Source organism: Streptopelia decaocto (genome assembly GCF_964273445.1).
Source record: "Streptopelia decaocto genome assembly, chromosome: 3".
NCBI classification, from domain to species: Eukaryota; Metazoa; Chordata; class Aves; order Columbiformes; family Columbidae; genus Streptopelia; species Streptopelia decaocto.
In genome coordinates, this window is record NC_138656.1 from 32737034 (window position 1) to 33025391 (window position 288358).

Here is a 288358-nt window from a genome sequence, read left to right on the forward strand (position 1 = left end):
TAATAACTTAAATATTAATGTGTTATATTAATTTCAGATACAGCATTAGGTTGATGTTTTGGCAATGTAACTAGTCAGAGCATCAATGCTGTGAGATCATGAAATTCTTCAGCGCATGAATTACCGCAACAGCAGTTACATCTCAACAGCTAACTCCAGGCAGAAAAAATTTGCCACAATGGTTTGGTTGACTGAAGGCCGATAAGATACTTCCTTCAACTTTTCTAAAGCAAAAGAAAACAAAGACTGAAGGAAGAAAAAATTGCTTCCAGAGAGGAGAGAATAAACATACATTTTGAGTTGCTAAAAGAGATGATTCCTGAAGACTTCAAGTTAGTTGAAACCCCTAATATCTGCGTCAGATGATGTTTCTTCGTATAGAAAAAGATGTCTGCTGCAGACATTGATGAAGACTTAGGGAGCCGTTAGAAGGAATGAAAAATAAAGATCTAATTGAAAATGCATGTTCAGCCACAGCAATATCACCTGGAACAATGAAAAGACTGTGATTTTTAGAGAAATCAGATTTAAAAGATTTAAACCATAACCAATGTTTGCTTCAAAGGTATGAAGATAATGAGACAAGGAAAAGCCTACTCATTTTGCCTGAGTCTGTATTTTACTGCGTGTGCGCACTAAGACAAATTACACATAGATCTAAGAAACTTCTGTAAAAAACTACATTTCTGTTATGTGGAGTTATCACACATCCTTGAAGGAAGCAACCAGAAAGCATCTGCAATACCAGACGACTTATAATAGAAACATGACTAGGAAAAATAACAGTTTACTGTTAACTGTTTTGTGTGGTTTGACTCTCCTGAAGGGCTAAGAGAAGCCCTGGCTCTAGCCTGCTTACACCTCACAGGCATCTTTTACTTGAAGCTCAACACTTGATCCCATTTGGAAGTACCTATGGGCTGGCCTTACCTCTTGGCACCTGAAGACCCTGCGTGTTACATCTGCTTTCAGTAAACCAACAAAAACACCAGGCAACTGAGCAAAAGCTCCTCCAGCTTCCTTTGAGCCAGGCAAGAGGAACCTTTACGTAAAGAGAAAGAAACCTCTTCCACCTGCACAGCACCACCAGCCTTAGCAGGGTGCACCTATTTCACAGGCAAATCTCTGCTGCTTTCTATTGTTTCTTCATCAGGCTTTTAAATTAAGTTTTCTAGGTGGGATTTCTGTTCCCAAGGTGCCTGCCAGCACTTGTGTGTAGCAGGGGGGCAGCTGCTTTCTCAAGAGCTGAACAGACTCATGTCTCTGTTGAAGTACCATATCAGGGCTATGAGGGTGACATATATCACTTCAGAAGCAGAGGTATTACTTTGGAATAATTCTGTGTTCCAGAAATAATCAAAGGTAACTTTTAAGGTATGATGGCATCATATCGTAGTGTTATCTATGTTAATGTTTTTGGAGGGGAAAAGAAATGGATCAGAGTAAGCTCTGAACAGGCCTATTTTCATTGTGCCCTTCAAGAGGCTATTATCAAATTTCAGAAGACTGAACAAATCCTGTTGAGTTAGATCACTATAATAAAAGAGAGGTCATTTTCCTAGAGATGAAAAGGTATTTGTCCAATAAATTACAATCTTTTTGAAGGAGAAATACTGATGAATGTTGTCTATAAAGCCTGGGTCTGCTGGATTTTTGTAATATTTATTCATGGTTTTATTAATACTAAAATTTAACTTGATCTTTTATCAGTGTTAATGTAAGAAAATAACAGTTTGAAAACAGCCAAGCGAAGCATTAAAATGACACGATCCAAATTTGAAAGGAGCTGGGTCTTTTCCGTTTGAAAAATGCAATGCAATAAGTTGAGTAAGCTTTGTTCAATTAGGAATAGTGTTTGTTGAGGCAAACACGTCTTTTTCTGTAGCTGAAGAACTGAAAATGCTATTTAAAATGCAGGACTTAGTAACTTCTCTCTTGTTCCTTTATCCCTAGGCTGGAGCAAACCTCCCAGATGTATTAAGATGAAGCTACCTTGCAGTTACACTGCAACATAGGGATTATTGTATAATCCTATGACCATTGAGCATTATTAATGCAATTTACTATATTTTGAAGGCAAACCTGCATTTTGAAAAATTCAGTGTCTCTTTTAATAACCTCTCGATGAGAGACAACACCTTCACAAGGGTTCAGGCTCCGCTGCCTTAAAACTATGACCACAGGCCTCATGTATGCAGAAAGTAACATCCCTGTCCCACATGAGACCAAATGCTTTGTCTCTGAAACTTTCTAAAGATAAAAATCTGTTTCATGGCAAAACTGCGTGTTTCTGCTGTGACATTAGCTGAGTGACTGACGTTTTCCTAAGCTGCCTTTGGCAGTATCCTAAAGAATTTTGTCTGTTTTCAGTGCAAGTTATGCACTTTGTTCTTCTCCGTGATCAGTAATTATTCGCTTTTATAAACATCATATTTTATAATAAGTTTCTCTGTGGGATAGAGACATACAATTCTTGGAAACAACCGCAGTGCAAATAGATCTAAACTCTTAGTGAGATTTCGTTCCTTTCTATCTTGTATATGTATATTTGAAGTTGTAGGGCACAGTGTTGCTGAGATTTGGGAAATTTTATTCCTTTCTACCTTGTATATTTGAAGTTGCAGGGTACAGGGTTGCTGAGATTTTGAGAGTGAAGTGTTTTACCTAAACTCAGGATTTATTTGAAAAATGGAGGGAGTTGCCACCCTGTACAGTGGGCTGAGTTGCCCCTCTGCAGGAAAGGCTCTTAGCTATTTACTTGTGTGTTTTCTAACTCTAGTGTGCTGCAGCAGTGAATACATTTTGGCTCATAATTTTTTTCTTCACAAAGCCAGGAGGAACTGTCAGTAAAGATCTTTCCAAGCTCAATAATATTTAAAGTATCTGAGCTGAGGCCCAGCACTTATGAAGTTATTCAAATATATCACTTATAAATTTGAACTATGTATTTAGGAAATGAAGCAGAAGAATTTTAGTGTTGAAACATTGAACGTGGATGGTGTTTGCAGAATTTTAATTTGTATAGATACCTGCTTAACTGAAGTAAAAGTTCATTTAAGCTAAAGCCTTCTGTAGGCTTCATGGAACAAAAAAAAATAGGTAGCTCTGAGTAGTATTATGCTAGTAAGAGTTAGAAACACATAAGCTACAACTGTGATTTCAAGCACATTGGTGTTTAGAATGGATATCATCTTGTCTTTGAGATATATATCCTTCAATATCTTTGTAGCAACTAAATCATCTGAATTGTACCTTGAAACCTGTACTTTGGGGAGTGGGTAATTTAATCATCTTAGTAATATTCAAAATTATCTTACAGTATTTTATATCAGAATGTGGCTGCAGCAAATAGTTGTATGGTGGATTAATGTACAAAACTTTTAAATGTTCATTAAGAAGCAGGAGAATTTCTTCTGGTTCCTGGCCATAGTACACATCTATGCTTTAAATCTCACAGAATCATAGAATGGTTTGGGTTGGAATGGACATTAAAGATCATCCAGTTCCAAGCCCCTGACATGGACAGGGACAACTTCCAGTAGACCAGGTTGCTCAATAATATCATTATTTTTAGTTTAGTGCTTATAAATACTAATTGTTCTGCTACTTAAGTTACATGCTCACATGTAGGAGAATGTGCCCAGTACATGAAATGTCTTCGTAGCTACGCAGGGATGGAGCGCAGGGGTTGAAATCACCCAGTTATCTATAATATAGTATTGTAGATGCAGACTCAGAATGAATGAAGCTAAATTGTTGCTACTTTGCAGTTGCAGATGTAATGACCTGGTTGTATCTTAATATACAGAAAGAACGAGTAGTGCCTAAGCAAAACGGACAGCTCCATTTTTCAGCTGTCACATAGTATGGCTTGTACACCTTGGCCTATATATTTCTGGATGACAACAAAGAAATGAGTGCAATTTTCTTTTAACTAAAGTTGTGTGAACTACATAATGAGTTGAAATAGCTCTGTTTACTTTTGGGGTCTGGCTGCCTCATGGAATTTATTCCATGTAATGATTGTATGAAGAGAATTATTTAGATAGGTATTTAATTTCAACACAAAGCTTACATTCTCTGTCTTATAAAGAATAAACTGTTTTAAATCTTTTCCACAAAATGTTGTTAAATTATTCATATGGCCATGTGTTGAGTAATTTATGACTCTGATCCAGATATTCCATATTTTAAAATCTTAGAAGTATAGAAATGTAAAGGTTGTTTGCAGTCATGTAATAGAATAGGAAACAACTTTATTATGGTTTGAATATCTTACCACAATCCCTGACTCCTAATTCAAATTTCCTAATTAAAAATCCCCTGTTCAATAATGCTTTGTTAAGAATTGTATTTGGGACTATAGAAGGCGTCTAGGATGAACAAAATGCAAAGATGCTAGCACAAAGGAAATGATGGTAAGAAATACTCAGTAAAGCATCCAATTTCTTTCCTCATTTTTCACAAGAAGAAAGTCAGAAGCTATGAATCGCAGAACAAAGGAAGGAAAGAGTAAAGTCAAATTATTCTTCATTAAGTAAAATTGACTGAAACATTAGTACATTAGTCTTGTATCTCCCTCTTCTGTAATGGTATCTTTCTTTTTTTTTCTTTTTTTTCTTTTTTTTTTGTGAGGAAATAATTTGCAAATCACTCAATTCAATATATTCTCACCAAGTGAAACTGTGATAGTGAAAACTGCCTTGTAGAGTTTGATATATGTCTTGGGCAATAATCATAATGCTGGTCTTTTCCAAAGAGATTATTTCTGTCTACTTTTCTGCTGGATGCCTCATAGGTAGGACCTGGATTCCCTCAGTAAAAGGGTTCCCAAATGCTGAGACAAGCATTTAGTGGCTTGTCTGCAGCATCTGTTGGGTTTTTGAGAAAAATATCCCTTGAAGAGGGACAGGATGTGTCTCTTGAGAAAGCGGTGATACTTTATAAGTCTAGCATTTTGAATCAAAAAATATTCCGTGAATGAATGAGATGAGGAACCTGTTTCATGGGTTTCCTGTGTGCTATCATGGCTATGACTAAAGAGAGCAAGAGGAGGGTACTGTTTGGATGAGATTCTCTAGATTGTAAATATGCAGGTTAAATCCATTCCATTTACATGGTCATTTACATTACAGCAATTTTACTTTTTTGCTGATGTGCCCAGTGAGAGGGAGATCACAAACTGTTAATCCCAGTGTCTTTTGAGGCATCATAAATATTTCCCCCCTAAAAAGGGTGACCCAAACCATCATTAATTTCCATCGCTGTACAGCAGCATGCTCAAAAGTCATCTGAAGCTGCAAGGAAGGACAATCTGTTCAACGCGATTCTCCGAATTACTGTGTCTGTAAGGCAAATAAGAGTCATTCTGCCTTTGATTATTTGTTCACAGAAATCCTGCTTTGGTGATTAGCTAGCAGACTTTGAGAAATGGATATTAGGAGTTTTAATTAGCTAACCTCTTGAACAACCACCTGACTAATCTGAATATCAAATATAAACCCTGGTTACAGGAATTACTGATTAGTGAATATATGCAGGAAGCTGCAGACAGTTTATCTGTCAAAACGTGCTGCCAAAATTGTTTTGGAAAAATGAAACATGAGATGAATGGGACGAGTCAACCTGTTGATATTGTAAGATATTAGAAGTTGCAGATCCACAAGGGAAGTCCAGGAGTTGGGGCAGGGGTGGGGGGAAAGGCAAGGGGTCTGAGAGGACCTGCTTTAACTTCAGATGTATCATTTTGTTCTAGGAAGATAAAAAGGTAATATTTTCTTAAAATCCAGGGGGTGGAATCACATTTCCCTAGAGCTGAATGGGGCTTTGGGGAAAAATACTGATGACTATATGTTAATTAAGGTAAATGTTGAAAATGACATTAAAGATAAATTTTGGGTGAGTAGTTATGAAAAATGCTAAAATATTTTTGCTGAAGATTGAACTTCACCTGAATGTCTGAAGAATGTCTTGATTAATAATAAAAATACAAAAATATAAGCCGAATAATAGGTCTATCAGCAAGATAAGGATTAAGTTAAAGTCCCAAAAAACTGGCAGAGCACAACCACTAATCCTTTGAGACATTTGGGAATGTGAAGATAGTGGAAGCTGGATAACTCGGGTCTTGTGTTCCTAGACATACATTAGTTACTTGTCATCTAACTAAGTAATACCTTAGTTGAGTCATTCATTCATTAAGTAGTTGATTCAGTAAGTCAGAGACTGTTCAGATATACCCAAGGACCTCATTAGCATATATTTATATCTAATAAATTAGAAATTGTGATGGAGACAAGGAGGCATAAAAATAAGTCATGCATGTTAGCAGTTGTTTATTTCAAGGAATGGAAAGTATAGTCTTATTTCCCCATCCTAATCTTTGCTATGTAAGAATCACGGGGTATTTCTGTTTCCAAAGTCTGTTTCTACATTTGACCTTTATAGTGGGCTGCTGCTAAGTTAAAAAACAAACAAACAAAAAACCAACCAATCAACAACAACAACAAAAAACAGAAGAGGAAGTTTTCCTGAATTTCTGCAACTTAATCTGTGCATGTTCCTTTGTGCTCTTAGGGCAGTATTAATCACTGGAAAATGCATCTCTTCTGGCTTTTATGCAACTAGACTTGCCTCAGGAATACCTTGCTTGTGTGACGCAGGTACAGGTGTCACCTCTGACAAGGTTCAGTGTGGTATGTGTGCTGTCTACCTAGGAGTATAAATAATAGCAGAGGCTTCTGAAGAAATCTCATCAAGAGACATTTCATAGCTGCGCAATTACAGTCCAATATTAAAAAGATCAGCAGAAACGTCAGTATACTTAAAACTACAGTTTGCACTTTCTACACATTTGATTTTCAGTACTTGTGTCAACACAATTATACTTACGTGCTGCTGCCAAATGTTCTTCCAGACGGTCAAAAAATAATGAATTAAGATTGTATATAGTCAGTGAATGAGATTACTAAACAAGAAAACTGTGGGTCTTTCCATAAAATATTCCACCTAGAAAATTATTACTCTGAATCTCTGCTGAACAAATTTTAGTTTAAACCAACCAGAATCTAGAGGGGGGAAAAAAAAAAGGTGTGGATGAAGAAAATTATTCTACAGAATTAACAAATCTTTTAAGTTAAAGTTTAGCTGAAATGTTACCTTCTTGGAACAAGCTCCAATCAGTGGTTTTGTGAAATTTAGCAACCTGAGCAGAAAACAAATCTCTTTGCCCCCACATTTGCAAGCTCTTTTACACAGTTTTTCTTAACTCTATCCATCGTAATATAAAAGCTCATCCTACAGCCACACTCCAGAATTCTCATGAAACCTCACCTAAAAACAACCACTTCTATGAAAAGTGAAGTATCTTGACATAGTGCCAAATCTATGACTTCCAATTAATGCTTCCACTCTAGAGCAGCAGAAAAGTGTATGTTTTGCATTGTCTCACCTGCTTGAACTTACCTCTGACAGCTCCACTGAGCGATGAAAGAATAACACAGAATATAGGTGCACCCTCTAAGCTAATGCCGGACATGTTCTGTTCATTCTCAGACACAGAGCTTCATGAGTTAGGACCTTGATTTCACAGAGACAAGTGTCATATTTCAAGTAATTGTCTTTTTTTAATCATACGTTAAATATTTGCGTTTTGCTGACAAGACCACAATACTGTCTGCCAACCTGAACAGCAGTATCTTGAATGGCAAATTAGCATGAAAAGATTCAAGAAGTAACTTGTTCAATAACTTGAAAAAAAAAATTGTTAGAGTTAATTTAGGAATCTGAATGCTTGTTACAATATCTTGGATGTATAGAGCATTCCTGGGAGTGAAAGTTCTTGAATTCCTATAGATTATGTCAGCTGGGAGGAAAAATTTGTGGTGATTCAAGAAATTAACTGCACCTTGTTAGACGTTTGGTGAGAGCTGGCTGTCACAAATTAAGTGTAAGAGTTTACTATCCCACATATGACTAGGACAGTAAATGTTCTTAAAGCAAAGACAAAAAAGGAGCCTTCTGAATGGGAAGTGGATTGTTGCTGTCACAAAACACAGATCTTTTCCTTAAACTAACTGGAAAGCTATATGTAAATTAACATACATTGTAATCTGGAAGTAATGAGCTAATGCATGGTATTGAACAAACAGAATGAAAAAAAAACTACCCAGAAAGGCTCAGAGGTGAGAAATAGTGATTGGACTCTGACGAACACCAGAAAGAGATGTTCTTAAGAATCTGATGCAATATGTGAAATAGCTGAGATAACAATACACTGTTAATCTCTATTCTCAATATAATACAGGATGGAGAATAAAATCCTCTTTGGCATAAGTTATAGAACTCAGCACATTAATAATCTGCACCTTCCCTGGTATTTTCCCACATAGACTTTTACTTGTAAATGTGACAGTGCACATCTTTCACCTGTGGCATTCACGGGGTTACACACTGTTTCCCCATTGTAATTAAGCTGAAAGGCCAGACGAGGCAAAAAACTTTAGGACTGAATACACTATAGTTTTTGTGCAGATTTTTGGACATTAACTTTTTCCCCCTCTGTCCATGCAGTGAGTAGAAGGAGTGGGCAAGACCATGCGAGGGGAAAAAGCCAGGACAGCTCACCCAAATTGTCCAAAGGGATATTCCATACCCTATGATGTCATGTTCAGCACCAAAGGCTTGGGGAAAGAAGGAGGAAGGGGGATAGTTGTGCTTATTGCATCTGTCTTCCCGAGTAATCATTATGTATGCTCAGGCCCTTCTTCCGAGGAATTGGGAAGAACGTCTGCCTGCCAGTGGGAAGCAGTAAACAAATTCCTTAATTTGTTTTGATTGTGTGTGCAGCTTTGCTTATTAAACTGTCTTCATCTCGACCCACAAGTTTCAGTGTAACTTTTTGTTACACTGCTCATCATTTTGTATCTATGTATTATTATTGGCTATATGCTACAGCCTTTCTGGGAGGGTGACCTCCAACAGACAGCCATAGGATTATAACTCAAGAAGAGCCTTTTGCCATCCCATCAGATGCCCCAGGACTTCATCAAGTAGTTTGCCACAGAAGCTGCATTTGATCACTCTTAAACTGCAAAAGGAAGAACGTAGTCCAGTCATGGGTTCTGAGTGAAAATCTATGTTGCCAAATAAAGGTTATCTGAAGCAAGAACAAATTTTATGCAGATTATTAAAGAGACAGTGCAGACTGCATGTCTTGTTTAATATTACATGCACAGACTTGGTTTAATACTGATTATGTCTGGAAAATTCATGGAGGTTCATCAGGTTTATCACGGAATAATGCTGTGATAGCCACTTCAAATATTCCAGCCTATATTCTAGAGCTAAGATGAGATGCAGGAAAATAATTGTAATTGTAAATAATCGGGTTCTCTATTTTAATTACAAAACCATCCATATTAAGTATTTGGTAGTGTTCTAGATCGGCAGTTATGTTCTCATACAGCTAAACTGGTCAGAGAAGGTACTGGTCTCTGACAGATATTCCAGACACAAACATTCCTCGTGTAGTTTTGCTTAATCTATATATTATAACAAGTGAACCCTGAGAAGCCCCAACAAAAAGTACAGATCAAATATACTTTTCTGTCTTAAATATAAAGTTTCCTGTAGAGTCAAATAAAATAATGTATGTATCATGCAGAATCCAAGAATACTTTAAAACCTGCATCTGGAAGAGCTTAAATTTTGTTATGTACTCTATTGTCTTCTGTTTTCATCATATGTCACTGAAACACAACCTAAAATCTGTATAGGAGAAAAAATGTGAAAAAGCCAAGTTTTTATATTTTAATGTTTAATAACATTTCATTTTACATTAATTATATTATTAAAGCAAGTATTCCATTTTAAAATAATGGAAACATCAAAGACTATAACCAGTGAACTTGTTTTGAAAACTTTACTTTAAAACTGTCACCAAATAGCCAAGACAAAATAAATTTACCGTAAGCAGAGAAAATGATCAATTAAGCCAAGACTGAAAGCTCTAGTATAATGACGAATGGCCACCAAATAAAAAGCAATAGAAGATTGACACAGGTAATTGGTGACATGTGCAATATGTTCTGCTTCTGTTACAGTGTGAAAAACAGTTTACTTGATGTCGCACAGGAGAGCCACTCCTCTCAATATCCAGCGGTCTGGAGGTGCTACTGTCTTTAAATAGATCACTGTAACATAGCTCAGATCTGTCCTCCCAGGCTTCTTGTAAAGAGGACAAACATACAGTTTGGGATCCTTGGGACCAGTTGTATTAACAGCAAATATATGCACCACAGGCAGCTGGACAAAAAGAATCTTTGGTGTAGATTCAATGAGTCTGCTATTTCGTCTGTCCCAGCCTGCACCTTCCAAGTAGAGCCCATAGATATATACTCCTTCCTGTGTGGAGAGTAAGCAGGTAGATCACACAAAATAAGGCATCTGTTTTGTAAAATAAGTAATTAGCTTAGAACATTAAAAGGAATATACATTTTATAGTGAAAAAATATCTGACATTGAATCTTTTCAAACTATTTAATTTGAAATGATAAAATCATCCTTTTTCAGAAGATAATGCCACCAAAATGTATGGCAATAAAAGTTGTTTAATAAAGCCCATACACTACACAATTTCATCTCAAGTTTACTACAAATTCCAAAAATCAAGAAGTGGTACAATGAAATGATTCGTTTAATAAAATATTTTTCTAGCAGCAAGATTTTTTTAAAAATCTTCTTGTTTATTGCTATTAATCTCCTATGCTGAGCAAAACCAATGATGTAAAGACAACAGTAACTTTCTCCTTTAGAAATCCAAAATGACTGAATGATACACAATATAAATTAAATACCAAAATTAATACTGAAACATCTTTGCATGTCATACATACAGAAGGAGGTGCTGTGATTTCTTCTTTGTTTTGCTTTAGCACTTCATTATGTACTGTAACTGTATCTAAAGCCCAGCCTTTATGTGCTCGAGTTGCTTCTTGTCTCATTGCTGTGAGAAATCCTTGAGAAATTAAGCCAGAGATTTAGTATATATCTCACATCACAAAAAAAGTCTTGCTAGGTTATCTGCATGGTTCTGTGCTGAATGTTACGGATGGATATTCAGAGTTCTATTGAAAATAAGCACCTTGACTAATAATAAAAAACTTTGCTTTCAGGCCAAAGTAAGAACTAATGACAAAAGTGGCATAGAATGCATTTTTTAAATGGCATATAAAATAGTATGTATAAAATTTATATTTATATTTATATTTATATTTATATTTATATTTATATTTATATTTATATTTATATTTACTGAATTACTCAGTTAACAAACATTTGCTCAGGATACCAATTTTAAAAATTATCATTAGGCAATCAACTACAGGATCCACAGCAGATTTGTATTTAAAGATGATGGAAAACAGAAAGGGCATATCTGAGTGTGATAACAGAAATAACTATGTGTAGGAGGGATCTAGACAAGGCAGTGCCTATGAAAGATGAAAAATTTCTTTTGTTAGTGAAGGAAAAGGAATCCTAGACAGAAATGAAGGTAGAGGACGACACAAGCAGCAAGTTAAGTGATTTTTTGAGTATTGTTTTGAACAGACTTTACAGTGGTTTGCAATAAAGGTTTGAGAGGTAAAGGGCTGAATAGTACAAGCACAAGATGGCACGTAACTGGGCAGCAAAGAGATTTGGATAGGTTATAAGGGGAAAAGCTACAAAAATGAAACAATTTTAGCAAATAACTGGTTGCTTCTGTATAAGTGTCTCAGAAGATGACAATGCAGTCACCAAAAAAAATCAATAGCTGCTATTTTATGGTACCAGGCAAAAAAACTACTTGGAGTTGTCAAAAGCAGTGGGGCAAAGAGAGAAAAGTTATCAATAGAGACCCGTATGCTTAAGAGTGATTACTGTAAAGACCTAAAGATGAAATGGCATCGGTTCCTTCTCGATAGGGCATAAAGGAAAAGACAAGAAGCATTTTGTGGGCTGCCAAATATCTACAAGGAGGTGAAACCACTGAATAAAATACTGATGAACCAGGGGGTGAATCATGAAAGTACATGGTATGCAGTAGAAGACAGCATGTCAAGATTTAAGAAGTGGTTTAACATGATAATTAGGACAAAGCCAATTAGAAGCTCAGATATTTGTCACAGCTAAAATATTCATATGTGATGTAAAAAGAATTAATGTGGCACTTGAAAAGAGCATATATTAATTTCTCAAATACTATATATTCTTATAAAAACAAAACAATGTGATCTAGGCATCCAAAGTTTGCTAAGAATTAAGTATATCTTGATAGTATTATATTTGGGGTTTCATAAGCCTGTCCATTCCAAGTGCCATCTCTACTGAATGGAATGTCGCACCACCACTAACACACATTCTCCCTTAATAACGATAATTTATAGGAGAGAAATATTGATAATTGCTAAAAAATCACAACAGGTTTGAATATAATTATTGGTGATAATTCATAGTACTATAAATAGATGTTTCCACTAAACTGATAAAATACATTCCTCTTGTTTTAACCTTGTTATGTTTTGCCAATGCTATGATAAATTTAGAGCCTGATTCACCAGTGCAAACAGTCTATATTTTCCTGCAATGGCAGCACGGGGCATTTCAGTTTCTGATTTGCCTCACACCAGTCAATTTTTAAACTTTACTGTATCATTTAATTTACTCAGAATTTCCTGGTGAGCAGTATTATGAATACAGTAACTATACTTACATACCCACAGCCATAACACAATTTTTGCGCTGAGCAGACTCCTTTCTCCATCTGTAGGACTATTTTTTTTGAACACAGAGGTTGAAGCAATCATCAAGTTCAAGACCATCTGTGTCTCAGGTTTGTTTGCCATTAGGCTAAATAGTTTCTTTGGTCAAAAGAATCTGGTCCATTTTCTTCTTTTACACCTCCATGAGTACAGCTCTTGAATCACCAGAGATCAGTATGCTTACCAGCTGTTCCATTTATTATACAAATGGAATTATGTTTTACTGGCATCTCAATACCATCTCTTAATGATAACTTGGATGTGCTCCAGGCACCTCAACTGTTTCTGAAAGCAACTCCAAAAAACTACTCTGATACTGGTACTTTTTACAGTCCTGGTCATGGAAAGGCCAGTAAGAACAGAAGCATCAGAAATGGAAGATAACTCAGAAAATATTCAAGGATTTCAGAGGTTAATTCTCCAACAAACAAATAAAAACACAATGAAACCAAAAAAAGCACACTGAAAAATGTGAACACCACCTCATAGCTGTTACATGGGACAAGATTCTCATGAGAATTTTGCATGAGATTCTCCTATGAACATGCATCTAGTAATGTAACAGGTTTTGTTACTCATGAAGATGGTTACATTTTGGTTTTCTTCCTCTTTCCAATAAAACGATAAATATATCAAGCTACAACAGATAATGATAGATAATGTTTTTGCAGTATATATTTGATTAATTTGGACAAACTGTTCATTAAATAACGTGTGAAATTGAAACACCGTGAAAACTACAGTTTGATGACCTCTGTGAAAGATAGATAACTGCTATAAATTCTGGTATAGTTGTGTGTTCAAAGAACCACATAACAGCCCAGGTTGGAAGTGACCTTGAAAGACTACCTGGTCTAAACTTTCAAGGGAAAGAGAGCTTAGCTGAGGTTACGTAGCACCCTGTCCAATTGCATCTTGAAAACCTCCAGTAATGGGGACCCTACCATGCCCCTGGGGAGGTTGTTTCAGTGAATGATTGTTCTTACTGTAAAAAATTTCTTTCTGCTGCTACTGTACAGCATATAAATATGATATCACTCTAGATGAAACATCTTCCATAAAACTTAGAGTTTGAAATGATTAAACAGTTTGAAACCACAGTAAAATCATATTTTCTTTAAAAACTGTATCATTATAATTAAGTATATTTTCTTTAGAATCTGTGTCATATCATGCTACAATATGTCAACAAGATAAAACATTTTATTTGTTAACTACATGTTTTCTGTGTTTATGGGTCAGACTAAAAGACTGTACAAGCATCCTGTCTGTGACAGAGACAAAGGCAGATCCGTAGTGACATAATATTACAATAGGCAAAATGGCACATAAATAATTTCCCTTTTATGTTCTCCCAGATTCAGAGAATCTGGAGCTTTGGGACCTCCCAACTCGAAGGTGAAGTCTGAACAGTTATGTTTATTGCTGTCACTGGACATGTTTCCCATGACTTTATCTAATGACTTTTTTGAATCCATTTATTGTTGTAGCTTCTATGACATATTCGGACAGCGATGAGAACATTTTTACTAGGTGTAATATTAGATATGTAGTAAAAACCATTGCATTATTATTAAATACATTATTACTCAAGTCCTTTCACTACCCATACCTTGTGGATTAAAGAATCCAGTCATCCAAAACACATTTGGTCTTCCTTCAAATATCCAAGTAGAGAATTGACTATTTCTTTCCAAAAGATCAGTAAACCAGAAGCCAAGTGTTGAAGAATCCCAAGATATTCTTTTCCATGCATAAGGAATTCGAGCATCATACATATTATCAAGTGCATCTCGCAGATTCTGAAGGAATGAAATTATAATACGTGAACTAAAGCAATCAAGGTAATAGTTTAAAATAAAGTATTCCATATGTAGTAAATATGCTTTTACTTGCCTCACTCATAACAATAGTTCCTTCTATGGCTAATTTAAGATCATTCAAAGTGGTGCGGACTATTGTGATCACCTTTTGCATTCGGTCAATTTCTTGCCGAAGAAAAATATTCATAGAGTTAAGATGCCCCATTTTATATAAACGATCTTTTACCTAAAATACAGGAGCACAGAAAAAGGAATTTAGTTCAATCTGAAATGTTGAAATATTTACATATATGACAGCTTGACTTTCTTGTGTTCAGAAAAGTAAATAGTAGAATTGTACTTCACATTATTCAACTAACATTTATCCCCTTAAAACTGTTGCAGGTTTTTGTTGTTGAGGTTGTTTTGGTTGGTTGTGGTTTTGTTGTGTTTTTTTTTGTTTTGGTTTGGTTTTGGTGTGTGTTTGTTTTTTGTTTGTTTGGGTTGGGTTTTGGTGGTTGTGGGTTTTTTTTCGTTTTGTGTGAGGCTTTCTTTGAGGGGGAGCAGGGGGTGTTTTTGTTTTGTGTGATGCTACACAATTATTCATGATTTTGCTAGAATAGTACTTTACCAGAAGGCCCAGGAGACTGCTGTCACAAAAAGTCAAGACGGATTTTTTTTCTGTATTATCACATGCAGCTTTGGAAGTCCAAGCATAGTCTCCATGACATATCCCCATGATAAATTGTTAGATGTCTCGATTTTACATAAAAATGCCTCACATTGATTCATGCTGATAGCGATAAAGATGTTGGTTCCTTGCTTGAATCTGCTACTAGTTATACAATCTTTCTTTACAGTTGAGGTTTTATTTTTTGGAATGTCTTACATGAAAACTCAACAGACAGAACAGTAAGAAAACAAGTAAGATTAGCTTGCCTCATGGGGTAAGTAATCTGGAGGAAGTTTCTCTAGCATGTCTTCAGCTAAACGATAAACAATCGTTTCACGAGTTTCTCCAGATCCTCCACCGCTTTCTTTAGGCTGAATGTTGGTAATAGTATCTAGAACTTCAGCTGCTGTATTACTTTGGTATCTGAAAGGATAAAAAATGTTATAAGTTACAGAAGAGTTTTTTAATAGTTAAAAGGATACTTTGTGGAACACACAGATTTAAAGTTGAGAAAAAAATGTATTGTGTCACCAGGTTAAATCAAATCTCCCCAAAGAAATTGTCTTCCTTGGCATCCTGCACCAAGCTGAACACACAGATAGGGAACAACATGTGGTTTTCCATGGTTGTAAAAAATGTGAACTTCCCTTTACATACCCTGTTACACAGTTGCTCTTCCATTAACTCAAGGCTAAGAAGGAGTTCCACAAGCTGCTTCTCAGCCTTTGAGAATGTGAGGTGGCAGAAAAACCTATCATGACTTCCAGGGATTCTAAGGAAAGGGAAGAAAATGGCATGTGCCTGAACTACTAAACAGCTATTTGCTGGGAAGAAGCAACAAGTTTTTTAACAAGGAAGAATATTTCCCTCATTTATTTACATCTTAAAAGTGGAATGCAGAAGAAGGAAAAGGTGGAGGCATAACTCTGCAAGCTGCCCTTTTATTAAACAGTAAATTAATTCTGCCTTGAGGTGTTTCAGGATTAATGATAAAAGCTGCTAGATTTACAGCACTGGAAATTAAAACTTTCTATTCCATAGTACAGCATGGGCAGTGCTAATGTAAATTTATGTTCTGACTCAATACAAAGAAGTGAATTAAATTCACATGGCATTTGATGGTAAGATCTAGTAGACCATGTTAGCCCTTCAACACAAGCAGAATTACAGTAGTACTTTTTTTTATAATGCTATGTAGTGGCATAGAGCTATGAGGGGCACTAAGAAAGAAAATGTAACAGTGTATGTGTTGGTACTGCAGTGCTGGCATTGCCTACTTTTATGTTATGGGATCAGCTACATGAGGAACACACATCCTGAGTCTGACTCAGAACATAAATTTATACTGACTCAACTGCATGTCAGTTTTACTTTTCACCTTCATATGACATCCATCTCCTTCTATTATTTTGTCACACATAATTATATAACCAAAGAAATCAAGGATTGTGCCACAGGATAGAACATGTGAAGTCCTGAAGCATCGTAGCTTTGGAGATAGCATCGTAAGACTACAGAAGCTAAATACTGCAGCATTTTAACATAAAGTGTTTGTGAATGCAATTACAAAGACTGTAAACCATACTGGCAGTTTGCTTCTCAGAGGATACAATTTCTGCTTCTGAATGTAGGAATGGTGGGAATTTTGTTTGGCAAAACTCTCCACATTTTTTTCATTTATGGCCCCACTTAAAGAATGATTTAAGACCACATATGAACAGAAAAGTTGGAAAAAATGAAATTTCTCTTGGACCCATGGCTTCATTCCTAATTTGGATTACATACTGGTGGTTGTAACTCTTACTCAGTGTCTCACTGATCTATCAACTAGAGACAGAAGAGATTTGAACCTTCCTTTTCACACTGAAAGTCATATTCTTCCAATACTGCTGTCAGACTTTTCTATGCAGAAGGAATAGGTCCCATGATTATTACATCAATTAAATCACAGAATAGTATAGAACTGTAAAAATGAATAGTTTTTCTCAAAATCTAAACAAAAGTAGAAACCATTTTAAAAATAAGGCTAATATGCAAACTTTGGGGAAAAGCAGAGAACAGTTTTTGAAAAACAACATCAAAGGAGTAGAATCAGAGGTAAGTAATATTCCTTTCTTCAATTACACAAGCTAGAAATCTTCTGAAGAGGAGACATTATCATCTGAATCTTGTAATAAGAAGCAAACATGAATAACGATAGCAGTTTGAACAAGAAGAGTTTTATTATTTAAAAAAAAATAGAAAATAGAAAAATATGCATCTAAATGTGTACATAATTAAAAATAATATTCCAGCATGGAAGTGGGGAGAAAATATAAAAAAGAAATTTCATTCACCTAACAGTGCGACACAATGAATATCAAATACATGCTGAAAAATTTTCTGGGCTTTGGAAAACCTGACTTTACTTTATGTTGCAAATAAAATGTTGAAGTACAGATGCAAATAATAATGGAAAAAAAAAAAAAAAGTATTGCTGAGCTTTGTAGAGAAAATACCATGTTCCTGGGAAGAAAATCACATATACATGATGGGGTGTTCCTGACCACATTTAGACATCTAAGTGTAGATGGCTACATGACAGCTATTTGTCTAGATTGTCCTTACAGATAATGCAAAGAAGCATGATTCAGTTCATGTGTTTTAGATATTTGCTTTGAGATCAGAGGAATTGCACTTTACAAGGATCTTTTTTTCTCCATTACATTAAAGGAAGTCTTGGGTAACCAAAACCAATGCTAAAGCAACATCAAATGAATCTCATTTACAGTGTCAATTCTGCCTAAAGGTAAGTAGGGGAGATAAAGTATTTTATACCTGTTTATATTGTATTTCCCTGAAGCAGTATTGCAAAGCAAATTGTGTCATAAGAAAAAATAGTGGAGTCTCTGCCATCAGGAATTTTCAGCAGTGGAAGTTAAAACTAAGAATGAATGCAGTTTGACAGAAGCATTACCTAAGCTTTGTGTAGAAAACAGCAATATCTGTTGCAGCGTGGTATTCAAAACATAACATTCACCAGGAGATAATGGGAAATTCTGCACTGTCTTCAGTTGCTTAAAAAAAGCTTGCAGTATCTTTACAAACATTCAGTTAGATTTAAGGCTTCAATATGGAACCAGTTGGAGAAGGAGTATTAACAGAAGATTGTCAGAAAAGTCCTTGCCTGCTCAGGTACCTGTTGACTATGTTGCCATAGAGCCTATGGTTCACATAGCAAGTTAAAATCAGTCACAATGATTTCAGGTGTCAATCCAAAGTAGATGAAAGTATAAACATTCAGTGAAGTCTTACAGTGGGAACCAATGGTTCGAGCTTTTGGCTGAACTGGAAAACTGTTCCACTAAACCAATGGGAGGTAAGTTCTTTCTTGTCCTCAGTAATAGTAACATGGAGAGGTCTTGGCTGTTTCAGGGTTCCAATTCTAGCAGTTTGCCTTCTGCTCACTCTGAGATGACTTGATAGGACATTTTTAAGGAGAATTTGAATGCTACTTTTTATGGTATTGTGTAGGATGCTAATCCATTTAGTTTGTGTGTCAAAGATGAAATTCAGATAGACAGTACATGAGCGCAGTTGCCTATAACAGACTGTGATAAAACATGGGAAAAAAGCATGAAGCTGTTGAACATTGTTTCCAAACTCTAAAGAAATACCTACAAAGGAAAATCTCCAGGAAAAGGACTGCACTAGGAGGAATATACTGATGTACCAAGTGGAAGAAAAAGTCGGTACTGGAGAGAAATTAAAGAGCTGTTCCTACTCACTAAAGCTCCCCCAGCACTCCTAGCCTCATTTCCTCCTACAAATTAAGCCCTCCTACAAGCCTAATTTTGGATCTGAAGCATGTCTCTCTTTAGGACTTCGTTTAGTTCTCTCTTAAATCTTGGCCCTTCTTTAGTTAGTTCTGGAAGGGACGTCTTGCAAGTATCAGAGAATAACTTGAAACAGAATATACCCTTAGACTCTTCAGCATATATATTTACAATGGTAAATGCTAGGCAGAGTTGACAATAAAACCATATACTGTTCTCACAGCATGCTTAGAACACCAGGCTTTTGATCTGTCATCAGCCTCTCAAATTTGAGACTGAAAAGTTGTGGGACAGTATAGTTTTGACCGAAAGTGTTAGAAGATACTACATTGCCACAACAGTTGGGAATTTGAATAACATTTGTTTTGTTTAAAAATACAAAAAAGATATGTTAAGAAACAATATGTGTGGACATTAAGAAAATGCAATAATTTGTGGCAGAATTATTTAGAACTTCAGTGAAAAAAATATGATGATGATTCATATCCTTTCACAGAGCATATAACCTTAGAAAGAAATCAAAGCTAAGCTGTTGCATACATTATTTGGAATGAAAAGTGAACTAAGTAAAAAATAATGGACTTAGTACTTGGTGAGGTTGAAAAGCCTTTTTAAAATAATGGGAATAGCAAGACTGATGGCATCAAAAGTGTAGTTACCTCCAAGGTGTGCTGTAATCCAGAGAATCATTTAGCAGGTGTACATAAAAAATAATATACTACTTGGAACACAAGGCAAAAATTAGAAACTTTCTCTATTTGAACTGTATAGAACCTTGTATCTTGTGTTCATATAAAAGTTTTACAATGCTTTCAACTTGAAAAAAAATCCTAAACCCATGAGAATAAGAATTCCAACAGCTTTAAAAGAAGATATAAAATGTAGCTGAAGATACTGCGTTCATAATCATGTACATACACATCAAGTGTTCCACTTCAATAGTGAAATTCACATGAATCCTAGATTTCCTATTAAAAATATACTCTACTTAAGCATTTCATAGGGATTTGTTTTCAAATACTAAACGAAAGGGTCTTTGTTTTCAATATGTTGAGACCTACTTACGTAATATCTGCATTAGGATGGAGACCAAAGACCTCTGGGCTGTCCATGGCAGGGAGTGACTGGATGTATTCAAAATACTGGTCCAGGGTTTTGCACACTGGAATTTTATATCCAGTGTGAAAACAGAAATTGCTGTCAAAGATCTTTTCATTAAACCATACCTGTGAAAAATCCAGAGGAAAATAACACAATTACTTTGCTACTCGGAGTTTTTTAAATCTCATTTTTATTGGAGGATAAAGGTTCTTGTTTTAGCTACTACATCTAATTTTACTTGAATACATGAGTAAATCATTAAAAGCTATGTCTTCTAAGTTTGAGTTCCAGCTAAATCTTTATAATAGTTTCTGGTCCTCACTAAAGAGAAAGCAAAGGGAAGGACCTCACTGCCAAAGAATGATGTTTTGAAAAATTCATTTTACTCTGAAGAGTCTTATAAACTGGTGAAGAAGTGTATATTCAGCAGAAAGGAGGTCTTCTGATTTCTATGTTGCAGCTGCCAATAAAAATGACAAATAACTGTATTTTCAAAGTCTCTCACCCTTGCAAAGCAATTAAGAAGACGCTTATCAAAGTCATCTGTGACTCGTCCTCCATATTGTACCTCTCCAATCATGTAGCGTACTGTGTTCCATGATATCCCCTGGATGCAAGTAAATAAAATACTGTAGTTATAACACGTAAGAAGGTGGTATCCAGCATGTAATTTCAATATCATCTTAAGCTCATAAGGCTCTGAAATGTAAGCTGAAAAGATCATTGTTGCAAGAAAAAAAAAAATATTTCTAATATGTTTTCTGAGCTTAGCTCTATAATTTTATTGTAGAGTTGGGTCTTCCCCACTCCCCAGTTTCTCATCTTTCTTTATTGACAAAGTGAGCTTTGCAAGGAATGGATGTTGTATTACATCATTCCCTGAGAAACAGGAGAAGACCAAATGGCAGCCATAGAGAAGTTTGATTGGCTCTGTCAAATTTTTTAGCTCCCTTTCCAAATAACTTATTGTATAGACGTTATAACATTTTAGATACAGTACTGAAAAGAACAAGATCAAATTCTGAAGTTCTTAACTATTACATATTTTTATATGGGTGATAGTCCACACAATATTTCAGCTTGGCTGTCTTAAAGAGAATATGAAACTTTGAACATTAGAAGCTGCACTGAAAGAATAGCAATGAATAAAATATTATAAATAGCAACATGAAGACAAAAAAACAATTACAGATGCTGTACAAAGAAATTAAATATACCGTACGCAAATATTAGTATTCACCTTCTTGATGTCACAGTCATCTAAGTGATTTTGTATAAACTGAACACTGGCTTTAAAGTCTGCTGAGTTAAATTCATAGGGAATATTCCAACCCAAAGGCCCAAACTTGCGTCGTTCCTTAAGAATATAATTAAAACCAAATATGTTTATGAAACGACATATGATTTTGTTTCATTAATAAAGGTCAATAATAATAACAACAGTAGAGTAAACAATTGAACTGAATAAGAAAGCTAGCCTAAGAAACAGCTGTGTGCCTCATATACATCAGTAAAAACTGAAGTTTATTATTAGGTTACAGCATGAGTGATAAACATTTATAGAAAAAACAACAAAATAATTTTTTGCTACCTTTACTAATCAATGTATCAGCCACAGGTTTGAAATGTCTCATGTCTGTGTAATGATCAGATTTTTATATTAATTAATTTAAAGAATTACCAAATCTCTGCATTTTTAGAACACACACAATAATTCTGAATTCTACAGTTTTTCATTTTTTTTCTGCATATGAAGTCTTCTAATGATAGTTTCAATTTTTCAAGCTCCTGTATTAATACTCTGTTATCCAAAGGCTTCTAGGTTACCCCTTTTGTCTTACTGTTTCACTGTATTGTTTTAACATATGTTGTTAAAAGTTTACAACTTTATTCTAAGGCTGCCACCACATTATTCAAATTTATTATTGCATACATATTTGAAAGTAAAATTATAACATTTGCAGGAATAGAAAAATATTTTACTATAAAACTGAGATAATATAATCTTCAGGCCAAACATTTTTAAAGTCCACCACTATTAGAATTCTCAACACTTTATTTTAATCACCCCAGTTACATTGCTCAATGATTTTTTTTTTCAGAACTTAGAATAAATTATTCCAAGAACTTAAGAATTAAATTGCTGAATAGTGCTGAAATTTATTAAATAAATTGACAGTGTAATACTGAAATGCTAAATTAACTAAGTGATAACATATTTTTTAGAGTTTAAATTAACAGGTCAACAATGACTGATGTCTTTGACATCTAGTTAAATAATATTTAAGTACCTTAGCTACAATATTTTAAAAGAACCAGAAATGAAAAAAAAAAGACAAAACACATTTTATTTTTTCAAAGTCAGGTATTGTTTATAAGCAGATGAGATAGCATTAACCAATAATTTCCTGCAGAAAGTAATGGGTAATAGGTTTCTGCCAAAGTCTCTGAATTACTTCTTAAGTCATCTTAATCATACCAATCTTGTCACCAAAGGTTATTAGGAATTGGTCAGTTTAAATGCAAGGCAATGCATATATTGCCTGCTGATTGGCAATCCATAAATAAAATTTCTGAACAGGTTAATAGCTATAATATTTTTAAAAGTGCTGATGGTTGAATAAGCTTAGGTGTTCTAGTTCCACAAGAACAATAAAATCCTGAGGCAGTACACAGAACAAATTTCTCACTGTTTATAAAAAGGTAGAAGGAAGAAAATAATACAGAATATTGCATCTTAATAGAGACCTCAACAAATTGTCTCCCTTTCACCATCTTTGCTACACTGGAAATACAGGCAGCTCAATAGACCCTAAGGCTTAAATTGCATTTTAGAACTATTTTGATATCCCTGCTGAAAAGAACATATATTATAGAGAGCTCAAAATTTTGGTATTTGTGGTGATCTTAAAACATACATCTTTAAAATCCAAAGTGCGGATGTTGTGCTCCCATTGGAATTAATGTAGAAAACACTATGACACAGATAAAAATAAGATAAAAACAAGAGCCTAAGTGATAGAATTTTATTTTAGCCAGCTAGAAACTAGACAACTACTCTAACTAGGCATCTGGATTGCCTTTAAAATCAGTGGACAGAAAGAGTGATATATATCCAGAACGTTATTCATTCTGTTATAGAGAGGCATCTAGACAGATAAGATGATTTTATATTTCAAGGTGCTTATCTATTGCTATTGACTACAGAGAGACCTATTTCCCTCACACTGAATGACTAACTTTTGGATGGCTAAAATTAGATTAGAAAAATCTCCATTCTAAATGCCCATAGTATGAAAACTGTGAAAAAAATTATAAAACAGCTAAGAGAATAAAGAACCTTGAAATACAAATTATAGAAATTAAAGCTTCAGCCCTGCAACATGATGCTACAATAAATATCAGAATGTGTATTGTCAGGAACCTTTGTTAAAGTGACTCCATATATATAACACTATTTGCAAACTTTATGAGAAATACCTGAACAGTAGAATGCAGGAAAGCTACAGTGTAAAGCAAAGGTTTCCACATAGGCATATTGCTAACATCTAACAGATCTTGATTAATTCTAGAAAATGTTCTTTTCAAACTGGCACGTACACCTTGGGGTGGTTCATTTGTGAACTTTATGGCAATCTGTCATGTGAAAAAGATAAAGACAATGGATTTGTTTACTGAACAAAACCAGCAATCTAAAAAAAAGTCACAACTATTAGTTACAAATAAAATGTAAATAGTTGAAGCATTGTAGATACAAAGTTGATACGTAGTTTTACTATAAACTGCATAAAAGGAGTACATATTAGGCCACAAAACTCTGTAATATACATTAAGATTTTGAGCACAGACCTTCAGTTTACGTTGGTCAGAACTATCACTGACACTTGTCCATGGACCTAAGAATTTTCATCAACCATCTGAAAGCAATTGCCCTGTTTTTCAGAAGTCATCATAAGGTTCTCTATCCCCAAGTCAGTAACTGAATGATAGAAGAGAACTATCCTGAATAGACGACAAGAACAGTATTTCTGGTCCCAGGACTTCACAGTAAATAAAAAGAAAACTCGCCTCAGATCAGATCTTTGTGTTCACAGTGGCTACTCTAGACTGTGGCTATGTCTGCAGCAGTAAATTAGATTCACCAGATAATATTCCTGGGCACTCCAGTTAGTAGGCATGGAATCAGCCTTTGTGGTAGTAAACTGCTACAGGAACTTAGAATACAACCCCTTAGTTTCATGCAAACTGCCTAAAGGGAATAGTTTCTACAAAATTGTAATTGTCAAATAGTGCCTTCAAATTATTTGAAAGAGTGTTAGTTAGCACAGGTTTTCACATCAGAGAATGTTCTAACCACTTACCCCTACAGACTATTGCATCCCAGTGCTAGGTAATGTTCATGGGCACACCTGAATCTATTCATTCAGATGCAGACTGGCCTTACCAGAAACTATGTTCCTTGAGACACTTTAGAATGCTGGAGGAATGCAAATACAAAAGTATTTTTCTGCTCCAACAGTAAGTACTTGTCTGGCTGTCTTGTGTAACATGGCAGCATGCATTGAAAGGATAGTAAATGCCAGACTGCTCACAGCCTGAATGCAAGCGTGGATCTGAACTGTTTCTGCTTCTGAGAGACATTTAATGGGAAACACTGATTAATATGTACTACACCTGGCAGTTTTACTGTCTCCATATTTATGGTAAAGAACTTCAATTATTTTTAAGGAATGACATTTCAACTTCGGTCTCACAAACTTACTTCTGGGCTGCACAGCCCAGGGAAGCTGTCTCAGAGATGAGCCCCAGCCTTCTGCAAGGAACTATCTGCACATGAACACGGAGTTTTGGACTGAATGGGAGTACTTGCTGAGCAGTCTTTCAACATTTCAAAGGCTATACTTTTTAGGTTTTGATTAATGTTATGTATTAAAAACGAACAAACAAACAAACAAAACCCTCTCTCCTTTCTTCTGAGGAAGAGTTGACCTTTGGTTGGGGTTGGAAGGGACCTCTGCAGATCATCTAGTCCAACCCACCTGCTAAAGCAGGTTCACCTAGAGCAGATCACACAGGAATGTGTCCAGGCAGGTTTTGAATGTCTCCAGAGGAGACTCCACAACCTCCCTGAGCAGCCTGTCCCAGTGCTCTGTCTCTCTCAAAGTAAAGAAATTTCTCCTGATATTCAGATGGAAACTTTTATGCTTCAGTCTGTGCCCATTGCCCCTCATCCTGTTGTTGGGCACCAATATGTTAATATTTTAACAGGTAACATGACACTATAGACTGGGAAACCACATGTGAAACATTGGAGATAAATGCAGTGAAGAGTCAACTAGCAACACTCTCAGTTTTCTGTTCTCACTTGTAGCAAAGTTTATGTACCCCACTATTCATAAACCTCTTGAAGATTCAGGATTATTTCATTTTCTGTTGAGAAAATACAAGAAAATATAGGTAGATACACCTAGCTTTCTATACACAGTCCTTTTTCATGGTGACATACATTTCTTAACAAAGTTTGCCATCTAGATTCATTCAAACAGAATCCTTCTCCCCCTTGACATCCTAGATATCAGGTATGTTATCTATTTTTATTTAGAGAGAATGATAACCACTAAGGAGACTCCCACTGCTTTTAAGAAGAAAGGGGTGTATGAACACAGAAGTGTCAACACACAGCTATTACACTAGGTATTAACTAGCATTATGACCTGCTGTAAGAGTGCTAGGAACCATTGTAAGTGGCTTCAATGTACTTTGTAAAAGTTTGGGCAATTTTATGCCTCTTTGAGATCTACAGAACAACCATTTGTAGTTTATCCAAAGAAAATCAGGTAACTTCTTGGTAGATAATGTTCTTTGATATGTGCTGTCTATATGTATTCTGCCCCCTTCATTTATTTCAGATAGGGAAACGTGAAAGAGTCTAAGAGCAGTTGCAGGCATTGCTCTGTTCACAAAGGTAAAAAGGAATACAGGTAAAACCTAATAGTTTTGATTCAAATGTTTCTGTGTACAGAATGTATCTTCATGAACTTCCAGTTACTGGTAAGTAACGTCCTCTTTAAAGTGATATTTGCATTGTAAGATAAGTTGTTCGTTGTTTTTTTTTTTTTTTCCCTTGGGCTTTGGTTCTACCTCCACCCCCCATTTATTTAATTTCCATTTACACACTTAATCTGAATTATTTTGATGGTAAAAGGTACCTGAATTAAATATTTGAACAAACCTGTAGCAGTGTAATTGGGAATTTAGGATGTGGTTCAGTAGTTATCCAAACTCGAAACGTCTCATTCTGTATCTCTTCAGTGAGAAGTGTTTCTAGCAGTTCATTCATAAAATCCAGTCCAAGATGACAATTCTGAAGTAACACCCAGCCTCCCTAAATAAGAATATCAACTATTACCATTGTTACATTTAGAACAAGTTATTCATAATGCTAACAACAACTGTCTATATTAGAATGCATGTGGGTTTTTTTTGTTGTTGTTGGTTGGTTTGTTTTGGTTTGGGGGGCGAGGGAGATTTTTTTGACTTTTGGTCTGTCTCTGAATATGTATTATTATTTGATTTTTGTTTTGGCACAGTTAAAGCAAATAGGAAAAGTTAGTGTAAAAGTAATTTCCACATCCTACTGCTTCACAATGAAAATAATATAACCAGAGCCGATATCCTACATAAAGTATTAGTGCTACCTAGTGGCAAAAAGAAGTAACTTCTGTCCTCTCCCAGCAAGACAGCAGTGATAAAATTAATGTGAGTGGAAAAGTGACAGCTGAAATCTACGGAATACATCTTTTTAAAACTTATTTGTTATTAACATAATAAAGTAAGTGTACAGAGGTAGTAATGAGACTCGAACTTTTCAACTGTGATTAGTTTATCTGCAATAAATGCATATGTATGAAATTGAACCTTTGCGTATAAATTTTGATCTTATTCAGCTCTCAAGTTGCATTAAATTTCTATTTTTATTATTATCACTCTGCACTTCTGCTTATGAATTTAAATTCAATCAGTTTCTGTAGCATCACTTTAGAAACCCGATGAATCAGAAGCCTAATATTAAAATGGGGCATTATTCAATCAGTTCTAAACAGTGATGTGTGGATTTCAGTACAGCTTGTAATTTCATTTTGGCAATTTTGTTTTAGATCATTTAGAAAGAAATAAATAACATTTGGTAACAAAATATAATTTAAATATTTATGGTGAAGTGATGGATATTAAAATTAGAAAGATTAAATGAAGGTGTTCTTTTATAGGGAACCACTTCTTTGAGGAAGGTCTTTAATTAATGTGTAACATTTCCAAATAAATCAGGCTCAGTTTTTTAAAATTATCTACCTGTAACACAGCACAGCAGTTTTAATCATATTATATACTCTTGGCCAGAGGCAGGAAAACAAGTAGGATATTTGTCTTCACATTTGCTAATTCTGTTTTGTTCTTGCAAATCTGAATACTCATATATCCCTCCCTCTGTAAAATGTGTACACCACCAAGGCATTTAGTTCAGAAGTTGTTACTAGTAACCCTACTGGAGTTCTGGTTTAAGTATCCTTGTGGTTTTAATGAGGGCAAAGAAAGGCAGGAATGCCCCAGTTTTCACCATTCCAATGAACTAGAAGTTCAGGATGACCATTTTAGACATAGAAACACAAAGAAGTGAGGAAGATGTAATCATGCATTTGCACATCATAAAAATGCCATCTGCTATAAAGAGATCTATTTTTTTCTCTTTTCCCGAAGTGGTGTACATCTGTATTCCAGTACTGGTGTCACAACATCTGGTAGGACTTGAGCAGTTACTGGGATACAAGATAAAAAACTTCTATAACCAAGACTGCATTAGCTAGAGAACCTTGGATTATACAGTAATGTCTAGCACATGTGCAGTAAAGGCCATATACAAGTATTCTATTTGTCCATAATAGAGAAACACAAATGAATCCCACTAGACTATGGTCAAATAAATATCAACTGGCAAGAGATTTATTATTTTTTTTCCCACTCAAATCAAGATATCTCACAGATAGCAGGTGATACAACTGGAATTCCTTGAACTGATACTGCCTGACCTTTTCTTTTTCTTGCATGAAAGACAGAAAGTCCTGGAAAGGCTCAGAAGCACTTCACTCTGTCAGATTAAGAGCATAGGACTTTGCAGAAGTCTAAAGAAAGAAGCATTTCCTCATCTCGTCGTGATTAAACATTGGAGAATAAAGTGACAAAAGAACTGTTTAATTCAGATTGAAATCTGATATAATCTTGATATTGGATCTGCAATGGTCTCAAAGAACATTTGTTCTTGCAGAATATTCTGTGTTGTGGTCTCATTTTCACCACTTGTCCTTCCAGAATTCTCATGGATGAGCACAGAGACCCAGGGAATCTAATACATGTCATATATTGTGAGGAGTTAAGTTTTAAATCTTATAATGGATCCATCTTTAATTTTTATCTAACTTTTGATGAATAATCCTACTTTAGGTATGAAGGCATATACTGGTTAACAAACAGATAATACGGTATCAATCAAACCTTTTACTGAATGTGTCAGTCCAAGTTTCTTTAGGTGAATATTACAAGCAGTGCTGTACTCCTGCCTTAGTAAAGACTAACTGTTGGTTATGGTCAGATGAAAAATATGTTTCATTTATCAATAGAGTTTTTGTAGTCTTCTACTTTCTATTAATAGAGATATTCCAGTCCTTCAGAATATTGGAATAAGACTAATTCCTGATATTTTGAATTTACAGGCCACACTGTTGATAACTCTCTGAAGCATCCAGCTGGTCAGACTGTGCTACCTTTACACTGTAACTTTTATAATGTATTTGAAGTGTCAATTACCATCGGTCTGGAGCTGCTGCTTAGACTTCTCATGTTTTTACTGTTTGAGAGTATCATTCGCGATAACAAAATACACCACAATATTAAAGAGAAAAATTCTTAAATATCGTTTGGAAATTCTTAGACATCCTGGGACTCCAAGCCAAAAGGATTGGCAGTTAAAGAAACAAAGAACCAAAAACAGTTGCTGGTAAGCAAGAGGATCTCTCAACAGCACAGATAAATGTGAGGAAAATGTGAGGCAATATTAGGAGCCAGCACATCCTTCTGCACCTACAGCTTTAAGCTATGTGTATGCTCAACATTTTATCTAGTAGAAACTGCAACATATAAGTAGCCCTCATTGGGGAGAAGGGGGGGAAAAAGATAGTTCCAGTAAAGACGTAGGAGCTGCAAGTCCTGCAGGACAGATCTAGGACACAATGTTCTTTTACCTTTGGATAACAGCACAGTGATATGAAGGTAATGTGCTACCTTTGAAAAGCTGCTCAATATTACTGCTATCAGAAGTATTGACTTGGAGTCCACTGGCATGTACATATCCCACAGTGGAATGTTTCTAGGCTCAGGCACTCAAGGAGACTTTTTTTTACCCTGAGATATGCCGACAGTAAGGTGAAAATGCAAAATATTAAAGATGGGACGCAAAAGAGGAGTGAAAGAATGATAAAACAGACAATCAACTCATACTGCAGTGTTTTTTTTCCCACCTGTTGCATTGACATCTGTATCAATTTGCGTGCATGAACTTCTTGACCTTGACCCATAGAGATGGTCCTACAGTCTATAACATATTTGACAATATGCGATTAATGAACTTACATATTCTTCAAAAAAGGAATTCTAATTCAGTCAAAAAAAAAACAGTTATATGAATATAGCACAATTAAATACATGTTTATACAAAAATATATACTTATGGAAGTAGAATCTCTTCACCATCATATATGCTACTATGTATAAATTCTCTAAACATAGAAACTTTTAAAAATAACATTAAAATATACATCTACAATATTTACAGTGCTTGTAGAAGTGAAATACTATGACTAAGGTTATTATTAGCAGTAATAATTTGTGCCAAATTTTCATGAAGTAAGCCACAGTATTTGAAATATGAACTCATATTTTTCTTTAAGTGTAAGTAATGAAGCTACACAAATGAGTACAATGCATTACTGTAAAATTGCATCTGTGAATGTATTAATGTGACTAATATAATGAATATATGTATCTACTTCCAACTACTTTTCTATGCATAATTTTTCAAAATTTCCATATAATGTAGCCGTAAAGTCCAGAATACACAAATGCAGATCTTGTGGGTATTTTTTGCTACAAAGTGATCTTGTAAGCAGATTAATGATTTTATGTTACCTGCAGTTAAGAGTTAAAACAAGAAAACAGCATTGTCACCATGCCAGAATAAAAATAAAAATGATTTTTAAAGCCTTACAGTTAGGAATTAAAAAAATATAATCACTGGGAAGGATCATAACAACTTAAAATAACTGAAAACATTACTGTCCAACGGCATACAAAATGATCCTCAGCATAACATCTTTTATTAAAAATATTATTTTATCGCTAAGATTCAGGAACTATCAATAGTGTAACAGAATTTAAGACATACTTTTCAGAAAAAAAAAAATCTGAAATGACTTATATTACCCTTCTGTATTTTAACACATGACAATGAATAATTAATTCATACCTAATTTATGCTTCCTAGCCAAGGAATCAATCTGACCACTTGGGTCAGATCCCATAGTCAAAAAACAGATGAGAGGTGTTCGTGCATCACTTTCCTCCCAGGTTTTTCTTAAGTTCAAAATGACTGGTTCTGTATATTTCTCATCCAAGGAATGTGCAATGTATTTCCTGGCTTGGGAAAGTGTTCGGTCTGGACACCAAGACCTGAAAATAAAAATATAGACCAAGATACAAATTCAATGCCTCTTTCTGTTACAAAGACCAGAAAAATTATAAATTATATATTTATAAAATAGAGATTTTCACTTCAAAATATACACATATATGTATATATACACATTCACTATTATGTTTGTAGGTTCATCTTTACAGATATAATAATAGACAATGCTAGTAGACTTCCCCCTACTTATGACTGTTCAATACTTTTCAGTTGCTTACAATTTTGCCTTAAGTAAACTATTTGCACGGGAATTTTCCTTTCTGGGTACCTTTATCAGGTTGGGACATTCTTCATTTTGAACAGAACTTTTGTATCTGAGGATCTAAGTAGGTTAAAGTAAGATTGTTTTTGCCCTTTAGTAAACTTTTGCAGAAGTTTCATTGGGTCTGTTAGTCTTTTAGGGTACAGACTCAACTCTTTTGCACTGGGTTGCATTTGTGTTGGGGATGAGTCTTCATTTTTGTGGAAAAAACAATGAAACACCTACTTTTGGATATGTCTTTGCAAAGATTCCATTTATAGGCTTATTATTTAAAGGCTTAGGATTTAGATGCTTACCCTCCTCCATCAGGGCATATAGCATAGAACAATGTAGTACTTCCATCAGATTCTGGCCTTTTTTACTGCACAGGTGGAATCTGCTCCAAACACAAACCATGGTCTAGTAATTAATGGTATTGGGGTTTTTGGTAGTGTCTCTGATTTATTTGTTGCAGCCCTTGGAAACTATACAATGAATGTAGGAAAATATGATCTCATGCATAAGGCTGCTGACTGTTGCTTTGGGGAAATCCATCCTATCCCAAATCCTGCCACAGAGATTTTAGTCGATGCAATAAAATAATTTATAGCATACTTTTCACATGTGGCTTTTGAATACCTGTTTTTTGCATTTTCACAAATATCTTATTTTGTAATTACTTATTTAAAGTTATTTAAAATAGTAATTTTAAAATAAATGAAAAAATTTTGAAAACTAACTGAATTATTCTACTTTTTCTGGCTTTTCAGAGAAGTCTACAATGTTGTTGCCAGTTTCCATTTGTCATGACATAAAAGCAAGGCTATAACAAGTATTTTCTAGAAATAACTTTTTTAGTCTCTTCAGAGGAGTCAATGAAATAATATTTCACATCACCCAGAAATTAATAAAAGTTACGCTATAATGATAAGAGCTTACCGATAGACTGAGACGTGATACAATCATGTATACATTTCTGAATTTTCTGAAGATGCTCACCTGATGAGTAAAAGCTTGCCAAATGTATCAAGTGAATCATTATATCCATCAGGTATAATCGCTTCCTCGGGAGCGTCTTTATCAAACCAATTTTTCCATGCCTTTTCATTACAGGTCACCTAAATTTATTACATTAATGCAATATAAATATATTTCAGCTGTAGCAAAATCCCCTTGCAAATTTATATCTTAATATGTGGACATTGTTATATTAGAATATATTACAAGTAAAATTAAGAGTCTATAGCATTTAAGACATATGCCAGGTGAATTGCTATTAAGATATTACAAATAGAAATTTTAGTATTAAGATGCAGGCTCTTAAGCCAATCAGTTCTCCACGGATTACCCTCCCAAATACATACAGCTGCATAAGAAAATAATTAGAAGTATTCTACACTACAAGAGAAACATACCGTGATTAATTTATCCTTTCTGATCACCAAGTACTAAGAAGAACAGAAAAATCCATTCCAGTACAGTCCAGCCAGCCAGTGAATCACAAATCAAAACTAACAGACTCTAGTAAGCTTTTGACTTGAAAAAGAATAAATCTCATCACAAGTACGATTATTTAGGCACCGTTTAGAATCCATGACCTAATTGGACAAGGAATACGGGTGGACAGAACGTAGTGAAAATTGCTATGCAGTGGAGCTTTTAATGCAGTGACTCAGAAGAGTCAGCTACAGCAACGTTCTCAGATCACTGGAAAGAGACCAAGGAACACACTAGTACCATCTGTTCTGATAGACAGTGCTATATGCCTATTATAAACCAAGGACCTCTGTCCAGTTGACTGAATTTGTTTCAGATAGAAGTACTTTCAGAACCACCTACACCAAGAATGGACTGGGAAAGAATGAGAAACGAACATACTGGGACTTCTTCCAACCATTTATTTCCAATAATGAAACTCATTCAGAGACATCAATAAACACCAAATGTCCCTTCCTGAACTGTAATCTAAGTCTGAGGAGGAAAAAAAAAAAGAAAAAAAGAAACTTACTTTGTAAGTGAATAGGTCAGTTCTACATTAATTGACATCAACCTGATCACATGCTAGTATGTATTCTGTGGCAGTTGCACTCTCCCCCCCATCCCCCTTTCCTTCTATGTGGCAGTTGCATGCACATCCTCGTCTCCTTCAACACATCCCCCTCTCTTCCAATGGAGCAGTTAATGGCTTCTTTTGTGTGACCCTCGAGTTGGTTAGCCAGGAGAGGAGGAGAGGCGCAGAGAAGCCGGGAAGCTTCTGCGGCACCCATGGCTAGAGTCGGGGGGTGCAGAGAAGCTGAGAAGCTTTGGGAATGCCCACAGCCAGATATGATCAAACTATAAAATAGGGTGCCCGCCAAAGATCCCCTTTGTGTGATCTTCTCGGAGCCACAGGTCTGCCGAAGCCAAGAAGCCCTCCCCTTAGACTGGGACATCGTCTAAGGTAACTTCCTGGGACTGGGAACACCTCACCTCCTCATGTGGGTGAGTGATAACTTATAAGATATATCCTTGAATAATTCCTTGCCAAAATCAGGCAAGTGTATTTCCTTGCTAAATAAGGAAGTGTATTTCCTTGCTGGATAAGCAAGTGTATAGTCCTCGCTGGACAAGCGAGTGTAGTATCCTGAAGTCAGATGGCTCTGGCTTTGTTTTTTGTGAGTGCATGTATGCACGCGGTAGATCTCCATTATTCTTATTTGTTGTACCCCAATAATTTCCTCAACTGATATCCGAACCTGTATTTTATGTTACCGGAGTGCTAACTAATTGTATAAGCCCCATTTCTTATTGGTTGATTTGCTGCACTTTTGGGCCAGAATAAAGTCTGTTTTGGACCTTGTTGTCCACCTAAAACTAACTTCGGGGTGCCTCCATGACAATTCAGAGGAGGCACCTTCTCAAAGCCAGGCCTCAGCCAGAGATAAGTTAGTGAGCTGAAGGGACTTTAGCTGGCTCAGTAAAATCATGAAGCTTTAATTACATTTTTCTTTTTACCATCTCTAACTCAACCACAGCTGGAAGTCGTAAGAGTATGAAAAGGAACAGGGTCATCTAAACATTTAAAGAGGAATATCTCTTTATTAAATTAAGTTGGGCATCTGGGACTGAAGGACTTAATTTTTAGAGAAGAAACAAAATTGTAACTGGCAAGAAAAAAAAGAAATCATAGGCAACCTCTTGAGAACAGGGTATACCATTTTCAAGGATTTCTTTCTTACTGTAAATAATTTTCTGTTTTGATCAAAATTAATAATGATTCACTTGTATTTAGCATGATGAGCCAAATAGAACAACACATCTAATGGATGCAAATGAATATAAAAAAAGATACTGTTTCCATATTTGCATTTTTATTGATAACTTAGTTGCCACTCTCCCAGATTCCATCTCTGTCACTAAAATCATCTAATTGTTGCTTTTCAACTTGTAAATATATGGCAATGTTAACATAGTGCTAAAAGATTAGTTAAAAACAGAGGTCTTTGGGGCTAACGTGGTCACCCAAGTATTTTGGAGTCTAAAATTTTGTTTGCATCAATTCTATAAAAGCCCTATAACAGAACCATTACAATCGACAAACTAAAAGGAAAATACATAATTCATAACCTCATGGTTAAATTTAAATAATCTTAGCAAGTGTGCAGTGGCATGCATTTCTGGTTCTGGCGCCCTAACAACCCAGAATGAAGGCGAAACTAGAATCGCTTCAACTTTCTCCTAACTCAATACTCAATGATACCTCCAGAAAACAAAGCCTGGAGGAAATGGGCTGGTAGGTATTGAGACCTTGCCTTGATACAAAGTTGGGAAACAGTCAAGACCACTTCCACTTCCAGGTACACCATTTAGATAAAAACTCTGCTACCGTTCAAGGCACAAAATGGACTTGGCTGACCAATGCTGTAAGAGCAAGAACATAGTGTCCTGGCTATCAGGCATAATAAAAGGACTGCTTAGGAGGTATAGAAAGAGAAATACTTGGGGAGTGTCTTAACTACACTAGAAAATTATAAATTTACCACAATAAAGATAATAATTTATAAACATGTCACAAGCTTACGTGCATAAAAGCTCATGTACGTCTTAATAAGATAAATAGTATTTTTATAGCTAGCTCATCATAGCCGAATAACAGGTTAACCTTGGAACAGAAATGTATATTTAAAAACAAGCTGCAAACAATTTACTTGTAAAAGTCCATCAGACTCCAGACATAAAACATTGTAACTTAAAGCCTGACACTCATAGATGAACTTTCTGAGCCTTTTTGATACATCTACCTTTTTTACCCTTTCTCCTTATTTGTCTCTCTTTCACTATCTTCCTTTTTCACTAGTTCTTTTCTCTTGTTCTCTTTCTGCTCAGTGACAATAATACACAATACAATAAATCAGATAAAAAAATGTAGAGCAAATAAATATACAGTCATTCATGCTACCTAGCTGTTCATTTCTATTCCTTTATTCTGTATTGTCTCTGGCCTTGTTCTTAACTACATTTCTTGTGCATTCTAAATGTAAAATACAGAAGAAAATTCTGATTGGGAAACTGGTTATTAACGAAAAGATAATTAGTAGATATAACCTGATTCAAAATTTCTGTGAACTGTGGAAGTTTGCTCAGTTCCACTAGGTTTAGCCACATCGTGTCAAGAATCCAGCGGAAAGGTTTGGGTGGGCAAGCCTGTAGATCCAATGCTGCACCTCCTGTAGATAAAAACACTCTGATGACACATGACATTCCAGGGTCAAGGTATATTTGGCATTTCTTATTAAATTATGTTTTCTGGACCATGTAATTTTTACTGGGATACTAGTTGCATTCTTGTGTACTTAGCATTTATTTCATAAGATTGTAGGATAATTTAGCCTGGAAAGGACCTCAGGAGGTCTCTAGTCCAACCTGTCAAAGCAAGGACAGCTATGAGATAAAATCAGGTCTCTATCTGTCTGGTCTTGAAAACCTCCAAGGATGGACACTGTACAACCTTTCTAGACAATGTGTTCTAAAGTTGGTGTGTCCTCATATAGAAAAAAAATCCCCTTACACTCCCTCTGAAGATCTCTTTTTTTCAGTTTATTTCTGATGTCTTCATCTTCCTATTGTGGACCACTGTGAAGAGCCAGTCTCTGTGGACTTCACATAGGTGTTGGAAGGCTACTATTGGGTCTCCCCTAAGCCTTCTGTTCACCAAGCTGAACAAGCCCGGTTATCTCAGCCTCTCATCTTACATCACCCACTCCATATGGTCTGTTGTTATAAGTTTATACAATTATACTGATTATGTTTGGTGTATGGGAAATTCTTTAATAATCCCTTTTCCTTTTCATCAGTGCTGATAATACAGTAAAGATCATTTTGTATGTATTTATCTGAAAGATAAAAATATTCCACTGAAGACCTTCCCTTAGACAGTCTGTATTTTATCTCACTATTCCTAAAAAGAAAAAAAAATTGAAAACAAAGTTGTTTTGTTTTTTCAACTGCAAACTTCTACCTGTTCTACAGTGAAATGCAGAGTTATAATATCTAAAGAATGTTACACATGTTAGCAGAGTAATCTCCTGGGATCACAGACTCATAGAATCATTTAGGTTGGAAAAGATCCTCAAGATGATCAAGTGCAAACATAACCTGACTCTGGCACTAAACCATGTCCCTAATCATTGGGGGAAAAAACCAAACCAAACCAAACCAAACCAAACCAAACCAAACCAAACCAAACCAAACCAAACCAAACCAAACCAAACCAAAACAAAACCAAGCAAACAAAAACAAGCAAACAGAAAACCAACCAAACAAATAAAACAAAAGAAGAAGCTCTGGGTTGCTGGAATCAGTCAATCCTAGACCAGCTTAACGAGCACAAATCATTTAAAATAGCACATATAAGGCCAGATAGACAGGAGATAATACATGTGTTCCATATCTTTTGACATGCAAATGGAGAAGAAATACAATGGGACACCTCTAGGATAAGACTGCAATTCAATTTTAAACAGATAACTTTTAACTTTCTATCATAATTTACTTTTTATCATAATTTTCTTCTTGTAGCTGCCTCTTCCCCATTCCTCCAGATATTAATTAATGTCACTTATTGGGAAAACTAGAGGGCGTTGTTCCAGTAGTCTCCAAAACTAAGATTATTTATTCATTTAGGTCACTGATATAATGAATTTCACCAACTTATTAGAAATCATAAAATCACCTTAGAATAATACCTACTGTTTTTAAGCACTTGCATGTATGAGAGCATGTATATGTGTGTATACATAGTCTATATATATATGACCTATAATTATTTCAATTATTGCAAATTAAACATACATGTTTACCAAGCTTTACATACATAAATATAAACATAGTTTCTTTTCAATTAGTATATTGATACTTTTACAAACTGTGTCTAACTATTCAGTAAGTTCTCAAGAGGTTTTAACAGAGATATTTTTCCTTATTCTGCATCCCCCTCATCCTCAAATTCTCCATGAATAGGATATAGAGAAAATGAATCATAAAAGCAAGAAGGAAAAGAACAGAAGACAAACTTATCACTGGTGTGAAAGGAAATTAGAATATTTATTTCTTAAATAAAGCACAAATTTTCTTACTGAAGAAATTATTGGGAAGACATTATATATAGTATTTTTGATGCCGCTAAAGAATTAAGACTTACTTTAAAGTTCTGACACATTCTAGGAAAGAGTTTATGGTGCTGCAAATGCTATAATGGAACAAATTGTTTCTGATTTTACTGAAGTCTGTTCTGCTTACATTAAAGACTTTACAGGGAAAGATTTGTTTCTTTGAGATGTTTTCCTGCTGGCTTTCAGGATGAAAGAATTTTATTTATATTATCAGTGAGGCTTTTCAGGAAACAGCAGCTCTCCTTCTTTTAAAAGAACAAACACACGATTCAGAAAGACTAAATATTTTTCTAGTTACCTGAATATCCTTAAGTAGAAACACAAGAATCACCTTGCTGAATCTGGACATTAGTATGCTAATGGAAACACTTCATATCAAAAGAAAGTAAAAGTTTCAGTGAGTTGGCAGTAAACAGATCTTAAGGAAGTTTTGCTTTTTGGGAAATTTTTTAACACTGATTTTTTTGAGACAGAATTATTCAGTGAAGAATGAGAATTACATAAGTGTAAACAATGTGTTTCTCATTGTAATACTTGGTATTCTTGCTATTAACAAACATACCTAATCTTTTGATGAATCCTGCTAAGTTCTATGGTTAGTCATTTGTTATGTTAATGAGTTAAATAGGCAATGCCTGAAGAAGTCTTTCCTTTTCTTAGTTTTCATTTTGCCATCCATAAGCATGTGAAAAATTCCGGCCTCTAGAAAAATTTGCGTAATGCTTTCCTCCTCATCTGCATACCATTAGATGTAATCAAGAAATAGAATTATATATGATTAATACATTGTTTGAATTTTTTCTGTGAACTGCTGAAGGGATGACTAAAGGGCAATTCTCTTGTTCAAGAATATGAAGTCCTTATGTATGAACCCAAACTATTTCTGTCATGCAAAAATGTAAAGCTACTTCATGTGCTTTTATTATGAAGTTTTCCTTCTGTTGCACATTTTCTCCTTCCCTTTACCCCAACGATGACAAGCTTCAGTAACCTCACAGAAAGAAAGGGCTGCTTCATGTACTCTAGGTGATAATACTGATTTTCCTGTAACTACATGTTAAAGTTTCCTTCAAGCATCCTCTTATGTCTTTGGCATTAGCATATATACTTTGAAATAACTGCCTGGGATCCCAGAATTTCCCTTAGTCTCTGCAACTGAAATAAGGGAAATCAAAGCCAGGATAACAAAAAGTGTTTACACAAATCTGTAATTCATTATTAGCATTATTATTACAAAATGATACCCAGTTTCAGAACCACACCTTTGGCAAATTTAATACAATAGGCCAACAGGAATATTTTTGCAAATTATTGAATTCTGCAAGAGAATCACACTCACTTTAGACAAAAAGACCTTTTTAAATTTTAAGACGTAACCATTAATTGTCCACAAAATAGCATACTTGGTAATATTTCTGGCTTTTATTCACGTCAGCAAAGCCAAAGATGTTTTGCAATTCCTCTGTAACATGCTCTCTAATATTTAGAGAACTTCTTAGTAAAAGATAATTTTTGTGAGAAAATATCATGTTCTTCACTTCTGCCAGTCCCCACTTTCTACTGGTAAAGGACATGGCCTACCTAAGTGTTAAGATAGCCACAAAATGTCAATGAACTTCTTAGGTTTTCTTATATCTTTGGATGTTGTTTCTTTCTACAGTTTTAATAAAAACTCTATGCCACCATCATGGGAGGCTATTTTCCTATAATGTGGGGACCTGCTTTCTCTGGTGACTTAAGGTTACCTTCAAGCTATAGTATTAAAATAATCAGGAGGGGCCTAGCATTTGGCTTTAATAGAATAGAGTAAATAGAATTAAATTCAGTTTCTGTACTTCAGTAGAAGGAAACATTTTATAATCTCCTGAGACTAGCTGAGTAATGAGTTCTAGAGACTTTTTCATCTCAAATAGCAATGCTTGTTTCACTGAGACATCCCCTGATAATATGGTTGATGATAAGCCATAAAAGCTCTCCTGGAAAAGAAATGGAAAGAAGAAGAAAATATATTTATTTTTCAAATAAATCCTTTCTTCAGCTTCTCCATGATATTTGGTAAAATGGCATTCATTTTGCACTAAGAGCTGCTCATCCAAGGAGGAAAACTAAACAATTCATTTATTGCAGGAGATACCTGAGAATCCAGGACAATTTGGCTCAGCATCTGCCCCCTTCTCAATCTGATCTAACATCATATGACTAATTATAGAAAATTTATTGTTTCTTTAGTGTCATTTTATACACCAGAAGAATTTCTCACTATCAAATCAACTGTTGTAAAGCCAGGCAGGAATAAAATTTGTCTAGAACACAATTTGTTCTAGACAAAAATTGCTAAAAGAACTCCTGTACTTTATTACAGATTCTCATCAGTTCAAATAGTGTAAGTGACCACTTTCTGCTTCAGATGACAAAGTTATATTTTCCTTTGACAAAACAAGAATCCATGAGCTTAGAAGCCAAGAAATATGGTTCCTTAACTGAGGCTTTACTAAAGCAGACAATTTTGAAAGCATTTCCAAGCATGTCCTGCCTGACATGAGTGGCAAATTGGTAGCTGGATGCGATTCTCGAAGGATAAAACCCTTATGACAAACTGGAAAACAAAACAGAAAGTTAATTTAATCTTGTTTCCTATCCCATTTTTCATTAAAGGCAGATGATCTAGGTTCACTATTTTGACATTAGGCCTTTGCAAGATTAATTTGAATACTTTAAAATTTGAACAGGTTTTACATGGACCTCCATATGAGGAGTCCTGATCACATTTTTCAGCAGAGGCACAAATTCACAGAATACAGAGGAGGCAGACCTGGCCAATTGGGCCACAGAAACACATTATGTTATCTGAAAGTCAGTGTTAGCTGGTTGGCAAAAGTCAGAGAAAGCTCAAGCTGAAAGTGTATAAGACTGTCTGTAGCACTCCCTGGACTTCGTGTGGAGTTCTGGCAACTTAGAATATATTCACCTCCACCTTTATTCACCTCCATCAAAGAAGAGAAGCAAAGGAACAAGAAATCACCTAATTGATTAAAAAAAAAGTTTCCAAATATAACGCAAAAATACACAATTATTTAACCAATTGATGGAGAGAAGAACAACTATCATCTTGATCTCAGGACAGAACACAGCCTGGGTAAATGGCAGAGGCAGAACTGGCAAACTGCATCTAAATTCACTGGATCACAGCAGGGATAAGGACAGAGGCAGCTCCCACAGAAATGCATGGTAGAAACCATGCAGCCAAGAAAAAAAAAATCATACTTTGAAATTATATAAAAGTTTAAAAAGCTGAAGTTATCTCTACATATAACACAATATTTAAACTTACCTCTAATGAATGTCTGGAACTCTTTGTTTTTCACATGTTCCCTTTCAAGATCAATTTTTAATGTCAGGAGGAGGGCAAAGAGGAATTTGTGGTTTTCATACAAGCCTCTAACAGAATATGAGTAAGTTTCAAAGGTAAGATACTCAATAATGTTTGAGATTCTTTTCTGAGGTACAGGAGACTTCTTAGATCTGAATCATGAAAACGAAGCACAAAGAAAGCATGTTAATAACAGCAAATACATTTGAAATACAGCTATCTGAATAGCAGAAAAGTCTGTGTCTTCCTACCTGGCCATGGATTGATCAAATAACTTCAAGAACTGAGCCAGTGAAGTTTGATACATATTATTGACCAAACTCATTTCTGTAATAAGAAAATAAAGAATGCTTCCACGTGTAGCAGCAGGTCGATATTCTTCCTGAGCAGCGTTAATCTCCACTTCAGTTTCTGCTGCTACAGACAACTTTTCAGCTACTTCAGCAGCTGTTTGCTTAGTTGTTTGCAGAACACCAATCACGGATTCATCATCTACTAGTGAACCTAAAAAGTAAAATAGTGGATGTTTAGGACATTTCTGTAACTTTTTTTTCACTTTATATGTGTAAAAATTTAAAGGCCAAAGTATAGAAACTATTTCTAACAACTGGAAATTATTTACTGAATTGTAGGAAGCTTTTCAAATGGAGACCAAACAGGATATGTAGCACTAAAAATTATTTTTATATTCAACATGTTAAATGCATTCACCCTACACCAACATGAATGTATCTATAGCAACAGCTTTGTAGCATATACTAGAGAAGTCAACTTTGTTATGCATGTAACACACATATTCATATATAGTACTTCAATTATTTTGAAGTCTGTTGATTGATACACTCAAAGTAAAAAAGACTTAGGGTCCTAAAGGCAACAGTCATACAACAGTATACATGCGTCTAAGTACTTACTGATTGATTTGCTGGAAGTTACCACCTTCTTTATCCACCAAAAAGACAGTAATTGATCATGTGCAGAGAATTTGATCACCATTTAAGCTAGCCCATTTTATTTTGCATTTTCAATGGGTTAAGGATTTGTCCATGATGAGATACCTTATCTCATAGGAGGGGCAGAAAGCTCTCAATAAATTGTTTCGTTTCACAAAATTTGTTTAGGTGTTAAAAATACTTAGTGTCTAGGGTTGTATAAAGTGGTATGCTACAGTATCAAATCCCTCATACACCGCTAAATCCCCATACTTCAAAGTTCTAACATTCTCTTATTGTATCTTGGATGGCTAAATCAGTTTCTGTATGGAAAGGCTGTGACGTGCATCAGATTAATCCACCTAATCTGCTTAATCCTGGTTCTTCTACACTTTGATACAGAACCTTCGACTGAACTCAGTTTGTAAAGAAGATTGTCTTCCAATTCTTTCATCTTCCTCTTATTGAAAGTTACATCTTCCATGAGTTTAACTCGTTCTGCCTCTAGTTCCTATTATTCAAAAACACAAGAAAATGACACTTTATGGACTGTAACTGTGAGTCATACTTAGAATTCAGTTGCTGATTTTTCAAGTTCATGAAATATACATTTTACTTTTTCAGGTATCTAAAACATGTTTGCATAATATTCCTTTTCTTTTTTCCTTTTTCTTTTTTTCTTTTTTTTTTTTTTTTAAAGCAGTGTTTATTCAGTATTTTCTGAAGTACTTTATCAGTGTCAAATGCGTAGGCTTATTTTTTTGTGTCATACTGAAAGCCATATGTAGAAGACCCTCTAGGTGTATTTTTGTTATTTGGGAGTCTCTGTACTGAATTTGACCAAAATTTTAGAAAATGGCTGATGTCTTTTTTCCATTTGCACATTTCTTTTTCCCTACATACTAAAACCAGTTAAATAACCACCAAAAAAAACCCAAAACAAAACAAAAACCAAACAAGTGTGTGTACTGCTGGTTTTGCTGGTTTACCTGTTTTTCAGTAAGAATTACTCTTCTCAGTAATTGATTCTCAAGTCCTTTCAGTGTTACAGTAAAATCAATAATTGATGTTTTTGCATTAATTTCAGGTGTGAAAGCAGGATTGGGTAACTTTGTAGTCAGGTACAGTCTAAATGAAGTCAAAACTTCTACTTCCTTATCACCAACTTTCACCTGTGGGGTAAGACAGAATAGTGATAAGCAGAGAAAAACTAGTTTTATTTTACTTACTAATACTGACCAGAAAAAAAGCCCACATTATTTGAAATGCCAAAGAGAGGAAGCTTATTTCACAATTCAAATTTGCCATCAAAACAACAACTGATGACCAAAGGTAGCAGTTAGGCTATATTATAAAAGTGGCATCACCCTCCAGGTAAACATAGGGATCATTTCCACTGTGGGTTCTAATTAATTGCTTCAGAACCATTTGGTTTAGGTTTTGTGCTTTTAATCACACCCCAAATGAAGATGGTAGAAACTACTGATCTTTGAAGAACACATTGTGTTCTTGTGTTCAGGGAAAAAAAAGAAATTATTTGATCCAACAATGGAATATAAATTATTGGAAATATATTCTATATTTATTAGGACTAAAAGGATCTTAAAGAACCGTTCTAAAGGAACTATAAAATTATTCAGAGTTTTCCATAGAAATTTTTACAGCAGTCTAATTTGAAATCTGCATGTGCACAAGGAAATCTGAGCATTGTGTATGACCCTCAAAGGCCACTTGAAGAAGAGTAGGACCAAATGACTCCCTTAAGCATATTGTTCACTCTGACATTGAAAGTAAAACTACTCCACAAAACCAGCAATTCTTTTATTTTCATTGTCATCAAAAATCTGGTCTACCAGCTCTCTCATATCCCAGCCAATTAATTAAAATACATATGGAAATATACAGCATGTGCAATGATTTTATTTCAGGATGTCTGAAGCGCGTCTGTTTTTCAAATTTGGGAGTGATTTCTTTATCTAATGCAGATCAGAAAGACTCATGATTTTTCAAGGTTAGGAATATACTTAATATTATTAATACAAGTTCATGCTTTTTGGCTTGTTCCGTCAGAAAACAGTCCCATGCCAGATTAAAGATTCTACAGTTGCTACAGTCAGTGAATCATAGAACGTCCTGAGTTGGAAGGGACCCATAAGGATAATCGAGTCCAACTCCTGCCCCTGCACAGGACAACCCCACAGTTCACACCATGTATCTGAGGGCTTGTCCAGTCTCTTCTTGAACACTGTCAGGCTTGGGGCTGTGACACCTCCCTGGGGAGCCTCTTCCAGTGCTCCACCACCCTCTGGAGGAAGAACCTTTTCCTCATGTCCAACCTAAACCTCTCCAGGCACATCTTCCTGACATTCCCTTAGGTTCTGCCATTGGTTACCAGAGAGAAGAGGTCAGTGCCTGCCCCTTCTCCTCCCCTTGTGAGGAAGTTGTAGACTGCTGTGAGGTCTCCCCTCCATCTCCTCTTCGACAGGCTGAACAAACCAAGTGACTTTAGCTGCTCCTCATATGGCTTGCTCTCCAAACCCTTCACCAACTTTGTAGCCTTTGTAGCTACTGGATACTCTCCAGTAGCTTCATATCTTTTTTATCCTGTGTTGCCCAGAACTGCACACAGTGCTCCAGGCGAGGCCGCAGCAGTGCAGAGCAGAGTGAGACAATCACCTCCCTCGTCCGGCTGGCAATGCTGTGCTGGATGCACTCAGGACACGGTTGGCCCTCTTGGCTGCCAGGGCACACTGTTTGCTCATGTTCAACTTGCTGCCGACCAGAACCCCCGGATCCTTCTCTGTGGAGCTGCTTTCCAGCATCTCCTTCCCCAGTTTGTATGTACAGCCAGGGTTGCTGTGTCCCAGGTGCAAAGTTCAGCACTTGCCCTCATTGAACTTCATGCAGTTGGTGATTGTCCAGTTCTCCAAATTGTTCAGATCCCTTTTCAGGGCATCTCTGCCCTCGAGAGTGTCAACAGCTCCTCCCAATACAGTGTCATTGGCGAACTTACTTAGTGTTCCCTCAAGTCCTGTGTACAAGTAATTTATAATGACATTGAAGAGCACTGGCCCTCAGATGCATCCCTGTGGAACCTCACTAGTAATTGGTTGCCAGCCCAACATAACCCCATTTACTAGAACCCTTTGAGCCCAGTCCATCAGCCAATTGCTTACTCACTGCATTGTGTGTTCATCCAACTATATGCTGGACATCTTGTCCAGGAAGATAATGTGAGAGACAATATCAAAGGCTTTACTGAAATCCAAAAAGATCATGTTGACAGGCTTCCCTTGATTGTCTAGGTGGATAACCTTGTCACAGAACAAAATTAAGTTTGTTAAGCAGGACTTTCCCCTCATGAACCCATGATGTCTGGGACCAACGACTGCATTGTCATTCAGATGTTGTTTGATAACTCCCAGAACAATCTTCTCCGTGATTTTGCCAGGAACAGAAGTGAGGCTGACAGGCCTCTAGTTGCCAGGGTCATCCCTGTTGCCCTTCTTGTAGACTGGGACAACGTTTGCCAGCTTCCAGTCAGCAGGGACCTCTCCAGATTCCCAGGAGTGTTGAAAAATTACAGAGAGATATCTTGCTATGACATCAGCTAGCTCTTTAAGTACCCTTGGACGAATCTCATGGAGCCCCATTAACTTGTAGGGATCTAGCTGGAGTAGCAAATACCAGCTAGATCCCAGTACTCCACATTAGGAAGAGAGAGATCTTTTCAAATCTATTGATTCTGTTAAAGGGTGAAAAATGAAATTGCTTGAAAATCAATAGAAAGTATTGTAAGCATTCAATAGGATAAACATACTGATTCCAGTTTGGAATGTTCACTAGTAAGTTCAATAGTTAAACTCAAATATGAGACTCATGAACTTACTATTCAGTTGACACCCTGTCTCCTGCATTTTATTAGTTCAGTTTGACTCTTCACACTACACTACTGAACACAAAGTTTATTTGATTCAGCAGAGGTTTGCAATACAATTGTAAAATATCATTCATCACAAAGCTAGCCACTTATTTCAGGTCTTTTGTTTGATTACTAACCTTAAAAGAAGTTCCAGATTTGATGAAATTCTTTTCTAATATATTATCAAGGACTGGATCCAATTCTTCCCCTATATCTTCAATCACAAGTGATCGTCCCAGTGAAAGACTATCTTCTAGGTGTGTACGGAAATACTTGTCATTCAAAGTTGTTACCTCAAAAAGAAAATTATAATTCAATATAAGGACAACCAAATTTCTTTAAAGTCTTACATGAAAATCACAGATCTAACTATGCAATTTTTTCATTGTTTTTGTTAGCTGCATTTTAAAGAAAGCAATAAATGTTGACCATACTGCAATTTATGCAGAAATACTTCTTGTGTACTCCATGAAAAGTACCGTATAAAGGTAAATTAAAAGATTGACTATAATGGAATCTCCAAAACTTCATTGTAAGAGTAATAATGTACCAAGTAAAACTGGTACAGTTTATTGGGAAGTGAAGATGTTAAATATATTTTTGAAATCATAGATGCTTAACTTTTAATTTTCTATCCTATGCCCTGAGGACTAAATTTTCTAATTTTAGCTTCAAAGTTTGAGAAATTCTTTCTGGAAACCTGAACTCAGCCTAACAGAAGAATTGCTGTTACAATATTACGAACTCAGATGTTTGAGATATCATGAAATGGGATTAATAATATATGAAATCATTAAAAGATACGAATAAATAAATAAAACACTAGTTTTCTATTGCTTCCTACATTTCAACTTTCAGAAAGTTCTCATATTACTTTCACAATTTTCTCTACAGGTATAACATAGGGCCATTCTACTGGAAGTCAGCTTTGCAGAAAAAGACCTTGGAGTCCTAGTAGACAACAAGTTGAGCGTGAGCCAGCAACCTGCCTTTGCAAAGGCCAACAGCATTCTGGGTTGCATTAGGAAAAACATCCCCAGCTAGTTGAGGAAGATGATCCTTCCCCTCTGCTCAGTACTGGAGACACATATCTTGAGTCCTACATCTAGTTCTGGGCTCTCCAGTGTAAGAGAGACACTGAAGTGAGTCCAGAGAAGGACCACTAAGGTTATTAAGGGATTGAAGCACTTGACATATGAGGAAAGCTGAGAGAGCTGGGATTATTTATCCTCAAGAAGGCTCACAAGGATATTTACCTATGTCTATAAATACCTGGTGGGTGAGAATGAAGAACAGGGAGACAGATTTCTCTTAGTGGCACACAGTAACAGGACACAATGAGATAAGCGCAAATTGAAATATAGGTAATTCCATTTAAACATAAGAAAACAAATCAAGAGTACCTTTTCAAAGTTGTAAATTATTTTGCCTTTGTCTGCAATCTTACCGACAGTTGCCCAATTTAGTCTCATTTAATAATTTATTATGCCCTTTTGCTGTACTTTTCACCACTTTGACCTCCATATAGGAAATGTACTCACCAATTTTGAACACAAGGCTACCTCCTTCTCTTTCATACTTTTTGCTAGATTTCATACCAGTATTTACTTACTATATAATCCTTTCTAAGTTCTTGAATTAGATTTACAGCTCTTGTCAAGTTCCCTGCTGATGCGTCTAAATCATTGTCAGTCTCCATACAAATTAATCTCAGATATGTGTATATGAAGAGTTACACTGACTCAAAATGCAGGCACACCCTAAAGCCATAATGTTTGAAGGAATACAATACAGTACATTATTCCTTAAAACACTGTTCACCTGTAATTCATTATCCTGTTCTTTCTTTTTAATCCATGATTTTCCTTGTGTTTGTGGATCTACCAGAAGGGGATATCTAGTTGCTTTAGTGACAATGATACCATTCTGAATTGAGAGATCATCTCCAGGTAGCCCTTGAAGATTCCACTCACTAATCTGAAGAATGAAAAAAAACAAAACACACACACACACACACATATAGATATAGATATAGATATAGATATAGATATAGATATAGATATATGGAGAGAGAGAGAGACATATTTATTTTAAGTAGTTTGGAATAAAATCTCACTGGAATTATCCTTCAATTATGATTGTCCTAAGAAATAATGGGGACATTAAGTGAAAGGGGATGCATATCTGAACCTGCTGAAAAGTGACTAATGCAAATGGACAAATACTTCCAGGATTTTATTTTTATGGATGTTTTTAACCATACAGAATGATAAATAAATATCTATTTTAAAAGGGTAAGAAAGTCAAAAGGCACTGGACAGTCCAATTTAACATTTGAGATCAGTTAAGATAAAACCAAGCTAAAAGAGATTTGAGGCTTAACATTTAGTGAAGGAAATTTGAAGATTCTGGCAATGTCCTCTGTTTGTCTTCTCATTCAGAAGACTTCATGCATTCTTTTTTAAATGTTCTCTTTGATATAAAATTTGTTTTTGAAACCAGACAGAGATAATATTGACAGGACCAAAAGCTAACAACCAAATCTACTGTTTTAGCAGATATTTGATCTATAGCTGTGGTGATAGGTTCTCAAGATACTTGAAAGTGCACTGTCTTACTGGCAATTGTCTAATTGTATAATGTGTCACTTGTTTATAATATATAACTTGTTTATCTATCTAAGCATTGCTTAGTACTCAGATGTTCAGCAGAAATTACCAAGAACATTTGCAAACCAGAGAACTGCACTGCACAGCAATATTGGGGTTCTGTTCTAAGCAAGACAATGCTGGCTAACTGTCACAGAATATGTCGACTTACATTAAAATGAAACCCATCAAGCACCAAGAACTTACCGTTGGCGGATCTACCAACATAGAAATGAGGTTCAAGTTTTCAGTAAAGGGAATTTTCTGGGCTCTCATCTCTGCTTCCCATAGATCTTTAAGCAAAAGGTTCCTGAAGGTTTGATTAAAAGGCCCACAGTATGAAAGAAAACCTGTGCAGAGCAGTACATCTCCCACAAGTCTAGAAAAGGAACAGAGCCATAAACAGAAGGTGATGTACAATTTCAATTTCTATTGATTTAGACAATTAGCTTTTGAAACATAAGAAGATGCCTGTTCTGAGGACAATTTCAGGTGAGAACTGTTGCTCTTTGTCAACGAAAAAAAGTTTCTTTCTTTTTCCAAAATATTTTTGTGGTAAAACTTAAGGGTAGCACTGTATGAAAACATTATCTTCACCCCTACAAAGTAATAAAGCCCTGATGACAACCATTCCTTATTTCATAACTGAAGAAAGAAATTGATTTATTTCTTAAAAATATGTCTGCAATACAGTATTTATCAAAAGATACAAGTTTGATTCTCTTGGAATGAGCAGATGTCACCAGAAATGCCCAATTTGCCCATTAGAAATGGGTAGGTAGTCATGGGAGGGAGTTCAATAAGGTAGTCACAGCCCCAAGCCTGACAGTGTTCAAGAGGAGACTGGACAACGCCCTCAGATACATGGTGTGAACTGTGGGGTTGTCATATGCAAGGACAGGAGTTGGACCCGATGATCCTTGTGGGTCCCTTCCAACATTCTATGATTCTATGAAATTTATGGAAACAGAAACATTCCAGAGAAGCTGGGCCTAAACATTCAGGTTCTTTACTATCATCAACTATTTTGACAGGTTTCCTGTTTTCTGGCTAATCTCTGATCTGACAGGTTTCCTGATGTCTGGCTCCTAGGCTGCTCAACATTTTGTCATTTGGACAGCAACACAATGAGGACTCCCAGGCTTCTCAGAATAAGGCCTGCTGTCCCACATGTGTTTCAACACACAGACTATAAGACAAGGGTTACCATCTGGTCTCTCAGCTACCTCCTTTTATTCAAATATGCCATAACTAATATCAAAAGGGATGCTTCTTTTCCAATCCGGTATTAGGCTAGGAATACTTCAATTTTCATTCTCAGTGTCAACCTTAGATCATCCCTACCTCCCAGCCACTGGAAATACCGGAATGCGGTGTAATGTTACTAGCTTACTAGCTCTTCAGCTTTTACACTTCTTTTTTTTCCTCAGATGAATTTGATACCTTTTAATCTGAGCTTTAAATTCTTTACTTTGCTGAGTCCACCTAATTTTCTCTCCACTCAGTCCATCTATAAGCATAGAGGCTGCTTGCATCTTTCTTCTGCATGTTTCTGCATCATTCAGTAAGTCCTAAAATTAAAAAAGTCGTTCCTAATTTATTAACAGAATGCAAAAAAAACTAGACAGTTATTTTATATTTTTTAATCCTCTTACATATGTTATGACTATTTTACTTATTTTAAACTAATTTAAACTCTAAGTGCATCTATTGTCTTATATGTTCCTATTCACGAAAAGAAGGAAATATGAGAGAACATAGATATAAATATTTTTATAGCGAAACCTCATTCATGTCATTCAAGGTAGGAGGCCCCTAAATGTATATTTGTATCAACTCCTGATTACATAACAGTATAATATGCAAACATTTTTCATAATATGAAAATACTTTTATCTCACCATTTTCTCCTTCATTGCTGCATCAAACTTTGCCTGCACTTTATCCAGTTCAGCTTGCTTTTCATCTAATACCTCCTGAGCCTTTGCTAATTCTGCATTAGCTGTTTTCAGGTAGCCTTCCTGTTTTGCCAAGTTAGCCTGCAAAGAGAAGAAATATTAAAACAATAATCATACAAGATGTGAATTTACTCTGATGAATTATTTTAAGCCTACTGAGTTTGTAATAATGACACAATCACACATCAAAATAATTTTATTTTATTGTTTATATAAATAATAAAAACATTCAATCTGAAAACTACGTGACATATATACTGCAGATTTTTTTGTTGTTGTTAAATAACAAAGCAGTACTCAAGGTTCCTACTATATATTGTCAACTTAATTTAGTTTTTAAAAAATATATATTTGAAGAATCTGATTAAGGAAGTAAGTTTTCTGATCTGTACATACTGATTAGCCAAGAGGAGCAATCACTCAACATTCTTGCTGCTTCCTTGATTATATGCTATGTTATTTCTTTTTTTATTTGTACATTCTGTAGTGATCAACAATCACAACAAGACATTGGTACTTTATCAGCTCGCAATATAGCTTTTACTCACTAGAAAACCATGGTTCTAAAACAGTGAATCTTCCCATTGCTCCTAAACTAATATGTGTGCTGAACACAGGAAATTCATTAAATATATATTTTTTTAATTCATCCACATGCATTACTGTTGCTTTTGTAAATAACACTTCTACCAGTGACAAAAAATGTGGAAAAGATTTGGAGACATCATTCAGATGCTTTCCTGGTTTACTTTTTTTGGGGGGTGGGAGGAGGGTGTAAACGGTCCTAAACGTAGGGATTAAATAGTTGGTTTAGAATCCAAAAAGCAACAATTGCTGCATTTGAGTTTCTATATGGTCTTTACCTCTGACAAAATTTTGTATTCAAGAACATCAAAAAGAATACCCACACTGAAGTCAAAATTACTCTTTAAAATGTTTTACTCAATCTGGTTCCCATTATTGCAACGCAACTCCTTTATTGGTGTGAGTTCTGAATCTCTTCAGAAAGTCAGTATTTGGGCAAGATAGCAGCCCTCCACCCCCTCTAAGTTATTGTATGAAAGCAAAAACAAGGTAAAATAGCTGCAAATCTCTGTTTGCAGGATTCTTCAGTGAAGAAATGAAGGTACTCTCATGGTGCAACTTTTTGAAAACAATTTTAAAGTTATTATAATATAATAAAAACACAGAGCAAAACCAGATTTCACTGTACACAGTAAACCAGAGCACATAGCTTTAATCTAGGCTATTTTTCTTTTCTGTGTTCTGTCTAGAATCAAGAGGATGTAGGGTTTTTCTGCTCTTATCATCCGTAACCACTAATGCATATGGGTAATTATGTCTGAATAAAGTTATCTAAACACATTTTTTAAATCCTGCTACTATTAAAGTAAATTAAATTACATGGAAAGCAAACACAAAGCAAGAGATGATGTATTACCTTAAGAGGTAAGACTTCTTTGTTAACACCATAAAATATTGCCATGGCTTGTGTCCAAGAGAGGAGTCCTGCCACATTACCACACACCTTTTTAGCACTCTCCAGTGTATAGTCTTCCATGTTAAAGTAAGGCTGGAGTAATTCTACTGTCTCTTCATTTATCGTATCCTTAGGAAACTGCTGTAGACTCTGCAAGAATGGGCCACTCATAAGCTGAAAAACAAAACAAAACACAAACCACACAGGATATTTATAAGCTATTTAGATATTTTACATTTAAAAGTGTGCTCATTGGAGAGTGTGTTACAAAAAATGTTCCTAAAATTCTCCTGTAAAAAGAGGCAATTTATACATCTAATATTATCAGTGTGCTATTCAGTTTTACTCCTCCCACACACCTTCAATTATTTTGAAGTTTTAAACAGTTAATTCCATTAACTAGGCTTGAAAGTTAATGATGTATTTTCCATTTTCCGTATTCCTGTGTTGCCATTTTCCCTGCTCTTTGCAGGGAGGTTGGACAAGATGACATTTGAAGGTCCCTTTCAACCCAAACTATTTATGAAGCTATGATTTTAATAGCACTTAAGAAGCAGCATTTCATTAAAAACAAACAAACAAACACACACAAACAAATAAAAACAAACAAACAAAACAACACACACACACAAGAACAACAAGAAGATGAAGCCTCAGAGATACATTTATAACTTTTTTTGGAATGCCAAAAAACTTATTCGCATTTGTGAAATGTGATCTAAATTCTTCTGGAAATAACCTTTTTAACCTTTTTCTAAGAAATGTTTAACATGTTAAAGGCAATTCATGGAATAACTACTTATCCCATTTCATTATGCTGGTGGGAAAAAAAAAAGTTCTGATGATTTCTTAATTCCTGGAAAAGATTAAATAAAAAACAAGAGCTCTATTCATATGCAAAATATTATTTTTTCTTCATTTGCATGACAAAAAAAATTGAGGCAATAATATTGGTAAATTGATACACTAACGGAGGAATAACAGAAGTTAAAGAACAGCAGGAGAAGACATCTATATAAATTAGCATCCTGACAGAAGATCCAAGTCCAGAAGGAAGACATGGGTGACTGGCCAAGGAATACTGAAATGCAGAATGGGAAAACCTACTGTCTCTTACTCAGTCAATTTTTCAAACAATCAAGGAGCCTGGGAGGATCAGAAAAGACTGTTTAAATGTGAATGTACAAGTTCCCAAAGAGAAAGAGGTGTCTTCCAGAACACCCTTACCTCATGTATGGTTAGCATGATTGGTATATTTATTTATTTGCCATCAGGTCACATGGCAGGAACAGGACAAGGAAAATCTAAAGCTGCTACTGCAAAAGTCTCCAAGCAATTCACCCACCTATTATACTTGCTACCCAATAAACTCTATTTGTATACTATGCCTATTTTAAAAACATATGTTTGCATTTTTAAAAAATTCCATCCTGTTTTGAGTAAACAACATCATAAATTCTCTGATATGCAATTTACTATTTCTGATGTTTAAGAAGCACTGTTTGAAAACTCCACTTACTTTTAATGACTCTCCCCATGATGGCTTGCAGCAAGGCTTTTCTGGATCCATGGTAACTGGATCTAGTGGCTTTTGGAATAATAGCAGACAGCAGTCCATGATCCTCATAATTAGGTGAGGAGGTTTTGCAAGTTTTCTTACAGTAGCGATATCCACTGGTTTGATGGTCTATTTGAAGAAAAATGTAACAGGATTCAGCATCAATACCATAATTCTATTTTCCCATTCAATATCTCAATTTTAATGTTTGTTTGTCATACTTGGACACAAGTTTGTACTAAGTACATACAAATAAAGTGAGTAACTGAGCTTACTTTAATAAATTTCATAGTTTCATGAAACTTCAATAATTTTAATGAACCTATACTAGCCAAGAATATTTTCCCAGTGCTAAAGACATCACTCAAAGATCAAATCTAAATACAGCAGTATTAATGTCACTCCTCAGTCTAAGTGACTGACATAGGACTTAATTAAAAGCAGTTTCCTTAGTAAAATAGTATTTTGGATTTTTAAGGGTTAAGTGTCATAATTTATTCCGAGATGGATTTGGTTATTTTTGTTTGGCTTTAAGTTATTATAGGTATGAGATACTGCTTTTCTCCTCATTTTCTAGTAGCATCACTGACACTTTGCTTGTTTCAGTAACTAATACGAAAATAATGAATCATTGCAAACTTCAGAACAAACATTAATTTGTGTCTACTAAATACGTGCATGCCACCATCTGTCTAGAAGGAGTAGTTACAGACACATCGTAAAAAACACAGTGTAATGTACAAGTCCACACATTTTATAAGCTAATTTTGTGACCTTTTCTGGAAATTTCATTGATCTCATCTAAATGTCAGTGTAAGAGCAAACAATGTTCCTTTTCTGTTTTTTACCACTCAATATTTTTTTGTTACATACATTCTGGTAACTAGAAAACTATAAACTATAAAAATACAGTACATCATTGAATTCTGATCCCAGAGTTATTTCCTTTTTAATTGTTCAGAGCAGAATAATGAAACTGTGCAGTGCAGCAATGCCTCCAAATTTCTTAATCCTGATTCTGATTGCCCTGAATCCCCTTTATTTCCTCTTTCACTTCAAATTAAATGTTTTGTGATGAAGAGATAGCCTCTTATTCCTCTTAAAAAAAAAAAAAAAAAAAAACAACAAAAAACCCACTACTAGTTAAAAATGAAGAAAGAAGTCTTTTAGCATAAGAAGTATTCTCTTGAATTCAGAATAACAGATATTCTAAAGACATCTGTACCTTTCTGAAAGATTTACACCTTCATAATGATCAAGTATTAGGGGGGAAGCAGATCAAATACTATAAAATAATGTGCTTAAATTAAAACGTGAGATCCATAAATATTCAGAAACATGACTACCAGCTGTGAAGAGCTGGTACCCACAGTCAAAACCAAGTGAAAACAGCATGTTGGCAGCTCCAGCCCTTCTTTCATGGGTGACTCAAATGCTACTAAATTTATGAAAATGTAAGCATTTTACTCACATTCAGTGCAGCTTCTGCTTCTTCTAATGCTGGTTTAGCTGCCTCCAGTTTAGTCTCTGCTTTCACTTTTTCTACATCAATTTCATCGACAATTTTTTGTGCTTTATCTTTCACACCTTGGACTTCATTTTTTACTTTAGATGCAGCTGCAGCACTTTCTGTGACTTCTGCTAGTACCTGGAATCAATAATAAATACAGAAAATATGTAAATCAAAACAGTAGAACAAGTGATTAAGTTTTCAGACACAAGAGAAAACAGGTATATAAAAGATATTATGCAGAAAAATATAAAGCTAACCCTAACTATATTTCAGCAGGAGTTGGATAGTAAAAAATGAGTTATTTTTATAATGGACAGAAGACCTTCCAGTGGTTTTTAAAGCCAGTTTTTTATCCTATGATGGAATTCTTTTTTATTTGAACCTATAGTTTTTCAATACAATAAGTATTTGTTTTTTTGCTGTAATTCTGCAGATAAAAACAAAAATAGTGTATCTAATAAAACTAACAGAAGACAGCAAACCATCTGCACCAATGGTCAGCCTCTCTTTTACTTCTTTCATCTAAAAAAGACTCACTTTTAGTCTATTCAAAAAACAGCCCCATGTGAATACACAGAATGAAGTTATCCATTTGCATCTGGTTCTTCAGTACATTTATTTTTAATTCTCTTGTGCATCTGACAGTTGGTGTCAGAATGTTTTTTGACAAGTATTAGCTATAGGGTCAAGGCTAGCATGCTGTACGCATTTACAAGAACATAAATAATGCACTCAAATACCTGTGAGAAAAAATTACACATAAAACCCTCAAATCCCTCAATTTTTGGGGGGTGAAATCCAATTCTGGTTTTCTATAGATCTCAGTACTAGCGGAGAGAAATATATAGAATATGAACAATATTACAAGTAGTTTAAATGAAAGTCTGTTCTTTTACTATTTGTCTTCTATTTCTGATGACTCATAAGTAGTGCTCTATTGGAACAGCTACGAGGCTATGCGAATGATTGACAGAGAGCTATTTCACAATGTATATCAAATATAAATATTAAACAAGGTGAATGCCAGTGTATCTGTCATACTTCTGAAATGCAAGAAGTGTAATTTCATCCATTTCTGTTGTAATTTTCTCTTTTATGAGATAAAAGGCCTTAAAGAGTGCAGGCAGTCCTTTAGCCATCACTGGCCAAAAGTTTGCTCTCCAGTGCACCAGAGCATCCTGGTATCTCAGAAAACAGAATGCCTATATTAATACATTTCCTAACATGCCTTTCCAGAGAGTATTTTGGAAACTAGATTTCTACCAGACCACCAATCTCATTAGCACACAGATGCCTTGTTAATGTAAAAGACCAACTATGAAACCGAATTGTGATGCTCTTTTTTCTAAGCAATTTTGAAATAGTAAATACCTGTCTAACATCTGTTAACTTCTTATCTGCAACTAAGTGCTCATACAACCCCAAATTTAATAAATGTCAATCAAGCACACAAAACATCATGAAATAAAAAATGAAACCTGATGCTTATAGGAGAAGGTAAGATATGGGAGAAGAACAAGCAGCAAATTCAGAAGCAACATGCTACAGATAAAGGAGTGAAACCGCATTTTAGACCACGATGTACAGTTTTTGGCTTGTACAAATTATGAGAAAATTCTGCAATAGCACTTTACCCCACTGTATATCCTGGTGCTATCTGGTACCTTTTGCTATCTAACACTCAAGTACTTACTTTATCTGCCTTAACAGATGCCACAGCCAGTTCCTTCTCCTTAACGGCCAGTTCCTGAGAGAGTTGAGCAACAGATTCACTGGCCTCCATCAGCTTAGACAGACCTATTAAGTGAAAGATAAAATTCAGAAAAATGAAAACTATTTTTTACCTAGTGAGATAATACATTCTAGATCTATATCCCAAATGCTTTGCACCTCATGTTCTCATTTAAGTTTGTGTAAAGGAGAGAAAGTGGGTGTGTTTCCCATGCACTGATGCATTCTTTTTTTCTCACTATTCTTGCTCATAGATTTGAGCACAGTTTTTGGCTATTCCTGAGCTCCACACTGTGTGCTGAAGCATGTCTAGCCTTTCCTCTCTTCCTCATCACTGAATCTTGAAATCTTAGAACTTGCCTGGAAACATTCCCCTTATCTTCCTCTCTCCCTAAGGACTAGAGCAAGAGCACACTTGCAGTTACACATTTGTTGTCCAATGTTCCTCTGGGATGTCTCTCCACTTTTCTTTTACAAGATTTCACACAGACAAGCATCCCCCCCTAGAACATTTCTTGTTCTTTTGAGACAGCTGCCTCATGATCAGGCTACTGGTATTCTACAGGCTTGTTATTATTACTCACCAAATGACAGGCTATTTTGCCATTGTTAACAATAAAGTTCAAAGGTATATTCACTGAAAGACATTGTCTGGGAGACAAGAAAGATGTTTCAGAATATTTCCATTTCCCGGGCATATGCCACTTTCTAAAAATGCTCTGAGGGATCATGGGATCGGAGAATCATAGAATGTCCTGAGTTGGAAGGGACCCACAAGGACTGAGTCCAGCTCCTGTCCCTGCACAGGACAACCCCAAAATTCACACCATGAATACAAGATAGAGAAACATATGCTAATGTGCTACCCCCACCTCCCACTCCTCTGAGAGCAATTTCCAAAATGGTTGTTACTTCATTTCACGGTAAAAACAAATAAACAAACAAACAACCCACACCCTTCGCTGCATTGGCTTTCCCTGCTACAATCCTAGAGTAAGAAGAAAGAAAGATGGACAATGAATGAGAATACATAGATCAAGAAGAACTGAAGAATTTCTGTTGTAGACAAGAAACATTTATAGCTTCTTCAGGTCCTCTGCATACTTCCAGTCATAAGAAACAATACAACAGTACCATACCAGCAGATAATTATTTTTAGTGCTTGAAGTCATAAAGGAATGGCTGATTTAGGCATTAGAAACAGGAATAGTATTTTTCAGGGGAATATGTAGAAGTCCCTGTAGATATAATCTACAATTTATCTAAAGCAAGTTAAAAAGTCAGCATATATTTTGAATCTATAGAGACAATCAAAGTAATCTTTATCTCTTGTCAATGTATTTTGTAACTTGTCTGAATGATGACTACAGAAAAGTAGTGAATATAGAAAAATTATAAAAATCTCTTTATTAAGATACTAAGCCACAGTACTATCAGTATCTCAAGGATGTAATTTCTGTCACTTTTAATTAGCAGATCTAGAAACAAGTTGCTCAACTGGATGATATGCCTACCATGTCAAAGCTAAACTGACATCTTGTAGAGCCACAGTTTTATATGAAAAGACTGCACATGCGGCGCTCTACCAAGAATTCCCCTGATGGATTCTGGAAGAAGACACAAGATGCTAAGCATTCAGAAATAATCGTAATTGTTGTTGGTTCTCAGTTTTTTCCTCATCTGTCTTACAAGATTTTTCACCCGAATTGACAAAGGAGAGAAGAGATTACTTCTATCTTTCAAAACATGTTTCTCATATAGATATTACAGTGCTGACAGGCACAATTTCAGTGTGCTTGAGCCAGTGACTTTTCTATAAATCAGTATTGATCAAGGCATTTCTTATAATTTTGCTGCTTCACAAGAATCTTGAATTGGCCCAGACATCATTACATAACGGAAAAACATTCTAACAAGGAGATGAAAAGAGCGACATTATCTCAGCAGAGTCTAATAATATAAAATATAAATCCCATATCAGGATAATGTCCTAACAAACTGAAACAAATTTCAAGTCTAGTCTTTTTAACTTTCTAAATCTTGTTGACATTAAGTGATGAAAGATTAAGGATTGAAGGACAGACATGTGAGACAGTAGCTAAATAACTGGTAACAAACTTATTGATAATGTTCCTTAGCATGCAGTAGACAGTGGAGCACATTTGGACTCCGTGATGACCGGCATTTTTGTTTTGTAATACATCTTTTCTATGCAAGGGAAACTATTTAGAATATTTTCTAACTGGCATGAGTATTGCCCATAAGCTGACATGATTTTCTGAGCATCAACGATATAAAGATGCTGCAGTAGAAGAAGTACATGATCATTTTGTTTTGAAGACCACGTAAGGAATTAGCTGTAATATCAAGTGAGAGACTAGGAAAATCTACATGTGAAATTTTCTTGACAGTACTGAAGCAAATTAGGTTAATTATTTTAAATTATTTTTGAAAACAGAAGAACTGGAGAGAGAATACAAAAAAATATCCCACCCTTACAAATCTTCAAGGCTCTCAGACTTCATCCTCATCTCAAAGCGGGACTGATCACAAGTCCTGATTTTTACAACTGGCAACTGATCCATACAAAGGAAACAATGCATATGGTGAAAATATTGAGGATCATTTACTCCTCTGCAGTCCACTCTAATTCAGCAGTTTGTAAATAAAATAAATACCTACAAGTTTTATTTTATTTTCTTCATGTGAAGTGCACCAATTGCATTGTTAATCATTGTCTAAATGCTACATCATTTTACCTTTGTATGGAAAAACTTATGTTGAATTCTCTGTTCTGTTAGATATACAGTATCTTTTCCCATAAAGACCAAGTATCCTAAGCTGTTCAATTGCCTTTGAAGATTTACAAAAGCATGTCTAGATGAAAAATGGAGAAAACTGGAAAAGTATTCTGAATGCAATAGGTACCAACCTAATGCCAAAAATTAGGTCATTTCAAACAGTTATCCAAAACTAGAACATTTCAATCATACTTTTCTGTATTTCAGATGTCTTGTTATAAAATTACCACAAATAACAACTACTTATTCTATGGCACAAATCTGAAATAAGCCAACTGTGAAGGGCTCAGATCATATAGTGTGAATTTCTGTACGGAAATCCAGGAATAAATTAATAACTGTTCTTAGAGCTACCCCCTCTACACTAGTAAATCACAGATGCTCTTTCTGGCCATTTTCAGGTGCTACTTTCTATTGCAAATGCTAAATTGAAACTATTAAAGTTTAATATAATGCTGAGATGAATTATTAAACTGGCAGCTTTGAGGCATTTTTGTAAGAAAATCATTGAGAACTGGAGATAGCTGGAGTGCTTGTAAATGGTCCTGATATGATACCAGTTTTGAACTGTGATCCAGCAGAACTGATTTTAAGTGATCACTGAATAAGTAGCCTAATATTAAAAACACAGATCATTTGAGACCATAGGTGTAAATATATGTTTATCCCTATTTTGCTTACCAACTTTCATACGATCAGCTTGTTCATTAATACTCTCCAAATTTTCAGCATAAACTTCTTTGTAGCCATTGACAAAAGAGAGGTAGGATTTAGGTGTTACATAAGTTCTTCTTCGATACCTAAAACACAGTATATTGGCAACATCAACTTAATACATTTTTGATATGTACAACCATTTGATTACTTGAAATTAAACAGAAGATTACATAAATCAAGTCTTTAACTCAGTCAAAATCAAATTTCTTCATCAGGCAAAACCTCATTTCCAATGACGTTGCTTTTATCCACATAAAAATGTTAAAGATTGTTGAATAGTGGGAATGAAGATACTGAATTTGCAAAATAGTAATTACTTTCCACAGCCTTTGCATGTATTGATACAGCAGATTTATTTTTGTATTAGCCTTAAAAGACACTCATTGACTCATACAACACAAGGGCAGAAAACTATCAGCAGCAACACTTTAGGGATTAATCATAGCTTTTGTATAAAATATTACCTTTGGAAATAATTCTCACAGCTTTCTGAAACTATATCATGAAAGAGACCCATGGCTTCCACTACTTGCGTTTTAACTGTTGCAGAACAGACCATATTAAATTCTGAAAGAAAATAACTGGCTACAGCTATAAGAGCTTCCCTGGGCCATCGACTGAACCAATCCATGGTGCATCCTGATATGAGGCCAGGAAATTTCAAAGAACGTGCACGGAACTTCTCACCAACCTAAGAGAGTAAAAGTATTAATTTATTATATGATTCTTAATTAGATTGATAAAAATGTTTAATTCATATGAAAAAATAAAATAGTCTGGTTTTTTATTGCTAATTTTCTACTCAGAACAGCCTGCACAGTTTTTTCTTTTATAGAAGTATTTTGCTGATTTTCCAACTTTCAATATTTTATGAAATTTGAAGAAATAATTTCATGAAAAATATAAATGTTTCTTAACAGTTTAAAACTTCAGTTAACTTATTTTAATTTCCATTCAATTCTTGTTTTCAAGTAAAAAGCAAGAATTTCACAAAGATACGTTCATTGATTTGTAGCAGGAAAGAATACACCAGGAGGAAAAAAAAATAACATGTAAGGAATGGTGTAATTTGTAATTGTTTTGTTTTTAAGTTCTGACAACTGTACTATTACTTCTATTATCTCAGCAATTATAACCAGACTTCATTAATCTTTTATTGCATCTTTAAATCTCCTTAAAAATATAAAGCTTGAATAATCCTGTCACACCTTATAACATAGCTTGCTAATGGAAAAGAGATATAAAGAAAAAACTTACTGGAGAAAAGCAGAGGACAACATGTAAATTCTTTTTTGCTCGACTTAAAAAATATTCATAAAGATTATCAAAGGTGGGAGGACATCGAGGCATCTCATTTTTCATCACAGGTATTAATCCTTGAGTGATTTCATCCAATTCATCCCGAGGAAATAAATTAGAAATCTTTTTAAAAAATTAAAATTGATAAGAAAATAAATTGCATGGATGTAATTATTATAGAGTTTGTAACTATTTGCATACATCTGTATCTTTCTCTCTGCATACATACAGTTTAGATTGATTAAAAACCAAATTTTTCCCTGATTTAGACTTCATGTAACACCATTAAAAACTAGGAAATCTAACTCAGGAAGAGTATACATCTTGACTGGCCAGTGAATACTCATTTAATAGAGGCTACTGAAATATCCATCACAGATCCTTTTTTTTTCCTGCATTACACTGAAATAGAGATAAAGTAACTACATACCAAAGGCATTCATTTAAAAAGTTGAGATATTTTAATCATTATCGATTCTACAATTTATTACCAAAATAAATAAACTAGTGGGAATAAATTCTGCAGTTTCCTGCATCCCTACATTGCCTGTCACACCGAGATCCTTACCTCGCCTGAAGACAGCAGATTATTAATATATTCCAAAAATGACTCATCTTTTATTTCATTATCAGTGAAAATGAAAGTGATCCCTTGTCCTTCAAACCCAGCTGTTCTAAACAGCACTTTTAAATCATCTGAGAGATTGCTTACATTATAGGATCTAGGAGGAATAAGAAACATCACCTGTTAATTCAAAACAACTCAGAATACTACTATTTTCATATTCTAGCATTTTATGAATGATAGTGCAACCATCATTTGTAAAAACTCATTCTGGCTCAAGAATAGTTAACACAAGGTCCAGCTTTTTTCAGTTGAAACTTAATCCAATGTTTTACACAAACCAAACAATGTATTGTTTTCCACATTTTAAAACTGTAACAAAATTTAAAAATAAATAAATAAATTCATAAAGAAGGCTGTTAAAAAACATGAGAGAGAAATCAATAGCATAAGTTGGATTTGTATATTTCTAGCATTTCTTACTTTGTTAAAGTGATCTGAAATATTTTATAGCCAGCAATAAAGGAGGCCAGCCGGGAAAGACTTTGTTTACCAGAACCACCAACTCCAACAAGTAAAGCATTTCCAGCTGCTGTCCGAATTATCCGGGAAATCTATATAGGAAAAAATGGAAAAAAGCTCATTAATAAATTGAAATTAAAATGTTAATTAGTAAAATTGAAAATCTTTTATATTCTACACTTTCTTTACTAGAGCACAATGTAGATTATTAAAAGAATACTTCCAAAAATTTTTTCTTCTCAGCAGAACAATTGTACATTCTTAAGGAATTTTGTCTAACTGATGAAAAATTTTCATGTAAAAATATAGGATGATTATAATTAGTTACAGATAGGATTTAAATACATAAAGAGAGACATTTTGAGATCTATGTTGAAGGCATCAGTCTGAATGTGTTTAAAAACATAAATTAAAACAACTTCAGCTAGAAGAATAAACACACCTCATTACTAATTTTAAGAGTCTGAAAGACTTGTACATGTTTCAACTATCATTTAGTGTTATCTTCTATTTTATCTACCTTCAACATTTCCTTGAAGATAGTTTTCTTAACAAGTCTCCTAGATATACAAATTTACTGTTATTGATTTTTTACACATCTCCTTTATGTACTAATATATACCACATCTTCCTTGATTTTATTATGTTAGTGCAAAGTTACTTTCAAGGTGCTACAGTTTGGTTAGCTTGTCATGTAATTTATGTACAAAATGCAAAAGATCAGCATCAAACCTTCTAATTCTATTCATTATTTTTTCTGCTGTCCTGGTTTTGTTTAAAACAAGACCAGTTCTCTTTTAGTGAATTTTCCTTTCAGCTAAGTTCTTCTAAGTAACTGCACTTTTCTGACTTTGACTGCATGTTTCTTCAGACACTGTTCGTTTCAGAGCTGATAACAGTAGCAATAGTATGCAGAAGAGCCCCAGGTTTAGACTTATTGCTATGGCAACCAAGGTTATTGACAAATTTTGCACGTCCCGTGAGAGAGGTGTATTTGCAAGGAGGGGCGGACAGAACAGGTGACTAAAATTGACCAACTAAGTATTCCATCCCATACATGTCATACGCCCTATAAAAGTGGGAGATCACAAGGGTCTTGCTCTCTTCAACTATGGCCAGCATCTAAAGAGGACTCTGCTAGTTCTGCTTGTGATCCTAGGCCTCCTTCCAGGCCCCACATCACTGAATCCAGTTCCGGTTTACTGCAGAGTCCAGCCCAGGACTGACAGGTATCTGCCCTGCAGCCGCTGGAGCAACGCCAGCTCCATCACAGCTGCCACTGCACTGTGCCGGGAAATTCAAGATTGGTTTTGCATATTTTGTATTATTTTCTCTATTTATTAGTAGCATTATTAAAGCATTTTTAACTTTTCCAACTTGTAAGTCTCTCTCCCTTCTCCTCCTATTACCTATCCTAGTGGGTATGGCAGGGGTTAACAGAGAGCAGTTTATTGTCACCCTGCAGTAAACAGTGACATCCCCTCAAAGAAATTCTGAGTCTATGCACAGTTCCCTCTGAGCCTATCCAGATAACTATATTAAAATAGAAGTTTAAATATGAAATTATGAGCATGACTAAGTTTATTGTCACCACAGTGATAGCAGGGCTGTCACTGCCTAACTGCATATCCCAGATATTCTGGTTAAAACTTGCTAATGAAAATGGAGTATCAGAGACTTTCAAGGTCTTCAGAATCACCTAGCATCACATGAACTGTATTTAAAAATAAAATTATTTTCTTCTGTTTAAATGCAAAGCAAACAAAATCATTTACTTCACTTGAGGTCAACTAGAGAAGAACCAAACATCCTCTGTTTTGCTTTCACTATGCTTCCATGTGCCTTTCAGTAAATAGATCATCAAGTTAAAGTAATTCTTGAGATAACTAACACAACCTTTTAAACCTGAGGCACAGTGCTTCAAATAAATCTCATGCTTAGACTTTTCCCCCCACTCACGAATCAGATTCTAACATTGGCTTAATTCTTTCCTTATATCTTCCTTTCTGAATAGGGGTTCAGCTGATTGTAAACCAGAGACTTTCCTCCACTCTACACACTGATTCTACTGCAGCCTAAATTTATGTCTTTTCATGTCTGTCATCCAAACAGATTCTACCTCATGTTGTTTTGGTCACTTGTCAGGTACAGATACTTTTGAAGTGTTCTCTGAATTCTTAATGAATAAAAATCATTCTATATACAAAATATAAATGTGCCTCTTAATGACCTCACCTTTCCTATCAAGGAAAATCTTCATACCTCTGAATACAAAAAATCTTAAAGAAATATACAAACTAAGGTATTTATTACAAAACATGCAAACAGGTAAAATAAGTGTAGGTCTTTCCTAGTTCCTGAAAATGACTAGGCAAAGTTGCAAGTAAGTTTGGGGTCAAGAGTAGCTTCCCAGAATGTGCCCTCCAAGCATGGCTTTGCCAAATCGGGAACACTGTTGCAACAGTTCAACTAATAAAAAAGTAACAATCTCCAAACCTTAACAATATGTGTCATTGCATCCTTAAAAAACACCAAATCAAGAGATGATCCTCTAATATATTCATTGTATTGTCCCTGATACATTTGCAGTTTTTCACAAAGAAATTCAAAGCTTGGAACCTGGAATAAAAAAAAATAAAAAACAAAACAAAACAAAACAAGTTACAATATTAGTGTGGTCCTTCAGAATTTAGAACTGCACTGACATTTTTACACAAACTTGAGTTCACATATTGCCCACCCATAATGAGATTATCTTGTTAATTCACTGTAGTGATTGTAGTTGTGCTTAAGCAGAAATTTTATGCTAGTGGTGGGAAAAGGGGAAAAAAAAAAAAAAAGGGGCAAGGAGATTAGGAATTAATAAAGTACATTTACATGGCATTAATGTTAATGTCACTAAAATGATTTATCTAGATATATCTTCACAAAAAAATGTGGTAGGCATTAAACAACGCTTTCTGTATTATATGAGTTCTGCAATATAGCATACTTAATAATTAAAGGAAAACTTCAGTGCCTAGTATTTTAGGTGTAAAATGTGTAAAATGAAATACCTCCTCATAAATTTTTGGTGCTTCAAACACAAAATCTTCTGGTTCATCACCAGTTGGTTCAGGCATCTCCCGTAAAAAATCTACAAAATATGGTTCAGCTTGGAGAACTTCTGTTAAGCCTGTACCCACATATTTGTCAATTGCTTTAGTAATAGTTTTGTCAAACCAGGCTGTATCTTCGGGAGTAATAAATCTAAAAATCATAGATTAGTACAATTAAAAAAAAAAAAAAAACAAACAAATAAAAAACCCCACCTGAGTTCTAGTTATATATGTAGAAGAAAAAAATAAGATAATTACATACTAAAAAAAAATAATATTAAAATGCATATTAGGCAATATATATTAGTCAACAGTCACAGAAATAGATTAGGCAATATTCATAGAAATTAAATGCTTCCATACACTAAATAGTCAGTCACATAAAACACAGAAACAAGATGATCATCTCCATGGCCCTCCTCTGGAGTTGCTCCAACAGGCCTATGTGCTTGTGTTGGGGGCCCTGGAGCTGAATGTAGTTTTCCAGGTGGGGTCTCATCAGAGCCAACTAGAGGGGAAGAATCACCTCCCTCGACCTGCTGGTGAGGCTTGTTTTGATGCAGCCCAGGATACACGGTCAGGTCATGTTGAGCTTCTCATCAACCAATACCCCACTCCTTCTCCTCAGGTCTGCTCTCAGGCCATTCTCCACCCAGGTTGTATTTGTGCTTGGAATCACCCCAACCCATGTGCAGGAGCTTCCACTTGGCCTTGTTGAACTTCATGAGGTTATAAAGCATTAACTTTATAAAACTTATGAAGGTCTTTCCTCAGGACATCAGAATAAGAAATAATTATATTAGTGAAAATCCACAGTAGTGGTTGGGTACATGTCAGGTTTTTACAAACAGCTACAGTACTACATATAGAATTTCACAACAAACTCAAACACTGTAAACACAAGAATATTACTGGATCTTTAACACATGCAGCTCATAACTGTATCTGTTTTATGAATATATAAAGGAGATTTAGAGTAAATGGGTTATCTTTTAATTGTAGGCATACAACATTTCTGTAAGGATATCAAAGCAATTTTAAATTATGCTCTGTGTATAAATTTAGGACACTATATAATCCTTTTTTTTACAGAGGAACTGGCTGAGTGGGGGCAAACATAAGTGCAAAAAACTAGGTTAAAGAATAGAATATGCATATATTTTTGAGTTCTCCATCCAATTACTGGTCTAAGCGATCAGCAGACAGCATGACATTTGTTGAGATAATACCCCAATACAGACTGCATGTAAAATAAGACAAAATTTTTCAAATTGGCCTAGTAAGGTTTATCCTGTAAAGAAGTTTTACAGGTATATGAGCAAATGTAAATGGCTCGATCTACTAAATATACAATGCTACAGTTATTATACCTGTCTGCAATTACTCTGGTACATTCATGTTTAAAAAGTGTTAGAAGGGCAGTGCCACTGTCACATTCTTCTGCCTTTATAGTTAACATTCCTTGCCAAATTCTAGAAAGGTCTCGAAGGTTGAATATATAGTGGAACTTAGATGGTGTAGGCAGCATCTTTGTCTAAAGGAAAATATTGTTAATTTTCAAAATCAGTAACGTTTTAAAGGAATTGAGAATAATATAAATTATAAATATTATATTTAAAAACACATATAAAATATAACAAAATCACTAACTTCTACAAATAGTACTGTGGGTAAACTCTTCAAAAATATCTCATTTGTTTTGAAGTAGGATCTGGCACTAGATGTAAAACTCCAACTCATATAATATGTAATTATTTCATACGTTGCTCTGGGCTTTATAAATTACAGATTATAATTTATTAAGAATTTCACTCTCTGTTTCTTAGCTACAGTGATACAAGCTTTGGGCAACATGAATAAAACTATATGAAAGAATGGACTGATATTTCCATTCTTCTGTCATGTATACTGAAATCTGATATTTTTCCAAATTGTAGCTCCAAAATTTTTTTAGCCCATCTTTCTCCTGTGTTTTTTTTTTCTTGTTTTAAATATGTTCTTAAGGAATATGTGCCTAGATTACACTAATAGTCACTCTGCTCAGACTGATTGTGATTAAACTTTCCCTGTGATTTATACCTTTGTCCACTGCCATAATATTCTGCCTGTTGTAACCAATTTTTCCACCATATCACATACTTCAGGGTTGAAATTTCTACATGACTGAAAGTATCCACAGCCAATAATACCTGCAAATATAAAATTCAGTATACAATTAATCTCAGGTTTTAGGGTATAATAAGGTAAGTTGTGAGCAAGACATATAAGCATTTATGTAAAACATTAATTTGCTTTTAAATTGCAACTTAATTAATTTCATCTCTCTTTTCCAAGGCTTTTCTGAACTATTGTAGAAACAACTGGCAGTAGCTGCTGGTTTTTAACAATATACCGTATTGACAGAGTTAACAGACTTGAGAACTTTGTCAAGAGGCCACCTCAGACAATGCAGAGGTGGAATGGTAACCTAGGCAGTAATAGGAGTACTCAGATTCTTCCAGGAAATGAAATTACTATTTTATTAATTATATGGTTTGTCTAAAATTAAACGACAAGCATTTAAAGGGGTTAATTTCTCTTCCATGGCATTGTTTTTGCTATAATACAGCTTCAGTTGTTTCATTCGAACCATTACTCTGAATTTGCATGACAAAAAGTGAGAAAGAGAACATACTTTTACACATTTTAAGTTAATTACGAAAAAAATAGTACAAAACCAAAAGAAAGTAGTACCAAAAATTTTGTCTATGGATGCATTGGACGGCAATGTACAATTGAATACAGAAAACTGTCTTTTTAAACGCTGGGGAATATCGTTACGGCCTCCTCCAGGATGTATCATTGCTCCTATTAATTGTACATCTACAATCGTAGTGAAGTCTCCAGGTTTATCCAAGCTGTACATTCCTTTCATTTCCATCATCTGACGAACGATTTCATTTGTTATCTGTAAATTTATGTAACTTGTACAAATTCAAATAAGAAAAAAAAACAAAATATACCTTGATAATCTAATTTCTTCTTGTAACTCTACCACTAGTCCCTAGAGAGAGCTTTTCACTAGAAACTAAACTCAGATTATTCTATCTTCCTTATACTTTCTCTTCCTAGGAGATCTTGGTTTACATGGTTTGAAAAAGCAGGAAAATTCTTTAAGAGCTGTAGTACCATATAATATTAAAAAAATGTGTTTGTATTCCTGTTGTCTAAATAAAGTTAAGGAAATGAACTGGAAAAAAAAAATGTGTTTTTTTTATCTTTTGCTGCTGGACATTCATCTCCAGATGTTAAAACTATGCTTCTCAGTTCTCCTTTTGGCCTCCTTTGAGGTAAAACAAATTATTTTTTAAAACAGGAAACTGTTTATTCTGAAAAGGTTATTCACTCCACAATCCACTCTACAGTACCTGTAAGGATCAGGAGGTAGCAGACTTTGTCCCTGTAGCAACTGCTCCAACAATACTCAGCAAGCCTTACAAGTTCACATACTCTTACAAAGCCACATGGTATACGGTAGGGCACCAACTCCAGACTATTGTCACATTAAAAATATTTCAGCAATGTCTTGGGGCCATAATGGCAGACCTAGTTCAGGTCCTTCCATAAAGGAGATCCTTCCTATTATTGAACACTGCCTGGGCCTGTGAGGGCTTTTCTTCCAACACAACCATCTATGTTCTAAACTATAGTCAAGCAGCTCAGTGTTGTGGGTTATTTAACACTAGTTTCAATTAAAAATAAATAAATAAAGTTCTCTCAAGTGAGCGCAAATGATGCAAACCAAAGAACTGATATATATTGGCATTTAGGTAGAAGGCCAGGTTCCACTTTAGAGACACTAAAAACACATGCTTGACTTCCATTTTAACAAAAACAGCTTACCAAAGTGAAGAGGAGGAACTATTCAGCCTACACAGTCTCACTTATACCCATACTACCCCTTAAGTACATGCCCAAGCCCACTCTCCCAATCAGACCTACTACCCACACTGTTAACAAACCAGCTCAATGCTGTGTGCAGCCTTAACCCGAACTGTGAGCCTCACAGAAGTCAGAGCGCATCAACATTCAAAAGGGCACAGAGGTCCCAGGTTTCTAATTTGTTATTTACTCTGAGCGAAATTAAAATAGTAATAATAATACATTATATTTATGTTAAGAAAGACATTCCAGAAGACCTAGAGTCCTGGGCTGGAGATACTTCAGATCTGCTATGGGAAGGAACTGTGAGACACTTTATTTGATTTTGGGATGGTATAGCCACATGAATGTTACACAGCCAAGTTGTAGATGAGCTCATCAAAAGCCAAAAATCTCTAATCCAGAGTGCAATGTGTTTATTTAGTGTTACAAATATAAGCGAAAGTGGAAATAATATAGGATATAGCATTATCCTACATGTCTCATCAGGAAATCTGATTTTCTCCTTTTTCTTCAATGTAACAAAATTAGAAAAAATTTCCAATAATTAACAGTTAACTAAAATATTGAGGAAGTCCACTGATTCCCATGTATATATAAAAAAAGCACAAAAATGCAAGAATATTTGTTAAAAAAACAGTTACCTGATCTCCCCATTCATTGATAAATGGCATATTGATATCATCAACAAAAACAGTCATTTTTCTGCCTCCAGGAGGTCCATAAGTACTTCCAGCGCGTTTGTCCACGTAACTCTCTATCGTCCTCTAAAAATTAAAGAAAGTTCATGTTTTCCATGTGAAGCAACATATAGTTAAAAAAATGTGTTACGTATTTCCTTTTGCTAGAGCATTTATCCAGTATTTTCCTCTTTTTGTTAGTAGTCTAATCTCTGATTCATCATTAAGGAACTTTATTCTCCTGTTCCTCACGCTCATTCCTATGCAATTGTTTGGGCTTAGGACTATGTCCTGCAACCCACCTCTGGCTACTACAGAAGGGTTTTTTTAAGTTTTCAAACTGGGAAATTAGTATTTCATTATCAGCATTGAAGCCGGTTATTATAGTGAAATGACCAAACTAAAATGCATTAATTTTAGCGTGACACATTATCTCTGTATGAAACATTACTTCTTATTGTCAATTGTATTTCAGTCTTGAAACATTTCAAGATTAATGTTAGAGAAACTGCTAAGAGAAAAGAAAACAGATCAGAAATAGTGAATTCTGTTGTATATTTTTTTTTCCACTTTCTTCATGGATCAGTAAGAGTTAGTGGGAAGATAGCATATGCAATTTGAGAAATGAGGGAATGAAGCTAAAATATCAACAAGCAGAATTAGTATTTTCACTATCTATATAATAATTTTTATAAATATTGGAATTATTTAGAAAGGTGTTTAAGAATCTCCTTTCCAAAGGGTAGCACTGGAAAGGAAAAGTAACCTGATTTTGGAGAGTTTTTCATGCACTGTCTTAAAAATCTGATTGCTTTGGATTTCCCCTAGCTAAGCTCAATGGTTTTATATTTGCAGTATAACTGCACACCATATAGAGGCAACTTAAATGCCTTTAACAGTGATTTCCCAGATGTCTTGTGAACTAAGTAATGCAATATATTAACATTTTGGTGACAATCTTTGAAGACTGAGATTTGAACTAAATCAGAAGCAGGATGCAATGGACTAACAAGACATTGATATATAATTGAAATATATCAAGTTCTACAGCTCTACAGTCTTTCTAAAGGTACTTGGAACATAAACAATGACAGAAAAAATACCTTACAAGATGGTAGCCAATGTTTTCCTTAGAAAAATATGTTCTTAGTTTTACAAGCAAATGTCATCCTATATAAGCAATGTAGCATATACTGTCATAAAGACAGAAGTATTAATAGCATTTTTGAAACAGATACGAGTTTTCTCATAGCATCATAGAATTGTTTTGGTTGGAAAAAACCTTTAAGATCATCGAGACCGGCCGTTAACCTAAAACTGCCAAGTCCACCTCTAAATTGTGTATTGAAGAACCACACCTATGCATCTTTCAAACACCTCCAGGGATGGTGACTCCACCACTTCCCCGGGCAGCCTGTTCCAATGCCTGACAACCCTTTCCACGAAGAAGTTTTTTCTAATATCCAATTTAAACCTCCTCTGGCACAACCTGTGGCCATTTCCTCTTGTCCTATCACTTGATACTTGGGAGAAGAGACCAACACCCTCCATGCTACAACCTCCTTTCAGGTAGTTGCAGGCAGCAATAAGGTCTCCCCTCAGCCTCCTTTTCTCCAGGCTAAACAGCCCCAGGTCCCTCAGCCACTTCTCATCAGACTTGTGCTCCAGGCCCCTCACCAGCCTGGTCACCCTCCTCTGAACTCCCTCTGGCACCTCAATGTCTTTCCTGTAGTGAGGGGCCCAAAACTGAACATAGTATTTGAGGTATGGCCTCACCAGCACTGAGTACAGGGGGAGGATCACTGCCCTAGTCCTGCTGGCCACACTGTTCTTGATGCATGCCAGATTTTTTTTGTCCTGTTCTTTCACAACCTAAAATAATTAGCTGACTGTTCCAAGATAAACACATACATACCATTGCTATTTTGGAAATATGTGATTAAAGTGAAAAAGAGAAACTGTTAAGAGAACAGAAGTGATTACATAAGAAACTAAGAAACTTTTAGCACATCGAATGCATCCAAAATCACCCAATCTTTCAAATATCCTCAGAACAATGACTCAAAATTAAAAAAACTGTTTGTACTGTGGCTCTTTCAAGTGATTAGAAGTACTTCAACTGTTCTGCTATAATCAGCAGAGTGAGCTACGTATTCAGTGAGCTAGATGAAAAGAAAGCACATATCTTGAGGCACTACAGGACTGACAAGACAAAATAAGATCCTTTCACAGACTCTGTACCAGAGACGAGGAAGTCTGGGTTCTGTTTTCAAGATAGGAATGCTCTAGGGACCCATAATACACTAAGTAAAGGACACTGTGACAGAGATACTGACTTTTCAAGTAATCTTGCATGCCTGGAAGAATGCCTGTCTTATATCCCAGTTTGATATAAGCCACGGCCAAAGATCTTATGCATAACAGAAAACCTCAACAGATATTCTATGAGTTTGGGACTTAAAATAATAATTTAAAATCCATTAATTTTCACCATTTTCCTAATAACATCTATATGAGCTTCTTAAAAAAGAAGTTTGATTTTGGGATGGAGTTTGTAAGACCTGCTCCATGAGCAGACTTCTCAACCAAGAAATACTCCAAGGTGATTACTTTATCCTACTGGTGGATTGTCACCATGAATTCATCGCTTTGAAGAGGTAATGAAGCCAATTAACATTACAGGATCACATCCTAGCAACTTAGTAGTATTGGATCACAGCACAGTGGTATAAATCATCTTTTCAATCACTTGAGAAAACTATATGTAGAATTTGTTTGTATTTATATGGATTTTTAACAGTTATATTGGGAAAGGGAAATCTCTACAAAGTTGCAATGCTAGAGGACCTTAACAATTTGATTTCTGATGCTGTAGACACTCCTGAGCTAAGGAAAAATAAGAGGGTAAGTGGAAATCTGCTATTTATTTAAAAATATTACAGTTTAAAAATGAAGAATCAGGAAAAAAATGAAGCAGTAGAAACAAAAGTTTTCATTAATCTAAAATGAAAAGGAAAGATCTTCAGCAAAAAATGGATTCTTAGAATTCCATAATGAAAAAGCATACAGCAATCATGAATATATCTATCTCTGAGTGACTATATTATATTCCAATCTGCAAAAATTATTTTAATGGAATTTTTTGAAGCGTTTAAGTGACTTAGAGGAAAAAGATCTTTTCAACTTTATTTCTAAATCACTTATTTTATCATCAGAATTAAGTACACTTTAAATACTTAGCAAGGAAACTACATGCAAGAATTGCTTAAAATCTATATTTTTACCTGAAACATAAATGGTTCTGTGGCAGATGAAAAGTTTAAAGACTTTGACAAATGCTCTTCTGGGTCATATTTCTTCATATATCCCTTAATCATGACTGTCTTTGCAGTCCCCTGTTCTCCTATGAGCAAAACTGCCTGTAACACATATTTAAATCACATTAGTATCAGAACTTAAAATTAAATCTGCATAACAGACCTATTTTAGAGAAAGGGATATTTTCTGTATCTGCTTTTGAATAATGTATTATTCTGGCAGGTTTTTTCTGTCTCCATATGCAGTCACACAGTATGTGTTTCTCATCCCACATAGATTCTCCAAGGCAAGTTATGTCCAGAGTCAAAAGAGGAAGGATGAAGTGAAAATGTATGAGAGGCTTTCCTTCTTATCTTGGTAAAATCTGAACCTAAATCAGAATGTTGCTGAACAAAAGGATTAATACTTCTTTCCTTTCTCTTAAGCCTTTAATAAAAATCTCCCATTTCATCTCATGGAAGTGAGTTAGATAAGAATGCTGTTCTTTATCAGACATGTAAAATCCTCCATGGTGTTTTTCCAACTCAGGTTTTCACCTTACTTATGTTTTTGACAGATGCTATCCTCACTATTATATCAACTTCATGAAAGGAATTTAATCAGTTTACAGAAGGGAGTATGCATTTCTTCACGATTGTGAGCACTAAAGTTCATAATCCAGGAGATTCCTGTAGGAGATTTTAAATGCCTGAGCACTCCTGACTGACTTGCTCCTGCTTTAAAATAATGCTCTCTAACAGATAGCCACAATGATACCACTTGGTCTCATTCTTTACTCGGTTTCTGATCATCCAAGCAACCATTTAACCATGACACCACAGATGATAGTAATAAACTCTCCAAACCAACAAGTGAAGTCAGATCTCTGAAACATCCCTTTGGTTTCACCTAGTATGTGTAATTCAGCTGTACTTGGAAAGAAAGTTCATGCTGCTGCGATCCTATCCACAGGAAAATAATAAAACAAAATAAAACAAAATAAAATTTCTCTGTCATGCTTCAATATGTGATCAAATCGAACCTTACCAAAGAAATAAAATGCTTGCAAACAAAGTAAGCTGACACTGCTTCCAGTCACACTGGTCAACAGGGAAGCATAGGTAAGTCCTGTTGCACACTGAATGCTGAAACTTTTCAACTGAAGAGAGCAAGATTTCAACTGTACCCCACAGAAACACTGAATTGTGGAAAATGCCAGGTTTCAGAGATTCTTTTTGAAATATTTCAATGTCCATTATTTCTATTGCAATGACAGCCAAAAGAATGTACCTGGAAATATAATCAGTATCTCCCAAGGCATTAACATACAAAGATTAATAATCTGTTTCTAAACATTTTGCAAGTTTTCATAATTTGTGTCAGATACATCAAAGGCACACCCACATTATGGCCTCTGGAACAGCTGCATCAAACCCAACCAACAGCTTTTCTGTCCAAATTCCAGAATTTTACAGAAAAAAACAGGTTCCAGAACTGGCTCATGTACTTGTTATATTTCTAATATTGGCTCCAGGTACTAAGAAGGGAGTGCACTGATTTATATGTTGCAAGCTGACAGAGATTTCCACACAAAGTTGCTGGGGTTATTAAAAGTATAGTGCTAAAGCAAAATATGCACTTTTCAGGTCTTCCTGTGTTTGAAATTAGGCCTATGTTTTAATAACTCTTGTTTAATGTGGTCTGAGTGAAAAGCCATGATATCAAATTGGTGAAAGCTGTATGAGGACTATCCTCTCCTTTTCTCTAGTTGTGGCTACTGCTATTAGCTACAGCATTCCTAATGAGAGAAAAAAAAATACAGCAAAGGCTAGGAATTTCAGGTTTTTAATGAACTGCCCTGTAGAAGTTATTTTCCTTGTTTCCCTATTCAAGAAAGCATAAAGCAGAAAAATCAATATGGTGTAAAGACTAAGAACAAGATTATATGTCTTTCTCTAAAAAAAGTGATAGGTTGTTAGAGTTAAACTTTTATAAGAAGATACTTTAAGCATTTTGCCCATGCACAAAAATAAGTACAGATGATTCCTGTTAGAAAATAAAAAGAGCAATATGTAAATAATAGTGTACCTGGCAAGCAATTACTAGAGGCAGAGAATATGAAGAATGACTGCAAATTCCAGTTACTTTATAAGTAGGTTTATATTTATTTCATATAGTAGGCATATACCTAAATAAGTAATCCTGCACTTACTTTTTGTTGTTTTGCAATTGTGTTTATCAAAAACTGAGTTCTGGTATTGTCAACATTTGGAACTAGAATAGAAGCATAGTCTGGGACATGATCTGTTGGATAAACATATTCCTGAACTCTTTTACTCCAGTGCTCCCACTCACCTGAAGTGACAAAAAAAGAGGAAAATATCTTACAATATTTTGATCATGTTCAACATTGTTAGTACGAAAAAACCCCAACCAACATATTATGGGTGAAGTACTACAAAGTATTAAAAGGGATAAATTTTCTCGAATCTAGCCAAAAGGACATACTTAGTCATGACCTCTAATTAGTCCACAATCCCACTAAATATACACATATTTCTTAAAGTTATATATGGCTATTTAAATTAAAAAAAAAAAAAAAAAAAAAAAAGAATGTTTACCCAGAAACTCATTCTCACACTGCTAGTGAAAAATTATAGAACATGAGAATATGGATTGTGTATGTGTATGCTAAGCACTGTTGCAAACAAATAAACAAACAAACAAACAAACAACTGAATTTGGATACAAAATAAATAGGTGTATTCATGTGAAAATATACTTGGAAAGAACAGGAAGTTCTTTATGAAATTTTGTGTTATTTAAACTATAAAGTCCCTGTGGAAAATATCACACTATGCAAAATATCAGTATTCACAATATTCAAAATATCACACTGTTCTTACAGTCTTATAAAGTGTAAGATTTATTACTATCAGACTTGGACAAATAATTATTATTAAGTGGAATTAAAATCAGCTTATATTTTTACCAAAAAACACTAGCTATATAAAATTTATAGTAATCTAGACTAAAAATTGTAGGCTGATGAACTCAACAGAAAACAAAGCTGTAAGAATGGAATTAAAAACAAAAGAAATAAGAAAATATTACCAGTGAGCACTCTATCCCTTGTTTCTGACTTCTCACCTGCATAGAGGTGCTACATATGGAATCTGTGTTTCTACTATAGTCATCAAAAATCTCTGGCCATATGGCTGTATAATAAGGACTTTTAAATTTCAAAGAAGCTATACTCAGTTTTAAAATGCCATCATAAAAATAATGTTAATGATTTTTCTTACCATGATCAGTAACATAAAACTCATACATGGTTTCAGTGCTGCCAGGGGACATTTTTGGTAAGTCTAATTTGTTGTCATGGTCTCTAATGAAGGCTTCCAGTTTATCTCTACTGTCCAGCTCCAGAAGGGCACCTAAACTCCACATTATTGCAAAGCAGAACAATTTATGCAGATGAGATGTAGCTGATGAACCACTTCCTTCCTTCGACGGAATCAAACCCTCCAGAAGATTAATAGACTGAAAATATTTTGAAATATTGTACATTAGAATGTATTACATAATCACTTCCAATTTCTATACATATATGAACATGCGTTATTTAAGTGTACTCAAACTTTAAATAATCATTTGAAACCCAACACAGGTTACCAAAGAATAACATAAAATTCAGAACTACAAACCCAAGAAAATAAAGATATCTATATAAAATTGGGTAAAATTTTCAAAATTACTTAAGTAATTTGATCATCAACTATCCTTTTAAATGATGTCTATATAATATATACCATTTAAGAACTAGAGTAACAGAACAGCTTTTTACGGGACTTTTACCATGGGATATTCAGAACTCCAAAAATTGGTGGGGCGTAGCCATCTCCTTCCATCTTTAAGCATGGAAGAATTTTCAGCATCCATCTAATGCATTTATCTTAATTGTAGTCAATTAATGTGTCTATCACACTGACTTCTATTTTGTGCTAAAAATATAAATTAAAATATCCCATTTTATGATTGCTTTGCAGTTTCTAAGGAACTAGATACCAGGTTCCAAAAATCATTTAACTTGCTATCTACAGTTCTTTGATTTCATTCATGATGCCAGATGCTTGACTGCCTTAGATAACATCACTCATATTCTCTTTCTAAACAAGGCAGCATCAAGCACATTGTTTCAAAATATGTGTTTTTACAAGAGAAGCAGATTTTCAATGAGCTCTTGGAACTAGTATTCTCTATGCTGTCTTGGATCTCATACTTGAAGTGGGAAGTAATGCATACTAGATAGTACTATATAGTTTTAATGTAACCTACAGGACCTAAGTAGTTAGAATACTTTTGATTACTTTAAAATGTCATTTAAAAATTACTAATCAGTATTAATTACACTTCATAATGTTAAAATAATGTCACTTCCTTTATTTGGAAGACAATCAATTTATCTAATTATTTCCAGAATGGGCTGTGCCCTAGTTCATCTGGACAAAATTTCTGTTCCCTCAAATACAAGCTGCAGTCCAAAATATTCCATGATGCTTTGGTCCTTAGCAATATTCTGTAATGAGTTTTTGGAGAAAGGAAACAGAAAAAAAATAAACCGACTTCTAAAAACACACAAATGGTTGCAACAAATCAGATGAAACTTCAGCTTGCCCAGCATCCCATCTGCAATAGTGACCAAAAGTGGACACTTAGAGAAGAGTAAAAACAGAGAAAAAACCCTCCTGGTGATACTGGGGGTGGTATTTCCTGCTGGTACCATCTTCAGCTTGGGACTTTCTGAAACAAATACACTTTTTCTGGGTTTAGTAATCCTCTGTGGATTCTTCCACCCTGAAAACATCAAGATTGGTATTGAGCCTACATAAACTTTAATCACCTATAACACCCTTTGGCAAGATGTCCACTAGGTCTGCTATGCACGGCATTGAACAGTTTGTTTTTTCCCGTGTGAACCCCCTCATCCTTATCTTCACTGAATTTCATTTGCCATTTTATTAGCTATTTATTCAATCTCATAAAGTCTGTCTACAGTTCTTCATGGTTAGCTGTTTTGTCCTTACTACCCTGAATAATTTAGTATCATCAGTAAACTTCTTCACCTAAAACTTTTCCCTATTGTTTATGAACAGTTTGAACACCATTGTTCCAGCAAAGGTAGCTCAGGATCAGTGATAACCTCTGTTATTCCTAAGAACTGATACTCCTGTCACACATTTCCTAATTTTTAATCAATTATTTATCTAGAAATGAACCTCCTGTCTTCTACTACAACTGCTTAGCTTCTACGCAAATTCCTGGTAAAGAATTTCATTGAACACCTTCGTTCCTTCATGCATACCACATCCATCAGAACTATAGCTACAAGTTTATTGGCATTTCCAATAGGCATGGAGGGAAGGATAACCCTAAACCAGAATATATACAGTTAGTCAGATGAAATTACAAGGAGAAAAGCAAAGGCAGGACCACTTTTTACATAAAACCATTATGAAGCTGTTCTACATGAAAAAATGGCTTAAATTGTGAATGCTAACAAAAGGTAGATAATTTGGTACGTGTGGGTGAACATCCAAAACTGAACTTTAGAACTCAAATACAAGTCTGATATTTGCTAGATGCAATTGGTTTGAAATGTTTGTCAATTCTGGAAACACCTGACTTAAATGAAGTGGCACATGCTGAATCCCACAGTTAACGAAGAGACATAAGAGAGAACCACTGATCAGGACACTGATGAGGTCCAGTGTTTCTGCATATAGACCATTTATGGCAGAATCTGGGGAGGTGGTATGGAAAAGAAAACATCCCCAAAAGAAGTGGTCTTCGAAAAAAAGGGGCCCAGTAAGAAGCAGGTAAAGAACCTGGTTGGAGGAAAGGTCCTGGAAACAGGACAAGATCTTGGAGATCAGAGAGATGCATGTAGACAAATGCCAGATGATGCCAAGAAAACTTGTCAAGCAATGGCCAGTGCTGGTATCTGCAAGTGACTGCCCAACACAGACATGAACACGATGCTTTGCCCTAACTTCCCACACCAAAAATGAGATCCTGGCTGGGAATAGAAATCAAGACTAAGTGAATCTAACACTGGAGGTGGGAAGCAAGCGAGGAGATGAACCTGTCAAATGATAGAAAAAAGCTCTGGTTTGTAGACAAACCCCAATATGGAGATCCTCTACAGGTTATTTACTTTGCCACACCTGTGACAGAAACTTAGTAGAGATTTTCATTCACAGGAAAAAACATTCAATATGGGTTAAATCAGGGAAATATTTCCCTAACCAGGCAGCATGAGTAGAACACTGACTTGCTCACGCTTCCTGACAAGCCCTAACAACATGGAAACTTCTAGTGCCAGAAAAAGTCTTCCATGAAGAAAACATCAATTCAGTCAGAGGTTTCACAGACAACAAATGTAGAAGAAAATAAAACTATCTCCCTCTAAAAATTGTGTACATAGCACATCCATCTTGTTCATCATAATAAATTGGCAAGTGACAGAGTTTCTGACTGTGGACTTCAATTCTATGTTCTAATTCCATTTGTTAATCTTTGCAGCATTTACTGTGGCTATCTATTTGCAGCAAATTACTTTGAACTGTTGATGATCTGAAGCTAAATCCTAATGAACAGTAAAGAGATATTGGGTGCAAATTTACCAATTTAATATTAAATGGAAATGTTATCCAAAATACTGTCTTGCCTACCCTCTTATTCAAATGCACTACTGAATTCATTATGAGACAGTCAATATAAAACTGAGATTACATCGACAAATGCAAAGTCTGAAGACTTACAATCTGCAGATCACAACAGACTCATAAACAAATCAACTAGAGACATGCAGTGTAGGACTGACAGTATTGCAAAATCTGCCAAAACCATAGTTTTATTATTAATAAATCACTGATAAATTTTGGACTCCAATCAAGGTAGAATTCCAACTGATAGGAAGGGAGAGGTAAAAAAATCGCTGCATTGACCTTGGAAGGTCTGACTCACATAATCACAGCTATTACATCTGAAGATAACAAGTTAATTAGAATTATTTTTCACTCTCTCTGCTGACACTACCAGTAGGGTTAAACTGACCCTTACCACAATTTGTTTGGTATTAAAAGAACTGGAATGAGACCACTGGCTTATTAAACATATGTTTCTGAAAACTTACCGAACCCTGCCAATTCCAGTCAGTCAACAGAAGACTAGACTATATATGAAGCGAAAAGGACAAGTAAAGGTTTCTTCTGCACATCTCTGACAGTTCCTCTTATATTGTATAAGAAACAAACATCAAGCTTGAGGTTTTATTTCTTAGGAAACAATATTTTCAAATTAAATTTTATTGCTATCAAATGCTCTCTTTGCTATTTCTGCACACTTACTATAGTCAGTCAATTCATACAGACTTACACAGTATCTGTTTTACCTGCACAATGTAGTTACATTCCAGAAGCTCCATTTTTGGATTAAGGTTGATTTTCATATATTGATATGCTGGTTCAAAGATTCTGTCATACAAACTTTGTAAAACTTCTCTTTCTTGAGGAGAACGTTTTTTCAGCCATGCCTGAAAAACACCCACATTATTTTTCTGTATAAAACATGTAACAAGGTAAAGTTAGCTGTAGCCAGCAACGATGACCTTACTTCCAATATTGGTCTCCAGCTGAGGGCGGAAGAACTGATGTAGACCATACCCATTCGAGAAACTGTTGCTGGAGAGGCATTTTCAATGTTGTGGACCTCGAATAACAGTTTACATGAAGGAGACATAGGAATTCGATCTCCATTTGCTAGAGTGAGGGTCTTGTTATCATCTAAAACTGAATTTAGGTTCTCAATCCAGATTGCATCTACAGGACCATCTAAAATCAGAAACACATTTTCACCTGGAAAAATAAAACCAAATAGAGGAAGAAAGTAAGTTTAGAAAAGATGGTATAGAACTGAAATAATATATAAAAATGTATTTTCATTTATTGTAATTTCTGCCATCTCCACAGATGCTCATAATCATATAAATTGCATACTTAGTCAAGAAACAACTTTTGAAAAAAATATTAGCAAATTAGTAAAATAGGCACAACATCTGTGGTGAGATTACCTTGGCTGTCTGTCAGACAGACACCACACCACACTCTCACTCCCCCTCCTCAACAGGACAAAGGGAGAAAATAATGTGAAAACGTTTTTGGGTTGAGATAAAGACAGGGAGATCACTTATCAACTATTGTCACCAGCAAAACAGACTCAACTTGGAGAAAATCAATTTATTGCCAATTAATAGACCTGGATGATGAGAAACAAAGACAAAAAAATGAAAACACCTTTCTCCCACGCTCTTTTCTTCCTCCAGACTCAAATGCTTCCTTCCCATCATAATCTAACTGTTCCTCCTTCCTCCTCCCATCCACCTCTCCTGAGCAGCACAGAGGGGATGGGGAATTTTGCATTTGGTTGCTAAAATAAGGATTCTTTGGGCAACAAAAAACATGTGTTGAATATTCACAAATCCCATTTAAGTTAATGAAGACTATCATCACTCATCAATTCTGAAAATCTAATTGTTTTTTATTTTCTTTTGAAACATAAATATAAACAAATATGCGTAAATTTTGGCAAACTTTAAAATTCTAGCTTTGTTTTGAATATAGAAAATGCCCAATAGAAAATATAGACATTTCTAATATAGAAAATTCACCTTTCTTTTGAAAATTATCTCCTTCTAGGAAGGCTCTCTAAAAGAATGATCTTTCTGAAAATGGATTTTTTTTTTTTTCCAGATACAAATGAGTCACTATGAAAAGGAATTTCAGTATTCCAGTCAAAAAGTACTGAAATTAAAAACCACGGGAAATAAACACCATATATAGTTCTACTAGTATAAGTAAATCTAAATTGTAATTTAGCAGTTTCTAAATAACACATCTGCACTGTAGAACTGAAATGGCAAGGAAACAATTTTTTTAATGCAGATATACTACTGAAATATTAATTTTTTAAACTGTTAACCTTTTTTGAGAAGTGAACTGTAACCTCATCTATGTTCTCTACAGTTTCTCTCAAGAGGAAACTTCATCACCTTTGCAAATTCAAGAAGTTTTTTTCAATATATCATTCAAGAGGTATTTTTATTATACCACACAGAAAGTATTTACATACCCTTTTTAGTTTTTAGTGTTTTCCTCCACAGTGTAGAAAAGATGCCATCTGTCCAATCATTAGTTGCAGCATCTAGTTTACCAAACATCTGAGGAGCAGTAATAGCTTTGGGATTCATACGCATTTCTCTATGCGGTTGGCCACATTGTGTCAGTGCTCTCATTAGTATAGTTATGACCGTTGTTTTTCCAGATCCACTAGGTCCAAGTGTCATCAGCCCATGACGTACTAGAGAAGTTTCATACAACTATTTTAAAAAAAAATAAAATTACTGTAAGAAATATATGCTTTTGGAAGATTTTTGCTTGCATTTAATACATTTGATAGTCAGTGATTATAAATGTATTAGACATAAAAATTATATGGCTAGAACTGAAATCAGCATGCTTTTTCTGACTTTTAGTGTTTTGTGGAATAGCACATACCTTCACCTCCTAATCTAAATTAATTTTAATTAATCTTAAAAAAAGTTTACAGGACGAAATTTTGCCTAAAGTTTTCAAAGCAACTGAAAATACTTTTACCAGATTTTACAAATTATTTTCTATATTATTCAAAAGGAAAAAATGAATAGTAATGAAACATTAATGCAACAAAAGCATGACTAATTGCTATAGTGCTACAATACCTAAGTATATGAAATGAACATAGGGACTGCACTTCCTACAGGATTGCAGATGTGTTTAGGTTCAGGACAGTTCTTTATTGAATTTTCTATTTTTCTTTCAATACTAGCTTTAGGCTTGCTATGGAAGTGGCAGAGTCTGCCTATACAAGCATCTTCTTTTGGAGCAACTGAAAGGAACAAAAGACTGACAGTCCTCCTGGATGACAGAACGTTGTAAGAAGCAGTATATATAGCTGCTTCCTCTGTAAGACGAATGAAGGATTATATCAGTTCAAGAGGAAGATCTACAGGCACCACAAATCTAAACTAAGATCAAGTCCACCATAAACTTGACAATTTCAAACTTCTTATTCCCAGTGGAAGATGGAATTTGCTATGGCACAAGCATTCTTCCTATGACCAGTTTGGCAACCAGAAATATTAAGCTGTGAATAAAATGGCGAATGTGACTTTAAGTGGGATGGCCAAGTGTTTTCTCCCATGCACAGTTTTTGCTGATCATCCATGTGAAAGACACTATAGATTCAGTCTGTAGAATGTGGAACAAAACCTGTAAATCAGGGGGAGTCTGAGCAGAGTCATAAATATACCTCTGATGACAGAGACATGATATTTTAGTTGCTGTGAAGTAACATAAGGAAGAATGTTGCACTTTGTCTTTTGCTCTCACCAACAAATTATATGGTAGTTTGCTCTTTAAGGAAGACTGTGTATAGGGAAGTGTGTTGGCATAAAGATCGTCAGAACATGAGTTAACTGTCTTTAATAATAAATTCAAAATTAGTTTCCAACACATTTGCATGTCAGAAATACAACTGTCAGCCATTTAAATGTTATGGTGGAGTAGAGATTCAAAAAGCCATTTAAGTACCCCTTTTCCGCCATACTATATAACTGCATACTCATTGATCAGCAACACATCATAAGGATTATCGCATGCTAAATACAAATTACCATGACCCAAAATTACAGCTTAATCATTAAATCATCAGTTTACAAAACATAACATCTTGCAAACATTCTGAAGTAAAAATAATTTCTTGCCATACCTTAACAACTGTCTCTCTTTTGCTTTTCAATCAGAACACACTCCAGGTCTAACAAGCTTGCAACACAAGGTAAACAAAACTTATTGTATTCATGGCAAGCTGCCAGCATGAAGGGTATATTTATCTTTTCCTCAAATGCCAAGAACCAAGTGTTATTCATATCAAAACTAAGCAACTTTTTGTTTTATGTTGTCATGGTTTAACCCAAGCTAGCAATATAACCACAATAGCCGCTCACTCACCCCCCTCCCCACTTCCCAAATAGGAAAGAGAATCAAAAGGGAAGGGAGAAACTTGGATTGAGATAAACACAATTTAAGAAAATAACAAAATACTAATACACTACTAGTAAATATATATATATATATATATATATATATATATAAAATAGAAATAGAATAGAAAATAAAAGATACTCAATGCTATTCCTCATGAATTCCGTCTATACCATGATGATGGATAATTTAAAGAAATAAAAACATAAATCCCTTCAATCGGTCTTCTTTAGTGTGATGTACACACAACCTTAGTTTTTTCCCATACTAGAAACACAGGTCCCACATTAGAAGCACAAGTGAGACAGCGGTTTAGCTACTAACATGGTGTTATGACTCCTGTTTGTTAAAAATGTTTTGGAAAAAAAAAAGTTTTACCTGAACAAGCTTAAGATTCCATGGTGGATGGTTAACCAATCCTGCCTCCTCAACCTGATTAGCTACTGCAGCCTGTAGCTCAGCGTAGGTACTACTGTCCAGCTGTAAGCCCGGAAACAGATCATTGATAAGACTGAGAAACAAAGGCTCATCTTCATCTATCTGAAACAAACAAACAAACAAAAGTTATTAAGTGCTTAATGCATGGTTATCCAAAGAATGTTCTCAAACCAAAATTAATCTCCATTTTAAAATGATAAACAGTGAGAATACATTTTCTTAATACAGATGCTTGTGTTCATAAACACAGCCAACCAACCAGACAGGTCACTACAAAAATAACATTTTGAAAATGTCAACCATATGCCATGTGAGAAATAAAGTCAAAACTGAAAGAAATTTCCCACTGAGCACACACTGGAACCTATACGTAAAATTGATTTGTAAAACACCTGCAGCTTATATTGGAAACAATATCCTATCTGTAGAGAAATCTCTAGAAGTCTAATTTAGTAGATACACAAATTATTTAGTTCACTTATGATAGTCAGTCTGTACACGAGTCAGTACCTAAAATATCATACCCACAGCTAAGACACTATTAACCTATTTGAACCGTTACACCCTGAGCACTGTTTCCAAGTCTAATAAATCCTCATTGCTGTTTAATGACAACATGATTACCATGTTTTAACTATTAAATGAAAGGATGTGCAAGATTTTTTTTCTAGTTTTCTACAAAATCCCATGAAATATCTAGTAGACTTGACTATACGAGGTGCTAAAATATTTAATTAGATTATTACCAGCTTAGAAAGATTCATATCTCTTAGCCCTCTCATAACAATACTCATTTCGCCTTCATCTGGCCTGGCCCTCTTTTGACTTCCAAGTGTCCTCAGTACTGAAAGGATATTTCTCAGACCAAAGTCATAATGGACCTAGGGAGCGGGAAAAAGATTTAACCAGTAACAAGATCTCTAGCTTTATTTCGTCAGTATATCAAACCTTACTTGCATATTGAATAGGTTAGTTGCCTGCCTGGAAAAGGTAGCTAAAATAGGAATTGCTGTTGTTGTTTATTAATTATTCTTTCAAAATAAATGAAGGATGATGAGACTGCTTTCAGGAAGCAGGGGGAAGAACATAAGGTTTTCTTTTCTACTTTAAATTTAATTGACCTCAACACTTATAACACCATATAACAATTATTTTGTAGCCCTCCATAGCAAGGTTCTAAAAAAATAAGAGTTCCATTCCAGACTGTGTCTTTCCAACTGAAGCAGCTTAAATGCAAGACCTTAGATCAAAGCAGTGCTATGGGGAGAGGGGCAACTTAAAATCAAACTTGAGACATTCCTCCTGCAGTTTGCAATTTCCAACTACTTTCTCTAGAGGTAGATAATTTTTACAGGAACATGAGATCACCAGGTTGATTTTACCTGTCTGCCATGTTTAGGCAGAGAATCTTATGCACTTGCAACTACAAATTATAATTCTTTAACAATTAAAAAAATGTATGTGTATATCCATGTAAATATACATGGATTAACATGGTTATTTGTTTAAAAATCTTATAGAGATATTTTTTGAATTATATTTAAACTACTTTGATATTCTGTAAAGAGCATAAAAATGATGCTTCAAAACCAATCTGCACGAACAAAAATCTAAGAGGTTGTATTGTGTAAGTAGGAAGACAAAGAGGAAGATAGATAACACTACCTGTTTAGTAAGCTGCTCCTCACAAAGTTTATAAAGAACAAAGAATTTTTGAGACAAGACCACATTATCAATAAATCCATAACTTGCAAGTTTAACTCTAATAATTATCTGAAATACAATTAAAAAAAATGCCATTAGTTTTTCTGAAGATAGGTAAGCAAGTAAAATACATTATTCCTTTCAATTCCACCAGTAATTGTACCTGCCTATCTGGAACCATCATTGCAACAGTTCTAAATTGAATTTTGAGATTTTCTGGTAGTTCTTGACGTCCAGCATATCCAGGATTCTATAGAAGAAAACATACTGCATTATTATTTAAAATTGTCAAAATAACATCCCTTTAACTGTTCAGTAAAAGTAAATTTACGCATAAATACCTAGATTTGTTCAGAGTTAGAACTCTTGTCTACTGATGATTAAAATGTGAAGAAAAAACTTCAACCATAACTATGAATTTAATAAACTATGCATAATGGACAGAGTAATAACTGAATTTCTTTATCGTAACAAGCCAGTAATCAGAATTTAAAATTTCATGGAATACAGTCCAGTTGGTTTATTTCTTGTAGTATATTCCCAACATGAATGAAGTTTGCATTACCATTTTGCAGAAAGGCAGGTTTTGTAAAACATTAAAAACTCAGTGTCTAGCAAAACACAAAATAATAATATTAAAATATATATATATATATACATAAATCAGTCTACAGTTAAGAATTATTAGGATGCTCTACTCTATTCCTTATGTCTAAAAGGGTAGCCTTCAAAGTACAGAATCTCACTGATAGTTTCTGAGTGAAACCTATCTGCTGAAGTAAGAATTATATATGCAATTCTAATTCTCTTTTAGTGACAGAATTGATTTTAATAACGGTTCAAAAATACACAGAGAATATTTTGCAATGACACAGTAAAAATAACACAGTCAAGAAGATGAAAACATGGAAAGTGTACAACAAAATCATATGAAAGAAAATTTTAATGACCAAGAAAGTTTGACTAATACAAGATTTCTGGAAACTTGTTGTAAACATGAGGAATAACTCTGACATCAAACAGGTGACATTTAAGAAATTAGAATTCATTATCTCCTCCGTTATTATTTTGCACTCGAACAGGCAGATTAAGATTTTAATTTCCCATAAAGTCATCTTGGATTGTCATCTGCTTTGGCATTAGGAAACATTCCCTATAAAATTGCCTGCCTGCAAGATTACAGGAATAAGTGCCATGAAGTCTCAGGAACCCTATGGCAACAACACAGCATACTCTGAAAATTAATATTCTAAAATCCAGAAGTTTGTGTTTCTCCCTTGGGTAACGGTTGGTAACTGGTATAAATTACGTGTACTGCCTTGCAAATCTTTTTGCGCATATTCTCCATTCAGCTGTGGGATCTAACTTTGGTCTATATATACTGCAAGTCTTTTTCACCAGTAGTCATGATATGAAAGGGAGCAACATATCTTAATATCACCCATAAAAAGTTCATGATATAAGAAGTACAGTTCTGTCATGTTGCCCACAGTGATTCCAGATTGACACACACAGAGCAGAATGGGCTATTTTGCTACAGAAGGCCAAAAGTTGACACCCAGCATTGTATTTACCAGTTTAGACACATCTTGTAACAACAAATGAAAGGATCTGATAATTTTTGCAGAATTTTTGAAAAGACTTGCTGTCACCACAGTACAAGCAGGGTGGTTTATTCCAGAATAATCATACTTGTCTTCTGCAAATCAGGTTGAAACATTTGTTTCATATATCCATGTAACGTATCCATTAGACATGTTTTTTAAATATGTCTTTCTTATATCTCCTGTTTTAAGTTAATGTTTGGGGTTTTTTTCATACAGTTTCTTTCTTACTAATATTGCTAAAGCATTTCAAACTAAGGTAGTAAAGCATATCAGTGTTCCAGTCCCCTCACTGAGAACAGAAAATTCTGGAAGCTTGGCCATACTCTTAGTCTACATAATGAACTGCAATACAGTAATGAAGGGACATAACTATGAACCTTTTCAAAAATCTTAAAGTAAAAATGAAGGCATGCTATTAAGGAATAACCAGATGATTTATGTGTTCCAGTGGATTAGTCTAATTCCTGAACAACAGTATCAATTAATAAATTGGCTTATTTTTACCTTGCCTTTGATTAACTTGTATATAGGATAATTTGTCACTTCTCTGAAATTATTACTACATTTACCATTGTTAGGAAAATTCCAAACTCTGGATTTAAATCTACAGTGTCTCCATCAGAAAAAATGAACTGCTTTTTTTTTTCTTTTCTTGCTGTTAAAACAATATAGATTTGTTGTGCTGCTACTGACAAGACTGGCAACTCAATTCGGTTGAATTCATCAAAACACCCCCAGGATCCAGACTGTGCAAGACCTGAAACAAGGACAGAAAAACATATCTGTTGTTCTTCATGCATATATGAGATATCTGAACTAGATTACTTTTCCCTCCAATAATTAAATAAGATTAGTTTTCTTTATTGCTCTGTGGCCACAGCCTATCTTCCTCCAGTCCACCTACTTCCACATACATCTGAATTAATATTAGCTGATTTATTAAAATATGCTTAAAAGTGAAACAAAATCAGAAAAAATATTTCAGTATCTTGGGGCATTTGGCAGATCTTTCTTCTAGATCTTTCTGTGAATGTAGCCTTTTATTGTACAGTGACAATTCAATTATTTGAAAAAAAAAAAAAAGTATTGATAATCTAAAAAAAACCCAAATAAACAAAAAAACCCACCAAAACCCCAACACTGAAGTTCTTTATTTTCATTTGGGTCTCCCAGCCTTCACAATGCTTTTAGATTACTTTTTACCTGCCTCTTATAAATCACGAAGATAGAAATTATTTTTTCACTAACTAGGGATTTAAATAAAACTCTGAATCTCATGAGATATAAAATATTTATCTTAGAGCATATATTTCTATGAATAAGCATTATCATTTTAAATTCACACTAAACTACCAGTTTTTCATGTAATGGTAAAGAATATTAATAACATGCAAAGAGTGGACAATGCTCTGTGTAAACTTGTCTACGAAAAGGGGAAGACTGAAAAAGCACTATATTAATAACAACAATATTTTAATAAAGGATTAATTTCACAGTTGCCTAATTTAAGTTTTGAAAAGTAACATTATACATGTTACTTGGTGGCAACTAAGAGAATTGCTCCTTTAGCAACTTTTTATGAGAAAATTTGTAGCTGCATATTTTTTCCAAATTACATTGAAGTTAAGTAGGTAGTGGATTCTGTCATGTACTCAAAATTTTTTTTAAATTTGAACAGTTTGACTTTCAAAGGGGAAATATGATTATAAAGCCACAGCTTTAGGCACTTTCATGCCACAATCATTTAGTTGCAAAAAAAAAAAAAAAATTAAAAAAAAAAATAAAATAAAATAAAAGCCCCAAATTTGTATCACTCCTCGTTTCTCAATACATAGAGTACAATAACGTTGAAATATGAACTGACAGAAATCTCAAGAAGTTCAAGTCCTTTATCTAGAACAGAATAACTCCATGCAGCAGTACAGGCTCAGTGCTGACTGGCCACAAAACACTTTTGTAGAAAATGACCTCATGTCCTGCTTAACGACTAACTGAGCATGAATCAGAACTATGCCCTTGTAGCAAAAGAAGCCAGCTGCATCTTGGACAAGAGTGTAGTCAGCAGGTTGAGAAAAATCATTGTTTGTGTCTACTCTGCACTTGTGAGATAGCAGCTGGAGTACTGTGTCCAGTTTGGGTCTTACCAAGAGAGGAGAGACATTGATACATTTGTGTGAGTTCAGCAGATGGTTGTCATGATGGTCAGTGACTGAAGGACATGACACAGAGGAAGAGGCTGGAAGAATACGATTTTTTGAGACTGAAGAGAAAGCTCAAGGGAACGTCTATTGCCGTCCATAACTACCTAATAGGAGGCACTGAAAAATTGGAGCCAGGCTCTTCTTCGAGGTGCAGTGGAAGAAGAGACAATGAACCCAGTTTTCAATGTGGGAAATTCCAAGTCAATGGAAGTATAAAAAAACTATTACCATGAGGATGGTCAAACACATGAACAGGGGCCCAGAAGCGTTGTGGAATGTCCAGCATTGGAGATACTCAAATCCCAAAGTGAATAAGGTCCTAAGCAACTTTCTCCAACTGCACCTGCTAAATGACCTGTGGAGGTCTCTTCTGTCCTACATGAGGAAGTCTTACCTTTGAAAATCCTGCCCAAACCTCTGAAGTCCATTTGGTCAGAGCAATTAAAGACTACTACATATTTTCCCAGAGCCTTTCCCATGTCTTTCGTCGTTTCTGTTTTACCAGTTCCAGCTGGTCCTGCTGGAGCTCCTCCCATGTTCATTCCCAAAGCCTGCGCTAAAGTTATATAGCACCTATAAACAATAATTCATATTAATTTATTAAATCATATGAAAGATATACATGTGTATATATATAACAGTGAATTACGTGATAGATTCTACAGCTTTTATGTTGAAACTTTACTTCTTCATAAAGCAGTTCTATTGATTTCTGTAAATGTAAGAAGTTCAGAGTGGTAAAAGTCCAAAAATATAGCATTTAAACATTATCTAGAAAAGCAAAAAACTATCTGGTGTTAATCTAGTTTGTTAGAAACTGTGAATATTAGATAAGCTAAAAATTAATGCATACGACATAAAGGAATTTAATTGTCATTAACTCTTTTTACAGCCATAAAGAGCAGATTCTGGGGTTGAATTCTGCCACATCATCATATTCCACAGTATCTTAATCTGTATACATTTCATTAAGTTAGGTCTACCTTTGTCTAAGTACTCAAGTGTGAAAGAATAAGGATACATGGCCCCTTCCACAATTATGGGTAAAAAAATCTTCACAGTTCTAAGAAAAATACTCCTAAGCTTTATTTTTTTTTCATCTTAAAAAGTTTAGATTAGTGGGTTAGTTATACACAAGTCTTAGTTAAAATTTTCATCCATGGTAAGGTACAGAAGCAAAGTTCTTCACTGCCAAATCTCTGAAAGCACTTCTAACTAAAGTATTTCTGGTTTTAATCCATATTTGAACAGAGTTTAATAACTAACTAGTTCCTATAGTTTAGCTTGAATCACTATAATATATTATGCTAAACTTGCACTGCAGGGACCTTGATGCTTTATAACCAATAAGAAATTTGAAAGTGACATAAAGGTTTCACTTCTACAGTTCTATTTGGGTCAAGGCAAAAATTGGGGTAGAATTTAACATTTTGCATCAAAAAAACTTGTTGAGTGCAGTACAGTTCACTGCAGAAATGTATTAAATTTTCCATATTTTCACAATAGCAGTCTTGCCTCTGCTGAAGAAATAAAAGTGTTCAAAAAGCTGTACATACATTCCACATAGGTAGCAAAGTGAATGATTGTAGGTTGGAAGAGTTATTTTCAATTCTTGAAGGGATCTTTTTACAAGTAAAGTATATTTTGGCCTTCTATTTTCTCATTTGGTCAAAAGTGGCATCTCAAGAAAGAAATCAATGGAGGAAGAATTTTTTGGGGAAAAAAAAAAGCCAAGAAATTCCGGGGAGGGGGAAGAAAAATACTTCTCATTGTTAAGCCACATTTGAAACAAAATTAATGGCTGGTTGCTTGCCTGGCTACAGAAGAATGGCAAGTGAGTGCGTATGCCTGGGACTTTGTCAATATCCAGATTCCTATGGAAAAATCTAAACTGTTTCCCAGCACTAATAGAAGTCCAGACACTGACTGGTTGTCTTAGTCTTTCAAAGACATTGGTAGCCTCAGAATCTTTATAGAACCGCTTATTACAGAATTTGAAATATTTCATCTCATCTTTTCTTCAGCATAGAAATATTGCTAAACTGTGCATTACTATATAACCTTAAACCAGTTCATTTCTTTCACTATTTTTTTTTTTTTAAGACTGAGAAACATTAAAAATTTCATAGGAATTATTAAGTGTACAAATTAGTGAGAGTCTATCTTTTCTAAAAGAGTAGGATTAAGCAAATGTATGAGATTTCCATGAATGACCTAGCCCACACAAGACTTAGTTCAGAATGTACCATGAAAATACATGTTAAATAAACACAACATATATGAAGTATTCATTATGCATAATTGTTTTTCTAACCTGTCTGTAAGAGGCGTTATAACCAGACGATCAGTGCAACCCAGAAATTCATTTTGGTAAACAAAATTAACATCTGTAATGGATACTATAACTTGATCTAAATCTTCATTAAAATAGAATCTCGACTGCTTTAACCATTCAAAATCAGTCGGTGATTTGATGTGCATTTTTACCTTGAAAGAGAGTAAATAAATGTATATGTTATAACTGAGCACCTACATTTATTGTCTTTGATAGCTGTGATAAAATGCTTATTTGTATGAGAATAATAAATGATTACTAAAGTTCCTATGTAAGTAAAATGAAATACATATAAACATCACATTTTGTCTCCAGATGTATGCTAAACTGATACTGAAAAAATGTTCTGATGACTTAACCTGATCATTGCACCTGTGTTAACCAAATAAATTTTATATTGCTTTAGTAGTGCAGCTCACCCTCTGAATGAAATTAGCAAATAACACACTGTTAAATCCACCAAACACATTAGAACAAATGGCATGATGAAGGAAGGATCTGGCTGAAGCATGGAAGGCAATTGTGTAGAAATCCAATAAGCTCTGCCATCAACAGTAAAAATATGTGAGAAATGGGATGGCATTCCTCAAAGGATGAAGCAATGTAAACAATTCAGCATAGTCTAAAACGTTAAGGTATAAGATTGGCTGTATCTGTTCATTTAGTAGGGTTTTTTGTTCATCTATGTATTCTCCTTAGGAACCAGAAAGAGAATCCCAGTAGCCTGCTCTCTAAGGCAGTGACAGAGACAGAAAGAAGAAACTAGGAGATACGGAAGATGTTGCAATCATTGCTGCAACTCTAGAAGGGGTGGAGCTAAAGTGAAGATAATTTCCGTGAGGAAATTATCTGTTATGACAAAGTTCCAGCACCCTCAGCAGACTCAACTTTTAGTTATGCAAGTAAGAGTAATACAAAAGTTTTTCAAAGAAAGGTCAGGCTAAGAGATTTTTGTCTATCAAAACAATTCTGTAGGAAGAAGTGGAAAATTGAAATATTCAAAGTGTAAAAATCTGGAGCAAATATTTAGATGACAGAACTGATGGATTTTATTCTACTTCAAGCAAAAATGTACTGTTTTTACTAGGATGAGATTATGGACATCTCTGTCTTACAAACACATGCATACACATGTGTAACTGTAGCTACCATATGTAAGTAAATTATTATAAAAGAAAATACTTTTAATTGTCAGAAATCAAAATTTGTACTTTACCAAATCATCAAAAATATCACGCTGATGCACATGAATGGTAATAAGTGTTTCAAATTTCACTCTCTCAAATTTGGAAAGATCGTGCGTGGTCTGGCTGATCAACATATTCAGAATCTCCAGAAATCTCCCATTGGTTGCTTGCATGATTTTTTTATCCTCTTTAGCATTCTGTAGAGCTTCTTCTGAATCATGTGTCCACAACATTTGAATTCCCAGTAATCCAACCTACAAATTTAATATGTGAAAGAAATATACAAGAATCACTTGTTGAACATTAGCCTTATTATATAAGCATTAGGTGTAAGAGAAACAATAAATCATGCTCTACAGAGTCCCAAATCATCACTAAATCTAGCATGATGCTCTATCACCAGGATACTGTGCCCAAGTTAATTTGCTCTGCCATGGTACTGGAAACTCCCGAGAAAACATTTTTAAAATTTTATGAAAATTTGTCACATACTGAGATACATACAAAGCAAGGATAATTCTCCGTTTCACTTACAATCCCATAGTGTACTCCAATATCACAAAGATAAGTTGGACTTAAATTGTGGGGAAAATAATTCTGAAAATTTCCCATTGCAAATTTGTAGCTAATTAAAGAACACTAAAAAAAAAAATGCTGTGCATTCCTACTGACCATGGGATGGATTGCTATCTTTCTAACATGCTGTCATGATGGGAGTACAGCTTAGAGAACATTGACCTACATGTTATTTTGCTTCCAAATAAATCTAGAGAGGTATAGGATGTTGCGGGTAAACTACAGTCTCATATTGATTTTGATTTACAATATCAGGCACACCTATGACATAACAGGATATATAAGAACTGTACGAATACCTTTCCTCCCCCAGTATTTCTGCTTTGACAAAGCATCAAGACCTAAAAATTTGATTAAGTGACTCTTTCTACATTTCTGTCTCCCTATATCTGTAGTAAGTTCACAGATACAGAGATTGTGTAGCAGGAAATAGCACACCATCTTAGAAGCATTAGGCTATCGTTAGTAGAGTCTAAAACAAATTTATTTTAGAATAACCCATTAGTCAGAGGAAAAAAAAAAGAAATCTTTCGATATGACTTTTTCATGCTGCCTGTAACAGAAGCTTCTGAGACAGGAAAAAGGCAGTTTGAAGGAATGAAAATATTTCAAATATTTGTCAGTATTTTCCCCACTATCTTCTCTGTCCTGTAACAGAGGTTTTCTTTCTCTTCACTTTAAATTTCTTGGCCAAGGATCATTGTCTTCTTCTTCTCAACCCCACCAGCCCCTTCTAACACAAATAATTCTTCGAACATACAAACATATGGATTAGCAATACATAGGAAAGAACATCTTTGCAGAATGTAGTAAAGTCACTTCAAAATGTCTGCTATGCAAACTGGACAAACAGTCCTTATCTGTTTAAAAAATGTAGTGGACTTTCTAATACTTCCAAGATAATTACATCATAAATACAGCTGTAAGATAATTCACATAAATATGTGTGCACTATTTTTTTTTAAATTAGCAAGGCATGGGCCAGTTTTAATATTTGCAGAATTTCTATAAAAATAATTACACTCAGCACTGTAAATTACAGTCAAAATTCATACAGCATAGGAAAGAATTCTTTACTTGTTAATGAAATTCATGAATTATCAGTAAGATGAAGGAGTCTCTAGGCAAACTAGAATCCTTCAAAATAGGCGTCTATTGGGACTGCATTACCATAGTGACAAATAGATGAACTATGAGGTAAATCTTGTAAATGAAGAGATAAATAATCATAATCATAGCTCTTCTGATCTTAAATTATGAAAGATAAATCAATCTGCACAAGAAATGTTATTTGCATCTGAAAAGGGTTCAATATCCATCACAGAAAATACATGCTCTACATTCTCCAAGAGAAAAAACAGTCATTTTAAAGTAGATTACAAGAAAAATATTATACTATAAAATAGGGTACCAAAGTTGAAGTCAAGAAGGATTGCCTTCTACTGAGTAGATCCATATCCTTATTTGCTCCATGAAAACTTCATCATATAGACAATCCTGTATGCTTTTCACATCCCATCTTCCCCCTCACACATCCAGACTGCACACACAAATTCACATCCTGTTATCTCACCTGTGCTGGGAATTGATTAAGAAAATCCAGCAAATTATATCCTGGGTCACTAATTTGGTAATATGCTGCCCTAATTATGCCATGCAATGACATCTGCTGCACACGCAATAAATCCTGCAACCAAAGTTCCACTGGTCCTTTTGCAATCACTGGAGTGTCCAACTGAAAAATGAATAAAAGTAAAAGGTACAAAATAAAACATAGTTACCAAACTTCTGTTCAAGAACATTAGTTACTAAATAGTTACTAAATTTCTGTTCAAGACAACTGCAGGTTTAATTTCAGTAAACACACTAGAAATGTATTTCATCTTCATTAAATGTCTTAACATCTTATGGTTTTGTTACACCACTCCTTGAAATGTTCATTTTTAATTAACAATAATTTCATTTAATATATGCTTATGTGATCAATTATTATTTAAAAAAAAAAAGTCAGAGAATTACTGGAATTCTTTCTCCTTCTCTTGATATGACTGCCAGTATGCGATCATAATCCTTTTGGTGAAACTCTGCTTCATTTATATTGTCAGATATGGAAGGCAGATGTGGCTGTAAGGAATATTTAGAAATCGTTTAACGTAAATATATAACACCAGCAAACAGAAAAAAAACTTCAAATAAGATTACCCTGCAAAGGTTCATCTAAGCCTATAGATGAATTTCAGGCTATTTGTAGGTGATAATTACAGCAATAGTTGTTAATGATTTTATCTCAATTTGCTGTTTTTTTTCAGTTTCCAGAGGTAGTCCAGCAGAACAGAGATCAGCTATAGTGTGAGCTCAACTATCTTACCTCAGTCAACCCTCAGTGACAATCTAGACTGGCTGGATGAATTTTGCAGTATGCAAAGCAGGGAAGTCTCACAGGGACCTTTTTGTTAGTTTAGTTGTGAAAGGAACAACCAGGAAGTCACTTGATGCAATCATATTCTACTGTTCTGGATTCTGAATATTTTTTTTTAATTACAGATATCCATTTCATATTTTGTTAAAGACTAAAGAGCAATAAATCATTTTTTTTTTCTTAAGCAAAGTTTGTAAGGAGAAAATGGTTACATTTTAATTTATTAAATGGTCTTCCATATTCTATTTTTTGTTGCTATAAGCAGAAAAAGAATCATTAAGTTTGTACCTGAATTGTATGAGAATCACTTGCTTGTCCAAGAATTTCAAGAAGGACAGGATCGGAAACAAAAAAGAATCTAGGAAACACTAGTCTTTTCTTCTCTAAGTATCTTTAAAATTGAAGAAGATTTTTATTAGAATATTTCAGGTCTCCATTTTTTTCTACATAAGAGTGAAATTCAGACTGAAACACTATTAATAATTCATACAATATATTTACAAAATAATAATGCATTAAAAACAAAATCATTCATACCCTGTGAGTGATTTCTGGCATACTTCCAATTGTTCATGTAAGTGAGGGAGAAGTTGCTCCATAGTCTCATCACCGACACAGCAGGTAATTACATTTGGGTTTTCACGAGCTCGTTGCATTATTCTTAGCCATGATTTGTCAATATTCTGGAAACGCTTTGCTTCCTATAGATAGAAAAAATATAAGTACTTTGACAGCATAATCTGTTGGAAATTCTTACACAGATAGCTTTTAATAAACAATGACAAGCAAGCACTGTAAAGTTTACCTGGGGTAACTGTTTTGCAATATCTCCCCCTACAAAAACAGCTTCAAGATAAACCCAGAGGTTCTGCACAATGAGCCATTCTTCAATTATTTCTGTAGAGTTGCTTAGCTTAGAAACCCAGCTCTGAATGTCCTTTTTAAATGGTGCATTGTATCTAGAAAAAGAAAGGGAAGAAGAAATAATTTAATTTTTTAAAAAGCTATTATAAAATAACTAAATACAATAGTTAAAAAAAAAAAAAACACAACAAACACACACCACAAATACACACACATACCACACAAATAACACTAGTTTCACTTACAACAAGAAGAATCTTGTGGAAAGTCTCTACCAGTTTGATTACATTCAAATATACCAAGACAGTAGTCTGCTACTAGTAGATGAAAGTCTTGCACTTGAGGAAGTTTTTCATTAGACAATGTAACATTATTTTTCATTAAAAAAATAATATCCCATTCAAATTTACTGCTGATTTAGCCTAACAATAGTACAGTTCCTATTTCAGTGTGTTCCTTAAAATAATGCATTTAAAAGTACCTATTGCTCAGTAAAGAGCCAAGAACCATTAAACTGTCCTCCATCAATGCTACAATTTCTGCTGATTCGTTTCCCTTTAACATTAACTCTCCTCTTGCTTTGAATTGTGAAAAGCTCAGAGTTTGGTTTCCCCATGTGTCAGCTATTTGAGAAAGTTTGGCTTCTATATCCTTTTCCTTTGTAGCAGATATGCATATATCCTGTAAAGAAAGAGCCATTTAGAATCTTAATTCTTCAGAAAAAAAAAAAAAAAATCCTAATATTACACATCTAGTAACAGAGTATTAAAAACAACATAGACAATTTTATAAAATAGTACAGAAATGTGTCAGACAAATACTAATTTTACTCACTCAAATTACATGTATGGATAACTGAGAAGTGCACACTTGGAAATGCATGGATATACCATTTCTGTAGCTTGACATTTTGTTATTTCTGCATAACAAGATTCCTGCATCATCATTTCTACAAGGCTTAGGGTAACAATGTAGACTCAACACTAGATGTACTCTCAATCTTATCACATTTCAACCCTTCGTTTGGAAAGGTCATCAAGTCCAACATTCTATTCAAATCAGAGCTTAATTCAAAATTAAGCAGATCAGCTTGGAATGCTTCCATATACATCAAGTATGAATATAACAATAGCTTTTGCATGCATATTTACCCTATAAAACCTGAAAACTCCGTTGAAAGATTTTTCAGATTATGTGGGAAAACTTTTGAAATTGTGTGGTTCAGAAGAGGCCATAAAAATCTAGAAAAGTATTCATATTAAATATTAATAAGCATGGAGCCTCATCTAAAATTTCTGATTTATCTACAAATCTTTAAAGTAACCACAGAGTTAAAAAATTAGGTGACCGTGACAATTTGAAATTCTGCTTGGTTTTGGTTTTTCTTTTTTTTTTTTTCAAAACAAGGCCATGAAAAATGGAAAGAAATTATCTAGAAATAAGTGTCCAAAGATTCCAGCTGCAACCTCTGTCTTTGTTCATATGGATAAGAACTTCCAAAAAAATAGAAATTATTTTAAACTAGTGTGGTCTGATGGAGAGTCAAGGGCTTTCATGAAGTAAAAAAATATCTTTTTAAAAGGTGATAATTTTATATGTAATCATATTATTTTTGCTGACAACATAAAATGAACAAGGGGTGAGGGGGGGAAATGTATGTACCTACCTCAATATCGTCTTTATTTTGAAGAATTGGTGCTTCCATGATGTTTCGAAGACAAAAAGAATCAGATTCTACATCAAATTTATGTCCTGTTGTTTCAGCAATACGATCCCAGTGTCTTGGCTTCATTGCTTTGTCAGTCATCATTTCCAACAAAGGACAACACTCACTAAAATCATCAATTTTTTTCTTGAGATCTAAAAACGCTTGCCAGTGTTGAAGTCCTTTAGGAAGTCTACGACACCTGCAGTTCAGTTAAACAGATACAGTAGTAAAGGCCTCTTTTGTCAAAATAGGAATTGTTTAAACCTTTTAAAAACAGGCAAGGAGGTATGAAGCAGCTTGTACTGAGGGCAACATTTTCTATGTGAAATTCCAATTTGTGTCAATTAGTCGACCTTTTTAGGAATAACTAAAGCAAATGCCCTACTAACAAATCAAATATTTAAAAATTTAACCACTGATAATGCTCTTTGCAAATAAGCATAAACATTGCATTTTGCATTAAAACATAGCTTATCTACTGCTTATCACCACAAGCTTTGTATTGGCAAATAAAAAATGAAAATAAAATTAGTTAAATTTCACATATGTAATCCTTGTACAAGTACAATATTTACTTCAGTTTACAATACCAGTAATACATATGGTATGTATTAGCATGCCACTTCACATATAGATGTGAAAACTAGAAAGATATTACCACCTTCTCCTTGACTTTGGCTAGTAGCCCTGAAACTATTCACTCGGAAAATGAAAATTATATACCTATAACGTGGAAAAAAAAACCCTCAGTAAAACAGCTAAATGAATAGTCACCTCTTTGACCACAATTTACAGAGCCTAAATGCAAAGAATTAAGCAGCTGACCCACCACAGGAATGTCCTAATGTAAATGATAAAGTATCTCCTTAGCAGGAAAACTAATAAAGCCTGGATCATATTTCCCTTGGGTTTGCATTCTTTGTCACTTATCTCCCTATTTCCCACTGATATAATTTCATATTTTCTGCATCAGGTACAATACGACAGCCTGTGTCTGGTTTAGAGCTATGGTGGTCCCATGTGGTTGCCAGTACATTCATGCTGATTAGATCCCTGGTTGCTGTCAAACAATGTTTAATACCTGCCTGCCTTTCCCTGAGGGGAAAAAGTATTTTGCGTCTGTTTGTGGATTATTGTGTAGTTTTGACTTCTATAAAACTTAAAATTTGCCTTTTTGAAAGTTTAAACTAGCCAAGATATGAAAAAAGATTGCTAAAAAAGAGGAGCACAGACATGGTCAAGACAGTGACATCACAGATCACCTTTTTCCTTAGAAAACCAGGCAAGACATCTGAATACTTTATACGTTTCTCTGTTTGCAGCCATGCTTTTCACTCATTAGTAAAGAGTTAATGTCAGGTTCAGGGATTTGGGACACAGGAATCACATACAGCTAAGAGGCAGATTTTGAATGCCATGCTCCAGGTTCCAGAACTGGGAGCCCTGTTACCATTACTGAGTCTCATGAACCAGGAGATACTGTTTTACACAAAGACAAGATGCTGCTAATTAGGTGTCTGTCAACAATTTGCTTCACTGAGAGACTCTTAATCTCTAAAATTCTAACAGTATACATAGCCTCAAATTTGGGAAATAAATGTAATGTTTGGTACACATTTCCTTGAGACATCTGTAGTCTCTGGTTAACATTTCCCACTTAGAAATTCAGAAATAATGTAAATCTAAGATCCAGCCTTCAACTCTGACTGTCAAAAGTGCAACTTCAAAACTGTTGAAATTCTTCACTTACCAGTTTTGTGCCTAATGACATGTTTGACATAACAGTTAACCTTCAGAAAAAATGTGGTTTTACTAGACTATCATGATGTCTTGGACTAGAAGCCAATAACAAAAAACAAAAACAAACAAACAAACAAACAAACAAAAATCAAGAAAAAATTGCCACATTCTGTAGTAAAGATCCACTCTTTGTAGTTATTATACTATTTTTGGTTTACCTTATCACCAGTGTGATAAGCCATGAAAAACTGCCAATGTAATGCCAAGAGGTAAAATATGTTGACAAATGGAGAATGGAAGGAAATGATGGCTAAGTAGGTGGGATGTATACTTAACAGCCTAAGAACAAACTATTTATCCTGAAGGTTTTTTTTCTTTACTGCATTTACAAAAGTAATTGCCCTTTTATATACTTCTACTTGAACTACCTTAAACAAATGTCAATTTCAGAGAGTAATAGAATTTAACTCTCGTGGAGCTCTGTATTTTAGCAATTAGATTTTAACATTATCTAAGATTGATTTAAAGGTGTTTAAATAGGCCTGCACTGCTCTATAATTGCAGTATAGTTGTACTCTAAAGTACCAAATACTGGCACAAGTACAGATGTACATCAATTAGTCCTGCCTTTATTTTGGAGATTAATAATGAAAAATTCTGGAATATTGTTCTAAAAGGAGGACTAGGAGTGAAAAAAAAAGTACCAGGAAAGCTGGATTTGTTTTAGAATGGAGCTTGTCAAGCTTATAACAGGACTCTCTTAGGTAGCAGGAGAGCTGGGGACTGAAGTCAATGATGCAGTTACTCGCTTATGAAATGATCCTTGTCTTACGTGTTCTATTTCTTCCCAAAAATAATATATGTGCTTTTGAAAAAAACTAAAAATAGAGTAAAATTAAAACGTCAGAAAATACTTCTGAAACAAACTAATTATAGATCTCATCCTCTCAACAGTGTCAAAACCATTTTAAGCTTTCAGTATTACTGCAATGTTCTTGACTTTTTCACAAACCCACACTATTTAAGACACTCAGCATTGTTAATATATTTGAAATGACAGAAATGTTTTTTTAAAAAAATGAAAAAAATATTCTAAAAGACTCACGAATGTTATTCTTTTATTCAGGACTTAAGATCAATGGGCTAATCCTAGTTTAAGAACTTACCTTTTACAAGCTCTCCTAATGTCTTGGTTGGTTTTAGCTAAGGAGATCAATGCTTCAAATGACTGTATGCCCTTCAATTATCAAAACTATTGGTAAAGACTGATAAAGCGCAGTGTTATTCCACTCTTCCTTGAAGAATCTTATCACTTTATGATAACCTCATTCATGGAAGGTTTTATTTAAATAAAACAAATAGCTTTACTGACGTTACCTAATGCATTGCACATCAGTTATAATTCATATTATGAGCACACCTGTTTTGAAATTCCAGAAGTTCAGCATTAATTTTTTCAATATCTACATCTGTCCAAAGTATCTCATAATAACCATTGATATTGTTTATTACAGTATCATATAATCCATACAGTTTCTGAAGAAAGCCTAACTCCTTCCTGAGGGGGAAAAAGAAAAATCAAAATGGTGATTTCAATTAGCTATTTGGATATCTATCTCACAATAATTAAATACATGGTATATGAATATAACTACAAATGACTGAGGTATATCAATTAGATTATGTTTCTTAATAAAGAAAGGAAGACTTCACTAATAAAATCCACAAAAAGAGCAGATGGTGCTAAGGACCTAATATTTACACTAAACATATTTTGGGGAAGTTTTGCTTTACTCTAGTTCTATAAAACTTCCATTCATCCAAAAGGAACCTAGCTTATGTACTCTGCACTGGCTCTGCAATGCAAAGCAAAGCATGGCAAGTGGAGACAATGAGTCAATTTACTTTAGGAGCACTCAGTGAACTAAAATGATAACCTAAAAACAGCCAGAAAGGGTCAGATCCTCATCTGGTATGAATCATGATCAAACCATTGAAACAGCTGGTTGAGAAACTTCAGACTCTGATTCTCATTTGTACAGATGCTCCAAAAATTTAAGCTTTCATAAAAGTCCTAGTTATATCTTTCATATATGATGATACACTGACCTTTCCTTTTTTTCCTCTTTGTACCATATCTGAATATATAATACTATATTCATCTACTTATATATAAGCATATATATATTTCTAGCACATGATATTCTACTCCTTTATATGGTATTTACATGCAGTAAAATAATCTGGTATGGTTCTGTTACTATTATAAATACAACTATTCTTTACTGGAAAATTCATTAAACCTCTAAAATGTTCGTTGATTTTTTTTTTTTAATTTAAGGAAATGGAAACCTTCCATATTTTAATAGTTTCCTCTTTGATGTACTGTAAGCCTTTCTAACATACTTAATAAACATGTAAGACAGCTGTATTTCCACAGTTACCTGATCTTTTGCAAAACTGCATAGTCTGTGACAGGCAATCCAAACAACTGCTCACCAGATGAGTATGTGATAAACTTTCTCCACAGCTCATCAAAGTTAGCCTGATAAAATTAGGATTCATACAGACAAAATGAAAACATTTTTACAAGTTTTAATTTAAATAATGAAACGGTTCTAAACTTGTCTTGAAATAATTCTATTAGAAGCATACTTAATTGTCTGAAAATATTTTTGATCTAAAATTTTGAGAAGTTCTCATGTAATATAACACTCAAATACATATATTGAATTTAAATAGTGAAAACAGAAGCAGTAATTTGAAGAAGCATTTTATAAAAATGGGATGTGAAATTAATTCCACATCACTGAGAAAAAAATCTACAGTCTGAGAAAAACACTTAAGAGTACTAAAAAATACAATTGCTTTCAAAGTATAACTGTTGTCCAAAGGCTATGATCACCATTAAAAATTGGAAAGAAGAATGATTTTGGTATTACTATCCACAACTACAAAGCATTCTTTTGGCAAAATAATAAATACAGTCAATTCGACCAAAATCACTCCATTTTCAATATGTATTTGATGCATTAGGAAGTTTAAGCACCTTCTGTTAGTGCTTTTCATAAAGTTTGAATTTACTTTTTACAATCTACATAATATGAAGACACTGACAAAAGTCTTATTGAAAAAATCTTCAAGCTACTGTAACTTGCAGAGAAAGGAAGAAGGATTTAAAAAATATTAAAACCTGGTTATGGACCCATGAACTAAGATTCATAACAAACAAATATAAATTTCAAAGACAATTATCTAATGGAAAATATGAACTTTAAAAGATGAAAGTATTAGCTAATGCGAATGATATGTAACCCAGCTTCTTTTCAGTCATTATTCAGTTCATGTACTTGACTCTTTCCTCTTCTACTTCTTTTATTACTTCAAGTCAATAATTTCTGCTCACATAATGCAAGGTTACACATCAATCAATCAATCAATCAATCAATCAAATCAATCCTTCTACATTTAGGAAAACATTGCCTAATAGAAACTGAAGTATAGTTAACACTATACTACCCAGAACATCCACCAATACACATTTACCAAAGCTTGTAAAATGTGTCTTTTTCTAAACTAGTTTTGCTAAGCAATAGCAGTTCTAATTTTAATTATTTGGAAACTCAACAGTTTATTTTCTTACCTGAAAGATCTGTAGCCTATTACTGGCTTCCTGAGGTGGAATACTTGGAACCATAGGTCCTTCCTTTCAAACAAGCAGTAACAAAAATTGAATATTAGTTCTGAAAGTGACTGAAGGCCACTGTATATTCACAGGTCATAAAAAAATGCATATTTTTTGGTAGTCAAAATCCAATAAGGTTATCTATCTTGGCAATGCAATACTTAACATGGTAAATCTAAGAAAAGATAACTTTTATGACATTTAAAATTCTTTAGCGTAATTAAACTGAATAGGACAAGACTTTCATTTTTCATATTTTGTTCCTTTGTTGAAAGTGAGCGGCTTGAGACCACCTTTTTAATGCTGATGTATGAGCAAAGATGCCACAACATGTGCTACAATTTCTAAATTAATTTCTAAATTAAGATTTCAATGCAAGTTGAAATCCAGTGATTATTTTCTTTCCTTTCAGAGTTGTGTGCACTACTGCTTCTTCATACTGAAAAGTTTGACCTACCATGATGACTGCTTAGTAACCATGGTCTCAAACCATCAGTAGCTTAGCAGAATAAAATTCTGGCACCTAACTACTGCAAACCAAAAATATTAAAAAACTAAATACAAGTCTTACAGGTAACTGCTAAATTCATTTACCGTTTCATATGACATGGCAAAGCTTGTGACATCCTCCTGAAAAACTGCGACTGACTCTAGCAAATTACTCTTAAATTTAGGCTGAACTTGAACCAACTCATCTTGAACTCTGATCTGACATAAAAAATATTAAAATCAAAGTTATTCCTTTAAATATCAGGAACAGATATTTGAGTTAAATATAAATAAAAATTGTAAATAAAACATTTAAATTCTGAACAAAAATTATTTGAAGAGAAATATGTTTTTTTTTCCTTTTATGGTGCTATATGGTCAATTTTTGAGATGAAAAGTGGGGAAACACACAAACAGAACTATTAATAACATAATAAAATCTCCCCTCCACCTTTAACTGAATATGTTTCATTATAAGGGGGCGGGGGAATAAAAGGACACAGGAAAAAGAAAAATCGTATTCCCTTCCTTTTCTCCCTTCAAAAAAAGTCTCAAAACCCAAAGTGCTTGGGTTCTCTTCCTCAAGGATGATTCAGTTTTCTCTTTAACAACTTACTTATTCTTTGTTTAAAAGCTTGAGAGAAAGAATCAAGAGCTACATGAAATGCAAATGTAAAATATACTCTTGAGCTTCAGAGCAACTAATCTGTGGGACAGAGTCTACTTTAGTTGTTCCAACAGATATCTACATATTTCCATCTAAATTTCTACACTACAGAAAATACACAATAAACATTGAGCTTTTGAGGGATATAAGGCTGCCCTAAGCAATAAAAGTAAATACACAATCACCACTTAGGGGTAAGGGCACTGAGAGAAAATGCACTTCTCAAAAATCAGGTAATCTAAGGGTAGAAATCTTCCTGATCAGACAAAAATTACAAAAACCTGGAAAGGAAGGAGAGTACGAAGAGCAGAGATATATTTTCTTGCAGGTTTTAAGCACATATCTAAAAATCACAATAATATTTACATACTAAAGAGTTATATAAAATTAGAAAATGGACATACTAATCAAAGGTATAGAAAATAGTGTGCAACTGAGGCCAAGAAGGAGAAAACAGATTGGAGTGACAATTGGTCGCACACTGTCATTTATACACTGAAAAAAGCACATGAAGACAAATGGAAAATAACATAGTTATATATACTTACAGCTCTTTTCTGTAATTTATTAAAAGAATATCTGAGTGAATCAACTCCTTCTGATTCCTCTTTTGTAACTTGAATTTCAAATCTATTTAAAATGGAATAGGCTTCCTAGATAAAAAAAGTAAACCTTAGGAATTATGTATTTTAAGTTCATTTGTAGGAACATAGATCTAATTTGTAGGAAACATTTTAAAGAAAATCTGTTCAAGTAATTTAGGCAAAAATATTTGTTTGTTGTGGGGGCTTTTTTCTTTTTTTTTTAAATAAGGATAATGGATGAAGAACTAGGTAACAACAGCAAAAAATATTTCTTGAAAGATATCTTGGTTGAAATACTAGAAAAAATCTACAAACAAAATAAATTTATTATTTAAAAAATATAAAATATATATGTCAATAGTATTTTTATTTCAGTCATCTACATTTCACCTGAATGTAGATTTTGATTAATTTTTCCTAACTCTAAATAACTAGGCACACTAAACTATACATTTCTAAATGTTTTACCATATCACCTATAAGATCTTATTACTATGTTTGCCAAGCTATCAAATGCCTGCATAGATATCACTTGTCGTCATTTGCAGTTTGTTTGCATATCTTCTGCTTCATCCTCCTCCTCCCACAAACATGCCATTATCTAAAAATAAGATGATTTTTATATTTTATAGTTTCCCAACAGGTAGGAAAAAGATTTGCTAATGAAGACAAACAGCAGTATGCATTACGTTAGCTGCTCCTTTGACCCACAACTTGTATTCTGTGTGGTTTATGATGGTTGATAAACACAGTTGTCTAATCCATGCAGATATCTGCACTTAGATTTCTCTACTATTCAGCTTCTGGGGGAGGTGTAGACTGAAACACTGAAGTTGAAAGGGGCCTCTGAAGATTGACTAGTCCAACCTCCTCAGAGCAGGGTCACCTAAATCAGGTTGCCCTGGAACATGTACAGTCAGGTTTTGAATATTTTCAAAGACAGAGTCCACAGCCCCTTCTGGGCAATTTGTTTGAGCATTTAAGAACCTGCACAGTAAATTTTTCTTCAGTTTAAATTGAATTTGCTGTATTTCAGTTTGTGCCTGTTGACTCTTGTCCTTTTACTGGCTGACACTGAAAATATTGTGGTTCTCTCTTCCTTCTTAGCCCCCATCAAGTACTTATATATATTGATAAAAATACTTCCTGCACCTTCCTTCTCCAGAATAAATGATTACCACTTCCATGGCTTCAGCCTGAAGACAGTCAAGCTAAGAAATAACATTTAGTAGACCTGAATATTACTTTACATGTTGAAATAATTGTTCAGGCTCTTCCTTCACTTGTTTAACATCTACCCCTTTTGGATCAAAGAACTGGTTATATTTATCTTCAAACAGTCTCTGTACCGTTCCTGGCTTACAAACTACCACATAAATTGTTAAGAGAACACTGACTTTCATAACACAAAACTAGAAAAAAGTGACAACAATCCACTGAAAGTCTGGTATCATGTTAATAGAACAGTCTTCAGGAAAGAAAGTGTTAGAACAATACAAGTTCTTCTCCAAAAAGCAGATGAAAATGTAAAACAAATGTGTTCTATTAAGCTGACTGTTTCAGAATGTGGTAATCAATACCAAGTATATATAAAAATCAGCTTCTTTTAGCTTCTTTCTTAGAGGGAAAACTAAAAGAATGCTGCAAGTTTCTGAGAGCATACAATGATGTGTGGATCCGTGAATATATTTTGCTTATATTTAGAGGGGGTTATATGATCAAGATGTTTGTTTATAAATACAGAAAAGTTAAAAGGAGGATTAAGGCTAATGGAAAAGCACACAGCAAAAGGGAGAGCATTACTCCCTTGTATTCTCATCTGCTTTATTCTGCATGTTGTCTCCTAGACTGTTGTTATATTATAATTTATTTGAGAATTATTTTTCTTTTCTGCATTCCTACAGTATCTAGCAAAGTATCTAATAATGAATCCATAATTTATAATAAAAATAACAACAAAAATATTGCTTTATTTCCCATCTTCAGCCTAGATCCTTCAGGACAGTAAACTGTTTGGGGTCTCAGTTCATCTTATGACTCCTATCATATAATAACACTTTTATCAAGATAAAAAATTAAAAGTCATCTTACTTCAATAGGTCCCAGAGTCATATCCATTTCGATTCTCTTATCACGTATGGCAGATAAAGCTTCCATTGCAAATCTGACATCATCTAAGTCACGCAGAGGTCGAGCTAATTTCTTTAAATGTTCACTTATGAATGACATCATGTCTGTCATTTTCTTTTTATATTGCTCATTCATATACTGGCAGAGGAGCATCTTCCAGGCTTTGGCTTCAGTTGCTAAAGCTATTTTCAGTGGTGCTGATTAACAAAAAATTAATAAATGAAAAATTCAATCTACTTTTTTTTTTCTTCTTCTGTGAAAAACCCTCCATATCGTCACATATGGTTCTTTAAAAGCAATTAGGAAAAGCAGGCAGGCAATCCAAGTACTGCATTTTAAAAGTTACAAAATAATTTCAACTTATTTAAATGTTGTTTAATTGTATATCATGATATCTGTAAAGCATACTGGTAAATTTATCTAATAGAACATGTAGAGAAGATGAATAAAGAAGATAAGGTCTTCATATTAATGTAGATTCTCAGAGAATACTTTTGGTATATCTTAACCAAATGTATGAAGATCAGTGATGTTTAAATAGTTTATAACCATTGAGGAAATGGTACCTGGGGATTTCAATACGGGGATTTGGAATACTTCACAACTAAAACTGTAAGGTGTCACATCATATCATGTGCAGTTTATATATAAACACAAACCAACAGGGAAGACACAGAAAAGCCGATCATTGGCACTCTAGCTTATTATCAGAATAAATTAGGATTTTAATAAGTAGCATTTTGTACTTTGGTGAAACAAACTGAAACATACTAGCAGCAAATAACCTTTCTATTCACAAAACAAATTTTGCAGCAGATATACAGGGTGTTTCAAAAAGATGCACCCAATTTGAAATCACTATTATCTCTGCAACCATGAACTGTCCATGAATGAAATTCTTACCACTTGAAAGGGTAGGGCACAGAGTTTCAAATTATTACTGCTAGATGCCTGTCGAGTGCACAAACAGCCCCTGGCCTCAGCCATTTGCAAGCCAAACTTTGGAATTAGGTCCATCTTTTTGAAACATCCTGTAGCTTCTCCTTTGATAATGTGGCTATTAGCATTAAAAAATCTGATTCCTGGAGGCTGGGGTAATTCAAGAAAATTATTCTGTCCTGTCCAGAAGGTGGAATATGTGCATTATAATAAACCAATTTCCAAACCTAAATTGAATCTGAGAAAAATACCTGCTTCCCCAGATCATAAAACAATTTAATATCCTTATTCTGAACATAGAGTATTTGGCTCCCTCTGATGCAGTGGTCGCAGATGAGGGAGTAATATGGCCATCAACAAAAACTATATTCTTTTGGATAAAATAATATACAGCAAGACCTTTATAGTGAATTAATCAGCTCCAGAGTGGTTACATTAATAAGAAGGTGCATTCAGTAAGTGGATGAGGATATGCAGTCAGGAGTGTGACATTTTTGCATATTCACTGAAAGAAAGCTAGGGATAGCACACCAGCTGGATCCTGAAATGAACTCTAGTCAAAGTGTGCAGCTTCTGTCTTCTGTGACATAAGAGGAAGTCAAATTGCACAGAGGTAATTTCTTAATCTAATCAATCTAATCTCTCAGAAGATGGGGGTTGCTCATTAGAAACATGACCACACCGGTATTTGCAAAGGGATACATTTACTACTTGTCCCTAGATAACAACCATGATAACGTCTGCCACAGAAAGTAGAAAAAAACAAAGAACAGTGACATGGATCCAGAGAAGACACGTTAGCTACATAATAATCTGTGAGGTAGGAGGGATAAGTGCCATTGAAATCCTTGCTTCTCTGCCATAGCACAAACAGCTTAATTCTTCAGCAAGCAGTTGTTTGAAGAGAATACATTTTTCCATACCATATTTTTCTTCAGAATACATGATCAATGAGTGCCACATTGTTAGGGTCACAGAAAGCCAGGTACTGAGGCACAGTACTCTATAGAACTGAGGAACACATGCTATGTCAGGGAAGACGTTTCAACACTAGGTCTTGGTGACAGCTACTCCACCTTTAAAACTAGAGCTGGACAAGAAAACACAGAATATTCTGAGAGCTGTGGACGTTGAACATGGGAATGGCTGAGCAGCCATATCTCCTGCTGAAACAAACATTGATAGCAAAAAAGAAGCTAATGCAGCTATGTGCTAGTCTTGTGCCAATAGCAAAGAAGGTGATTTATGTTTCCAATGCTCTTTATAATCACTAGCTGACCTGGTGCCAAAGAGGAGTGCCAGGGATGATCAAATCAGTGTCAATACACATTCATTAGCTCCGTTGCAAGTCTCCACAACAACTTCACAGCCATGACAGAATCTAATTTCAAAAGGCAGTGGGAATGGAGAGTTTTTTCAAGTCAGATTTCTTAGAAGGGTCTGAGTGACCCCTGGCTGACCAGTCAGGGAGGTCTCTTCAGTAATTCTATTCATATTGTAAGCATTTATTTCAGATAACGAACAAAATAACACTGCACATACAAACAGATGAAAATGTCATACCTGTATGCAATTCAATTGGACCAAGTAGAATAGTAGGGTTTAAATCTTTTGTCTCTTCCTCAAATGCAGCATAGTAAAGTATTTGTTCTTTAATATCAGTCAGAGATGGACAAGTAGCAAAAAATTCCTGTGTGTCAATCAACAAATGCCCTTTTTCATACTTTTGGTAAAACAAGCAGCAACAGTTATTTGGGAATTACTGAAAATATATACCAATATTATATCTGGTTTTAGCCTTCTGTAGCCTTACTAACACATTGTAAAATGCATGTGATGAGGCATTCATGTTTATCAATTTCTCTGTCAGTAACTCCCAACCTTGTTGGGAAATTCCAATCAAATTTAATAGAGAAACAGATATCCAAAACATGTTAAGTGTCTACTGGTTTTGTGAGAATAGGGGATGAAAGAGAGATCAAAAAAATACACACAGAGAGGTTACACTATTAGCCCAGTTATGTGCAAAACAATCACAATAAAAAACACTCTCTAAGTAGTTCCGTGAGCAGAACTCAAGTCATGAAAGGTTTTGGGTTTCTGAAAAGCTCTATTTTAGATATGTTACACAAGAGCTATATTCAATGTAGCTACATTTGTGAGCAAGTAATAAACACTGAAAGCTGTTTCCTGCTTCTATTCTTCTGTCTGAGAGTACCCAGACAGGCATTGAAAGGGTTATCATAGCACTAAAGAAAGAATGTAGAAACTACAGCATGTGTGTATAAAACTTAACTGCATTGTTATTGAGGCTTTCTCTGCAGCAGTATCCTTTTCTTCAGTAGTAACTAGATCAAACTAATAATATTTATTTGATTATATTAAAATTTTAATTAGACTAACAGTAAATTCTCAGCTCTACATATAAAGTAGTTACAGAAACCAACTTTCTTCTACTGAGCCTCTGAATTTAAAGTCACAATTAAAACTCTATTGTTAGAAGAACAGTGTGAAATATTCTGAAGCAGAAGTCCCAGAGACCTCCAATTCCTGGAACTGACTTTTTGTTGCTGCAGTAGATGCTAATTTTTTTTAGCATACTTGAGAGTTCAAACAACCAAGAATTGAATAGAGGATGTTATGTGGAATAGAAAACGCAGAGCTCACCTCCCAAACTAACTACAGGAAGGGTGGTGAATAAAAATATGTACTAAACTAAAAGTAAATGCTTTCCATGGAGAAAAGTGCACAATCATCAGCACCGATGCTATGGGAATTTCTTTGGGTTTTGATATACATCATGTCAGACTGGGGTAATTCCTTGTGGCCTAAAATTCAGAGTTCATCAAACGAAAATTAAAGTAATTAGCAAAACTAGGACCAGTTTATCAGTTTCTAGAATGGCACAGAAGAAGAAAAAGCCAAACCCCACCACAAAAATCAGGTAGTATACTATTACTTCTGCTAAGGAAATATACTACTCTTAAGAAGACAGAATTACAGCTATTAATGTGTTTTCTACATATTTTTCCTTGATGTTTTCTGATTTTGAAAGGTAAGATTAATGAAGAACAGTCATGTAGGTGATCATCATTAAACTTGCCTGAATTTTGGCATCTCTATCTTCTGTCCAGAGCTCCTTATATTTCTGAAAGTCCTGCAGAACTTTACTAGCTGCTTCTCTTATAGAATTCACAGATGAAGAGAGGAGCACAAGTAATTTAGAAATATCTTCATTTTCTGCAACGGCTGAGTAAAAATTTCTTTGCTTTCTGGGGATCACAATACCTTCAACTCCTGTAAAATAAAATTACATGTAAACGAACGAATCATTAAAAATCTGGTTAGAATTCTCTTCTAAACTTACACATGTCAAGATAAACAATGTAAGCCTTCATTAGCCTTCAGTAAGTCTCATTGTCCTTCTTCAAATGTTTACTTGACTGTTTAATATTAAGTACCAAGGGCCAGGCTTTATGCAGCTAGGTCAAATTCAATCTAGAGCAAATGTTTCCAAATTAAAAGAAAATAATCTTAATTAACAAATTTATTTTTTTCCACTGTAATTTAATTGTAACTAGAACATGGCAAAGCCTCATAAACAGTCTGTGTTATTTTATATTCTTTTTTAAATCATATAATTAATGTTTATAATTGTATAAACCCCTTAAAAGTGTGTAAGTTTCTTAAACTCTAACATGCTTCAAATAGATAACTCTTTTATCATTCTATTTAATGACTTCAAAAATATGATTAACTTTGTCAAGAGATAGTTTGTCATGGTTTGGAGCTGCACTTGTCATACAAATAGCTAATATCAAAGTACTTTAAGTCTTGTCTGAAAGAGGTTAGAACTGAATGAAGAAGAGAAAAGAAAAAAAAAAAAAAAAGTGAGAAAGAGAGAAAGGACAATCTAGAGATTTTCCTAAACCTCTTGCTTCCAAATATGCATTCAAAGGCAGTTTAGACACTGGTAGCTGTTCCAGTTCCACTGCTGATGTTGAATCAGGAGCCCTGTCTCTTTCAAGAACTACAAGTAAGTTCAAACAGGAAGAAAATAAAATGCAATTTATCACATCCTTCTTTCATCTTTGACGAATTGCTGAGACAATCAGGGTCAATATAGACCTGATATCTAATGAGTCACTTCTGTCATAACCATGTCTGAGCATTTGACACAGATTTAAGAGAATGAGGAAGAAAAATCCACTCTTCCCACCACCCACATTGCTCAATGGAGTTGGATTTAATGCAACCCCAAGTTCTCTTTTAGCCTGAAGACCTTTTCAGGGATCTGGTCACTGGAAACAAAGTCTCAGATTGATCCATCCTTGTCACTGTACTCCATAGGTCTCAGTGACCAAACATTAACGTATGCCCCAGGTGTTGCTGACAAGTAGTTTAAGGACATGAAAGTGGTTACTTGCTGGTGGTGTATTTTGATACAGCATAGGAAAAGGCTATGTCTGTCTAGTGATGATAGTTCCTGACACCCTGCTTGAAGCCCATTAAAGAGCTTAAAATCATACGAAGCACATTAGTAGAATGAAGTCCCAGCTCTGGACTATCAGAAAGAAATACTTTCCAAAATGTTAAAGATTTTCCAAAAGAATCACAATAAAGATACATCTGTATTGCTGATCACTGGCTCAGCTAAGCAGCTAAAAGATGGTAAAAATATATTTGGGCTTTTGTGGACGCTTGCAAAGAATATGGGGGGAGACGTTTAAAAATAGTATTAAGGAAAAAAGTATCTGACTAGAATGGATGCAGATCTATCTACAGTCAGAATATTCACATGAACAAACACTTGGAATGTTTTATAATCCATTAAAATAGCTCGTACTTCATCTCAATATTCCAATGAGAGCTAGTCAACAATCATTGTTCATGGTTCCAACTATATCATTATGGCTACATCCCACAGTGAGTATGCAAAAAGATGAATTAACAATCTTACTTTGCCTCAAATTAAATATGAGATTCAGAATCCATCATTTTTCTAAGATATTTTGCTTATTGTTTCACATTGTTCTAACATTTATGTAAGCCTGTAAAGCTATTTCTTAAAAATATAGCTAATTAAAAAAAATAACCCTCCCCCAAATAATTCAAGATAATCTAGATTTGGCCTCTTTAAAGAAAGATGAGTTTATTCACAAATATTTATATATGGCATTTTTATTAAAGTAAAAAGTTGAAATAAGCAAAAAAAAAAAACAACAAACAAACACACACTTACTTTCCCCTTTGCTCCTTTTTTTTCCCTTGGCTGTTTTTCCTGGTGATCCAAAGCCTGCTGAAGATGCTTGCCGTGTGCCTGGTTCTGCTTTTAAATTAGATTTTTGCACATGTCTCTGTCCCCACCGAGCAACTCCACGATTTACTTCCAGTATTAACTGCATCACTTGATTGATTGCTTGTTGTATATCGTCTAAACTGGGAACAATTATCTGTTTAAAACAGTTGAAATATTGTTGAAATAAATGCAACTGATTGACATTTTTTAAGACCTCAGTTTTACTCCACTCATAGTGAACCGCAGAACTTGCCCCAGAAGAAAAGCTGGAAAATGTAACTTTAACAATTCATCTTGCTGAGAATTGCCTCTAAAGAAAAGAAACATACTCTACTGACCTATTTCTACAATCATACTATGGGTAAAATGATGAGCGTGTGTGTAAGATAGTTTCATTGTTGTTTTTTATGGTTATTTTTTACAATTCCAACAACATTTTAAACAGCTTCTTCATAAATATTTTTATAGGGTGTGGGAATACATTACAAGCCTTTTTCCTGCATTCTAGAACCAAAAAGCACTAAAAATTGCAAGCCAAGATCCCCCTCTCTGTTTCTCTTAACCATTAGATCCTAAATTCTGTGAGAGAAAATTGTAAGAGGAATGGTCAAACAAATACTTATGGACAGATCATTTTAAAGAAGATTTACAGCTACATTACCTCTCCTTCTAAGTGCTTATCTATACATATACTCACATCACGGGTAATTTCAGGCAAACAAAATCACCTGGATCAAAGGTCCCAGTTGAATAAATACTGAATGTTTCTTTTCTCCCAGATGTAGCATTACCTCAAAAACTTTTGCAAGGTCACAATGTTAAGTAAATTAATGAAACTCCATGCAGTATCCCTGAAGATCTCTACTTGCATTTTTGGCAAGATTTCGTATCATAATTCTGCAAGCAATCTAACGCCCAGGTAAGAGGAGGAAGAGAACTCATATTCAGCTACCAGAGTACATGATAAAAAGAGCTGGCAGGAAAACAAGGATTCCCGATCTGAATCAAGAACAACTAGTCAGCAGAATAGAGCCAAAAAACACAGGCTCTGGTCTGCCATTACCTGCACTGTATAAACACTGTTATGCTCCCTTAGCATAATTAGGAATGATGCAAAAAAGCACTCTCCCAGAAAAAAAAAAAAAAAAAAGAAACAGGCACAGTTTGGTGCATAAAACATGACAGGGGCTGTTCCTAACACACAGTTTGAATGCAAGCTCCTGAATTCAGGAAGAAAAGCATTTACTACAGTGAATACACACCATTTCACGTCAGCACACTCAGGCCTCTAGCCTGTTTTATTTAGTAGCACACAAAAAGCCATGAAGTCCAGAACCCAAAACTTTTTGAACTGTATTAGCAGCAATAGTGCTAATTGTGACTTTGTCCTGTCCTTGTTTGAAAATAATTCTATATAGGATAAGGAGGAGTAAAGGCACACATCAATGTCTCCAAAATACTAAACAGGAGGATGAACCTACCTGAGAGTGACATAGGAAGGAGCAGCAATACAGCATTCCTTGTTAAACTTCAGAAGAAAGATCACTCTTGTGATATGCCCAATCCTCAAATACAGTTCTCAGAACATTATCTTATAGCTTTAATGAGCAAGTTGTTATTTTGAAATTATGAAATCATAGAATGACAGAATGGTTTGTGCTGGAAGGGACTTAAAAGATTATCTAGTTCCAACCCTGCTGCCATGGGCAGGGGCACCTTCCACTAGACCAGGTTGCTCAAAGCCCCATCCAGCCTGGCCTTGAACACTTCCAGGGATGGGGCATCCACAGCTTCTCTGGGCAGCCTGTTCCAGTGCCTCACAACTCTCATCATGCACAAGTACGCACACACACGGTGTGAATGGACAACAGAATGCCAATATGAACACTGATTCAATGTCAAAGGAATATCACCTTGGAACAGAACATTTCTTTCATTATAATTTCATTAACATAAAGCTTTTCATCTTTATAAAACTGTTGGATAATATTAACTTCTCATATATAAAATAAAATACCATACATATTGCTGACACAGACTGATCTTACTCCACAAAAGTAAAACAAATGCATGCATTTGTTCTTTGCAATCAATCTGTTTGTTTTTTTCTCTGCATACAGAAATCCAGAGCTCTTCTCTGGTTTTTGAATCTTCTCATTTTATTCAGTGTTCTCTCCTTCAGGTCACCTAACTTTCTATTGAGATGACTAAAGTCAAACTGAGCAAAGATAATGTTCATTATTTTTTTCAAAGGATTTTAATCACACAAGGAACAAAACAGTTAAAAAACAAACATGAAAAATCATGCAACTGCTACACGTGAAGAACTGTCATCATTCTGCAAAGAGCACTGATAAGCAGATTGCAACATAACTGTTTAAACACACAAGAATGACAAAAGGCCAGGTTCTGCAAGTATGACTAAGACAGAAACCAGGAACATTGGCACCATGAGCACATTTCATCAGTGTTCTCAGTGAACTGAAAGGTCTGAGAGACTGGATGCTGGTTCAGTAGAAGTGTGCCCACATCCTGTGCTTGGGCAAATGCAGAGATAAGACATTGTATTTTACCTTATCTATGTGACATATAACTTACCATATTGGGAACAGAAAGGTGTACTTCTGCTTTTAGAAAAGAAGGGACCTCTTCAGGTTTGCTTGAACGATCAGAAAACTTGCTTCCACCAAATGTAGCTTTGCTAAAAATAATTTTGAAACGTCATAAACACGTCACAATGAAACCACCTATGTTAGAAATATACTTTTGAGCTATGCTTTCTGGGCAAACCCTCATGGAGAATTTTCACATTAAGTTACGAACTAGTTGACAAAAGTTACAGAAACTTCTTGTTTAACGGGTAAAGAGAATACCCAGGGCTCCATCATTCAGAAAAATGTTACCTTGGATCCAGCCACTGCTTTAAGAATTGTTTATCCAGAATATTTTCTGATTCTGGATTTTAATCTCTCAATTTAAGAATGATGGAACTCTGCCAGTGCTGTGAGTAGGACATAAAAACATTTTACTGACCACTTCATGCAACGACCTATCAAAAGTAAAAGTTGTCTCATTATGTTTTAGATAAATCTTCAACACAACAGAAAAAAAAAGTTTCACAGACAACAAGACAGTGCACATGAGCTGAACCCACTCAAAACTAAAACCAAAAACAAAGGGCAAAGTACAATTTCTAAATGCTATGACACGACATGGTGACCAAATAAGGGAGGATTCAATAATACAATACCATAGACAAATATGAAGGACACATGCCTATTGACATCAGTAAATTCAGGTTTTCAATACAATTTCTATGAGAGATGTCCTCAGAAAAAGAAAAAAGTAACTCAGGCTTCAACATACACTAATGACAACACACCTCAGCTTCATATGCTTAAAATAAATTCTCTTAATAGAATGCTAAGTAGGCTTTTCAATATATAATACATACTGAAGCAATTCTGTCTCTAAAGTGTATGTCTGTTTGAGCGTAGAAGAATCTATAGAAAATACACTGAATATAACAGAATGATAAAATCATATGTATCTTGCCATTATATAGTATTAATAAGGAGTGCATGGATGATCTTTAACCCATGGGAGCTTTGACTGCATAGCCATAGTTGCAGAAGTAATCTGAAATGTGATGAACATATAGGCACACTGCCATACATGACCTAGAATGATCATTTAATTTCTAGTTATTTGTGTTGGACAATACATGGTACTAACAGCATCTTCAAAGCAATCCCAAGGGAAATATGTGGCAATAAAAACAAAAGAGTACAGGCAGAGGGGAAACAGTAGTAGAAATAAACTCCATTTTCTGCACAAAACAAAAAGCATGGACTGTAACTAACAATGTAAAGAATTATAGCATAAAAGGAAAGTGTGGGCCCAAAGCATCACTGCAACAAAAAGAGAAGGTTCTCCAGGTTCTGCTTGAGCTAAAATGGCCAGGAGGTCTGGAACTGTTTGACTAATGATACATGTGCATCTACCATTACACATGTGAATGCATATTTTCATTATTATATTAACACAGAAATAACTTTGTTCTGGTAATTTTATTGAATAAATCTTTCATTTGCAACTTACTTTGAAACAAATATTCTTTTTTTCAGACTATCCAAAGAGAGTCGAGTGGCTTTCTGGAGGCTGTCTAGCAGCTGGTGACTGAAATAGGCAATCATCTCTGTACATTTCTGCAATAAATAAAATGTACATTATTCACTATTGTATTCAGACAGAAACCTGAAGATTATTTCAGATGGTTTTAAGTCAAACATACTAGTCTTGTCTGAAGGAATTTATGCTGTAAGTCACACAACAAACACAGGGGGAGAAGCTAAGGAAAAAATAGCTTGTAAGTAAGTAAAACCTGCCTGAAAAAGCAAATATAGCATTTGAGGAAACTCAATTTGTCTTAGACACAGAATACAGAGATCTGGCTGAAGTCTCATACTCCTTCAAAAAAACACTGGTGCATATGTACCCTTTTCAAATAAAAGATAAACACAGTAAAACCAGACTGTACTGGATCAAGAATATAAAAATACAGCTACATGTAATGATCACTAGCACAAAACAACAGAATACAATCTTGTAACATCATTGCATTTGTGCCTGCAAGTTTGTGAGTCTTTGTTCTCTACTTATACTTCCCCTCTCTGCTGAACATGAAGAGATTATATTCTTCAAGGAAAAGGCACAAAAGTGATCTTTCTTGGTGCAGTTGAAAGAGGAGTATAGAAAGAATGAATGTTTCTGCTCATCCAAGAAGGAAAACCTGTGTTACAGCTTAGGCACAATATTTTCTCCAAACTTGTACACTTAGCACTCATATATCAAGAATTTGTTTAATAATGGTGATAATGGGAATAACATGGAATATACTTGTGAAAGCTAAAATTTACCTGAAACTCACTTTATAAGGAAGCTATTCTGTCATTTTTACATGGCATTTGATATTCTCTGTGATGTCTTTCTGTAAGACTGATATCCAGCTACCAAAACTCAAGATACTGTTTACTAATCTGATTGGTCCAAAAAAAAAAATTCTCTTATCACAAAATACCTGTTTAAATTCAACTTCTTTATCAAGATGATGGGCTGCAGAAGCATTCTTTTTCCTCTCCTCATTACTTTCAAATGCTATACGTCTTCCTTCTACTGTAAATTTTAAAAAAATACATTTTCCATTAAATGAACATTGTGTTCTGCTTTGAAGCGTGCTGTCCCCCATCTTTACAGGCAAAACAATATTGCTTTTTGTGTTAGCAGTACCTGGATCAGATAATTGGTTATATTTCACACCTTTTTTTTTTTTTTTTACACCAGGAATGTGGTTAAGAGCCTCAGTCTAACAAACACCATGCACTACAAATATTTTAATAAAGATAAGTAGGCAGGCATGGATATATCAGCCAGAAACAAACAAACAAGCCAATCAACATAAACAATTTAACAAAATACAGAGAAGTATCTTTGAATCAGGTTTTTCTGGTTGCATCATATTGAACTACCTGGAGTACTGACTCCGACTATGCTTCTATACCTGGAGGAAACTGAACCCAGAATGAAAAAAATCCTGTATCAGGAAAGGAGCTCCATTACTGATTAAGCTCCAAAATACCTTGTTCTTTAAAACAGAATATTGTTCTCCAACTATAAACTATATCTCCTATAATGGTTATAGGACCTCCTGAAACCTTGGTAACACACTGCAGAGCAGTGTGAACCAGCCATATTGATCAGCTGTGAGACTCATATGCTAGCAGTTGATAGTCAATTGACTGTACTTAAACTGACCAGCCAGTAAAGCACTAGTATAAGAGATACAATTCTACGGTACCAGAAAAGTCACAGACAGAGGGACAGTACCCAATACCTGACATAGCTGAGAAGAGAGAGACACTATTTCATTTCATGGAGAGGAAAAAAGAAAAAAAATATGAGTGATTAAGAGAAACTGAACCATCACTTTCTTCCACTAGAGCAAATATCTTGGTAATCTAAACAGAAGGGCAGAGTTTAGTTCTAGAAATACTGAATTTGCTCTGTATTTCACAGGGCAGTGTTTTAGTTTAACAGTGGTAAATGACAGCAGAACTGTGACACAAATGAAACCATAGTGAGAAGAAGTCTGAAGACAATTAGCTAAAACAATGAAATTCTAGTATGTACTAGTTAAATCTACAGAATGAGGAACAGAAAATTTTATTTAAATAATCAACATCAGCTACCTGGTGATGCATGTTTCTCTGAGTTTTTCTTAGATGTAATTTCATAATTCTTTTCAAATATAGATATTAGTTCTTGAACAGCATCTTCAATTTGTATGCTTTTGTGGTTCAATAACTCAGCACGTTCTTCAGTATAAGTCTGTTAAATAAAAATACCAATGAATTATCTTAGTATCACTGATTATCTTACTACTGCTGCTCTTCATGAAGAGCCAAAACATTTCCCTCAATATTGCTTTCTTCAGACTGAGACTATTTCAATGAAACAGCAACATTTTAAAAAGAAAACTGAGAAAACAACCCCCAAATCTTTATTCAAAATTATTAAAATCTTCTGTTATATTATCACCACGTTTTTAATGTTTGGGTTTAAAAAAAATATATCAATTTTTGAAATGCAATGGTATTTTTAAAGGTCAGAAGAAAATCCTGAATATTGCAGGGAGTTTACAGTCTGAATGTGAAATTACCCAAATACTCTTTCAACTGTCCTCAACAATTTTATTTACTTGCACTAATTTACTAATTAAATGCATATTTAATCTCATTTGGAACCAGTGAAACTTTCAAATTCTCAAATATACTTGTTGGAAGGTATTTTTTGCCTTCTCCTTTAAAAAGAAAAATAAGGAAAAAAAGGGAAATAAGGGAAATAAAGAGAAAAAAAGGCTGTGTATGTCTGAGTATCTCCATATAAAAAAAAAAATCTCACCTGACTGTGAAGCAGTTATATAAATAAAAATTATCTATGATAAATTACAGCTTAAGTATCTCCAATTTATCTTCATATAAAATCTTTTAACCACGATATTTTAATTTAAAAATGTTCTGTATCTCTACAGTGAGAAGAACTGTTTTGTAGTTTCCTATTACTTTACTAGGGCATTGTTTCTAACATACCCGAGAACTCAAGTTAGAATATGTAAAGTGGCACACACCTCATTGTGGGTCAACAAATTCTCTATTGTGACAGCTCCATCTGCTGGTAAGACAATTAGAAGAGTATTTGATATTTCTTTCAATATTGAATCAATCCGCACTTCACTTAAATCATTAACCTAAAAAACAGAAAATTGTGTTAATACCATACATTTATTTTTAAAGTGTAATGCATTCTATTTTAGAGATTCTAACAGGCATAAAGTGTTTTGCAGGAAAAAATATTATCTACCCAGTGAAAATACAAGAACCTTACATCATAGAAAATCCTCTAAGAAAGTTAATAATTACAAAAAAAAAAAAAAAAAAAAAAAAATTGCGGTAAAATAACCAACACAAAAGACCTCAAGATGAGAGAAGCAGAGAAAAAATGAAGCACAGCAATGTCTCATTAAGTTATGGTAATTAGGGGCTATTTACAATGGCTAAATGTAGTCTGTTTTTCGTGTGAATTATTCCTCTATTGTCTACAGAGGGAATCTGGGGAGAGAAATACCCCACAAAGTTTAGCCTTTGTTAACATGTTCCATTGCAATCTGGAATTTGAACAATGAAAAAAAGTCTGGAAATTATATGGTTACTGTTGCCACAGAAAATGAGAACCCTATTGCTAAGAGTATATGCCTTTAAATCCTGTACAGTGTGATATTACAATTCTAAAAAGATTAGTAGTGTCCACAATTTCATTTCAGGCAGTCCTTTAAAAACAAAATCTTGTAATTCTTAAGTATCTGTTGGTTCTATGTTGGGAAACTGAGACATATGAATCCATGAAAAAGGGAAGTCTTTAGAGAAATTTGATGTTTTCACTTATTCACAAGTTTCTGGTTACCAGCATTGTATTTTTAAATTCACTGTGTGATTAAAATTATTTCACAAAGAATATAAGGCAAGACTACTTCTGAACCATAATAGCAATTATCTAATCTTTGAATGAGCTTCTCTTGACAGCATTTTGAGATTATGAGTCTTGGAAACTAAATGAATGAGTGACAACGGAAATAATTATGTCCTGTGCCTGGAGAACATCATCAACCCATCCATTAATGGAACAGAAAATAACTCTTGCTCCACTATCTTATCCATGCTAGGTTCCTGAAGAATCCTGGCTGTTTTAACAGCAGTTTTAGGCAGATGGGCAGACGAGTCTAGATGTAAGGCAAGGGCAGGCCTGCTGTAACTTGCTTGATGTGTTAGTCTTCAGCCCTACTTCTTTTATTCATCACAGCTTTTCACAGGGTTTTTGATTCTAAATTACAGCATTATCATCATTCAGTCAACTATTTTGAAGTGGTTTTGTCATGACAGAATCCAAATACAGCTGACTTCTCTCCATTTTTTTTTTACCTGAAATATTGTGCATCTGTAATATCTTGTTCATCATAGTATCATTTATATTTCTGCTTTACATCACTTTTCCCCTATTTGTTCACAATATCCCACTCACAGGAATCAAGGGTCTAACCAAGTTTACATATTTTTGTATTCGTATGGAAGGGGTAAGAGAGACAGAAATACACACAAACTACATGTTTAAGGAAAATAGAGGATGCCTAAAAAAGACATGGTTATTTCAGGTATACTTAGGCTCAAAGTATCATCAATTTCTTAAATAGTTAATATTTTTTCATCTTTGGGTTTCAGTAGCAAACAGAGCACTTGATCATAATTCTGGTTTTCTGCCATACAGGGGAAAAAGGTGGATACACCCACCAGTCATTAACAATCTCCTACCACAGAAGACACACCTTATGGTATTGATAGGAGAGATCATAGGCATACAGTTCAACCATCAAGCCAGATGAATGATCTGACTAGCAAGATAATGTCTTTGAAAGGAAAAGAACCAACACAGGTCCTCAAACATGTTACTGGAATTAAAATAATTCAGAAATCATGTGGCAAACACTAAGAGAGGAAAAAAGCACAGACGCAGTCAGCATACAGAGAACTGTGAGGGAAGAGTGTGCTCCCTTTTATTATTATATTGGCTGCACAAAGAGGAGACAGTTTCACAGCATACCTGCTATGAATACAGTTAATGCTAAAAAACTCTCCACTGGGCCCTGTTTACATGGCGGTATCTTGTGTGCAACTGCACTCATGGGCAAGCACTTAAGAGAAGCAGAGGTACACTCTGAAAATCAGAGTGGTGGTCACAGAATCTGAGAACAATTGGAAATATATTCTACTGCAAGAATGGAAGCAAAGATCAAACATTTGAGGGTAATAATGGAAGAGAATCATGGAGTACATCATTCTTCAAAAAAAAAGAACATACTTTAAAAAGCAAACAAAATTTCTATGTATTTCAAGTGGTACAAAAATAAGCACAAATTAATTTCTAATATGAAGAGCGGCGTACTGGAAATAATTGAATTATCATTTCATTTATATAGTGATAAATTGTATACCTTTTTAAAAAACTGTTTAAACATATACAGAACTTGATCAGCTTCTTGAAAGAAACTTTCCAGTGTCACAGATGACCAAGTCAGCATGGTAAGTCCTTGCCTCAACACAGTTTCCATCTAAGCATAAAAATATAATTTTGTAGATTAAAAAAAACAAAAAACAAAAAACAAATGCCATTATTGTTAGAATCACTAATGTCACTGATGAAGGAGTTGTGTGTAAGTTTTACAAGGAAGGTTACATGGTTTCAAGGAAAATATCAAAGGAATTTAAGCAATATTGGAGAAAGGGAGGGTAGTGCATACTACAGCCTCTGTCTGCAACTGTCAAGTGTAGATGTTCAGCAACAATCTTCCCCTTCCTGTTCTCCTAGGTAGCATCTTTTAGTGTTTCCTACTACTGTGTAAAATTAAAATCAAGTCCACTATTGATCTTGCATTTCATCCTTTAGTATATATCTTGACCACTCTCAACAGCATAATTAGTAGTCTTTCAACCTCATGCATCTATCTAGTGACATTTTTCCTTTGTCCCCTTTTGAATCACAGTGGTCCTCTCCAAATTTTGTAATAGCTTCAATGTTATTTTTAAAAATCCTCTCTTCCCTACCATTTCCCTTACTGAATTCTTGGTTTTCCACAGCCTGCAGAAATCAGCTCATTTCCCTGTCTCTGTATGATCTACACCAAAATCCTTCCTTCATTGCAGATCCTGTACCTTCAAAGCAGATAGGACACTGAGGAAAAGGAGTCTTATACTACTGCCAGGCTATGAAAACAGACCTTTCCAGACTCTCTCACAGAGCTCCCTTGAAATTTTTGCCTAGCACTCCAAAGCTTCTCACTGATTTCCAAGTACACAGCCACCACAATTTTAAATTTTGCCATCTCCTTGAAGTGACAGAAATTTAATTATGCTTAATCGCTGAGAAACTTTGAACTGATTACGCTCATATTTAATTTTAAATAGCCAGCTATCACATCTGCTCTTACATCTTAACATTTACCAAGTCACTGCCTGGACTTCACCCCTTCACTTCATTCTAATGCTTCTTTTTGCTATGTCTATATCACGACTACAACTGTTAATTCAGCTCAAATAGACACACAATTATTTGCAAATACAGCTATTACTATCATCTTTATATACATGGTTTTCATCTTCTGTTGTTCGTACAATATTCATCCTTCTCTTTTGTCAGTTGTTTCCTCTAAAACACAGAGGTGTACAATTCCCTCTATGATATACTCATGTTTACATAAGTATCACTACAGTAAAGACTACAATCATTTTATCTTTTTCTCTTTTATTATTTAACTCTTATGAGCACGGACAATTTTTTTGTTTCTTATACTTCAGCACATGTCAGCTATGTAGTCCCACAAACTTAAGCAAACTCTGCAACCTTTTGATATTATTTACAACCAAAAAGGGAAAAGTTACTTAGAACAATCACACACATACAATCACACATACACTTGCAAGTGTTTGGCAAAATGAAGTGGCTTGTCATATATACATTCTCTACCTCCAATAAAACTGTGCCTTTAGTGTAGCATATAACCTTTCTACATCACTGAAGAGACTGACTCAATTCACAAGACTAACAATTCTCTCCAGGCAGAGACAAGGATCACAACACTTAGTATTTCAGCTAAACTAAAAGCAAAACTTCCTGTGAAAACTTCTAAAGCTGAAATAAGTGATAATTTACTTCCATGTCAAAGACAGAGATTTATGTAGACAAACAGACCCACAAAATCGATATTCTTTGTTCTACTACATTTCCATCTCATAGGCAATAAGATTATTCTACTGTGATACACATTATTTGAAAACTGTATGAGGGATGCAAAGAGCAAATTTTTTGTCTTAAATGTTCTAGTAAAATTAAGTTCACAACATGCAGATCCATCTAAATAGTTTAAAATTATAAACTACCATTAAGATATTCTAAGTTCTTTTGAAGAATACTGAAGTGCATTTAACAATACCAACCTTCTTCATTTTGGGGGACATTAGTTCTGCAAACCTCACTGGTGTTTCTTGACACAAATCTTCATAACATTGGAGAAGACCCTGTTAATTATTAGAAAGGGTAGTATCAAGAAGAATATTTTAAGTCCTTTCTTTACTGAAGGAAATAACCTGTTAAACAATCAAATCATCAGAAAAAACACAGAAAACAATACAAGACTACATTTGAAAACAAGTGTAGAATTTTACACAGATATTACATACCTATGTACATAATTTCTGGAATGCAGTGAATCCGTACCATGCTACACAAGGAAAAACTAAAGCAGCCTTCACGCAACAAATTCTTTAAGTACAAAGCCATACAAAGTAAGATCTTTCTCTAGAGCTAAAGACAGCTTGAGCTTTAGTGACCATAACTTGCAATACCCTCTTGCAACTAAGTAGCATATGCTTTAGATAAATAAAGTCACATATAAACTCAGTTTTAAAATATCCTCTTGTCTTATGTCTTACACACACACAAATCTTGTATGGTACAACTCATCCACAAGATAGAAGATTCTTGAAATACTACAACAACAGCAAATACTACAAGTATCAAAACCCTGACTTCTCTGGCAGGTAATCTGCAAAATTCTAGATGTTTTTGTGGCTCATCATATCTTCCAATCCAGAAGAATTACAATCTTTGCTTCTCAAAAACTGTAAAACTATGTTTTACTGAATTTCAGAGGGAACATCTTTTTGATGGCTTCAATTATTTCATCACCAGAATATATGTAACATGTCACAGAATATAAAAAAATATATATGCTTACACTTAAGTATACTAGCCCACACAGCAGTTAGCAGAGGTTTTTCAAATAAGAACCTCTATGTCCACATGTGCATTCCATAAATTTACCATTAACTACCTCATACTCAGCTTTAATGTTTATTTAACCATAGAGGAAAGTTTACAGTTAATCAGATTTTCTTTTTTTTTTTTTTTGGAAAAGAGAGCAATCATGATAATTTTTAAATTTACCTCTAAACGTAACTTGTTTGACTTCAGCTTATTTTCCATTTTTAATATATTTTTTGCTTGCTCAGGCACTTCCAGACCCAACTTTATCATACATTTGGTCTCTCGAAGAATCTCTGGAATTTGGGGATTAATATTAACCAGGAACTTCCCAGTTTTAGGATGACGCACAAGTATTGTCGTTTCTAAGGCTGTGAAGACATTTTTATATCAGTTTCTAAGACAAACAATTGTTTCTGTTATATAAATTATTACAGAATAAGGATTTCTGACATTACTATACAATGATTAAATATGTATTGTTACTTGTGAAATAGCTTCACATTGTTTCCAGTTAAAGAAATTGTACAACCGACTTTCACCATATTAGCTTTCTGCCATATAAAACCTTTTTCTTAATAAGCTAAACAAGCATAAGATCCAGCCTTATTTCTGGCATATGTTTTCTTAGCTCAAGTTAGAAAATGATGAACTTCATTTTCTGAGATGTGCTTATGAGATGTGCTCAGTATCTTACAAGATTTTGTTAACCCAGAGCATTAAAGCTTATATACGGATATTGCAAAAATACAAAACAAAATAAAAGCCCAAATAGCAACACAAAAACTTCTGTTAACTGTGCGATGACAAGATTTTATTCTTATAAATTGGCTCCTAGTTTTGAAGCCCACAGAGTGTCTATAATTTAGATGAAAAATCTACTCAAATTTTTAATATTTTTTCAAACTTTGACTCTCATTTAATCTTAAAATAATAAACCTTGATTATCAAACATTTTTTCTAGTCATAAAGTAATACTTGTCCTGAGAGGGACTGGGATAATACAACTGTAGAAATTATTGTAGTAGAAAGAAAACAAGAAGAATTATTAAATGGTATATATATATAAAGAATTTGAATACAAAAATGAACAACTGTGTGCCTTAAATTTGTTTCACTACTGTTTCCAGCCACTCCTCAAACAGTGCACCATATGTGGAAATCTCTGTATCAAAAGCAAGTTTCAAGGTCAGTAAGGGACAGAGATTTGTATTATTGGGCCTGCTTATTCATTTACACATTTTAAGGGTAAACGAGGCTTTAAAAAAAAATCTGATTTGTGTAAATTTAGCATTCAATAACAGTAAAAACAAACAAACAAACACCACAATTATATACTTAATTACTTACGATGTTGTAATTGTGAAATTTCCTTCACCCACGCTTTATGATAGACTACCTCGAATGCCACCAATACATAGGCAATTCTGTTATATAATCGAACAACTGCTTTGCCTTCTGGACTAGCCAAGATATTTGATTTTTCCTATCAAAAACACAGTACATTCAAATTAAAACCATATCAAAAGAAAACCATACTATTCAGTAATGGAATTTCTTGTTCCCAGACTATTTGAGATATCATCTGGAATGAAACTGGAGACCAGATTCTTAGTTAAAGTGCTGCAGCTATTGTGTGGGTCCTATAACAAACTTGCTTTTTCAGTGGTATGAAAACATATACACCAGACAATTTCAGGATGTCAGGCAATCCACATTTATGCCTTAAGCTACTCCTAGCTTCCATTTGGTAAAGAGACATGATTCTCCATAGAGAACAGAAGAGCTGGGCACTCAGTTAAAATACGGGACATTAGTCTTGTGTACTAGGCCCAGTCTGCTCCACTAAAAAAAGAAGAAAAGCACCACTGGCTGGAATGGCAAAATATGTCTTTCAGCAATACGAAGACAGGCATATAAATAATTCAGTGCATATTTCCAGCTTGGGGTGCTAGTTCAGTGGTAAGTCAAAAAAAGTGTTCTTCTGTATTATAGTAAGGTTTTTAATACCATCTCTCACAGCTTCCTTCTGGACAAGTTGTCCAGCTGTGGAATGAGTGGGTTCACAGTACACTGGGTGAAAAACACTGTCTGAGGGGCAGAGCTCAAAGCATCATAAGTGAATGGGACTACATCTGGCTGGTGACCGGTCACCAAGGTTCCTCAAGATTCAATTCTAAGGCCAGTTCTGTTCAATATGTTTATCAATGATGCAGGATGCAGGAGTTGAACATGCCAGTAGCAAGTGATGATGATAGCAAACTGGGAGGTCCTGTTGACTCTCTTGAGGGACAGGAGACATTGTAGAGGGATCTAGATATATTGGAGCATTGGGTGATGATTAATGGGATTAAATCTAAGAAGTCAAAAAGCTGGATCCTGCACCTAGGACAGAGTAACATGAGGCACAAATATAAACTGGGAGAGGAGTGGCTGGCGAGCAGCACTGCAGAAAGGGATCTGGGGGTGCTGGTTGACAGCAGCTCAATACGAGTCAGCAATATGTGGCCTGGTAGCCAAGAGGGCAAACCACATCCTGGGGGCAAACATGGTATAGTCAGATGGTCAAAAGAGGTGATTGTCCCACCGTGTTCAGTGTTCGTGCAGCCTCACCTTCAGTACAATGTGCAGTTTAAGAAGGATGTGAAGGTCCTTGAATGCATCCAGAAAAGGGCAACAAAGCTGGTGACAGGACTGGAAGGAATGTCCTATGAGGAGCAGCTGAGGATTTTGGGCTTGTCTAGTTTGGAGAAAAGGAGGCTGAGGGGCAACCTCATTGCTGTCTACAGCTTCCTGAGGAAGCGAAATGGAGAGGGAGAAGCCGAGCTCTTCTCCCTGGTATCTAGCGACAGGACATGTGGGAAAGGTTCAAAGCTGCACCAGGAGGTGTTTAGACTGGATATTAGGAAGAATTTTTTTACTGAGAGGCTGGTCAAATACCCTAGAGAGGTGGTTAATGCCTCAAGCCTGTCAATGTTTAAGAGGCATTTGGACAATACCCTGAAAAACACACTTTAACTTTTGTTCAGCCCTGAATTAGTCAGGCAGTTGGACTAGAAGATCGTCGTACATCCTCTCCAACGGAAATAGCCTATTATGGTCTAGTCTAGTCTAGTACTACATCTTGAATCTACAACAGCAATTACTGCAGAGCATTTTTAACTAGATATTCACATACTGAGAAACAGGTTGCCTAGCATGTGAGAAGTGACATCATCGTAGCCAGGAACATTATGGTCACTCTACTGAAGACAGTTCACTGTTACACAAGACATGTAATTTTTCCTCACATCAACTTACATGGAAATAGTTGATTGGTTCATTTATCCTTCTGAATAGCTGTCTCGCCCACAATATCTTTCCTGCAACAGGTGGCATGTTTCGAGCAAGTGGAGGGTCATCTTTCTGACGTTGGTAAAGCTACAATAAGAACATTATTAAACACATGGATTAAAAAAAAAATCTGTTGAAATATTAAACTAATTTTCTTCCGGTACCACAATTTCTTCCTCCTTGCAAACAGATTAAATTTGTGTAGAGTCATACAACAGTTCATTGAGAGAAAAATGTAGTTCTTCCCCCACTTGCTAGCTTCTGAGATGCACACGTTGATACCATTGTCGGTATGTCTCCTGTCTTCATTATCTCATGCTGTTTCTTAGTTGTGCTTACTTATGACAGAGCCCTGAGTACACCAAGAGGCTTTGCAAACCTACAAGCTGAGCAGGCAGCATTCAAGGCCAAGCCTGACAGGTGCAGCTGTGTAACTTTGGAACCATCTGCTGTGAAAGCGAGCTGTGTAAGGAATTACTATGAGAACCATTGTTGGGGCCTTTCCTCCTTTACTCAGAACTGCCCTCAGGAAAAGCCTAATCTATATTGGTAATTGAGAGGTTTTACCTGAATAAAAATGTCAACATTATTCTTCAGACACATGCACCTGACTAATAGCTAACATTTCAGGAGTTTGATTTGATGATTCTTGTGGGTCCCCTCCACCTCATGATAATCTGTGATTCTGTGATATGCTCTTTTCTACTAACTTCTTCTCACCAGTATGCATTTAAAGGCTCCTGCATACACAGACCATACTTTTATGGGGCCCTGCTCACTGAATGGCTGCATTATAGTCAAGAAAAATTTGGACTAAAATAATTGCATACCAAATTTGCATTGACAAATTATTCAAGCACTTTAGAACCAGTATTGCAGTGGGAGCAAGTTTTTATTAGAAATAACTTGCCTGACAAAGACAAAAAGCAGTCCAATAATATCTAATAAATATTTAGAACTGGCCAGTATATTGGTGACATATTCTTCAAGAGAAGAAGAATATTTGTATCCACCCAACTTCAGGCATGTAAACTCACGCTGTGATAACACAAACAGCTGTAATGCTTAAGCAAACACCACTCTTCACTTCCTGGCATGTCATCTTACCCCTACACTGTATCCTGCACAGCCCCAACAAAAGAAATTCAAGTAGCTTCATGGCGAACTTAAGAGAGGAACTGAGCTGGATTAAACCCCCTCAGAAATTATACCTATTTTTTTGGCTGGGATAAAGCAGCCAAGGCTTGGGTCAATGATTCCTTCAGCTGCTAGTGTTGCTGGAAATATGTTCATCAAATTAAGCCAGTAATTAGAGTTTCAGGAAGAGTTATATACAGTAAGTAGAGAAAGGACACTGTAAAGAGTGGTTCAGAACAGCTATTCTGGGCTACAGTTTTAAGTCACAGTTTGGAGGAATCATTTTCTAGTAAGTCCAGAGTTTACAGATAGTTGGCTCTTCACGTAAACACATGTCATTCATCCAACAAAATGTAAGCATCTCTAAAAAAATATTTACACCAGTTTGGTTTTCCAGATTCCTTTTATAGTCATTAAAAAAAAAAAAAAAAAAAGGCCATTTCAAGATTATTATTTAAATCCTCATGTTAACACATAAAATAGATCAGATGAACTGACTCCAGAATACACATTTCTTTCTTAGGTAGAAAGAGAGTATGGATGTCTAGTTCTGATATAGATGTTTATTTTGCAGACATATAAAGTCTGGTTAGATGAATTCCACTCTAAAAGTTTAAAGTCAAGTGACATGAACAGTCCCCAGAAGTTAATTCTCATTTATGCTAGTCATCGTACACTACACAAATCACGGAAAATTATTTTATAATTAATATAAATGCAATTTACCTACATTTTGTATCTATTTTATACTGTCTCAACATTAGATAATTGCCATTTATAAATGCAAATTAACTGTAAAGGCCTCATATAATAAAAAACTGAAAGTTATATTCAAGTGATAAGCACAGCCAGTAAAGAACATACTGGTTTTTTTTTTTCTTTAATTGATGAAGAAACAACAGAAAAAGTTTTGGTTTAAAAAGTAAAATTGTGATGAGACATTCACCTGCAGTAGTGTGTATATTGTAATTGCCTACACACTTAGGTCTGTTTTCTGTAACAGGAAAACAGAAGTATGATAAATTGAGCATTGACAGCTAGCAAAATAGGCAGAATAAAAAAATCTTAAAATACTAGTTCTTATTTTAACACGAAGTTTAAAACTTATTGCAAAGAAATGAAATACCTTTTTAGTAGCTTCAAGTTCTGCTACATAATGTTGAAGAATACAACCAACAGTACACACTATTTCCTCTTGAAGGCATGGCATTCTCAGCTTTTTAAACCTGTATTAAAAATGAGTACCCAAAATGATATTTCTAAAATGCAGGGTTTGTTGGTTGTTTTTTTGGTTTTGGTTTTTGGTTTGGTTTTGTTTTTTTGGGGGGGCAGGGGGGAAGGGAGGTGGTGGTGTTACATGAACATTACACAAAATTAAATAAGCACAAATCTAGTAAATGGTTCTGGATCTGGAAAAATTTTTCACTTTGAGCAGTTTAAGCAAGTTGGAAAGTTCTGCCCTGGTGGGGTTTTTTTATTGTTGTGGCAGGTTTTTTTAGCTTTTAATTTAATATCCTCTTGTATATATGAAATAAACTGTAATGAAATCAAGAAACATGAGAATATATGATTCCCACAAGAAAGCTAAAATGCATCTTTTATTATGATTAGATGGTTCAGAACGCCAATAATGAAAAATTCTTGATTAGGCCCTTTGTCCTAAAATTAGCTGTGTTATTTAAATTGTACTAATCAGTAATTTGAAGTTACTTTTAAATATTTGAAAACATAATTGCCAATACCTTTGAAGTAACTTAAGTGCATTCTGTGAAGACAAAATTCTCCCAAAACAGGTACGCATAAATGTCTGTATCTGTCCCTAAAGAATATATCAGTTAGTACAGTTTTTCTAGTCATATAATGGTTTTTTCATGTTTGATAATTTCTTAACGTAGTAGCATTCAAAATCATTGCTACTTAGAGCACAAAATAACAGTCTTCACTGGTCTATGCTTAGTATAATCAATAAATAGATAGTGTCTGCCAAGTAATCTCTTAAAATGCCAGACAATTTTAGTAAAGAATCAAATAATGTATTGAAAACAGATGCAGTTTTGTTCTGCCCAAAATCTGACCATGTGCCTCCAGGTAATAAACCACCTCTGTGTAGACCATTTTGTCAGGTCTCATTATTTTTGTCATTTTGGCTGCAGAGTAACTAATCTTCAGTGAGGACTGTATGATTTATTTTTTACAGCTTACTTTAGAAGGAGAAGAAAGAAGGGAAAAGCCTCCTGCCAGACAATCACAAACTCTATGACCTTTGGAAGAAGAATAATGTAGCCTATTCTCAGTCCAATGTGTCACTGACATTCAGGGAGATACTAAGTAGTTAATGTAAGTTACGTGTAGTAATATTACTTACCTCTACACCTTCGACTTTCACCATGAAGTCTGCAAAATCCATATCAAAATCTGTTTTTCGTGGATCAAGGATGTCATATTGCTTCATTTGAATATTGCGGTAGATATTGGTGAATTTTATTGCCATAATATCTATTCCTTCGATGGTAGACTGACTCAGTGCATCAAAAGTTTGTACTACAGTTATGATCTTTGTAATCTGAAACATAAACATTATATTCATGCTCATAACTAATTATTTGCTACTTCCTCTATAAACTAAAACCTGAGTAAAATAAAATAAACATTAGCCTCTTCTCTAACTACTGCATTCAGAAATGTGTTGCTTCTGAGCTTCTAAATCAAGTATCTTCAACACAGCACGGTTAATTTAGTTTTCAACATCAATTCTTACCACAACCCAATACAAAGTAAAATCATCTTTATTCTTTTGATGGTAAAGGGTTTCATTTTTTGTATTTGACTCTTAGATTCAATAGAGCTATACGGAAAAACAGTTAAAACATGACATACTGATGACACAAAGATTTCACAGAATAAAAAAAACCCAACCACACAGTTCAGTATATACACTGCATGACAAGGAAAAATATCAAAGACCCAAAGAATTCCTACTCTGTGATCAATGTCCCATTATTCTCTTATCTCTTGTCTGACCTTATTCTTCACCAAGGAACACCTATTTTCTTTTCCATGCAAACTCAAAGAATGCTAATTTAAAATCCTTTCATCAGCTTAGCAAGTTAAATGTTAAGAGCACACCAAGCATCAGAATCACCTTAAGAACTATGCTTGGCAGCAACAGGAGATTTTAATGCTTTGGGACACCATTCAAAAAAGCAAAGGTGTGTTACTTTTCACATAATTTTAAACCTCCTAAAATAATGATATAAGTCTAGATCAATTATATTCTTTCTTTCCACACTAATAGAGGTAAATTGACAAATCCCAAAGGACACAGTGAGGTAATTGCTGAAGTATTGGGATAACTTACTCTGTGAAAGTGCCTAATTTCTCTCAATAAAGAGTTAAAAGCTCCTTCAAAAGATGATTAAGAACATGTATTTTGACAAGTCTTCACTTCTTAAACTGTTTTCTGGAGAAGTTGTTCGTCTCTACCGATAATAATAGGACACAGTATACTCACTTTTTCTAATCTCCTACAAAAAGCTTCAGATTTTCCTAAAATGTATGTTTCCGATACTTCAAATGTCTGTTCTCTTCGAGTTTCCAAAATCTTTTTCTTTGCTTCCTGAAAGCATTTCTGATATTCTTTCAATAAAAATATGCAGTCCTAGAAAGTGAAGGAATACATACCATATTCATTATGCTATGCTAATGGATGAGAGACTAGAGAACTCAAACTTACAGTCATTCCAAAGTGGTTGATTATCACTCAATCTAGTTTCAGTCAACACGCAGTAATGACTTAAATACTGGGGTTTTCTTTCAGTATGTGTAGCAAATACAAATGTACAACGGTACAGTAACACTGAAAGACTTAGCATTGGGAAATGAATCAACAAAAAAATAGGAAAGTTCTAGCTCATGTTAAAGAGTGGTTTAGAGGCCAGTGAAGAGCAGGTGATAACTACCCATCTAAAAGAGACCTTTAAATATTAAGAAAAGCCATTATCTTAATTAAGAACAGTCAGGCTGTCCTCTGGATAGGAACAAAATTTGGCACAACAGGATATTCTACTTGGAACTCCCAGGGGACCTAAAGCAAATTGGTTATATAAATGAATGTGTGTTGACAAGTCTGAGTTAAAGCGAGATTGAAAAATAATCTCAGTCGATTAGTTATGTAAAATACTAAGACTTTATCAGACGTAGAAATAATGACTGGTGAGAAATGCAAAGTCTGTAACCACTGGAATATGAAATCTAGTGTCTCTTCTCAGAAACAGACAGCAGATTTTATCACAATATACTGACAGTCACCAGACTGTCTGAATATATACGTATATATAAAAATTGACTATGAAATACAGGAAATGAAAAGCGATCCTCATTGAAAAGAATGTTCAGATCTTCAAAAATATACAGATACTAGAATGAAGACTGATCACCATGATTAGAAATCAGGCTTATATTTCTCTCATAGAATAATGAGGGCATGTCAGCAGTAGAACAGTCACCAGATAACCTCAGTGAAGCAGATGAATCATTAGAATCATATCATCCTGTCAGTTCAGGAGACATACATTCAATACACTTTCTTTTGTACCTCTGGATCTAATTTTTAAAAGACTATGAAATTCTGTGCCTTTCTGGGTAAGATAGGAAGTCAATTGTTGAGGTCTGATAAAGGAGAAGGTGGAAAATCAGTCAGTATTGGCAACCAGCAACCCCACAGCTGGATGTATTTTGCCACAGCATATTGCATGTGCTTAATTTGTTCTTAATATGTCACCATCAGTGGAAGAAGAGGAGAACTCTCGTAGGATTGAATCTTCATGGTGTACCAAGGAAATCTGGCATTTGAAGGAGCTACTGTAACAACGTGGGACTCTGTTCAAATAACAGGTTCCTCACAGTAGAGAAGATGGTACCATATAATATAATGCCAAGAGGGAAGAATGTGGATTATGTACAATAATAAAATTCCTTGGTTGCACATATGGTGAAGATGCCAATTCCAAGGTCAGTGACAGACCACTCCAATTCTAATTTCAACAAATGCCAGTGGGCTAAAAAATAGTAAAACACTCAAAGCTTCATGAAATAAAACAATAAAGAGGTGTGAAGTACTTGATATATATTGATATGGACTTCCTTGTGCATATCAATACGTAATTACTAGGTTTTATAGGTAAATGAAGAAATACCAAAATACAAACCTTAATTTTTCCAATGACTGTTGATGTCTCCTGGTCCCAGACACGAGACAAGCCACCATTTGTAATATATGCTCTACATGACGTTACCATTTGATTTGTAACCTAGTGCAGACAAACGAAAACAAGTACGTCTCAAGCTTTTAAGGAAATCTGCTCATTTCACAAAATCTAACAAAAAAATTCCCACATGCATGTATGAACACTATTGGAGCTTGGATAAATTTCAACTGTGGGGATAACAGTGGCTAAACAACATGTTACATACATAACACCCTATAAAAAAAATCTTAAAACATTCCCAGAAGTGCATTTAAGTCCCAGAAAGTATTTGTAAGTACTATTAAGTCCAGCAATACATATGCATAAACACAGAATGCCACCAACCATAACTCAAGAACAAAGGGAAGTTATTTAACTTTAACTATTCTTCACTTATGTTGTCATCTTTACACTTTGTAGTGTATGCATCCTTATTTGAAAATGGGCATTAAAGCATTTTCTATCCTAGTACTATGTCTTTACCTCAGTCTCCCATGGCTATGGAAAGGAGAGAACATTTTTCTACTTCTCAACCACAAAAATCCAAAGTTTGTAATGACAGAAAGAGAGAAAGGAGTATGGAAGTGAACACAGATATAGAAAACACATCTCAGAAAGCAGCTAAAGGAAGATATTTTTCGTCTATTACATATTGTGAACAATTCAAAACAGTTCTCCCAGCACATGACAGTACTGTAAGCAGGTCTTAAGAATCCCTAACTCAATAAAGACTAAAAACTGTCACATCAAAGGCAGCTTCCCACTGTAATACAATTACTAGTTAAGTTGTAGATAGGCCCTCCAGAGTCACCTCGGATGATCTTTAAATGGAAGCAAACAGTAAGGGGGACCTTAAGCCACTGGATTAAAATAGAGCTTTTTCCTTGCTATTTCTTAGCACAGTTTCATGTAACCAGTTTGTTATTAGCCTCTGTAGCGAAATCACAGAATGTTAGGGATTGGAAGGGACCTCAAATGATCATCTAGTCCAATCCCTCTTCCGGAGCAGGAAGACCCAGATGAGGCTACACAGGAATGTGGCCAGACGGGTTTTGAATGTCTCCAGAGAAGGAGACTCCACAACCCCCCTGGGCAGCCTGTTCCAGTGTCTGTCACCCTCACTGTGAAGAAGTTTCTTCTCAAATTTAAGTGGAACCTCTTGTGTTCCAGTTTGCACCCACTGCCCCTTGTCCTATCATTGGTTGTCACCAAGAAGAGCCTGGCTTCATCCTCCTGAAACTCACCCTTTATATATTTATAAACGTTAATGAGGTCATGCTCAATAATAGTCATTAGCAAGCATCAATACACAAACATATAAAAACTTATTATATAACAGTCTATATAAAGAGTAGTGCATAATCCATACCTCAGATCAGATGTATGGAAAATAGCCCCAGCTGTGCATAAATATAGCCTCAAAAAAGCACATATTTTTTAATATCCTAGTTCAAACTGAATTGTAATAAAAGCTTTACACTTAAATCTGAGGTGTTAGGAAAAAAAAAAAAAAGTGGTGTAATAAGGGTCTACTATGAATTTCCCCTCTATGCTTACTGGAGGTGTGTATTTTAGTTACGAAGGACTTCTCTGTTCTAAATCCATTACACAAACCATATTTTCCTCCAGTGAATACTTGAATTTGGCAAAAGATATTGTTATAACTAACTAGCTGGTCTTAATTTTCTGTTTAAGGTGATTAAGATTATAACTTTTCAAGTATGACTTGCTTCTAAATGTGGGAACCTTTTGTCTTTCATACTTTTGGAGGAACAACCTAGTCAGACTGATAGCAATCTGGTTAATTAGGTTTTCAAGGCTGATAATAAAAGAATCTTTGTCGATTCAGTGATTTAAGAAACAACTGAACAGAATGATTCAGATCAGGAGAATAACCAGGAAGAAAAAAAAATTTTTTTGCTGAATCAAGAATAACAACTGAGTTCCTTCCAGAAGGCAAGTCCTCTAATCCAAGTTCAACCCTCTCCTGATCAACAGACTTATCTTCCTTTCCTACGCAGACACTCACTATATCTTAACAAATGTCCTACTGATTTAAACAAAATGAGGTGGTTTTTTTTTCTGACAAATCACATACTTTTTATATTTAATATTGTATTTAATATATTTACCTTTATAAACAATGATGTCATTCTCTCAGAAGTATTGTAATATCCTGAAGTTCTGTGAATCATTCGTATAGCATTTATCAAGTTTGGTATTCCATGTGTCATTGATACCTTAAAGCAGAGTTTTGAGAAAAAAATTACTTTCTATTCTTAGCAACTATTTGTATTCTATTGACAACTTCTAAATTACATTTTTCCCTAAATCACATGGACCAATCTTCAAAATGCTTGGCTTCTTACTGAATAGTTAGTTTTAAACACAAAACAAAACAAACAAACGAACAAACAAACAAAGAACTAATCACGCTCAATAAATTTTAAACCTCAACTAATAAAAACAATAAACCTCTTACATGGATTTGGTAAGAAGTCCAATTAAAGATAGTAATATGAAGATGCTATTTAATATGCTAATTTGGAGATCAAAATTGAACCTTGATTCAAAAAGTAGAGGTTGCATTTTTTGGCACAGAAGAAAGTACAAGTACAGCTGTTAAATATTCTCTATGCAATTACACTGTGATTGCAATCATTACACAAAATGTTTCATTCAGACATTTTACATAACTCATTAATAAATTGTCACAATGTTAATTTCATTAGTAAGTGCCTAATTCATTCAATCATCATATGAAACATCTAAATCTTTCACATGTTTCATGAAATCATTGTTCATATCATTAAAATCAAACTATGGTATTCGAAGTGTTCAGTAAGTTTATCACTTCCGGAGTATTCGGGGAAAAAAGTTAAAAAAAAAAAAAAAAAGTAATAGATGATAATTCATCAGGGATTTAACCAAATTGCAATTCAGAACATCAAGAAAAAGTAATTTTGACCATCAGCCCTCAAAAGAGAAACCAAGCTCCTGTCATTAACTTCAGGCTTCAAACTCAAAATAAACACACTAATACATTGGATAGACATAGCAGACATTTGCATTTGGCAGAAGAGTATGCAAGAAGGTTATATGGTATTAAAACAACCCTCAGTGTGCACGTGTTGTTCATCACTCTCTCCCATCTCCAAAATGGAACCAGGAGATTCTGAGTCTATTTGTTTTCTTTTTTAATCCTTGAAAAAAATTAACCCCTGAATAATGGACTGTACAGAGTTTTCTCTGATTCAAAGCCTCAAGTTAAATACTCAGTCTAAACTTCCGTATCGTAACCCACTTCAGCTACAAATGTGACTACGTGTGATACTGCATAAACTAAATGCCATATTTTATGTACACACTAAATGTTGTATTAAATCTGCGAGTACTGCATTCCTAATCCACTACTATTTCAACTGCTTTTCAATATTGGATACTAAATTCAACTCAAGCAAGAACATAGTTATTTTTAAAACAGGATATATTTAACTTGGATGTCATTATTTTTAATTTGAAAACCATAAAAAAATCTTACGTAAATTATCTTGATCTCTGGAACAATGTTCAAAGAAAGGAAACAGAAATTCAGATTTATCCAAATTGTTCCAGATTAAATAAAAATGGTTAACTATCCTGTATTAGTAAAATTATGAACCCTTTAATGGGTTTCTACCTACAAATCTCTGTGCTTAAGATAAAAAGAATTTTATCTTAATATCTCATATGAAGCACATAGTCATTTTGGCCTGGTACCTGGCACCCTCTAGTGATACTCTGAGCTGAAGACAAACAGCATCTTATTATAATGGTACTGTTCATCATAGTCCTCTCCTCTACTATTCCATGCATTATCAATTCTATGTCATATATTATCACAGAATTTTGCATCCTCTCAGTTAAAACTTTGACGTATGATCCTAAGCTGCCAGAAATTCAAAAGAAATGCAGCACTTCCTGACAGAGGACAGGAGGCAGGTAGGACCAAAGCCAAGGAGGACTGAAAAATAAAGTAGAATAAGCCATTTTTCCTAGCGTATTCCCTCCTTCCACCCTGTTCTGCAACAACCACTAGAAACATACAACCATTATCATGATTAATAGCGAATATTAAACCTAACAGCTGTCACCTTGAACTAGGGCTGACTAGTCTACATGGGCAACCAATTATCTAAATTCTGACTAGCTAGTACTTCTGCAAATAGAAGCAGCTAATACTGTTTTCAATACCAAAATATTAATTTAGGATGTCACTAGGTTTCATTATTCTCTATATAACCAAAATATTTATATTTTGGTTACAGCTGTGTGATTATTGACACATATGGAATTTTCAATGAATGACATATTTTGAGATTCTTGCATTACAAAACATATACCTGTTTTAGCTCATTTTAAAAATAATATTTGCAGCAGGTCTGACTTACTAGGCAATCATACATATTTATGTTTATTGATAAAATACATATTTTAAAATAGTATATTTTATGTAATGTAGAATAAACTAACGCTTCAACACGTAGCTTCATAGGCGTTTAGAAGAAAATATAAAGAAAAGAGAAAAGTAAATGAGAAAAATTTACTTTTAAGCAAATACAAAGAAGATTTATTTTGCCCTGGGCATTTGATGTAAATACCTAAACTATCTTTGAAGAATGAAGAAAGACATACTTACAAGATCATAGTTGTAAAGTGGCTGACAAAATTTTTCAAGTGTGCCTAAATATTTCACATTATCTTTTGATTCATTTGCTGCATCTGTGATTCTGGCATCTAACTCTTGCCACATCTAGAGGGAAAACAGTACTGTAAAAAACTTTAAACATAGTGAACTATTTCTTTAACTTGCACTGTTTTGCCAGAAGTAAATTAATTTTTAAAATGTATTTTCAAAGCAGGCAATATAAGTTGTTTTCATTTACGAAAATTTTTGTCTGTATCTCTAAAAATGTCTTGTTCTTTCTCTTCACATATTAATCACGCCAGCACCATATCTAAATTTTCCTCTCTTCAGATGCAATGAAACAAAATATATATTACGAGCTTTGTCTACTATAGTAAAAAACAACATAAAGAATTACCCGTAGTAGTTTAGAACGTCCAACAGTTAGAACATTAATGACAGCTTTGCAGTTTGGCCCTTTGATCTGCTCAATAATAAAACTAAATTTAGCAGACATACATCTCCAGTGTTCTAGTTCAGTCAACGGACCTGAATCATCAGCTTCTTTCCTCATCTGCTTACTCTCAATCAGAACCTGCAACCAGTTTGAAAAAATGACTACTACAGAGACTACACAAATAAAGGAGAAGAAACACTCTTGAGGATGATAACTTAAAAAGGAACAAGCCTGCAATTATTGACACATGAAAGTGTTTCTGATTTGGACAAGCATCCTAAGTCTGAAGCACACTTAATCACATTCTTAAACTGAAATGAAGGCAACTAATACATATGTTCAGCTTCTGTCATAAACCAGGTGAATATCAGCATATACTCATATCTTTTTCTTTAATCACAATCTATGGATTCAAATGCACCAAGTGTAACTTCACTTGTAAAAAATTTGAAGAACTATTTTAATGAAAATGTTAAATATCAGACATAAAGTCATAAATGTACTCATTTGTATATTGAGAAAAATGCAATCAGCTTTTTGTCTTTTACATTTTTACTCTCATGAGCTAAACACACTATATATAGTGTGCCCTTACAAGTAGAGTATATCTCAGTCTACACAGATTGTGTATTTTGATGAAGGGTTCTGTGTGTTATCACAGAAGTCTCAGACACCAGTTTCTTGGATAACTGAGACCTCACCATGCAAGAGTTACAGAGGATCAAGAATGTCCTACTGGATCTGGTCAAAGATCTTTCTAAGAGTACTATCTCATACCATGTCTGGCAGCAGAAACTTAACAGGTTATGTATAGAGTATACATTACTGTATATATACGTGGTCCTTACCAGTGTTATTACTCCTGCATCTTTCTGTCCTCTTACTATTTGTGCACGAACTGTTCAAAACCTCTTTTTCGTGCTAGACTGTAAGTTCCTAAGGATAAGGACTACCTACCTCACCTATGCATTGGAGTGAAGTACTTTTTCAGCAGAAGCAGCTGAAGCCTTCAGCTAACTTCAGACAAGTCTCATATATAATTTATAAATATCCATATTAATGTAAAAACAAAAACTTACCTGTTCAATTTGTCTATACCATATCATAAGTACTTCCTCTAGCTGGTGAACCATGTCAGGATTCTCAGCTGCTGCAGCTACGTTCTCAAAGTACTGGAGTTTAGAAAAATTAATGTAATCTATTTCTTTCAACTCAACAGTTCCTTCAATGCTTATTATAGCCCCTGGAGAAGAAGGAAAAACAAAACAACAACACAAACAAAGAAACAAATGAAACCAAACCAATCAAAACACAAAACAAACAAACAACAAAAAAAAACACCAAAACAAATGACAAAAAAGCCACACACAACACCAAACCACACAAAGAAAACCCAAAACAAACCATAATTACAATACAGAACAATTGAGGCTCTAAAATGAATTTCTAAAAATGTAAGTAATTTAAATTTGGGAATATGTATGCAATCAGTGTTGTTTCAACATAATAGCCATTTTACTGCACTCATAAAGCTGAAAATTCTTATCTGAAATCCAGTAACAAATCACTAGAGTACTTTCTTAAGTAAATAATGTACCTATGTATTTACACAAATAATTGATAGTATTGTTTTTCCTTGCAGAACTTGAAAACTTCCTTATCTATGTGCTACTGCTTTTAATCAGAAATTCTTAAGCAGAATTCCTCTAGTTTGATTGCTTCCTAAATACAACACTTACCTTCTAAAAATGAAAGGTATCTGTTAATTTTTTCCATGAAATTCTGTCTGTCTTTTATATCTTGTTTGGACTGACCTAAAGCGCCCCAATTATTTGTTGCAAGGATAGCAGGGAGAAAAATCTTTCCTATCATATGCTTAATACCATGTAGAAGTCCTTCAGTAGCATCAAAAACACCAAAGAATACATCCTGCATTGTAAGAGAATGGTGGTTAGTAATGCAGTAACTTAGCCTGGAAATGGTATTATAAAAAATCAGCGTATGTTTTATACAGGCACTTCAATTTACCAATGGAAACTTTAATGTAAGGAGACAAAAATCTTAGCAAAATAATAGTACTGGCAATGTGACCATAAGGTACTGTTTTCAGTGACAAAGGGAAGTCAATAACGATTTAAGACAGTTTTAAAAGGCTGACAGGTTATATTTTTGTAATTTCAGTTATTTTCCCATCATACAGAAAGTCTGAAAATTTTTAAATAGTACATAACAATTAAAAATATTCTAAAAGTCCCCATCTACAATTAGGTACTAAGTAATGAAATGCAAGTAGTGAAAATGCTCTGGATGTCCATATCTGAAATAATATTAGAAGCAATTATGTGACTGAATGTATATAACTCTGGATCAGATGAAACTTTTGTCTGCTCTCCAAAATTAAATTTTACAAATTCTGACTATATTTAATATTCCAATATTTTAAATCTCCTCTAAATCAGCATATATTAACATACTTCATCTAACAAAGTTTCTAGGACATAAATTTCCTTCAGTAAGGATTTTGATGCAAAAGTAAAATTTAGGACCAACATTGAGAATCTTGATAAACACACACTTATCTAACAATTTGCCTTGTAAAAGCAGAAAAACTCATGTTAACTAATTTACATAGGAGAAACATGCATTCCACACATTCAAAGACAAATAAAAGAGAAAGGTCCAAGTAAACTTATCTCCCCATATTCGCAATAAGGTCTCAGTGAGTCCTTCTAGTTTAGAGATTTTGGTCACATCTAAAATGTAGTTAGTGGCTTTAACCTCTTCAAAACCAGCAAGGAGAATGAGACATTATACAAATCCTCACCTATTTAACAAGAGTCCTGTAAGACACTAAATTCACAAGATATCCTGAGTATAAGTAATACAGCTGTTCATTGTCTACCCAAAAAGGAGAGCAAATAGCATGGTACAGCTTAACATTCAAAAGATGTGGTTACCAGTAACTTTAGTTATGTGTCAACAGGGAAACAAATAACCAAACAAAACTGTTACTTTTACAGTTTTTAGCTTTTAAAATAAAGAGAGAATACCTCATGTATTGTTTTTTCGTTTATAGCATTGTCATTCTTAAAACGAACAAAATAGAAGCATAGTCCTGTGCATTTTTCTGGTGTATTGTCCACATAAAATTGCATAATTTTACTTCCTTTTACAACTCCTGGAATGATCCGACCACATTCTGAAAATAATTTCATAGGTGTCACTATTTTTAAAGTTAAGAATATTATAAAATGCTTAAAATCAATAGCGTGAAATAAAATTCAACAAAGAAATAATCTATTTTCTTCTTTTGTGTATAACAGAATCAAAACCAGCAGATTTCATGGCTGTAATTAACAACACAATTAAAAATCTACACTGAACATGTAACATTTGTCTTACTAAGCACTTTTGGCGAATTACAGTATCACAGTATGTTTGGGATTGGAAGGGACCTCAAAAGATCATCTAGTCCAATCCCCCTGCTGGAGCAGGAACACCTAGGTGAGGTCACACAGGAACATGTCCAGGTGGGTTTTGAATGTCTCCAGGGAAGGAGACTCCACAACCCCCCTGCGCAGCCTGTTCCAGCGTCTGTCACCCTCACCATGAAGAAGTTTCTTCTCAAATTTAAGTAGAACCTCCTGTGTTCCAGTTTGAACCCATTACCCCTTATCATTGGTTGTCAGTGAGAAGAGCCTGGCTTCATCCTCCTGACACTCACCCTTTATATATCTGTAAACATTAATGAGGTCACCCCTCAGTCTCCTCCAAACTAAAGAAACTCAGCTCCCTCAGCCTTTCTTCATAAGGGAGGTGCTCCACTCCCTTAATCATCTTCGTTGCCCTACGCTGGACCCTCTCCAGCAGTTCCCTGTCCTTCTTGAACTGGGGGGCCCACAACTGGACACAATATTCCAGATATGGTCTCACCAGGGCGGAGTAGAGGGGAAGGAGGACCTCTCTTGATCTACTAACCATCCCCCTTGTAATACACCCCAGGATGCCATTGGCCTTCCTGGCCACAAGGGCACAGTGCTGGCTCACGGTCATCCTGTTGTCCATCAGGACCCCCAGGTCCCTTTCCCCTACACTGCTCTCTAATATGTAATTTCCCAACCTATACTGGAACCTGGGGTTGTTCCTGCCCAGATGCAGGACTCTACACTTTCCCTTCTTAAATTTCATTAGGTTATTCCCCGCCCAGCTCTCCAGCCTGTCCAGGTCCCGCTGGATGGCAGCACAGCCTTCTGGCGTGTCAGCCACTCCTCCCAGCTTAGTGTCATCAGCAAACTTGCTGATAGTACGCTCTATTCCCTCGTCTAAATCGTTAATGAATATATTGAATAATATTGGCCCCAGTACTGACCCCTGAAGCACTCCACTAGATACTGGCCTCCAACTAGACTCGGCACCATTGACTACCACTCTCTGGCATCTCTCCTTAAGCCAGTTTGCAAGCCACTTCACTGCTCTATTGTCTAGACCACACCTCCTCAACTTAGATGTGAGAATGCTGTGGGAGACTGTGTCAAAGGAATTGTACTACACTGAATAGGGAATTTGCTCAGGTCCATCATACTGGGTTAATTTCTTGGTCACTGAGGAACTTTGGCTATTTGCATTTACCCTATCAAACAAGAAGTCATGCCTAAGTGAGAAAATAGAGAATTTGAGGCACCCTCAGGTCCTCCGTGGATATCACCCTATGTAATATGATAATTTCATACAAATAGGCAAGGGAACAGCATGTTCAGTGCTTAGAGAATCATTACAGATTTTAGACAGAAAATTCTAACTCTATAACAAGCATATAAAAACTACACAAAATCAAATATTTATAATAAATCCAAATTCAGATAGATTGTATGAAAGTGCTTTCCAATGAACTGAACACTTAACTCCTGTAAGAAAAAAGCTGCAATGAATTTAAGATTTTAGAAGAATTTATCTTTTTATAGCCTTAGCTCCAAGTACGGCTAAAATTGACTGATTTTTTCTAAACCATTGGACGTGAAACAAGCATTTAAGAGATGAATTTTCAGTTATTATAGCAAAAGGCTGCAAAATTATGAACAAGTAAAACCAGACTTTATTCTGGGAAACATGAAACAAAATTAACAACAGAAGGCACTATTAAATCTGCTTGTATTACTAAAAATTTACCTATTCCTGGTGCTACTCCTTCTTGATAGAAAACTTTCAATGCTTTACTTCCTCCCTTGGCAAAAAAATAATCAAAGGCTTCCAACTGTTAAATCAAAAAGTGAATACTTGTTACTCAAAATGTTTGTATGTGCCTTGAAGACATGCAAAAATAATGTGACCATGCCACTGCCTAAAGTTTTGGTGGTATGTAGTGTTTATCCTCAAATATTGTGAGTAGTTACAAACCAACATAATAGATATTTCAAATATCACCTTCAAGTATTGAACCTGCACACACAGTTGGCCTGGCTCCTGACAACCATATAGCAAAACCTGATGATCTTGTCCAGTAATGCAGAGACACTGAAGGATATTTTGTCACTTGCAGAGATCAGTAAATCTAAAGTATTAACTGGAAATAACAGGCTATAAGAGACTTAGAAACATTCGCAGCAGATTTGCATGACTTGACATACCCTGCTAGTGCTACTCTACCTCTAATCATAAGAGATTAATTTGTAAAAGAGGAGTAACATGACACATGAGGATTTTATTCTGAAAACATTAATTGGCCACATTGGCTCCAAAACATTTTCATGATGAGCAAGATTTTGCTGACCTCTGGAAGGGCAAAGATCACATCCAGGGGAAAACATGCTGCCCCATAATTAGCTCTCTGTACCTGTCCATAAACTGGTCACCCTAAACCACTATGGGTTTCCAGATGGCCATTTTTATTTTGTCATGTTATTCAAGGTGCTTTGGATAGTAAGGATGCAAAGCCTTGAAACAAATACTGTTTGTGTATGGATTATCATTCTGAAGAACTTGCCTGAAATTATAACTAGGGTTTCCAAAATCTGAATTTTCAAACTGCCCTAGGCAATTTGTGTGTCCTGGTAAAAATCAGGATATGTGATTTAGCAGGAAGAGAACAAAGCTCTGAAAAGCACTGATAGAAGGTTTGGAGGACATCAGAAGGTGGTGATCTCGTAAAAATCCAGCTTCTTCCACAGTCTCTGTAGTTATCTGCAAGGATGACTAACTCAACAAGATGCGACTGGGCATTCAAACAGTCCAACCGCATGATCTTTCTCCAAAAATAAAGAAAAATCAAATCTGAATCAGAAAGGTGATAGGAAAATGAGTAATACCCAGGTGGATAGAATTTAAATCCACTCCTTTGAGAAGAGAACATTGCACAAAAATAAAAGCAAGGCAGCTCTAGAAATGCATGCTGTGCTTTCACTTTAATATGTACTAGTGAATAACAGTGTTAAAACCTGTGAAAGAGAAGAAAAATTGGTAAAGTACTGAAAGGGCAATGACAAAAATCAGAAAAAGATTCACCCCTACAAAAAGCACCTCAACCTGAGAGGAACAGAAAGGCAAATGGTAACTTTTGGGCTTGTATGATTTTACAGAGAAGATAAGACTTGAGCTGTGCTTGTGGGTACCACTTCAGCAAACAGATTCCAGTTCAAGTACATGTGGTACAAACACTCACTGTATGACTACAGATACAGGCTAATGCTTTAAAGGGTAAAATTTAACTCATGGATGTCAAAGACATTATGTGCATATGGGAATTGATTAACTGACAATTTGTTCAAGAACAATGTTGACACAGCCTCAGAAGCCTAAACTGTGTATGAATAAACTAAAACTGGAAACTAGAAAATTTGCAAACATAAAACATTTTCAGATGGTCCTGACTACACAAAAAAAAATAAATCCCCCAAAGCAAAACAAAACTATAAAGCCTTAAGAAGCCAAAGATTCCCAAGTGTCTGAATTAATCAAACTCAGAGTAGAACAGTAGTTTTACATTAAGTCAGGATGATCTAAAACATTTAGCAACTGTAAAAAAGGAAATGTTAGTTGATTGACAACACTTAAAGCACCTCTATGTTTTGTAAGAAAAACCAGGACTGTTTAATTACATTTTATGATATATAAATATCAGTAAGCAAACAATAAACAACAAATTTGGTATGGGACTAAACTTGGCTTGTAAGTGAACAGCTAAAGTTCTAACAATTTATTTGTTTGATCAAAGGAGACAATATCTGGCTGACTTTTGAATGCTCTAACAGATGAAAATAACATCATGCAATTAGAGAACACAAGGGACACATCTTTTCACATACCATAGCCATACAGTTTTGATACTCTACTAAGAAAGCAGTTTAGCAACCTTAGCAGGTTGCCCCTGTTTGTTCAAGCTCTCTGAAATACTATGAAAAACACAACACTAAAGACACATAAAGAATGACTGACCTTTCAGAGGTTCCACAAGTTTGGGATCTACTCACTTTACAAACCCACTAGCCCATCTTTTTAACATTTAAAAATAAACAAAGCACTCAAAACTGGAAATTATTTAATAGGTCTTTTTAAATGTAATTACATGAATTAAATGATGCAGGATTAATCTTCCCTCTTATAACTAAATAACACTCATAATTTTCAAGATGTTCCTATGAAGTTACACATCCTTTTGGAGAATCTTTGGCATTTCAGTGAGGACTTGCTTAACAAATAAAAACTATCATCTTTAGAACATAATAATGTCAGGCTCAGATGGATGAAACTTGTTGGAATTGGTGGATATGACAAGAATCCCTTGGGTTAAAATAACAGAAGTAACTATATTTTCCTTAAGGTAAGAAAGATAAAAAAGGTACAATCAAAAACCCTGGGAATAGTTTCCAGGTATATTTGCAAACAATCTGAGCTATTTAGTCAGGTATCATTTTTCATTGTTGTGTACCTTATTAATCACATTTTCTGACAGAAACAATCTAAATTCTGGATAATGCTTCCTATCAAAGGAGCAATCTGCTACATATTTTGACTATAAGTTGAAATCAACAAGCATACAGAACAAACTCACCGAAGGGGCATCCAAAATCATTTCTTCCACGGTGTTTAAGTCTAAACCTAGAGTGATACTGATAAGTTCAAATATGTATTTATATGAAGCATTAATTTTTGTTTTTCGATGTTCTCTTGCTTCTTGGAATCGAGCCTAAAACATTAAACATGTCTTTCAAAATAAAGATATGCAAAGTAAGCACAGCAATGACTTAACTTGGAACTAATGCTGAAATCTACGGTCTTGTATTATAAAACTACATACCTGCCCTACTCTTAAAAACAAACAAACAAACCAACCCACAAACAAAACAAAAAAAATAATTTTCAGAGGCTAACAAAAGAACAAATTATTAAGAATTACTATAAAACGTAAAAGGAACTCTGAGGTTATGTCAAGGATAAGCAAGCATTAAATACACTATAGGTAGATTTTAAGATATTTGTGTGCCATATTATTTGGTTTTATTTTTCACAATCAATATTTCATTTTAATATATTAATACAGAAAGGTCACAACATCAATTTAAAACTAAAGTATCTTTAGTAAGTAAATATTGGCAGGAACTAAGCTGAGTACAGCTTTGCTTCAGTATAAATAATTCAGTTAATATCTCCTGCTTCCTTCCTCTATTGCTTTAAAATAAAACCTTAAAATACTGCAAACATTAAAAACAAAGACTCACTTGCTACCAGGAATAATTTACTAAAAGAACTGAATATTAAGAAAAAAAAAAAAAAAAGAAAAAATATAAACTGAATTTACACATCTGAGAAAAGAACCAGAAATCTACTTCAAGACCTGAGGTTGAATAACAAACCTTTTTTTCTTTAAGGATTTCTTGCATGGATAGAACTCCACTAGTGCCCCGGCAAAACCTAGACAACTTCCGAGCTGCAGCAGAAAGAGACTCTCGGGAAGAGGCCAAGCTTGGTATCTGTCGAGAACTGCGTGCAGATTTGGTTACAGCATCTTCTGGGGTAAGGAGAACAGGCACAGGACTCTCTGTAGTAAGATTAGGCCCAGCACTATTTCTGGAAGCATCTTCTCCAGTGTTTGAACTGTCTTTACTATTTTGTTGTATCTTCTCCATTCTGAAATCTGCAATTTGAAAACAAACCCAAAACCACAAAACAAAAACAGAAATCAAGCATTTATAACAATCCAGCTTTCTCAAGTCCACTCTTCCAAGAAGACCAGAAGGAAGAGCAAAAAACCCCCAAAATGAGAGCATCTCTAAACTGGTTTCCCAGGTATATAAATTTAATAATCTCATCAAGGCCTCTTCAAGTTCTTAAGACAATAGACATTTATATACATTTTACGATAGGTTACAAATGTCAAGCTGAAGATGATTAGAGAAATATTTTTTTTAATAATTTACCATACATTTTTTGTGATGACCCTTCTACACAATAATTATATTTTTAAGTATTAATGCTTTCACTGAATATCTGATTACTGAGAAATAAAATGGTTTAGAATATAAAAGATTTGTTTAAATATTGGTTTGCAAAATTTACACACAAATTCAGCAACTAAGCTTATGAAAAAACTTGCATACACTTTCATACCAGGTCTTAAATCATTGCTCACATATGCACGTGATTTTTATACAAATACCTCGCCATGCATAATATTCTTGACATGCATGTCTGCAGAAGCAATGCAAGATGTAGCGTGTTGGATAGTATTTTTTCAGTGGAAAAAATTTAATTTAGTGTCAGACATCTTCAGCACAATGAAACAGAGTCAGACTCCCTCTTAATTCTGTGCCAAAACCCTGGAACACTGCAGTTCATAGGGAAGAGATGCCATTCTTCACCAGGAGAAATTTCTCAGTCCATTTGCCAGAAGCCAAGGAGCAGAAGGCTGATTGTCCTAGGTGAGGATTTCTACAGTGGCCCAAAAGGAACTATATTCATGGCTGACTGCTAAGTAGTAGGCTGTTATGCAAAGGCGGCTCCTTCATTTTTTTTTTTCCCCTCTCTTCTCTCCTTTTCTACTCCACTAGCTCATGAGCCTAGGAAAGTTTTGGTTCATGATCCCAAGACCATAATCCAGAGCTAAAACCAGCATCTAAATCCTTCCTCTCCATGGTTCCCTATTATGGGGCATACTCATCCACTTTCATTTGCCGGCTGCCATCAATCCCATTCCCTAGATCTCAACATTCATAAACATATATAGAAAATGTAATGTTTTATTCAGTGTGCTCAAATCAACACTCGGATTAAGCAACTAGTTTTAAAGCACTGTAATTATCAGTAGGGCTATACCTGAAGTCCTTACCTTCTATCTAAATTTTCCTCTAAAAGAAGGTTGTTCAGTTTCACAGGGATGTTATAATGAAAAAATATTTTAACAAACAAATATTAAGATATGCCATTAGGGTCACACCCAGAATAACAGATAAAAATAAAAGCATGAAAACAGTACTCTGAGTGGAATAGCAGTTACCATAAGGATTAAAATTACCTAGTAATTTTTATGAGGTCTTATGGCAGCCAACCACAGGTGGCAACTGTTATATACTCCCTTAGACACTCTTGTCTGATTCAGAAAACAGAAAATCAGAAGTGAAGCTGACATGAAAACTGACATCTGGTGCTACATTGCTAGCTCCTTATTTTTGCCCATGATTAGCAAAGTGACTGTGGAGTTTGTCATGCAATCACCTGCTATTGAAAATGTTCATCTATTTCTTGAAGTAAAAATACTAAAACAACTTAGGACAGTGAAAAAAAAAAAAAAAAAGAAAATGTCGAATCTAAATTAATTAATTCACTTCCTTTCCTTCCCTTCATGTTTATCTGTCTGGGCTAGCCATCTATAAGGTTAGCAGTGGTACTTTCCTTCTCAACATTCAGGTAGAATTGGTTGGATGTTCATTTCCTTGCCTTCCAACTGGTCCTCTTGAAGTTAGACTGGGAAGTTGATACCTTCGCCTGAGGCTCAAGATGAGAGAGATGGGGTTCTGGAAGTTCTCTTCAAAGACTACATTGTATACTGGCATCCTCCCTGACTCTCCAAACATCTGTCTGGTGGCTCAGCTGAGATTTTCATGCTTTCCAAAAACCAACACGAACTCCAGCTGGCTACCTATCCCAGTTGTAACAGACAGTGTGGCTTTAAAACTTCCATTCCTTCCCTTCACAGTGCTTTAAACCTTAGCGACCTCACCTATCGACGAGAAAAAACAAAAACAACCAACCAACCAACCCCTCTCCCCAAAAAAACAAAAAACACCCCCCCCAAGCCAACAAAAAACCTCAAACAAAACAAAAAAAAAAAACAAAAAATAAAACACCACAAAAACACAAGTCTGGTTTCCAGCAGAGGTGTTAGAAAGTAGCAGGAGGATGAGGTGAAGTACGGAAGGAAAAGTGTAGGACTCCCAAGCGCAAAGCACACGAGATACCGATTTGTGGCTCTTTTCTGAAAAGCTGAGGTGCCTTAACCGCCACTTCGGCTTTGGCACAGAGCTGAGGACAACGAGCCCCACCGACCTGGCTTGAGCTACGCCTCACGCCGCGGAGAGAGGGGAGTAGCTCCCCATCAGCACAACCACCGGCCGTCGCCCCCTCGGAAGGCAGAGCAAGCGGTTCCAACGCCTGCCCCGGGGCAGTTCCTCCGCCGGCCAGCCGTTGTGCGGCGCCAGTCGTTAACGCCGTTGGGAACAGACAGCAACGGCTGCGGCGCTGCTCGCGCCTGGGGCACGGACCGCACCGCGCACGGCCCCGCCCGGGAGCCGCGAGCGCTGGGGCTGAAGCGCCGCTGACCGGCTGCTCCCGCAGGCCCTGGCAAAATTCAGTCCCCGGAATCCGAACCGTAATTGTTATTCGTAAAGACAGTGTTGGGCACCGAAGAGTTGTGCGCTGCGGCGTACGCAGCTCAGGCAGCAGGAAACCTTTAGTATCGTGAATTCTCTTGCTCGGGGTTCGGGCATGTACCTGCAGAAGGGACTTAAGTAACACCGTGAGAATGCTGTGCTGCAAGGGTGCTTTTTCACAGAATCACAGAATGTCAGGGATTGGAAGGGACCTCGAAAGGTCATCTAGTCCAATCCCCCTGCCAGCGCAGGAACACCCAGATGAGGTTACACAGGAATGTGTCCGGGTGGGTTTTAAATGTCTCCAGAGTAGGAGACTCCACCTGGGCAGCCTGTTCCAGTGTCTGTCACCCTCACTGAAAAGAAGTTTCTTCTCATATTAAAGTGGAAGCTCCTGTGTTCCAGTTTGTACCCATTGCCCATTGTCCTATCATTTGCTGTCACCCAGAAGAGCCTGGCTCCATCCTTGTGACACTCACCCACCGTTATCTGTATTTTTTTCCTGCGTATTCGATCCAGACGAGTTTTTGAAAGAAAGATTATTCTCCTCTTTTAGAGCTGAAGTAATTCTTTATACTAAAATGTCACAGCGTCACTTCAAAGGGTGTCAAATTTGAAGTCCCCCAGCACCTGCACGCAAAGCAGAAGCCAGCGTCTCTCAATACCCACCGAGCGCACCGCGGGTTTGTTTGTAAACAGGGCTGAAGGCGCAGAGCCAGGTTTTCGAACCACCCTAAGACGCTGCCAGCTAGGAGGATTTGCTGGAAAAGCACCGTTCCACGGGAGCTGGGTACCTACGGCTGCTCAAGCGTCTGCATGAGACCCTCTGCCTGCGAGCGGCTGCTAGAGGCACGCATCGTCACACCGGCGCGGAGCGTCCATGGTTTCATCCCACTCCTCAGCTAATTAACTCCGCAGTCAGGAGGCTCTTTCCCGTTAATGCTCCCGGGAACGAACGGGCAGCCCGACACTTTTCGGGCATCCCGCGCACGTCCCCGGCGAGCGGCGCGGCTGGCGGGACACGACCAGGGGCGGGCCGGGGGGGCGGGCACCGCCTTCCCCTGGGCGCCGCTGCTGCAGCTGACTGTGTTCCGGACATGGCGGCCCCAGCAGAGCTCAGCGGTCTCAGCGACGAGGCAGCTTACGGCGCCTGCTCGGAGCCGGATGCCAGCACGAAGGTGAGGTAAATAGGGGTGATGAGGGCGCCTCGGCGCTGTTGGCACCGCGAGGGTCTGCGGCAGCGCCGGTGTGCCCCGCCGCTCTTCGCCAGGCGGACGTGCGGTGGCTGGGAGGCGGCATGGGGCCGGGCAGGGTCCCGGCGTGGTGGAGCGAGAGGGGTGGCCGGGGATTGCTCGTCTGGTAGCTGCCGCCTCGCTTTGTGCAGGGAGACCAGCCCAGCTCGGTTTCACCCTGGTGGTGTAGGGGGGATCCGCTGGGCCGGGCGTTGTGAGCCCCGGTCCCGTCCCGCCCCGCTTCCAGGCCGCCGTGTGGCACTCGGCCGGTTTGCTGCTGCGCGGAGCGTAGGTCGGGCTGGAGCTGAGGCCTCGCTCGGCCGCGGGGTTACCCGGCGCCCCGGGGACTCTTGAGCCAACACACGCCAACACACTTTGTTGCAAACAAAGTCCCCCCAAACACCCCAAACTTTTTTTTTTTTTTTTTAAATTAGGAGAATGCTATAATTGTATTTCAGTTTTTCTGCTTTTTTTTTTTTTTTTAATTATATGTGTACCTGTCAATCTATCCATTCACTTTTCATCTGCTCAGTTGTGCAGTAGGCCTTGGTATATAAAGTCACTCAGTGGCTTGAGGAAAATACCCTTGCAGAATTGCAGGCCAGTTTTGCTGCCAAGATATGATCAAGCTTGACAGAAATTCAAGGCCTGTACAATGGAATAATGAAATAATTAATAAAATTAATTCAGGAGTTTATTTTAATTGTGTCTGCAGTGAGGCCCCATATCAAATAGTCATTTTGCCTAGTGTGCTTGTGTGCAGAGTGGTTCATGTGTTGTACAGCTCCATGAAAGAATAATAAAGATAAGAATTTTACAATTTTTATACCACTGATAATATATATTGAGTGACACCGATGTTGTTGGTTTTTATTTGTTTTAAACATTGTGTTTCAAAGGCACATTGATTTAACACAAATCTGTATGTGTAGGATTGGAAAAAAGGTTTTATTTACACTTAATGTAGTAGTCTGTTTGTTACTCATAAACCTGCTAGGTTTAAATTGATTATTAACTGTCATTAACTGTTAAATTCTGGTGGATGTATAAATAACCTTTATTTCCCACAGGATTTTATGTTTCAACAGACAATGTTAAGAGTAAAGGATCCTAAGAAGTCACTGGATTTTTATACAAGAGTTCTTGGAATGACGTGAGTAAAAGTTCTATGCCACAATAAGTTCATTTTTCCTACTATTCTTCTGAAAAGCTTTTGTTATTTTGATGTAATTATACTAATTGGTCTAACTACATAAACAGTGCTGGCCTATCAGCTGATTCCCAGTTGCACAGTTAGTCTCTGAGAACTCCCACAGCACAGTTAGTGCCCAGACTGCAAATCAACTGGACTAGAAATTTCTTTTTTTTTTTTTTTTTTCTTAAATAGGTCATTAATTATCAGTGTACAACTTGCTTACTTCCTCCTCACTTAGCCTGCAGCAGATAACTGGTTACTTTTATGACAGTGCTTATAATCAGGAGTCATTGCTGTAAGTCTTGAAATTATGTTTTGTACTATTTCTCAGAGGTGGTTTGTGATCACCTCCGGTTATATTTATGAGAGACCAAGGCAATGGGAGCTGGAGACAAAGTCCAAACTCATTTTGTAAAAGGCTGTTGGGAGGCAGATGTGCAGCAGTAGCCTAAATTGTTTATGGTAAAGCTCCTTGCACATCCTTGACATTTGAAATAAGTTATTTCAAAACAACATTCCAGCGTGTTTTTAAACATCTTGAAATGAGTGCAGACTAAAATAAAATAACTACTTCCACTTTAGTGGAGATGTGGGTGTGAGAAAATAAAAATTAAATACCTAGTAAACTGAAAAGGAAATTAGATTTAGTTTGTAAGCCTGGTTGTTCTAGTTAAATGTCCTACATAAAAATGAAGTATGCCACACCATCTCTTTTCTTTTGAAAAGAAAGAAGTATCAAGTATTTCACAGAAAAGTGGATGACTTCTTGCATCTAGCAAAGGAATACATTTTATATGCAGCTTTTTCTGACCTCAAGTATTTTGTAGTTAAATTGTCACATTTGAAATGGATTTTATCATTACACCTAGCTATTGAAATTGTAAATATATTTCATCTAAAGGTATGTTTGGTTTTTAGTCCTGCTATGTTCTTAAACTTTGTCCAGTGCCAGTGAGCTCTTCAGAATGAATGTTTCAAAGTAAATATTTTTATTCCTTGGTGATGTTTTAAAGTGGATAAACATAAAGATCTTCCCGAGGAAATATGGACAAGTAAACAGAGTGGCAACCTCAAGACATAAGTCTTTGTACTGGCTTTGCTATTCAGTTACTGATAGTTTGGCTTTTAAGCATCTGATTCTGATTTTTGTAGGTTTGTAATGTGTTCTGGAGTGTTTCTATTTGATAGTTCAAAATGTAGGTATTGTGGATTACAGTCAGCAAGGCAAAAAATCATAGCAATAATTCTTCCATGGGGGAAGCATCTTGGTTTATTTGCATTGATTACCCATGATTACCCCTTTAAGTTACTATTTCAAAATAATTGTTGCCATTTAGACTGCTTCAAAAATTTGACTTTCCTACTATGAAGTTCTCACTCTATTTCCTGGCGTATGAAGATAAAAATGATATCCCGAAAGATAAAGCTGAGAGAACAGCTTGGACCTTCTCTAGAAAAGCTACACTTGAACTGACACAGTAAGTATTCATATAATGAGAGATGACATTTAGCTAACAATGATTAAACAGAAGTGGATGAATGTAAATCCTGTTGGACTGAGTAAAAAATGTAATAATTACTGTGGAAACATCTTCATTGTTATATGGCCTTAAAATACAGCTGAGATCTTTCTCTCTTCAGAGCTCTTTCAAACTGCTAGGTGAACAATGGTACATAAATATGAAATAATGCTTGCTGTGTTTTAAGTATGCATGCCATCTGCATAGGGAAACTGTAGAATTTAGGAAAACCCAATGTGGTAAGAACTTTCTTTGGATCTCCAGGGCATCCTAATAATGGATAACTACTGTTTTTGGAATCTGATCAAAAGAGGTATTAAGTCAAAACTTCTCATAAACAGGACAATTTGGTTAATGCTACTAATTACTGTAATTGTGCAGAAAGAATCTCACAAATACCCCACTGTCTTGCTTCGCTTCAGGACATGCTCCCCACAGTGTTTGTTCCCCAGTGATGGGCAGATAAACTGACTCATGCAGCGCAACCTTCTCTCTAATGTGAATGAGACAGGAGCGTCCCTGACTCGATCAAATGTAGAGCCTGAATACTAGTGAAGGGCTGTGAACATGACTGGATTAGTCCTTAGACTGTCCTTAGGGCCTCTGACTGGGGAGAATCTTGATAATTTAATGAATGCAGCCAACAGCTGAAATTCTCTGGTTGCTTAGGAGAGCGAACTTATCCTCTTGAGGAAACAGAACATTTAGGGTTTGTTAATTTCGGTGCTTTTCTTCAATATGTATTCATTGCTTCTTACAGCAACTGGGGCACTGAAAATGACGAAAAACAGTCTTACCACAATGGCAATTCAGATCCCCGAGGATTTGGTAGGTCTTCACTTTTGTGTTTGTAGTTTTTAAGCTTTGTTTAATTGTGATTATATCTTTTATCTTGTGTACTAGGGAAATACAGAGTTTCAAATGTTTTTTAGAAAACATCTATATAAATTCTGTGCAAAGATTATTTGGAAGTGTATGATATAGGCTTTTTTTAAAAATGAGAATTAGTAGAGAAAATATTTTGAACTTGTATGGATCAAAAGACTTTACTAGTATGTTACTTTGAAGAAAATGTACTAGCACTGGGAAAGAAAGGAGCTCACACCTCATCATTTTCTTCTCTTCTTCCAGCATGCATGCTGTGAAAGATTGTGAAAATATGTAAACAAATGTGTTTCAGAGTAATGAATTATACTTTTTATAGTCTACTCCTTTGGCAAACAATCACATACATGCTAGTAGTAAATACTGAATGAAGAACAGTAATTGTTTTTGTGTATCATATTATCGTGCTGTTTATACTGATTTACGGTTGGATTTATATTTTATAATCCATGGGTTACCCGTTTTAAGCTAGAAGGAGAATTACGTTTGTCTGTAGCACTGAGGATAGTATTTGTGTGGCTCAGTTTGATATTTTGAGTACTTGAAAGGTCACTGCCTTCTGAAATAAGTTTCATGTTGAATCCAGCCACTTGACATTTAAAGCTTCTGAATTTATTTGTAAGTTCAGGCCTTGCATAGGGCTACTGTTAGTCTCTACAATACAGCATTAATGATAAACTCCTTGTACTGCGGAATTGAGAAAGTGCAGCAAAATCCTGTTATGTGGGCGTGCCCTGAGAAAGGAAATACAGGTAAAACAGTTTGAAAATCTTGTTTTTTCCTCTCTGGATAATATTCTCGTCTAAACAATATGAGATATTTTAACTCTGAAGTTCCTATTTTAAAAGGAGTTATCAAAAAGCCAGCTTTCTGAAGGAGAACAATGTTAATACCCCAAATGCTTTTCTTTCTGAAAACAATGTTTTTCTTGTATACAGTCATATTTTATGTGAACTACAGCATGGAAACTTTTTGCACAAGGTAAAATCTAAACAAACTTTTTCCTAGAACACCCAGCAATACTTACAGTGTACTTCATTTTTTTTACCTTGTTGCACAGGACACATTGGAATTGCTGTCCCTGATGTCAATAAAGCATGTAAGAGGTTTGAAGAACTAGGAGTGAAATTCGTGAAGAAACCAGATGATGGTAAGTCTCGATCAGAAATGTGAATCCATTTTTTTCCTTGTTTTTAATATATTGTGTAGTAGATCTTTCTGGAAGCTGTGTAGTACATGTTGTAGTTGTCACTGCTTAGAAGGTGCTAGACCTAGTTACCCCTGCACCCTTTTACACAGCGGGCAAAACTGAAAATAGATCCATCTTGGTAAAATAGTTAATCAGTTTAGCTATCTGCCTTCTGTATGTAGTCTGACCTTCAGTCAAGTTCATGTGCTCTGTTGATCACAGTATCACAGTATGTTAGAGATTGGAAGGGACCTCAAAAGATCATCTAGTCCAATCCCCCTGCTGGAGCAGGAACGCCTAGGTGAGGTCGCACAGGAACATGTCCAGGTGGGTTTTGAATGTCTCCAGGGAAGGAGACTCCACAACCCCCCTGGGCAGCCTGTTCCAGTGCTCTGTCACCCTCAGTGAGAAGAAGTTTCTTCTCAAATTTAAGTGGAACCTCTTGTGTTCCAGCTTGATCCCATTACTCCTTGTCCTATCATTGTTTGCCACCGAGAAGAGCCTGGCTCCATCCTCATGGTACTCACCCTTTATATATTTATAAACATTAATAAGGTCACCCCTCAGTCTCCTCCAAACTAAAGAGACCCAGCTCCCTCAGCCTTTCCCCATAAGGGAGGTGCTCCACTCCCTTAATCATCTTTGTTGCCCTACGTTGGACCCTCTCCAGCAGTTCCCTGTCCTTCCTGAACTGAGAGGCCCAGAATTGGACAAAATATTCTAGATGGGGTCTCACCAGGGTGGAGTAGAGGGGAAGGAGGACCTCTCTTGATCTACTAACCAACCCCCTTGTAATACACCCCAGGATGCCATTGGCCTTCCTGGCCACAAGGGCACAGTGCTGGCTCATGGTCATAGTTTACTATGTTTACATGGTCATGATGTCGTAGTTTACTATGTTTACAGCTGCCTAGAGTTATTAGAGAATTTACTTCAACATGGATGACATTCACACATGCACATCTGTTTAGTTCTTATAATATGAAAATAAGATATCTCGGAAGACATAATTACTCCCACCCATTAAAACTGAGTAATTCTTGACTTTTCTGGCTATTTTTATTTAAATCCATCTAATACCACCTATTAGCTATTACAATTTTAACTGTTTTGCTGGCTTTGGTAGAAATAGCCTTGTTTGACTTGTATAACTTGTAGTAAAAAATGCATAATGTATAGCTCAAGAGTACATAAAGAATGTCTGTGTCAAAATAGCCTAAAATGTGCAGTAATCAGTAGAGAAAAGTCTTGTATTTTTCAACTGGATTCTCTTTCATGAATAGACCTCATGAAAGTTTTAGGACAGATGTGTTCCAGACTGGACATCTGACACTCAGCAACAGGCACAAATCTGTGATACTTCTTTCTTCTGGCTATAAGAACTAGACTATTGCCTGTGCTGATGGTGGAGTTTTTTTAGTTTGAAAGTAACATCAGTACATGAAGCTTCAGCTTACACATATTGGAATTGATCTTCTAGATCCCTTGCTAGAGGAAAAAGAGCAAATAATTGAAAACAAACTTGAGTGATTTTCATCTTATTCACTGTGTTTTCACAGCTGAAGCAAATGTGAGAAGTGTAGCTGAAAACTTGAACACAGATTTTTTGATTTAAGAATTGAACTTAGTATTTCTAGCAGAGTTTCTGAGCCCTTTTAAATTTGTTCAGCACCTGTTGAACCCTGAGAGTGTTGAAATGAGAGATCTTGACTTTGATTCTATATCACTGCACAGCTCTAAGTATGTAGGAGGTTAAGTTTAGACTGCCAATGGAATAAATCACAGGAAAGAACTCTTGAAGTAGTCAAGGGGGATCGAGGGCAAAAGCTTATTGCTAATATTAAGAAAAAAAATTGATGCAGCAAATGCCAAGGAGGAGGAAGAACTTTTGGACTTCACATTCATTGTTTGTGGACCAGGCTGAAAGACCTAATGTTATTTTTTTTTCCTATATTACTGAATCAAACATCTACTTTCTCAAGTTTTTGCAACTAGAATGTATTGAGAGTTAGGTTGGTTCTGTTACAGTAAATAGCCTAATAGAGCAAGTATAATTAAAAGTTTCTGGTTAACACTTTAAGATAATACGTTAAGCTGTGCTGTCCTGGTCTACTGTTGAAGAAAACTTTTGAGGACCCTGTTTTAATGAGTAATATTTTTTCCAACGGTAAAATTTAGAACACTTGGGCCTTGCATTTTTCTGTTTCATGAAGTCATGCAAATGTGTATGATACAACACATTGCGGGGAGAAGCAAACAAAAACCAGTAACGTAAAACTTGAGGCAGGAATGATGGGAGGTGAACAGAGCAGAGGAACACAGGATTTTATACTGGTAAAGCCAATTCAACAGCTTATTTCAAAACATCCTGGAGCACAAGAATATTTTCTGAATTCAGAGGATGAACACTTACAGGGACATATGGAGAAAACTTCAGTCAACAAAAGACAGAATTTCAGAGTGATTTGAAACTACAGCTTGGTTGAGAGTAAGACTGACAAATTAGTATACAGTGATCTAATGCTGATTAAAAACTAATCTGGATGTTTTCAGAGTTAGTTGTCTAAATCTCATGCAAAAGAGAAAGAAGTATTTTTCGAAGTAGTCATTTTTGACATTAAGAACTAGTCATTTAGTCTTAACATTATCTTGTATTTTTTTTTTGATAGGTAAAATGAAAGGACTTGCATTTGTTCAGGATCCTGATGGCTACTGGATTGAAATTTTGAATCCTAACCACATGGTGACTCTCACTTAGTTCTAATGAAGTGTATTCTATTAGATATGCCCCTGGAGAAAATCTGTAACAGCGTGAAATTTTCACATAATGGAGAGGAATCAGTTGTGTTCAGAGTCTCCTCGAAAACTGTTTCCTGGGACCTCACTGTACTTCCTTTTTTCTTGTCCTGTGCTGCCACGGCAATTTGTTTCCAATTAGGAATACTCAGCTATTTGTTGGAACAGCATTTAAACAGATTCTCCTCTTGAACATTGATTATCTTAATATTTTACTGAACACTACCAAAAGATACGTAACCAGAAATCCACTGCATCTTACGTTGTTTAGATTTAATACAGCAACAAATCCTATGTTTCTACTGATGATCTTCAAAAAGGAGGAAAAAAAAAATTCAGATTTTTTTTTTTTAATGAAGTAAGAAGATGTTGAAGGCTTCATGCCTTATCTTGTATACTAGAAAATAAAATGTCAGACTAACTTTGACTTGAGTAGTAGCATGTTTTTTGAAAGTCCTAATCTTGCTTATGTTATGCCAGGCAAAACTATTTAAGGAGCAGCCTTAAACAGCCTTGCCTGGAACAAGAAACTTAGTGGATGCAATAAGTCAGTCTACCAGAAAGAATTCCGTCTTTTGTCTGCCGACTGACAGCCAAGATAGGAGGTCTAATTCATAGTGATCCTTCTTGTCTCTTCCAGTGCTAGAAAGAACTTGCTCATAATTTTTTGTTTCACTGAAAGTCTGGGGCTATATTTAACTTAAATGCTCTGTACATTCTGTATTAGGAATTTAATGAAAAAGAGTATCTGAAACGAAATTCCTACTAGTAGACATTTTAATCTGCCCTCTCAGAATGAGAGATTGTTACTGAAATGATACCTGTAAACAACAGGAAAACTAACATTTACATATGATACACAAATTATTTGGTTTTATGCTGCTCCACTTGTTTATGAAAAGTGTATAAACCATGTCGGGTTTTGAAATCATGTTGTTCCTTCCAACAAGGAAAAAACCCTCTGTCCTGTTCAAGTAGCACTTAACTCTTCAGTTATTTGACTATTGAGTAGTGTAATGGCATTGCAGTTCACTTCCAAATAAAGCATTGTTGAGAACTACAAAATAATTTTAAAGCAGTATGAGCTCTTGCTTTGCTAACTGTTGAATCCTGTGTAACTGAAAGGCTATTTGTTTTGGTTCATGGATTCTTTTTTTTTCAGAAGAAATCTTGTGATAATACGAATTGTGAGTACAGAAATGAAGAAAAGTGTGTGACTTGGTTAGCAGGATGTCTTAGTAACTTAATGATAACATGCGGAGTTAGTAATAACTGTCAATAAGTCCCTGGCTTATAAGTTAAAACAGAAATGTAGAAAGTATTGCATTTGATTCCTACTATGATACTGTACATACTATGATGATGTAGATGTTAATAGTGAGATGTTGCTGTCCTACCTCCTTATCTGAAAAATCCTTAATTCTGTCCACCTCATCTTAACAAGTTAGCACACAAACTCAGTAATTTTTCAGAGCTCCATCTGAAAAATCATTCATAAGACTTAATGCAAGATATTTTATTTACCCTTGAAAATGAGTAAAATAGATTATATCCTTCCTCCGAGCCTTGGATGTTGGAAAAATGAATGTGAAAACTGTTGCTATGCTTAATACGCCCTATGGATGTGCAAGCAATCATAAATTCATTGGAAGATAGACATAGTAACTCAAAAGAAAATTTTTTTCAGTTTTCTGTTTGTTATGTGAATCAACCCTGGCATTTTAAATTGTCATTTGTGTGGTATTTTCTGGCTGGTCTCTACAGTATCTACAGATACTGTGCTTTAGGTGATGCCTTATCAGTGTCATCCATATACAGTAGATTCTTTCCCTTCTTAAATATTTGCTAAGTTGCCTTTTTCCCCCCCCCAACAATAAACGCTGTTGGTTCATGTTTGCATTCTCTATTTCTGCCCTCCTGGCAGCCTCCTGGCTGTTCCCTTTGTTATTCCTTGCATGGTTGATAGTTTTCCTGGATGTTAGGTCATTTTGATAGGGACAATATAGTTACCACTATGGGGAGTGAGATCTCCTTAGTAAGCGTGCTGTCTTAATAGCTGTGAACATGGGATCTCACAGTCTACTTCCTCCCAGATGTGGAGTTTTTGACATTGCATTCCCTGCCTCAAACAGGCTAATTCACCATAATAAAGTGGCAAATATTTTCTTGAATGCTGGGTTAATTTTATGCCAAGTTTATTAAGTGGAAATGAGGAGCTAGTTCAAAGCTCCTTAGTTTCCTGAATGAGTAAATGAAGCTGTTCATTTTAGCAGAAAGGCTGGCTCAGCTGACTCATGAAACCTCACCCTACCTTAAAAAAAGGGACACTGTACTACAGAACACCTTATAGCAGCAATTAAAAGAACTCTTCATTTGAAGACTGTAGTGTAAATTTAGCATGATGTCTTCTGTAGTAGGATGACAACAGTGCCAAGAAGCATGAGAGCTACAGCACTGAGACAAAGCACACAGCTGATTACAGCTTACATAGGTTTTCCTGTGTTTTCCATATATATCCTTTCTGCTGCTGGTTATTCTGAAATAGGAACTTAAAATGAAGCTCAACTGAAGCACAAGTGCTAACTGCAGCTACTATTCAGAATCTCTCATTCGATTGTATGAGTAGAAAAATTTAGACTAATGGAAATCTAAGTTAAGTTGTGTAAAACTTTTATTTCATGCAATACAGATGTATCATCTAAAGCTTTAGGACCAAGGCAGTGTCAAGGAAAATGTCAAAATTTTACAAACATGTAACTTGGTTGTTCATATTTTATCAATACACAGTATTTCATTTGGACTTGTTTCATTGCATTTCAAAATACAGGTGTGACTGGAAAAGCTATTGACCCAATTGTATGGAATCCGGTAATTAAAGATAGTTTGTAAATCCCATGAGTAAGTCAGAAGGTGTGTGTAGGTAGTGCAGTGCATAACTACATGAGGAGGAGCAGGCTGTGTCAAAGGTTCTCTGCTTACTCTAAGCATGATTGCTAACTGTGGAATGAGCCTTGGTTTATGTGCTTGCCAAAGCATGGACATCGTCATGAGGCAATAAAGAGGAAACAAGTAAAAAACTACTGGCATCTATAAACTAGTTATAGCAGTATCATGAAGTGGGCAATGTATGTTTATTGAAAAAAAATGTTACTGCTTCTTGCCATACTGAGAGCTAATTAAAACTAGTATTCTCAATTATGAAATCAAAGAATAAACTAAAGAAAAACACTTTATGACAATTCTTTTACCTTTCAACAGATGTTAAAGATTTTAGAGGTAAAAACTTTTGAAGTTATGTGCCCACTGATTATAGACAATGCTATTTTTCCTTCTTCCAAGTCAACACATATTTTCTGCTAAATAAAGCACAGCGTTAAATAGCCTGTAGTGCTTACTCGGAGGAGCTAAATTTAGCTTCATGCAGTACAGCAGAAATTAATCTCATGGTGACCTAGAGACAAGCCCACGTTCTCCTTACACAGGGGCAGAGGTTCGGTTCGCAGGACAGCAGAGCCCACACCTACCGGCAAGGGCCTGGCGAGCGCACCGTTATACCGGAACAAGGGAAACAAGGGAATGCGGCTCCAAGGGAGTCGCAGCGCCCGCCAGGCCCGCCCTCCTCACCCAGCGCGGGGGGCGCTCGCAGCGGCTCTTGCTGAGGTGGGCCCAGGCGTGGTGCGGGCGAGCAGCCCAGCTCTCCAGGCGCCCTCGGCCCTGCGGCTGCCCCGAGCGGAGACAGCGGGAGCGCCACCCACAGCGGAGGCGGCTCCCGGGCCCCCCGCCCCGCTTTGGGCCGAGACCCAGGGGCTCTTCCCCGGCTCCGCTCTGCACGTGCCACTCTGCTACCCGCCGCCTCCGCTCTACGGCCGGAAGAGGAAGTCAGGCACCGCGCGAACGGAACTACGGCGGGCGAAGCTCGCCACCGAGACCTGCTCCTGCGCCGTTCCCGAGTACGTTTGATTCCTACGTCAGCACGCAGGAGGACGGCTGCTGTTGCTAAGTGACGTCAGCGCGCCGGTTGACGTAGCGACGGCGGCGGGGCAGGAGGTGGAGGCCTTGTCGGCGGCGGGGCCGGTGAGTCCCGGGGGAGTATTACGGTCAGCGTGGCGTCCGCCTTGTGGACAGGGTTCGTGACCGGGCGGCGGCTCCCGAGGCCTCCCCCGCGGCGGGCTCCGGCCCCTCGGCGAGCTGTTGTCCCGGCTCCTATCGGGCGCGGACAGGTCGACCCGAGAGCGGGCCGAGGGAGAGCCGCCGGCGGGAGCGGGGGCCGCCCGCGGGAAGCAGCCGGGGGTGTTCGGCGGTGGAGGGGTCCTACCTGAAACGGCTTTTTGCGGAGGCGACGGAGGGGGACGGGCGGAGGTTGTCTCCGCGGCGCCGCCAGGCTTGGGAGGCGGCTTCTGGGGAGGCGGCGGCCCCGGTTCCCCGGGCGCGACCTTGGGCGGATCGCTGGTGCTCGGCCGCCCTCCGTTCCGTGGGTTGATGGGCCGGCTCATCTGCCCGCCCTTCTGCGTGCCCCTGTGCTTTGCAAGACCCTGTGGTGGCCCTGTTTGTTTATTTGTTTGAGTATTAATTCAGTATTTTGGCACTTTGATAGTACACACGATGTTGTCACAGGTTCTTCTGGGGTCTTAGTACGTAACTACTCTTGCAAGTTACACACTGCTGTGATTTGTTGAAATTACTTTTTGATTTAGAAGAAGCTGTCATATTATCAGACTTCAAGAAAAAAACAACCCAAACCAACTTGATGTAATCTTGCCTGTAATCTTTCTTGTCCAGCAGTGCTCTTTGCTCATGTCATTTTTTAAAGCACAGCACACAGACCCCTCCCAAAGCCCTGTGCTGGTGTCACTTAATTTTTTGGGTGTTGTGAGATTTAACTTGAGCCTCCTTTCAATGTCAGTGTACTTAGCATGTTTTCTGTTACAAATTGATAAATCAGGTGCTTGAAGTGTACTATTCCGTTGAGGTCTGTCCACTTATGTTTATCTGAAAAAGCCCATTAGAATTTTTGTAAATGGCTCTTTAATACATTTTCATAATACAAGCAAAATATTTACATAGTACGTGTTATTCTCCAAAACTATGAGATCTGCTTTGTCAGATACCCATTTCCAGTTTGCTGGATTAAGATGTGGTTACTTTCCAATTCATAATACTATCTAAAAATATTTTTTCTTTCTTCTCCCTTGCTATCTTTAAGGAAGATTAGAGAATCTCTTGTGAGAGAATTTGTAGACCAAGGTATCATCTGTTTAGCAAATTAAATACAGTTCATTTTTCCCACTGGCAGGTATGATGGGAAGAATAACAGTAATTTATACTTGTCGAGAGAAACTTATTATGCTGGTTATATATTTAAACAAAGCCTTATATTTCAGTATTTCTTCACCCCACAGTTTTGCTTTTGTATTTGTAAAATTAAAGGCTTGCTCAGGGGAGGATCTGCAACTGCCTGAAGTATTGTAAAAAACAAAACAAACCACAAAACAACCACTCAAACCTAAACATCCCTCCCAAAATCTTTAGCTAGGTAGGAACACTTCGAGAGTTTTAGATGTGCTGGGAATAAATGTATGTGATGCAGTTTGTACAGACTTGGCTTAATTAGGACACCTGTGTGGAAAAATGGTGTTTTCAAGGACATTAATCCTGTACCAGAAATGTCAGATGAATTTTTTGTGGTTTACAGTGAACAAATGAACAGCAATATGTTACCACATTTTTGATGGGTAGAAAAATGAATGGTTGAAATTAAATGATGATGGCTCAAAAAAAATATTCTAATGCTATGTTCTATCATTATTAGAAATTTTGCCATAAAATAGAGGGATTTTTTTTTAAGAATTTATTTGCACAAAAATTGCAACTGAGAAATATGCATCTCACTTTTGTGATAGGGTGCATGCCACCACTTTGTGATGGTCTATATTTCATGCATTCTTTTAGGAAATGGTACAGTTGCTGCTGTGCAGTTGGATGTTGTTGAAGAGCCTTTCTATGAGCTTGCTGTTCAATCTGTCAGTTGTTCAGAATGGCGAAGAACCCTAATTTTCAGGAAGCTGGTCAGCTGCCTACAGGCTACGTTCACTGTAGATCTTCAGACAGCTTTACTGGTAAGTGTACCAATGTATTTTTTTGAGATTTTAACTTAAGGGCTTACTTGTATGCCATTCTAACGAGGTTGTATCAAGTCCATTAGTACCTATTTTATATGTGTGTTCTAGAAATAATCCGCAATTAGTATATTGTTCTTTATACCTAGCTAAACTTTTCTTGGTCTTCTATCAGAGCCGTATGTCTCTGAGCAGAACATAAACCACTAGCACTATAGCACTTAAGTAATGGGAAAGTATTTGCAGGTGAGCAGTACGTAACTTCCCATATGCTTTGAATAATAATATTTTTGGTACTAAATTGTTATCTAGAATGTTGTAATTGAATGGCGTGGTTATTTACAGAGTTAACATCTGCTTTTCTTTTAATCCTTTCACAACAGAAGGGTTGGAGATGAGACTTAAAAGTTCTGTGAATTTAATCTACTTGATCTTGATCTGTATCTATAAATTCATACTACATTGATTATGTTATCGTTATTGGATACTAAGTATTAGAACGTATTGTTTTTCCATTTCTGTTATAGTTTTCACTCTGTCAATTTTGTTATTGTTATTTAGAAATACAAGGGAGCTTCTGTAGTGAATCAAAATCAAAATATTTACTCAGGTTATACTCAGTGCATGTGGAAATGTTTACTAAAAATTCCCGTTTCCTGAGATGTTATCTTATTGTACCAGAACCTATGAGAACAAAATATTTTTTAATAAAAAGACACATGTATATCCATTTAAAAACCAAGCCATATGTTTTCAAACAATGGTATGTTTGTACAGTAGCCTTACTGTCAGACCTACTGTGTTCTGTGAGGCTACGGTAATAGAGATTGTAAATAAAGTAGTATTTTGCTGGACTTCATTTAAAGCATAGCAATATGTTTTTATGAAGTAATGAATTACGGAAAATTGAAATACTACTCAAATCCCTTCCTATGAACTGAGAACCAATTTCTATTTCTAGATAAAATAGTGGTATAATAGAACTATATTTAGGAAAATTGCCTTTGTGTAATTCTGACAGAATCTGTGTTATCTTGCTAGGTACAAACTAGATGATGAAGAAATTAAGTGTTTCAAGGGCGTGAAATTATATGATCAGTGTTTATAATCCAGACTTTTTAAATACAATTTTTAGCTGTAGCGATAGTCTGTTTACTTGCATTTATTTCTAACATTTCAATAAAGTTATCAGTTATGTAAATATTTTTCACTCATTTTCTATTCAAAAATTCCAAATTATTAATGAACAGTTTCCTAAATTCCTTTTTCTTTGCCTGATACATTATAAAATAAACTTTTCCGTGCTTCATTGAAACAGCATTGCTTTTCAGAGAGTTCCTTAGTGATAGCCCCCAAGTGGGGAAAGTGACTTGAGTACTGGTCTTGATTGCAGCACTGATTTGAGAGTTGTTTAGTAAAGGTGTCATGGGGATTTTGCTGTTGTTGCTGTATTTTGTAGATCTCCTTTCTATATGACATAACGTGTTACAGATTACTTACAAAAAAGAAATATTGCAAGCTGAAAACTGTGGAGGTTTTGTTCTTGTTTTTCTAGCCATGACATATATTGTGTAATATTGCATATTGCCTTATGTAATAAGTACTGGGCTGCATTTTTCACATTCTCACTACTGAAAATCATGAAGGTTGTTTTTTAATGGGATCTTGGACAGAAGTGGTTTGTGGGCCTTCTGACTTAACAGATGCCTTTTGAGATTGTTGCAGTTTTAATGGTGCCTCTGTTTTATTTCTGTGGCATGAACAAAGCTGCAGCAGCTGACTGCAGAAGCAGTTAATTAGCTCTGAGCGCCTCCTGGAAATAGGTTATGGTGCCGGCAAGAGGTTTGTAAATGGCTTGGCCTTTTATTCTGAAGTTTCCTTAGCGTTCTTCTTTGACTAGCAGGAAGAGTAAGCTGAACAGGGTGACGTTGTTTGATGACAGAAGATGCCAGAGGGATCTTCAGGAAGGGCTTTGCCAAGCTCCTGGCAGCATCTGTCTTTTTTATAATAAATAATACCTTGAGTTGCAAATAGAAAAATATATGTTTAGCTACACAGGGAGGTTGTAAGCTCATAGCTACTTGCCACAACTGAAGCAGAATATTACTTTTTACTTCCTCAAACAAGAAATGTGCAGATCACTTCCAGGGTTGATGGAATTCCTACCATCAACCAAGTCTAGGAAGATCTGAAGTCAGGCATTATTTGGTTCTATATTTTGAAGGCAGGACTGCTCTCACTGGGCTGCTTTACTTGGAAAAGCCGCAGTACAGATGAACCTTGCGTTGGAAATGCATAGTAGTAAGCAAATAAATGAGTTTGAGTGCTTCTTCAATGTCCTAGTGTTACCCACAGAAAGCACATAGGGCACATTTGTAGTTTTCATGAAGCTGCCAGTTTCCAGCACTTCGTGTCATTTAAGCATTTTGCAAGGCTCCTCAGCCAGAGGTCTGTAACCATCGTTTGAGTCCCGTGTTTCCCTCTGATCAGTATGTTCTTATTTGAAACTGGCAATTTACAATAGTACATTGTACCAGCAATTTAGAGCATTAAACTGTGGAACCAATTTTTCTTGCAGCTTACACACAGGGATTTCTAAGTTTCTACTTTCGTCGCTTTTGCTGTAGTTCAGAGTCTTGAACTGGCATCATTGGCTTATTAGCAAGTGTCCCCATTTCAGACTTTGCCCTCTTCTGTATACTGATCCTTGTTTATGTTCATGTACCCTTGAGAGGGAAGCGTGCTTTTGATTTTGTTTACTTATTTGACCTGAAATGGAAACAATTTGCCCTTGAACTTTTCACCCTATTGGCACATGACAACATCCACAGCTACTGGAAGCATCAGTGTGCAGCGGATGGCATTCCCTTATCTTTACCACTTTTATAGTTGAGACAGGACCTATTCTTATTTTGTAGAGATAAGAGTGGATGAAGGAAACAAATAAGTAGAATGTAGAAAAAAAAATTAAAAATAGATTTTAAAATCAAACTGTACTTGTATGAATATCATAAATGAACTTCCCTAATCAATCAAAATTGGAACTAGCAGAAGAGAGTACAGAGTTGCTTGATAATGTGCATGTAATTTGCGTTTAATGGGGTTGTTTGGTTATTGTGAATGCATATCAACAACAGCAATTAGGGACTTATAACATGCAAAAGTCTTGAAGGGAGATCAGGGCTTGAGATTTGCAGCTGAATAACAAATACATCCTCTTGTGTGCTCCTTTGTTGTAAGAAAAGGCTTTATATTTTGAGGGCATTTCAATTTTGCTATAGTCTATAAACCAAGATAATTATGTTGTGATAAATATTATTGCTAGTGTAAGTAAATGTAACCTGACTGTGAGTTAAATTAATCTTGCTTGTTACAAAGTAGATGTTACTGAAAGTGTATGTGGCATAAATCTGTTCAGTGCAGAGTTGTCTTAGCTAATTGTAAATTAACTAGTGCAAATGGAAGAAGCAGACTGTTATTATGAAAAACCATAAAAATTAGTTTACTCTCATGTCAGGGTAGAAGAAGGACTGTACAGTGCTTTGTGTTCCCCTGGTTAGGCTGCCTCCAGTATCTCTGCCAGTATTGCTGGTTTCACGCTGTAATGACTACACAGGCACTCAGCTTCTAATTCAAACAGCAGAGACAGCCCAAAGGAAGCTGGGTTTTGTTCCCATTTGTGCTATATAATCAATCTAGTATGCTGTGTTTTTCTCGAATCTTATTTTCTATCACTTTTTATAGTTTAGTTTAAAGTTCCATGTTTCTACAGTATCTTGATTTTGGATTAACTGTTTCCAGAGGTTACAGAAGTGCAAATAATGCTTAACCCCATGCACATGTGTTTTTGTTGTTGGGGTAGCAACGACTGGAAACAGATGTGTATTTTCTCATTATACTTTTAAAATATAGCCTAAAATACGTTCATGTCATGAATATTTCACTTGAAACATTAATGTGTTAACTGTGTGCAGGGTACAGCTTCATAATTTTCCTGTTTCTTGTGGTTCACCATCTTTCTTCAGCACTAAGTATGTGCTCATTTTGAAAAGTAGCTAGCTGTGGGAGCACAGAAGGTGGCTCTGAAAATATGGATGGTTATTATCTGAAGCAGCCAACCTTTGTTTATTTAAAAGTAAGCAGAAGTGTAGAAGCTGATTTGTGACCTAAATTCTCCTGTGGATGATCTTGCCACCAAGACTACAGAAAGCCTCTGTTGCTGAAATAAACCAAAACCAACAAAACTAAAACCTCTTGTGAATTAAAAAATAACAAAATAATGTAATCAAAGATATGACTAATGCATTAATCTGTACTGTGCATTAATGGACAGTCTCCTACTTTTATGACTGAGCAGGATTAGGAGCTTTATTTTCTTACATATATGAGGGAACAAGAAGACATCAAGAAAACTGAGTAGAGAGGGTAAGAAAATTGAATTGTACATTGTAAAGCTTTGCTCTTTGACAGACTTTGTTATTTATTAAAAGTTATCCAGATTGTATATTTTTTCCTGATTCTGGAAAGTTTATTGGAATTCTGCAAAAACACTGATGTTTTTACTTATCACTGATTTTAGTAGAGACTTGGGAGTTAAGACTGTGCTTAATTGGTCAAATTATTTTATTTATTTGTAAAATATGTGCATTTTAATTCAGATAAAATTGCTTTCCAATGGTAACTTTAATTAAAATAGTTTAATTTTTAATTCCTTTTTTTTGAAGCTCTTTATTTTAAGTAAATGGACTAACAGAGCAACAAGTTGATGGAATTCTCTGCAATATTTTCTGTTGGCTAGAATTGTTGATGCAAGCTTGCAAGCTGCATTGTGTCGTGTTGTAAATGAACTTGAATAAAAAACCTCTTGTTTTCGTTTTTCTTGTAATACGTGGTAAATTATACTGGTTGGCTTTTTTTTTTTTTTTTTTTTTAATCGCAGCTTGATCTTTGCCATTTTTTTAATATTTGTGCCCTTTATAATACTGGTTGTTTTCTTTTTTCTTTAGGCTACCAATATCACCATCCCTCCAAGATGAGTAACAGCCACCCACTTCGTCCTTACACGGCTGTGGGTGAGATTGACCACGTTCACATTCTGTCAGAGCACATTGGTGCTCTAATGAATGGGGAAGAATATAGTGATGTTACCTTTATTGTAGAAAAGAAACGTTTTCCGGCACACAGAGTGATCCTGGCTGCTAGGTGCCATTATTTCAGGTGAAGTATAGCTTTTGTCAGGCTCACAGGAAATTTTCATGCAGATAAGATAAACATTGTTTCTCTATGAACTTTTCAGGGTGTAATCATCTGTCCATTGAGTGTGACCTTTTCTGTGTGAATGTTTCCCTGCACATCAAATTATTGTGTCCAAATATAAAAAGATAAATACCATGTCATGATGTTATTCTTTTGACCTTCATTAAATTGGATTTTGAAGGTAGTTTCACAAATTCAAGAGAGAAGTAACTTCTGAACAGAAAAGTTCTGTGGTAAAATTGTTTTGATTTCTCAGAGTATGGATGTTTTGCTTCTATGGAATATACTCAGAAAGTTCAATTTAGATGCATTGGAATTGAGTATTTAAAGAGGTCTGGCTGATACAGTTTAGAATATATATTTTAAAACTAGGAATGATGTTAATCCAGCTCTTTTAAGAGATGGACACTTTTCATTCTAAATATAATTAATAGAACTTCCAGTTAATTTTATCAGAGGGATAAGCTCATAAATAAACTGTGAATGCAAATTATGTTCCAACTGCCTATCATATTTAAAAAAAAAATCATTATTAGTACTTTGATTTTGCTCAAGATTTAGGATTTTGTTGGAGTTGCTGTGTCCTGGGTTTAGAGTAAGGAATAGAGGATCAAGAATCCCATGATTTGCTCATCTACCATTGCCAGTATAGTGGTGAACTATTTTTTTCACTTGCTTTCTGAAAACTTTTCATTTTTTTTTTCTTACTGAGTGCACTATATGAAAAAAAAAAAAACAACAAACAAAAACGAGAATCAAATCTCAATTTCTGCTTTGCAAGCTATTACTAGAAGTAGAGATGGAGCAATTGTTGTATAGGGTAAAAACATGATGCATTAGAATATTATTCTTGTGCAGCTTCTTGCAGAGTAGAGCTGTACTTTATATGCCAGGAATAAGGGTTTTTCCTTTGTAGATTCTTAAACCATATCCCTTTTGTATTCCTCTTGCTGTAAATAGTCATTTATTCATTTCTCTTTCTACTTTTTGCCTGGCTTTTATCAGGATATAAACTTCTCAAATTTTGTCTTCCTTACAGAGCATTGTTGTATGGCGGAATGAGAGAATCTCAGCCTGAAGCAGAAATTCCTCTTCAGGACACCACTGCAGAAGCATTTACCATGCTGTTGAAATATATTTACACTGGTCGTGCTACACTACGAGATGAGAAAGAGGAGGTTCTCCTAGACTTCCTAAGCCTGGCACATAAATACGGGTTCCCAGAACTGGAGGACTCCACATCTGAGTATCTTTGCACAATACTTAATATTCAGAATGTCTGTATGACATTTGATGTTGCCAGTCTGTATTCCCTTCCCAAATTAACTTGTATGTGCTGTATGTTCATGGATAGAAATGCCCAAGAGGTGCTCTCCAGCGAAGGCTTCCTTTCGCTTTCTAAGGTATATCTTTTGTTTGCACTTTTTTCCCCAGGAATGTTTATTTCTCTACCACTTCATGATAAAATGCTAATGGGGGCACAAAAATACAAGTTTATATATTAGTTAACAGGTATCACTTTTTACTAGTGAAACTGTGACAAATGGAAATGTTCAAGCCAAGGCGAACTGCTTTGAATTTTTTAGGTATTTAGTTTTGACCAGTCAGAATAGATAAATGAAGTAAATTTGATGGAGTGTTTGAAAAGGTAGGAGCAGATAATCTAATCTTAAGTTGGTTTTTTTTAATCTGTTCTTGAAATAATATAATTTGGCTTCTGAACGCTGTCCAGGGGATATAAAGGAAAGATTTGAAGGTAGCAGAAGATACTGCTTTCCATTAATTTCTTTATATAAGCTATCTCAGTGATAGATGATATTTCTACTGTGTAAGCTGAAGCATTCGGGAAGTTCCTGTGATTTATATTACTTATTGTCATCATGTTCTGAAATTGCATAATATGGTGATGGTGTGGGGTGGTTTGGGTTTTTTCTGTGTTGGTTTTGTTGTTGTGAGATGCATAAATATTTGTGTCTGAGGTAGGCTGTTGTATGCCACTGAAATTTTCCACTTACTCTGGAGTGGTCTTTGAACTGGATGTAATAGTGTAAGAGTGTTTTCAGATGGTGTTCACGTGAAGCAGTAGAGCATCTTGAATGAATGATGGTTTAATTTTTATTTTTTTAAGTGTTTTCAGTGAAAAGGCTGTGATGGGTCTAATCCCTGAATAACTACAAGACACTCTGCTGACTGACTTACTAGTTGCATGGGGAAAAAAATGCGTTTTGTCTCTACTATACCCTGTTATGTGCAGTTTGTTAAATCTGAGCTCAGAGAGCATATTATCAATAAAGAAATTAGCAGATGTCATTCATCAGGAAGTGCATACTCTGACATCTTTGGCATAGCCAGTCCTGGTATATATGAGAGATTTGACTTAGGCAAACTCCTAATTATTCTGGTAGCTAAGTGAAAATCAAAAAGCTGTTCAGTTCTTTTTGTTCTCATTTTGCAGTCAGTGGGTTTTCTGCATGAGTAAGAACCACTGAAGTTTTTGCCTGCTGATTTTAAGTAGGTACCGAAAGAGAGCTAGAAAGGGTTGGGGGGAGGCAGAAATCCCAAGTAGTTATAAATGGTTTTAAAAGGTGCAAGCCACACATTTTCTCGTCAGTGTTCTTATACCAGTCTAACCTTAAGGGAATGCTTTGAATTATACTACCAAATCCCCAAATCACTTCTTATGTTCCAAAGTAAATTTGATGCAGTAACTGGAATTAAATTGATTTGAATAGTTCTCCACATTTCAATTCTGACTTATTTCTCCTAGTGGGTTTATAATATTACCTATTATTTACATGGTGGATTCAATAATTTTTTGCATAAGTAACTAAAACAAGCTACTGTTTCAGGTAGTCTCTCCTTTGGAGGTTATTTTTAATAACTAAAGTTAAAATCCCCATTAATTTTTGCCTTTATTTTTGTTTCCTTTATTCTTCCTGTTTTTAAAAAAATATTTAATTTTATTTCTATTTATTTAGGACTTTTTTTTTTTTTCTTTTCCAGGCTGCTCTTCTAAGTATTGTACTGAGGGACTCATTTGCAGCTCCTGAGAAGGATATTTTCCAAGCTTTGATGAATTGGTGTAAACATAACCCCAAGGAAAACCATGCTGAAATCATGCAAGCAGTACGTTTGCCATTAATGAGCCTAACAGAACTACTAAATGTTGTAAGACCTTCTGGATTGTTGTCACCTGATGCCATCCTAGATGCCATTAAGATTCGTTCTGAAAGTCGGGACATGGACCTCAACTACAGGGGCATGTTAAGTAAGTATGAGGTTGGTGGTTTGATTTTTCTTTTTGTCATTTGGTGACTATAGTTGTCTGGAGGATATGGTTAATTTGTTCTTTGAGTTTTTATCTATCGTGTGTTTTTAAAAAAACTTATATAATTAAATATCATGTTACATACTGTTCTTGCCATTTCTATTCCTCAAATGATATTAGTCAACATATTTTCTTACTTTGTATCTCATATTACTCAAACATGAATGTTGTAATAAGAGTATTTTCCTAGAGAAAGTACTATTCTAATAGCAAATCTTTGGCAGGAACATTAAAAATAAAAATTCATTGGCTGTGGGATATGCAATATTTAGATGGTTTTATGTTGATGATAACTCATTTTCTACTTCATGAAGATTTTCATCTTCACTACTTTTGATTTTTCTCATACTATTTACATGCTTGCCCAAGTAGTATAAACAAGTCTTCCAAAATTCTGTTAATGGAAGTCTAAAAAGTTTGACTTTTGTCTGTATTCTCTGTTAATTCAACAATAATATCTAATACTGAGCTTCAAAAAGATACTGTTCGTTTGCTATCTAATATTGGATTTGTAGAGAGTATTTGCCCCACAGCAAAGAATCAAGTGAGTGTTCTTTGAAAGCCTGCAATGGAGTCTGTCAGTCATGCATGAAGAGTCCTGAAAATGTAACTACTTTCTCAGAACTGTATCCCCCCTTTGTTCTCTCTTACAAGTTACAGATTTAATATTTAAGCATATGAGTTAATATTAGGATATTGTAAAGGTCTTGTCATGTAAGACAGTCTATTGGCAGTGTGGTGTTTTCTGAATTTTTTTCTGCCTATTTATGTCTCAGTAATAATATGCTCCTAATCTCAAGATTTCCAGCTTCGTCAGAATTACAGCTTTTTATGGAATTGAATTTCTAGGTTGTTTTAGTACTAGTTCAGGCTCTCGGGACTACTTCTGTTTGTGGAAACATGGCAATTTCATAGTTGTGCATTTAATGTTTTTATGTAGTAGTACTACAATACAATTAAAATTCTACCACTTCAAATTCTGTTCTTTAGATGTTAAACTTAATGTCCTGTTAAAATTCATACTTCTCTTGTCAACTTGCCTGAATGGTTCAGGGGCAGATTTTCATCATTTAGCTTTCAGATCATGTTTTATAGACCTGTCCTCAAACAAGACCGTTCAAAATGCCTTTTTAACAGGGTGGTTCATCAATGTGGTGTTTTGTAGTTGGAGTTAGGGATCATTATCCCCAGATATCTTGATAGAAGATCTGTTTGTAGGATGTAACAAGTTTATTCCTGTGAAGTGGTGGCAAAAAGATCTTGCTTTACCATGTTCCTTCAAAGCTCTAGTAGCCAAAATTTCCCATTTCACTCAGGTTTATTTAGCTTTGCAGAGTACTGGAAGCTTGTATAGCTATCCAAATAGCTCGTATAGTGATACCACTGTATGTACCACTCTGCAAATGCATGATGCATCCACATCTTGAACTTTGCATGGCATTTTTAGTTTCCTTCCACTTCAAACCAAAAAACCTCCAGTTGAAATTAGAACAAAAAAAAATGAGAAGGGCAAAAAATTCGAGGTATGATGAGAGGTTGATCACAAAGAGAGACTTGAATAGACCAAACCTTTAAAACCAGGAGGAAAGTGATGATTTAATGAGAAAGTTTCAATAGAATTCTGTAGAATCATGAAGGGGACTGAGAATATAGATGCTACATACTAGTAAATTATCACTACATATTATGATAAAAGGCCTAAGGGGCATCAAACGAAATGGAAGAAGGAAAATTTCTAAAATACTTCTCTTCTTCTACTTTTGTTTTTCCTTGAGAATGTGTTTGTAGCCAAGAAAGGATGCTGGCAATAATTCTTTGTTCTGACCTAATACAGTTGATGTTTAGAACAGTGTGCAGTGTGAGAGTATAAAAACTAAGCAATTATTTCCTTCTCTTCGTAGTACCAGGGGAAAATATTGCAACAATGAAGTATGGAGCGCAGGTTGTAAAAGGGGAGCTGAAGTCCGCTTTATTAGATGGGGATACACAGAACTATGACTTGGATCATGGCTTCTCTCGACACCCGATCGATGATGACTGCCGTTCTGGAATTGAAATCAAACTAGGCCAGCCATCGATAATCAACCACATACGAATACTCCTGTGGGACAGAGATAGTCGGTAGGTGCCATGTTCATGTAAATAGGGAAAGTAATGCATTTCGTACTGGTGGTAATATATTAGTGCAAAATAGTCATTAAATATTTTATAGAAACGGCACGATACAGTGTTGGAGATGACAACTGTTATTTTAAAAAATACCCTGCTTTTTAAATGCAGTTTTGGCTGCTTACACACCAGATCATCTTTGTGATAGTAATCTACCTTATAATATTTCAGAGTATTTTTTGTGTCTTCATTAAATAGTTAATAATGAAAGTTTGCACAATTTAAATTGTTACAATTGTTTTCTATTTGCCACTTAGTTTTCAGCTGCTTTTATTTCAGTTTGAAAAAGAATATGCTAGTTCTTTTGCAGAAACTATATTTTTTACATATTTACATTCCAAACATTGAAGAAATGTTTGTTCAGATTTTTTCGATATATCAAAATTGTTAAGAAATAACACACTTTGATAATAATTTGGAGAAAGTAAAATTTACTTAGAATGTGGATTACCAGCTAACTACAGTAGTTAGTAGAAGCCACTTCATGGTGAGACTGGTGGAGTATGAACTATCTTGGATGACTTAGCCAATTTATGCTCAGCTGCTTTGTATTATTATGAAATGCATGAAAGATCAAATTACGCATATTTTAACAATTGAGTGACTGCTTAAGTAGGAAAATTGCAAGGTTCTTTTCATCTGACAAATTGAGTATACTAATTTTATAACTTGGCATGACAAAGATTTTACAGTTTAGTAGACAGCTCATGCAGATATTCATAAGCACTTTTCTGTGAAAAACAATAAAACAAGCTGCTTATACTTTTAACACATTATTACCTTTCTGATAAAAGTTTAATTTTATATTGCTTCCAGCCTAGTTTAGAATTGCAAACCAGTTGCATTTTGTTTTGTTAACTAAGATATGTGCCATTTTACAACAGCGTGTACTAATGTTTTATTGATTTTTATTTTTATTTTTGTAAATGAACTTATTTTAAAAATATGATTTGCAGTTATTAATCATTCAAAACAAACTGCATTAATTTTTAGCTATTTAATTGTTTCAAGTAAGTTCTTCACATTCAGTTCAACTGAAATTTATGCTTTTCCTTGGTTCCTTTTGGAAAGATTGAAAAGTAAAACTTCGAAGGTACAAGGAACTGCTTCATACAATATTACACTACTTGTCCCAGAAGATCAACCCAGTTTATAAACCAATTATCAACCAATTTTATAACATATGGAAAAGTACTGAAGACATATAATGAAGAGTTCTTTAGCAATTTTTAGAAAAACGACCCTCATATGCAAGGCAGAAACCAGCAGCTGTTGAAATGTAGGGCAAACTCCTTATCCTTGGGGCAGCTTATTAGAAAATTATATGTTGCTTGGTGTCTTTTGCCCTTCCTCTGAAATTTATAGGACAAACCTTTGTTGGTGGCAGAAGGCCAGACAAGATGGACTTGTACTCCAGAGTTTTTTGTCTTCATAAATTGTTGTGGGTACATTGGTTTAGAATCTTGTTCGTGCATCATCCTGACTTTGTTTTTCTCTGGAAAGTTTGCTATTAGACTTTCTTTTCCTTTGTATCAGGTATAGTACCTGAATTGTCAGGTTCCCCCCGCCTCCAGTAGCTCAACTATCTAAGATAAATGGAAAAGGAAGTATTTGGGGTACTTTTGTCCAGTTGTGGGCTCCTCAGTAGAAGGGGGAACTTAATGCTCTCGTCACATATTTAGTCAAAGAATATAGAGAACACAGGGCCGGAGTCCTCTTACAGCTGTGTGCTGAGAGGGCAAAGAGCAGTGGACAAAAGCAGCAAGATACGTTCCTGTTAAATATTTGGAAAATAATTCATAATGGGGTAGTTGAATGTAGGCAGAGTTTGCCCAGAGACGTTATGGATATCAGTCCTTGGAGGTATGTAGAACTTTACCAGCCAGGACCTTAAGGATCTTGCTCTAAGATTGTCCTTGCTTTTTCTAGAGATCCTTTCCAACCTATATACTCTTTTAGTCTAAGAATTGCCAGCAACTTATCTGCATCTTTCTCATGGGATACGTGAATAATGTCTCCAAAATAGATGGTTTAGCAACTGTATGAGCGCATGGTGAACATCTTTTTAAACTACTCATTCATTTTAACTGTCTCTCTGAAGCTCTGGTTGGTTGGATATCTTTATATAGATAATGTATGTTCTTAACAGAACCAAATGCAAACTAACAGGTGTGTTTTGCACCTCTAGAGGTGTTATTAACAGATGAATTGTGGATATAAACATGCTAAGGAGACTAGCTGTCCAAATTACCTCTGCAAAAAACATGCTGTCTTTAAGAAAATAAAAGGCATTGTGTTGTGTATGATAATAGGAATCTTTTTGAGATAATTTTTGTTTGCTTGGTACCTTCAGAAACAAAAAAAACCCAGCATGTTGTATATTGGCTACAAATTTACATTAGTCTAGTGATGGTGATGTGAGAATCCCTAAGTTCTCACCACACAGGGGACAGACAATAAATTTTGGATCCAAACTGCTGAAACTCTAAAATGCTGGATGCTAGTTTGGCCAGGTATGCATGGGCCAGTAATAATAATGTTGCTAAAACAGTGTATTTTTATGGGTTGTGAATATTATACATCTGGTTGGTGTGAATGTGAAAGCTGATTATGCAATTGACATCTTGAAGATCCTGCATTACCTTTCAAAGTTGATAAATTAGTATTAACAGTGCTATCTAACATTTTAAGAATTTTTAAAAATACCACTTTAGACATCCACCTCTCTAAACCTTCTGGTAGAAATCAGCATGAAAGGAGGATAAGTGCTAACATGGTGATGTTGAAATTTCTGTGAATATTGCAGACTAGTATGTTAAGAGAAACAAAATATTTTGAAACATGTATTTCATGACCTGCTGATCCACAAGTGCAGTTTCTACTTTATTCTAAGTACTACTGCTGGAGGTGTAATATGGAAATAGCTGTGACTTAGTTTGGGTTTTCTTTCTCCTGATAGAAAACTATAAGCTAAACATCATTGGTAAGCAAAAGGAAGACACAAATTGGATTAGTCACTTCTTTTCTTTTTGGGTGTTGAGGTAATTTTGGTGTGTGTATGTGAGCAGTGACAGGCTAAACAGTATATTGTGAACAACTTGAGAAGTGAAGAAAAACATCAGCGAGAAGATGATAATAAAGTAAATTTGCATTTTTCATGTGGTTTGCAATTGCATTTTTGATCTGCTAAATATGTTTTGTTTTTTTCTTTATGGATATGGCAATAGAAATCATAACTGTATCACTGATGGTTTAGGTTTATTCCATGCAGAAGGAATACAATTATTACAGTGAGTTGAAAGTCTCCATTGCATTTTTTGTGAGGGACAGTGGTCTCACCTATTTACTGTAGATTGTGAGTGTTAGAATGTTTAAAGTAATTCTGAAAATGTCTTAACTGCATGTGAATTTAATTTCAAAGTTAGTTGGAAAATAGGGATTTATTTTAGATACAGGTCTGTGGGTAGGAACAAATAGCCTTATTTTCAGCACAACTGAAAATCCAGAGAAAGTGTAAGATTTAATACCCAAGATGTGGCTGCTTGTATTCTAACCAGTGTTTTTTGACAATCTATAGGTCTTATTCCTACTACATTGAGGTGTCCATGGATGAGTTAGACTGGATTCGGGTTATTGATCACTCAAAATACCTCTGTCGATCCTGGCAGAACCTCTATTTTCCTGCCCGTGTCTGCAGGTTAGTTCATCGATGTCATGTTGCATGGCTATCATTAAATAATGTAGACACCAGAAAAAGTTGCTGGATTTTGCCACTGCATTATGAATTTCTTATAATGTATGTTATGTGCAACTTTCATCAGCTATCTTAAAAAAATTAAATTTGTCTATCTTGGTGAATGGTTTTTAAATGTAAATATAGGTGATAAATTGCAGACCTCCTGTTTTGAAAACTCTGTTGCTTCCATCTCGAACTGTGCATCTCTTTATCTGTTCTTTGCTTTTTGAGTCACACTCACTTTTCCTTTTGCAACTGATTTTTTTTTTTTTTTTCAGTCAGTAGTAAACATTATTCCTCGGCTGCCAAAATGTTTAAAATGTGTTGACATACTTGCTGTACAACTTGGAAATGTGTTTCTATATATTTTATATTTTTTCTGCTGTTGCATTGAACAAGTGTTTTAGACAGCTGTGAAAGAGAAAAAGGGGAGAATTAGGACTAAGGAGGTTTGAGCAATGCATTGAGTAAACCAAAGCAGCCAGATGGGTTTAACAGTTATTAAGGTGATGATGTCTTCTTACTGTAGGTGCTGGGAATTCTGGGAAGAGCTTATGACCGCAGTGAAGCTATTTTATGCAAAAGCTGAATTGAGCTCATTGATAGAGAGGCCACGATTTGTAGATTGCAAAGATGTTACCATAATGAGATTTTGGGTCATAGACCCAAAAAGGAAATGCCCTACGTTGTAAGAATTATTCTGTAGACACGAACTTTTTAATCAGCACAGCAATTCTTGGAATCCCCAAGGAGGGGAAGTGCTATATTTTCTCCACAGAATGACTCTTTCTCTGATCTTTACTGCTCTGCAACATGGGATTGCTGGCAGAATCCATGTGGACAGTGTCTGGTGGGTCACTCATGTGTCTCTCCTTCTCAGAGAACTCTTTCTCAGGCTCCCTGTCCTTTTAATAAGTTCATCCTGAATGTAACTGACTTGCAAGTTATTTTTCCTGATATAAACAAATGTGTTTTCACCTTTTCCCTGCAAGTTTTATGATTCCGATTTTACTGTTTTTCTGAATTGGCTGGTGCTGTACTCTAGTTTGTGTGCAAATCTGATAATTTTTTGCTTCAAGGTGTCTGCAATAAATCATCTAGCAATAATGAAATGCCTCATGGAGTTTATAGGTGTTGTACATTTCCTGGGGATATTTTGGTGTGTGTGTGTGTGACCTTAACTTGGTGCAAAGTAGACAGATTTTTAGTAAGCACAGCTCTTTTGATTCTGTCATACTAGCAAGAAGATTTGAAGAGATCTAGGATGTTATGGTAGGACTTCCCTTGATCTTCTTTCAAAAGGGCAGCCATTCTTTGGCCTCATTCAGAGACTTATCCGAAAGAGATTTTTCTGTTTCAATATCAATTTATCTGCTTCTCATCTCCTCCCTCAGCTGTCTTCATCTCTACGTGTGTATGTGCCATGTTTTGAGAGCATTATTGCTCTGTTTTGGTGAAGAATTTTTTTTAACCTTGCCTGAAAGTGCACTGAGGCAAGAGTAGAGAGGAGAACGTTATTCCAGGGCTTTAGATAGTATCTTACTCATATTTTGGCACAAAAGGACCTCATGTATTTTCTGGCTCTCTGATGATCTCTTAATGCTTTGCGACTTGCCCTCTATTGGAGGAACCGGGTATCAGGCGTGAGTTCATTTCATGTGGTGTGTCTTGTGCGTAGCTATATGTTGTTTACTTAAATGCATGCACAAGCACACCTCGAAATCTCCACCTTGCAGTTTTATTTTAGCAGATAGTTGAAGTATACAGTTGTCCAGGTAACTACAGCACAGTTTTTCCTATCACATAGTCCTCATGCCTCTTATTTTTCCTGTTCTGCTCCATGATCCCCAGTAAGCCAGTTATTTTCTATAAATCTCTGTTCCTCATTATCATATCTACAGAGAGGGGTGGAATTCCCTGGAGGTGTGTAGCTGCTTTGAAGAGCAAGTGAAAGAGCTAAAGAGAAAATGATATAGCAGCATAAATTTATGAGTACTTATTGTTAAGGAGCAGTAACCTTAAGGCAATGTGAGTTCTCAGTTGTGAGTCAACATGATAATTCAGGGTAGTTTAGATAAGGCTGTTCTGTAATCTATTTTTACATCAGTGAATTGTTGCCTGCGTTATATAAAAAGTGAATTTGCTAGTCAAAAATAAAAGTACTGTGACTATAGTTTACTGTTCTTTTTATGTATTTTTTTTCCTGTAAATAATAAGAAAAAGCTATTATATACGTAATTAAGACACCTATAATTGGTGACAATTCATTTAGGAGGTCCACTTTGAGATCTTTGTATTTATTTATTTGCTTTAATATGAATAAATTCAACTTTATGGTTGTGTCTGCTTTAATGAGGGGTTTGGACCAGCTGACCTCCAGAAGAGAGGCTTTGGGTGGAGGAGGTCACGTACACATAAGTGTTAGTATTTGAGACTTTTATTTATCTGTCTTGTAATTAATATGCTGTAGAGAAAGAAGTAATCAAGGAGGGCTGGCTTTTTTTCCATTTCAAATTTCATGTTTTTGTGATTATGTATTTCAAGTGGTTTTGTTGACTTAAATGAATTAAACTAGTTATATTTAGGATACTAACATAGGCAAACCAGAAATCTTAAAATACATAGCAGCTTTTTGTCATCTAAAAAGATACAATATCCAGCATTGTTAGCACAGATTCAAAATATGAACTAATATGAGATTGTCAGAATGTATTCTTTTAAGACTTGATATTGTTTTTACACGTTATGCACGCTTATCAAAGGGCAGCTGTGTTTTAAGTGTTTTATATTCTCTGTCTAGAAAGAAATTATCGGATTATCAGCAAATAACGAAAAAAACCCCAAAATACAGCAACAACAAACAACAAAACAAAAACAAAATACAACAACAACAAACAACAAAACAAAAAGCATTTATTTCCTTTCAGGATGAAAATACCTGCCCCATTTTTAAGGGAAGACTGTAATCCGACTCGTCACTCACATATATTAGCACTAGGTTAATTAATACATTCTTTACATCCCAAACTACTTATGTTTTCATATTGCTCAACACTACTTCCACTCTGTACTCTTGAGTCAGTCTGACAAGTTCCACTGCCAAAATTTTCCTCTTCATGGACAACAGGAGTACTGAAGAATCTAAGTATTGTGCCTTTGCTCTGTGTTCTTGACATTAGTTTTAACATTTATTCCCTTTTTGTCTTAGTCATGCAGATAATAATATCTTTGCAAACAACCACTTAGGGAACCATGCAGCAATTTTTTTAAAGGCATATGTGCCTTGTCAGTGGAAGATTCTGGACTAAATATCTTTTCACAGTATGGTTTCTTACCGGTAGAGATTTAAAGTAGGTGGTGGTGATGTGGTGGTGGTGATGTTTTTTTAGTTGATTTTAGTTCAAAGTGCTTTATGGCATCACTGTATAGGATGAATTCTTGAGTAGTAACAGAGAATTGAAGACTAGAGTTATTTGCTGTGGTTTTTATCTAGGCATCTTTTTTCAAAGCAAGGGAGTAGAACGTGCCAGATTCTCTACATGTTGTTGAAGGACAGCATCTTTGTGTCTGATAAGCTAGAGCAATTGTTCAAATATAGATTATAAAGAGAATATGAGCCCTGTAACATTAGGCAAGGTTAGTTGCCTTTTTGAGTTACTTTTCACATAAATACTACTTACGCAAGGTGAGAGCTGTCAAGGGCTGAACTAATGTGTTCACCTGAGTTTTAAGAAGCTGTTCAAACATTTCCATGGACATAAAAATTGATGGTGTGTATCTTCTGTTTGCATGTGTAAAGGTGGGTTTGTTTTTTGAAAAGCCTTAACTTTTAATCTATCCTTTTTCAAATCCACAATCAATGCCTTTTTCACACTAGCTGGATGGAAAAAATGCAACCTTCTGGCATTAGTTATTAAATAAAACAAGTAATTTATACCACAATAAATTAAACCAGTTTAGTCTCCTTAACAAGTGATTTGTTGTATTATGTGTGTCATAGTCTCTATCATGGCTTTTGTTTTTTAACATATGGAGCATCACAGCATTGTGGAGTATTTGCAATAGTGTTAGAGTTAGCAGCATTATTGTACTTCTCATGAAAGATAATTTGTACTTGGCAAAGCATGTACCAAGCCATCCAAACTGATTAGGCAATATTAAGTAAGTAATGTGACTCTTTACACTCTTCCTTCTTCGTGTTCCTTGTGAGCTCCAGTCTGTTTCAATAGGTTCAGATACCTTTTGCCAGCCATAGCCTTTGTCTAGATTAATATATGAAAAATGGAAGGGCAGTGACCAAAGACTCTGAAATTCTGTAATGAAAAGGAGATAAGATTGTTTATGCTTCCTCACACAAAGAAAATTATTTATTTGTGTTTTGTAGGATTTAATCCTTGATTTAGATATACAATCTAATTTGTAGAAGGAAGATTAATTCTTAGGCATCGAAGCTTAGTATAATAGGCAAGAGCGTGTTGCTGTATTTTGAGGTGATTTTTGGTTTTATTTGTTTGTGGTGTGTGTTTTGTTGGGTTTTTTTTCTAATAAGAGAAAAAGCTATGTATTATACCTGAGCTTTTTATTGACATAATTCTATTTTAGACTTTTAATTTTTGCTTTAAGTATTTTAGATGACATTATTCCACCACCTTTAAAAATTGAACAGCCATATACTATGCAGAAAAAGCAAAGAAGAGAGGGTTTATGGGGCAATTTTTTCTTTTTTAAAGTGGTACTGTATTTTTTTTTTTTCCATTTCTTTTGGTCCTAGTTTCATTTTTTGTATTTGTAAAGCAGTTTTCATGTAGAGCTGAAGACTTTATTAACAGGGAAGACGGGAGACAGAAAATAGTCATGTAAGCAGGTTTCTGTCAGTTAGGAACAAGTGTCAAATTCATAGTTACTTCAGCTTCCTCTTTTAATAGGCAATGTGGAAGAGAGTGCTTGTGCATTTATTATCCTTCCGTGGTTTATTACCAATATTGAAGTGAATATTTTCCTTTCCTATTTCCAGTATTTTTAGTACGTGTCTGTTAATTAAGTCAGCTGCATACCCTGTCATTAAACTGAAAAAATGAACATCATCTTCCTGATGATATTAAAAAGTTAGCTCTGTCTTCTATAGCACCTACTCAGTCCATAGTCCTGACAATATTGGATTGTGTAGTGTTTTAAGAAATCAGTGATAAAAATCATAGAAGAGCTGCTTGTAGGTTATTTTTCATGTGGATATCAGTTTGAATATGGGTAAGCAACAATAGTTCATGAAAAAAAAAAATTAAGATAAGCAGAGCTGCGATTCTAAGCCACAGCTCTCTTTTCAGGATAAAGAAGTGGAAATACATTAAGTGAATGTTAATATCTCTAAAGGTCTTTGAACAGGCAGTGCTGTTTTCTGTTTTATCCTTCTCACTTTTTTCATCTTTTTGTTTGTTTGTTTGTTTGTTTTTTGTGGCTTCCATCTTTTTACTTTGCCCTGGACCACAAATTTTGAAGAAATTCATTAAAGCAATTACAAGAAAATTAAGTATTTTGAGAGGTCTCAACACAAGTCAAAAATAGCCACAAGGTGTCACTATGATAAAAGTTTAGAAGACTTAACGTCTTTCTGTTTAAACTCCTTTAGTTTAGCTGTTATTCCTAATGTATGTTGAGCTTGTGTACCACACTTTCCAGATTTACAGAACCATTATTGTGTGCTGGTTTTGGTATATTTTCCATGTCTCATCTGAGGTTGGACGATGCTGAGTTTTAATTGGAGAAGTATTTGCCTAATGAGAACAATTTATGGTTTGAAATGTAATGCTATTTTGTCTATAATACCAGAATTTCAAAAAGATAATGAAAGGGGAAAGGGGCCAATTTTAATCTTCATTTGCTACTATTTTCTTATCTCTTCTTGAGATATTGTACTGTGGCTAATCAAAGGGAAATATTAATTAATTACTACTCCATAAATTTTTGGTCCTAAAGCATGTTTCTATTAAAAGATCTGATAATGTTATAAATGCGGGAAATTATTTAAGCATATTATTTTTTTCCGTTTTCAAAAATTTGTTTTAACTTGAAAAATGTTGAGGTTTTCTCCTACTAGTATGTTGAATTAGTAGTGGTATAATATGTCTAAGTGCTTCGTGTTTCCCTTAAAGTGCTTGGCTGCTATAGAAATTGTGGTGTGTAATTATTTTTACTTTAAAAGGTGCATTCATGTGTTAAATATATTTATCAGTGTGGAGAGAATTTCTTGCCTTTCCTTTTATTAAGCATTGACGATATTGGGTGACTTTTTGTTCAATGCTCCAGCAGTTTTTGCTACTAATGATCACACCATTTATAATCCTCTGCCTGAGTGGAGATAAATTAAATTGTAGATCCTGACCCCTGAGCACCGAAAAAAGCAAAATGTAATAAGAGTAAATGTTTCCATACTAGCACAGTTCTAAACTAAGAAAGGTTATTAGTTGTGCACAATTATTTTGCAGGTAGTGACACATGAACAGATGTGATTTTTACGTACAGGCTGGATAACATTTTCTTTAATTCTCTTCTTGGTCAGGCAGCCTCAGATACCTGTGCTTTATACTAGTGACGGTACAATAATTTTGTTTATTTTTCTTTCCACATTAAACAGCAATGTATCAGTTTTAGCCTTACCAGTAGGTCTCGGACATCCTTATAGAATCATAGAATCATTTCAATTGGAAGAGACCCTCAGGATCATTGAGTCCAACCATAACTTAACCTAACCTAACTCTAGCATTAAACTATGTCCCAAAGAACCTCGTCATAATGCCTTTTAAACACCACCAGGGATGGTGACTCCACCACTTCCCTGGGCAGTGGTAGTAGATACCCATTTTGCAGTTTTCCAGTGCTTGGTGGAACTTAGTAATAATCATTTGCCAAAAGGTGTTCTGAATATGGTTCAATTTAAGATGTCGAACAAGAGAGGAGTTAACTCTTGAGAAAAAAGCAGTTGAAGCACTGACCCAGGTGCTTCAACTGAGAAGAAAGTCATGTTTGCTGTTCTAATTGAGCACCAGCTTTTTAAAGCAAGTAATTCTGCTTTCTCCCCAGTGGAGAACAGCAGTGTTTAGAAAAGGTACAGAGACATCCAAAAGAGGCTTTTGAACATCTGTTCTAACTTAAAGTGCAACTCAACTACATCACTGACCTAATTGAAGCACATAGATTAAGAGTTGCTGGCAGGAGCTCTGCTGAGGCCTTCAGTCAGTCTGAAAAGCATTTGAAAAATTTTTCATCAATGAGTCACTAATATCCTTATAAAAGGGCTTATTGCAAATTGAATGATTAAACTGAAACCATCTTAACCTTAGTTACCGCACTTGAGAAATACAAACGGTTGCATAGGCAACATGTTGATTAGTTATTTTATTTGTATTGTGCTGTGGGAAGCATTGACTGTTGTGTAAATATTTTATTTCTAACTGTGCAGATCTGCTGATGTTTCAGAGTTTAGGGAAAAGGAAAACAAAACCCAAACCAAAACAAATAAACCTTTCTGCACAATACAAATTAGCTTTTCCTCATTTCTGCAAAACTGAAATCTTAAAATCTTTTCCAAATACTAATATTGTATGTAATACAGTGATAATGTAATGTCCAGAGATAAGTAAAAATGATCTTGGTTTGTATTACAGAAACATATTATTAAGAAAAGCAATTTTGAAATGTCACTCCAGAGCTTTGAGGGTTTTCACTGACGTTATTTTCACAAATCAATTTTCACTGTTCGTATGCAGGTGGGGGGTTTTGTTTTTTTGTTTGGTTTTTTGGTTGTTTGGGTTTTGGGTTTTTTTTGGTTGGAGAGAAGAGCTAATCACTCTAGTAGAAGTTGATCAGAGTGAGGAATCTTTACTGGCATGCTTCCAATACCTTGCTTTTTAACTTTGTTAAATACAAGGAAATGATTTCCTGAAGTCTTCATTTTAGTGGCTATGTGCAGCTTGGTCATCTTTCTATCTGTCAGTGTTTAAATATCTTTTTTCCAGTATGTGTTCAATCTGGCGTTTTTTTCTTTTCCCAAGATAAGGTGATAGTCTCAGACATTTCAAACAATGTACATCATCTACACAGGATCAAGAAAGCTTTTGGATCAGGATCTGAGTATTGATTTAAAAGATCCCTTTCTTCATTTAGGGTTATGTATACTTTTGATCTTAAGCTTACATTTCTAATTTCAGCTCTGGTTGTGGTTCTAGTCCTACAAAAGCTCACTTTTCTACAGGTGTAATCAGTAACAATTTTTCATCAGGAACTTTATGAAGGCTGCTTTTCTCAAATTCCTTCTCTGTCTCTGCCATAGCGATTTCAGTTATCCTAACCTAAAGAGCTTGATGTAGCTTTGAGGAAAAGCAAAAAAGCTACTGTGCATTTAAGCTGTTGATGACAACCTGCCAGACAGCTCATCCCCCGAAAATGAATATTTGTCTGAAAAAGTGTGTGTAGAGGAGTCAATATGGCTTGTATAGAAATGTTTGAGAAATGTGTCTGCCAATCCAGTTTGTTGGATTTTAATTATAAAAATTATAGTATAGTATATTATTTTCTTATTCTTTGGTTTATAGACTAGAAGAAACTGTTAGCTTTTCAAGAGATCTAGATTACATATTTCTCATGTTTGACATAATAACTATTTTTTTTAGTATTGTTTGAATTTCTGAGTATTCTGAATTTTGATGTACTTATTGCAAGTTTCTTAAACGTTAAGTTGTTTCTAGGTCTATTTTCATGCGGTTCCACCTCATAAAAGTTGTCTGACTTAGATGAAAATTATCAGTAGTTATTCAGCGTGAGAGTGATACATAAAGATACACCTAAACACTAAATTATCAAATTGTTCATAATAATTCTACAGTAAGTTGTATTTTAAAGTTAATTTTGCAGAAGACAAATTTGTATTGAAAAGGCATTTTCAACACACTTTTTTTATAACCCTCTCTTGTGATTTCTATTACACTCCAAGAGATAGAATTAACTGTGCAAACTTGCCATATATATTTACAAAGATAGGCTTTTACTAAAGGAAATCTTATTTTGCTAAATTCATAAGAATTGTGGTTTATTTTGGTTTGTTGATTAGTGATGGCTATCTGTTGAAGTTGTTTGATGTCATTGTGTAAAGCATTTCTCTTTTTCCCTGTTTCACAGCATAAAACAAGCACGGTTTGTTGCTGCGTATCTGAAGTACTTTACCACACACATTATGAATACTCAAATTGTATACATAAAACCAAATAATACACTTGTATGGATTTGCTTTTAAGTTTCTAAGTTTATAAAGGTATTTGTCAACTAACACGAAGTAAATCTCAGTTGTGATTTGGATTACTTTAGAAACATCATAGTAAAGCAGATTTGTCTGTGGTTGATTTTTTTTTTTGTTCACAAACCTCAATTTATCTTCTGTGTAGCACTTTTTAAAGGTATAAATCAGTGTATGAATGGGAGAGCCATAAAGTAAACTCTTTTGTTCGATGTTCTTTTTATTCCTGATGTTGCATTTGAGCTTCTTGAGCTTGGACTGTGCTTACTCTTATCTCAGTTTCAATAGGGAGGATTAGGCTGATGGTTCCATTTGACGCAACTTTTAAATGGCTTTCTGTTCCATGAAGGGAATATTACCCCCTAATACAAGAAAAGATAGGACATAAAGAGTTGAAAAATGAAAAATCAAGCTGAAAAGACCAGTAAATAAAAATTAACAAATTAGGTGCTATGGTGAATCAAATGTATAGGAAATAAGACATGCTGTGGAAGTTTGCATAACCATCTTCAACTGACAAAAATGAGTGAGTGAAGTAAAGAAAGCGATGAGAAGACGAGAAAGATCACACAGGGGACATACAGCATGTTTGGGAAAAAAATCTCAATGCAAGTGAAAAAAAAGATTTAAATGGTAGTAATTTTTACAGTTCGGATAATTACAGGAATACCATGTTATTGATCATTTTTAGGCTGCTACTGGAAGCAGTTTATCATTTGTAGTATCTTGTAAAAGAGAGAAGGAGTGATCTTTGCAAAACCACTAGATTCTGCATTTGGGTTTTGATTTTTACCACAAAGCAATTTTTACAGCTTTATACTTTTATGCTTGTTTTTCATATGTAAGATTGGGACAAATATTTCCACACTGGACATGTAATAAAGATGTTGTAAATAGCATCATCAGTGATCAGTAAAGTGGTGGCTTCATTACTTTTCTTCATGCCATTTTCTTTGTTGTTTGTGTTGGGGAATAACAGCAGTGATGGAAGGTGTATTAAATATTGATTTCTAAATCTGTATTCTGTTCAGTTCAATTATACTGTCTCTTTTAATGGCAAATTGCAGAGTTGGCTAATCAGGTTGGGTTCTCATTAACAAGCTAAGTGCCTGCTGAGTCTGATCAGCAGCCCCTGGCCCTGTGTCCTGCCTGGGACCCCGAGAGCAGGAGGTGCTGCTCAGGGAGAGCCTGGGAGCCCGCCCGCTCTCTGGCTGCCCTTCTCCTTATTCTCCTACCCATACTGTTTGTAGGAGTTCTGAGATTTCTTGTACATTTATTTATCTAAGGTCCTTCTCTGACTGGGCTGTTCCCGGCTGCTTTTACAGCTCCTAGCGGCAGCAAATTCCAAAAGCTCATTAGCCACTGCATGAAGAAAGTTGCTTTATCTGTTTAGATGATTCTCTTACTAGTTTGTGTCTTCTCGTTCCGGTATTGTGGGATCTAGTGAGTGACAACACTGCATTTACCTTTTTCACTCTTACCAAAATTTTGTGAATGTCTAGCATTCATCAGCTATCTCCTCTTTGGTTCCATCTGTTCTGTTGCTTTTATGATTTTAGGTTATCTCTCTACCTTCTGTGACTCTGCTGTGTGCTTCTTCAGGTGTGGAGATCAGAACTGTACATGAGCACTTGATATACAGGCACACCAAACTCGTAGAGACAGAACATCCCTCTGCTTTGTTCTCAGCACCCTTCCCAACTGTGTGCGGTATTTCCCTGATCCGCTGCCCCTAAAAAACTGACTTTCACATGCAGAACTGAGGCTTGTTAGCTCCCAGGCTACTTAGAAGCAAGAGTATAGATCTCATGATTCTTCTTCTCTTGATATTGACGGTGTTTTGCAAATGAATGCTTTTGTCTTTCACAGTTCCTTGACTAACTGCATGACTCACATGACTTGAGGTTTTGTTCAACTGTTATGTTAAAGCTTTAAAAAGTAAGATTGAACAGTATTATTACTTTGGGTTGAAGGTGATGCACTGTTTACAAACATTAATTCTCTGATATACTTTAGACTCTAAGATTGAATGTGTTGTGGTTTGTTATTTTTTTTTAATTCCTTCTCCCCTGCCCCCGAAAAAAAAAATCACTCTAAACCCACCTGGAGATTTTCTCAAAATATGCAAATCTGGTTTTGGTGGGAGGATGAATGTGCAGGATTTCTATTTTTTTTATGTATCTATTTTTAGTTAGTGACTAGAACTATAGACTTTTAAAATGAGTGAAACATTCTGAAGTTAAAATAATTATTTTCTTTCAAGTACTCCTATGTAGAGTTGGGAGGTAAATTTGGTTGTTTTGCAGTTATGTTTTTAAGTGGTTACAATTAAATGGAATTGGAAAAATCCTGAAAATTCCTTAGAAAAGTCAAGTTTTTCAAATTCATGAGAGACTTAATTTTTCAACTGTGTGGGATTTGTGTGAGAGGAATTTACATTAACTTTCCATGTGATTTGACATTACATGTTCTTTTTCACATGACCTTATTGGATGCCCTCTGTCTTTTTGTGCCAGCATAATTTGGATAATGGAGTTTAAAATAGCTTTATTTAAAAGAACAATTAATTCAAAAGAAAGTAATGCATTACTGTTTCTGTAACAAGCCTTTTAGAGTCTGGAAAGTAAGAGTTTAAATTTCACGTTTGGACGTTTGAAAAAATTAGGAGTAAATTAGAATACATGGTATTAAGGTATACAATCAATCTCAATTGTACCTTAGGGTATTTTCCATAGAGCAGTTATGTTCTTCAGTGCATGTTAATAGGTTTGTAATCTGATAAAATGAACTTGTAAGAGCCATGGATCTGGGCTTTTTAAAATAATTGTTATTTTGGTTACAGTATTGGTAGCAGGACAATTTTCTGTGTAAACTGAGTATTTATGAAAGCTTTTATTCATCTAAGACAATTTTTTTTTTCAGTTTAACTAGTGATGTTAGTGTTTTATTTGGAGGGTAAGAACTAGTGATGTTAATGTTTTATTTGGAGGGTTAGGGTTATTATTTTTTTTTGAGAGAGTGGAGTCTTGATTCTGATTTAATAGCTAGGAGAACTAGATGGGTGGAACACTATGTATATGTGTATGCATAGATACTCTTCCCATTCAGGTTGTATTTCATTTCCCTTTTTTTAAGGGAGGGATTTAATGTATGTTGAGATGAAAACTGATTTTAAAACATCAGTAGATCAAAATAGGGTGAAGGTCTGGAAGACATTATTGCTGATGATTCCAGTTTGTAGTAAATTATAAAGCATACATAACAACTGCAAAGAGAGATGACTTCCTGTGTCATATTTCATTTTGCCTTCACAGATAAGTGTGTAAATGAAAGGGAAACAAATTGTTTCAGTATGGCAAATCTATATTATTTCTTTGGAGTGAAAATGAATGAAATTGAAATAATTCACTCTTGGGTGAAACTAGAACCTATAAATGTATTTTATCCTCTTGGTGCAGATTGACATACTGCAGATTAGTAATAAGAGAATGTTCCTCCTGTCATCAAGAGTAGTCAGACACGTTCCTGAATACTGAATTACAGTCAATGAAAAGGGGTTCACTGTACTCTCATGTAATTTACACAGAAGAGCATGTAATTCATCATTGTAATGGAAGCTGCTGTTCACTGCTAGAAAATTTATTTTTTCAGACTTGTTAAACTCTTTTTATCCTTTGCATTATGGAAAGTTTGTAGTTACCTGTGCCTCATCTTCATCATCTGTGCACAACCTGATTTCTGGGAAGATACTGAAAGCTCTTTACAGTCCTTTGGTGAGTGTGCATGTGTTGGTACCATCCCATCCTGTCTGATCTTCCCCACAGGTGTCTGGAAATAATGATATTAAGAAGGTTTGGGGTCAGTAGCATATTTAGAATACTTTGTTTCCACAACGCACTGACGTTCTTATTATGTAGAGAATGAGAGACCCTTGAAAGTTTCACAGTGCTGTATGCAAGGTGAGCTTGTGAGGTTTGTAGTGATGATACACAAGCAAACTAGCAGGGAAAGTATCTACAGCCACCAAAACTCTTCTGATCGCCTATATGAAGGCAAAACCAACGCCAAAGTGTCTTGATCGTTCAGAAGACACATCTTTCTATCCTGCTGACGAGCATTGCAAAGGAACTAGAAAATTATTGTCTTCTCAAAATATTAGGTATGTGTTTGTCGATTCTATCTTGCATGTTTTGGTTTACAGAGTAATAGTGTGACAGAATACATGCCAGTAGTTCATTCTTCTTTGAAAATCAGTTCCTTTATGTTTTTCATAAGTGGTTAATTATTAAGAATTCCTCTTTTACTACAGCTTCAATGAAAAATTTAGGAGACGGCTCTTAAGCCAGCTTTCCTTCTGTATCTGTTTCTTATCAGTGTGAATGCTGGAGAAGTGCAGATGTTTCTTTAGTTTTCACGTGACATGCTCTGCAGAAAAATATGCTGCTAGGTATTTATTTTTCTAGTTTTTAAGAATTGTTTGAAGAACGCTACTGTCAAGTTTGTTACAGCATGGAGCCCTATAACATGTTACAGAAACAATATGACAAGGATAAAGATTGTCTGACTTCACAGCAATGTAATTCTAGAGGCAAATGTAAGGTAACACAAAAGGCTAGTTTTGCCATATTGCACATATATTTAATAGAAAGCAGAGAACCTCTTCCAGGACTTGACAGAGAACATGAACCTAAATGTGGTGATTTGAATGCCTTTTATTGGAGGCCTTTTATGTTTACTAATAGTGCTGAGGAACGTCAGGTGACCATTCCCACAATGTAGCTCCCCAAGTTGAATGCCTATAGCTAAATGATGTGAATAATTCCTCTTTCCTTTGGGAATTGTTCTCTGTCAGAAGTGTCCATGTTATTGACTGGAGATACACGTTTGATGGAAGAGATTAATACTTCTTTGGGGGAATGTTAGTACAAGGACAGGGTGCAGGGAAGGCCCGTGCTTAGAAAATGACTATTTGATTGATATTCAACAAAAAAATACTGGATATTTTCAGAACCAGTGGTTAGATGCAATATGCATCTAATTAAACTCAAGGGGGAAGAAATGGTACAAATGAAGTAGAGAGGATGTTTGATAGGTGATTGAGGTGACAGAATGGTTTCTCTGCTCAAATAACCTCCTAGGACTTACGTACATCAAACATCTACAAGGTGAAATAGAAAACATGAGTGCTTTAACAGAGGAGTGCTTAGGTTTGTATTTGGTAAACTGGGGAGAAGACTGGACTCTGGAAGTCATCTTCTAAATGCTGATGATTGTAGGCTTCTTATTCAAAGGGACAGTCTACGTCTTACTAGCACTTGTTTCTGTATTGTGGTTGGTTTGTATTTGTCATTATCAGAAATTAGCTTATAGATGAATTTTGGGGAGAATCTGTTTTTTGTGAGGTTTTTTTTTAGAAGTTGGAAATATCACATACTTTTTTTTAATAAAAAGTTTGGACTTGTTGAATTCAATTAAAAATGCTAAATTGTATTTCTCAAAAGATGCATTTTAGACGCAGTATTAATTTGTGTCTCAAATAATCTAACTGTGGATCTGATGGAACCATTTTATTCTATACTATAAGCTTGTTTAGTGCAGATTTCTTCCAAGAATTATTGTTAAAGAATCCTCCAAATCACTGGCTAAGGAAGATTACTTAAAGCAATGCATGAAATGCAAACTGAGTGTCTGCCCAGGTTGGCCTGTTTCCTCTATTAGCTTTGGCAACTACCAGACTTAAGTTAAAAATGTCTCGGACTGATGCATTGTTCTGTGTGTTTTGGGATGGTGGCAATTAAACATTTTTTTTGTCGGCGGTGGGGTGAATGAGAGGAAGTACTGTTCTTGACCAGCCTCTTGAGCATTTGGAGGACTTCACTAGTGTATCACTTACAAGATCTCTAAACAGTAACTGTTTTTAAAAGTATATCTTGTCTGAATATTTACTGCGAACTTGACACTTTCTCTCATTTTGTATTGCGGATGTTCAGTGTTTGAAGTGTTCAGAAATAAACCACCAAAAAAAGCTGCAGCGGGGAAGAAGGCACCTGGGCACTGAAGAACATCTATTATCCCTTTTTATTTTAAAGTAAGCTCAGTGGTGCTTTATCTGAAATCACCATTTTGGTGAAATTCATAATCTAATCCTTATTATGTAGCTTCATGGCTTGCATTGTGTGCAACTGCCGTGATGCAATTGAAAAAGTTGAATGTATTTGTTCTCTATTACCTAAAAAGGAAATGTTTCAGTATGAAAATTTTATGGTCATTACATCAATTTCTTAAGTGCAGGTGGGAGGAATTACTATTGATCTAATAGATTTAATAGTTTGGATTCAAAATCTATGGAATAGAAGTAATATTTTGCAGCTGAGTAACTGCCAAGTGTAATCCTTCAGGCAGAGTTCTGAAAGCAGCTGTAAAACTGGAAAATTACGTTCTTTTCTTTTCCAGGCATAACTGGACTTGAATATCTTTGTTCATTTTGGTTTCTACTGAATTATATCAGCATAAGGTGGTAAATTATGTATTTTATTTCAGTTGTTCAGATAACAATTTGGTTTGGGTATTAAGATTAGGAACTGTATGTGGTTACCATGAAAATTACTTGAAGTAGTTGCAGTACTTAAGAGAAAACAGAGGTCACCACAGGAGTCACCAACAATGGAGAATGCATTTATACGAGGTGCATTGGATCAGGCTGGTAGAAAGGGACTGAGCTTTTTATTTCTCTCTGCAGTGTTTTTCCTATTTCTAGTGGCCTTTTTAAAGGAGAAAAGAGGGTTTTTTTCTGCAGTCCTCTGTCTTTTGTTTTGCTTCCTCCCACACTTTGCTCTTTCTGTTTGCGACTTCTGGTTTTCAGAATTGGTCGGTGCTACTTCAGGCGTTGGCCAGAAGAAATGACTTGGAAGTACTGTGGAGCTTTCCTACCCATGTAGTTTTTTAAGGAGAGTTTTTATGTTGGCTTTCTAGTTATCTTGATTTATGGTTCAAGAATGTTATGTATAAACATGTCAGTTCTTCACTTATTAATAAGCTTCAGCCTATTTAAGACAGTGGTTTCATCAAGGTTGGCTAAAACACTATTTACACTGAGTGAGCAAAAGTTCCATGGAGATGGAATAAACTAATATGTCTCATCTTAATGATGTGAGACCTGTTGTAAAAGAAGAATATGTACAAATTAGCATCACTGTAGGGGAAGAAATAAATTTTTTTTGTGGTTTACGTTTTCTTGTGCATGATGTCTCAGGTGTCCAGATGTGGTGCATTAGAGTGGACTTCTTTTATAATAATTATAGGTAAATATTTTCAAAGTACTACAGGAGAGTTAATAGATATGACAGTTACAGTGTGTAGCTAAAATAAAACAGTAACCAACAATATCAAGAAAAAAAATGGGGAATTCTTATCCAAATATTCTGAAATACACACGTGCTTTTCACTTCAAGTAGCAGATTCTTTTTTTTTATTTTAAGATGCAGGAGGGAAATATGTAATCAATTTTGTGAACTTAATTGCCATCAATAGAATATGCAGTGTCATACTTGGAGGCACAGGGGGAGGGTGGTCTTAAAAATAAAGCTGAAAATTTTTGTAGAATTATAACCACACCTTAGGGTTAGAAGAATTGTCATTTACAGTTACTGCAACATTAAAGCTTTAATGAATAATAATTTACTCCAGGGTCACTGGAGTAATTTCTGTGGCCTGTTTTCTACAATACAGTTTCTGACAACTCCCAAAAGTACAAATGGAACAGGTGCCTGTTCTCTGGTTTTATTGTTCATCTGCAGCCAAAAGACATTTTTCTTTTTGATTCTGCTCTCCTCTTTGCAATTTCTGTTGAGCAAGTTCAGTGTAGCGGTTTGCTTGCACATCAGCAATGTCTTGATGCTCACATTCTTCCTCTGCAGTTAGAAAATGGATTAATTCTTTATTTAATGCTTGCATCCCCTTTCCAGGCCAGGGCTGAATTTTAAGTAATTCATTCTGGCTCAGGAAACCAAGTGTTAAGTGAGCTGGTTCCCTGGACTGACACACAATCCCCGTATGCCATGCTGTCACTGCTTCATCTTCTTTCAGAAAGCCACACTGGACTTGATGGGTGGTTCCTCCTGGTCCTCCCCTGCCCAGAGCTCAAGGTTAGCACTGCGGTGGGGATTTTGAGACTGAACCTGTGACTCTCGCCTTCTCTTAACCTCTTGTTCTTGGACTGGGAGGTGGTAATCCCATGCTGAGTGCATGGGAAACTTTGCCAGCGTCTTATTGAAAGAAAAACAATCCACTGACTTAGATGTAGACAGCTCCAAAGAGTCAAATTTGAGACTTCCTTTTCTCTTCCCCCACCTTCCTCCACAGTGGTAGAGATACATCATGCAGTTGTCAAATCTTTGTACAAAGTACTGCTGCTGGATGTCTTCTGCTGGCCGTGCATGCTTGGCAGCAGGATCCTAGCCAGTCTGAGAGTGAAGAACAGTTCTTGTTCATATACACAGAAATTAACTGAGAAAAACACTTTCTTAAACTAATAATGAATATGATTCTTACCTTCAGCACAGTCCCGTAGGGACTCTCTGCAGGCCAGTCATCAGTCAAGTGGCAAAGGGCTGGCCTTGTCATTCACTGGAGAAGGGAATTGTTGCTGAGCTGCTGTCTTCCTTCTCTCTGCTGCTTCTCGTTGGGTTTCTGTATCTTGTCACATCAATCTTTTTTCTTCTCTGTTTCTGATGGTCTTAATTCTCTGCTGAGCTAATGCCAGATAGTAACAGTTTAAAGCAATCTCATGTTTGTGCTTTTCCTTTGTTTTTAGTTTACCCTGTATGGCTTAATAGCTTAAACAGAGGTGGTAAAGAAATCAGAGCTCATGATTAATTTATCTCAGTAAGACCTGGGTCATACTGCAAGGAAGAGGGAGGGAAAAATGAAGAAAAAGGGTTTCATACTTGAGCTGGGACAGGCCTTAATCCCTCTCTGGAACTGGCTGTTGTCTTTCTGGCAGCATATTGCTCTCCTGAGTTGGAAGATAATTGGAAAAATTTAGACAGCTAGGTGAATTCTGTGGTCAATGATGATAAAACAGGTTGTAGCTACTGATATTAAGTTACGGTAAAATGGGTCACATGGTGTCAACAGAATTGGAAGGATGTTTTGTTGATGTGAAAATTGTGTGATATTTATGCTAGATAGGATTTGGAATAGCTTCAGTAATTTAATGGCAGATATGTATGGCAGGTAGTCAAGATTACTTGTAAATAATTTTTGTGCATCTTTGGATTATATAATTGGATTAATACATAAATACAGGATAATATAGTTCTTGTCAATGTCACTCTGATTTACTCTCAAAGTTTACTATCAGAAAATCAGCCTGATAATTACTGGATTTAAAGGGAAACAAATGTTGCACTATTTTCTTTTTTGATCCCAATTTTATGGCTCTTACTTACATGTAAGTAACAACATGGTTATTTCATCCTAGATAAAGGCAGTTGGCTTTCTGCAGACTTTCTTCAAAAACAGAGTATTAGCCTAATCAGGGGGATTAAATAAGATCTTAAGAATTGTGTAGCTTGTGAGTCTCCAAAGAGACTGGAGAGGTTTAGAAAGCCTGGACAGAAGAGAGGAATAGGAGGATAAGCTCTTAAAGTAAAGAAAGCCTTTTAAACTGAGGGCATTAGCCAAAGGGCAAAGTAAGCTGTATATGGAAGACAAGATTTGAAGCAAGTGTCATGTGCAAAACGTAGAAACATGCACTATGCAAATCGAGCTTAGAGGATGCTTAGGAATGCTGAAAAAACATGAGAGTTTGTCATTCTGCCTAGAATGTATGTTTGTTTCTAATAACTGTTGTAGTAGACCTTTGAAACCTTTTCAAGCAGTCTACAACTGCATCTCAATTAATGAAATAAATAGTCTTAAAGCCCCTTCTTTAGTCCTGAAATGAACTGTCATGACTGTCACAGTTTGGCCATATCCATCCTGTTAAACTCTCTGTTTCCAGAATGGATTGACCGTCCACATTCCCCGTGGATGAAATAGCTTCTGTCCCATTCGGACTACCAAGCAGGCCTTGACAAGGGAGTTGGGCTAAGCTGGAACTGTGCCAGGGGCAAGTCTGAGACAATAGTGTAGATAGAATAATCTCAAGACTGAATTCTGGAAGAGTTTCTCCTGTGCTGTTGTGCACAATCACTGCTGTGCAGAGTCGGGGAGCAGTTTGGAGGTAGTGGGGCCATCAGGTCCGTGAAAGGTCTGGCTTCAGTTTGGTTGAACCCTGTTTTAAAGAGTGTGAAAAGTTGAGTGTGTGAGGTTCAGCTTGTTAAATGATTGATTTGGAGAGCGTTCTGACACACAAAAACATCTCAGTGTAAGATGTTCAGTGGCACAACAGATATATGTGTGAGCTGTATGGATATATTCATTGTAATGATACAGGATCAAGCAATAAAGGATGTCAGTGATAATTTATTTGTGTTTTGCAGAATGTGTGGATACTATTAAAAATTCCTTTATCTTGTAGTTATCTTTATGCAGATGAGGAAAATAAAGCTAAAAGATATTGGCTAATCTGCTTTTGTTTGCAGAACAAACTAGAATCACAAACCCTTACTTTTAGTGCTTGAATGAAGGGTTAGGATGTTATATGTTAAATAGATGCAATATTAGTTGATGGATTTTTTAATAGTATATAAAATGAGTAAGTGACTAAAGCAAAACATGTATTCAGCAATTGCCAAATCCAAGATAACTGTTTCTTTGGTATGCAGGGAATAAGAAGTGCAGTGTCAGTTACTCTGAGATAGAAAGTTTATCCTCTGGCCCAAGCTGAGATTAAGTATTTTAAAATCTTTCCTGTTTTGATCTTTGAGGCCACTTTGTTAATCCCATGTTGTCTAGCATCTCCGGACTGCTTTTAGGACAATGGAATGAGTGATGAACCTGAAGAGATCCAACACCTTCTCAGGGCGATGATAGAGGGTGATAGTTACTAACTTTACAGAATGAGAAACCTGGTGGTAGCATATTGCAGTGATAGAGTTAATACTCAGTTAAATAAAAGTGGAAAAGGAGCAACAGTGCAAGGGAAGGAGGGAGAAATTAAGTGGTATCTTTTCAGAAGTCTGCCTTATTGCTGCCTGCATTGCTCCTCTGGGATTTTTCTACTGAGTGCAAGAAAATCAGCAAGCTCTTCTTGAAAAACCCAAGATGAAATTACTGCCATAAATTTTTAGTTTTTTTCATGGTGTAAAACTTTAATTTAGATGGGGAGGGTTTATTACCAGTGTTTTCCTGGCATGGCTAAGTTCAATTAATTTCAAATGACAAGCTCCAGGGTTTTCTTCCTCTCCCCCCTCGCAGCCCCCACTTTCCAGTGTATGAAAAGTACAATTTGTTATTGGTTTGCCTTGGGCTCTGGAGACCTCATTAAGCGCCCAAAAAGGAGTTTCTGTCTCTGCTGTTGGACTCCTTTCTGTTTTTTGTTGAGCTGGGGCCATTTGCATTCTCACATGGAAAGGAGTACAAGGGCTGGATGAGGCAAACTATTAGATTTATATTGCTTGCCCGTTGATAAAAATGGTATCAAATTAAAAAACTGCCAATCTTTAAGTTCTACTGTTATACTCAAATTTGCAATGCAGAGGCAGACCAGTTTCGAGGTGGGAATGTAAGCAGGAAATCACAAGTAATTTTTGTTCTGACAGTTTATATGCAGAATGTACATTCGTTTGACGGTAAGGAAAGGTGCCAGCAAAATGCTACATGTTGTCACAGTTCTGAGACACCATGCTAGCACTTCAAATTCCCATTCCTATGAAAATACTGCACGAGCACCTCTTGGAAGGAAGACACTGGGCAGTGTCTGCACAGTAGCTCAAGATGCTATTGGAGCAGTGAGCATATAAGAACTATCATGTATGTACAGTGTATTTTCATAGCAAAAGCCAATATGCCTGTGAGAAATTATTTATTCCATTCTACAGTAATTTTAAGGTTTTACATGAAATGTACACAGTCGCATCTTTGACTAGCAAACAAAACTGTGTGTCTTACACATTTAACCTCACATAGGGTACCGAATTCTAACTTAAGGCCTTTTTACCGACGTAAAATAAAGTAGCAGTTCAATAAAACTGATCATATTTAAGCAGTTTATTCCCTTGCGCCTTTCTCTGGTGTTGTCTGATAACAAAATAATGTGTAGCAAATGTAGAATTGATTGTGCCTTTGGTATTTTCACAGTGTTTCAGTGGTTTTGGTGGCAGTACAAAGCACCTGCGCACACAAGCACACCCATGTTTATGTATCTAGATATACAAGAAGACATTCATATAAACCTATATAGAAGGATTTTAAAACTACTCTCAGGAAGATTAAGTAAACATCCTTTAAAAATATAATCAATAGTTGTCTTAAATTTACATTGTATGCTAATGTAATACTCAGCTTATACTTGTAACATGTCATTCAAAAAGTTGCTTACAATTAAGATCAAACTGGGAATACTGAATAGCTAGTTAGCTAGATACAGCATTTAATCATTTTAAAACAAATGCTTTTATAATACAAGACTTCTTAAAATTGTTCTTTCTATCTAGAAGGCTATATATCTAAGAAATAGAATTTGTTAAATAAAAGGTAATAAGAAATTCTGAGTAAACTACTGATAAATTTCCTTTCCTAAATTCTTACTTCTGAAAACAACTGCATGTTCATTGTTATTTACTCTGTAAAATTAAATCAAAGATCAAAAATGCTTCAGAAAATCTTTTAATTTAGAATAAATGTATGATAGCCTGAAATAAGAATATTTTCTGTAAAGTTTTAGTAAGAGTTAACATGGATATTTAAGGCATTAAAAGCCCAAATTTCTTTTTTTTTTTTTTTTTTTCTTTTTTTTTTTTTTTTTTTTTTATTGTAAGTAGGATCATCCATTCCTTGAGCAGTAGGTGATTCTTTGGATGTAAACCTTTTGAATTGCTTTCTTGAACCCAGACTGATTTTTAGGTATTTAAGTCCTTTTATGTGCCAGAACCTCTTGTATCTGTGGCCTACTCAGCCCTTCTGCCAGCCCAAATCAGCAAAGCTTTAGTTTTCTCTTTGGAGGTATGGGTATGAGAGATAAAGTGGGCCCAAGAGTATACGTAAATAATTAAAATGTTTTTAAATTTGTTCTATCGTGTTTGATAAAAATCTTGAAAAATCTTGCTTAGAAACTTGTATGTGATAATTAATACTTACGAATGGACCTTTAACCAACAAGGAACTAACAAATGTCTTAAGTTGCTACAGCTCCCAGACTCTGACTAGAATTCTAATCCTTTCTAATCTGATCCTTACACCTTCTTTCAAATCAAACAACCAAAACAAAAAGGAAATAAATCTTTATCTGCCATCAGGATTTTAATAATGCTTTCCAGTTTCTTTTATAACAAAGTATATTGGAAGTCAGATGCTTTTAGTATTTTTAATTATTTTTTTAATATGATATAACTTCTAATTACTCAGAATTGTTATAGACAGTTATCAGCAGAATATTTATGATTTGTCATGAAAATGGATTGGATGGTCTTATCTGCCTGTGTTCTCTTGCTAGAATAATGCTAGTATTTTGCTGGTCTGCCAGAAAAGATGCTTGTTCCCAGAAAGAAAAGCTAAAATAAGTTTGATCTGAGGTTCTAGCATACAATGAGAGTTTAGGTACTGGCATGTCCTAAGTCATTAAATAATAACATGGGGCTTGTTCCATTTCAAACACAGTAGAGTTGCAGATGAATTTATTTAATGAATATAGAAATGACTTGAATCTTGCATTTGAAAAATAATAAGTTTTTTTTTACTTAAACCACAGATCTAATGGGAAATCTAGACTGTTGAGCATAAGGTTCCCATTGAAAATTTGCTGTTAGAAGAAGAGGTAAGGAATCAGCTGATGGGAAGCTTGTAGTCAGAGAATGTAAAGGAGAGTTATGCAAACACTTTCTGTTTTGTTGTTCATGGAACATCCTACAAAACATATGGATTAAAAGACGTAATTTAAAGAAAGTTTGAAACATCATTAGATTCAGCATCAGTCTTCACAAAGATTGTATTTGAAACATTGCCATGAGTTGCATGTGAGAAATTGTAAAGTATTTTTTTAAAAAAAGATCAACCTCAACACAGAACTAACAAAAACCACCACAAACCCAGGCACTTTTCCCAAATAAGGCTGTTTTTCCACCAAAGTAAGAAACATCAATGCATATTGAGTTATATAAAATTATATTATCATCTAAATTATGAATTTTTGTAGTCAGATATATTTGTTCCAAATGCTTAGTTGGCTTGAACACGTTTTACCACTAGAGAGGGCTATGCAATAACTAAAATTTTTTCTCTCCAGAAAAAACATTCTCAAATTTTATCTTTCTTTCTTCACATGAAGTAGATAAATGATATTCTTGCAATGACAAATTAATTTACACTTAATGTGCAGACTTCAACTTGTAGAAACCTGTTTGAATGACAGGAATGGTTTCATTGCAAGTTATTTAAATTTTTAAGGTTATAATTCACTAAAATTCATATAATTACTTATTTGACTAGATCAAAACAAAATGCTGCTGTCATTGTTTTTAGTATTCATTTGATTACATGTGTCAACAGAAAAAAGCTAAAAAAAAAGGCACCCCCCCAACAAAACAAAACCCCAAACAAAAACAAAACAAAAACACCACCCTAAACCTCTAAAATAAGACTTTACAAATCTTATTTTGCAGTCAGATTCATGAGAAGCTATTGGGAAAGAAAGTTTGAAGATAAAGGTAGTTTCAAAGATTTTGCTTTTTTAAAATGAGTATTTGCTCAATGGGTCTATCTTCTGCCTTCTCTTCTGTTTTATAGTTCTTTATAAATTTTCCTGTGTTTCTTTTTTAGTATATGTATAGACAATGTTTGGAGTAAGTGCTGATTCAATCTAGATGCTGTTTCTTCTAAATATTGATTTTTGCAGACCAATTGTATAGGCATTTTAAATGTATATGATTCTTCTGTTGAGCAGAAGTGAAGATTGTGCTTGCTGAAGTAACAAAATCAGTGTAGTTGACAAACAAAGGACAAAAATGTTGACTTACCTGACAGGCGTAGTACTTGAATTGCTATCTCCCATTGCTGAAGTTAAAACCCCAGCATTGAAGCCCAGAGATCTCATCAGGAATGTTTTTGCTATTTGCTGTAGATTCAGCTAATACAAGTGTACAAAAGCACTTTATTGTGTAGTTTTTAAAGGCTTGAATTTACTGAAATTGGACAACTGCTAGAATGCTGTAAGGGTTTTGGCTGCTTTTCTTATTTGGAATTCAATAGCTCACGTTGTGTGAGTGCTCAGTAGTACAGTATTTTGTTACCAGGAATCCATAACTATAGCAGCTGAAAAAAATGCTCCCTAACCTCATTATTGATAATGAAGATACAGCCAGAAAAAAAAATTGGTCATTTATTTTCTTTTGGGGGAGGGAAGGAAATCATGGCATGTTTGTTATCACTATGGTTTGGTTGTTTTTAGGATGCCACATCTGACAGTGCATGTGAATGAAAATGAAAACTAGTGCTTACTGAAGAGAAAGTTTGATCTATGTTTTTAAAATCAGAGTATGTCAGCCAAAACTCCTGCTATTCTCCCCAGTTTAAGCATTACAATGAGAGATCAAATACTTTTACACATAATGCCATTTTTAATTTTCTAGCCTCTTCATCCAGACCATCAGAGTGCCCTTAATCTTTGTATAAGGTCTATTATTTCAGTTTTAATTATTGTAAAAGTTGTGGTAACAAGGATTCTTTCAAATCCCCCTTTCCTGAAGCTCATTTGAGAGCTGTCACTAATAATCCATAGTCTAGGTGAGGCACAGCAGGGATGGTACAACCACCTGGCCCAGTTTTCCAGGCACTCAGGGCACTTCAGCAGCTTCTGTTTATCTTGTCACATACAGAAACAATATTTAAGAAAGGTCAGGACAGAGTGAGCAATGTGAGTGACTGTTGCCATATGTCTTCACATAAACAGTACATGATATAAAGCACAGTACAACTTATTACGATGATATATTTCTTGCTGAACTGTAGACTTTCTTAATGTTACAGTCGTCTGTGACAACTGTGAAGTTATTTTAGGGTGAGTTTTCATACATAGTAATAGGTGGCATACAGGCTAGTTGATAAGAAATGCAGTATAATCACAGTTTGACAGATAAGCTGTAAATAGTGGTATAATATAGTCTTAATATTTTTCTAAAGAGACTTTATATTTTAATCACACCTGAAATGGTGTAGTGTGAATAACAACAGGTGGTTCTTGGGGAAGGAACTAATAAATGTTGCTACTGAATTTTTGACACAGGATAGTTTTCTAAGGTAAACATCTCTTTAGTAATGTATGTTATTGTTTTGTGTGTGAATTATTGCTTCAGATACATTTTTGTTGCAATTTGTCTTACACTCACATTTTAGCAATTTTGGAAGGAAATTCCTTCCTTGTTCTCTTTTTAAAGAAAAGGATGTAAAATATATCTAAAAACAATGCTTATGTCAAGGCGTGTAATGCCTAGTTGGATTTTACAAGGTCATAAATAATTTCATTACATTTCATTAGTTAGAATTACGTGGGTTCAACTTCATAAGAATGTGTAGAAATAGCTAGGCTAGCTTAAATATTGGAAAGCAGGTAACATGCTTGTGATGCTTCATCAAGATCAGTTGCTGTGCAGCGTAGTATGACTTGGTGGCCTGAATAATGCAGTTTTGGAAGTACAGGTGGCTGGCTTCTGGTAGCCTTGTTGCTGCATCCCTCAGATCTTGGTTCACGACCCCTTGCCTACGTATTTGTTAAGAAGATGCCAGGTGATTCTGCTTAAAGTACTAACATGGGAGTTAAGTCTCTTAGGTACAGTTCTCTGCTTTGCTTTAGGTGCATTATGTGGTTTCAAGTATATATCGTTCAGGTGCCTCCGTACCCCAGCTTCACCATATGAATTCTGCTTATTCCCTGCTTCAAAGCAACGCTGTGGAAAGAGGCGCTCAAAGTTGACCAATAGTGTCTCTTCACTTAACCTCCTAGATGCTCACTGTTAGAGCAATTATTCTCAGTAGCAAGGAATTGTTTGCTTCCTACTACTTTGAAGCAGTTTAGCAGGCTAATTGGTTCATAAGGAGTCTGCAAATACAGTCCTTAGTTGGGTGAACACAATCACCTCTCCATTGTGCTGGCTTTGCTGCACTTCTGGCCTCTACACAAACAGCTTCACCTGCTGATCCTTGACAGGGTCGTTTTCTGCTTCCTAATGAGTCAAGTGAATAAGCACTGTCTGATAAGCACCGCAAGTGTTGCAAGAAAGGAGGTGGAACTTCTTGGCTGGAAGTAGAAAAAATGGTAAGAAGCTTGAAATTATAAAATTGGAAATGGATTGAGACCTGCCCTTTCAGGTGATAGAGTTGTTAGATTAGCTTAACTGTTTTTGATATTTTATTTTGAGAATAACAGATGAGAATTGATGTTGAGAATGATCAGGTTAATTCAGAATGTCACCAGTAGAAAGTTGAGTTACTTGATTATGAGATAACAAACACTCACATGATGATAATTTTAACGTCAGGAAAAGAAAATATCTATTAATCTAACATGCTTAGTATATGGTCTTCAGCAAGTTCAAATAAAGTGTTTTTTGTGAAATGCTTCTGTAACATTATTCTGGAAATGAATATATTTTGACAGTGTGCTCATCTGTGGGCAGTAGAACTGAATCCATGCCACAACTATTGGTCCTAGTCACTATACTTTGTATTTAACTACTTTATTCTGACTCTGTTTGTCAGATGATTAGGCTGCTCTATTAATTCTGTCTTTGAATTGAATATCTTTCTCCAGCCTGAAAGGTAGAGTGCTTTGTTCTTAAACGTAACAGTAACCCTGTTGAATACCAAGAGACTTGGAGAAAATGCTGGCTTTTGCTTTTTCTACACTATTTGTCTTAGGGAACTAACTGAAAAGCAAAGACTAGCTGCAGCTGAATTTTCCTTTTCAAGGAACTGTACCTTAATTAAATACACGTTTTTCTTTTGTTCAGGTAAACATGAATTGACCATTAGTTGTTGAAGCACTTGTTTCTGGTTTTTGTTTATTTGGTTGGTTTTTATTTGTTTTTGTTTTTAATTGGAGCATGAAATGTATGTCATTGTGGGATGTTATTTAGTGTACTGTTTTCTCTGCTTTTAACTAAAAGCTTGTATTTTGAAATTCAAGTTTGTGTCAGACAGCTTTGCAGTTGATGCTGGAAATAAGCTGGAAGAGATGAGCATGTTTATGTTTTCATTTTCATTGCTGCCTTTCTCTTCTGTTCCTTATTGTTTGAAGGCACGTAGTTTCCCAAACTTGAAGGAAAGTATTCAGTAATAAAAGGGGGGTGGGGGGGTAGGGGGGTAAAAAATTGTGGTAACTTTAGTAGTAAAAAAATTGTGGTAACTTTAATAGCCAACAGCTTTATGTAGGGGAAATTAGAGGAAGAGAAAGGAGGAAGTTAAGAAGGTTAGGGAGGAGGAATCTCGCTTCCCAGGATTGTCTTAAAGAGGGAGTCAGAAGAAAACTCATATTACCTACATTTTGTGATTGAAGTAAAAAAGATACCCCTGAGTCACGTGAATTTAGGAGAGCTCTGTCAAGTTGTTTTATGTGTCCTGGAAAACATCAAGCCCTGTGAATTTAAGGGCCTTCCCCCTCAAACACCTGGCAGCTCTACTTCACATACATTTTGTGTCTCTTCTTTTTTGTTATATGACCAAAAAGAACTACAGAAGTGTTGCATACAGATTTTTAGAATTTCAGCTTCTGTTGTACATCTAAGAGACATTCTCCTTGGATTTGTTTCACGGGCTTGACTCTGCCTAAGAACCTATCCTTTTCTCTTGCGTTTCTTAGCATTAAATACATTAGAGTCTTAGCTGTTTTTTAAAGACTGTTCAATTTGAAAAATATGTTGAAATTAAAGCATAGTTAAGAATGTGATGTTTACTGATTTTTTTTTTGTGTGTGTGTGTTTGTGTATGTGTATGCCTAGTGTTATGACTCCTCAAAGCTTTAAGGAATATTTTGATAGATGAAGCATATATATAAAGGAAGTTTACTAAGTTTACTTACGGTTACTAAGAGGATTCTTAATTAAATACTCCAGACTTCATTAGGTTTAAAATACAACTTTAGCATTTTGTTAGCATTTTAGGTATTTCATTATTTTATTTCATGCAGATGCCGTACAAGTTTCTAAACTTGTTGTAAAGCTTCTCTATGAAAAAATAGCAAAACAAATCGTAGGTATATTTTCCAATTTACTGCTTTGTTCTTTCCATATTGAAGCAATAGCAATGAATCATATAACTAAATGTGACTTTAATATCTTTCCAATGTGAATTTCAGCTTGTTGACTACTGATATTTCAGCTGGTCTCATTGAGCTGAAGCTTTTCAGAAGAGCTTTAAATGCTTTTAAAAAATGAAATAAGCGCAAGAGAATCATACTGGCAGAGTTTGATGCTAGTATTAGCTTAACTTTGGCTGTACTACTGGAGTTTTTTCTGGATTTTTAGTCACTCGTATTTCCATCTTAGATTTTTCTGTGAAAATTTGTTCGCAAGTTAAAACAACAGTTAATATCCTCTCCTCTAGGTGATGGTCTGGAACATCTAAGGGTCTAAGTTATGCAATCTAAGAGCCTTAGTTTCATAAAGATGTATAGACACACAGTCTCCTACTGTTCCTAGAAGGAATAAGCATCAGTAAACATAGGAGAGAAGATGGGGATGAAGTCAGAACTCTGCCCTTTAGAGTACAGCATCACCTCTCTTAGCGTAGAAGCAAGTGGTTGAAGCACATGGATCAGGTGTTTTAAGAAGAGGGTTGTTGAGGGGAAGTGGAAGCACTTAATGCTTAATGGAGGAAGGTGAATGAGTAGCTTGGTGGGGCAGGAGTGGGGAATTAGGGTGTGTGTAGCCCATGGAGTGTGGGGATCTTTCAGGTAAGGATGCAGGACTTCCAGGATTTTTTTTTTCTCAGTGCAGAGATTTAATGCTTCTGCTCACCTTTCTTTGCAGACTATGGTGGTGCTAAGGATAGCAGAAGTTATTTTTTCACAGCTTTAGACCAGGTCTGTACACAATTTGCACAATGTAGGTATTAACTGATAATTTATCATGGCTTAAGCTGATTTTCATAAAACATGGCATATTGGAAGAGCCCACTGTACATCTGTTGAGCCAGAAGAAACTACAAATAAAATTACATAACACTACTAATACCTGTACTCCTTATTATTTAAATCTCGTAATGAATGACAGACACATACGCGCAGTATGTTAGAAATAGAAGCTTCCACTAATGCCAAGGCTTTTGTGTAAGAGCAGAGGAAAAGATAGTGTAGGTCTGCTGAAAAGTATCAGAATTTGAGTTAGGTGACAGGACGCTATTGGTATTGAATGTAGTGGGTACAGAAAACATTTGCTTTCAGGAATCTTGCCAAATTTCTTCACTCTTCCCCCCCGCTCCCTGGTAGAAATTCAGCAGTACCCATCTGCTTTGGTGTGTATCTTGCAAGCAGCATTTTCTCTTTCTGGCACAGGTTTTATATATGCTGTAACACAGTATACTTTGTGGCATGTGGTATAGTAAAGTAACCTTTATGAGGGGTGTAAAAAGCTCTTGCTCAGGCTGCCCAGACATGGGAATGGCCCAGGAGGACTACAGAGCGAACCAACGTAAGTGTGAGAGAGTGGTATATATTAGTTAAGGGTCTTAAATCACCATCATGATTCTGTCATGCAGAAATCAAGTAGCCTTAGATTGCCATTGCTTAATCCTACAAGTAAATTTTAGTGGCTTATTTGGGTCTTTAGCAGTTTGCAATATAAATACACCACCATCAAGCCTTTGTAAAGGAAGAATTGTTTCCCTGCTATATGTTCTACTAATTTCATAAAAATATTTTGCTGGTGCAGTTACACCCATTCTGCAGTTCTTCCCTGGTACAGACATGCTGGTCAGAGGTGTAGTTTGGGGTTGTTTTTTTCTGTGTACTGACGTGGCTACACCAAAGATTTGTTCTTAAGTATTATTGTACTAGTTAGGCTATGGTAATAGCAAACAAAGGATGTTCCGTTCCTTTTCAAAGATTAATTTTAATTTTCCTAAATTGCTTTTAACTGGAAAACTTCTACTGTGCAGTTTCATAGAAATATTTTTCATTGGAAATTTTTGTTATCAATGTGAATAATGATGTATTTTCTAACAAATTTTGAAACTTTACACTTTAAATAGTAAGGGTTCAGTTTATTATATAGGCAATATATAAATATGTATAAAATAATAGATGATGTGGTGAATTGTGGAATTTTTTTGTGTGTATTTCAGACTACGGCAATATCTGTTGGAGTATCCAATTCCTTCAGAAAAAACCAAAAATTTAACAAAGTCCTGCTTTTTTTTTTCTGAAAAATAGATTTAAGGGGTGTTGGTTTGGGTTTTTAATTGGTGTTGATATTCTCAGAATCAAATGTGTTCTATGAAAAATATTATTTCCATGTGATGTTTCTGGTTCAGAAACAATGTGGTGAATAGAGAATTTAATTGAAAATAGAATTCATATCTATCTCTTGCCAGAAGGTATCCATTTTAGCTTAAAAAATAAAACTGATTTAAATGTCTTTGCAAAGTTAAGCATTTACCCTTAGTGTGCAAGCTTTGCATGTATCTTAATTCTCTGAGCCTGGTAGTGATGCTGTTGTGTTCTTTGCATCTTGCTTTTTAGCCTTTATCTTCTTTCTCTGCAAGGCTAATGTATTTGAGTCATTGCCATTCCTGCTAAGTCAATGGTGTCTGAGGCTGTTACAGCAACGTCTTTTATGTCATCACCAAAATTGACCCCCAGGCGAGGACAGTATGATAAGGGAAGTGACGTATTTTAGGTGATTGCTCTGGGTCCTTATCTCTTGGAGAGAAAATAAACATATGGAAACTCAGAATGATAACGTGCCATTGAACGAGTTTTGAAACCATGTTTTTTTGCATCTGGGATTACATTAAATGTATCGAGTGTCTTAATACTAAAGGGCAAGTTTAATTGGAAAAATTTTCCTGCCCACCTGCTTCTTTCCTACTGTCTCAGGCAAAAAAAAAATACTAATTGGAAATGGTATTTGTGGAAACGAAGTACTGTGACTGGAAGTTGCAGAATGAGCTTTGTTAGCTCTGATTTTATTCTTGCATCCGTATTATCAGTAAGGTTGTATTATAATGGCCAGAACAGATTAGTCATTGAGATAGGCAAAGGTTGAACAGATTAATTGTTACTTGGTCTCTTATCATATCAAAACCAGAGTCTGTGTTAAAAACAAAAGGGCAGTAAAACAATACTGAATCTGCTGCTGATGTCTTTTCAACCACCCTTTGAAGGTGGTAGGTGATGGGAGCAGCAGCAGAGAAAGTCTTAGAAATATACTCCATAGAGTGGTAAAATAAATATAACTAAATCCTATTTTGTGGGCTTATAATATTTTTTTCAAAAGTGAAATTTGTTGATGTTACTTGAAATTGCAAAGTGTCAAAGCTTCAGATCTAGTGTTCTTGAAGCTTCTTTTTGTCAGGCAACTTTTACGAAAATGGCTCTTGGGTGTTAATTTGTTCAGTACTTTATTATTTTCAAATATGCTTTACTTGATGTATTTTGCATGTTTTTTTTGAGATAATAAGTGAAAAGGAGCTAACACTGATTTTAAAATGAAAGATTCTTTTTGAAAATTCAAAGTGTTTGTTGGATTGTTGTCTCTTCATCTATAAAACAAAAATGTCAGTGAAGCAGAAAAAAGAGAACAAATTACAGCTGACTTTTCACGGCATTTTTTATTCTTATAATTTTTGTAATGTTAGCCTAGTTTTGGTGTCTTTTTTTTTTTCCCTCCTTAAGTCAGCAAAGAAGTTGGGGGCACTGAAGTTTTGATGGTCAGGACTCCTCTGTAATGTCCAGAGTGCATTGAATGTCTTAAAACTTATGATTTTACTCTAGACAGTCTCTTGTATTTTAACTCTGGCTGGAATGTCAACTGGTAAAGTGTGCTCAAAGACAAGAGCTCATCTTTATTTCACAGGAAAACAGCAAGTTACTGGCAGAAAATCTATATGTATGTATTAAAAACAGAGAATGAGCTATTAGCAGAATAATAAGTAGATGTGTGTTGCTGTTTTAGTTGAATTCATAGTGAAGAGATTCCCTACAAAAGAAAGTATGACCCTAGAGTAAAAAGTAACTGTGGAATAGCATCTTGACTTTCATTTCAATGTTCTTTTCCATAATGACATGAAAAATAGATCTCATAAATTCCTCAAATAATAAATTCTAGTACTAAACTTTATTAACAGTCTGTCTGAAATGAAGGAAGATGGAACCTTGAAGCTTGAAAACTGTTACTGTCACTTTAAAGTTTGAAGAGCCTGTTGACAAAGGAAAGATGTTATGTTTAACAATGTCTTACAGCGAAGTAAAGTATACTAGTACAGAGAAAGAGAGAGACTCCAAGATGTCTATTTGAGAGCTCCTTGAATGTGGAGCGGGTTATCAGCACCGTTGCAGCCCTTGGCAGCCTCTGCCCTCTGGTCCTTCCAACTCTGGATGGTCAGCTGGAGAACAACACCCACTCCAGCTCCACAGCCACTTGCCGTTTTCTGTTTTGCTTTGTTTATAATATGTGTTCCAATATAATAAAATTGGGTGGGAAAGTGTTGAGCAGCCCTGTGGAAGTTAGCCGGGATGTGGGCTGAACAGTCTGCATGAACGGGATTTAAATCCACCTGGAAGTACAGCTTTTCCCACACTGTAGTTTCTCCTGGTCATAATTCCAAAATTGGAATGCTGAGGCACTGGAGTGCAGAACTGTGTTTGGGACTTCTATTTGGTATTCAATATCAGGAAGATGCAAGTATATGCAAGCAGAATAGTAGCATTTATATGATGGGTACTTGAACTGAACAAACTGGGTTAGACTCAACATGCAGGTAGAAGAGAATTGGTAGCGTTCAAGTATGTAGTGTGACTGATCTGCTTGGCGGAAGAGGGGGAACAGAAGTAACTGAGAGTTGAATGCTACTTCTGATTTTTAATCTTTCTACTTATTTTCTTTTGTTTAAAATCAAATTTGTGTCATTCTTTTAGCAATACCATTATCTGGTGTGGTTCTTGATCCAGTAGTAACATTATTTTTTTGGGCAGGTTTTGCAAACCGTTGTTCTTTAGTATGACCATCATCTGGGCTGGGCCCCAGAGTATCTTATGACTGTTTTCCACCATTATGTTCTTCTGAGAGCAGTGTATACTGATGCTTCTCATTATAGTATGTATGTTTGGAATCTTGTTTTGATATACAATACTTGCCTTTAAATTAGAAACAGCAAATAGCTGCTACAAGCAGATAAATTTTCAGCTGCCTCAGTGAGATTAAGTATCTCTCTAATCAGAGTATGGATTTTCAGGATCTGAGGATAAGAATTTGTCTCACACGTTTCTGAGTTTTTTGTTCTTTTACACAGAGATTACTGCATTTCAATAATTGAAGAATACAGAGATGAAACATGCTGATCTGTTACCAGCACCATAGGCTGGTGTTACTGAAGTGGTTGCCTCTTTTAAAATGTTTTTTACACTTACTTGAAGTGGGAAGGCAGATCTCAGCTCTCTCCTGCAAAGCATAGGAGTTGTTGTTATTGACACAGCTGAATTTCTTTCTGCTCACCTTGGGACACTGAATTTTGAAAGAATAGTATAAATAACATGCAGGTATTTGCACGAGACAAATAAATGCAATAAATTATCCCTGTTTGCTTCTCATTTAGCCATGTTATGAAACAGTTATTTCAGATAAATATAAACAAACTCCACATAATTTTACTTCAACCTTAGTTTTTATGTACAGTGGATGAACAGGACAGAGCTAATTGCCTGCCTTTGGTTGTTATGCCTTCCACCACCAAATTTACATTTAGGAAAAATTTGTTTTCTTTTTAAATAGCTTCCCTCTCAGTATTTTTATTTATTTTATTTTAACCTCAAAATATATCGTACGATGAAACAGACTTTGAAAGACAGTTTTCTATAGCACTTCGACAAAGTTTTAGGTAGAAAGCAATGGATATTCCTTACAGACACTTTACAGATACCAACAGATCAGATATCACATATTTAGTTATTCTAGTCACTAAATTAAAATACAAGGTGTGCTTGTTTTTTCAGAGGTATAAAATTTCTATCATGGTGTTTGTTGAATAGTAGTTTCTGTGCTTTTCTGATAAGATGAGCTCTCACCTGCAGAGGTTTTTCTCTGGAGTGGAATCTTCTCAAGAAGCCAGAAAGCTGTGGGTTTTCTTCTTGTTTTGTTTTTTAATTAGTGTAAATAGTGGGGAGACCTATATCTTTCCGTAGGGGAGAGGGAGAAGGAGAGGTCTCCAAGTTCTTTCTGTAGGAACGTTGGATTAGAATATGACAGTGTCTCACTTCAGGTTTTCCTCCTCTTCTGCCTTCCAGTGGAGGTCTCTGAAAGGCCCTCAGTGGTGTAGCATTAAGAACACTATCGCATCATATTAAATTAGAGAGCAGAGTCTTTGGCTTATGTTTACTTTTTGCCACCAGAGCTGAACATTCTCACAGAAAGACTTTCTCTAAAATTGTTTCAAAGTGATTACAAAAAAGGGGGGGAGGAAAAAAGGGATAAAAAGGTATTGTCACTGTGTTTACCTCTTTCTGTCTATGTTCTTAATTTATGCCCCTTAGACAATACTAGTAGTAAAGCATAATTTTCCTCTTCCACTTTGAAGTTTGTTTACTTTTATACTACAAATAATTTCATGATGTGCAAAATTTAACTCCTAAATTCCATATTTATTTCACCGTGAAGCTGTAAGGAGCAATTATCATGTTAGGGAAGGGGAAGTACTTGTTATATCATTCATAAAATTTTCTGCAAGTTGAGAATTATAACTAATAAACTTAAACTATCAGATATTGTCATTGAAAATTTGCGATGTGTAAGCCCCCAATTTCTTGACAGTAATAGTTGCAGTTAGCAACTAGTAATTTTAGAACGAGAAATAAAGTTGTTCTGCTAATACTTAAAATTTGTATTCTGTTTACCATTTTATTTATTTATGAAAATAGATACCTTGCTTTCTAATCCCCAGAAAACAGCTCTTGAACTAGTAGTATAACTTATGCCTATTAACTTGGAAAAGTTGTTGATTTTATGAACTCATGGAAAATAGGTAGTGGGCACCAAGTTTGTTCTTTTCCCATTTATAAAAGAAGCAAAAAGAGGGAGCTGAGGAATTATGTCATACGGCACAACTTCAGTTTCTAGAAAAATACTGGAGCAAGTAATTGAACCAAATTGTTTGTAGGCACTAGAAGATAAAGAAATTACTGTCAGCTAAACTGGATTTGTCAAAAACAGATAGTCAATTTAGTTTCCTTCTGAGGCAGAAAAACAGGTCATGGATAAGAAATCAGTATGTGTTATATTTTGTCTTTAGTAAAGCTTTTGACACTAACATGGTATTTCAGTATGCAGGCAAGAGGAACATGGTCTAAATGAAAATAGAGTAAATTGGTTATAAAACTGGAGCAGCACCTATTGTAATCATAGTTATATGGAAATGAAAAATAGAAAGATACATGAAGTGGGAGTTTTATGGGGGTTTTCTTGTGTTCCATGCTACTCTGTACATACTTAATGTTTTGGATGCTAAAAAAACCCCACCATATTTTCTTAAATTTGAAGGTAGCATGGAGCTGTGAGAGGAGATGTGGTTATGTGAAAGGACAAAATTAGAGTTGAAAAAGAGCTTGACGAATTGGAGACACAGTCTGAAATGCAGTTTCGTAAGGATGCAGTTTCATAAGAACAAGTAGAAGAATCTGTACTCATGCAGGAAAATACTGTTTAAAGAATGAGAGTGAGGAGCAAATGGCTGAATAGCACCTCAGCACCAGAGGGATCTGCAATGTTTAGTGAATGCTAAGCTGGACACAAGGCTTCAGTATCAGCCGTTTAAAAAAAATGCTATTTCAATATATAAATGGGAGTGTAACTTGTAGTATGAATCAGCATACTTCTTTCAGTTCAGTCATATCTGAATTGCTAATTCTGGACCCTTGAGGAAATTACCATTTCATACTTCGAGAAGCGTAGGAAGAGCCTGGAAGGGAGCACCAAGAACCAGCATGGTTTGACCTACAGGAAAAGATGGACAAACTTGTGGCTGACTGGTGTAGAGAAGAGACATCTGAGGGGAGGTGTGGAAAACCTCTCAGTAGGTAAAAAACTTGTTCAAAACTAGAGATGAATATATTCTTCATCTTCATAAGGAGTAAGACAGGGAGTAATAGACATAAATTATAGCAACAAAAAGCTGGATTTGGCCCTAAGCAGCACTGTCACACTGGCTAAATACAGGTTGTCTATGAAGACTGTGGAAGCTTTGTAAGTGGAGAATTTTAATAAGGGGTTAGATATTTATCTGTCTGGAGTGTAATAAATGTGGTTTGATCTTTCTGTGTGACAGGAGGGATGGACTAAATGGCATCTTAAATTCTATTTTAAGCCTATTTTTCTGTGACTTCTGGACTCTGATTTCTAGATTATGTGTGACTCAAATTGGTAGTTCGGGTAAAAGCAGCATGGTGACCATAGGGTCACTACAGTATTGTTTCTTCAAAGCTGATGTTTCTTCTGCATTCTGGTTGTCAGCACATGTATCTTGAGTTCGAAGTGATTCATGGGATAATCTAATTCCATGGTATATAAACTATGATTTATTGATTACTGTTTGTGGAGACATAGCATGCTGAAGCACATTTCTTTTATAGTGCACGTACCTATTTCAATAAAGAAATTAAGTCTATACTGACAGCCACCAAATATAAGAAAGGTATTTTAATAATGCCTTCACTGGAAAAAGGCCTAAATATTATTTGACAACATAGGATCTCTCTTCAGGAGAGAGTCAAATACAGACAGCAAAAGGCTTTATAAATAGCCCAGTTTTGGAGAAACCTAATTTGGAGTTGCATGTGTCAAAACCAATTAAGTCTGTGGCACACATGAATAGAAAAATAGGCTTATTTTATTCTGATACTTATAAGATTATTCTTTTTAATAAGTTTCGTAGAGTATCCAGAGGTCTGAGAAACTTGGAGGAGTGCCACTGTCATCTTGTCCAAAGAATTTAGGAACCTTTGATTTAACTGATTTTTAAAATGACAAAGCAAGAATGGTCCTGCAATTTTTTCTACAGTAGTTTGTTTTCGTTCTTTTTGTTTGGTTTGGTTTTTTTTAGTAGGATTGTCATAAATCCCGTGGTGTTTTTACCATTAGAAAATAATTTCTGACTGTTTATGGGAAAGATCAGTCAGGTTCCCTCATCATAAAATCTTTAAAAGAGTTGTTGAGCATGCTCATACTTGTCTTTTGACATCTGTATGACTATTTATATGTTGCCAAATAGTCACAGCAGGTGTAATCATCCAGTCTCTGTCCAAGTTAGATACCTATTAATGAGTGTGTGTGTGTAATTCAGTGACAAAGGATAACCCAGCCGGACTTGGGGAACTTGAATCATCCTCTGGAGCTCAGGAAGAATCCAAATTGCTAACTTAGGTCATGTGAATAGCCCTTTATATAGTATGCTACATGGGTACATTGATTTGCTTCACGGGAGACTGTGCTCCTGAATAGCAATATCATCTTTTCAGAAATCATGGCCTTTGAATGATACACAGGATGTTTTTTTCAAAGGCTTAAAAAGAGAAGGGAAGGGGATGGGGGTGTGGGGGGGAAGAGGGTGAAAAGCAACAGCAGAAAGCAAGCTGATTCTGTATGTTACCAAAAGGGAGGAAACAGCAGCAGAATTAGTTAATGTATTTATTTATTTGTGTTTGGTAATTCCTTTTTACTATGTAACCAACAATTGTTGTTTTAGTCTGGGATAAATAGGATATAATAATTTTTTTTTCCGAACTGAAACAAGTTTCACTGGTCACATCATGTTTGTATTACAAAGAACACAGATGAAACACCTGTTTTTTCTTATGATCTTCTATGGATTCAGTCAGTTGATTTCCACAGATTAAAAAAAAAAAAATCTATTAATTTGTGAGATTATAGACATAACTGGGAGAGAAATGGCTTCATCCCATTCAGTGTACCATAAAGTGACATATTGGTTCTGTTTCTCTTTTCTGGTTCTTCTAGTAGAATTAAGTGAATTTTTTAATGCAGTGTCTTCCATTGGCATTTTCTTTTTCCCAATCAAAGCAGTGCCACTCTGTCTTTCGTTTTTTTCACTCTGTTTGTGGTCTGCTGTCTTCTCCCTTTGTACACTTCTTGTCCCCTTATGCTCTGTTTGGTTCTCCTCTTGAGGTGCTTTGTTTGTGTTTTTTTTTCCCTTCCCATTGTCTTCGACCTTGCTTATATAATTATTACAATATCTCTTCAGTTTTTTTCTCCTGAATTGTCTTGGTGGCAGTATTTTGAACTGATTGTAATGTGAAATTAAAAGCCTGTTTTAGTGAACAGAAGGCATAAAGACAAGGCATATTGTGCAGAGCTTACAACTGGAGAAAGAGAAGAAGCAACATCAAGTACTGACTCGAGTAGGAGCTGATCAATATAAGTAACTTTTCAAGAAGAATAATTTTTGAGAGTAATTTGAACCGAATAATTTTTGGTAAAGGAGTTCTGATGCAGTTGTATGGGCAAATGAAATGATAGGAACGGGACTATTAGGAAAAAGTGATGTGAAATAGCTGGAAATATAAGCAGGGTTCAAGTTTTTTAAAAGATGGAGGTAGAAATTATGTGTAAAGTTTTAGGATGAACATTAACTGGCATTTTGAGGACCATAGAAGTACAGAAGAGAATGAGCTGGAAAGGGGAGTGGGGCCGCCTGTGCTCTGTCCCCCAGCTGTGGTCTTTCTCTGGATCCATCAAAGTTCTTCAGAATAACAACCATGTAAAATTAGGTGCCCTACACCACACATTCTTGTCCTGGGCAAACAACTAACAGAGATTTTATTTTGGATTTGAGGTTTAGACTAGAACTATGTAGAAGTGTAACAATTTGATTTTCCTTTCTCTTGGATGTTGGTTGAGAAACCGTATGAGCTCTAAAGGCTTTAAAGATAGATACCTCAAATATTCTTTACTTTAGTGACCTGTTAAAACCACACCATTCCGTGTCAGAAGTGATGAATAGTTTTTGTGGGTTCTGAGCAGGTTCCTGATCGATTGGTTACTAGTTCATGAGGGAGAAGAAGGGCAAGAGAAGCTTCAGTCCAGCTGCCTGTGTGAGAGCACACCTGCCTTTTTACTTCATTTTCTCTGTAATGAAGGAACCAGTTGGTTTAGAGTGATTAATGCTGGCCTGTTAGCATCAGGCAGTGTTCTGGCATTGCCAAGGCAATTAAATTCAACAGAGAAAGGATTATAAAGGAAAGAAAGAAAGAAATGTCCCGAGACTTTGAACTGAGTAAGAGCTACACTGATATTTTAAGGCTGGCAAAGAAACCCAACTCAATATAGTTAAAAAGAATTAAGTCTTTATCGTGTTCTCTTTTGTGTGAGATTGGGAATGACAAGATTGTTGTGTTTTGTCCTTTAAATTTGATAATCTCTGGTCCTGTTTCTGTGACTGGGGATTTCTGCACAATGTAATGTATGCATTTGGGGGAGCCGGTTTGCTTTGAAATTTTATATTGGTATTTGAAAACTTCCCCCTTTGTTGCGGAAGCGAGGCTGCTTTTTCAGGCCAAAGGGTTCACCAGTTTTTCAGTCTCAGCCTTAATTTGAATAAAGTTCGGTCTGTAGTCCAAACCTTTTATTGAAGTGTAGATCTGGAATGTCTCTTTCTAGAAAGGGATATCAGAGCTAAAATTTATGTAATAATTCTAAAAATGTATTTTTGATTATGGTGGTTTAATATTTCAAAAGTCGTGAGGGTTTAACTTTGAGTTCTAATTCAAATGTGTCTCAGGCCTTTAGCATTAGTATTTATGAGGATGTGAGTTGAGGTTGGATTTTCTGGTGCAGAACAGGCGCGTTCATAGACTGTACTAATGCAAAACAAATTTGACTGGAGTCATAGTACAGGTGCAGCTACAGTGCTCTCCATTTGCAGTGTAATAACATACTTTTGCATTTTATTTATTCATTTTAGATGTCCTTTTCTGTATATGTGTGTGCAACATTATTGCAACTAAAAGCATAGGCACAGGGTCTACCTTTTAGAATACTGATATTCTAAAACAATAGTATATTACTTAAAATAAAATAATATTTGAATTCTTACAAATTAACATTGGCAATGCTCACTTGATGAGGTATTTTCAAAATTGTGCTGCACTTGTGCAGGAGAACAAAGTTTTCTATGTGAGAAACAAAAGAAGTGCAGTAATGCCCCTTTGTGCTTTCCATAATGGCCTGATGGGGCACAAGTGGGTTCCAAGCAGCTGAACTCAAACATGAGGTCATTGTGTTAAGGGAGAGAACCAATTCTGCTGAAAGGTCTTTTTCTTTCTCCCCTCCCACACCCCAAAAACATGGTGAATATTTTAAAGTCTGAAGCTAAATATGTTAAGAGGTGTCACAATAAAATCAGATATATTTTTTGGTTTGTTTGTTACTTTTTGCTTTAAGGTTAAGCATTACTTAAAAGCAAGTTTCTTTAAAAAGCTACGTTGGATTGAGATAAGTATGGAATAATATGGAACTGCCTGTTTATTAATTTTCACTGCATTTTCTCTTTCTTTTTTTTCTTGCTCGTTCTCCTGTTTCTACTCTTTCCTTCATTATAGTCCTGCTTTGGGGTTGTTTGGTTGATATTATTTTATTATTGCTGTTTTTTTCTTTTTGTCATAAATACTGCTCCTGAAACAGAGGTAGATGTCAAGTGTCTTATGCTACTTGATGTTTTCTTAACATTATGCATTTTGTTATGTTTGCCCTGTACAGAAATTTTGTTATGTTTGTCATGTACAGAAATGCATCTTTAAATAGTATCTAATTGTAATGTTTTCTCACAGTGGTTAGTATATGGACTTGTTCATTACATGTAGAAAATGGAATCAGACATTGGGCAAATTATTTTTAGTATTCCATCTATATGAAGTTATTAGAGCTGAAATCTGTTCATGTCCAAACACCTTTTTTTTTTCCACTTATTTGTTTGTGGAAAATCAGGAAATATAGTAGAATCCCTGAGTATGCGAGATCATTTTAAGTGCAGTTTTACCACGTAGAAATCTTATGTCTGTGATATGTGCATATAACAAAACAAAAATGTGATCCTAACATGAGTTACACATGCACATTTTAAGCTCAGGCTGGCTACCATGGTTAATAATAGCAGGTGAGTTGTAGGATGCAGGTTTCAGCTGCTGAGATTCTGAGGGTTCTTTGTAAGACTTCTGTGTGCTTTAATCCACAATGCAGGGTGTAAAACCAATGGTATTGTGGCATTTAAATTACTATGATATGTCTCCCTGCACTTCAGTCACTTTTGTTAAGTAAGCATGCTCCTGGACTCTTTTCTGTTAAACCAGTTTAAAAGCTTTATATAAACCGATGTTTCACTAATAGTTTGGCATTATTGAGCCATTGGGAGCTACAGGAAGTCAAGAAAGCCCTACGATCAGATATAGGATATACATGAAAGGACATACATTACATAAATCAATACCATTATTACTTGCTAAATGTGGAGGCAGTATGGTTCTTAAACATTTTGTGGTGAAAAGTAAACAGGTTAGTTATTGATTGCAACTAAAATTTGGAGGCTATATTCTAAGTATATCAAGATTCATTCTGAGTATATAAAAGATATAATCTGTTTTAGGATACATGACTTAGCAGAGAAGTGAGAAACACTAAGTGAGCTGCCAAAGTGAAGGAAAGGGGGCATTAGCAGAAAGAGCGAGGTACGGTAGGAGATCTGAACATGAAGTGTGAAAATTTGGCTTTGGGCATAGGTAAGAAGGGCCAGAGGGGCATCTGATGGCGGAACCTTAGTTCTGAAGTTCAAAGGTTCCACTCCCTGAAGGACAAAAATAAGTCACAGTCCTGTATTCCCTGTAAATTTCTAGTTAATGAAAATACAGCAATAAATAATATTGATTGCTTCTACTTCCAAACAGAGATCTATGTCATTATACTGAGAATAATAATAATATTATGGAGGAAAAGATAGTATTAGTCTGATAATAGCCTCCTAGTCATTACTGACATCAATTACAGTGAGGAATAAAGCATTGAAGTGTAATGAAGAGCTGCCTCCTGAAGCATGTTTTCACTACATTAATATATAAGAATAAAATACATAAACTTCTCTTTTAGCTGCATAGCAAAATAATGCAATACTGAGTTCAAATTATCAGCTTAATAAAGTGAAGTAGGTGGTTTAAAAGGTAATACAGCACATTCAGGTAAATGGAATTGATATGGTAATGAAGGTTATGTCTACAGGATCGAGATTTACATAACTCCGTGGTAAGATTCCTTTACAAGATACTCTTTACAACAGAGCACTGCTGTCACTTCTGAGGCAAGAATTGTGTTATTTAGAGGAAAAAATCTACTTGAAGAAGATGTGATACAAGCTAATGCTTTTTAATGGCAGTTATTCCAATATAATGTTGTAATGATCTAATTAGATTTTGAATATGAGATAGTTGTCTATGCTCAGAGCTACTTTGGGAAAGCCAGATACCAAGGTAATCACAGCAGTGAGTCACCAGTTGTCGTGAGGGTGGGTATGGTGAAACAATATGTGAATATACCAGCTCAGCACTTCTTTTTCCAACACAAATGTGTAAATGCAGGTTTCTGACAGGCTGTACAATTGTTAGAGCTAATATCTTCTCACTATCTCACCTGCTGCTTTGACTTTTTGCTTCAAGTGTAGTGGTTTATTTCTTGATTAAGGAGTCACATTTTAAAGTGTTACCTAAGTAAATTCATCCAGACTCCAAAGCAGAGGGAAGTGAAAGAAAACAACTTCCCATTAAACCACATCATGGTCTTGTTTCGAGAGCTCTGTTTCATCAGTGCTAGGATGTGCTATGTGCGCAGAATTCTTCAACCTGCTGTCGAGGTGAAAACAGATGTGGGACCCAAGTTTATAAGGTGGTATCAGGGATATTGTGGTAAGAGATTAGATGGATTAGAGTACTTAAAAACATCTCTTTTGCATTTTCTTTTGATATATATAGGAAAAAAAAAAGTTATTTAGAGCTCCATTTGAGCAGTTTTCATCTTGAACATAGTACCAGATTTAATGATAGAAGAAAAAAATATCAAGATTTACCTGAATCAGGGCTTAACACAGTACCCCCGTGAGTAATAGAAATATTTCCGTGATAGCATAAAGCTGGCAAAAGGAGGCTTATCCTTTCTAGATACGTGTCTTCTGAACTGAAAAAGGCAGAAGTTTATGGAGCAAAAATACGTTTGTTACACTTGAGGATCCTAGGTAGATCATTAAAATAATTTAAGAAGCTTTTATTTTGTCATAACTTGACTCAAAGCCCATCAATTTGCAACTTTCAGCATTTTCGGTACAATTTTTATACGTAGTGAGTTTGTTATTTTTTTGAAATGGTTGATGAAAGCTCTCTCTGGCTCTTCTTTATATATAGGTAGCTAAAAGGATGGTGACTCGATGCATTCTGTCTTTAGGCAGGAATCCAGACAAATTTGTTTGATTCCCAAATAAAAGCTTCTTGGTTCATAGCAAAGGAAGTTTTTACTCTAGGGTTTTTTTTCCATGGCCATAAAACTTACTTCCCTGCAGAAGTACTCATCCTGCAACTGTTAAAAATATTTGTGCACAAGCAAGTGCTGACTTTCAGTGCTCTGTGGGATCTATTGTTAGGTATTTGAAAGGGATTACAAAGGATGATCAAGGCATTTTTGTTGTTGTTACTGATACCAATATGCAATATGATCCTTGCAGTTACTTTCCTGAAGTTCTCTCCATAGAGGTGTTCACAGTGGTAATGCCCTTCCCTGCAACACAGTTTGAGGGTGTTGTGTTGTTACTTTCCTGTTAAGCTGCAGTGACCTGAAGGTGTTGCATGAATGACAAATTGCTGCATTCACCCCAGTGAGATATTTCTTCTACCACTGATGTAGATGATAATGTGTGACAACCTGTAACTCTTCGGTTTTCCTGGAAAAATCCAATAGCTGTGTTGAAACATTGGTTGAACATAAATACATCCTAACTTCTTAGCTTTTCAGTGGAAATATGTTGTTTAATGTCTTGGGACAAAAGGTAATTCCTTCATTCAGCTCTCTTTTCTAGATATAGTACTTCTGCCACCAGTTTGTATAATATGGCTTGAGCTGTGTATATTCACAGAAGTAGTGGAAGCTTTTTGGTGAATGGTTGAAGGAGTTACGTTAATACAGAATTACGTGCAACAGTTTGATTTATTGCACCTTGGCTTTACTGCATGTATTGGTTAAGATGTTCAGTAACCTTTCATTTGAGCTGGTATCATCAGCAAACTATTCCAGTGCAGAACAGTATTATTAGCTTAAGGGTAAGGTGTGAGTGAAAGAGCATACAAAACCAAACTGATTTGCAGAAATGTAATGATTTTTATTGTTTTATGAAAAGCATTGCAACTTCAGCTGTTAGCATTAAGCTGTGTTTCAACAGCATGGAACTTTGTGGCTAACTTTCAGGTGCTTATATATTATGGCGGATAAGTATCATCTAGAAGGTACCTATCTGCAGCTCACTCAGTGTTGAACATATTTTTGACAGGCAAGAACTTTATTAAGTAAGACTTTTTAAGCCTTATTTTTCTGGTCACCATTTATTCTGTTCTTCTTCCATTGCCTCCAAATTGATTTTAGGGTTTATGACATTTGATTTAAAACATTTCATTCTTTTTAGTTGTTTTACTATATGAAGGGAACTACATGATTACTTATTAAATCACATTGTTCCTTGGTTAAGGAACCAGTTGAAGAGAGCTGAATTCAGTAGCTCAGTAAATATATTTCTCTCTTCTGCAGGTCTGCTCACAAGTTTTAGTGGTGCAGGTCATAGACATGTCAAACATAAATTATTTTCATATTGTAGGAGGTCAAGAACTACATTTTAACAAAATGATAATGTTCTCTTGGAGCTATGGCACCAAATGTATCACTCCAGCCAGATGGTAGTGTTTCAGTGAGCTAAAAACCATTGTAATCAGTTGAACTGGTGCGATGTTACAATCTACTGTTCTGAACTAATCAAACAGTTCTCCTAATTGCTTATGAAATCAGCAAGAGAAATACGGCAAATTGTATATGATAAATGTGGTTCTACTCTACAGCTGAAACAAATCACACACACACACGCACACAAAAGGCAGCAACAACAAGAAATACTTATGGTAGTTTTCTGTCTTAAATGCCCTGTCTTTAAAATAACCATAATTCATCTCTTTTCACAGGAGCCTTCTGAAGGTTTTATTATCTGTATACAAATATTGGAGTCACTGCCCCCCTCTTCAGCTATCTCATTGCTGCCAAGCTGTGTAGAAGTGTTTGTGCAGGTTAATGTAGACCTACTTGTAATCCAAATTTATGATCTTCTTTCACCATGTTATCTGTTATTTCCAGTAAAATACAATTTGATTTTAAAATAACTAGACCTATGAAGCCTAGGAGATTGAATCTGCTGCACTGTCCGTGTCTGATGAATAGTCCCATGAATAATATTACTTTTGTCCTTTATTTTACAGCTCAGTTGCAGCCTGCAGTAGTTAGCAGTTAGGTCTTGAATATCCTGGAAGGCTTAAGCAATGTAGATTAGAGACAGTGATTAACTGAGGTAGCAACTCTATGTATGTGTAGCAGGTGATACTGCTAATTGATAACATGACAGATTTTATTCTAAAAATGCAGAACTTAGTGAATTTAGAAATAATTGGTTGATACTTCCACAGATCTGTCTCACATCAGGCATTTGCTTCACCAACATGAAAAACGTGTCCATGTGAATTTGAGTCTTCACTAAATAATTTCTAAAATGTGTCTAAAGAATGATCATAGTTAAGAATTTGGTTAAGCTGTGTGTTGTCAGGAGCAGAACAGGTGTTACACACTTTAATTATGTTAGAAAGGAACACCAAAGCAATCAGAACTGACATGCCACTACATTAAGTAGAGCATTGCTTGTGATTTGTTTTTTTGGGGGGTTTTGCTCCTAGAAGCATTGCTCCTACTGTTGAAGAATTTAAGCTGATGTTTCTTGTGGCATAGCTGCTGTTATCATGGCATCTATAAACCTGTAAGTCACTGGATAGTACAAGGGTTTTAATAACTGTATGATCCTATATTTCATTAAGGAACCAATTAACAAAGCCATCCTTACCTCACTTCTAAAGCACTTAAATATTAACAGTAAATGCTTTATCATAAATGTTTTACATGTGTAAGGCAGACTCAGCTTAATGAATTACCCCACATTTCAGCATTCCAAAATTGTTTGTGCAGCAAGTTACAAATTGAGCCAGCAATAGTTTGCATTGATTTTCTAACCACCTGCAACTACAATGAGTTGTATTCATAAGTACAAATTAAAAATTTTCAAATCATAAAAATACCGGTGAAAAAGATATATCCAGTCATTTTTATGCCAGCAATACTTAGCTGATTCCACTTGAGTATTGCTTAGCACTTTTCTGGTATAATTTTAACAAAAGAAATGGCAGGATTCCTTGCATATATCCTTGGATATGTTTCTCAGTAAGTAAAAAGTTACACTGTGGAGGATTTTTTTTTTTTGTTTGCTTGGTTTTTATCTTATTTATTTTAACATTTCATTCTTCATGTGCATTTATGACCCCCTTTGGAGAGCCCTGGAGGTCTTCTCTTTTTGTCTTCTGCTTATCTGCTCCAGTACCTAGATTTGCTGTACTTCTGATTATTGATGATTCATCCAAACGACCTTTATCTAAAAACTGTTCTTTCAGTAATTTGCATTTTTTATCATTTTCATTCTCTTTTAAAAAAATCCACCCTTCTTTACCACTGTCAGATATTGGGATGACAGAGCTGAATACAGTTTTCTGTATATGTCTTCACTACAGTTTTATATGAAAAATTTTGAAATTCCTTGATTTTTTTTTTTTTAAACACAGGTCAAAACCACAATTACTTCTTTATTGAGCTACCTTGGTGCAGATTGATTTTTTTTTTTTTTTTTTTTTTGGTCCATTTGCTTCTAGATGACTTTGTTCTAATACTTTTCAAGTATTTCTTTGTCATATTGCATGTAGTCTGATTCCACTCAGGACACTCAGGATCTAGGCAGCTCTTACTTGAGGTGTCCTTGAAGAAGGAAGTAATTATTGCATGTTAAATTCACAGGCTGGTGGAACATGAGAAGCTGGGGACAATGCAAAACATTCTCAGATTTTGTTGAAAAGAGCTTCCCTGTATTTTCTTCTGTTTTATTCAATGTGTTTAAAAATGTGGAGGCTACAATGTATCTACATAATCAAGCCTAAGCTAAATTGACCCAAAGCCATGAAACCACATCAGGATATACTGTGATAGGGAGAAAACAAGTCCTGTTGAAGGTTATATGCATTTTTGAAAGAATCTGGCTCTGTCACATGGAATGCATGCAGAGCAAGTTCATGTCTGCTCTCTAAATCCCATGTCTACTTTGTGCTAGAACCAGACTTCCTGAAGAACAATGCTTTCTTTTCTATTTAAAATAACTTTTTTTTCTATAAAATTTAATTCATTAGGGTCCCACTTTAAGCATTTGCCAGACATGGCATAAAGATAAATGAAGGTGATATTTAAGTTGCGTTTGGCTGCAAAGGTGAATCAGGGATAGGGTTTAAATACAGATTTTATGGCATCAAGATCTTACTATTTTCTCCTAACAGATTTTGAGTTTATGTGGTAGAAGTCCATTATGAGATCCTGTTAAATTATAGATTCTTGCCCATATCTAGACAGGTTCTGGGACAAAGAATTAGTTTGGGTTGACATCTGACCTGAAAAAAAACCTGCAGAGCCAAGTTCAGATTTGAGAAATCGAATGGGCCTAGAGATGTGCACCAGGTAAAGATTCAGATTCAAGCAAATTTACCTCAAATTTAGGGTTTCCTTTTTAAAAAAAAATAAAATAAAAATCGGAAAGAAATAATGAAAAAACACCATTTGTAAGCTCATTATTCTTACATATGGAATACAAAAGATCATCAGGCAGATGTTACTTATGTTCCCACACATATTAGGTGTTAATTTGGTTCAGAAACATTGGTTGTTTGGATGATAATTATTATTATCACAAACAATGACATATCCTGTGTAATTGTTTTATATCAATATTTTTAGCCACTTGAATACCACAGCACAAAATATCTGGATACATATTGAAGGTAATTACAAAGCAAAATGCATTGTGTTTTCAAACTGCTACACTGTTGCTTGTATTTGCATCAATTGCAAAGGTGAAAATGTTACTGTACAGGCTTTGCAGTGATTATGGATGCTTTTCCTACGGGAGTTCAATGATTTTGTCTTGTGTGTTTTATTTGATTTTTCAGTGGTGTTTTCTATATTTGCAGCAGGGGTTTGCTTTTGGTATAGACTCAATTAGATATTCTCGTCTAAGGGCAGGAAAACTTGTCTCCTGTCAAAAGACAGAAATGCTTTCCACTTTTGTTTTGGCTTCATTCTTTACTTTACATATTTATGTCCACTGTTTTTCCACGTGATTTAATTCTGGCAATAGATTTCCCACCGCCCTCGTTTGTTTTTTATCCTTCTGCTATGAGTCTGTTGATTCAGCTGTGTGAGTCTGAAGGATTATACGTTTTACCGAGTTGTCAATAAATGGGTTTAGATAGCAGTGAATAGCACTGTTTCCTTTTCCACCAAAAGACAAACAGAATGTCTTCTAATGCCCTTGTGTGCTGGGCTGTATCTTGTGCATCTCTGTGGCAGTGATCAGAATGTGAATGATGGGCAGTTTCTAGGCAGTCAGAGGAGATATGAAGTATGTAGGACTAGCGCTGGCGTCTCATACCAAACAGGCTCCACAAACAGAAATGAAACACCAAGTTCTTAGGAGTTCATTTTGCACGTATTGGAATTAATTCTTTATTTTAGTTTGCTGTTGCTGTTCTGGTTGCTTTGATAGTAACTTAGAGTCGATATCAGTGCAAAATACCAGTTAATTTCCTTTACCTCTCTTTACTTAGTCTTCTGTCTCAACATTCCCAAGGGATTAGAATCTGTGCTTAATATATTCCAGAGTTTGTCTGTATCTTACTGATGTTATTATAATGAAGGATTAAAGTGGATCCTAGAGTATGCATATTTTTATGATTTGACACACATGTCCTAGGTACTGTTCTGATGCAGGCAGCTGAGCTTTGGTGTTAGTTGTGCTCCAGGGTGCCCACAGCTGAATCAGTGGTATGCTCAGCAGCAGCTGTTGTCCGAAATAAATGCGTCAGCTGTACAAATGTAAAAAGCAGAAGTAAAACATAATGTAGTTGTTCAGAAATGCGAGTATTTGTAGTCACAAAAGGTTGCCCAAGTTATAGTTTTGTGTAAAGGTGAAGAATTGCTCTGAGGAAAATAGGGGGAGGATGACGGGACTGTCGTGTGGCTGCCTAATTAATCAACCCAGGTACTTCATTCAAATTTTAGTAGTTTAAGACTCTGTCGAGATCCAGTAGAACACGCTGTTTTCCTCTAGATAAAATAATGTTCTTGTTAGTGGAAAAGGAAAGGAAGGAAGAAAGAAGAATACAGATTTTTCTGGTATTCCTGCTGTGGGAATCTATGGGGTCAAGTGTAGTATGACTGTGACTACAGAAGTCTGTGACGTGTAGGTGAAACTCTTACAGCACTTAAATACTATCAATATCCATTATTCTCAAACAGGACCAGAAACCAAAATAAAATGTCTTCTAAAGAGGCAAAATTCATATGCTGCAGTCCTGTTCCCCTGCCAGAGAAGTACTTTTAAACCCCCCAAACTGATCAATGTTTGTTTTTTTTAAAGAATGATTCAGGGTTCTTTTTGTCTTCCCCCCAGTCTATCAGTTGAGTATAAAGCCCATTGACAGAGGAGCTTGTCTAGCCCCTGAATTGTGGTTCTTTTACTCTCCTATCACACAAAGATTTATAGATAACTTTGTGTTGTATAAAACTGCTTTGCTCCCAACAGGAAAGTGAACAATTTCTAATTGCACTGGAAAAACTGCCTGTGGTGCTTTTAATGTCTGTCCTTGGTTTTGTCTGCCATGTCTCTTCCTCAGTGAGCAATATAATTAAAATTCATAGTCTGGCATCAGGATTTTGATTATACAGTTAATTCTTCATTTAATCAGGTTTGCCCAAGCTTGTGTCACCTACTTTAAAAAGTGCTTTAAAATTTTTTGTTCATTTAGAGTTTGGGCTTTCTGCTGTTTTTTCCCCCTCTACTTTGTGGTAATCAAAGCTTTTAAATCGTCTTGTAATTCAGCATATACAAGTAAGTCTGGTCAGTGGTCTTTAATTAATGACATGCTTGCTAAGCACTTATAGAAAAATGAATCTTTGTGGCTATTGAAAATAACTAGTATATGCATTTATATTGATTTAATCAGCATAAAAGATACCTGTATTGTATTTCAGGAAACCTTGTCTGCTAAAAATATGATCTTTAGCTTGTTTCCTCTGTTTTTTCTAATTCAGAGGACTGCAATAATTACAAGTATGTGGTGTTGAGGATGGGAGAATACCACGCATCTTAAACAGGTGAACATGTTCGTTCTCACAGCTTGAACAGGTGAAAAGTAATTGCAAAACTATGCAAAGTTTGATCTTATTCTTAAGTATCTAAAAGAAACAAGATCAAATCAAAAGCTCTGTTATGCAGTAAAAGGTTTTATTTTATTTCCTTATGGGCCAATCTGTTGTTTGTGGCATACAGAGGGCACACAAGAGTGGAGAAGTTACTCACTCCAGCACATCCAATCCCGCAGCTGCTTGTTTCTGATTGCCTTAGTTTCAAGAAAGAAAATACTGAGTTAACCAAGATGGATTTGTATTCTTATAGGATGTATTTTTTTGTATATATATGTTAAAAAAAAAAAAAAAAGGCATGGGTTAAGGCAGTTAAACATACAGAGTTGGACTCTGAAAGTTACAGGGTTCTTCAAATTGTTTGCCCCTGCAGTCTTAAGTATCCTTTCATCTCATGATATCTTACAGTCATTTCAAAACAAGAGCCTTTGGAGGGAGGAGGGTGTTCAACCTACAATTTTTTCAATGTGTAGAACTTGAACTATGGTTGCTGAGTGAGGAGCTGTTGGATGCTTTCCTCGGACTCACACTTTGTCTGCCCTGTGTGGTGCAGCAGCAGAGGATGCCATGTCGTCGTCTAGCCGGGCTCCCTGTGGGTAGGGACCTCTTCTTAGGCTTGAAATCCTATTAAAAAAAAGGAGTTCAACTTCAGTCTCTTTCTGAGAAAACACCTTAAACAACAGGTTATTATATAAGGAGGCATAGCACCAGTATTCACAATGGTTCCTCAGAAAAGTGTCCCAACTTTGGAGTCCCAAGTTCACCAAAGAATCTCCCTGTGCTTGAGGGAGGCCTAGGCACTGTCTTCCCAGCTGGCTGTAGACATTTGCATGCACAGCCTGCTCACTGATCTCTTCTCTGTCAATGTTACTTAATTATCTACAGATATGATAACAGAATCACAGAATGTTAGGGATTGGAAGGGGCCTCAAAAGGTCATCTAGTCCAATTCCCCTGCTGGAGCAGGAACACCGAGATGAGGTTACACAGGAATGTGTCCAGGCGGGTTTTGAATGTCTCCAGAGAAGGAGACTCCACAACCCCCTCGAGCAGCCTGTTCCTGATAACTCTTGCCACTTGATGCAGATTTGCTTGTGGGAACCAGAAGACTGTTTGGTGCTTAACTCTCTACCTTAGGCCTGTCAGCAAAGCCAGATAGCCTTGCCTGTTGCTGCACTGCTGTTCAGAGCCAAAAGCAGCATCACGGTGCTGCAGACTGACCTCGGTAGGCAGCTCGGCCTCCACAGCCGGATGGGAGGGAGAATCAAAAGGGTAAAGGTGCAAAAACTCATGGGTTAAGACTAAGACAGTTTAATAAAGCAAAAGCCATGGGTGTGAAGCACAAATCCAAAACATAGCCCCATACTGGCTACTGTGTAGAAATTTAACTCTGTTCCAGCCAAAAGCACTACAGTATGTTTTAAAAACCTAGTAAGTGATCACATAGAACATGTTCAATGGATTTTAAGCATTTGTCAAAGTTACATGCGCTGAAAAATTGTTCATATTAATTTTGTTACCTGTAGTCTTATATTCCAGCTAATAAATCACTCCAGGAAAATTATGAGATGGTGCATATAGTATGATTGCCTGAAGGGCTTTTATTTTTAATCATAACTCCGTTGTATTTCCATCTGGCAGAAAACTGCTTAGGAAAATGTACAAATTTTCAAGCATGTCATGAGCTACAATAGGCATTTTAAATTTCTGAAATCTGTATGCTTTGAATTAAGACTTCATTACTCCTATGGAAGTCGTCCACATCACTATCATATTTCTGAGTCAATCCTTTGTTTTCAGCCCGCTGTTTAGTGTTCTCGTTAAGATGTAATACTTCAGTATTTACAATGTCTTCATCTGACTCTCATTAAACAGGTCATGTACTTTCAATATTGTTCTTCATTGGTGATATTTGAAATTCAGATAACCCTTGTTTACCTAGTACTACTGGGCACTCCTAATAAATTCTGCCTTATTTGAAAGATTATTATTTTTTACAGTCTTGGGCTATGGTGGCTTTAGTATCTTGCATCAAGTGGAATAATAAGCTACAATTTTTATGCAAAATTTGAGAATGTGATTTTTAGAAGTCAGGTTGTTTAAATTAATTTTGAAGATTGCATTTTTTAAATTTCCACCAAGTAGAAGAATGCAAGATTCAGGCAGGAAATCACACTGATCATTCACCTTGAGAGAAATAAGGAAAGAAATAAAATACGTGTATTGCATTGGGAAGAATACATGGGGTTTGTCATATTATTATATTCTACCTTGCAATAACATTACAACATGGAAATAATATACTTTAGAAGATAAATGTATACATTATTATTTTAATGGATGGGATTTTGTTTTACATTACAGCAAAATTTCAGCTTTCCAGCAATGCAAAACATTGTCACCTATTGTTCAAAATAACGGATAGGCTGTTGAGCATGCAGGAATAAGCTTAGTTCCTTTCTACCTCCTGGCAGAGAAGTTTGCTAACCAGTGAGTGATATGTTACTTATGCTAAGTGTGCAGCATGATAAAGATGTTTTTCCTGTGGCAAACTATTCTTCAAGTCTTGTGTCTTTCGCCCCATTGATATATTAAAAAACCTGAACAACCAACACCACCATGCCTCCAAATAAAAGAAAACAAAATAAAAAAGCCAAAACCAATCAAGAAGTTTGCTCTAGTGTTACAATTTCATAACATAAAAAATCAAAATAAATTAGCTTGTGAAGCTAATTGTAAAGCGGTTTCTTGTGTTCCTCTTAATGTTGTTAGTTTGTTTATTCTTTAAACTCTTTAAAGCAAGGAAGCGTAACTGAAGTGTGTCAAAGTACCTCCATTAGCAACGCTCTGTTGCTTGGCCTAGAGTGGGTTTTGTCCAGGCAGCACAACTCAATCAATACCTTTCTTCCCCGAGAGAGACAAGGGAGTCTCCAGGGCGAGCCAGCCTCCACCTGCACTTACAAATGTTCCAAGGCTGTTCCTGCATTTAGTTGAATTCTGTGCTTCTGATGCTGGCTAGAACAAGAGCATTTAGTGTTCTTGGATCCTGGTCATTGTCTGCATATTTTGGATTTGTACCATGCTTGTGAATAAAGAAAATAATTTGAAAAGACAGTATAAAACAAGACGACAAAAACCAAACAAAAGATGGCAAAAAATAAGTGTAAGTAGTTGTTTGGGCTTTGGGTTTTTTTTTTCCCCCTTTTTGCTTATGGAGACACAACTTGTTGCCTTTGCCCTTTACATAACACTTATTCAAAGCACTAGGTTAATTTACGGTCAGTATTCCTTGTTTGATGTTTCTTCCAAATGTAGCAATGCCAGAGTTTTTGTAAAAGGTCTAGACTGTCTACTGCATTAGACAATTCTGTGACAGGGTCAAATACAACTGTGCCTGTAAGTTCAACAAGGAGGGGCATACCCTTAGCTGAAGATACCTACCAGACCTCCTAAAACTGAACAATTCTGTCACATTTCTGATCAGCTATCTCTGAACAACAGTTAGTCGCCTGAGTAATTTGATGATAACCTTTTCAGTGGATGGATCTTCAGTGTCAGTTTTGTAGAAGGTCAGATTTGCGAGTAGAAACCTTGGGGTCTTGCTCTAGTGTGTCTGCTGTGCTTTTGCTATGGCTGGACCTGACTGTGTATCACTTGCAAAAGCACCGCAAATCATCCTCAGCATCTTAAGAAAAACTGAGGCTGATACAGTTTTGCCTTCATAATGTGAATCCCATAATAGGATATTTCATCTGCCACCTCACAGCAACTGACTGGTTCACATGGGCTGGTGTGGGGAAAGAACTGCTGGATCCTGCCCTGTCAACTGAGGTTCCTGCGATGCTCTTTTCAGACACTTGCCACAGTTGCATGGTGAGGGCTAAGTTCTGCTTTACTTTTAAAATACAGGCTCACCTTCTTTATGAAAAATAAATATTTTCTCCAATTTTGCAACTTCTTCTACAGACAATGACTTCCAGGAAATTTGCTACTGTGATTATTAATTGATCTGTGAGTTAATATTAATTGGAGAATAGCATATAATGCTTTTTTGTTTCAAACAATGATAACTAAAATTTTAAAGTGAAATTTTGAGCGTATTTCATAGCAGTTTTGTGATTTTATTCAAAATATATAATAGTTTTCTTTAAATGATATTATTATATAAGTTAAAAGGAGCAGAGGTCAAAACCATAGCAGTGTCATGACATTCAGGTAACTTAGTTGTCTCTTGCAGTCATTTGCGTGTAATAAGTGGTTATTTTAAAAATTATTTTTCTAGAAGATTTTTTTATGTATGGTAAATACGAACCAATATCAGTAATAACAGTAATTGATACTTGCTTATAAGAGCTCTTTCATAAGGCACTCAAGTCTTGAAGTGTAGGAGGAGGTCGAACATTTGTATGGTACGTAGCTATGGGGGTTTTTTATTTTTTAAAAAAACATCTCAGTGTTGAAAGCTGTGCATCTTCTCAAATTGGATTGCTGAACACAAGCCAAAATGATGCTGTTAGTGAACAGACATTATGTTGCAACTATAATTATACTATGTAAGTGAAATGTTTTATATAATACCACAGACTGAGGATTTTGTCTGAGATTCATGCATTCTGATACTTCTTAATTGAAAACAGTTCATTTAATACAAAGCTTGCTGCAGTGTGGGTAACCCATTTTGTGGGGTAATGGTATTTGTTTTAGGTAGTTTTCTGTGTTGCTTTTTCAACATTTATTGAGATGGCATACGATATTCCATTTAGGATTTTTCAAAATTTATAGTAGGAACTGTTGTATCTCTTCAGGAAATGTGGGAATCTGACTGAATCAAAGTTAATGACTGTTACAAGAAGGTGAAGCCTCCAGGATAATACAGAAGGTGAACAGGTCACAATGTTCAAGAGCGGATCTACTTGAATTTCAATTAGAGTCTAGAAGTATAAGTTGTGCAACCAGCAATGAAACCCAGAGCTAGCTTTGCTTTGTAACATTTGACTGTTCAGATATTTTTTTTGTTTTTACTAATAAAACATACACTAACAAAGACATTGATATCCTGTACATCCACTATTAGAATTAGAAACAGTCATATTAAAATGGAATTAATTTGTGGCTTCTGCTGAGAAACCTCATGAGTTTGTTGGGTTTGTCCTGGCTGTTTGAAATCTTTCATAGTGGTGAAAAGTAGTTGGTAAAGGGAGTTGTTTATTATTATTATTACTACTACTGCTTTTATTATTATCATCATCATTATGTAAAGCCTCCATGAGCACACATTTGCACTAAAAGACTTTTCTGATCCAGAAGGTCTCTAATTTTTACTTTTCTTGACAAATAAGCCCAGAAATATTTTTCATGGATTTCACAGCTCTTTATTTTTTTTCCTTAAATTGAACTGGAGACAGCGTCCTCAGTAGATGCAAGTCTGCTGTGAAATTTATACTCTTTTATTCCTTTCCTTTTTTTTTTTTTTCTTTGGACAGTTACTTCTTACAGGTCTGCACAATATAGTCCAACTGAATAATTCATATTTTAGTGCACAGAAGTTTGTCATGCTTAACTTATACTACTTACCTTTTTTTTTTTCCTTTCTCCACTGTAGGTATATACGAATTGTCGGGACCCACAACACAGTGAACAAAGTTTTCCATATTGTGGCATTTGAATGCATGTTCACGAACAAAACCTTTACTCTTGAGAAGGGTCTGATAGGTAAGAGATAAAACTCTTTTCCTTCTACATGAACTGTTGCTTGGCTTTTAAGACTGGCTATCACTGCACTCTTACTCTGCTTCTGTTTCCACACAGAAATCCCTAACTTGAGTTAAATGATGCTGTAAGCATAGAATTAGTTGGCTGGTCTTGTGGATTAATTAGTGAAGCTTCAGGAATGCTAAAGTTCAAATTAAATCAATTACTGCTGACAAAGCCACTTGGTAATTGAGTAACTCTGTGCTGCTAATCTGATTTTTCTTTACATGTATTAGTATGGTTGCTATTGCCTCCTGCTAGGTTAGCCTGAATTCTGTAACGAGGATGGAGTAACCAGAGCTGTTTATTGCAGTGGAGATGGATTGGGGCACTTTGGGCCTCTTACACAGCCTAGCTTCAACTGCTGAAAGTAAACTCTCATGTTATGATTTTTCCCCAAAGTGTCATAGACACACCTAGCCTTGGCAGAACGTTATATTGGCTGCTGTTATTCTCAGAACACCATGCTGATGGAGTTCTGTGCTTCTGGAGCTCCAGATAGCTTTTATAATAGTCATTGAAGTACCTCTGCATAGTACTGCATTACTTAAGGTAGAAATCCCCACAGACCAAATACTGAATGATAAACAATGTCGAAGGAAGATTTAATATAGTGCGGTTTTTTTTTTTAGTAACTCAGAAAAGGTGCTTTCTCCCATATAAACTCACACAAGTGAGATCCTGAAATTCATTGTGAAGAGTTTTGTGTACCATTTAGTAGTTTTCTAGGTGGGATTTCCCACAGTTTGTTACTTCTGGCATGAAATTGAAAATTTCAGCAGAATTATCAGAGCTTGAGCTGGTCTTAAACATAGAAATGTCTATGGTAGATGGAAGGGAAAACAGTTTTCAAAAAAGAATGAGAGAGAAGATTTTAGTAAGACATGGTTCTTTAATTATTTATTTTTTTTTCCTGAGAAGCTGTGAAAAACTGGGACCCAGTTCCTTCAGCCTGTTCCCCGGACTTTATACAAAGTCATTGCATGATTACACTGAATCTTAGGAGATTTGCTGTGTAATTTCTTGAGGGTTTTTTTGAATCATAGAATAAGTATCCTGACAAATCACACTTCACTACTTTTGATGTTATGTAGCTCCAAAGTGTACAAGCTGTCCCATAATGCAAATAAAAGTTTTCCCTATGCTTTGTGGTGTTTGCAAGTAATACTGCAATTGCTATTCACAAGAACATAGAATAAGCAGTAAGGAAGAACTATGTTAAAAGAAAACATCTACCGTCAGTAAGTTAGTTAGGGGAGAATCAAAATATTTCAAGTTTGATGAAGTGTTTGAGCTAAACTTCATATTTAGCACTGCCAGCTATGAACTTTTAAAAACTTCATACAAAATCAGAGTTGCTGTGCGCAAATAAGTGATGCGTCTATCTATATATATTGGATTTAATATTATCACTCTTATTTAGCAAACAATTCGAGGCTCAAATTTCATATTTGCTTTCCTGTTTTTTTTGTATTAACTCAAAGATCGTTTGGTTGTCACAGCAGGCAAGGAGGTGAATTCATGTGCCAGTGTGCTTGTGCCGTAATCAACTTGTCTTTCAGATACCCTGTGATATTTTGTAGTTTAGTGAGCATTTTGGTGAGATGAACTGTTTGATCTGTTTCGGTATTTCATTAGTTTCAAAGATAATCTCGGAGATGGAGACTTAATATAGCTTTACTAAAATTTATCTGTTTATGAAATTTTTTTTTGTGGTTACAGAATCTTACATGTAAATAGAATTTGGACTACATAATAGTGAGCATGCATTGTTGTTCGTTGTGATCAGTGTCACTATGCTGTCATTCAGTGTCGGTAAATTAAGCTGTTTTACATGCAAGTCATTTGAAGTGACCTACAATAAGCAAAGAGAGGCCTGTAGAGCTGTTTGTTGAAGGGATGGTAGTCAGTCAATTAATAGGAAATTAGAAGAGTAAGAATTCAATGAGTAGTTAATTGAGAGGGGGATGTGAAGCAACTTCCACATTGTAAATGAGGCAGCAACAGCTGGAGACATGACCTTGCAGAATTTATGGTGAGAAAGGGGGCAATCTCATTGTGAAATGGTGCAGGGTCAAAAAGCTGCTCCACCAGAATTTATGGCCATCAGCGTTACCTATTCAAAAATACTCTCAACAGCTTTGATCCAGCAAAGTGACCTTATGTCCATTTAGTGCTTTGTTTTACATACCTGTGATGGTTGCTGTCAGGTAGAATATTACCTGTCTCCCTTGATCAAGCAGACTGTCCCAGTTCCACTTATGTAGAATATCTGTGTGACTACCAATGGGGTAGTTGGCACAGTTTTTTTTTATTGCTCTAATGAGCATTTGTAATGTTGGGTTCTATTTCTGCAGTGACTGGATAGGGTAAAGTGAACTGAAAGCAGTCAGGAAAGCTGTACTGAATGTATGAAAGTGCAATGATCAGAGTACGTTGCTTTTAAGCACGACTGAGCATAGAAGCTTTCATCCTCAACCCTTGAAAAGCAGCATTAGGTCATACTATTGGGTTCCTTGTTTATGCTGTATGGTATTAAATATGGTACTAAATTAGGTTAGAACAAACACAGCTGCTGTTTCTATAACCTGTTTTATTAAGAAAATGAAATGGCAGTCAGCCCTTGAAGGCCATCTGGTTCTTTCAGAAAGACTTTTTGACTCTTACTTCTACCAAAACAACATTGAAGATAATATGCAAAGAGTTTGCCATTTGAAACCTCATTCCAAACAAATAAGGCCACTGAGGTATTTGTTCAGAGATCTTATTTGGAGATTTAAGGCTAATTATTTATTTATTTTTCTTGAAACCTATTCAACTTGATCAGAAAGCTGTACATACAAAGAGTGTAATTTATCTGATGTATTAGTACTGATACATAGTATCTATGCAATGGCTGTCAGTGTAAAGTTGAAGATTAGAAGGCTGGTAAACAAATAATAAAAATGAAGCACTGTTTCATGATAATAGCAATTTTATGTTCCTGTGTTTTTTGTGTGCAAGGTTTTCATGACAAATGGTTAACTTGACATATTACATTTAAAAGTTACAATGGAAGATGACTTATACAGTTAGTTTATGCAATACTGGATCCAGTACTGACATGATCTGTTGGTAGTTGAGTAGCAATTTTGAAGAAAAAGTAGCAAGAAATTCTCTTTCTAGCACTCTCTGGTGTTCTAGTGTTGTTTTGAACTTGGTTATCTGGTGAAATGAAGTGACAGAAATCAATTCAAGCACATGAAATTATTCCCTAATGCTGATGTTAGAGTTGAAATGCAGTATTTCTTTTGGTGTGGTATTATCTCTAAATATGCAAGTTAACAGTTCTGCATATTAGAATCATGAGATTGACATAACTGTTTCATTTAAAAGGGATGTAAATATTTTTTTAAAATCTCAAAAGCATGGGGTTTGCTTTGAGTGAACATCCACTTCTGAAATTTTAAATGCTCTTAAGTCATTAATATTTAATCTAGAATCCAAAACAAATGAAAATTTTCACAAGCAAGAGCGGTATTCATTCAGAGGCAGAAGTGGTACCTGCTATGATGGGAGGTTTTGCAAAGCTTCTGATCTGCCCAGGGGCAAGAAGCTGCAGCAGTGGGTAAGGGGCTACGTCTCTGCAATGCTTCTCTTTTTTCCCCCACCTAAACATAAGAAGCAATTCCTCTTTTCTGCCTCAAAGGGAAAAAATTGATAACCTCACGCAGTCCTGTAGTCAGTACTCAGTGCTGAGGGGCTGTTGAGGACCATGCGCAGGCATGTGGGTCTGACCGCCCACTGTCCCATTTTGAGCCTGGTTAAGGTCATAGGGAGTGCAATGTGGAAGGCTTTTATATGGAGCTGTGTTTATCTGTAGTCTGTCAGATTATCTTGTAACTTGTGCACTACACAAGAAAAGGAGAAAAGTGAATAATGACTGAAGAGCAGGTGATGGATATAAAACACTAGAATGTCCTTGGTCACCCTCTGGGGAATGCTGTTCAGTACTTATGAATCATTGTGAACCTTCATTTGTGCACTGTTCAATGCCTTAGGAGAACTTGTTTTAAAAGGGAAAAATTGAAATGAATTAATAATCATTCGCTTGTCTTTTACTCACTGGCAGTTATTGAAAAAAAAAAATAAATTTAAATGTATAACAGAGAGAAACCAGTCATATCAGTTTCCTAGTTGGTGTTTCAGCTTTGTAACAGATTGCACTCTCTCTTGCTCTCTCCAAGGAAGCAGCAAGATGCTATTTTTGTGTCTAGTTTAATGTTGACTCCACAGAAAGGTATCATATTTTGTTTCTTCTCTTTTTTAAAGGTTAGCCTTCTTTCAAAAGCATGCAGGCTTACCCAGCAATGTAAGGCAGCTCTGCTGCAAGTATAGCCTTAGGAAATGATGAAAATTTGAAGAAAATGTAAATACCGCTGGGATTTTTTTTTCCTCTCCTCTTTCCACAGGAAAGGACAGCCACATGGTTGGTTTAGTTTTAGCTACCCATTCTTCAGCAGAGATCTGTTCATATCGTTCCTGTTACTTTTTTTTTTCCTTCCTATTACCAGTGTTGCAATGAAGGATGCTCACATGCATGCTTCCTAGGGCTCTTCTGAAACAATTTCTATTTCTGAAAGGCAGAACGTTTAATGAAGGAGCCCTCTAGCCAGCGAGCTGGTTGGCAATTAAAAGTATGCCAGGTCTATTGATTTGAATGCTTTTGTTCTAATTTATTGGATTAAAAATCATGAGCTCTAGCAGGTAACAACTGAAAAGATCATCCTTCTCTGAAGTTACTCTAATCCAAACTAACAGCTGGACGTGGACAAATATTAGTGGGATTTTTTTCTCCAGCTAAATACAACTTGCAGAAAGCTTTTCACTGGAACAGGCAGAAATGCTGTTGATATATGTTTGGGGTTGGTATTTCTTGTGTTCTTGATTGAAGATTCAAATGAAATGTAGCAATGTCATCAGCAAGTTTCAGCTCAAGAAAATAAGAAAGAGTATGTGGAAGGAGAGACAGGACTTTGTGACTGTACTTTTAATTAACTGAAAGGTCTATAGACTTAATATTTTCTACTGTGTAACAAATAAGTGCTAATTCATATACTGAAAATATATTAGGCTTAAAAAAAAATCTTTTGGCATGTGGAAAACAATGAAAGCAAAATGCCCAACATATTTTTATTTATTTAATACAGTAAAATCAAACCCTGGAATAATAGTGGCATCCCTAATTCTGTTTTTTTTTTTTTTGTTTGCTCTCGGCTTTCTTTTTTCTAACCATTACTTTCTAGTGAGGAAACTTTTGTCAGCTCACTGGATGTTCAGGTAGAATGCAATTTTACCGTTAAAATTACCATTAAACACTGAGAGATTGAAAGCTGAACATTTAACAGCTGTCAACATGAAAGAAAAAAAGTCACTTCCTTGTATCAACTAAAACAAAAATTTATTTCTTGCAGCATAATTTCTTGTGTATAGTTTCTTCAGAGGGCAATGGGTTTGTCTCTTTAGAGAACTCAGTAAAATGAACAGTTGTGTTGCAGTGATGACACTTTAGCTGAGAAGCTTTGACTGACTGTTGCCCAGAGTGAAGCATAAATATATTCAACAGTCCATATTGCTTTAAATTACTGCCTTCCTATAAAATAAGACTGCTTAGTAGATCTGGTGTCTCTCTGTATGTGTGTTTTAGTATTTAAATTAAGGTTCATTACTAGCTGATTTTGTGAGCTGGTGCAGGAACCTGCACCATTCTGCTCCTTCCTGTGTTGCAGAGAGTCATTCAAGGATTTTCTGGCATTTTTTCCCCTGTGTGAGCCGGTTGATTGCAGTGAAGTTATGGTGGACAGACAGAAAGCAAAATCTGAGCTGGCAAGACTGGGAGATGGAAGTACTTTACACTCAGATATGGAAGCCAGTTAAAAACAGCTGTGTTAATTTTTTTTCTGGGTACTTCAGGAAAAAAAAATCCTATGGAAAATCAAGTAAAGGAAAAAAACCTTAAAGAGTGATAAATATGACGGAGGCTAGCACATGCTCCTGGTACACTTTTCTCCTGGGAGATCTGTAAGGGTAGCTGAATACCATATCTGCCTTATCTTTAAATATAGCCAGTGTGGGTGGCCCTTAGGCCGTGTCTTGAAAATGACAATCCTTTATAAAAATACTATTACTAGAATTAAATATACTGCCAAGATATTCATTGCTACATACTGCAGCATAGACCAGGAGACAAGAAAGTAAGTTTTAATAGATGTTTTGATGCTGCTGTCCTGTAACCTCAATCATCTTCTCCTTTTGTTTGCTTACAACGTGTATGCTTTGCTAACACACATCTTTACTGTTTCATAAAAGCAAATCAGATTCGTCAGACCAAAACTGCCATACGAACGGTGGAAAAAAAAAAATTTCTGTATTTGTAATCACTTCTTTTGTTTTTCTCTTACAACATTGTGTACTGTAAAAGCTGGATAGTTGGTGGATTAAAAAAAAAAAAAAAAATATATATATATATATGTAAGAAAAAATGAAACAAGAGTGTTGGTTTGGCAGTATGTTTTTGTAAACAAGTGACCTAAATTGAAGCAGAAATTCTAATGGGAAAAAGGAAGAGAACCAGAAGACTTGAAAATGCAGCACAGAGCAGAGTCCCCACCAGATGGTATTTTTAATAAATTTATCAAGCGGATATAAAAGATGATCATGAACATTCAAAATAGGGAGGGGCAGACGCCCCTAGAGAGAAGGAACAGTATGATACCTTCTGTACACTGCAATTAGTTAGAATCACTTTCTAATTAACCATTGTAAGGAAGACCACAGAATTATATTAAAAGCGCACTGAGACAGTTTCTGTGCGGTTGTTAAGAAGTTTTACTAATCACGGTAACATCATCTTAGGAGGTCACGGATTAGTGGAGAAATTTAAATGTGTGAAGAAGCTGGATGATGCTCAGAGGGTGTGCAGGGAAAATATTGGATGAACTGAGCTGTCCTATGTTCATTTAGTGCATTACTTGGCCCAGAGGGTGTCCGGAATATGCCACAGAACCTCAACATGAACACAGATTTTCACACTTCATCTTTTACTTGTTTTCATTTTAACCTAGACGTTAGTTTCTTCCTCCTCCTACAAAAAGCAGCAATGTATCGCAAATGCTTTAATGTCTATATAAAATGAATGTTTGAAGAAGTTCCCTTACTGCCAGGGGTGAGAAGAAGGAAAAGAAGCCAAGGCAAACTTTATCTCGATGCCAGTACTCTTAGTTTGCGCTGTTAATCTTTGCTTTATTCAGATTGTTCCCAGTGAAGCAGTTCTACTGTCTGCCACCTGCTCCCCCGCAAGAGTCTGGGAATTTCTCCATGTCTCTTTTCAGTAAGAGGGAATAGGGAGGTTTTTAGAATAATAATATGGTGTTTTTATTCATTTTTTTAATGAGCAAAGAAAGATGATAGTAAATCTGATACTGCAGTAGATTTTTCAGAAACTGCCTTGAGTTATTGCTTGGCAGTGAGCTTGCACTTTTTTTCCCCATGTGTTTTATGGTGTTCTGGCTGGTTGATGGTTTTCATAAGATCATGCTCCTGACATCAATAGCATGCTTAAAGCACAGAATCCTAGCTCTTTGTGGAAAATTATCTCTTTTTTGGGTGCTGGAGACTCTGACAATTAGCTCTGAAATTTCACATAGCTATCTTGCAGCCATTTTCAGATGTCATAGTATTTTAAATACATATTTTACAGACAACTATTAAAAGTACGTAATTAATCAGTGAGCAGTGTCTTAAAATGGTACATTTACATCTGTATCATCATTTGTTCTCTTGTGAAAACTGAAATAGTATTGTATTTCTTCTGTATTTCTAATTTTTTGTGCTGTTCTTGTTTTGGCTTGTTTGTTCTTTTCTGTTATTTTCAAAAATATTGGTATGAGATATTGTACATTTGGAAATTCTGTTGAATTAATCACTGTCATTCAGATAATTTTTGGTAACTTATTTCCTTCTCTCTCTTTTAAATGACACGGCCACACAGACTTGTTGTCTTTCATCAGAGATGACACGCAAAATCTTTGCATTTTTTTAATATAGCCTGTGCTGAAATAATTTTTGTAATCATGTAGATAGAACAAATAGTACTTTTCACATTTTCCCCCCAAAAAACCCAAAGGCTTAACAGGCAACCTTGTTTTTTACAAGTTCAGAGACCATCATTTTTCAGCCTTGTAAATATTGGGTTTTTAAATTGAGAGTATAGAGAGAGACATATATATTTGAAAAATTGAAGAGGTTAGCTAAATACTGAGCTTTTTAGGAAAGTACTGGGCCTGACTCAGCATCTTGAATAGCTTTTTTATGTTCATCTGTCATCTGCTGAAAGATGGCATTAAAAGCTTGGGATTCTCTCTGAATTACAAATAGAAAGGAAGTACCATACCTGATTAAATGCTAAGAAGAGGAAATAATAGACAATTCCAAAAATAAGTGTTGAAGCACTTGTAAAATAGTGCTGGAAAAGTACTTTATGCACAAGAGAATACACCTCCTCCTTACAGCGTGCTCCCAGAGGAGCTGCTGTTGTCTTGATCTTTGATGAAATTGCTGAAGTTGTGTCAAGCTCTAACTATACTATGCATTCTGTTTGATTTGAAAGGAAAGGGTAAACTACTTGGTGTTGGATTTAAACCAGATTAAGTAGCACTAAATATGTACAAGAATTCCTCTCCTTGGAAGGTTTTCTGGAAACCAACACTAAATTTATGTTCTTTGCTCAAGAAGAATAACTCCCAGTAATATGCTTTTATTATTGCCAAGTATGTTCCCCTGCTTAAAAATGACTAGTAGAGGGTTACGTGATCTTTTATCTAATTTGGTTTATATCAGCAGTTTTCAATCTGGAGTGCTCAGTTTTGGCTGTATCAGGAGTGGGAAGAACTGAAGTCAGACAATGCTGACACATGGACCACAGGGTTGGATGTGGACACTGATGGCAGGAGTGGTTCTGGAGGTGAAAGGAAAGGTTCATTATTCATATTGCAGCACAAGGTAGCAGTTAGCACTGGCCTGTGCAATTAGAATTATAATCTAACATTTTTTAACTGAAACTCCTCCTTGTCATGGTTTTCCTAGGAATGCTTTTATGAATTTGAAAGTTTTTCGAGTTCCTGTAATTTTCAGATAACTGCATCTTAGGTGAAGGAAAGAAGGCAAATTCAATATTCTGCAGTAATACCTTTGACTTTATTTGGCATAGCAGGCTACTGCATGCTGGCATTTTTAATGGCTGCATATAAGATAGAGAAAAGGATTATCCAGAAAAGATCTTTGAAATTAAGGGGGATGCAGGGCAATGGTGAAGGGAGGGGAAGAACTGTATAATGGCATCAATATTTCCTGGAGGAAAATCATTGTCCTGTTTTCTGGCCTTCCTTTTTTCAACAGGATGGGTTCTAAGTAGTTTATTTTCTTTTGCCATTGGGATATTGTAGTTTCTTTTTTTGTGGCATTCAGTCGTACCTTTTTCCTGACTCTTCACTGAATGAGAAATACTTCTCCCCTTCCTGTTCCTATTGGTCTATTGATCTGTTCCTGACCTATTGGTCTCTCCTTCCCACTTGTAGTTCAGTAATTGTATTGAAGGATGTTTTAAGTGTTAAACATTTTCATTTTCTAAATTCTGGGGTGCAGTTTCTAATTACAGTTAGAGAGACTGTCAGAAATACCAACAGGTATGTGTTGAGAGTGGTCCCCTGAACTGTGAGACTTCAAGTCCCGGTTTCAAAGACTTGGAGTCCTGACTTTCCACAGTCCACATCCGTGCGTTAAACTATCTCCCACTTACTTTTCTGTCTCTTTTATTGTGTGTGTGTGTAGGTTTCATCACAAAAACAGGAAAAAAATGTTTGAAAATTGGTGTAAATTTTGCTAGACAAGAATTTTTTTCCCAATTGTATTAAAAGAGTGCTTTCGTATCACCAAGACAGAAATCCATTTATGTTAATTTACCAGGCTATCTGGGATCAATGCTATAAAAGTTATGTGTACCACTTGATTCTGCATCATAGCTCATAATAAATAAGAGTTATATTTCTTTATGTTGATCATACATGCATCCTTTTTTCTTCTTTTTCCCAATTCTTTGCCAGAAATAAAGACCATTGATATCTGAACTGCTTTCTGACTGTACGTTGTCATCTTTGTGTTTTAATTCACAGTTCCCACTGAAAATGTTGCAACAATTGCAGACTGTGCCAGTGTGATTGAGGGTGTAAGTCGCAGTCGCAACGCCTTGTTGAATGGAGACACAAAAAACTACGATTGGGATTCTGGGTACACGTGCCATCAGCTTGGGAGCGGAGCTATTGTAGTCCAGCTAGCACAGCCCTACATGATTGGATCAATACGGTAAGAGGGTTTTGTTTTTGCAAAATTAAGGGCAACAGTGACACTTTTGCTGAGCACAGTTAATTTTCATTAGAATATATGACATTTGGAAACAACAGTAATTAGGGGATTAGTTTAGTAGTTGTCATTTGGCTTCTTCAGTATAATGGGCATATTAAAAATTAAATGTGTGAATTACATGTTGAGATACCGCAGTGCGATTCCAGAAAATACTATATTTCAGAGGCATAATAATAGTAATAGTCAAATTGTAAGATTAAAGGTATATACTTATGTTAAAATAGAAATTTAATTACAGCCTCAGTTGTGGTCAACGTAGGTGCAGTTCCTCATATCCACCTCATTGTGAAAACATAAATATTTTATTGAAGTAAGCCATCATCTTGTGTCAGCCAGGTTTCCTTCTCACTACACAGTTAGCACCCATTCTTACTTAAACATGGAGTGTATAATAAGGGTACAGTGACCTGAATATTGCTTTACGGTGTTGGTTTAATGTATGTGTTTTGATCTGCGTTGGAGTCCATTGGGCTATTTTTACAGTGAATATCTGTATACATATGAAAAACAAACTTTTGACTAATGTAGAAACTTTGGAAATATATTGGAGAAGCAGGAGTGTTCACATGTGAAGACAAAAAGATTCTTGCCAACTTCTCATTCTCTGACTAGAAATGTTTTTTTAGTTTCAGAAAATCAGACCTGCAAAACCTTGTCTGAGTGGCTTCCTGTTCTTCGTCAATTTAGAATATGTTGTTAGGGACTTAATTTCTATTATTTTGTGGCAAAGAAAAACGAGAAAGATTTCTTAAGTCAGAGTACCAGTGAACAAAAGCTGAAACCCCAGGTGAGGTACTGTCTCGCATCAGGCACCATGCACGTGGGGATGTATTGCCAGGGGCCAGCTTGGTGCCGTCTGCCTCTTAGATGTGCCTCTTCAAACTGTCTGATGAGCAAGTGAGGCTTGAAGGCTCTTTGTAACCACTATTCCTGGTGTGTGTGTTTTAGTTGTGGCTTGTGGCATAGCTGTAAAACTTTGAAGACTATGTTTAAAATCGGACATCCAGGCAAATCTCTAACCTATCAAAATTACTGTTTTGTCTGTATACCAGCTATACAGATGCTATCCATAATGCAAGTCCGGCATTCTTCTCACTATGTGAAACAAGTTGAATAAGGATAGTTGGCAGCTTTCCACATTGAATGTTATATGCTTTTGAGTCTGGTGTTTTTAATGTTCAATTAGCATTGCATCTCAAGTAGAAAACCAGGAAGACACAGTACTCAGATTTCTTAAAAGAGGTAATTGATAATGCAATTACATCATTTTCATGCCACTTTAAACTTAAATTTAAGTAGCAACAGAAGCTTTGGCCACATGGAGGAGTAAGAGAGGAATATATTAACTAAAATGCAGTTTCTCTGTCTTCCTCTTAAGGTTTTCTGCTATCTTTCAGCTGACGAATGATACCATCTTTTCAAGTCAGTCCAAAAAATTGGCTTTCCTGTATTAAATACTATGCTAGTGTTTATTCTTGGGCAGAAGGTTTTAAAGTCTTATTATTAAACAGTGTGTTAGGTGAACTAGACTTTTGGTTGCCAAGAATTATAATTGTATAATTGGCAAGTGTGTAGAGGAAATAAAAAAAACACGTAATTTAAAACTAATAGGCATTCAGTGATTTTGTGTGTATTACATTGTACAGATACAGGGTCAGAGTCTCATCTTTCTTTATCAGCTTTCCTGCATGTATAGTACAGACAAGAGAGTACCTTGCCTTAAAACCCAGCAATAACAAACATCATTGTCTAGGGTATCTTCTGACAAGAGTAGACCACGTGCATTACCTAGAGACAGCAATGCTGGTGCTGTGTCATCTTTTTCTTTTTGTGTTCTGCCTAGAACAACAAGTGGTTTGGGTCACAGCCGTGTCTGTTGTGGATCACAGGCAGCCAAGGGACAGATACTTCTTGGAGTGGGCAAGTGAGGTTTCGGTGTGTGGCAACTCCAGCTTTGGCAAGGGTCTAGAACATGTCCTGTACTGTGCAGTGCTCAAGATGGTGACAACGACCACTTTATTTAGCACCGGGAAATCTGTGACTGGTACAGAAATCAGATTACATATAAACATAGATTAGAGCAAAAAATCTCAATATTTGATCTTGATGAAAGCAAGAGATTTTTTTGAACACAATGTCTTTCGCAAGTGATTGAACTGTATTCATTGCCTGTCTTCCTGCTATTCGCTTGCTTGAAAAACTCCCTTGGTCTCCCCCTCCCACCAGTAGAAAAAAGATTTCAAGGAGCATTTTCTTTAGGTTGGCTATACTCTGTAACTGCAGATTGACATGAATTGCTCTACTCCCAGAAACAGAGTCATTAGACCTCTGGGTTTGGATTCTAAATTAATAATTAGGAATTAAAGTATATATATATATATATATATATATATATTAAGTTTAGAGACATGAATATGCTATTGAATATATTTTTGTCAGAGAAAGTAAGTATATGAGCTTTTGAAAAATAGGTAGTGACTGCTTTTAGTCTATAGAAATCAGAATACTACTGGAGAGAGCCACCAAGTCAGAGTGTGTTACCATGGCAACTACATTCTGAGTCTGAAAAAAAAGCAGAAAAACTCTTGATACTCAAATATGCATTAGAAATGCATGGAGAGCTTAGTTTTTCAGGACTGTCTCTTGAATACATGCTTTCTACAGAAATCATCCCTTAGTCTTAGAATCTTAGAACATTGGAACAGGCTGCCCAGGGGAAGTGGTAGATGAGGTTCTTAGGGACACAGTTTAGTGCTAGAGTTAGGTTAGATTATGGTTGGACTCGATGAGAGTCTCTTCCAACTGAACTGATTCTTTGATTCTACTGAGTTTGGAAGGGAATTGAGGAAGACATCCCAGCCTGTTCCTCAAAGGAGGGTCAGCTACTCTAGGCTTTCTGCCTTCAGGTCTTGAAAACCTCCAAGGAAGGAAATTCCACAACTTTTCTGGGTAGCCTGTTCCAGTGTTTAACTATCCTCACAGTGTACTTTTTTCTTCCTTTTCATGAGGTTCCTGTTTTCCTATGCCTCCAGAACATCCCCTTTCAATGTCTGACAATTGTCTTTTGTTTGTCCCGTTGTGCACCTCAGTAAAGAGCCTGGCTCAGTCTGTTTGGTAACCTCCTCTCAGGTATTGAAGAATGCTGTGAAGTTCCTCCCCAATCCCAAGCCTTCTTAGGCTCCCTCTTGCACAGAGCATGTGCTCCAGTCTCCCAGCTGTCTTGATGGTCCTCTTCTGGAATTGCTCAGATCTATCAGTGTTGTATTTGAGTCCAAAATGGGATACAGTATGCCAGGTGTGATCTAACAAACAGCAAGTAAAGGAGAATAACCTCTTCCCCTTGTTCTGCTGGCTCAGTTCCTGTTGCTGAAGCTCCATGTCCTGCCAGCCTTCATTGCTGAGGAGGCAGACAGGCAGCTAATGGCATCTTCTGCTCAATGTGACTCCCATGTCCTTTTTAGCACAGCCATTCAGACTGTAGCATTTACTACCACAGTGGATTACTCTGTATGAGGTACAGGCTTTTGCTTTGCTCTTGTTGAATTTAATGAGATTCTTTTTTGCCCATACCCTTAGTCTTCCCAGAGGCTGGCAACCGGTCCTCCTGAATGGTGGCCATACTCTGAAGTGTACAGATTGCACCCCACAGTTTGCTGTCATCTTCAAGCTTGATGAAGGCTCATTCCATCTCCTTGTCCACGTAGCTCGTAGATATTAAACAGGTTAACTCCCAGAGTAGACTCTGGAAGAACTCCTCTTGCATCCAGCATCCAGATGGATGATGAACTGTGAACCACTACCTGGTGAACTAAACAGTCTAGGTAATTTTTACCCTTGTTGTAGCAAATCCATTTAAACTGTAGCATTCCAATTTGGATACAGGGATGTTATGGGAAACCATGTTGAAACCTTGTTAATATAAAATACTTTTGCAGGTGTTTGTATGTAAATTTGAAGCTCTTGACTTCCACGTCAAAATGTACTCAGAAATTCTGAAGCAGATGTAATGATAGGCTGTGCTCAATAGTATTTCCTAATAGAAAAGACCTGGAAAACATGAGCATTGGACTAGATGACCTTTAAAGGTCCCTACTAAGCCAAACTATTCTATGGTTTTGTTTTAAAATAATTGTAACTAAATGTTGTCTTTTAGATTATAGAAATGAAAACATTGTGGGTTTGGTTTTTTTGTGATTTTATTTTGTTTAGGAGCTTTATTCTTTTCAATGTGGAAGTTTCTCCACATTGTTATCTGTCTGGAGAGAAAATGATCTTGCTATTTTTCCTCTCCAAAAAAGCCCTTATCAATGACAGAAAAATGATTATATTTAACTGGGAACAGAAAGACAGCAATTGGTGTGTTTAACATAGCAAACATAATTTAACTTTTAATGGCTAAAACTTTAATATTGAAAACACTGCCATATCATAACAGTTCTCTGACTAACTCTCCCTGCATATATCTGGAATAGAAATGTGATGCTGTTATGCTACAGTTTTTGGCTGATAACTTCATAGGGCTTTTTTGCCTATGAATTTCCAAGGGGAAAAAAAAAACAACCAACCAAAACCAACCCCCCAAAAACACAACAAACAAACAAAAGATAGAACAGGATTTGTTATAATGTATTTGGTGGAGGGAGACAGAATTTTTCTGTGCTGTAATGGTTTTCATGTTAAAATAAATAGAAATCTTTTGCATCTTTGTAAAAGTAGATTAACCACTTATCCCAGTTCAATCTGTTGGAAGACTTTATTGCTAATAAGAGTATGTGATAGCCAACTGTTTTGCTTTTCATATTTAGACTCATTCTTAAAATAACAAATCACGGAATCACAGAACTATAACAATTAGTTTTAATGCGCTTTCTGTTTGCTTGTACCATCATCATATACATCTCTTATGCTTTCTAATTTTCCATACCACTTCTGCCTATAAAGTTTTTCTTTCTTTGTTGCTCGTTTTCTGTGTTTGCCTGACTTGAGAGTGAAATTGTAACTCAGAATAAATTATCATATAAGCACTTAGCAAATATGCAGGAATTTTGTCTCCTTTTTAGGATCCCGAAGAAAGATTGGTTTCCAGCAAGGTAACTACTGAAACCAAAATATGCAGAAAATTAAAGGGAATTATAGACAATTGGAAGCAAAAATGTAAAGAGAATTGTATTAAAAAGCTCTATCTATAGGGTTTTGCATTTTCTTCCATTTTCCTCATCTTTCAAGAAGTGTCACTACCTCATGTTTTAATTTCTGTCTTTTGAGTTTCTGTAAGTATGCAAGTAGTTCATTAACACAATAGTATCAAATATTTATACTATATGTGGTATCTACTGACTTACAGTATTCAGGAAGCGGATATCATCCTGTCAGGTGCATGACTATTATTGTTTGGTATTCTGCTAACACCTTGAGTAGTAGTTATACAGCAGTCTGAACTAAACAGTGACACAGTGACTGAACAGTGACAATCTTTTTGCAGAAATCTAGGAATAAAAAGCAAGCAGAGACACCACAAAATGCTTATGTAAATGCAGAACAATTAATCATAGGGAAGCACGTGACATTTAGGGAAATACTGTTAAAAAAGATACTGCAGCATCTTTTCATGTAGCAGGTAGCCAGTATAATCCATTTCCCACACCTGTAATGTGAAATTTTATTTATATTTGAAAAGCTTTTATTTTCTAAAATAAGTCATTTTCAACATGTAATGTAAGTAACAGTACCATATTAAACTATTAACAGGCTTAGACTTTAGATACCCAAAGAAGTGGCATATGAGAAATACGTTTAAATCTCACAATCTGGCAGGTAGAAAGCTGGATAAAGCTTTGGTCTGATTTTGCTTCTCAATCCTGAAGGCAAGATTTACTAATGAGAGCTAATTTACATTTTTATTCTAATATGGAAAGCCCTTGGAACATGGGCAATTTCAGTATAAACAAATGCATTTCCAATTGGTATAGTTCTGACTTTTTAAGTGGAATGTTCTCCTCCCTGTCATTTAATATCCATCTTAGCAAAACATAGGGTCTCTACAAAAGTTTAGCCTGGTAGTTTGCATGGAATGTGTTTTAAAATTACTGTACTGGGCATAAAAAGTGGGCCCTTGTGCCCACTGTGCTGTGGTGAATATTCATATGATCACCTGAAAGTTTTTTGCTGCTTGTCCAGAAAGGCATTTCATGCAGAATAAATTCCACATTGGTTCTGCTGACAGTCTCCCTCCCCAGTCTCTCCTAGGAAAGCTACTGCAAGGAGGTGAAGAAAGCTTTTGTTGTTGTTGTTTCTTTCACAAGTCCCAAAGAAACAAAAGTCTACATTTAGCATTCATACTAAGTCACTTTGGGAAAGAGTCTGCCACCTTTAATTTACTTATTGTTTGGTTTGTAATAATTGTAAGCCATATGCTTTTTTAAACCTGTTTAATTTGGGCTAGGTTGTTTTGAGAGAGAGTAATTATACACATTCTTAAAAGGAACACATATGTCCTGTTAGCCTTTTGCTCTAAAGCCGAGCCAGTTGTGTTTTAATTGCAGTTTTGTTAGTTGAAATTATGGTCACTAGTGTGCTTCTGATATTGAAACTCTTGATCATAGCTTTGAAAACATGGATCAAGGGAACAACACTGAGCCCCCATGATGAAAAGGATCCTACTGGAAAGCATTATTAGCTACATTTTAATAGCAAAAAAAAAAAAAAAAAACACACCACAAATGTACCTGTGTTTTTGCTTTCCCTGTTTTTATCATCTAGAAGATTTGGTTTAAATATAGATGTTAAATCAATTCAGGATCTGTTGATTATTAGTAGTTACCAAATCCAAGATTTTAATCTGTAAACTTTTTATTTTGTATTTATTAGCAAAAAAGACTTCATTCTGTCTCTTCAGTATTTGGAGACCTTCAAGATACAGAAAAGCAGAGTGGAGAAGATCTGATGAAGCAGGGGTTGGAGTTGGGTGGTTTCGTTTAGGGATACGGGGGTATTCTTTGTCTTTCATGATGCTACAGGCAACAATTTTTATTTTTTAAATTTGCAAATAGAGAGTATTAATATGAGCTAAATCCTTCTGTTAAAAGTGTTTTATTTTAGCTTCTTTTAGCAATTTTTGATAGCGTAATATTTTTGATAATATTAATCTGCTGGGTTCATTGAGAGCATATCGGGAGTTTGTTTTAAATCTGCTTGTCCAGTAGACCCAAATTCACTTTGAATGATGAGATTCCAAAACCTAAAAAGAGAGCTAAACTGTGTTGTTTTGAAAAGAAGGTTATAGGGTTTTAGGGCAAAGATTGTGTCCTTAATAATCAAATTCTGAGGACAGTCGGCTCCTGCTTGGCACAGTCTCTCTCTGTAAAGGGATTCTGCGTTCAGCTACCAGCCAGCTCATTTTCCCCATCTAGCAGTAATGGTTTTTTTAAATGTTAAAAGTGAGCAATAATTTCTGCAGTGATATTCCTCCTAGTAGCGGTAGCAGCTGAAAGCAAAAAAGACTTTCTCAACTGGAAGAAAGGGATTTCTAATATAAAACTTAGGTGCTCCTCTGAAAGATGATTAAAGAGAGGCAGCTTGAAACTCTGTTCTGGGAAAGTCTGTAGTATGACCCAAGTTCCATTTCTTTTTATGTATATCTCAGCTATTCTCATTGACAATCAATGGATCCCTTATCTATTGCACTTTGAAAAATGTAGATCTGTGGAAGTTCTTCCACACAGCTGGATAAAGAACACAGGTTAGCTGTATCACCTGGCTCACACACTGCTCTCTTTATGCGTGTGGCTGTAGTTATAGCTATTTTTTGATAACTAGCTATGTTTTGGTTGTTTGACTACAGCAGGTTTGTTTGCTTCTGTATCAAATAGATTTAAGCAGTAATTCTAGAAAGTGCTAGCTAACTTTGACAAGAAAGTGAGGATCAAGAGACAGCAGCATTGGTAACAGCCAATATGTTGCAGTGGAGTATTTATTTTCCTTTGGTGTATTGAGTATGGGTTCAGAAAATAAAGAGTTTTAGCAAAACCAAAGTCAGCCAGACATCATTTTCCATGACAGACATGATGTGGACTGTTTTAGAATCTTGCAATTCAAAATCTTTGGGTAGATTGACAAGAGAGCTTTAACTCTGAGAATGGTAAACGCACCATGCTTGTCTTGTGTCTAGTCATCTCTAACTCAAATAGAAAAGATTTTTTGAGATTTTGTTTTTGATATCACATTTGCCATGGAGTTTATATGAAAACAGTAAGAACAGCAGTTAGTGTTTCTAAACTGTACCCTGCTAATGAGTGGAATGACACCAGTCAAGGGTTTTATGTAACATGTAAAGTATGGACAACATTTGACTGCTTCTAAAGAAGAAAATGCAGACATGTCTGCCTCTATTCTGGCCAGTCCATTGCCCCCTTAAGTTATATAAATAGCCTCTTGTTATTTGTGGATGCTTCACTGGGAAAAAGGATGCTCTATGTTGGTTTGCAAACATGCTGGATAGAATTTATCGTGTTTTTTGTTAAAGAAGGCATTCTATGCTGGATATGTTTCTTAAGTACATGTATTTTAATCCCATCCACCGAGGGGGGGAGGAGAGAAAGGGCAAGGTTCTCGGGCTTGCTTTAATTCATATCCTTAGAAATAAAATTAAAATTAGGAATGATGTTGAGGTTTCAAGTATCTCTTACATTAGGAGAATAATCCCCATATAAAGAGGAGAGAAGACAGAACATTTACCTGATGTGTTTTTAGAGAATGATACACTTAAGTTAAATCGCATCCCTGATGCTTTAGATCTTCCTGTCTTTGAGACAAGTATGAAAATTGAAGGTTGTTCAATATGTCATTTAGTGCCTTTCCTGAAGAGCTGTGTGTTCATTAGAATGAGTATGGAATGAGTCTGTGATACCTCTGTTTTTTCTTTTTTCTTCTGATATATTAAAAGAAAACAAGAGAGAATATAGTTAAGACGACAGTGTAATATTTTTTAGTCATCAGAACCTTTCTTCTTTCCCTGTTTAAACTGACCTTTCCAAACAGATCTTTGTTTCAGGCTTAAAGCGGGCAATGTTATGTTGCATGCCAAATAAATTAGTTCATTTATTGGCTTTCAAATAAATTAAAAGTAATTGAATGCATGTAGTGAAGTAATGATGGTTATTATAAACCTGTAAGTCTATTGCTTGCCTTAGGAAAATAAGAATAGGGACACTCAAGTTTGAGATGACAGAAGCAGTGAAGACCTTGTTGAGTGTTAGAGGCACATTCCAAAAGAAACAGCTAAATTTATAAGGGAGTGAGAGGAGGAAATAAAGAACTGGAAAACTTCAGCAGATTGGTTTAATGTTTATTTTACTTATCACTCAACTTCTTCATACTTAGGTTGCTACTTTGGGACTGTGATGATCGGAGCTACAGCTACTACATTGAGGTTTCAACAAATCAGCAGCAGTGGACTATGGTGGCTGATTGCACAAAAATTTCCTGCAAGTGAGTTGTTTTGGTTTTTTTTTTTCCAATTATTTGCACTAAGTCTGAACTGGGAAACTGGTGATTTTTATGCTTTTGTTCAGTATTTACATAGGTGACTTTTTGACCATGAAAAGAACCATCATTTACATAAACTGTGGATTTCTAACTGGAGACCCTTGTAAATACAGCTTTAGGAGGTGACAGTGTCTAGTTCTGTTGAATATCTAAACTTTCAAACCAGAATCAAGTTCTTCAGATGCACATCAGTACTGGGTCTCCAAACAGTTTAACTGATCATTCTCAGAAGCAGTCTGCCTTACCATACCCTTGCTTTTGTGATCGCTAGAAGTTAAACCATGTTTCTCCGGAGTTCATGTGTTTATGGTGACCCTGGTGTCAAATCACCTGTCCTCTAGAAATGTGGTAGGAGAGGAGAAGAGAGCTTGGTAAAGGATTTTCTTTATCAGATGCATTTCTTCCTTATCAGAGCATATAATTGTATTGTATGATATTTGAAGGGTGTGAGGAGAGCAAGGGTAGAGACCAAATCAGAGCAGGTCAACCAGTTGTCTAAGCTTGACTGTGTGTCTGTTCCAAAGCAGAGTGCCTGACGTGTATGCACTGACCACTCTGCTTTTGAACAGGACCCTTCCATAAAACACACGTCTTAAGAAGCAACAAAAAAAAAGAGAAAAAACGGTTTCATTTTCATTTTTGTACTAAAATTGAGAGAAATTGGGCATGAATACTGTCCACATGTATACTTTCCACTGGCTTTTCTGTAGTTATTTGGTCTGCTGATAAAACCCATTCTTCTAGTAGGGAAGAGTAATTCAATGCTGATAGACTCTTAAGCTTTCTAATTCTAAGAATGACCCAGATACTTGTCATGGGGCTGCACATTTATACATTACATATCCTGAAGCCAGGCAAGCTCAGTTTTCAGTGAATGTTGGTACAATATAATCTCATGCCTGATCCCCAGGGAAACTCAGACTTATAAACATTTTATTTCTCTCCTTTTCTCCAAGTCAGTTTACCAAAAGATCTGCTTTCTTTCCTGGGACAAAACTGAAGTCATCAGCTCACCTGGGGACAGCCCCAACCCATCTTGTATTTGTGCCAAACAAAACAAAATGGATTTTACAAGTTCAGAGATGGTTTATCACATAGGGCAAGAGAGTTATTAGTTCCTTTCTGGCAATGCTGCTGATACACATTTTCTAAAGCTTTATTTTATCTGTTAACAAATAGTGCGATTCAAATGTGCACTACAATGTCATCTAGACATGTTGGTGAAGGAGAACTTGACACATCCTTTCACTGTGTAAAGAACAGGGAACTGATGAGTAGAAAGCCTGGATTCTGCCAGTGGGTCTGGAAAAAGAGTAAAGGGGATTTAATGATTCTCAAGGGCATCTCAGCATAATAGAGAAAATTCATCTTTTTGTCTGTCTCCAGCAGCGGGAGCACTAAAAGGCTGAAACTTGAAACAGGAAAGAGAGGGAGAGTCAGAATTGGAATATTTTTGCACTTTTTCGTTGTACATTTTGATACTAACAGTCTCTAATGGTCAAAAGGAGCACTTGCTTAAGTTTGCACAGTGCAGGTGGAATTGCTGGTTCACTGCCCAGTTCAAGTATCTACTCACCATGTTCAAACCACATGTTTTTTTAAAGCCTTAACCTTAGACAAGTATAGATGCGTCTCTGAAATAAAGATAGCTGCTGCTTCTACTTCAAGATCATTACTCAAAATGTAGGTGTTCTAGAGGTTCTCAAAGCCATGGCTGCAGGAACCATTTTCACATGGATTAGAGAATTGCATTTTTTCTTCCTAGCCTCTGCAGTTACATTTAAATACTATATCATCTGTGACTAAGTTGAGAGGTTTGTGGGCCCCCATATACCCCCCTCAATTTTCAAGTGATATCTTTGCATTTGACAGCATTTTTTCCTATTACATTTAAATCTCTTGGCCTTTATGAGCAGCAAATCGGACTTTTTCAATCATCCCACCACAGAAAAGAAAACCCTTTAAATATGTTTTATTTTATTTTCCAGTGGAATTTGCAGAAATGCCCAAGTGACTTCAGCTCAAAAATTACTTTCATTGTAATGAAAGGTTGATAACTCCAAATACTATACAAATAAGTATATGTATAATATAGAAAATAAATATATAATGTGTATTTATAAGTTATATATTAAACTGTTTCTATATATTAACATATAAAACAACTATATAAAATACTGTATAAATGACAAATGCTATTAATGTTAGGACTGTTTTTGCAAAATAGAGACATCAGTACATACAGTCAGAGTTAGACCACTTTTCATTTTACGGAGAATTATTGAAATGTGGTAGTGTGACCACAAAAAAAAGCATTTTCGTAGTGCTCAAAAATAGTTGAGTGTAGAATGGAAGAGATATCATGCTCTGAATGAAGGCCCTCACAAATTTTTGGGCCAGATCTCGGTATGGTGAAGGAGACATCTTAATGAATAAGAGAAAATTGAATTAGTCACTGGTAGGAATGTGAAGAACTGACTTTTTGGTTTAATTTCTGTAAAATAAAAAAATCCCTTTAAAAAAGACATCTTGAACCAAATTGAAAACATATGGATTTTTTTTCCCTGAGAAAAACAAACAAGTTATTTTAACTGCATGTAATTTTAACAACAAAAACAAACAGAAGAAGAGTTGGATTTTAACCAGAATTAACAGATGCTGTAGTAAAGGAGAGGTGATGCAGTTTACCTGGTTTACTATCATACTGTAATGGTAAAGATACTCCTGCTAGATGCAAAAAATGTTTATGTTTTTCCCATCTCTGTGCTCCCCCTTACCATTAATACCTTGGTATTTGGGGCAAACAGCTCCAACAAAGAGAAATCTGCTTCTAAATGCAGTTTGGTTGAGTGATTCAGGCACTCCCCAAGGAAAAAGCAAGAATCAAACTCGTGCTGTGTGGCTGGGTTTGACTCACCATCAGGTTTGGGCAGACAGTTAAAGATTCCTGTGCTCAGGAATTTGCCTTAACCAAGTTACAGCACAACAGGGTGGAAGCAGCAGCCCCCTCGTCTCTTCCTTCTCCGCATGCTTCTGAATGCCGCATCCCCTCTTTCACCTGGAAGAAACAAAACAGATCTTCTGCTAATGTGATCAAAGTTTATTATTGTTTTTTGTCTCAGCCACATCCTAATTTTCTTAGTGAATACATGGACATCCCAGCCCAAAAAGGACTAATCTTACGTTGCTATAAAAATTGTCATCACTTTGTCTTATGTGTCTTTGTTTAAAGAAAATGAGAAGCAGGTATGTCCTTGCCTCAGACCAGGATTGCCTGTTTGACTACAAGCAACTCTCAGAGCAACAGTCAACTAAGAACTATTATACACTTATTTGTGTGAGGCTGGAATATGAATTCTTTCCAAAAAGTATACTCCAAAATATGTCTTTTTCTATTTGAAATTTTGAACATATGAGTGTAGTCTAGGTGGTTGATAAGGTCTTGAAATCCTGCATTTGCCCTTTCTGGCATTATTTCTGTGTTTCATATACTGCGGTTGACTCCAGAAAAAGAACTGGTTTGCTTTTCCACGTGGGATATGCTGCTGTAGCAAATGAAAGTGGATGGAGTTAAAACTCAGGAGAATTTCACAGAGGCCCACATTTGAAGAGACAGAATACTTGCAATGAGAAAATTTGCTTTTCGAGTAATATTCTCTATTCACTTTCCTGTCTTCAAAGAGCTGTGGATAGGAGTTGTTTCCCTTGCCAGTTGCTGCCCGGCTTTCTGTCTCCACACGCTTTCAGGGGAGTTACAATCCTTTGTGAAAGTCATGAGTGTCTTGTCTCGCAAGTTTCCTGTGAGGTCTCAGAGTCATTTTGCTGATTCTCTGGAACAAGGGCATAAAGGTGGGCCAAAAAGGTAGCGAACACAGACCTCAGACACCTTTGGTGATCAGTAAGTGGCAAACAAAACTATGAGAAATAAAATTAGATTATTTTTAAATAGCATATATTGGTTTTGGCGGTCTACTGAAGCATGAATTTCCCCTTTAAACCATCAGTATGCTGCTTTGGGTTGTTTTAATGGTATTTTTAATGTAGCATTTTGTGTAAATTAGTAATTCAGTGCTCAAAGCCAGGAACTGGCAGGCTACTCTGAACCTTCTCTTCTCCCAGTTTCAAAAGGCTGAAGACAGAAACTGGATGTCTGTTATCTTCACAGGGGAAGCTTGCTTACTTTCCCTAAGTGAGAGCCAATTAATGCATACTGGTTGTGTAATTGTCAATTTTCAAGTGCTCTATGGAAGCTTCTTTTTTTTTCTCCACAATAAGCTGTTTTTCTCTACACAGTATGACAGTAATGAAAAACAGTCATGTTCCGTCCTGTTTTTTAAAACATTGATAATAAGTGGGCTTGAGCATGTTAGTGTCGAACAATAGGGACCTGCACTTGTTAGAAGAATTCACCAGCAAACAGTCAAATAAAAAACAGAAGATACTGAAGTCCAGAAGGAGTCAGACCTCAGAGTTAATGACATTTTTGATAAAATAAGCCCCGTGAAGACAAATACGAAGCAGGCTACCATGACAGTTATCAACTCAGTATCGTTCTTTAAAGTTCTCTTGTGTAGTTACTATGAAATGGACCTAATCCATTGGCAGCGGACATACCATGTTCGATTCCCCAGTAGGAAAAAACAGTCTGAAACTCCGATAGAATCTGGGAGACAGTGAATATTGTTTATTGACGTGCAGTTCTAAGGCAGTTGGTATCAACTGTCTATATAGTTGGTTTGGGGCAGTTTTATTATTTTCTTGTGGAGTGGACTTCATTTTCAGAAGGTTTATAGCGTATTGGATCTTTTATTTTTTTTTTTTTTTCCCCCTCCTGGGCTCATTGTTTCTTATTCAGAGTACAAGGCTGTTATGATAAATGTTTAAACACTTCCAAACTTAATTTCATGTTTCCATTACTTATTATATTTTTATTATGTAATAGCTATTTCAAACCCTAAATTCTCAGCTGAGTTCCCCTCAGGTTTTTTTCCTATAGTTTTTGTATGAATGTAATTAGTACTTTCGCATGAAAAGCCCTTTGGGAAGTGGATGTGAGATTCATTAACAAAATTTATTAACTGTCTTCTGATTGATTTTTCAAGAATAGTTTTTCACTTTGAGGCTTATTGCTCTTGTCCAGTGTTTCATGTTTCTATCCTATGATATACTATGTGCATTTGCAGTTTTCAGGCACTGCTGTGTTTCCTTTGGTAATAAATCGCAGGTAAAGAACACCTAGAGAGATCTAGGTCATGCACTTAACAGTTCTAAACCACTTTTCAGATGTACACAAGAGTGCTTTCCATGTTGTCTAAGGACTTCAAGTGAGAAAATACTTTACACAACATTAGTGGCAAACTCAATTCTGGATTTCTTTTTTTCTGGGTATACTTTTGTGAAAGAGGATAATCTGTATCATGATGAGATTATATCTTTCACTATAAAGATAATATTTGAAGTGTGTGAATACCTTTCCTCGTAACGGCATGTGGCACGTTACATACTCATATGTAGTTCACTCTATGATCCTGTCTCTAGAATTCCATCACATCCGTTTTAATCCATCGTTCTTTTCCTTAACCACTAAGACTGTTTTATCTCATAATAAAATATCTTGAACATTTCTCAGCCCTCTTGCCTTTACAACTGCCTGTATGCTCACATTGCTTTCTCTGTTGCTTCCTATCAGTATTGCATGCATCTGCTGTCTTGTCATACCTAGAATGACAAAAATAACATTTTTCCTAATTTTTGTATAATCTTTAATTCTGTCTCACGCCTGAGCTCCCAAGTGGTGGCATGGAACAGGATAAAAGGAACCGCTCTTGTACCTGCAATGTCAAACAGGGTATTTTGACCTCATTTCATCCTGTTTTACATGAAGTTAATTTCACAGCAAAACTGTTCTTGTACCCCTTCTGTCAAACACTGTATTTCAACCACGCTTCATTGTATTTTACGTGAAGCAAATTTCACAGCACTTCTGTGAATGCCTCTTCCAGAATTGACGAACTCAGTGTGGCCACATTCGTACAATACAAAGATGAAATATATTCAAGTTGTCTGGGAAATTGCTACATAGTTAAGTTCAATTTCAAGTCTCACTTGACAAAAATAAACTGAGGGTTCTTATTAATCTGTTCATTATGCTGCTAGTAACGCCTGCTGGAGCAAGTCAGACAGATATAAAGGGTCATTTTGTGTAATTATTGAGCTTAAAAGCCCTGAACGATAGAGGCATTGAAGTACATATTTTTCCTTGTGTTTATATGCCCACATTTTGAAAGATTCTAATAAGGCAAAAGAAGAAAGAAGCTCCAGCTTCACAGACCTGCCTTATTAAGCATGAAGAATTAAGATTTCACAGAGAGAGACCAGAGTTGTATTCCATTACAGAGCGTTAGGAGTCTCTCAGAAGTGTGGAAACTGCATCTAACATCTGATTTGCGAGCTTTTTTTTTTAATGGAGTCTAGTTTGACTGAAGAAAGATCTAGCTTCTTTTAAGTCATGTTTCTTAACTGTGGTTCAGGATTACAGAAAGGTTTTCAAATTCTTAGTTTGGCTTTTCTTTTTTCCCCTTCTACCTTCGGTTCCTTGTGATTGCTTTTCAGCCACAAATACACATGGATCTTTCAAATGAGCCTTGAACAGAGCAGCAAGGTCTTGCAAACTGCAGTGTCTTAGTGTCCCTTGGATGTCTTGTCGTACACTATTTCCACGTGCATTGCAGCTTTGCTTTGCTCCGTTTTGCTATGTGGGTGGCATGTTTTCAGCTCCTCTTCATGCACGTTACTGAGAGGAAAGGGAAGAAAACATCACTGATTTATTTACAGTAATTTTTTTACCACGGCAGATTGTATCAGTAAGTCACAAAATGGAATCATTATTTTATCTTTAGCTTCATCCTTTGGGGATTTCTGCACTATGTGGTATGTGGTATATTTTTTAGAATAATGCTCTGTCCGTTTGTTTCATATACTTGCAGGGATGGTGCTTCCATTGTGTTCTTTGCTTTTCTATCACACTGAGTTCCCACAATAAGAATTTTTTCTTGATACCAGTACTGAACATCATATTACCCAATTTCATTCCATTATTTGTCTTGTATCCCTGTAAATCTATTTTTCTTTCTTAAAGGATTTCATGTACATCAACTACATAATTATAGTCATTCTGCCTTTTTCCTCTTACCTTGGTCGTTACTTACACAAGTTTTGCCTGACTGTATTTTGTGCTCTTTCGTCACAAATCAACTTCCTCTGTTTTTAAAATTATATTTGTGAATTTTACCCAGTTCTTTTTGTATGTATTTTTAAGGAACAGAGTTATGAATTAAATACTAAAATTTAGTTTAGCAGGAAGTGTTGGGAGGGGACTTGCGTTTTTTCTGTTCTATAAATGGTAACAGACGCAGAAGTTGTATGCGTTATTTTTGTCTCAGTTCACTTCAGTCTTATGTCTAAGATTGCTGAAGTTATGGATGTGAGTTCAGGTTTTTTGCTGCTCAAGTTTCAGTCCTAGTTCACAAGGCTTTGTTTTCTGACCTTGAGGTTAATAGATAGTTCAGTGTGGCAGAAATAGAAAGGGTTACAGTTTTCCTCCCTTCCATTAACAAACCTCAGATTGCTTGTATTACTGTTATGAGGAGGCACATGCTGATCTACTTTTTCACTGTTTTATTCTTTTTGGATGCTGTGGTTCAATTTACTGTATTCCTTGAAGGTTTGACATGTCAATTAGATGTTATCGACAGTAATAGAAGGGTGGTTGCTGTAAATGTGAAGTTTTTGAGTGGGCCATGAAATCACACCCAAGGGAATGTAAGAGAGAAGTGTGATAAATACAGTGATAGTCTACACGCTACAAAGGAACTGATTAATAGGGAGCATAGCTCTTTCTCGTACCTCTAAAAATATTGTTTATATATATGCTAGTAATCAACTGTTCCTTTGGTATGAAAAGTTATGTAATAAAAATAGCTTCCAATGTGTTGTAGGATTATGGGGTGGAGAAGTCTTCAAAGTTAAGAGCATCGCACTAGTTGTAGTACTGGGTGTGCTAATGTGTTGTATGGCTTTTCATATCTTTACTATCTAGGTGGACATCAGGACCAATAACTATTGGTAGTCAGTAAGCACAACAAAACCAATTCAGCCTCTAGGATTGTGCGAATCTCTCTTCTGCATATGTGCTCTGATGTACACAAAAGTAGGGAAGATGAACTCACAGGTCAAGCTACTCAAGTTCACAGCCTTCGTCTGCCACCACTGCCATCCCCCAAGGATGTGTGCATAGATGCCATATGCAAAATTCTTGCTGTGGCATAGAAATTTGGCCTATGGTGTTCTGCCACACAATTGCCAGCAAATTGCTAATAATTTTGTTTTCTGTAAGATTTTAAAATACAAACTATATTTCTGGAAGTACAGAAAGACAACCTGTTGAAATTAAAAAAAGTGTTTGAGCAAGCTGAATTGTATGAGTACACAGCTTGTGCAGTATAAAGATGCTACTGGTTGCCTACATTGGCATGTGAATATATTTGAAAATTGATTGCTACATTTATTTAGATAAATAATTACTGCATGCAGTTTTACCATTGCTCAATTTTAATATATTTTAACATTTCCTTTATGTAATATTTTTTCTAAACCAGCAAAAATGTCAGCACTGAAGCTGTCAAAGTAAGGTTTACTCTGAGGAGTCTTTTACATTAGGAGCTTTCTAGGGATGTCAGAAAGTTGGCACAGACTTCATTAAATCTATTTCATGATAGAATTTTTATTCTAATAGGTCTCCTTTGTCAAGCGCACATTTGGTTTCTACAATAAATCATATGCAATAAAATGTTTATAGCAGTTTAGTAAAGTGTTCTTATAGAGGAAAAATATTTTCTTTGGGTTGATGGGAGGGACCAATCTTAGGGCAGAAATAACTACAAATTTTGTTCAGATGCTTTCAGAATTGTGTGTTCCTTATAGGAAGTATATTTAGCATAAACACTTCTGAGGAGAGTTTTCCCAAAAGGTGGGAATATGGATCTTTACATGTCAAGATATAAAGCCATTATGTAACAAATACTGTGACAGGTGATTTTTAGTATTTATGGTTCTCACCTTCATTCTAGACTCTCATATTTCTCTTTGCCATTTTTATTACTTCTGCCATTAGTACTTTAAATCCTTTTTGGTGTGTTGTTTAGTTTAGTTTTGTTTTACTTGATACACTGGATAAATTATATTCCCTATCTCATCAATGGACTATAGCATAAATATAACCAAGATTAGATGAGTTTTGCCTCTGAAAGCTGTGGAGAGAAGGCTGGTACTTGTATCTTGCACCTTCCTTCCTTCCTTAGAAGGACCACGTTTGATGGGCCACCTTTTGTGAGAGTGCTGTCCTGGGAACAGCAGAATAGATGGACACTCTGGTTTAGGTCGCAGTTTTTAATTGAGGTAGACCAAGGATATAACTGTACTTCATTTGTCTTTAATTTAAAAACAAAATGTGGATGAGCTTTGATTTCTCACAATATTTTGTTTCTCATGCTTTGTCTCCCCCTCAGTGGCTTGGGAGGTTGGATGGAAATGGGGTGGCTGAGCCAACTGCCCAGTCTGACTTCTGTGCTTTATGGGCCTGACACTCTGAATTAGTATGTTAAATTACAGCTTTAACAGGAGAGGGAGCATTTATTCACTGTATTGTTTAGCACTGTTATGCTGGAAACCATGTTTTTTTTTATAGGCAATTTATTAGATAGCTGTAGACCTTTTTGGTATTTTATAAAGAAAAATGTCTGTATAACAATAACATAGAGCATTTTTAGTGCACACTTCTATGTTTATTTTGTAGGTACTCCATAGCAGAGGTTAGTATGGCATTCACTAATAAAGCAAGGGGTGTAACACGTATGCAGGACATACCTACGGTACTTCTTGAGTCTCATTTGACTTGCTTATGTGTGCGTGCAATTTTTTGACAGTATCACATGCTGGATACTTGCTGTCTTGTTTACATCAGACTGATGTATGGAAAGACAGCACAACTCTTCTTTCCTTTTCCTGTCATCTCTTTTACAAATATCTCCTCACTATTCCATCATAATGAATGCTGCATCTCATTAAAAAAATACGTAGTCACAATTGAGAACGTCCACATCCAAATAAGCCAGGAAGTTTTGTGCCACTTCATATAGAAGGGGGCATATGTGGACAAGCATTAGAAAGCAAAATAGAGGTCAGTTGCTGGTAACTGGCCTTTTTCAGGGTGTGTTGTTCATTTTCACATTTGTTCCCAACTTGGCTTTGCTTTTCTTCTTGGTGTGAGGAGCAAAACATGGAGGTTGTACGTCACCTTGGAAAGTGAGGAGACGCAACATGCACACACAAAATGTACATGCTTAGCCTAAAGCAAGCCGTGATACGAATACGTTATGGTTATTACAGCTTGATGAATGTTAGTTACGTGTAACAGTTTTCTCTTTCATCCTACGTTTTTGGCCTGGATGTGGTTTTCGCTGTTAATCGGTGTGGCTCTGGTGATCCCACAGTGTGGTAGCTTTCTGTAGTGCCACTGGCTTATTAGAAAATCCCAATAAAAGATAAGCTCCCACTTCTTTCTTAATTTCTTCCTTCTAGAAGAGAAGGAAATAACGAGGAAGGGTCACTATTTATATCCCATTGTATGTAATAAATCTTCAGAAGGATAGCAGCTTTTCATAGAAATAACTAAGCCAGGATTCCAAATGCTGAGAAAAGCCATTAAATTCTTTAAGAGGTGAATTGCTGTTCTGGAGCTATAGATAGCTTAAGCAATAGCAAGCTATCATTATAATTTACCTGGTCATCAGTATTTCCTGCATTCTTCTTGCAATAGCCTAATAAAGAAAAAGATGGGAAGAAACAGGGAAGTGGAGGGGTTTCTAATTATTTTCTTCTTCCTCTGAATAGAACATGGTGAAGAGATTGCAGGATGCACAAAAGCCATTGAGTTGTCAGTGGCAGCTGTTGCTATCAGAGAGATGAAAGCACTTGGCCCAAGAGTCTGTTTATATGTTTGAGCAGCAAAAGTGATTTTTATTGCAAGGAGCTCCAAGTGAGACAGGCAGAGTCAGAGAATAAGAGAGCAAAAGATAATTATCTAAATTATGTTCAGGCTATTATAGAAGACGAATATAGTTAAAATGTAATTAAATATGACAGGCTCACAGGATGCAAGCATGGCTTTGGAATGCTAATCATCAATTACTGCATCTCCTTAGGGGTGCCAGGCAGAACAAGAGAGTTAGAAGTTGGTTGACTGAGGTGAGATGTAGGGTGTTAAATAAAACAGTGTAGGACTGTAACAAGGCTAATTTCTTTTGGAAAATGGAGCCGTGGTATCAGGGCACCTTTGCTAGCCAAACAACTTGTAGTGCTGCATTTCAGCTTGAGGACCCTGGTATAAATCTGAGTAGACTGCTAGTCTTGAGTCTTCTCTTAGAGATGTACACCTCAGCTTGAGGTAGTGATTACTAATATTTCTGTTGTGAAAGTGGGGACCTGGACTGCGGCACATTGAACAGCAAATCTAAAATGAATCAACCAGCAAGACAAGTTTGAAAGCAGGAAAAAGAACAACACTTCCTGAATATTTGGAAAAGCTAAAGCCTGAAAAATCACTTTCTTACAGGGTCACTAATGAGGAGTACAGAGATACAGAAAGGCCAAAGACAGCAATGTCAGTTTATGGGAGAAGTAAGTTCTGATAGCTTTTTCATGACCGGGTCCTAAGTAAAGAAGGTGGAAGCATTGCCACCAGCTTGAAAGATTTGTTTGCCTGGCATATGGGGAGTAAAGGTGAAGTGGTGACATCTATTACACAGAAGTATCTAATCCCAGACCAAAGATGAGGTGCTTTTGATAGGTTTTAATGCTCCTTTTCCTGGAATACAGTGACTTGTGTATGAATCAATACCAGAGCTATGGAGGAAATTTTCGTAAAGACCATCAAAAGCAATTTTGAAGTTAGAAGCACTAGCTCTTGTGAGGAAAGTATAAAATAAGTACATGGCACAAGTACACAAATGGCATGACTAAAAAAAATTTGATAAGTAAAATTTCTACAGAGAAACTGAAATGAAGACATAACCAGGTGGTTATGAAGACACATATATGAAGACATAACCAGGTGGATAGATGATGGTAAAGCAGTGGATGTGGTCTATCTGGATTTCAGTAAAGCATTTGACACCATCTCTCACAGCATCCTCACTGCTAAACTGAGGAAGTGCTGTCTGGACGATTGGGTAGTGAAGTGGACTGCAAACTGGCTGAAGGAAAGAAGCCAGAGAGTCGTGGTCAATGGGGCAGAGTCTAGTTGGAGTCAGGTGTCAGTACTGGAGCCTGTATTATTCAATATATTCATCAATTACTTGGATGAGGGAATAGAGTGTACTATCAGCAAGTTTGCTGATGACACCAAGCTGGGAGGAGTGGCTGACACGCCAGAAGGCTGTGCTGCCATCCAGAGACCTGGACAGGCTGGAGACTTGGGCAGGGAAAAATTAAATGAAATATAACAAGGGAAAGTGTAGCGTCTTGCATCTGGGCAGGAACAACCCCAGGTTCCAGTATAAGTTGGGGAATGACCTGTTAGAGAGCTGTGTAGGGGAAAGAGACCTGGGGGTCCTGGTGGACAGCAGGATGACCATGAGCCAGCACTGTGCCCTTGTGGCCAGAAAGGCCAATGGCATCCTGGGGTGTATTAGAAGGGGGGTGGTTAGTAGGTCGAGAGAGGTTCTCCTTCCCCTCTACTCTGCCCTGGTGAGACCACACCTGGAATATTGTGTCCAGTTCTGGGCCCCTCAGTTCCAGAAGGACAGGGAACTGCCGGAGAGAGTCCAGCACAGGGCAACCAAGATGATTAAGGGAGTGGAGCATCTCCCTTATGAGGAAAGGCTGAGGGAGCTGGGTCTCTTTAGCTTGGAGGAGACTGAGGGGCGATCTCATTAATGTTTATAAGTATGTACAGGGCAAGTGTCACAAGGATGGAGCCAGGCTCTTCTCGGTGACAACCAATGATAAGACAAGGGGTAATGGGTTCAAACTGGAACACAGGAGGTTCCACTTAAACATGAGGAGGGACTACTTCTCAGTGAGGGTGACAGAGCACTAGAACAGGCTGTCCAGGGAAGTTTTGGAGTCTCCTTCTCTGGAGACATTCAAAACCCGCCTGGACACCTTCCTGTGTAACCTCATCTGGGTGTTCCTGCTCCAGCAGGGGGATTGGACCAGATGATGTTTTGAGGTCCCTTCTAATCTCTAGCACCAGAAGGAATAACTAGTAGTAAAAGAGGATGATTAAAAAGAAACATAAGGCTTACTTATGATGTCTTTAATCAAGGAACACCACTGAACAATTGTTATGGCTTGATACATAAATAAATAAAAGTCTTACTGAATTTGTTATATCAGCAAAAAATGCAAAAAGAGGGCAGAAATGCCAGTAATCTCTCTTCCCATATATGGGTATAGTTACACTGCATGTATTACTTCTTTTCTGCATAATTATATGTGTAGTGGAAAGGTATTGCTTTGTGTATGTTGATGTTCTCAAATGTATTGTTACAGTCAGAATCAGTGCCATTTTCTAGTGAAGAAGGTTTGCCTTTCATATTTCAAATGACTTTTTCCAAGTCCAGTTGGGTTGTTTTCTACTCTTTTTTTTTCTTTTTTTTTTTTTTTTTTGGCTAAGGAAATAAACTGAGAGACCTAATTTTCTCATTATCCTATCAAGTACTAATTCTCCAGTGGCAATATTCTTGAATTTTAATAACTTGAATTTTAATAACATTTCTACAAATTGTCTGTCATTTTTACTTTCTTTTTCTAATGGGAAAGGAAGAAAATGGACACAAAACAGTAAATATTCTAGGGGCCAAATTTATTGAAAACCCTTTTTCCCTTCAAGTCTCACATCGTCAATGACTTTTTTTTATTATTTTCTATCATGTTTTAATATTATTAAAAGGGTAATTATAATCCAATCCTAATAACAGCATTGTAGCAGAAAGTAAGGACTTGTAATGCAGTGGAAAATGTAAGAGCTTAGGAGCTTCCTGGAGGATCTGATCTAGACATGGGTTGTAAAAAGGATCTTCAGAGGCCATTTTCTCAACCTCTCTTAATACCTTGTCACACTCTTCAGCTGTATTCCTGAAAAATGCATCAGCTTCATATGACAGACAGCAGCATTTACTGCCATCTTTGGAAAATCTGCATATACACACTCTTGCACTGTGCATATGACCAGTGCTCGGAAGTACTATAAACACAGACCCATGTATATTCTATTCTATGATCCCTAATTAACCTATTTTCTTGGCACAGAACATAAACTCTCCCTTAGAGGTTAGGAAGGCATAGGCTATTCTTAACAGCTTCTTTAGGATTTTGAACTCTTTTATTTAGAATATCATAGCTTTAGAATATTTACCAAATCACTAAATGGGGAAATCTGATTTTTACATCATTACTGTTCCTTGCATAAAATTGCATGTGTGTAAATGTAAGAGTATATGCATAATGCAAACTGTGGCAATGCTTTGTTATGAGAAGTAGTGTTGCAGTTGTCTAATCATCCCAGCCACTTATCTTTGGGACTCTGTATTTCAAGGTAACAATTTATGTTTGGCCATGAAGATTAACTGACTGGCTGTACTAGAGTAATATGAGAAGGAAACTCAAGAAGAATTGTTCTCCAGTGTAGGGAAAAAATGTTTAGATCACAGCAATCTTTCAGATCTCAAGACAGTCAACAAAATAGTCTGTTCTCCTTTTATATTTTATTTAGAGATTTAGAGCTCAGGCTGTTTCCTCAAATAAGGAGGACATAGCCACATAAGGGATATAAATAAACCATGTCATTAGATACATAACTGCTCTTCCTCTGAGACCTGACACAGACCTCACCTTTCTATTATGATGAGTAACTCTAATTACATCCATTACTTCATGCAGTAATACCAGTAAACTACTTGAAATTAGGTCTTGATTGGGCTCATAATCTTCTTTAAGCAAATATAACCTGACAGCAGTGATAAAAGTAATAGTCAACTGAATTAAACCCAGAAATGCTATGATTGTGACAAAGAGGTTTTCCTACTATGGGGAAATTCAAATGTCTGACAAATAGTCAGCAGTCAGGCTGTTCATACTGCCGGGCTTTGGGGCAGTGTACCTGTGGCCACTGGCGTTTTATTCCAGCTTTGCTTTAGTCCCTCATTTCTTAAATGAACTCTTCTAAAAGTATTCTGAACACACTCAGGAAAATTATCCAATGATTTTCTTCTGTAGTGAGTTAATCAAGTTATTCTCAACTATATTTTATTGCTGAAGCCTTCTGTAATAGTCTAGTTTTGCTAAAAAGTTAAATTCTCTATCTAGCTTTCATGTTTTATGAATAAAAAAAATAATTAAGTACTAATCTAGTGTAGTGGGAGACTGGAATAGAACTGAAACCTCTAGTTCCTATTATTCTATTTTTGCTTTGTCTGTTTTATTGTCATTGTGTCTGTAAGTACAAAGGTACGATCGGAATTGGGGTCATTTATCTGCTGCTCATTACGCTACTTGGGATGTCGTGCCTCACCCAGATCAGAAGAGCATGAATAAGTCAGGAAGATTATAGTGGTCCTGATCTATCTCTGCAGTCTCAGTCTAGCCCAAAAGTTATACTCCAGCTCTGGGGGGTGGTCTGTGCTCCCCACTGCCTCTGTGTCAGGGTGGGGAAATCCTCACAACCTGAACTGCAAAGAATGCTCCATGTCACTGTCATTTACTGGAAGGACCTTGGCGCACACAAGGGAAGTTTGACTCCCCTGCCTCCACTGCTTCACTTAAAGTGGGAGGAGTTCATTTGGAGTTTTTGGGTGTGGGTGATGTGGTTTTGTTTTGTTTGGGGTTTGTTGTTGCTTGTTTGTTCGTGGGGTTTTTTTCTTAGAGCTGTAATTTTCTTTAACTGAGCTCTGATGATTTCTCATGAGTAGTTAACAGATGGATGCATTTACTTTTATTTATCTGATCTTTTGTTTATCTAATACAGTTAATATTAGTCAAGGATTTTAGACTTTGTTTGATTTTTTCTTTTTTTTTTCTATTACCATTTTCTTAACTTTCAGCAGCAGTCTAAGTATTATTCCTGCATACAAATTACAGTAGTATAAGGTATGTATGGAAACACATGAGCAGAGTCAAGGCACTTAAAAATAAAAATGAACAAGGAGTGCTGGAAATTCAGGTGATGTAAAGTGTTTCTCTACTTGCCCTATTAAGTGATAATAGTATGTACTGTCACTTGAATGGATTCTCTGTGTATTCTGCTGCAAGCTGTTGTGACAGTGTTTAATATTTGTATTTCTTTTTGCACTTCTTTGTAGATCGTGGCAAACAATCACTTTTGATAAACAGCCTGCATCTTTCATCAGAATAGTTGGAACTCACAACACAGCTAATGAGGTAAGGAACTTTTAATAAAACATATAGTTTTCATTATTATGCAATAGTACAGTTTTTCATATCTTACAATGAAATTGATAGTGCTTTCTAAAATGTACTTCATTTTTTTTTGCTCTGGCAGTCCCTTGAAATAAGAATGAATGCCTTTCTTACTTGAATATTTGTGAATTGTGTTAACATTTTCACAGCCTCTAGAGTTGAAGGCCTAGTACCACTGTGGGGGATATTTTGGGGTTTTGACAAAGTACAGTAAACTATTTGTGGTTTTGACCTCCGCACAATGTTATCAAACATTCCTATTGGGTTTAGTTTTAAATTTTTCCTTATTTTGACGAAGGATGAAAATACCATTTTAGTGCACACAAGAAGGGTGTAATCTCTGATTACTTGGTTTTATCAGCTTTGTTTTCGCTTTTTAATGAATAAAACATAAGAAAAATCTCATTCCTCATAAGAAAATCTTATTTGCATAAGATTATGTTGTAATTTATTTTCATACCTGGTAAATCAGTTTATCAATAGTGGCCAAACCAAGAGGTTTTTTTCAATTCATTTTATACAGACAAAATACATTTTGCTCTAACCAACCAAATGCAATATCATCTGCTTTTTGTTTACTCGTGCATCTGTCTTTTGTAATTGTGAAGTGTAGATTTTACAGCTGACTTTAGTGAAACCATTTACAATATGTGAATTTAGGAATATATGTAAATCATTGAGATTAGGACCTTATATGATGAGATCATAAGAGGCGCCAAAAGCTTCACTGTGTATGCGTGCATGTCTACATCCCACACAATTAATTAATCACAAAACATTGTACTTTCACGCTTTACAGTGAACTTCGGTTAGCGCTATTACATTTGTAGTAGAGCTTGTCAACCCTACTGGCATTAGGAGTCGGGATTTCTGATCATATTTAGCATATGGGATTGCTAGTTCATAAGCACTGAAAGAATTGTCAAATAGCATTGTTTATGTTCAATTTTAGAGCAATTATTGCAAACATATGCACTGCCAGATGTCAACATTAGTTCTCAGCAGACAGTTGGAAAGAAGCTGACCAATCAACTGAACTGGGAATATAATGTTTTTTTCCTAAGCGCTGTCTCTTGCAGTGTGCAGTTCAGCCTCAATCAGTGAGTTCTTAGAAATACAAAGTCAGAATCTGCCTCCAGCATTATAGTACCGGCATGAAGACCTTTGCCATTACTGATCCTTACAGTCAGTCTTGCTTCTTCTCGTGCCAGTCTCTGTACGTTCTCTTTATTGAAAAAGAATGAGGTGCATTGCATAAACTTAGCAAATCAGCCTACAAGAAACATTACCTCTAACTTTTAATTCTTACAGTTCGCTTCAAGCCATGAAGAGTAAGGAGCTTTTAAACATCATTCTAATTTCAAATTGGTTACTATTTCTGAGGAATCTAATACCCTGTGTAATTATTTATATGGAGCACTGCATAACTATAGTGAAGATCAGCATATGCAAATTGAGGTTATTCATGTAGTGGCTCAATGGAACTATAAACACCTGCTACTGTTCTAGGTCTTCTTCTTTTGTCTTTAAAATCTGTACCCAATGCTATTTTTAAAAATTTATTTCTCCAGTAGCTTTTAGAGGAGGAACATTATTAGCATTATTTATTACTAAATTACATTGGTTTGACATATATTAAACAGATGGTCTGTAACATTTTTGTAATAAATTTTCATTTTCCAGAGAAGGCAGCAATGTATTTGTCATACTTTCAATTTAAAGACTAACAGTGTAACCAAAGTCTCGGTTTGTTCTGGAGTCTCAGTAGTCTCTTCAATAAGAACACAAGCAGTTTCCAGAATTCTTTGCCCATAGCTGGTTCTATTTTATGTCAAACCATTCTCATTTTAAACAAAAGATGCTAACAGCAGGATATTCTCATCAAGGAGTTTTACTGTAATAGGTATAAAAATACTGGCTGCTTATTCTGCCAACACATACTCTGAAGCACAATCTGTACTTTTCAAAGGGAAGAGCTGATCTTTGGAATTGCAAAAAATCCCATAAAATGTCTTAATTTTGTGAATTATTTCATCTTATAAATGCATCTTTTCCTTTGCCATGTTCTGCAAGTTTTGAAAGATGTGATGTTCACAGAATTTTTGACTTGACATTTGAATATTTTTGGTATGTTAGAACGTGATAGAAAGGTAACTTTTTGTTTTCTTGAGCTTCCAGACATTCTACTTTTATAAAGACATGGATTATTTTTACTTAGTCCTTGTCATTGTATGTTTGTCATACAAGTCACCCGATACTTTTACTGTGTAAATTTTATCTTTTTATTCCTCCTCAGTATTAGTGACCTGGAAAGGACATCTGGTTGCTAATGTGAGAGCTTTATCTTACAAATTACTGTGCTGGTGTGTATGTACTTGGCCTTTCTGCTTCGTATCTCAGACCTTTCTTAAAATATCCGTGAGGCGTATAACATGCCATTGATCAGAGAATGATACTGAACTGTCATCTCTGCCTTTTTAGAGAAACACATGCAAGGTTATTTGTTTTAGTAATACTGTTCTGAAATACATAACTTGGCGATTGGATGAAGCAGATGAGCTCAGCTGTGCTTCTCTGCCATCTGCTGCTTTCACAAGCTGGATTCTCTGTATGTTGAAGTGGCAGGGTAACTGAATATAACGTCATAAATTCACAAGCTTGTTAATGTGCCAGATGCTGAGTTGAGCATTAAGAATTAAGTATGAAAAATCAGTAACAATTAAAGTAACAATTTAAGAATTGGGTACTTCAGACTTTTGGACTAGTGTTAGCTAAATTTCAGTGGTATCCATACTAGCTTTACAAAAGCATCCATCACTCTGTGGAGTTTTAAATAAGAGAAACACTATTGGTGTGGGATACAGCAGAAATATGGAGTCTTCTGGCTTGGAGGCCTCCATCCCACTCAGCAGACTGTGCTGCATTTCAGAGAAAGCAGCGTATTACAAGGGTGTGCTGATGACATAATGTTCTTCCCTACAAATCCCGATGCTCATATGTGTGGCTGGGAAAATGACAATAGCTGTTACTTTAAAAACATGGGAGCTGGATGAGTATAAAAGGGGCTTCTCGGGTAGTGTAGCTGAATGTAAAAATTGGCTTCTCAAGCACTGTAACAGACGGAGAGAATTCATGCCACTGTAGAAATTAGTTCAACTTCAGAAAAAAATTTCGCCAGAAGAAATGCAGAGAAAAACCATTTTGTGCACATGTGTACGTGTGTGGGTACAGGTGTGAATTTGTTATCTGTTCATAAATGTATATCTAAAGGCATGGTGATACATCTTTATGTGAGTGTGTGTATATATAGATATATAAACATGCATCACTATGTATTTGTATAAAAAGCTGCAAGGATTCTTCCACTGAGAGGCACAGGAAAATATAATGGGGATTAAAAAAAAACAGTGACAGTGAATATTTTTTTATGCATTTCATGTATGCTGTCAGAAGTTGAATTAAACTACCTGCCTCCTCAGAAGAGACCCAGGACTCTTACAGACATGTCCTTGCAGACATCTGTTCAATGTGCACCTGAGCAGGGATGGGCAAAAAATAGTAACAGGATTTTTGGTTGTATTGAAGAAAGGATCGAAAATACAATATTCTGTAGTCTTGTATGAATACATCGTATACTTTTGTCTTGTTTATGGTATTTGATTTTGCCCACATGAACTTGACAGGGTCTGGGAAAGGGCAGTTAAGATTATAAAAGATTACCTTTGTTTATGAAAAGAGCTTTAAAGACATGATCTACTTGCAAGAAGGATGGAAGATGTCATAAAAGCATACAAAATTAAGTTAAAACAATAATTCTAGAATTCAGGTTTTAATATTAATCAAGCTTTAGATATAAAGCTACAATGCATGAGAAAATAGCAAAATTTAAATCTGTTTACGATTTATTTGTTTAGTATGTGGCAAAGCTGTGCAATTTGTAGCACTGAGAAATAATGTGGGAAGAAGTTTTGTAACAATTTTCAAGGATTCCTTGCCCTTCTCCTCCCAGGCACTGCAAGAACAAGTAGAAGAGTAAGTAAAGTAGAAAATAAATAGGAAAAAAATGCTTAAACAGATGGTTCTCTTACTCTAAGATACAGACACCTGTACAGTGGTTCTAGATATTGTTTGAAACATGTGGAAATGATCACTGTTTGAAATGGAATATTTCCTCTGATGAAGCAGCAGCCTCATTGGGCACTCTAAATGCCTTTCTACACACGCCAGGATATATGCCTGTAGAGCTACCATTGGTATTACAGCAGAGGGCCATCTTGAAATAGAATCATATTGGTAATGATGTAAATTTTGTTTCTAGTGTGTATGAACATTCAGCCTGTTAAGATAGGTTTAAGACAATTAATGTAATTGCTGTTGTTATCCTATAGCATGTAGTAGATATTTATGCTACTTGGCATGGAAAAAAATCATTTACAGATACCTCTATCTGCTTTGGAGCCATCTTTCTGAGTTTTAGTGCCATAGGTAAAGGTTGGTATAATTCGAAGGCCTTCTGTTGTATCACGGTATATTGTTTATGGCCCATGGATAGATGTTTCTGACCTCGTGGTGAAACATTCTAATTTGATGAAGTGCTTTGGCACTGATCTGGCCTGAATCCTTCCATATAGACTTCATCTAACTTTGATGATGCTTTTGCCAGTATTGAATTGTTTTCCTTTATCTTCCTTTTTTGTTCTCTCCAGGTGTTTCACTGTGTGCATTTTGAGTGCCCAGCACAAAACAGTACCCACAAGGATGAGAGTAGCAAGGAGGTGGCAACAACAGAGGTGGGGACCAGTGGCCAGCAGCTTGTTTCTCGCCCTGTTCAAGCTGCAAGCACTAGTTCCCTGCATTCCCCTCCTGCATCCACCTCACGTTCACACACTCACCAGCCGTAAAGGAGATGGAAAAGGAGCTTTTGCAGCCCCGCTGATGTTAAATGAAATTATTCAGAACCTTCTTGTGCTGGCACCTTTTCTTTCTTTTTCTCTGTGAACAAAGGGGACCATGTCTGAAAGCTGGAAATGCTGAAATGGAAAAGGCTTTTCCCAAGGACATGAAGAGACTGCTTCACTTGCCTCCATTTGTTCAAATCAGGCGGGTCTCCGAGGGGGGAGAAAATAGATCTTCAATCTTCATCAAGTACCCTGTTAACACTCTACCTCTCTAATCTAACCAAGGCAAGGAGAACAGAAGAAAATAAAAGGCAGAGCTACAGTGGAAATCTAAAATTACTCAAGTGGAATGGAAGGCATATGAAATAAGTATTTGTTCCTTGAAGGCTTCCATTAGCAAAGAAAATGTTTATGGAACACATCAGTCCAGAATATATGTTATTTTTACAAGTTATTCTTCCTTCATATTCCTTTGTAACTAGTAATCTGTTTTCTAAATTGTTTTGACTCTGTATTCCCCTTTGTCTGTTATTTTTGGCTGTAGCAAATGCTGTGCAGTAGATCAAGGAAGTATCAAACATGTTTACCTGCTGAGATGCAAATTCCATCATTCATCAGCAGGATGACAAGAAAAGCCTTCATGATATCAGCAAACTAATTAATGGATGTTGTGTTAATCTTGACCTTTGTTGACTTTTCAAAGTACAAAATTGCCATTTCTTACGCTTGAAAAGGGATTTCCTAAATCAAGCATCCATCTTGAAGAAAAACACATTTTTCAGTCCTGAAGATGATTACTTAAACTTTACCTGCATCTCTAAGAAAACTTGCAGCAGATGTTTGGATTAGAGAAGTGGAACTGCATTTGGTCACTGACGAGCAGTTATTCAGAATACAAAAAGAAGAATTTGCAGATACTTATTTTTTTCCAAGAAAAAAATGTTTTACAGTCTGGAACTAAAAATTCAAAGGCTGTGTGTGCATAAACTTTTCTCATAATCTTCATAAAATAGGATGTTTTTACACTAGTATTGTAAAAGATCTGGCTCTTACTTTACAGTCACAGAATTTATTATCCATCTATGTCTGTCCGGATTACGTTGCCTGCGACTCTGCCTGTTCTAAGTGTTTTCACACTGATGGTGATGCAGATCCTTGTGACTTTTGGGAAGAGCTCCCTGTTGGTCTTTCAGTATGGGACAAAGTGATTTTGTATTAGGAAAAATGCTGGTGTAACTGCCAAAATCAATTAGGAGCCTTGTTACTCCTCACAAAGTATATTATATCGGAAATGTCAGCTATCCAGTTTTATGAACTTGGGATTTCCTATGGTAACAAATAGCCTTGTCAGAAGAAAACAGCTCTAGTGTAGAATAAATATGGTTTTCCCTTGTGTAACTATAGTGATAAAATGAATTATATCAACATAGCAAATAGTATGTTAATTTATTATACTCCTTAATTTGAAAGAATTTCCCTGTTGGATACTGGTTTTGTGAAAACCAGGAAGAAATACAACAAGTGGTAGCAAATGTGTCAGTAGAAACTTGGAAGGAGAAAAGCTTCTTCCTTTTTCTTGTTTCAAATAAAATTGATTAGGCTTTATCAATAATGACATAGTATTTTTCATTGCCAAATTGCAGTTGAGTTCTGACATTTGCATCCAGCCCCCTCCGTTCCCACTGCTCCTTACTGACGTGGGAGCCCTTGGGTGCCCATTGCGTTACACACAGCTGGTGACACCTGCCACGGCTGCCTCCGTGCCGACCAGGACCTGGGCATGGAAGAACTGAGACCAGCGACTGGGGACACAAAGATCTTCTTTAGGTATAGGTCTAAAAATTTGTGGTTTTTTCCCCCCTTTTGAAAACTAGAAACCTTTTCTGTCCTGGTTGTAATCCATGCTGGAGCTACTGAGATGCACAGAGCATGTCTTGTCTTTGGTAGAAAAGTCCTCTGTGCCAGTAGTGATATTTCTTTGCAGTTTGATCAAACAAGTTTGCTTTTCTCAAGCTGTGGATAAGCAAAGGGCATAACTTCCTAGCTGTTAGTCTTTAGTACTCACCATTGTAGAGAATGTTTTAAAAAAGTTTGTGCCTGCTGTTCTGATTTTAGGCTGTCAGAGAAATGACAGGATCTGCAGTTTGTAAACTTTGATATGTACAATTAATTTTTATGATAGAAATAAGTCTTATGGACTATAACCTCCTGCAAATCTTTTTGATCTTGTCCTGTGACTCACTGTTGAACAGAAATGTCTATTGATTTCCCACAACATTTGCTCTCTGCCAAGAATCTGAATGAACAGATCTGAGAGATTCCCACTCCCAAAATATCAATCAAAACAAAAAACAACTTTGCCTTGTCCCTTCATACAGGTAAATAGAAATGTTTAGTATTAGACTGATCTCAGTCAGACCTGGCCTTTCTCACAGACTATTTTCTTCTGTTAGTTACTCTCTGCACCTGTCACTGAGGTGAATCCAATGTGATCACAGAAGTCATAGGCGTTTAACACAAGCCGTGCCACAATGTCACATTTTCTAGTGGGAATCCTTTACCTTTTTATTCAAAGAAATAATGGTGAAATGTTTAAGAGACCTAAACTCTGCTTGGTCTTCTAACTCCACCCACCAGCAAGCACCCCTGTTCTGTGTATTGCCTAGTACAGGTCTCTGTCTTAAACACTGTGTCAGCAACATATTACTAGTGACAAAGGAAATTGTGGTTTGGTGTGAATATTTTTATTCTTTCTAATTATTGTCTGTATTTATTGACACCCAATTTCAGGCATAGTTTTTGTATATTCTTCTGATTTGGGTTTTTTTTTTGCCTTTCATTGGAGATAAGTTGTGCTGTTACAGCCTAACATCAGGGCATTTATAAGATTATGGTTTAACAGTGATGAAATACTGTAATTATTTAGGACTCAGTTATCACTTACTCATTTTATTTGCAACGGAGGTAGAGCATAACTGACCAGGTATCCATTGCTTTCTTGTCAGAAACTATAAAGTAGACCTGGTTTTAGATTTCCATGTAATGGAACTAACTATATTGTCACTATCGAGTCATTATTTCTAATTAGTACGTTAGTTATGGTAATCACTATCTTTAAATTCTCCGGGCCTCATTTTCTCCGTTTTTCTTCCATAGGTTGAATTCATACTTAGGCCTCACTTATAGGGAGCTCAACAAAGCTCTTTCTAAAGTCCATTTATTTAATTGAGTTATTCCAAGTGCATTTAAAAGATTGTTTTATTCACAGAATAAAACTCCTTAAAACTAATTTATCTGGGAAAATAAGTTTCTGAAGTGAGCAAAAATTGTGCAGCTCTGTTTTCAGCCATTGCCAGTCAGCTCTAAAACAAGTTCAATGGCTTGTTAAATTGAATTACAATGAGAGAAGTTAATCTAAGTCTAATGTAAAAGACAATGTGAAGGAGGAATCACCAATTTTGTTAGAGAAGGAACTGTTTGTCATTGCAGTTTCCTTCCTGCAGATCTTAATTTCTTTCTTTTTTTTCCCGAGAAAATGAGGTTTTCTTTTTTATAATGGCAACTCATGAAAGAGCTCAGTGCTTCTCAGCGTTGCTGAAAAATTCAAATTAATGCATCTTCAGCTTTAGTAATGATAACATTGGATTAGAAGATTTAGTTTAGTATCTGACTTGATGAGAGTTGGTTTCCATGAAAGAAAGAAAAAACGTCTATAATTGTTCCACTGTAAGTAAATTAAGTTTTCCAGCAAAATGCATGAGAGCATCTACTCATTATTCAGTGATGTTTTGTACATCTCGAGTCAGTGCAAAGATTAGAAGTTCATGCCATTTTTGTCTGATTGTTATGTGTTAGTAGTTCTGGTTATACAGTGACACCCACTCAGAAATACTCAAAATAAGGAATAGGAATTTAGATGTGATTTCACAGAAAGTAGCCATGCTATAAATTGCTTTTTCTCTATGAAAGTATTAATTGGCTTATATTTTGACAAGTGTTAATATACCATCAAATGGGCAAGTGAATACATTGGTAATATTGTTGTTGTGGCTGGAGTAGTCAGAAATAATTAGAAACAGTAAGAGTTAATGTATTTAAGAGTAAATGTTTAGGCTTATATGTCATGATTATCAGTTGCCAGAGGACTAAACCATGCTTCAGAAATAATAATTTGTAGATCCCAGAGTATGCCTGAGACCTGGTTCATGTCCCCATCTCTCAGTTAATGGTGTATTTAGGTTAGAATCCTTAATTCTCTCTGAACTGATTGTTGTTGTTACCAGTTGTACTGCTTAACTTGGATATATATATGTATGTATAGAATCTCCACAAAGCTTTGTTCAGGAAACAGAAATAAAAGTCCTGGGTCAGTTTCTAGGAGTAGCTAAATATTCATATGTATATGTATGTTAAATTGAGGTAGTAGCTAATTATTTAGCTTGAATTTAGAACGGGTTCTAAAACTCCAAAACTAAAACCAAATTCTGTGCAGGCAGGTGTGAAATGCTCCGGTTGTGGTGTGGCAGGATGCTGACTCTGTCTGATGGCTGCTTAAATAGTGCAACTGGCTGAACAAGGTGTGGGCGAGCAGGTCCAAGGCCGGTTTTGCCCAGTTGTTAAGTATTGGCAATTTGGCTGTAGTGAGGTGCATAAAATAGAGCAAGTTAAATGTTCATCTCAAAGACAGGGGTGCAGTCCAAAGAGCACACCTATATTCTTCCTTGCTGCCATGTGTGCTGTGCGGTGGTTACAGAGTGAACCTTCATTTGATTTCTGTAAACTGTGCAAGAAAACCCTGCAGACTTTTCTTTGACTCTTCACAAGCTTTCCTTGCAAAGCTTTGGCTCAGGTAATGTTGAAGTCCCACCCGTATTCCATGATAGAATCTGGGTTTGATTTTGAAAACGCTTACTAGAAAAATAGTTTTAAAGTCACTTTGCAACTTTTCTTTGATAAAGAAAGCCCAGATTAAAAACTGTAGTATTGTATTATGCAAGGAAACTGGAGGTATCTATCATTTATGAATAGACTAACTGCCATTATAACTACATACTAGTTTTATAATACAGTATGTGTTTAATTACTACGATATATACAAATAGTGGAAGGAAATGAAGAATCAACTCCCAAAACCCTTGGCATTAGACAGTATCACCCAGTTAGAGATCGGAGTTACTTATTTTCCCCACTCCTTCCAGCCTAATAGAATAATACAACTCGGTGCTCTGAACAAAATAATAATTGATTCATTAAATCAACATAATGAGAATTGAAGTTTAGATTATTTTGCCTAAAAACCTGAATGAGTGGTGACTTCACCTTGCACGGGTGTAAATGTGCCTCTCTGGTGCCTCCTGCTGCATTAGGCCCCGGGCTATCGTAGAGGAGAGCTGCACTGCTGGTGCAATGTAAGTACTTTTCCTTATTAGAACTTTTACTTATCTTTTTGTATTTATTATCTTGGCACATCTGTTCTCTCTGTGTGATATTCATCCCTCAGTTAAAACAAGGTAACCCAGTTTCTCATCATTTTCTGAATTATCCAGTGACTCCTGAAAACTGGCAGATATCTCAATATTAATAATCTCTCTATATTAAGTAGTCTGAGGAATTTACAGAAGGTACCAGGTGATTTCTCAACCATCAGGTAAGCTGGGCTGCATTACTGTTCAGACGAGTCTTTGTGCATCTAAAACTCTGTGCCGTGTAATCTGAGTGAACAGTAGTTATTGCAGCTGCTTTCTGTAGAGGAAGCGGGGAGCTTGCACACCTTCCAGAAATCACTCATTTCCTTCAG

At 35.7% G+C, this 288358-nt stretch overlaps 3 protein-coding genes across 3 annotated transcripts; 2 read left to right on the top strand and 1 right to left on the bottom strand.

Annotated features, from left to right (window-relative positions):
* Positions 1-9831: 9831 nt before the first annotated feature.
* DNAH8 (dynein axonemal heavy chain 8) lies at positions 9832-144664 on the bottom strand. The gene is made up of 87 exons (XM_082048935.1): positions 144613-144664; positions 143953-144116; positions 142835-143011; positions 142429-142542; positions 139883-139990; positions 137712-137813; positions 136016-136162; positions 134870-135067; positions 134247-134323; positions 133631-133730; positions 131335-131454; positions 129385-129520; positions 128218-128405; positions 127209-127289; positions 125210-125326; positions 122795-122914; positions 121857-121995; positions 120689-120783; positions 119718-119816; positions 115552-115762; positions 113413-113606; positions 111873-111999; positions 109332-109567; positions 107205-107309; positions 106095-106208; positions 105459-105521; positions 104260-104360; positions 103236-103373; positions 100034-100274; positions 98849-99048; positions 98309-98462; positions 98041-98204; positions 97792-97894; positions 97104-97208; positions 96658-96819; positions 94538-94762; positions 93301-93473; positions 91381-91559; positions 89355-89542; positions 87342-87428; positions 87140-87247; positions 86221-86355; positions 85415-85576; positions 83085-83331; positions 81570-81811; positions 81349-81489; positions 77198-77435; positions 76105-76247; positions 73880-74014; positions 70560-70682; positions 68728-68941; positions 68074-68183; positions 67365-67528; positions 65953-66145; positions 65393-65515; positions 62858-62988; positions 62378-62531; positions 61768-61932; positions 60975-61201; positions 60475-60593; positions 56955-57058; positions 55220-55396; positions 53710-53877; positions 52152-52364; positions 50654-50791; positions 50196-50323; positions 48960-49131; positions 47926-48081; positions 46242-46397; positions 43172-43354; positions 42588-42693; positions 41502-41754; positions 41212-41402; positions 35815-35936; positions 32230-32348; positions 30768-30970; positions 29764-29837; positions 26427-26579; positions 23675-23830; positions 21435-21551; positions 20700-20801; positions 20159-20319; positions 15545-15701; positions 14700-14852; positions 14416-14605; positions 10896-11017; positions 9832-10404 (listed from the first exon to the last, which is right to left on the bottom strand). Exons 1-87 carry the CDS (start codon positions 144647-144649, stop codon positions 10117-10119), a joined length of 13125 nt encoding a protein of 4374 aa, XP_081905061.1. The 5' UTR covers positions 144650-144664; the 3' UTR covers positions 9832-10116.
* An 11087-nt stretch (positions 144665-155751) lies between these two features.
* GLO1 (glyoxalase I) lies at positions 155752-163975 on the top strand. Its single transcript, XM_082047784.1, has 6 exons — positions 155752-155909; positions 157034-157116; positions 158496-158636; positions 159439-159506; positions 160624-160713; positions 163422-163975. Exons 1-6 carry the CDS (start codon positions 155829-155831, stop codon positions 163508-163510), a joined length of 552 nt encoding a protein of 183 aa, XP_081903910.1. The 5' UTR covers positions 155752-155828; the 3' UTR covers positions 163511-163975.
* A 3510-nt stretch (positions 163976-167485) lies between these two features.
* On the top strand, positions 167486-284173 carry BTBD9 (BTB domain containing 9). The gene is made up of 12 exons (XM_082047783.1): positions 167486-167622; positions 169498-169664; positions 174671-174881; positions 175960-176323; positions 177924-178188; positions 180150-180369; positions 183995-184114; positions 240978-241087; positions 251335-251524; positions 260963-261070; positions 277546-277624; positions 282370-284173. Exons 2-12 carry the CDS (start codon positions 169583-169585, stop codon positions 282562-282564), a joined length of 1944 nt encoding a protein of 647 aa, XP_081903909.1. The 5' UTR covers positions 167486-167622; positions 169498-169582; the 3' UTR covers positions 282565-284173.
* The last annotated feature ends 4185 nt before the right edge of the window (positions 284174-288358 follow it).

Coding starts and splice junctions, on each gene's coding strand:
- BTBD9 (XM_082047783.1), top strand. CDS start 169,583: ATGGCGAAGAACCCTAATTTTCAGGAAGCTGGTCAGCTGCCTACAGGC. Junction 176,324..177,923: donor GCTTCCTTTCGCTTTCTAAG/GTATATCTTTTG, acceptor TTTCTTTTCCAG/GCTGCTCTTCTAAGTATTGT. Junction 180,370..183,994: donor CTGTGGGACAGAGATAGTCG/GTAGGTGCCATG, acceptor GACAATCTATAG/GTCTTATTCCTACTACATTG.
- GLO1 (XM_082047784.1), top strand. CDS start 155,829: ATGGCGGCCCCAGCAGAGCTCAGCGGTCTCAGCGACGAGGCAGCTTAC. Junction 155,910..157,033: donor AGCCGGATGCCAGCACGAAG/GTGAGGTAAATA, acceptor TATTTCCCACAG/GATTTTATGTTTCAACAGAC. Junction 157,117..158,495: donor ACAAGAGTTCTTGGAATGAC/GTGAGTAAAAGT, acceptor GTTGCCATTTAG/ACTGCTTCAAAAATTTGACT.
- DNAH8 (XM_082048935.1), bottom strand. CDS start 144,649: ATGGAAAAAATTAACAGATACCTTTCATTTTTAGAAG. Junction 109,568..111,872: donor TCCAATTGAATTGCATACAG/GTATGACATTTT, acceptor TTTGTTAATCAG/CACCACTGAAAATAGCTTTA. Junction 93,474..94,537: donor GTGATATTTTTGATGATTTG/GTAAAGTACAAA, acceptor CTCTCTTTCAAG/GTAAAAATGCACATCAAATC.